General features: G+C 48.4%; 8 protein-coding genes across 13 annotated transcripts in view; 3 read left to right on the forward strand and 5 right to left on the reverse strand.

Moving 5' to 3' along the window:
* Positions 1–1640: 1640 nt before the first annotated feature.
* Positions 1641–22334, reverse strand: FSD2 (fibronectin type III and SPRY domain containing 2). Of its 3 annotated transcripts, none has more exons than XM_080651471.1 (15): positions 21412–21762; positions 18997–19203; positions 17724–17867; positions 15347–16058; positions 15111–15206; positions 13298–13528; positions 11513–11535; positions 10524–10645; positions 9125–9280; positions 7753–7887; positions 6969–7119; positions 5975–6108; positions 3759–3891; positions 2894–3070; positions 1641–2146 (listed from the first exon to the last, which is right to left on the reverse strand). In XM_080651471.1, the coding sequence occupies exons 4-15, from the start codon at positions 15830–15832 to the stop codon at positions 1894–1896; spliced, it is 2097 nt and encodes a 698-aa protein (XP_080507597.1). In that variant the 5' UTR covers positions 15833–16058; positions 17724–17867; positions 18997–19203; positions 21412–21762; the 3' UTR covers positions 1641–1893. The 3 variants fall into 3 exon arrangements, with proteins under 3 accessions (XP_080507597.1, XP_080507598.1, XP_080507596.1); XM_080651472.1 differs by having other exon boundaries at positions 17724–17912; positions 21412–21639; XM_080651470.1 differs by lacking the exon at positions 17724–17867 and having other exon boundaries at positions 21412–22334.
* WHAMM (WASP homolog associated with actin, golgi membranes and microtubules) lies at positions 21764–42205 on the forward strand. The gene is made up of 10 exons (XM_080651469.1): positions 21764–22449; positions 23310–23483; positions 25914–26064; positions 27439–27608; positions 30092–30257; positions 32960–33147; positions 34364–34450; positions 34664–34759; positions 38069–38618; positions 41370–42205. The coding sequence occupies exons 1-10, from the start codon at positions 21889–21891 to the stop codon at positions 41681–41683; spliced, it is 2457 nt and encodes an 818-aa protein (XP_080507595.1). The 5' UTR covers positions 21764–21888; the 3' UTR covers positions 41684–42205.
* A 16343-nt stretch (positions 42206–58548) lies between these two features.
* Positions 58549–159477, reverse strand: HOMER2 (homer scaffold protein 2). Of its 3 annotated transcripts, none has more exons than XM_080651422.1 (11): positions 159154–159465; positions 156379–156550; positions 156100–156267; positions 88962–89118; positions 77869–78000; positions 69171–69263; positions 65716–65822; positions 63126–63282; positions 61124–61234; positions 60373–60453; positions 58549–59397 (listed from the first exon to the last, which is right to left on the reverse strand). In XM_080651422.1, the coding sequence occupies exons 5-11, from the start codon at positions 77968–77970 to the stop codon at positions 59209–59211; spliced, it is 840 nt and encodes a 279-aa protein (XP_080507548.1). In that variant the 5' UTR covers positions 77971–78000; positions 88962–89118; positions 156100–156267; positions 156379–156550; positions 159154–159465; the 3' UTR covers positions 58549–59208. The 3 variants fall into 3 exon arrangements, with proteins under 3 accessions (XP_080507548.1, XP_080507547.1, XP_080507546.1); XM_080651421.1 differs by having other exon boundaries at positions 58557–59397; positions 159190–159477; XM_080651420.1 differs by lacking the exons at positions 156100–156267; positions 156379–156550; positions 159154–159465 and adding an exon at positions 124141–124307 and having other exon boundaries at positions 58557–59397.
* A 38-nt stretch (positions 159478–159515) lies between these two features.
* Positions 159516–171823, forward strand: RAMAC (RNA guanine-7 methyltransferase activating subunit). The gene is made up of 3 exons (XM_080651423.1): positions 159516–159678; positions 168449–168627; positions 169573–171823. Exons 2-3 carry the CDS (start codon positions 168458–168460, stop codon positions 169757–169759), a joined length of 357 nt encoding a protein of 118 aa, XP_080507549.1. The 5' UTR covers positions 159516–159678; positions 168449–168457; the 3' UTR covers positions 169760–171823.
* Positions 171824–180917: 9094 nt separating this feature from the next.
* LOC308238934 (UPF0235 protein C15orf40 homolog) lies at positions 180918–189326 on the reverse strand. Its single transcript, XM_080651424.1, has 5 exons — positions 189166–189326; positions 188151–188277; positions 186301–186428; positions 184247–184344; positions 180918–183078 (listed from the first exon to the last, which is right to left on the reverse strand). The coding sequence occupies exons 1-4, from the start codon at positions 189277–189279 to the stop codon at positions 184249–184251; spliced, it is 465 nt and encodes a 154-aa protein (XP_080507550.1). The 5' UTR covers positions 189280–189326; the 3' UTR covers positions 180918–183078; positions 184247–184248.
* A 6305-nt stretch (positions 189327–195631) lies between these two features.
* On the reverse strand, positions 195632–229448 carry BTBD1 (BTB domain containing 1). The gene is made up of 8 exons (XM_080651772.1): positions 228965–229448; positions 219295–219451; positions 212684–212789; positions 211681–211878; positions 208634–208826; positions 202787–202874; positions 198490–198636; positions 195632–197394 (listed from the first exon to the last, which is right to left on the reverse strand). Exons 1-8 carry the CDS (start codon positions 229369–229371, stop codon positions 197239–197241), a joined length of 1452 nt encoding a protein of 483 aa, XP_080507898.1. The 5' UTR covers positions 229372–229448; the 3' UTR covers positions 195632–197238.
* A 16597-nt stretch (positions 229449–246045) lies between these two features.
* Positions 246046–270899, forward strand: TM6SF1 (transmembrane 6 superfamily member 1). Of its 2 annotated transcripts, XM_080651710.1 has the most exons (10): positions 246046–246396; positions 252291–252394; positions 254007–254104; positions 255522–255625; positions 258432–258514; positions 259686–259807; positions 262022–262126; positions 265312–265404; positions 265574–265693; positions 270032–270899. In XM_080651710.1, the coding sequence occupies exons 1-10, from the start codon at positions 246305–246307 to the stop codon at positions 270221–270223; spliced, it is 1113 nt and encodes a 370-aa protein (XP_080507836.1). In that variant the 5' UTR covers positions 246046–246304; the 3' UTR covers positions 270224–270899. The 2 variants fall into 2 exon arrangements, with proteins under 2 accessions (XP_080507836.1, XP_080507837.1); XM_080651711.1 differs by lacking the exon at positions 262022–262126.
* Positions 270900–271348: 449 nt separating this feature from the next.
* HDGFL3 (HDGF like 3) overlaps positions 271349–285920 on the reverse strand; it is a 32095-nt gene continuing 17523 nt past the window's right edge. The window contains exons 2-6 of the mRNA XM_080651712.1: positions 282259–282335; positions 279071–279209; positions 278577–278735; positions 276883–277029; positions 271349–273009 (exon numbers count right to left, since the gene is read on the reverse strand). Coding sequence (XP_080507838.1) covers positions 273004–273009; positions 276883–277029; positions 278577–278735; positions 279071–279209; positions 282259–282335 — 528 coding nt within the window. The 3' untranslated portion in view covers positions 271349–273003. The remainder of the gene's footprint in view (positions 273010–276882; positions 277030–278576; positions 278736–279070; positions 279210–282258; positions 282336–285920) is intronic.

The raw sequence follows: 285920 nt of genomic DNA on the forward strand, positions 1-285920 counted from the left end.
TTTGTGGCTATTCCAAAGTCTAGAGTGCCTAAATTTTATGTTGAAAATGTCTGTCATGATTGGTATTAAATTTTCTGAAATTGCACATGGCTTTTGAAATTTCTAATGCATCCAAGATATGCAATATTGTTAGGATCCTGTCTTTCAATGCATGCAAAGCTATCAACCTCTGGACATTCTATGTTAATTGTATCTGCAAGAACAGCTCAGGCATCCAAGAAGAAATGATGCCCAATATATATAAAACTTGAAAATGCACCTCAAAACAATATATACATATATATACTTTTGAAATGTGATTCTGCTTGATATTGATGGAATGGCCATTAAATACACATTTTGAAATAAATTTTTAAAGAAAGGGAAACGTTTTCTAGGGTTATAAGGCAAAGTAGCTACAAAGTAGCAGTCACACCTAGGTTTTGATTTCAAATCTGGTTCTTTACATTAAGGGGCACTCAGAGTTAGTTACAACTACTCTGTTTTTTACAGGGATGCACAAATTGGAGCTGACAACTAAAAGTGATCTGTTCCCCACTCCCACAACACCGTGGAAGTACCATTCATGTGCAGGCGTCTGTGACACGAGGAGGTGGTAGGGGAAGTAGTGTTCCATTTCCCCCAATCTTGCCATCAAGCCACAGGTGCCCTGTTCCTTCCCGCTGCCTCCCGTCCAGGCTCCCCATCTGCAGGGCCTTTGTTACATTTGGAAAGAGCCCCACTGTACCTCACATAGAGAACAGGTGGAAGGGCAGTGGTGGCACAAAGAAAATACTCGTTTATTCAACAGGTACTTGGTGTGCACTCCTCTGTGTTAGCCCTTGGGGACTGAGTGATGAACAGCACACTGTCCCTGCCTTCCTGGGATTAGGCACAGAGGTCATTTCACAATTAGAATGGGTTAAGTGCTATGAAGGAGGAACAGGGTGTTATAAAGAATGTAAGTTTGCCTGGCTGGCATGGCTCAGTGGTTGAGTGTTGACCTATGAACCAGGAGGTCACAGTTTGATTCCTGGTCAGGGCCTATGCCTGGGTTGCGGGCTTGATCCCCAGTAGGGGGTCATACAGAGGGTAGTCTATCAATGATTCTCTCTCATCATTGATCTTTTTCTATCCTTTTCCCTTCCTCTCTGAAATCAATAAAAATATATATTAAAAAAATAAATAGCCCTGGATGGTTTGGCTCAATGGACAGAGTGATGGCCTGCAGACCGAAGAGTCCCGGGTTCAATTCCGGTCAAGGGCACATGCCCGGTTGCAGGCTTGATCCCCAGAAGGGGGCGTGCAGGAGGCAGCCGATCAATGATTCTCTCATCATTGATGTTTCTCTCCCCCTCTCCCTTCCTCCCTGAAATGAATAAAAAAATATATTTAAAAATTAAAATAAGTAAAGAGTATAGTTTGGAGAAACTGCATCACAGCACTGCTAACTACTGGGAAAACAGGAGAGGACACACAGCTCCCGGTTCTCTGTGGACACCTGCCTTCTCAGGTACGTTCTTGGCTGGCTAATGAAATGTCACGAATGAGCAGGGGATGCTGCAGCCACTGACACTCCTGCATCTCTCCCCTGACCCCCAAGCTCTGTAGGCCTTGGAGACTCATATACTTTGCATGAACGCAAACAGACCAACACAAGTTGACAAGCTGAAGAAATGCTGAGTTTATTTAGTCTGAGCCCTCACTTTACGGCCAGGCCTGGTCATGACTAACAGCATCACACAGGTCACAAGACAAAACCCAGGGCAGGGAAGTGCGTGCCAGCACACCAGGCTGCCAGGTAACAGCACGAGTCCAAGCTGTGCTGGGTGCCTGGTGCTTGAATGCTGAGGCGGGAGTGGCTGAGGAAGGGTGGGTACAGAAGACAGACAGGGAGCGGGGTACCAGCACAGTCTAGTAAAAAGTGACGTGCTTTGGTACTGAAAGGCCATTGTGTATCTTTAGACACCCAGGCTTTTCCAAAGAAAAACAGGGATGCACAAACTGGTGAAGCTGACAACTAAATGTGTATAGATGCTGAGAAATGTCCACGTTGAAAAATGATAATTTTGAATTTTCATAGTCTAACAGAATGCCAATCTTCTTTGGGGAAACTGTGATTCTTATATCTGGAGTCATCTTGTTGTGCAGAAATTCATACTTATGCCTAAAATACATACAACAAATTTTCAGAAATTCTGTAGATGGGCTGTTTTCAGAACATTTTATGTAGCTTTATTTAAATACTCCTACAATCGTATTTGTTTTGTTTTTTTATGAAAGACTACCAAGGTAACAAGCCATTTCTACAACTATTCTCTACATCTTTTCTAAAATTTGTCCTAAGTAACATATATTTTAAACTTTGTTTATGAGCAACCTCTTAACCTAAGAAACTTAAATACAGTATTACAAGCTCACACTGCACCCAAATCTGTACAGACAGAGCACATGTTTTAAAATGTTGGGTTTTGAGGTTCAAAATGGTTTGTAATAAGAAGATTAGAAACAGGGAGTGTCGTGGCCTTTGGTACACTCTGTGCACAGGTGCTCTAAGGCACCCAATTCTGGAACTCAAACAGAGGGCATCCGGGGGCCTGTCACCGGTCAGTGTGACACGGCTCCAGCTGTGTCCTGTGTGCTTTGAAACCAGCTGAAACCAAGACCAGCCACAGGAACCCCCTAACCCTGCCACCCGCAGACCTTTGAAGAGCTGTGTGCCAACATGCTGGTCCACGCGACTGGGAGGAACACTCAGAACACAACCCAGACGTGTCAGAGGGCTGGAAGCGAGCCCTGAATTGTCTAAGACTGTTTTATAACACGCCCTGTAGGCCTTACTCCGCGTGTGGAAACCTCTCCCTCTATTCGTTCCAAAGCCAATGCTGGTCTCGGGTATCCCACTGTGCTTTACCTTGGTGACGCCCACGTGTGCCTCATGCACCAGGACAGGCAGTTAGCTCCCAGGTCTTCCTGCTTAGGGACGTCTTCAAAGGCCACACCCACCGTGTAGTCTGACCGCTCGTCCACCTCCACTTCCCAGTAGTGGCGCCCTCGGACTGGAATCAGGTTTCCCATGACCGCGACGCACCTGCGTTTAGCAAGTGGAAATACAGGTGATTTGAGGTGACCCAGGCCTGGCTGCGCAGGTGAGTGACACTGACCGTTGGGTCAGCCAGCAGCTGGTCTATACGAGTGGAGGCGGTGTGAGCACCTCCCCTGTAAAGCGGACACCCTGAGCTCGCCAGGCTCGCCTGACTGATGCTAGAGGTGGTTTCCTTCTCCCCGAACCCGACAGCGTGACCCTCGTGCCAGGGCTTGGTGGGTTGCCTCCTCCAGGTCCCGCAGCCCAGGGCAGGAAGGACCTCAGAGGCCACGACAGGTCCCTTCTGCCCCCACCAGCCTCTCCTCACCACCAGGCCTCTAGCCCCTATTTCTGGGACTTCTTTCTCCCTTCAAAGCTGCATCTGTCGCCCTGGCCGGTTTGGCTTGGTGGATAGAGCGTCGGCCTGCGGACTGAAGGGTACCGGGTTCGATTCCAGTCAAGGGCATGTACCTTGGTTGCGGGCGGGCACATCCCCAGTGGGGAGTGTGCAGGAGGCAGCTGATCGATGTTTCTAACCCTCTGTTTCTCTCTCCCTTCCTCTCTGTAAAATACCAGTAAAGTAAATTAAAAAAAAAAAAAAAGCTGCATCTGTCTTAATCCAGTTTTTCTGAAAAACAGTGTAGATTAGGGAGGTTCACAGAACACTCTAGTGAGCGGTGGAAACGGGACCTACCTGGTAAAGCGGGTGCTGCTGGGGGGCGGCTCCCTTGTGGGGGTTTTCCTGTCGCTCCGGACAGCTGTCAGCCCGTCTTCAGAAATGGTCAGCCAAGGATGGCAGGTCTGCTCATTCAGGCGGAAGTAGCTGCCTGTAGGGGAGCAAACCCAGGGGGGTGTCAGCAGCCAGTCACTCCTTCCTCTGCATCGCCGCCACACGGGTCCAGGGAGCTCTGCACATCGCCCACTTAGCTTCCTGAGTGTTACCTCGCCTGGACCTCACGTGATCACCCTCGTGCTAATGGGGATGGCAGAGGTGCCTCGTTAGTGCAGGAGGTAGTGTGCCAGTCTCATAATGGGGGTGGCAGTGCCCAGGTATTGGGCGGTGACTCAGCTAAGCACTTTGCACGTCTTCTCTCATTCAATCCTCACAATTACCCTTGGAAACAGGTGTTATTACTTCCATTTGTAGATATGAAAACTGAGGCAAAGGTGGTTAAGAAATCAGGTGGCAGATGCTGGTACTCAAGGTTGACCCCCGAGACCCTCGGATTCCGGAGGATGCTGCGTGTGGACCGGATCTCTCACCCACAGGGAGACAGGAGTTGGGGGCACTTTTAATGACCAGTTGGACGAAGGTCAGCAAAATTCAACATCCAACTTTCAAATACAACAATGGGGTTCCATATAGCCACCCACAAGTCAGAGTGAAAACGAAGCTCATCAAGAAGGGGTACAGAATAGATTTCATAAAAAGTCATTTAGTAAACACGTCTATTATTTAGGAACATCCTGTACACCTGCCGTGCCTGCGCTGCTGCGGCTCTGGGTGCCGAGGTCTGCACGGGGCACTGGCCGGGCGGCTCTCCCACCCCTCCCACAGCCAGTCCAGCTCCTTCTCCTTTACCGTCTCGGCAGAATTCTTGCCTTCTCATCCTATCACCTCTCGTCGTCTCAAACCCCAGTTCCAGCATCGCCATAAAGCTGTCCAGTTACTTTCACAATTCGATGCCGCTGGAAAGTCACCTGCCTTCTGAGCTGACTGGCGAGAAGCAGGCAGACGCCCTCCCGGCAGCTGACATGCACGTGGCCTCACAGCCTGCTCCCTAGCCTCAAACAAGCACCAGTGTTTTTTGCTGATTCATGTTCTTTTGAAATTTTCACAAACATATTCTTAAAAAATGATTTGAACACACTAGTTCAGAGGCAACTTTATGATGAGAGCTGGCTGTACCTTTCACTCTGCTCTCTCTTACTGAAATAGCCAGAGTCTGACATTTCAAAACACGAACTCAGAGCCGGAAATCCAAAGGGCACAACAGAGATGAAAACACGGGGCCCGGAGCCGGCACTGACACCTCTCACCTCAGGCGGCCACTTAACTGGTCTTCCATCCATGGAAGGACTCTAAGTGGGACTAATCGCAGACCTCTCCTCCTGGCACTGAAAAGGAGGACAAAATGACACAGTGTCCCTCAGTGACGGATCCCAGTGGAGGGAACATTGTCTCCTGAGCCCTGGCTCCCTGCTGCTGCTTCTCACGGGCACATGACCAACCGCCTGAGCTGGACCTGCTGGGGGGGGAGGAGGGGGATGGGCGGAGTGCACAGCTCAGCACCCAGAGCCACAGCAGTGAGGGACAGCCGGTGCACAGACTGTTTCTAATGCTGTCCCTGCTGGCTCAAGACTTGGACATGAGATGTGACAATTCGACGACATGATGATGGCAAGTGAGAAGGGGGAGGAGCTGGACTTGGGGATGTGGGCACCCACCAGGGCCAGAGAGGGCCTGGGAGGAGGTGGATGGCCAGGTTTAAGTGGGCCTGAGGGTGGGGAGATGCTTGGGCTGATGTCAGGAATGGGGAGATGAACCACAGCAAAGGGTTCCTCCTGGAATTTCATACAGACCCGCCCCGGGTGGTGTTCCGGCTGTGAGACAGGAGGTGTCTGGGCCACCCAGGCCCAGTGTGACAAGGCTCTAGTCCACCTGAGGAGCGTGGGGGAAACCTGGAGTTCTAATACTTGGTCAGGCAAAAACTGCTGTGTGACTCAGGCCTCAGTCTCCCCCCCTGTAAAGTGAGGCCGCGGGGCTCTGACCCCCTCTGAGCTCCTCTCAGACGGGCTTGCCACGTGTTCCCGTCGGTGAGCCTGTGTTTATTTTCCCGTGAAGTCTCAGCAGCACTGGGTCTGCCATGTGGCCACTGTGGGTCCCAGAAGTGTGGCGGGGGCACAGACCTGTGGTGTGCACTGTGGCGGGCTCGCTTCTTGCGCTGGGGCCCCCCATGTTGAGGGCACGCACGTAGATCGTGTAGCTCTGCCGGGGCTGCAGCTGCACCAGGGACTCGCAGGTGGGGATGCCCACAACAGACCTGGGCAAGGAAGCAGAGCCGCATCACCGCGAGCCCACACACTGGGCCTCTCTTTCTCTTTTTCTTCCTTAGTCTCCATAGAGACCGTCAAAAATTGCCAGTGCCGAGTATATTTCAAGTCGTCATGGCGGGGTATTTGGAAAAGGTTTCAATTAGCAATAACCGTGCCTTGGATAAACCTCATTGGCTACGATACTGCCACTGCGCAAAGCTCAGGCTCGCCTCTCAAACCAGGGAATCCCTGGTTCCCACACAGCCTCCTCCACGGACACCACGTTCTCTGTACACGGCACTCTAACCGGAGTCTGCCTCACGCCGTCCTCATCTCCCCTTTCCACCAGCAAGGTGGGTTTTAGCTCCACCTCACACTGAGCCATGTAGCTGCCTCCCAGGAGCGGACGGCTCTCAGACCCCAGTCCCTCCCCTCCTCAGGTCTCAGTTTAAACATCTGCTGGATCCTGAGGCGTTTCCCACCTTCACCCCCATTCCTGTTTCACTACATTCCTTTCTCATCGGAGACCATTTCATGCACTTGTTTTATTTCTTATCTGTTTTCCCCCCTCAACTGCCGGCTCCTTAAGGGCAGGGCCCTGGCGCCACCCGGGCCCTTGTACTTGTTGAATGAACGAATGGTAAACCTTTGGGCTACAAGAGCAAACCTGAGGTTCAAATACTTATTCACTTATGGTTCATTCATCGTTCACCTTCAGTAAAGCATTCCTGCTACTTCTCACGAACACTAAGCACATTCTGAGGGTCACCAATTCTGACCTCCTCTGCAGACTCCACACATTTCCTGGGCTGTGTCATCGTGTCGGGGTGAGGCCTCTCGTGCCCAGCAAATGCCCCTCGGGACTCACTCAGTCACGCCCGAGGCTCCCGGCGTCTCCACCTGTGTCAGCTCCACCGTGTACGAGTCCACAGGATTCAGGTTCCCAGACTCCCAGCAAATCAGCGCGGCCTCCTCACAGCTCCTCACCTCTTTGCTCTTTATAACGGGGGGAGAAGGTGCTAAATGAAAGGAAAGGGAGAGGTGAGCCGCCGTTCCGTTCACACCCAGCCGCGTGGCCCAGAGCACGAACAGCATCACAACCACGCTTTCCACAAGACATTCGGGACAATGAAAAGCAAACCAGGTGCCTGGACTGTGTGCACCCGCAAATTCCTATGCTGAAACCTCCCCAGTGTGACGGCATTTGGGGTCTTGGGGGTAAAGGGGGTTGTCATGAGGTTGGAGGGGGTCATTGTAGAAGAGAACAAAAGAGCCCTTTGCCTCTTTCCTCACGGAGGACACAGCTGCCTATGGACCAGGACGGGACCTCCCAGCCCCAGAGTGAGGGGTAAGAGTCTGTGGTTCTGTTACAGCGGCCGGAACAGACAGACACCAGGGATCCCTCTGGGTGGACCCGGAGTGCAGGAGGGCTGCGAGGTTCAACCGGCCCTGTGACTGCGAGCAGCAGTGCTTTTTGACCTTTGGGACCAACTACGAGGAAACGTCCCTGCCGTATCGGGCGTGCGGACTTGGTGTATTAGATAAAAGGAAAAAAATACACAGCTACTCCCGTCCATCCAAATGAAACCAAGATCGCGCCACACCAAGGAAGCCGTGACCCGTGTGCCTCAAAGGAACAAGGGCTCCGGTACCTGTCATGTACACTGCACACTCGCTGGCGGGGCTGAGGCCAGCCCTGTTCTGAGCTGTGACCTGAAATTCATACTGGGTGTTTGGGACAAGGTTTGCCACTGAGCAGTATGTTTCTTTGACGGTCACTGTAGACTCTGGAAAGAAAAGAAAGAAGAATTCAACCCTAAAACAGGCCGAGTGTTTCCTATTCATTGTGCCCTCCCTCATCACTGCTTAAACCCACTCTCACTTTTCTCAAGAACGCCTCTCCTTCCCCGTCCCTGGACAGAACCCTCCCCAGCTTCAGCCCTCGGACCCCCCGCATGGCCTGGCACACTGGCCAGAGCTCCGGGCAGGAGCCGGGGACCTGGTTCTCATCCTGGTGCCACGGTAATTCACGCTGTCTACGTGGGCAGCTCATTTCTCTCTGGGTCTCAGTTCATTTACCCACAAAATGGACATCTCCAGGCCCCTTTCCCACATGCCCACTCTGACCCCATGTACAGAGGGCAGTCCCTGCCAGGCTGGCCGATCCGATTCCTTCAGATGCTTAGCTGGGCCTCCTCTGTTGCCTGACCCTCTCCGCTCAGCAGGAAATGGCTTGTCTATTATGGGGGGAGGGTGCAAGGGAGGCAGCTACCCAACCCTCCGCTCACATCAGTCTGTTCCATTTCCCTGGGAAGAGGCTGGATCAAGAGCTGCCCACAGCCCTAGCTGGTGTGGCTCAGTGGATAGGGCATCGGCCTGCGGACTGAAGTGTCCCAGGTTCAATTCTGGTCGAGGGCACATGCCCTGGTTGTAAGTTCGATCCCTAGCAGGGAGCATGCAGGAGACAGCCAATCAATGATTCTCTCATCACTGATGTTTCCCTCTCTCTCTCCTCCTCCCTTCCTGTCTGAAATTAATAAAAATATCTATAAAAAAAAAGAAAAAGAAAAAGAGCTGCGCACAGTAGAGATCATTGCAGGAGCTGGCTCAGCCTGGAATGGGGTCTGCAGTTTCTCCCACACAGGGCTGCTCCGAGGAGAGCCAGCCACCCTCACAGGCCAGGCCCTGCTAGGACCCGCCAGCCCAGCTGGGCCTCCTCCAGCAGGGGTGTCTCATCTCCTGCACACAGTGTAGCCAGAGCCTTGTCCCAGGACAATGCTGACCGCACCGTGCCGATGCACTCCAGACACCTCAGCCTGGCCTGTGGTCTCCCCAGTCAGGCCCCAACTTGCCTTTAGAGCCCCTTCTACCTGCTCACCTGCTGGCATCACATCCTCTGGGTAGTTCCAGATGGCGACCGCTCCAAGGACTGGGTGAGCAGAGTCATCCCATCCCTCCCCCGACCGCCAGGAAGGCAGGGCCAGGCCTCTGAGGGGCCTCTGACTGCTCCCGGCAGAGCCTCACCTGCTTGGTCCTTCCCAGGCGAGCCGTCCCGCACTGGCCGGTAGGACAGCTGGTAGCTCTCCACAGTGTCATCAGAGTACAAGCTCCAGCAGACGCGGACCGAGGAACCCGTGGCTGAGTTGGGGGCCTGCGGGTTTATCACCGGGGCAGAAGGAGCTAGAAAAGGAGAAGGGAGGAAAACGAACACTGATGAGGGGGCTTAAGTAGATGGGATGGGGGCCCTTTTCACAGGACCACTGATCCCCCAGTGTACCCATGGGCTCAGGAAATGGACGAGGGAGCCCAGAGTGGACAGGGATGGGAGGCCAAACCTCCAACCATGAGCCTGCAGGCCACAGCCAGCGTGTCCCTTCCTGCTTGGACAAACCTGCACAAGCCTGGGGAGGGGTCGTGACAGGGACTCAGGCTGGCGTATGGTTTGCGAGTCCTGCCCTACGTATGGTCCTCTGCCCCTTCCATACCATCCGGAGGGGCAGGACAGCAGGATTCAGCACTGCTGCCCCAGTGAGTGTAAGAATGGCCCCCGAGATTTATGACTGAGGACCTGTATTCCGGTTTATGGCGGCAGAAAAACCTAGAAACATCCAACATCCAACAGCTGAGAATTAAACAAACATGGTTTTAAAAATGATGTTGCAGAAAAATGTATCACTTATCACTGAGATTATGCATAATTATTTTGCTAAGAAAAGCTAGACTACAAAGCAGAATGACTCCATTTTTATCTTTAAAAAATCTGCGTAAAAAACATACCTAAAAGGAGATATACAATATTGTTCACAATGTTGCTGGTGTTGGTAAGGAGGGAAGATGAGCCAACAAAAAAGCTGAATTCTAGTATCAGTCTCAGAAGTAATTACAAGAAATAGTTTTGAGAGCTACCTGGCACCATGTGACCTGCTGTACACATAGTACCTCATTTAATTCTCACCCTGTCCCCAGGAGGCATTACCACGCCCATTTTACAGATGAGGAAACCAAGGCTCAGAGTGGTTAGGTAAGTTGTCTAGGGTTACACAGCTAGGAAGTGGCAAGCTTGGGATTCTTGCCCACTCCATAGGATTCCAAAGCTCATCTCGTAACCTTTATCTGGTTACGGAAATAAAATTCAGGCTCCTTGTTTGGTGAGGGTGTTGATGAAGTGGGGCAAGCTATGAATGGAAGCTACTTCGAGGCTTCCCTCAGCCAGGTGTTGGCACCCCGGAGAGTGAGGGTGGGCACTTACCTGGGGAAGTCAGCCTCTGTTCTCACCCTGACAAGCCATGAAGACAGAAACATGAAACTGGGAAGGGGGGATACTTTTCTAAATCTTTGTGTTATTCCTAGCCATCCACGTTTCTACCTCAACGCTCAGGGAAACCGGATGTGCTGTGATGCCCCGCCTGAGGGAGATGGGCACCTGGGATGGTGTTGATGGAGCCCAGCAGCTGCTCCACGTCAGAGAAGTCCAAGGTCTGGTCCTCCAAGGCAGGCTGTGTGGAGATTTCCACGTCTGTTTTTGTTTCCAGGAATTTTCTGAGTCTGTTGGTATTACAAGACATGCTAGTAAGATGGGAGAGGCATCCTCCTCCGTGTCTCTGTGCTGGGCCACTAGTAACACACGAAGAGGGTTTGCTGCTTTGGCGGCTGACCTAGCAGGTCACCAATGGGGACGGGTGGGTCTGGTCTGTGCATGAGGGCCAAGGAGAGGGGAGACATACACTGAGCCCCAGATCCACACGCTCTGAAGACCCCTCCGGTGCTGAGCTGGGCGCTCCCTCCCCACACCACCCCAGGCTCCAGGTGTACAGACTCCCTGGGGACTCCTCTCCACAGGCCACATGCCCTCAGCTTGCCCACCGTGCAGTGGGGCTCTGGGTCTTCTTTACACCTGCTTCCTGGCAGTCACAGGCTTTGAGTGCCAGGGGCAGAATTGAAACCAGATCTGTCTTTTGCCTGTACTCATGCTATTAACTCTTACACTATTAAGCTTTATCGTTCATGTTGTTTTTAAGACACTGCCTCATTGAACTCCCACAAAACAACCTGTATAAGGAAGGTGGGTCCTAGACTGGTCGGACACCCCAGGTCCGACAGGGGAGCAGGAGTGAACGCCTGTCTGACTCTATGATGTGGGTGCTTTCTGCAGCGCACGGTCTGGGTCCTGACACAGCTGGGGACACTCTCTGGATCTCAGCTCCTCCAGGGGTTTGCTGGCTGGGCCTCACCACACACTCCCTTCCAGCCCTGAGATTCTGAGATTCGGTACCAGAGGGACCTTGTGACCCCACACCATTGTTCTGAAGCCAGCGCTATTATTTAACCTTAGGGGTTCACACAAAAGCTGAGACTGGGAGTATACAAACAAGGAACAGAAGAAAAAAATACACATGAGAACAAAAGCATTACCTGTCAGCCATAGCCACAGCATCCTAAAAAGGAGGAGAAGACAATATAAACATATTAAAAAACCTGGAAATTAGGACGGTTTGGCTCAGTGGATAGAGCGTCAGCCTGTGGACTGAAGGGTCCCGGGTTCGATTCCGGTCAAGGCCATGTACCTTGGTTGCAGGCACATCCCCAGTGGGGGTTGTGCAGGAGGCAGCTGATTAATGTTTCTCTCTCATCAATGTTTCTAACTCTCTATCCCTCTCCCTTCCTCTCTGAAACCAATAAAATATATTAAAAAAAAACACACACCTGGAAATTAGTAAAAAGAAAAAACAGCCATATCCCACGCTCTAACAGTCGCTCTAACGCAGCCTGTGTAGTTTCTTCCACACTACCTTTTCACGGTAACGTTACGCAAGCACTTTCCATGCTATGAATGGTCTCTGGACCACTGATGTGAAGACTTCATACCAGTTCACTGAATGGGAACTGCATCATTGATCTCACTGTTCTTCTACTGTTGGACATTCAGGTTGTCTCCAATTTCTCTCCATCACAAAGAGCAGGGGGAAGGACTGCCTCCCGTGGATCTCTCTCCGCCTTCTGGATTATGTCTCGAGATGCAGGGGACTGTGGGGCGAGGGACCGCTGGGTCAGGTCTGAGCACCGAGGGCTCCCGAGGTGCCTTCCAACCAGCCTTCCAGCTCGTCACAGGGCCCTCGCCCCAAGCATGGCTGGAAGGAGGCGCTGTTGGGCTTTGAGGGACCACGATGGGCTTGGTCAGCGTGGAGGCCACTTGTGACCAACAGGAAGCTCCAGAGGCCGAAGGCCCCTCCCCCACATCCTAGACACAACTGTCCCATATTCCTGTGGGACCGTGTGAAGAAAAGGGACCAACTGTGACTGAGCGGAAATTCCCACAGCCCAGCTGCATGAGGGCGTGGCATCAGATTTAGATTTCAAGGAAAATTAAGAAATGGATTTTTTTTTTGGGGGGGGGCACGTCTGAGTTCATGAGTTAAGATTTATTTATAATTGCTACACTTGTGACCGGGACACTGGAGGTGACTTTTTTATTATTTTGTTTTGTTTTGTTAATCCTTACCTGAGGATATTTTTCCATTGATTTTTTTAAATGTTAAACTTTAATTAACAAATATGAATAATGCTGTACACATAGATCTGGGGCTTAGTAGCTTCATAACATTTTTTTGTTTGTTTATCCTCACCCGAGGATATTTTTCCATTGATCATTTAGAGAGAGGGAAAGACAGAGAGAAACATCGATGTGAGAGGAACATATCGATTGGCTGCCTCCTGCACGCCCCCGACCAGGGCCTGGGCCAGGGAGGAGCCTGCAACCGAGGTACGTGCCCTTGACCAGAATCGTACCTGGTCCGCAGGCTGACACTCTACCCACTGAGCCAAACCAGCTAGGGCTGGAGGTGACTTTTTAGGACCTGACAGCCTTCTTCCCAGAGCTCCAAAAGATGGCCAGGAAACTCAGAGCACTGTCCTGGCTCAGCCCAAGGAAGAGGAGGTGGGGGACAGATCTCTAGGCAGCCAGGACAGAGGAACAGGGGCTCTGGTGTCACCTGAACAATGGTGGAGGGAAGGGGACAGCTGCATGTGAGCCCACCTGGCCCCTCGCGGGTGACAACCTCCTGCCATGAACAGCCAGAAGAATCAAATGGGTGCTGACCGTAAAAGTCGATTCCAACACCCCAGCAGAGGGGACCATCTAGCCTACTCCCGCCGTAACTGTCATGTCAGCGCATTATTTCATCTCGCTTCCTGACTGACCTTTATGAAGTCAACCTTCTCTTCATGACAGATCTCCTCTACTGTTTCCATCAGTTCCTTACAGGTGTCCAGGTTTTCTCCACAGCTGACCAGCTGTCCATACAAAGCTTCCAGCTTCTCTTTCTTTTTCTCCCCTAGAGCTTGTATTTTTTCTTCGTATTTCTGAGCAAGTGTTTCCAAGATCTCGTTGTAGTGGGACTCAAAGTTTTGTTCTTGTCTTCCAAAATTCTCCTGCAGCACAGTGGACCTCAGTCATCATAAGGTGTGTCAGCTAGTCATTTGGGGCATAAACACGTATCTACCCAGAGATGTTTTAGTCCCACCCCGTCATCTTCTCTCTTGCCAGGATGCTGGGGTGGGTGCAGGGGGAGCTGGGACCAGGAGTCTCCAGCTAGAACCTCAGGGATAATCCTAACAAAAACACTGCTTTCTCTACTGTAGCATTTTGCTATCCTCCTCCTCACTCTCAAACCACCCACGCTTTCCCTACCTCCCATCACCATGACAACCAACCAAGGCAATTGATCATCAGTGCTGAGTCAGCCTGCCACTGGAACCTTGGACCTCAACAAGGAGATGTTTGCCTTGGGAGAGTCCCAACTGAGCTCTCGACATCTCATGACCCTCACCTCCACTCTCTGGTGCTTGGATTATACAAATTCCAGGACCACAGATCTTCCTATCAACCAAGAGAAGGATGAAGGGGAAGGGCAATACGGTTGTGGCCAGATGGTGCTGACTAACAGATGAGGAAAGGCAGGAAGGCGAGGGAGCGTCATGACAGTACTTATCCTGGAGCACAATGGGTGAGAAATACTGATCAGAGCACACCAACCCCTCGTCCCCAGGAGAGATCTGCGGCTTCTGACTGATGCCATCCTCATCAGATAACAGGACATTTCCAAAGAAGAGGATCAATCATTCAGGGGTTGTTTACTGAGCACCTACTATGTGTATAAAACTTGCTCCGAATGGCAGGAGAGAGGGAAAAGCAGTAGAGGCCTCCCCGGTGCTGAATGTAAAGGGGAGAGCTGAGTCCTCACAGGTGCAGATATGCTGATCTGAGAGTGAGCTGGCTGTTCAGAGTGCAGGGAGTTTTGTCCCTCCTCCTGAACTCTTACCCTTCCCACCACCACCCTGTGCTTTTAAGGGGAAGGGCTTGCCCCTTCTCTGTACCTTCCCTAGGGCATTAGTGCAATAGCTCTCCTCCCTTTTAAGATTAGGGGTGAAGAGGGTCTAACTTCAAAGAAACGGACCTGGGGCTTAGTTAACTCATACAATGTTCTCCTGTTGGTTCAGTCTGAGGCGCATTAACGAAGTAGAGCATCCACATGAAGGGAGGGGAGAAGGGAAGCCCCAGGTCCTCAGTCCTGGTTTACTCATCAGGATGGCACCACAGTTGGTATCTACACTAGTACCTATGGCACACCCAGTGCTCTGAGTGTCTGGGGACAGACACAGAAACTTACTGATCTTATGAGAAAAGGAACACTAATCAATGACAGGACGGGGGTCTGCAAAACCCTGTCAAAGTGGGCCCATGCAGGAGTCCCGCCTTGTAGTCAAACTGGAGATAGAAAGAGGCAGAAGACACAGCCTCCCCACTGAGAGCTTGTATTGCTGTAGGGATGCTGCCAGGTAATCGCTTCCATGAGGGATATGCCCAGGCTGCCATGGGAAGGCAGGGGGAAGGGCAAAAGTGACACATGCTCTAAGGATACGAATTCTCTACCTCCTACTGGACACCACCGCTGCCCCAGATGGTGCTGGACGAAGCTACATGTGTCTGACGGGCTCAGCTGCGTGCTCTTACCTCCACCGTGATGAAAACCTCCTCTAGGTGACTGGCGAAGTTTTCCATCTCAATAATCTGCTTTTCCAGTCTGTACATGTTTTTGTGAATTTCATCCTATCAAACAGAGGATCGCAAGACGTTAATGCTACATCCTTCCTCTCCCTTTTGCAGAAGGCACTGGAGATTCACTCCCTGCCTGATTACTTGAGCAGATGCAGTACCAAGAGAAAGAAGAACCAGCGAGAGCCACTTACCTTGGCGCTTTCCAGTGCTTTATTGAGTGGGGTCACCTCATGCTCTTTGTGTTCATCCAAAACCTCCAACGCTCTTATTGGAGTTTTGCAAGTGACGCAGAAGACGTCAGGAGCTTCTTCTTCGTCCTCCTCCTCTGGGATAACATAGCACTCGTACTCCTCGCTGGCCCGGCCGTGTGTGTACCTGTAGGCCTCCCGCAGGTCCCGGCACTGGCCCTCTGAGCCCCACCCTCCAAAGCCCAGGTCTTCAGCCTCTGCTGCCTCGCCACTAAGTCTCCAGTCTCTCTGCTCCATGGCTGGTTCTCTCCCCGCCACCATGGAAGCAGGATATTCCGAAACCTCTATCCTGGGCATGTTTTCGTTAACAAACTCGTCCCCTAATTCATCATCCTCTTCGAGTCCATATAAATGGACAAGTTCATCCACTTCCTCTTCGAGGTCTCTTTGAGACGTACCTCTTGCTGCCCTTCTTGGCTCACTGGTCATTTCAGCTTGGATGACTTCTCACCCGACTGTGTTCTTCTGGGAAGATCTATAGTCTGTCTCCAGAGTCATACGAACCTATGGGATACTAGCGGAAGTCCCTGGGGCAGGAGACCTGTCCCGTTCTGGTCCCTCCCTGACTTCCTCCACCGTTGCCCTGGCAGCTCTGGGCAGCACCTCTGCACGACAAGGATCCTTCCTGGACCGTGAGTAGTGGATACCCTGGGTCCTAGAACACAGTAAGAGGGAAAACACTCACTTCTGAGAAGATCAGTGCAGGAGGTGGTCATTAGATTGGGCTCATCTCATTCACCATGTTTAAAAATCTTCTGAACAGCTCAGTTGTGGATTTACTTTGAACCATCTGTAAAGAAGGGTGTGCTTTCTACTGGAGGACTTTTGAATAATGTACATGTTGTAAGGGTGTGCATAAGCAAAAAATGTTTGAAGACCATTGATCCATGCACACAGAAAGAATGACCCCTTTTGTTTAGAGAAGCAGGCTTTTTCCCATTTAACTGAATGTTACAAACAGGTATAGCTGATGTGCAGATATTGGCCTAAATTTCCATCCACCATATTTGTTGTACTATGGTAACTAACTTGCACAAATATTTTATCAACAACATATTCCTATAATAAAACTAGGAATTATGTGAGCTGCTTATTTTATTCCCTAATATTTTTTAAAAGTTGACTTTATTGAAATATAATTTACATGCCATCAAATTTACCTGTTTTAAGTGCACAGTTCAATATCTTTTAGTAAATACCCCCAAGTTATGCAACCATTATCACAATCCAGCTCCTATGGCCCCCTTTTAAAATACTGTGGTAAACCCAATGGTTTTAAAAAAACAAACTAATATTATTAAACCACTCCAACATGGCATAGATGAAACAGGTTTCGGAGGAAAATAACAAAAGCAAAAATAATTTAAGATACAGTTTAGCACTTTCTCCCCCTAGCCGTAACTTTTATATCCAAATAGCTTCTTAGCTAAATATTCAGAAAAAGGAAAAAAGGGAGGAAAAGGAACATTAATAATAAAATGGCATTTTATAAACGATGATACTGAGGCTTAGAGAAATGAAGTAATAAATCACAGTCTATAATGAATATATTGGCTAGATAGCTTCTACTCTGTCATAAGCTACAGTTAAAAATAAAAAGACTTTTGCAAGTCTTCTATGGAAGGTGTGTCCCTGTGCTTTAATTAGAAAAATCCCCCCAAAATGTTTTTTGGTTTTTTTTTTTACTTTTTATGGGTCATGGATGCCTCTGAGAATCCACTGAAAGCTGTGAATTCTCTCCCCAGAAGGGAGCCCATAAGGGCACAAACAGTTTTGCTCTCTTTTTAGAAGCTCAGCCATGTAGCCCGGAGCAATTCCCGAACCACAGCTACAGAAACCTGCTCCAGAGTGTTGGCTGCACTGAGACAGAAAATGGTTCAAATCAGTTTTATAGGCGCAGTCCGAGCCCAACATCTTCCCATGGGAGGAGGGGGCATGCATAACAGTGAGACATGATGACAATGCTTTTTTTCAGTAGTTGAACCAGAGTGGGGAATTGCGCTTTGTCAGCATGTACACGTAGGGTTCCAAACTGTTCTAGCAAGCGGACCCCTGCACTAAAAATACCCTCAAGACACCTGGCAAGAATCCACAGCATCAGAGCGTCACGGCCTGTCCCCACCCCACATTCAGTGCAGGAGGATCCCTGCCACAAGAAGGCACAGAAAGCATTCACCCCTTATTGCATTTTACACGTCTGCAATATCCAACACTATCTCTTCCCACAAAAAAGGAAATATACTGCATTAACATTGTGGCCTTAAATTAGTGGGTTTCAATAATACAATTACCATTAGACTATTACCATCCCAAAACTTGCCTGTTAATTTAAGGGTCCATGAACTCTTCATTTAACGCTGAGGCCGTGGGTAACTGCTAGAAAACTGCACCCGGGTTCAGCAGGGTTTCCCTCCCGGTGACCTCTGCGTGCCCGTGGGCTGCCCCTGCCTGTTACACCAGGGTTCTGCAAGGGGGCAGCGAAGGCGACAGAAACACCAGCTGGCTCCGGCTGCAAATAGCAACCGGCCTGCTATGAGTGAAAGCCCAAATATAGACCTGCCCAGGCTGTCCTGCCACTTCTGCTCAAGTGTCACCAAGAGAGGTCACATGTTGACCCGAGTTCCTTCTCACTATGGGGATTGGAGTCCTGTGGTTCCACCAAGGGACTCAGGTGGCTGTTCATGTGCAGAGGGCTGGGGCAGGAGGGCAGCCTCAGCCACGCAGAGGACTGCTGAGACCCTCATGCTTTGCACCGTCCACCTGGGCTGAGGGTCTTTTTCCAGGCAATCAAACGCAACGTAATTTTTCCTTCCACTATTCCTTTAACATCCACTCAAGGTGTGACTTGTTCCCCACTCTAGATAAAAATCCAGCAGACGCATGGTTTTCTGCTCTCCCTTAGGTCACACCCAGTCCGGGGGGCCGAGTCTCCATTCAGTAGTTAAATGTACAATTCAATACATTAATCAGTCATCTGAGCTTGGCAGGCATGGCTCAGTGAGGTCGACCTATGAACCAGGTCAGGGTTCGATTCCCGGTCAGGGCACATGCCGGGGTTGCGGGCTCCATCCCCAGTAGGGAGCGTGCAGGAGGCAGCCAATCCATGATTCTCTCTCATCATTGATGTTTCTCTCTCTCTCTCTCCCTCTCCCTTCCTCTCTGAAATCAATAAAAATATATGTATTTTAAAAATCCACAAGAGTTTAGCCAGCATCAAAATCTCCTTCCCCAGGTGGCGTCTCCAACTGTAAGTCTGCCCTGGGAAAGGAGAGATGAGGTGGCCTCTTCTCCCACACCTCCTCCCTGAGCTGCTGGTTTGGAGGTCAGGGCAGAGGTGCTAAGGTGATAAGACAGCTCCTATTTGAGCGGGTGTCACACTGGTACAGGCGCAGGCTCTGTGGGGCTGGCCAATGCTTAGAGCTCTCAATCTTTCCCTTTCCCTAGGAGCAACTGTACTTCTCTGGAGTTTCCCACCATGGACACCTTTCCCCTGAAGTTCCTGCCACCAGGCTGAGAAACCCTCTATTCCATGAGGTCCCCTGCAGTCCTCCCCTAAGCCCTTGTGGGCCTCCTCCCAAATGAGGTCTGCTCACCCATGCAGCTGGTTCTCTTAGGCAGGACCTAGGTGACTCCTTGCTGGCTCTGGCTTCCTGCTGGCCCACGTCTGGATCTTGGGAAGTAGGCCCCATCCTTGGTCCCGGCAAACTCTGGGAAGCAGATGTCCCTGGAGGTGCAGCCACCTCCCCTGGTTCTGCCACGGAAGCAGCCAATCCTCCAGCCTCAGGCCACCACTGGCCCACCTGCAGGAAAGACAGTGAGCTCTCTGAAGGGTCCCTTTGAAGACCCCTCACTGAGCTTAGGGGTCAAGGGTGGGACTTCTGTCCAGCTGGTGTGGCTGTGGTTGAGCAGCAACCTATGAACCAGGAGGTCACAGTTCCATTCCGGGCTTCTTCCCCAGTAGGAGGCGTGCAGGAGGCAGCTGATTAATGATTCGCTCTCATCATTGATGTTTCTATCTCTCGCTCCCTCTCCTTTCCTCTCTGAAATCAATAAAAAAATATATTTTTTAAAAAGGGTGGGACTTCCAACTCTCCCCCCAGCCCAACAACAGCTCTTTTCAGAGAAATTGCTCCACCAGTCTCTTGACTCTGATCCTGTTTTCGATTGATTGAGAGCATGAATCAGGTTCTGGACCATTTCCTTTCAAAGTTTACAAATGGTGATTTGATCTCAGAATTTTACACCTACTGCTTTTTGGGACCTTAATAAAAAATCTCACTTAAACAATACCATTACTGCAGGGTATCTATCATATAAGAATTTAGAAGCAAAATAAAATGTCAAAAACAAAGAAAAAAATTTAAATTAAAACTGTGCAAAGCTGTCTGTACAAGAATGTTCCTTACAGAACTGTCTATTGGCAGAAAATTTGAAATAAATCTGTTTATTATGGGGAATTCATTAAATAAATCACAATAGTCAATTCAATGTTGACAAGTATTAAGAATAACAATGTAGATGCCAGTTTTTAAAATATATATTTTTATTGATTTCAGAGAGGAAGGGAGAGGGAGAGGGAGAGATGGAAACATCAATGATGAGAGAGAATCATTGATTGGCTGCCTCTTGCATGCCCCAGACTGGGGATCGAGCCCGAAACCCGGGCATGTGCCCTGAGTGGGACTCAAATTGTGACCTCCAAGTTCATAGGTCAACGCTCAACCATGCCAGCCAGGCAGATACCAATTTTTTTAAATGTGGAAAATGCCCACAGTATGTCTGTAAGTAGAAAAAGAGTATGCAAAATAATTACAGTATAATCATGAATATAGTATGTAAGTATGTATAAATTCATACACACATAAAATGAGAGGTTTATTTCTTTTGAACTATTTTGCTTTTTTATAGCTTTGATAGTGTCTATTTCATAGTAAATATTTGTACCTTGTGTTAAGTTTTAAATTGTAAAATAACATGGTATTTGGCTTATAAAAAAGTAAATACTGCCCTGACTGGTTTGGCTCACTAGGTCCCAGGTTTGATTCCGGTCAAGGGCATGTACCTGGGTTGTGGGCACATCCCCAGTAGGAGGTGTGCAGGAGGCAGCTCATTGATGTTTCTAACTCTCTGTCCCTCTCCCTTCCTCTCTGTAAAAAATCAATAAAATATATATTTTTTAAGAAGTAAATACTACAAAAGAATCATAAAGTGAGTATAAACTAGTCCATCCTGGTAACAACAATTATCAGGTTTGGTATTTTCCCAAATTATTTTTCTAAGAATATACAAACTTATCCCCCTCTCACACACACAAAGTAGAACTTTTATCATTAGAAAGTCTGCTAGTTTCATTTTGAAAAAACAAATTAGAGTCCTAGCTCGTTTGGCTCAGTGGATAGAGGGTCAGCCTGCGGACTGAAATGTCCTGGATTAGATTCCAGTCAAGGGCACATGCCCGGGTTGTGGGTTCAATCCCCGGTAGGGGGCGTGCAGGAGGCAGCTGATCAGTGATTCTCTCTCATCATTGATGTTTCTAGCTCTTTCTCCCTGTCCATTCCTCTCTGAAATAAATAAAAAAAAGTGGAAGGTTATCTTTTTATTTATTTATTAAATATATTTTTATTGGTTTCAGAGAGGAAAGGAGAGGGATGGAGGAAGAGAAGTAGGGAAAGAGGGAGGAAGGGAGGGAGCGGGGGAGGGGGAGAGAGAGAGAGAAACATCAATGATGAAGGAGTCACTGATCAGCTGCCTCCTGCACGCCCCACACTGGGGATCCGGCCCGCAACCCGGGCCTGTGCCCAGACCTGGAATCAAACCGGACCTCCTGGTTCATAGGTCGATGTTCAACCACTGAGCCAAGCCGCCGGGCAAGGTTATCTTTTCAGATGCCCCCTCTGCCCCACCCCAAACAGGTACACAGCACACCCCCCCTACCTAATAGCCTGTTGAATTGATAACAGTAAATCTGTGGCTCGCATCCAGTGTTTGGCGCTCAATAAATAACTCACGTTTAGTTTAACGCTTGGTCTCTCCAGGAAGTCTGCACCTTTCTCGAGAGCGGGAACCGTAAGTTCACTGAAACCCCGACGCAAAAAAGACGGACTCAGCTGAGGCCAGGTTTTCAAAGGTTCACAGTCACTCGTTCATATTTGACAAATTCCTTTCCACGTCAGTGTGTACAAAGGTGGGGAAGGTGAGGCCATTGGGAATTCCCCGGCTCCGGACGAGGTTGCGTCACTGACGGACTCCGAGAGCCGGTCCCAGGCAAACACCTGGCCTTCTCATTGGTTGTCGCGGACCCTCCCACTGGGTACCGGCCAATCCCGGACGCCGCTGAAAGCCTCCCAGCCGCACACAACCATTCAGAAGAAGCGCAGGAGGAGCGGCGGTGGGCGCTGACGCGATGACGGCCCAGCGAAAAATGTCGCTGCGCGGACGGTCCTGTCGAGGGGCCGAGAGGCGGCCGGGCCGCTGACCGTCGGGCCATGGAGGACGAGCAGCCCGATAGCCTGGAGGGATGGGTTCCGGTCCGCGAGGACCTGTTCGCCGAGCCCGAGCGGCACCAGCTGCGCTTCCTCGTGGCCTGGAACGACGCGGAGGGCAAGTTCGCGGTGACCTGTCACGACCGTACGGCGCAGCGGCAGCGGCGGCGCGAGGGGAGCCGGCCGGGGTCTCCGCCCAGCTGGGCCGGCCTGCTCTCGGCCGCCGGGCTCCGCGGCGCGCACCAGCAGCTGGCGGCGCTGTGGCCGCCGCTGGAGTGCTGCTTCCCGCCGCTGCCCCCGGAGCTGGAGGAGGGCGGAGGCGCCTGGGGCCTGTGGACGCTCGTGTGGCCGGCGCGCCCGGGCCCCGGGGAGGCGGCGCTGCAGGAGCTGTGCGCGCGGCTGGAGCGCTACCTGGGCCTGGCGGCCGAGGGCTGCGGCGGCGCGGCCGTGCGTGACGCGCTACTTCCGGCCGACGGCGGCGCGCCCGACTGCGAGAGCCCGAGCGCCTTCCGGGAGCGCGCCCTGCGCGCGCGGCTGGCGGAGGCGGGCGCGCGGCTGCAGCAGGTACGCAGGCGCGCCCCCTCCCCATTAGTGTCCCCTGGGCCATCAGAGGGCGAAAAGGGGGAGAGGGGGTGTCTTCCAAGGGACCCAGACTGCGGAGGAGCAAGTTCATGGTCCGTTGTGGAGAACGGGGCGCGGGGTCACAGGTGCCGTTCACCTGCCGGGAGCAGCCAGGGGGGTCTGCGGGGCACGCTGGAGGTCCAGAGAGAGGACGCGTGAAATTAAATGGGAGCGCAGTTTATTTTCTGCCCAGTGTCGGGAGAAGCGCCCTGCAGATAGGAAAGCCCACACTCTGCTGGGGGCTTGGGGGCACTATTTTTTTAAAACGTATTTTTATTGATTTCAGAGAGGAAGGGAGAGGGAGATAGAAACATCAATGATGAGAGACATCAATCCGCTGCCTCCTGCACGCCCTCTACTGGGGATGGAGGCTGGCACCCGGCATGTGCCCTGGACCTGAATGGAACCTGGGACCCTTTAGTTCGCAGGCCGTCGCTCTAGCCACTGAGCCACACCAGCTAGGGCTTGGTGGCACTTTTAACCGGAAGAGCTGAGAGAGTCTGTGCACCAGAGAGGTAGTTGGAGGTACCTCTATAATTGCAGCATCACAAAACCTTTATCATCAGAAAAGTGGTGAAGAAACATCATCCACAATCTACACCCTAGAGATCACCACTTAATATTTGATGAGTCTTTCGGGTCCTCTTTTCTCTGAGTATTTTGTATGCAGTTAAGATAAAATTGTGGACTCTGCTTTCCCCCGATCTGTTGAAGTTTAGAACATTAAGGTGTCTTTACTTTTGTTTGTTTGGTCTGACCTCACACTGCCCATACTTGAGCTTTACCTGCTTTTTGCCTTCCAGATTCTTCAAGGCCATGAAAGAGCCAACACCATGGTGGCATTAATGGAAGTTTATGGAGAAGAAGATGAAGTATACCAGGAATTTGTTACCGTGGCAACCACGTTCTTCCAGTATTTATTGAAGCCATTTAGAGATATGCGAGAAGTTGCAACTTCATGTAAGCGTGATATTTTGGTATGTTTTCTTTATGTTTTTACTTTATCTGATTTACTATTTGTCACATATTATTTCTTTAGTCACATTTAAGATTCCATCTGTGTTGGCCTATTAGGTTCACCCTTATGTTTGTTTATTTTTTTTCAAATATATTTTTATTGATTTCAGAGAGGAAGGGAGAGGGAGAGAAAGAGAGAAAGATCAATGATGAGAGAGAATCATTGATTGGCTGCCCCCTGCACACCCCCTACTTGGGATCGAGCCCACAACCCGGTCATGTGCCCTTGACCAGAATTGAGCCCAGGACCCTTCAGTTCACAGGCCGATGCTCTCTCCACTGAGCCATATCAGGTAGGGCGACCCTTATGTTTAGATGATATTGTAGAGATATTATTTTTAAAAAGTGATGTAAAAATGAAGAACATTTTGCATGGGCCATCTTCTTAATACATTCAGATTTCTGCAGACTTTCAAGGATTAAACACATTCTTTGCTGATGACTTCTTTTTGATATGATGCTTATTTAGCTTATTTTCCTCCTCTAAGGACATGTGCAAATTTCTGAGAAACAAGATGAAACTTTAAGCAGCAAGGCCCTGGGTTGTAATTCAGTAATTTGATTTAGTAGATGCTGTCATCACTCTTACTTCGTTGAGCCCTGTGACACTAGTTAGAATAGTGTCATTTCCATCCAGTGTTACAAACTAATCTGAGCCCAGGGCTTCAGTAGCTCTCCTTGGGTCTCATCCCATCGGAAACAGAAGACATCAGAGTGATCACCCAGTCTCTGTTCCCTGCCCTGGGCCATCCTTCCACACCTGCGACCTCCGCCAGGCTACTGTACTGTAAACATGACATCATCTTTAGATGAAACACACGCCACTCCAACCTGTTCTGTTCATTATTTCAAAAGTATTATTTGGATAATCTTTACTTCCTACCTATATTTTTTCTTTCTTTAAATAACAGCTTTATTGAGATGTAATTCATCTATTTAAAGTACACAGTTCAGTGGGTTTTGGTATTTTCAGAGTTGTGCAGCCATCACCACTATCTAATGCCAGGACGTTTTCATCACCCCAAAAAGAAACTCTACCCATTAGCAGTCACTCCCCATTTTCCTCCAACTCTGGGCAACCACCAGACTGCTTTCTGCCTCTGCGGATTGCCCTCTTCTGGACATTTCACCTTCTGTGGTTCATGCAATAAGTGATCCTTGGGGTCTGGCTCCATTCATGTAGCATGATGCTTTCAAGGTCCATCCATGTTGTAGTATGTATCTGAACTTCATTTCCTTGTATTGCCAAATAATATTCACTATAAGGAAATACAACTTACCTATTTAACAGTTGATGGACTTTTGGGTTTCCACTTTGGGGCTGTTGTAAATAATGCTGTTATGAACATTTGTGTACAAGTTTCTATGTAGATATGTGTGTTCATTTCTCTTGCCTAGGAATTCTGGGGTCATATGGTAACTCTATGCTTAACCTTTGAAACCAACTGCCAGACTGTTTACTAAAACCAGTGCCCCCAGTAGTAAATGAGGTTTCCAATTTGTCCACGTCATTGCCAATACTTGGTATTATGTCATTTTTATTATAGCCATCTGAGTGGATCTGAAGGAGTAGATCATTGTAGTTTTGACTTATATTTCTCTGATGGCTCACCTGAGTATATTTCTTACATTACTACATTTGCAGAAGAATTGGATGCTGTATGACAGAGTACATGCCATAATCATGAATGTACAGATTTTACTATCTTTTGGGTTATTTTTTAAAAATATATTTTTATTGTTCAAAGAGGAAGGGAGAGGGAGAAAACATCAGTGATGAGAGAGAATCATTGATTAGCTGCCTCCTGCATGCTCCACACTGGGGACTGAGCCCGCAACCCAGGCATGTGCCCTTACCGGGAATCGAAGCATGACTTCCTGGTTATGGGTCAGTGACGCTCAACCACTGAGCCACGCCAGCCGGGCTCTGTTGGGTTATTGTATTATTTTTTCCCTTGAGAAAAGAATCATCCTATTGAAAAGCTTCATGTTCCTAAAAGAAACCATAGCAACAGCTAACACCTGAGTGCTGTGTACCAGGCCCATGTTGAGTGCTTAACACAGATCTCATTTAAACTGTGTATTATTATTATTAACAGAGAAACATAACTTGACTGCACTCCTCTCTAGAAAAAGTTACTCGGGTAATGCAAAGTAAAAGTAGGGTTGTTTTTTCCCCCTTTATGCCCCAGAGAATCCCTTTGACTTCCAGCCACCTTAGAGCCTTATTCATTCTCAATAAGGACTTGCTGAATTCATGAAACTTTATTGACTGAGTAGTAGCAATAAATGTAGTTGAAATAATCCATGCGACCAGTTTCCTTTCACTTTCCCAAAGTCCGTACATTGCTATTCTTTCTTACTTGTGCAATTTTCCGTTCTTTCTATAGAAATCCTTGGATGAGGACGATCTGGGTCCTAAAAGGATAGTGGCTCTGCAGAAGGAAGCCCAGGAGTGGGCCAGACAGGCTGACGAAGCGATAGTCTCTATTCAGGACATCACAGTGAATTATTTTAAAGAAACAGTAAAAGCATTAGCAGGTAATCATTTAAGATGCTACACTAACATACATGCAATTTTCATTTCATTAAAAACAAAACAAAACATCTGCGTGTCTCTTTAGTACCAGGCTCTAGGTCCTGGGGGTTCAGTACAAGGCTGCGCATAAACAGACACCGACCAGCGTGCTGAGGGAGAGAAATCTCAGCTGCGTGTTCATCCACATGCACGGGGAAATGGCAGTGGCAACAAGCCCGTGGAGAAGATAAATAGGGGGCTCTGAGCTGAGAGGAAACTTAGACTCCATCGGAGTGGGCAGCAGGGGCCTTAGAGAAGTGGCAGTGGCCCTGGTATCCGAAGGGCAGATGGGACTTGAGAACACAACAGGGTGAGGGAAGAGTGTTCCAGGCAGAAGGAATAGCACTGACGAAGGCCCTCTGTGTGAGGGAGCCGGGCAAGCGTGAGGACCTTTGAGAACGCCGTGGGGCTGGAACAGAGTGCGCGGGCGAGACGGCGCGGGCGAGACCGCAGGATGAGACCCTGCCAGCCCTATGGGCTGGGTAAGGGATGTTTGTGTTCTATCTTAAACCATTGTTGATGGTAGTTCCAAAGAGGAAAAAACATTGTCTGTCAACCAGTTTGTTAAATCATAGTATATTCATACAATAGAATATCACACGGCTACTAAGCATGATTCTCTGTTTTATGAATGGCAAGCGTTCCACGATACAGTAAGTGAAATAAACAAGACGTACAGGGTGGGGCAAAGGTAGATTTACAGTTGTGAATACGTGAAATAAGTTTATCCCTGTATTATTTATTAATTATTATATATATTTTTTGCTTTATTTTAATAAATTTTTTTTATTGATTTCAGGGAGAGGGAGAGGTAGAAACATCAATGATGAGAGAGAATCATTGATCGGCTGCCTCCTGCACACCCCCTACTGGGGATCGAGCTGCAACCAGGTATGTGCCCTAGCTGGGAATTGAACCATGACCTCCTGGTTCATAGGTCAATGCTCACCACTGAGCAACACCAGCCAGGCTATTATTTTCTATATGAACAACTGTAAAGCTACTCTTGCCCTACCCTGTGGGGTTTTCTTGGTCAAACTATCTCTATAACCTTGTCTGTCTAGTCTAGAGGTATATGCACCAAAATGTAAGAAGCAATTACAAGAAGGTGAGATTCATGATCATTTGCCTTGTTCTAAAAAACAATCAGATATCTGAAATTTTATACCAAGGACCATGTATTATCTGTGTGATAAAAAAATCATGAAAATAAACTTTCTTTTAAAAAGGGTGTTTTGCAGGTAACATGGGAGGGAATAAAAGATTAGCTCAGGATAAAATGTTCACTTTTTAGTGAGCTGCAATTAAGTTTTATTTTATTCGTTATAATCCGACAGGGATGCAGAAACAAATGGAACAGGATGAGAAGAGGTTTGGCCAGGCGGCCTGGGCCACAGCAACTCCCAGGCTAGAAAGACTCAAGCTCATGTTAGCTCGAGAGACACTGCAGCTCATGAGAGCCAAAGAGCTGTGTTTAGATCACAAAAGAGCTGAGATTCAGGGGAAGGTAAGACACATAAAGGTGACTTTGTTTTAGAAACACTTTTATTTTATTATTTAAAAAAATATATTTTTACTAGAGGCCCGGTGTACGATATTTGTGCACCGGGGGTGGGGGGTTCCCCAGCCCAGCCTGTGCCCTCTTGCAGTCCGTGAACCCTCGCTCCTTACTGCCCGCCTGCTTTCTGCCTCTTAGTGCTGCCACAGAGGCTGGAGAGGCTCCTGCCACCGCTGTGCTAGCCAGCTGTGAGCCCAGCTTCTGGCTGAGCGGCACTCCCCCTGTGGGAGCGCACTGACCATCAGGGGGCAGCTCTTGCGTTGAGCGTCTGCCCCTTGGTGGTCAGTGTGTGTCATAGCAACCAGGTGTTCTGCTGATCAATTTGCATATTAGGGTTTTATTATATACTACTGGCCCAGTGCACGAAATTCGTGCATGGGGGGGGGTTGTTCCTAGCCCGGCCTGCACCCTCTCCAATCTGGGACCCTTGAAGGATGTCCTACTGCCGGTTTACAGGGATCGGGCCTAAACCGACAGTTGGACATCCCTCTCACAATCTGGGACTGTTGGTTCCAGCTGCTCACCTGCCTGCCTGCCTGATTGCCCCTAACCAGCTGCTCACCTGCCTGCCTGCCTGCTCACCCCCAAATGCCCCCCCGCCAGCCAGATCACCCCCAACTGCTCCCCGTGCCAGCCTGCTCACCCCCAGTTGCCCTCCCTGCTGGCCTCCTCGCCCCCACCTCCCCTCCCCACTGGCCTGCTCACCCATATCTGCCCCCCTGCTGGCCTGCTCACTCCAAACTGCCCCCCCCTCCGCTGTCCTGATCACCTCCAACTGACCCCCACTGATGGCCTGCTCACCCCCAACTGGCCCCCCTGCTGGTCTGCTTACCCCCAATGGCCCCTGCTGTCCTATCCTGGCCTGATCACCCCCTGGCGACCCAAGGTCCCAGCCCCTCCTTTTTTTCTTTTCTTTTTTTTTCAGCGCCTCCTTGAGCAGAGGCCAGGGACAGCTGGAAACAAGTATCTAGGATTTATTTATCTTCTGTAATTGAAACTTTGTAGCCTTGAGTGGAGGCCAGGGCCGCGAGGGTGGGAAATTTGGCTTCCTCCATTGCTGGGGCAACCCAAGTCTCCTGCTTGCTCCAGCTCCCTGACTGGCCACCATCTTGGTTGGGTTAATTTGCATACTCACTCCTGATTGGCTGGTGGGCGTGGCTTGTGGGTGTAGCAGAGTGATGGTTAATTTGCATGTTTCTCTTTTATTAGTGTAGACTAGAGGCCCGGTGTACGAAATTCGTGCACTGGGGGGAGGGTGAACCTCAGCCCAGCCTGCACCCTCTCCAATCTGGGACACCTCAGGGGATGTCTGACTGCTGGTTTAAATCGGCAGTCAGACATCCCTCTCACAATCTGGGATTGCTGGCTCCCAACCGCTCACCTGCCTGCCAGCCTGATCACACCCTAACCACTCCCTGCCAGCCTGATCGATGCTTAACTGCTCCCCTGCTGGCCCGATTGCCCCCAACTACCCTCCCCTGCCAACCTGGTCGCCCCTAACTGCCCTCCCCTGCTGGCCTGATGGCCCACAACTACTGTTCCCTGCCAGTCATCTTGTGGCAGCCATCTTTGACCACATGGGGGCAGCCATCTTGTGCAAGGGCATGAGGGTCAATTTGCATATTACCTCTTTATTATATAGGTTGATGATTGATTTCAGAGAGGAAGGGAGAGGGAGAGAGAAATAGAAACATCAATGATGAGAGAGAATCATGGATCAGCTGCCTCCTGCATGCCCCCTACTGGGGATCGAGCCCACAACCCAGGCATGTGCCCTTGATCAGAATTGAACCCAGGACCGTTCAGTCCACAGGTCAACGCTCTGTCCTCAGAACCGAACCAGCTAGGGCGAGACTTTAATTTTAGATATCCCCTTTCCTTCCGGCCAGTGTGAAAGAACTTCCTTTCGTATTCCAACACCATCTTTTGGTTGATGAGAATTTCAGGACTAGAGAAAGATGGCCATAAAGTTTCCCTTTGCTCAAGATTGCTTTGAAATGTTATGTTGTAAGATTCACTTGATGATAACATTGAGCTCAGTACTGAAGTAGGTAATATACTTTAAAATTAACATTATTTTCAGCGCAACTTTAGAATAGTCAGAGGTGCTTCATTCCAGGATCATAGTCACTTAAGTTTCTTCCTGCGATGTTATGATGTTAAAGCAGAAAACACTGTGAAGACCTCACTGCCATTTATTTTTCTCAAAACCTGAATGTTTCATATGTTTCAAGGATGAGATGAAGTATTGGTAAAAATGTTTAATGGGCTTTTTTGTTCCATTAAATGAAATGGAAAAGTGTTTCTTCTCAGTTTGCTTTTTCATATTTGGTACTGAGCCAGGAATAGAAAATAGCTCAAATGCTTCTGAAGTTTGCTTTCAGTATACTAAATACTTTATCTTGCTCTTATTCTTTTTTCATGTAAACAAGATGGAAGACCTTCCAGAACAAGAAAAAAATATAAATGTTGTAGACGAACTAGAAATAAAATACCATGAAGTTCAATTAGAACTATATGAGATTCAATTTGAGATATTAAAATATGAAGAAATACTACTTATTACACAGTTGGACTCTATTAAAAGACTTATAAAAGGTAAAACTTATATTTAAAATATATATATTAAAATGTTTAAATTACACATTCAAGGAAATACAGACCATGTTATCAGTTACTTCTTGTAAATTGTATAAAATGTCTGCTGAAATTTCCTAGTTTCCCTTCAGCATTTTTATTACTCAAATAGTAAATAATATATTCATTGTTAAACATACAGCAAAACAAAGAAAGGAAAACTATTATTACTCCAGTTCCATCAGCTAGAGATACGTAGTGGTAACAATTTGTTGACTAGCTTGGTAGCCTGATGTATATAAATATCAGTTTTTAAACTACAACTATATATCCTGTTCAGTATTCTCTTTTTCCTTTAACATATAATAATCAACATTCCATTTCAGTAGGTAATAAAAATCTTCAAAAATTTTAATGGCTGCATAGTATTCCATTATATGGACATACCAACTGTGATGTTCAGTTTTTCACTGTTGTGAACAGCAGTGTAGTGAAGAACCGTCCTATAAACATGTGTTTGCATTTGTGTGTGTGTATAGGACATATTATTTCCTTGGAATAAATTTCTAAAGATGAAATCACTGGATCAAGGACAATGCAAAATTTACATTTGACAAATATCTGTTAAAACAACACAACAATCATTTGATATATATTTTTCCTCACCTCTGTTATTTTCTAATTTCTAAATTTCATACTATATAATGGTCCTCTAGATAGGTTGTACAAAATGACACTCCCATCAGCAGATTATGAAAATACCTGTTTCCCCATACTTTCACCATTCGTTTAAATTCTTGCCTAATTGATAGAAAAAAATGGCATGTTCTAATTTTTGAAAAATATGTATATACTTATTGATTGATTTCAGAGAGGAAGGGAGAGGGGGAGAGAGATAGAAACATCAATGATGAGAGAGAATCATTGATCGGCTGCTTCCTGCATGCCCCCTACTGGGGATCAAGCCCACAACCCAGGCATGTGCCCTGACCAGGGATGGAACCATGACCTCCTGGTTCATAGGTCGATGCTCAACCACTGAGCCATGCTGGCCGGGCATTCTAATTTTTATTTATTCCAGTTATAAGTGTCATTCAGTGCAATTTTGTATGTTAACTGGTTATTTACATATTTTTTATGAAGTGCCTATTCATAGTCTGCTAGTTTTTCTTTGTGTTTCCTTTACATATTAAGGCTATTACTCTTATTATTTGTCATATGTTGCAAATACTCCCTGTTGTTTGCTTTTTCTTGCCTTGCAGAAATATTAAATTTTAATGAAGTCCCATCTATTTCTCTTTCTGCTTTTGGGGTCACACCTGGCAAATAAATCTATGGTTTCTGCCTTTGGTGGTACACCTGGCAAAGTCCTCATCTTGAAATGGTGTCAACATTTTACTTATTTTTTTTCTTATACTATTTTTATGAATTTTAAAGGGACATTTAGCTCTTTAATCCAGATGAAATTTATTTTGATGTGGGGTAGGAATCTAATGTTTCCCCCCAAGTAGTTAGCAGTCCCAATCACTGATTTTGAAAACATTTTCCCCTACTGCTTCGACTTGCTGCCTGGCTCATCTAGAATCGTTGCATTTATTTTGACCTATTTATAAATCAATTTCCTTCATTGATTTGTGCGTGGCTCTGGTGCTAGTCCAGACTTCCTGTTGTATCTTGGAGGTCCATTTCAGTGCCCGGTAAAGCACATCCCTCCTTGTTACTCTGCTGTTCCACACGTTTTCTGACTGTTCTCCTTTATTCTTCCAGATGAACTTTAGACTCATTTTCACAAGTTCAAAACAAAAAGCAAAACACTCGGAATTTTTATTGGGATTGTGCTTAAAATTAGAGATTAATTTGGGGAGAATTGTCGTCTTTGCAATTTTGAATCTTCCCATCCAAGAACATGGTATGTCTCTCCATTTTCTTAAGTCTTTTTCTCCCTAAAGTTCCTCCAAGTTTTCTAATTTTTTTGCATACAGATCCTGGACATTTAATTTAATCCTAGGTATTTAAAAAACTTTATAATAGTTTCAGGTTCTAAGCATTTTACACATTTAGGAAAAATTTTATTTTAAAAAAAGTTGATCTGGAAGGATGCATGCCAAATTGTTAGTGTTTTCCTCTGGGAGGTTGGGATTCCAAAGGTTTGGGAAAGGAAGAAGAAAATTATACTTTTTATTTTATGTACTTCTGTAGGGCTTGATTTTGTTGACAGTTAGCATGCATATATTTATTTAAAAATCAACATGTAATCAAGATTGTATATCATTAAGGCTCCTCAATAATATACTGCTGGTAGAATGTAAGCTGCCTTTCTGGAGGGAAATTTGACGATAGTTATTAAGAATCTTAAATATTCATCTGCCGAGGAATTAATAAATGGACACAAAGATCTATATTCAGAGATGTTCATCACAGTGAAATTGCCAACAATGGAACATTCTAACAACAGAGACTCTTTAAATTAGAGAATACTGTGTTGCCATTAAAATTATATTTCCATCATGTGGAAAATGTTCTTTTAGAACTGTTTATTGATATGTGTAGCTATGTAAGTGATGTGTGTGTGTGTGTGTGTGTGTGTGTGTGTGTGTGTGTGTTTCTCCCTGGGTGGTGGGATTACATGTGATCTTTACTTCCCTTACTACATTTAAGAGATTTTATGCATAATTTTTTATAATAAAACATGTCTTTAACAAATCATTAAATATGTTTTTTAGATAAACAGGATGAAGTTGTCTATTATGACCCATGTGAAAGTCCAGAGGAACTGAAAGTCATTGATCCCATGAAGGGGCTGCAGGACCATAAGAACTTGGAGATGCAAGAGCTCAGCCGGCAGTGCCGGCAGCTGGAGTGTAAGCGGGGCCGGATCTGCGCCAGGAGAGCCCACCTCAGGAACAGAAAGGTGGGTGCTGGGCGGCCTGCTTTCTTTCCCTCCCAGGCATTTCTCTGTCATGAAAGATAAAGGGATGGGAAATAAGGCTTTTACCTGATTTGTGTGTGTGTTGATATGGATGCCAGTAGCTGCAATTCCAATATATTTCTGAGTTTTTCTTAAAATGATTTTTTGTTTCTTTGGGGATTTAAGCATTTGTCATAATCTCTAGATTTTTAATTCATTCAGCAGCTATTTTTTAAAATCACAGTAAGTAAAAACTTCTAATCAGCTATAGTGAATTCTAAAATTTAGTGCAAATTGTTGATTATAAAATCAGAGATAATATTTAGCTCATTTCAATCCTTATACTCAGTGATTTTTTTCTTAATTTAAAAAAACTCCATCCTATATAATAAAAGGCTAATATGCAAATCGATCGAACGGCAGAATGACTGGTCGCTCTGACATGCACTGACCACCAGGGGGCAGACGCTCAATGCAGGAACTGCCCCCTGATAGTCAGTGTGCTCCCACAGGGGGAGCGCTGCTCAGCCAGAAGCTAGGCTCACGGCTGGGGAGCGCAGGGGCGGTGGCGGGAGCCTCTCCCGCCTCCACGGCAGCGCTAAAGATGTCCAACTGATGGCTTAGGCCCGCTCCCCGAAGGCTCCTGGACTGTGAGAGGGTACAGGCTGGGCTGAGGGACACCCCCGAGTGCATGAATCTTGTGCACCAGGCCTCTAGCGATTGTATAAAAAGGTAACATGCCAAGAATGGCTAAACGTCAGTGAAATGTAGTTTTTAATATGATTTTTCAGGTATTTGTAGGTTGCATATGCTTATGTAGGTATGTTTGGAAGTATAATTACTATTTGTAAAACATGATGGGGAAATATGCTTTAAATAGCAGTATTGAAACAGATTCTTAGGGCACATCCCATTTGAGAATGGGGGACCCTTGCATATCCTCTCCTTCCCCCTTGGTTGGAGAATTCCCTTTTTCATCTCTTAAAGCACTGAATCTGTGGCCCTTCTGATTGGGCACAACTGTTTCCTGCAAGCACCCATCAGCTCCTGTCACAGGGCGGAGGAGGCAGCAATATCACTGAGCCTCTCCAGAAATTCCTACTCACGAATGAATGCCTTACATGGCAGCCCAAATGCAATGCTTTTTTCTTTTAACCTTTTATGCTACAGCCCATGGCGATAGTAAAAACCTTGTAGGTGATTTGTATTCTCCCACCAGGATCAGTGCAAAGAAAACCATCGGCTCCGATTGCAGCAGGCTGAAGAAAGTATCAGATATTTTCATCAGCACCATAGTATTCAGGTGGTGAGTAGTTAAAGAAAAATATTTTAGATTTACATAATGTGACACACTTGCTTAACTGGACCTGCAGCTGCTGCCTCAGTCCGGGGGCGACTGTAGCCCATGCCTGCAGACACAGTGGTGGTTGGAGGGGAGGTGATAATGTTGGGGTATGGCCCCTTTCTCTCTCGACTTGTATTTTAAGGAATTTACAAACACATACTTGTTTAAATACAGAAAAGAGACAAGATAAAAGAGCAGGAGCTAAAGAAAAAAGAATGGATAAGCCAAGAACGCCAGAAGACACTGCAACGATTGAGAGCATTTAAAGAGGTAAGTTTCAGAGATAATCGTCTTCTGGAGAAATAATTCAAGATCACCCGTCCTCGGAGAACAGTATGAAGCACGAACAGATAGATCATTTGGAACACAGAATGTTCCCCAAATGCCATGATTTTTAGTGTATAGATAAAAGCCGACAATATTAGAATATTGAGATGTTTTGACATTGCCACATGCTCTCACCTCCTGGTGTTTGTTGATCAGCAGGGAAAACTGAAAAAGTTAAATTACCCTCAACTTTAGCTGGCTTTTCCTCATTTGCAATAAAGAATTCTCTAAAATGCAATCAAGGAAACTTTGTGACTGAGTATAGTTAAGTGCTCTATTACAAGTGAATAGGGCCCTAGCTGTTTGCTCAGTGGTTAGAGCACTGGCCCTTGGACTGACCGGTCACAGGTTTGATTCCGGTCAAGGCACATACCTCGGTTGCAGGCTTGATCCCTGGCCCCAGTTGGGGTACATGGGGGAGACAACCAATTTTGATGCGTCTCTCTCACATCGATGTTTCTCTCTCTCTCAAATCAATAAACATATCCTCAGGTGAGGATTTTTAAAAAGTGAATAGGTTTTTTAAATAAGTAAATAGCTACTTATTTAAAAATAACATTAAACTTGTTGAATATAAAACATAAACCTGTTCGTATCACACATCCCTGCATGCACCATCATAATAAAGACTCAAGTTTATTGTTGTCCCCGAAGAAAAACTAGCGCAGTCCAGACAAGCCTCTGGAATAAGGTACTAAAGGTGTGCTGTGTGGTCCCAACGAGGAAAGTAGGGGCCACTGGAGTGAAAAACCATGACAGACACTGCTCTGACCATTACCGAGTGCCGCTCATTCAGGCACGGTGCTAGGCACTTCGTTCTCATTTCATTGTTGAAACGACCTTGTAAGAGACTCTCGTCCCCCTTAGAGATGAGTGACCGAAGGCTCAGAGTGGTTCTAGGACGTAGCTCCAGGTTATACAGAGCGGCGTCTCTAACCCCTGAGCTACAGCAGGGACTCCCAACCTGGGAGCTTCTAAAAAGTACGAATGCCCAGACGCACCTCCAGAGATTCCAGACCGGGGCCTGGGCGTGAATGAAAGCAGGAAGAAGGCACGGAAGGGAGCTACATGAGTACCAGCAGGAGAGAGCAAATGGCTGGGGAGTAACGGTGGTGAGCTGTCAGCACGGTGGTTAGAGGAGTGGATTAGTGTGGAGGAGGGGACTGGAGGGACGCCAGCCAGCTCCTTAGCCCTGAACCACAGATCAGTGATCAGCTTCCAGGTAGAGAGGGTGCGGAGATGGGAGGTGGGACAGATGGGAGGTGGGAGAATCAGGCCACCTAAGCGCTCAGCAAGCTGGAACAAGGAGGTAAAAAAAATCTAACCAGTTGACCTCAAATTGGTTTAAGTTTTAGGTTTTTTGGTCCAAAAATAGACTTGTACAGGGTGTGCTGGGAAGGAGTGTGTGTGTGATTCAAGTGGAGGGGAAAGACCCTTGAGAACTAGTTGCTTTCAGTTTCATGTGAATCACTTGGGATGAAGCTGCAGAAAAACTCACGAGCTTAGGAAGAACAGTAGCATCCTTTGTGGACGGAACTCTGTGTACCAAGAAGTGCCACAAGCGAAGGGGACAAAGCCTGAGCACGTTGGGAGCGAAGCGGGAACAAGACGACCCGTGAATTCATGGGACACGTGGTACTTGTGGAGCCCAGACAAGTTGTTTTTAAATATTTCAGAGGGCTGTTGGGAGACAAGGATTTCATTTGTTCTGGGTGAGCCCTCAGGGGGGCAGGCTGCCCAGCAGTCTCAGACAGAGACCAGCGCTGCCCTGGTGCACGGAGGGAACGCTCGGGTGGTTGGGAGCCCTGCCCTTGGGGGATGGTTGGACGACCCCTGGAGTCTGGCCAGTTTCTGGGATTCTGTTCTACTCGCCTGCTCTCTCATCGGAAACTGCAGGGGGTGGCCACATCAGTGAGGTGGGGGGCTTGTGGCCACTGCTTTGCTGTTTGTTTTGAAACACTTTAGAACAACGTGGGAGAGACTTCTAGAAATACTGAGTTTATCATGAATTGCGATTTTGTGTGTGTTTTAAGTTTACACGTAAACGTCAGTGGTATAAATTTGGTGTGTATGTTTTTTTACATACATTTTTATTGATTTCAGAGAGGAAGGGAAAGGGGGAGAGAGAAACATCAATGATAAGCGAGAATCACTGATCGGCTGCCTCCTGCACGCCCCCTACTAGGGATCGAGCCCACAACCTGGACATGTGCCCTAGACCAGAATCGAACCCGGGACCCTTCAGTCTGCAGGCCGACACTCTATCCACTGAGCCAAACCAGCTCGGGCTGTTTTTTGTTTAAGTTTATAATAGTAGTATCCTATTGTATACGACCTAGTTCATTGTAATGGCCCTATAGTGTTAATGTTCTGTGTTTTATTGGCTGATCGGTGTCTTCATTAGGGACCTACACCCCTCCAGATTAGTTCTTTGTAAGGTTAGGTTTTTCTTTATCAAATGAACACCTGAGGGGCCAGAACTTTTAAAATTCACATTTTTAAATTGCAAAATTTACTCAAAGCCTAAATATTAGAGAAAAGAAACATCCATAATTCCTGTTATAACTATCATTTTGAGGTCCACTCTACTGGTATTTTTCATAGATGTGTTTTTTGTATGGTTATAAATTTAATAGTGCGTTATCTGTATTTTTCCAGGCTGTTTCACAGACTTTGTACTGTTTATGTTTTTTTTCGTGACTGCCTAATATTTTAAATTAATTCACCATAATTTTTTCAGCTAACTTCCTATGGTTCATATTTAGTTTCTGATTTTTCAAACTAAAAATAGTATGATGAATATCCTTATATGTATCCTCACATATCTATTTTATTACAAAGAAGGCATTATATGAAAGTATATAAATGCTTATTCCTTTAAAAAATTTTTTTTAAATTGATTTCAAAGAGGAAGGGAGAGGGAGAGAGAAACATCAGTGATGAGAGAGAATTACTGATCAGCTGCCTCCTGCACGCCCCACACTGGGGATGGAGCCCACAACCCGGGCATGTGCCCTGACTGGGAATTGAACTGTGACCCGCTGGTTCATAGGTCAATGCTCAACCACTGAGCCCCGCTGGCCGGGCAAATGCTTATTCTTTAATAGATTTAGTGGTTGCACAAGTGGGAGCCGCTTTGTGAACTAGAACAATCCCTGCCAGGAACTGTTCGTGTTCATTGTGTAGAGAGAGTCCCGGCACTTTGATGGTTTGCATTTGTGGCAAGTTTCTCACAACAGTTTTCACTTTCAGCGATGCCCCGGTCGGTCTGCACCAAAAACCCCTTGCCCAGAACCCGAGGCTCCAAACCTGCCAGGTGGACTGCCCCAGCCGACCTCCTCCCCGACCTCTCAGGGGAAGGCGCTAGTCCATCCGTCCTCCAGGAAAACCAGAAGTGCTCCCTCCTACGAAGTTAGCAATGTGAAAACCCCCAAGTGCCAAGACTGTCCTGGAAATATCCCCGACCAGATGGCTGTTCCAGCTGGTGACCAAACCCAGTCCAAACCCAGCGAGGAGCTGTCACTGCCGCCCCCACCGCCTCCCCTGCCGCCTCTTCCCCCTCCTCCTCCCCCTCCCCCTCCCCCTCCCCCCCCTCCTCCTCCTCCTCCTCCTCCTCCTCCTCCTCCTCCTCCTCCTCCTCCGCCAGCACCTCCGCTCCCTGCTTCGTCCTTTTCTTCTCAATCTGCAAATCATCGGAATTTACACCTCAGGACTTCAGCACAAGATGACCAGCCACTTCCTCTCGTGTGTGACTCACCTGCTGAAAGGCTGTGTGACTCCTCAGGCCATTTTAAATGCCCAGGTAATCCTCCAGAATTCTGTGCCTGCTCCCACTGGGTGCTGAGCAGTCGAGCATTCTGGCTTTAGCAGCCATCATCTTCAAATCAAATTCTTTTCCAGAATTCTCTGCGATCTTAAAATAGTCCAGTACTTGCTGCCTTAAGTGTTACCTTTTTTGGGGGAAATTAGCATAGCCTAAATCAGTTTGATAAACACTACCTCATCTGGAACAAACCACCTCTATACATTTAATGGTCACATGACTTGGGATCTCTGAGGCAATTTCCGGTTTCTTAAAACTTCAGTGTGTGTCTGATTTCTGCTACTTGCCCATTATTCAGTGTTGCTTTTAATCACACTTACTGTTGCCCCTCAGAAACCTTTACAGAATTGACCTTGGCATCTTTTTTTTTTTTAAATATATCTCTATTGATTTTAGAGAGGAAGGGAGAGGGATAGAGAGATAGAAACATCAATGATGAGAGAAAACCATTGATCAGCTGCCTCCTGCACACCCCACACTGGGGATCGAGCCTGCAACCCAGGCATGTGCCCTTGACCGGAATCGAACCTGGGACCCTTCAGTCCACAGGCCGACGCTCTTATCCACTGAGCCAAACGGCTAGGGCCGACTGTGGCATCTTAAGCAGAAGATTGGTTGGGAATATTAGTCAGAATACGGAAGACCAGGAGACTGAGAAAACTTCCTGCGGGAAATCTTTCTAAAATGAAGTGGGACAAATACACGAGGGCTATAGTGCTAACTCGTAATCCTAATTAAGGTTTAGACATTAACTACTGAGGACCCTGGCTTAAATCGGCCCAGACTCTAGCCTAATGCTGTGTGTGTGTGTGTGTGTGTGTGTGTGTGTGTGTGTGTACACAGAGAGAGAGGGAGAGAGAGAGAGAGAGAGATATCCTAGCAAAACGCTATGTACATTTGTTTTCAAGACTAAGCTTTGAGCCTCTCCACCTAGAACGTGCACAGGTACTGAGAGAGGTGATGTGAATGGTAGAAATATGAGTTTCAAACTGTGGTTCTGGATAATTGAGTATTTTTGTTCCTCTGAGTTCAAGGTGTCCCTGCACCTAGAACCAGGTACAAATGGAAAAGTCCACGCTATCAGGTGGAGACCACACAGCCCTACCGTGGGGTTTGCAACAACATCGTTTATTTACTTCATGTTTATCTTTTGAAGGCCACCAAAAATTTTGGTTGCCTCCCCCCAAAAAACGTTGGGAGAGAGAGTTATTATTTATTTTTTTAAATACATTTTTTATTGATTTCAGAGAGGGAGAGAGAGAAACATCAATGATGAGAGTGAATCATTGATCAGCTGCCTCCTGCACGCTCCCTACCCAGGCATGTGCCCCGACTGGGAACTGAAGTGTGACCTGTCCTGATTCATAGGTCGTTGCTCAACCACTGAGCACCCCAGCCGGGCGCAGCAACATCGTTTAAGAGGGGAGGGACAGCATGCGTGCCGGCGCCTCTCCTGGAGTCTGGCTGTGGGCGCCCCATTCCAGCCTGGGTCCAGGGCACAGTGAGGGGAGCCCTTGCACGCCCAACTGCCTCCTCCGCGGGAGAGTAAGGAAATGCCCTCGGCTGTAGACCTGTCCTCGCACTCCTTCCTGGAAGAGGGCCACAGTAACAAGTTACCGGTTCACGTAGTAGTACTTTTTTAATCCTCACCGAGGATATTTTCCATTGGTTTTTAGAGAGAGTGGAAGAGAGAGGGAAAGGCAGAGATACTGATGTGAAAGAAACACATGGATTGGTTGCCTCCTGTATAAGCAAGCCCCGACCAGGGCCCGGGCCGGGGAGGAACCTGCAACCGAGATACGTGCCCTTGACCGGAATCGAACCCAGGACCCTTTGGTCCGCAGGCTGATGCGCATCCACTGAGCAAACGGGCCAGGGCGAATAGTATTCTTTTTAGCCATCACGTGGCCTCAGTCCTGAGCTAGAAATGACTCTTCATCTCGAAGCCTTCCAGGAAGAGCCCTGAAGGGTGGCCCCCGGCGGCCCCTCTCCCCAGCAGGGGGGCAGGGATCTCCCCAGCCCAGGGTCTCACGGCGCCAGAGTAAAAAAAAAAAAAGCTTCTACTCCCCAAGGCTCTGGAACTCTGATCTAATTTGTATTTTGACAGCATTTCACACCCTCGAGAACAGAGCGTGTGAGTTACCTCGGGGTGCCGTGGGTGGATTAAAGACGCTGCGGGAGACGTGCCAGGGCCGCCCCCGCGGGCTCATTGAGCTGCTGATTAAAGTTTTACTTCAAGCCTTTTCTGTGTGGAAACCTACCCGCTTCATTGTCACCGACTGTTAGTCATCACGGACTAATAACGAGAGCTGAAGTGAGAAGCACAGCAGGGTTCGCTTTTTAAATAGATCTCTCTCCAAGTGGGAACGGAATGGAGGAGGTGGAGGTTGAGAAGTATCTAAATCACGCCCATGGGATCAGCTGATGTACCCCAGCATCCGAAACTCCTCAGGATCACACGCTAGTCACTAGCGGCTAGTGTCACGGCCTCCGTTCTAGCCAGAGGTGTGCACGGCGGGGCCTGTGAGTTGCCAGTGGTGCTCTCGATAGTCTCAGCGATCGAACTATCCTGGATGCACGCAGGGAGAGAGCTTGTTTAAGGGAAGGATGATCCCGTGTGAGTCGTGGCGTTGACTGGTGTGTGACCTGACGCCTTTAACTAATACGAAAAGGCCCTGGCACCTCGGGCGAGAGAATGACTTCTTGATGTCACTCGTTCTGTTTGCTCAGTTTCAGGGTCCATGGACGAGGTGCTGGCTGACCTGAGGCGCGGGAGAACCCCGCTCCAGAAGGTGGAAGCGCCCGCGCTGGCCCCTCCCTGCACCTCCATCAACGAGCACATTCTGGCGGCCATAAGGCAGGGCGTCAAACTGAAGAAAGTTCACCCTGACCTTGGCCCGGGCCCCAGCAGGAAGCCAGCCAGCGACCTGGAGAGGAGCATCAAGGCTGCGCTCCAGAGAATCCAGAGAGTGTCTGCGGACTCAGAGGAGGAGGACGAGGGGGAGGAGGGGGAGGAGGACAGCCCTGGAGAGTGGGACCACTAGCTCGTCTCCAGGCCGAGGGCTGAGTGAAGCCACGGCGCCAGGCCTGCTGCTGACAAGCGCGTGAACAGGGTGGCGTGGCCACGTGAACAGGGTGGCGTGGCCACGTGACACGGGAGCCCTGCGGGGGCCGTGGGCCGGCGGCAGCTGTTGCTTCATGTGGCTTTTAGAACCCAGGGAGTGGAGAGGCGGTGGCTGCACACACGAGACCGTAGTTGGGATCTGAGGACCCAGAGTGAGTATGGCCGGCGTAGGAGAATAGTATTATTTTTCACCTTGGATGTTCTAGATCATTCCCTCAATTTGACACCGTTTACACGACGACGGCATGGGGTGAGCAGCACTAATAGACTACTGACCGAGGCCTGTGCGCGTGTGCAGAGCTTCCTCAGATGTAAAGGTTGAATGTGAACGTTATTTTAGCAATAATCAATAAATTGCTTATATTTAGGAAATATTTTAAATGAGATGTATTTTATGTATCAAGCACTCTATAAACTCATAATAAAGGACTATTTATAATGTATCATGTCACTCAGAAATGAAAACAGCTAGCGTGGCTCAGTAGTTGAGCATCGACCTATGAACCAGGAGGTCAGGGCACATGCCCGGGTTGTGGGCTCGATCCCCATTTGGGGCATGCAGGAGGCAGCCGATCCATGATTCTCTCTCATCATTGATGTTTCTCTCTCTCTCCCTCTCCTTTGCTCTCTCAAATCAGTACAAATCCTATCTAATAAAGAGGGAATATGCTAATTAACCAACACTCCGTCACAAAGATGGCTGCACCCACAGCTGAGGCCAAGTTCCCATAAGGAGCCTTAATGAGCAATCAGCAGGGACCTGAGGCTACGCCCTCCCCCACCCCCGTGGGGCTTGACAGGGGACCTCAGGCCACCTTCCACACCTGGCAGGGCTTGATGGGGGACCTCAAGGTGTGCTTCCCGTCCTGGTGCTGGGCTATGGAACCTCAGACTGCTCCACCCGCCCCAGTGCCAGGCCAGGGGACCTCAGGCCCCGCACCCCACCAGGTGGGGCTTGACAGGGGACTTCAGGCCACACCCCCCACCCGGCAGGGCTTGACAGGGGACCTCAAGGTGTGCTTCCCGTCCTGGTGCTGGGCTAGGGGACCTCAGGCTGCTCCCCCTGCTCCAGCGCCAGGCCGGGGGACCTCAGGCCGTGCCCCCCACCTGGCAGGGCTTGACAGGGGACCTCAGGCCATGCCCCCCACCCTAGCACCAGGCCGGGGGACCTCAGGCCGCACCCCCTGCCCCAGCACCAAGCCAGGGGACCTGAGGCTGTGCCCCCCTGCCTGGCGGGCCCTGACGGGACCTCAAGGTGCACCCCCAGTGCTGGGTCGGGGGAAGTCAGGCCGAGCCCCCCACCCAGGGGGGACCTGAGGCTGCACGCCCCTGCTGATGGGGCTTGACAGGGGATCTCAGGCCATGTCCCACACCTGGTGGGGCTTGACAGGGGATCTCAAGGCATGCTCCCCCACCCCAGTCTGGGCTGGGGGACCTCAGGCCATGCCCCCCCGTCCTGGCGCCGGGCCAGGGGGCCTGAGGCTACATTCCCTGCCCGGCAGGGCTTGACAAGGGTGGGACTAGCCAGGTCTGGATCTATCCCAATGAGGGGTGGGGGCGGCCAGGTCTGGGTCTCACGCGATTTTGAGGCACGTGTGGGTGGGTGGGGACTTGACTCTGAGTCCCGTGGTGCGGCCCAGACTCCGACAGGAGGAAGGTTTTCATATACATTTTACTAATTTTCTTTCATCTCTGACACTTCTATTATAAGAAAGGGCAAATAGCAATATTAAATTATTTCCTCTAATCCCTTTTAATGTGCACAAATTTCGTGCACCGGGCCACTAGTATATATATATTTTTAAATGAAAACAGGAAATCTTAACATGAGAAGCACAGCCTTCCCTGTGTGTGTGGTGGGGTGTTGTTGTTTTTAATAAGATTTCAGTTAAATAGTATTAGTATTTAAGTAAATACTAAGTGGGGGGGAGTGTTGTTCCCTCAAAACTGAACTCATGCTGGAACCCTTCTCCCTGCTTGGCGTTAACACTAGGGAAGGGGGAGGGACAATACAGGCAGAGCAGCATCTCTCCAGTTGCCTGAAAGGTCCCACTAACCTCGCTCTCCCACGTTGCCATGGCGATCCTGGGTTTCCACAGGGCGTCAGTTCCAAATCCCAGAGGCAGGGTGGGTGTTTGTGCCCCAGGCCCCGTCCCCACCGCAGACAGGCCCACCTGAGCCCCCAAGTATTTCTCTGGAAAGAAGGGGTGTTTTAAAAATGGCAAAATCAGAACTCAGTTGGACTTTTACTGTCGATTCAGTATTCTGAGACACCCGGAGCTCCTTCGGGCATGAGGAATTCCCAGGTGTTGCTTCCTCAGCTCGGCCAAAGGTTTTCAAAAGTTCTCCCGATTAAACCTCCGGACCCCATGTGTCGGGAACCGGAGCCAAGGAGAGGGGACAGTCGGTCCCCTGTTGTCTAGCTCTAGGCCCCTCCACCCACCCTCCACGTGCTGCCCATCAACCTCCGCCCCTCCTCTGTTTTGGGGCCCCTCCCCTGTCTTGGGGCCCCTCCCCCCTCAGGCCTCTGCCTGCAGATCCCGGCAGATCCACACCATCCTTCAGTCTGAACCCCATGGTTTTCCGTTGTCCCAAGTCTCCCCTGACCCCTCTTTCCTCCCCACTATCACCTTGTCCTGGACTCCGTTCACGCTGCCTCCCCACCCACAGCCCTGGCTACAGGGGCAGCCGTCACGGCCAGTTTTACCCCCTGGGTCTGCCCCGGGGAGTGCCCATCCACAGCTGGCAGCATCGTATCCATCGTCCTGGGATACACAGCAAGGAGCTGGGCCACCGGAGCCACTCCCTCGCTGTTCTCTCTCCGGAGGGTGAACCAGGGAGCGAAGCAGGTGGCAGCACAGGCTGCAGCCACAGGTGTCTCATGAACGACCTCCCATCGCGAACCCGTGTCGTTCAGGGAATTACACAACGAAGGCTCTCCACTTTCCAGTGTGTCAACGCACGTGAGGGGTGTGGGTTTTCTATTGCTACCACCACAGAGTCATAGGCTCAAACCACACCAGTTCATCCTCCTACCTTCCTACAGGCCCAAGGTCCGCCTGGGCCTCACGGGGTCACTACCAAGGGGTCACTACCAAGGGGTCGCAGGGCTGCGTTCCTTTGGAAGGCTCCGGGGGGACGCCGTTTTCTTGCCTTTCCCAGTCTGTCGAGGCCGCCTGCTTTCCTTGGCTTGTGCCCCTTCCTCTGTCTTCAAAGCCAGCAACGTCCCATCTCTCGGGCTCTCCTTCCATCGTGTCTCTGACCCGCCGGGAAAGGTTGTCAGCCTTTAAGAACTTGTGCCATTAGACGGGGCCCACACGCACAGGCAGGGTACCCACCCGTCATCTCGGCAAGGGCCCTTCCGCAGGTGAGGCAACAGATGCTGAGGTTTCAGGGGTGAGGGGGGCTCTGGGCACCTTTCAGGGGCCAGCATCCTGCCTGGCACGGGGGGATCGTTACACTGCCAAGGTCTGAACCCAGGAGGTTTTTCAGAGGTGGGCTGGCAACCCAGACGGCCGGAAACCGCCGCCCTGCAGGCCGTCCTTACAGCCCTAGTGGGCGTGGCTCAGTGCATAGAGCGTCGGCCTGAGGACCAAAGGGTCCTGGGCTCCATTCTGGTCAAGGGCATGTACCTTGGCTGCAGGTTCCCGGCCTTGGTCAGGGTGCGTGCAGGAGGCAACCAATCAATGTATCTCTCCCACATCAATGTTTCTCTCTCTCCCTCTCCCTTCCACTCGCTCTAAAAATCCATGGAAAAATATCCTCGGGTGGGGATTAACAAAAGAGCCGTGTGAACTGAGCTCTGTAAGAAGCATGAGAGAAGTCCCCTGGGCCTGACAGGAGGGATGAGGTTGGAGCAGGGCAAGGCTGTCAGGCAGTGGGGGCGGCAGGGGCTGGGCGAGCCGAGAACGGAGGCAGCCAGGCAAGGCCGGGTCTGGGAGGCGCCTGGTGTGGCCTCATGGGGGAGCCGGGGGTGAGGGACGGAGATGCGGGGCTACAACCTGATCCGTTCCAAGCTTTGGGAAGAGGTCTCTGTGGCTTTTTGTAAGAGGAACCAGAAGATGGAGGAGATCCTGAGTGAGAGGACCAGGCAGAGGGAGGGACGATGGAGAGCAGACAATGTGGTGCCCGGAGTGAGAAGCACAGGGCTGTGGGACTCACTGTGCACAAAGCAAGTCAAACTGCCCTCCCCTGGAATCTCTGCTGTCAACCAGGGGATGGCTGAGAGGCCGGAGAACCGCACGGAGAACTCTGTGGCTCAGGGGCATCTGAGGGAGTCTCTGTGGCTCAGGGGCATCTGAGGGATTCTCTGTGGGCTCAGGGGCATCTGAGGGAGTCTCTGTGGCTCAGGGGCATCTGAGGGATTCTCCGTGGGCTCAGGGGCATCTGAGGGAGTCTCTGTGGGCTCAGGGGCATCTGAGGGATTCTCCGTGGGCTCAGGGGCATCTGAGGGAGTCTCCGTGGGCTCAGGGGCATCTGAGGGAGTCTCCGTGGCTCAGGGGCATCTGAGGGAGTCTCCGTGGGCTCAGGGGCATCTGAGGGAGTCTCTGTGGCTCAGGGGCATCTGAGGGAGTCTCCGTGGGCTCAGGGGCATCTGAGGGAGTCTCCGTGGGCTCAGGGGCATCTGAGGGAGTCTCCGTGGGCTCAGGGGCATCTGAGGGAGTCTCCGTGGGCTCAGGGGCATCTGAGGGATTCTCCGTGGGCTCAGGGGCATCTGAGGGAGTCTCTGTGGGCTCAGGGGCATCTGAGGGATTCTCCGTGGGCTCAGGGGCATCTGAGGGAGTCTCTGTGGGCTCAGGGGCATCTGAGGGAGTCTCCGTGGGCTCAGGGGCATCTGAGGGAGTCTCTGTGGGCTCAGGGGCATCTGAGGGAGTCTCTGTGGGCTCAGGGGCATCTGAGGGATTCTCTGTGGCTCAGGGGCATCTGAGGGAGTCTCTGTGGCTCAGGGGCATCTGAGGGAGTCTCTGTGGGCTCAGGGGCATCTGAGGGATTCTCTGTGGGCTCAAGGGCATCTGAGGGATTCTCCGTGGGCTCAGGGGCATCTGAGGGATTCTCTGTGGCTCAGGGGCATCTGAGGGATTCTCTGTGGCTCAGGGGCATCTGAGGGATTCTCTGTGGGCTCAGGGGCACCTGAGGGATTCTCCGTGGGCTCAGGAGCATCTGAGGGAGTCTCTGTGGCTCAGGAGCATCTGAGGGAGTCTCTGTGGGCTCAGGGGCATCTGAGGGATTCTCTGTGGGCTCAGGGGCATCTGAGGGAGTCTCCGTGGCTCAGGGGCATCTGAGGGAGTCTCTGTGGCTCAGGGGCATCTGAGGGAGTCTCTGTGGCTCAGGGGCACCTGAGGGATTCTCTGTGGGCTCAGGAGCATCTGAGGGATTCTCCGTGGCTCAGGGGCACCTGAGGGAGTCTCCGTGGGCTCAGGAGCATCTGAGGGAGTCTCTGTGGGCTCAGGGGCATCTGAGGGAGTCTCTGTGGCTCAGGGGCATCTGAGGGAGTCTCTGTGGCTCAGGGGCATCTGAGGGAGTCTCTGTGGGCTCAGGGGCATCTGAGGGATTCTCTGTGGGCTCAGGGGCATCTGAGGGAGTCTCTGTGGGCTCAGGGGCATCTGAGGGAGTCTCTGTGGCTCAGGGGCATCTGAGGGAGTCTCTGTGGCTCAGGGGCACCTGAGGGAGTCTCTGTGGGCTCAGGAGCATCTGAGGGATTCTCCGTGGGCTCAGGAGCATCTGAGGGATTCCTTACTACCGAGCGGCAGGTGGAGGGGAATAGCAGGGCCGGGGCAGGAGCTGTCTCAGCAAACACGGGCCCTCCCCGACACCTTGGGAATATATACGCTGCCAGAACCTTTGAGGACTCACATCTGGGGGAAAGGGGGTCCCAGAACTGGCTGAGACCCACTTACATAAGCCTGGTAGAAGGGGGGCTCAAAATAGACATGAACTTGAGTGACGGGAAAATAGAGACGCCCGTATTCCCGTCACTCCCGAGCTGTGGGGAGGGACTCACGCCGCCTACACGGGTTTGGGAGAAGTTGGTCCTCTGCCCAGCACAGTCTCGGCCACGAGCATCATCTGTTCAAAGCTGCTCTTGAAAGCTCTTTGCTGGTGGCCGGAGTCTCCGAGATTAGCTTTTCCCTCAAGAGCCAGGAACGCAGGCACACGCGCTCCGCTGCCTTCTGCGTGGATGCGAGCCGCAGGAGAAAAGTGCCTCTGGGTGGAGAAAAGTTTGGTGTCGTCCCCAAGGGGGCAGAATGCGAGTGCTGAAGGGCAGGGGTCCCCGAAGCTTCCCTGAGCATGGCGCAGCCCCAGAGCAGGATGGGAATGTACACGCCAAACCCCAAAGCACAAGGCCCCCGCCCACTCCGTGGCCCCGAGAACATCCACCTGCCCCTTGGGAGACTGAGCTTTCAAAGTATCTGCTCAAGACACAAAGGCTTCTGCCCGGCCGGCGTGGCTCAGGGGTTGAGCATCGGCTTATGAACCAGGAGGTCACGGTTTGATTCCCGGTCACAGCACATGCCCGGGTTGCGGGCTCCATCCCCAGTGTGGGGCGTGCAGGAGGCAGCTGATCCATGATTCTCTCTCATCATTGATGTTTCCATCTCTCTCTCCCTCTCTCTCTCTCCTTTCTTCTCTGAAATCAATAAAAATATATTTTAAAAAAAGACACAAAGGCTTCTGAAAGATCGTTGTTGACTTTTTAAGAGACACAAACATTTTACCAAACTACGTATTTCGACAAAAACAACTGTTACAACAAAAGCAGGTAAAATTCACAAAGGTATACAAGTCTTTAAAGGAAAATAGTTTCCCCTTAAATATGAAAAGAGAATTTGCCAAATGACAACGTACTGAAACACAGAAAGTGAACACCAGAGAAATAGACAGAAATGAAATAGCAGTGGAGACTAACGTACTTTCCTTAGTCTTCAAGGACGCAAGGAAGTAAAAATTAAAGGTCCATAACATCATAATTAATAAGATCAAATTAATACATAGAGTTTGAATTTTGTTCCCTTCAGAGACTATACCTTCTTTTGCAGTTTCCTGGGAATATTTATTAAAATAAACAATTTATTAGATCCTAAGAAAACATAAATAAACTCTAAAAGGCAGAAATTGTACAGGCCACACCCTCTTTGACAGCAAGGCAGTAAAACTAGACATTTATAGCAAATGTTAAAAACAACAACAAATATCAAACTTATCTGGAAATGAAAAAGTATAATTCCAAATAACTCTTCAGTAAAATATAGAATCTCAAATTATTTATAACACCATACCTATAAATTTCAGGGATATGTGTAAAGAAGAAAAGCCAGAGCCATAACTGCAGCTATTATCACACAAGAAAAAGGTAAAATGAGAAGGTAAAAAAAATAATAAAGAAATTAATAAGAACAAAAACAAAAATCACAAAATGCTAAGACAGTACATTAAGGTGTAAGAACCTGAGCTGGTTCCTTGAAAAGACCAATAAAACAGACTAATTCTGGGAAAACGCACTGGGATAAGGGAAAGCATGACACCCAATATGAGAATGAGAATAGGAAATACGGTAACTTCATGCTAGCAAATCCGGAAACCTTAAGAGAATCATTACGTAGGACATTAAAACGGCCCAAAACGTACAGAACAGGAAGAACACTGGAAGAGACCAATGAGCATGGAAAACACTGTCGAAGATTTTTTCCTAAAAAGGCACTAGACTTGGACAATTTTAGACAGGTTATAAAAACTCCAAGGAGCAAAAATTGTACATGTTATTTATTACTTAAACTGTTCCGGGGCATAGAAAAAGAGAGTTTCCCAAGTTTTCTTTTTAAGATGTTAACATAAACCTGACACCATACCGGACAGACAGCAGAAGAAAATTATATAAGTATCCGTCTGAATATATGAAAAATTCCAAAATAATGTAAGCAAACCAAATCCAGAATATTTTTACTTTAAAGCTCTTATTTATATTATACAAGTAATATATGAATATTGTAGAAAAATCGGAAAATACAGATAAGAACACAAAAATCTATCATAACCAACCCATCCTAACTAACCACTGTTAACACTGAATGGAGATGTACATTAAAAGGATAATATGCCATGACTGAATCAGGTTTTCTAAAAATGCAGAGAGGGTTTACCATTAGCAAATCTATTCAATAATTCATCTGAAGTCATGATAGAGAATAACCACTTGCCCAGCCAGTTTGGCTCGGTGGTTGAGTGTCGACCTATGAACCTGGAGGTCAATTCGAATTCCCGGTCAGGGTACATGCCTAGGTTTCGGGCTCGCTCGGTTGATGATTCTCTCTCATCAATGATGTTTCTCTCTCTCTCTCCCTCTCCCTTCCTCTCTGAAATCAATAAAAATATATGTTAAAAAAAAGAACCACTTGATCATCTTGATAGATTGTGAGGGGAAAGGCATTAATAAAATTCTAAAATCATTACTGAAATTACTTTCAGCACACTAAAAAAAGAAGGGTATAGCTTTAAATATATAAATTCAAATATTAAGAATAACTACATTAAGCAAATTCATACTTTTGGAGAAACACTAGAGGTAATCTCACTAAGTAAAAAAACCCACACACATATAAAGAAGAGTGTATAATACCAGCACAATCATATATGTTATTTCATGTTCTAAAAGTGCTGGTCAATGAGATAAGGAAGTGAAACAAGATTATTAAAAGTATAGAAGAAACATTATCACTACCCAGAACTACTAATCTACCCATGTAAGGCAAAAAAATAACAACAATAATACAACAAAACTATTAGCACAAAAGAGTATTCAGTAATTGGCTAATTACAAAATAAACATATACCATGGACACAGACAATGGGGCCTGGGGCGGGGGGGGGGGCGGGGGCGGGCTGGAGGGGCTTAATGGGGGGGGGGGAAAGGGGACATATGTAATACTTCCAACAATAAAGAATTATTTTAAACACACACACACACACACACACACACACACACACACACACAACAACCATAACCAATTACCACGCTACATACACTGGCGGGCTACCACACACTGCTCTGTGCAGAGCTGGGAAGGATGAGGTAGATCGCTTACGTACCAACACGGAAATGCCCACGATCCACTGCCAAGAGAAACGCGCACGAGGCAGAGGGTACTTGTATCATAGATTCAAAATGACAAAACATGTTTTAGGGGAAAAAAGTGAACCCTAACCAGTTGCTCAGTGGTTAGAGCATGGGCCCTCAGACTGAAGGGTCATGGGTTCAATTCCGGTCACGGGCGTGTACCTCGATAGTGGGCTCAATCCCCGGCCCTGGTCGGGGCACGTGTGGGAGGCAACCAGTCGATGTGTCTCTCTCACATCAATGTTCCTCTCTGTCCCTCTCCCTCCCTTCCACTCTCTGAAAATCAATGGGAAAAATATCCGCGGGTGAGGATTAACAAAACAAAACAAAGGGAGGAATATGTATCCATTGCTGATGGTTTATCTGGGGGCGAAGGGATTTTAATCATGAGGGGCTTTCAATTTCTGCATTGTTTTTTCATAATGTTTACATTTGCACAACTTTCATTTAGTATTTTAAATCAGAAAATCAACGGATTTACTTTTCATTTAAAAAGTAGTGGTGTGCCCTGACACAAACACCAAGCGGTGGGAGAGCTCATTTACAACAGTAACCCCAACCACCAAAATCACCTGTAGCAGGAAAAACACACTGAGGAACGTAACACTTCATAAATTTACTGAAAGGTTAGATATTATAAAAACACTAATTCTCTCTATAGTAACCTCTACATCTTATACAATCCAATTTCCAATTCTCAACATTATAAAAGGATCCCGAATTTCTTTCAGACATACTGACATACAAAAACTACTGGGAAATTTTTGGAAAAGTGTAGTTAATTGGGACATGTAGTCTAAATCCGTGAAGATCGAAGTGTGGTACCCGTGCCAGGATGCACACAACAGGCCACAACAGAAGCACGGGTAAGGCGACTTAAGAACTGGGCATACAGTAAAAATAGGGTTTCATATCAGTAGAGAAAGGATAAATCTCCCCAAAACACATGTCGGGGCAATTTAGAAAATAAATTCCAGAAGGCTCACAGATTTAATTGTTTAAAAAAAATAGCCCGGCTGGTATGGCTCAGTGGTTGAACATCGACCCATGAACCAAGAGGTCACGGTTCGATTCCTGGTCAGGGCACATGCCGAGGATGCGGGCTCAATTCCCAGGAGGGGGCATGCAGGAGGCAGCTGATCGACGATTCTCTCTCATCATTGATGTTTCTGTCTCTCTCCCTCTCCCTTCCTTTCTGAAATCGATAAAAATATATTTTTTGCAATCGTAAAAATGTGCACACCTTTTTATCGTTAGTCGGGATAGGGTATGCTATGCTGCAGGAACAAATTAACCCTGAAATCCCAGTGGTGTCACATTTAAGATTATTTTCACTCAGTCACACCACACGTCCAAGCAGGCGGGCGGGCGGGGTGTCATGCAGGCTGAAGGGGGGCTGCAGTCACAGTCGCTCAGGGACTCAGGCTGACAGAGCCCGGAACAGAGACTGGAGAGCTGCACGTGGCATCTCACCGTCACGGCCTGCAGGTTCCGCCTGGCGCTCTGCTCAGGTTTCACGGCCGGAATTGGCCGCGGGACCCTGGAGGGCTCAGGGGCTGGAGAGTGGGGTGCTCTGGGTGCCCAGGAAGGAAAGGAGGAGGCACCGAGCGCTTGTACCGCCCGCCTCACCTTGAGGCAGCAAGTCCAGCGCTAGAACATCATCCCCATAAAATTCTGACACGTCCACACGACGTCGGGAGCAAGGCTTCATCGCATCCTTGACCACAACAGTGAGAAACGGGAGAGAACGTAGGTATCCAAGTACAACGTACGCAGGCGTTAAAAACGGTGGAATTACATGTTGACTGATACAGAAATACAGTCACAGGGAGTGCAAGAGGCCAAAAAGCAAGTTATGATTCAGTGTGTCTGATTGCATTTGATGAAATAAAGTAATAAATGAAATAGAAAGGCATAGAAAGAAGTCTGGAAAGACATATACCAAAATGTTAACAGTGGTTATAATCAGATGGTGTAAAACATGTGATTTTTTTTTCTTTTTGCTCATCTGTAGTTTCTTTAAAAAGAAAAAAAAAAGTATATATTATTTATGTACCAAAAAGGCATTTAAAAAAGGGGAAAAATCTGGTACTCTTGGGAAAGTCTACTTGTCCATCTCACACTAATCATTAAATTCTTACATTTGCTGCAGGAAGTGGCTAATTGCCTGCCACATTGTAAGACGTTGCTACAACAATCGATCTAAAGTCGGGACTTTATGATGAAAAGCGGTTCCACAGGGTAAAAACAGTAGCACATTCCCCACAGCTGCAGATCACCAGACCTGTCAATCATGTGCCAAAATGTGCCCCCATCGGACTCCACCGGGGCTTCTCTGGGCTCCGGCCAGGTGCGCAGGGGTCTGTGTGGCCTGGGGACCACGCGTCACGGGCTCTGCATCATCAAAGAGAGTGGGCACGGTACGATTCCACGGGAAACACAGACCCACAAACCCTGCTCGTCTGTGGGGTCCACAGCACCCCACATCACCGCCAGGGTTGGTGAAGACTCCTCTGAGCTGTACAAGTTTTTTAACTGAAAACAGTGTTTCTTCTACTTGCCCTTGCTGCTTCTCCCCCAACACACACACACACACACACACACACACACACACACTCTCACTCTGAAATCCACTAGCCCGTTCCATCCAGCTGTCAGATTCGTGCCAAAGTCTCCTTCTTGCATTCAAAGAGGAACTAGAAGACCCATATCCTTGAGTCAGGCGTGTGGAGAGGACCGGTGATAACACACATTTCTACACAGGATTGCCTCTCCACGCTGTCCCCTCCCCTCCCCCACCCCCAGAATATGTAACATTTCTTTGGGAGAAACTATGTAACCAGAAATTACGATCCGTTTAAACCGTGTGTATCATTTAAAAATCTGTGTGGACATTGATTTGCAAGTTTCTAGTTTAAACCGTCAGCGCTTCAAACTCCGGGGACGTTTCATGTGAACAAGAGAATGGTAACTTAGAGGGACGGACGGCGCAAACAGCCGGCTTTCAGCGAACAGCAGAGAGCGGGAGGGGCTCCCTCGAGGCCGGGCCAACTCACATCCCGCTGCCTCCCCCTGAGCGTGCACCTGGCCATGACCTTCTGAGAGGTCGCCCTGTGAGCCTGGCACGCCCGCAGGCTGGCTCTAGAGGGCAGGCTTTTCTACAAAATTCACTCTATCTATCATCTATCTATCTATCTATCATCTATCTATCTATCTATCATCCATCCATCCATCTATCTATCATCTATCTATCTATCTATCTGTCTGTCTGTCTGTCTGTCTGTCTATCTATCCATCCATCCATCTATCTATCATCATCTATCTATCTATCTATCATCCATCTATCTATTATTTATTCCTCACCTGAGGGTATTTTTCCATTGATTTTTAGAGAGAGTGGAAGAGAGAGGGAAAGACAGAGAGAAACATCGATGTGAGAGAAACACATCGATTCGTTGCCTCCTACACGAGCCCTGACCAGGGCCCGGGCTGGGGAGGAACCTTCAAGCGAGGTACGTGCCCTTGACTGGAATCGAACCCGGGACCCTTCAGTCCGTAGGCTGATGTGCTATCCACTGAGCCACACTGGCCAGGGCAAAAAAGCACTCTTTTTAAATGGGCTGATGGGGTGCTGGTGGGCAGCACATTGCTATTCTGTTCCACTCCTGACGTGGTGTTTCACGTCAAATGACTCCACACCAGTCATGGCTCAGCAAACCGCCCCTGAGGGCCGCGCTGTGGCCTGCCCCCGCCTGGAGCGGTCCGCGAGGAGGCTGCAGGCTGCGGGCCAGCTGCCCGCTGTGGGCCGTCCCCCGGGGGTGGGCAGGCCCTGTTCGCCCTGCTCTCCCCACGGCGCGGCTCTCCCTGCACAGAGCGGGCTGCTGCCTGGAAAGGGGGTGGGCAGTGCACGGCAACCCCCCAGCCAGGACTCAGCTTACCGCTCTGTGGTCTCAGGGCCGCCCAGGCGTCTTGAACGAACCACTGCCTCCACTAAAGCCATCAACAAAGAACTCAAAGTGAGTCTGTCCCAGGTCTGGCCTCTCAGAGCGCGAGCTACTAACACCCCCCGGGAGAGATCTCTGCAAAATCAGAATCCTTCCGTTCTGATCCTCTCACGTGTACACTGCCATTGGCCGTGGACATATGCTAAATAGCGTGTCTGCAGTGTGCGCTCTTACCAGAATACAAGAGAACTGGTTTTGCCCTAGCTGGTTTGGCTTAGAGGATAGAGCATCGGCCTGTGGTCCTGGGTTCGATTCCGGTCAAGGGCACGTACCTCACTTGCAGGCTCCTCCCCGACCTGGGCCCTGGTCAGGGCACATGCAGGAGGCAACCAATCGATGTGTTTGTCTCACATCAATGTTTCTGTCTCTCCCTCTCTCTTCCACTCTCTCTACAAATCAATGGGAAAATATCCTTGGGTGAGGGTTAAAAAAAGAGAAAGAGAATTGTTTTTCTTGGCCTCAAGGATGACCAAAGGGAGAACAGCGTAGGGCTCATGGAAGGGCACACGGCCACGGTCAGGAGACCTGGACGCGGAGCCCACGAGCTGCTTACTCCCTGGTGACCTGGGCATGTCGCTTGCTGACTCGGCCTCCTGTCTACGGAACAGGGGCACTGATCTCCGTTCAGGCCGCCCCAGCCGAGCCTGAAGGGACAGCAGGCAGGTGAGTATGGCAGCGAGGTACCTGCCACACGAGTGTCAGGTCTCAGGGGGCACTGGCTCTCTGTCACGTCGAGACCTAACCACCTGCCCCACCCTGTCCCTCGGGGGGGTTTCCATCCCTGGACACTAGGAGCGGCTCGTCTCCACTCGCCACTCTCAACGTGGCAACGCACCCCATTGGGCCTTTACTGGAACGAAAGTTATTTTTAAGGCTCATTATGAATAGGGGGCCTCCGGTTTTACATGGCTTCTCTTAGGCCCGGGTTTCACGGTGCGGAGAGTTTCTAATCAGGACCAGGCGGCCTGTTGTGGAGATGCCAGAGCCAGGAGGCGGCACTGGCCAACGAAAACGCAGCCCTGGCCCCGCCCCTCCCAGCAGCACAGCATGACCGGGTGCTCCTGGGTGACAGGTCTGTCCTGCCCGCACCTGGCTTCCGACAGTGACCCCTAAGGACATCAGTGTGAGGCTGGGGACGGCGTCCTGATAAACGAGGATGCGTTAGCGGGCTCCCGGGAAAACCGGGTGAATTCAGGGTTGTTTCCATGCACCACCCTGAGCCACCGGCATGGAGTCACAGGCTGTCAGACGGGGCCAGTCTCCACTGCCGACCGGGCTGTCCCGGGTCACTGCTCTTAAAAGAAAGAAAATGAAACATGCCATCTTTAGAGAGCAGCAGAGGAACACAGGCCCGGGGCCTGCAGAGGAGCCGGCGGCTCGGGCTCGGGGCCTGGGACCCGTGAGCGCTGGCTGAGCCGCCGCTCGGGGTCTGAGCGCCTCGCTACCACCTACAGGGTGCTCACCGAGCTCTTCGGGGACTGTGAGCGGGGACCTTGGGACGCAGCTGCCACCGTGGTAACAGCTCTACCGCTTCCGGCGTTTGCTACAGTCACTGCTACGGAGCACAGGTGCCTTTAGCAACTCGCCTTCCTGTGACTGCGCTGCCTGAGCGTGCTGTCAGCCGAGACGGCTCCTCTGGGTTAACAAGACCCTGATGGAGGATGGCGCCATCAGAAGACCCACATGGAGCCCTAGCCGTGTGGCTCAGTGGATAGAGCGTCAGCCTGTAGACCAAAGGGTCCCGGGTTCGATTCTGGTCAAGGTTACAGGCGCCTCCCCAAGCTGGGTCCTTGTCAGGGCGCGTGCAGGAGGCAACCAATCGATGTGTCTCTCTCACATTGATGTTTCTCTGTCTCTCCCTCGCTCTTCCACTCTCTCTAAAATCAGTGGGAAAATATTCTCGGGTGAGGATGAACAACAACAACAAAAAGAAGACCCACGAAGAGGTTTTAAACCCTGGAGACTGCTGTTCCTGGGCAGCCACGTGCCCAGTCTGTGCCAGGTGGGCTGACCTGCCTGAGAAGATCTCTTTACCCACTGCCGGCCACAGGCCCAGCCAGGCCCAGCCAGGCCCAGCCCGCAGTCTAGTCTCCAGCTCAGCCAGGGAGGAGCGGCGCAGGCTGTCCTGAGCCTCCTGGGGCTCCGGGGCAGGGCAGGCCAGCTGCACCCTGTTACCTCCTGTGCGCCCTGCATCTCTCTCCTGTGCGCCCTGCATCTCTCTCCTGTGCGCCCTGCACCTCCTGTGCGCCCTGCACCTCCTGTGCGCCCTGATCTCCTGTGCGCCCTGCATCTCTCTCCTGTGCGCCCTGCATCTCTCTCCTGTGCGCCCTGCATCTCTCTCCTGCGCGCCCTGATCTCCTGTGCGCCCTGCATCTCTCTCCTGCGCGCCCTGCACCTCCTGTGCGCCCTGATCTCCTGGGCGCCCTGCACCTCCTGTGCGCCCTGATCTCCTGGGCGCCCTGCACCTCCTGTGCACCCTGTGTCTCCAGTGTGCCCTGCATCTCTCTCCTGTGCGCCCTGCACCTCCTGTGCGCCCTGCACCTCCTGTGCGCCCTGATCTCCTGTGCGCCCTGCATCTCTCTCCTGTGCTCCCTGCACCTCCTGTGCGCCCTGCACCTCCTGTGTGCCCTGCATCTCTCTCCTGTGCTCCCTGCACCTCCTGTGCGCCCTGCACCTCCTGTGCGCCCTGCATCTCTCTCCTGTGCGCCCTGCATCTCTCTCCTGTGCGCCCTGCACCTCCTGTGCGCCCTGATCTCCTGTGCGCCCTGCACCTCCTGTGCGCCCTGCACCTCCTGTGCGCTGTGTGCCAGCCTGCGGGGTCTCTGCTGAAGCTGTGCTCCAGGCCGCCAGCCCTCCCTCCTCCTCCCATCTCCCTCCTCCCCTATGCACAGGGCTCAGCTCCATGGAGGGCGCCCAGGTCATGTCTTCGGGTACCTGCCCTCCCTCAGGCCGTGTTATCATTTACCCAAACGCAGCAGGGAGAAACCCTACCCACGTGGGAACACCTTTCTAGAAGGGGAAGTTCTCTCAGTGGTTCACGAAGCAGGTGAAGGAGCACCAAGGCTCCCTTAGAAAGGCCCACGGCCAGGGATTCAACCATTGTGCCAGCACAGCAGTCCCTGCCAATGAAGGATGACAACGGCGTGCCGTGCCCACCGAGAGGAGAGGTTGGTGGCGCCAGCCCCTCCCTCAGCAGGATCTGAAAGCGCGGGGCAGACTTGGGCCAAGGCCAGCCTCCCCGGCTGAGCCTACTCTCCCCCTGGGCTGGTGTGACTTCTTCCTCAACTGCCCACACCCAACACAGGATCCACCCCGGACCCCAGCGGGCAGCCCAACCCCAGGGACAACCCGTGGTCCTGGAATCCCAGCCACAGGCCCCACGGCTAGAGTGAGGAGGGTCCCGGGGCCAGAGACCAGGGCAGAGGGCCATGGATGGGTGCCTGGGGCGGGAGGGCTCCGACCAGCTCCTGCTGCCTCACGGCCACCCTCCCAGCCACAGGGCCACGGAGGCGCTCACCGAGCACAGGTGCCACGGAGCCAAGGGCCCCGGAGCCAAGCCATGGGCTTGGCCACACAAGTGCATTCACGTCTGACGCTGACCCCGGGCGCCAGGATGCTGGCTGTTGGCAGGGACTCTGCTGGGGCTGGATTGAAACACTAAATCCTGTGCATGTTTTCAATTGAACAAGTATTTATTAAGCACCTACTGTGTGCCAGGCACTGTGCGAGGCGCCTTCCCTGCGTGCTGTCCCCACGGCACAGCGATCTGCTCAGAAAATAAAACCAAGGAAAGGAGCGTGGTCGCAGCCTCACAACTGGGGCGGGATGAGGGGGCGGGGGGGCAGGGGTCCCCGGGCCAGAAAGGCACCTCCCGAAGCCTGTCTCCTTTCTCCGGAAAGTGGCTGCTCTAAAGCATCTGGATCGCTATGGGGAGGGAGCTTTTACCTCCACGGCCACACTGGGGCGCCTGGGGGACATCCAGATACCCCGGATGCTGTTCAAAAAAAAGGTGTAAAGGATACTCACATTTGGATTAGAAAACTCATTTCAGCTCATGTGGCTGCAACAACCCTTAGAAAGATACAAACATCCCTGCCCTGACTGCGTAAACGTTAAGGTAGACCTAGTCTGGATTCCTGAGTCAGAATCGTCCAGTGGCTCCAACCTCCAAAGGCCAGAGAAGCGAGAGGAGACTGCGATCCCGGGGGCAGCACGTGGGCGCCGCGGTCTGGAACCGCGCCCCGCTGCGCCTGCGCGGACAGAAGCAACACCGGCAGCCGGACGTCCGGCCGCTCGCACACACCTGTGGCTCCCGCGGGGCCCGGCGCCCTAGTTGTCGGTGCCCAGCTTGGAGAGGCCGCGGCGGAAGTCGTGCAGGTCGTCGATCTTCCCGTCCAGCACCTCCAAGAAGTTCTTCAACTCCACCTTTAGGTGGCGCTGTCGGTACTTGCTCTCCTCAATGTCCATCTTCAGCGAACGCACTTTGTCCTCCAAGTTCTGATTGTCTTTCTCCGCTGCCTGAAGCAAAACCAAAGGAGAAGGGTCTGGCGAACAGGGAGGGGGTCCGCGGAGGCCTGCCAAGGCTGCACCCAGACCTGCTAGTTCCTCAGCACCCAGACCAGGGGCATCTCAGCGTGCCCTTCTTTCCTGCCTGTCCCCGGGCAGCGGTGCCGGCCGACGGTGTGACCAACACGCGGCCTGAAAAACTATGTTCCTACACGGAATGCAGAACTCGGACGCCTGCCCAGGGAGCCCAGTGCTGGCCGACCCTCTCACCAGTGGGCGTTATTTTCAGCCCCAGGCCCAGACGGTCAGCAGATGCCCACTCAGCTCCGTTCTGATAACCTAAACCCAACCAGCGGCTAATGCCGGGGTTGCGCACCTGAATATAGGCCCCTGAAGTGAGGAGAGCCTGCAGGTAGAGGAGGTTAAAATCCTCCTTTTGTGATCAGAAATCTGAGGCCAGCCGGCCAGTGTGGCTCAGTGGTTGAGCACTGACCTATGAACCTGGCAGTCATGGTTTGATTCCTGGTCAGGGCACATGCCCGGGTTGAGGGCTTGATCCCCAGTGTGGGGCATGCAGAAGGCAACAGATAAATGATTCTCTCACATCACTGATGTTTCTATCTCTCTTTCTCCCTTCCTCTCTGAAATAAATTAAATTTAAAAAAAATCTGAGGCCAGTGAGGGGGGTCTACCCCAAGATAGTGTGCAAGGTCATGGCTGGGGAGTGGAGAGGTGGGACAGCACCCAGGTCTTACGCTCTGAGCCCCCACTCCTCACCCCTCTGTGGTTCTGCAGGGGTGTCTGTGGACTGGAAACAGTCACCTGCACTATGGTTGTGGCACAGGACACCTTCGTTAGGTGGAAAAGCCACAAGACAAACGCTACTGAGCCTTCTTGGGGACGGGGGGGGGGGGGGGGAGGGGGAGGAGGACCCTCAGGGAAGAGTCACATGACCAGTGCCTTCTCATCTGAGCCTCCTGCCCTTACCTCTAACTTCTCAGAGACGTATTCACACTCTGACATGAGCTGAGGTATGATTTCACTCTGTTTTCGGAGATCTTTCAACTCCTATGGGAGAAAGAAATTTGAAAAAGAATGTGAAATCAAGTCAGATAAAAGGCATTCTTGAACCCTGCCGCCCCCCCCCCCGCCCCACTTGGGCATCTAGGAATGAAAGCAGCTTTTGGAACCCGTACTGTTTGCACAGATAATAAAGGTGATGACGTTAACACGGAACCCTTCAGATATTTTAAGGGCCAGTGCGGTACATGCACAATTGCACGAAGTCGGTACATCACCACGGCGGACAGGTCTCCTTATGCTTCCTGCTTTGTCGGTGGGGAAACTGAGGCTGAGAACAGTTTGGCAGCCTGCCCCTGGCCTACAGCCTCTGTGTACTTAGCGGTCCTGCCCCCCAGAAAACGAATGGCTACGACTGCTGGCTCTCACTGCACTCATTTGACAGCGGCGTTCAACTGCTGATGATAGATGGTCTGAAAACGTTCCCAAGTGTCTGGTACAAAGTCCAACGCCCGCTTGGGTCGGAGTGCTGACCACACAGCACACACAGCGAGGAGGCTGTAGTACTGGCGCCCTGACGTGACTCTTGGCTCTGCCTCTGTGCCGATGTCCAGGCAGCTGCCAGGGCCGTCACATGCCCAGGCACCTGCTGTGCCCTTGGGGAGAGCTCGCCCGCAGGCCCGGAGGACACCGAGGGGCCGTCAGAGCTGTTACTCACCGTCTCCTTCTCTCGGAGTTCCGACTCCAGGTCCTCGATCCTCCGCTTCAGCTGGGTGTTCTTCTCCTTCTCTCGGTTTATCTCACTGCACTGTTCTTCCAGCTCATCAATCTTGGGGAGACATCACACGTGAGGCAGGATGCTAGCTTACTTTGGTCATTAAACAAAAGAGCGACACAGCTCTGTTTATGCTGCCTTTCTTCTTAAAAAAATCTTTATTGTTGAGATTATTACAGATGTCCCTTCCCCCCCCCCAAATAAAATAGAATCTTTCTTTTTTTTTCTGTTAATCCTCACCTGAGGATATTTTCCCATTGATTTTTCAAAGAGAGGGAAAGACAGAAACATTGATTGGTTGCCTTCTGTACGTGTCCCGACCAGGGCCCAGGTCGGGGAGGAGCCTGCAACCAAGGGATGTGTCCCTGACCGGAATTGAACCCATGACCCTTTGGTCTGCAGGCCGACGCTCTATCCACTGAGCCTAACTGGCTAGGCCTATGCTTTCTTTTAAAATAAACCTAAACTAACCCACTGTGTTTCTCAGAGGCTACACTCAAACTCCATGTGGCTCCCGGAGGGGCCGCCGGTCCCTTTCGGCAGGAGGTGCCTCACTCGCCACCAGCAGCGCCCACCGAGTCACACACCCCGGCCTTGGGATGCTCCGGGCTCCTGGCTGCTCTCAGGGCCACAGGACAGGACCTGCAGGTTTGCTTTAAGGATTTGTCACGAGCAGGGGCCAGGTGTCCCATGGATCGACCTGCTTCTCCCCAGAATGGTTTTACATCTTTATTATTATTATTATTATCAGCATAGAAATTTATTCAATTTCAAGTGATTTGACATCATTTTAATCACGTCCTAAATTATTCCGTTTCATGGGTTTAAGCCAGCGGGGTAGACACCAGAGCCCTGTGGGGCAGGGGCCACCAAGTGGGACGTGATGACATTTCAAACGTTTTAAATCGGGACGACCTTTCCCTAGTGGTGCAGGCGGGAGCCTGGCCTGCAGGCCTCTTCCTGGAGGGGGCGGGGCAAATCCCCAGGGTGCACCTTTCTCTCCCTCCCCAGCCTGCTCTCTCAGAACAGCCAAGGCCAAGGCCAGAGTGTGTGTGCAGAGCGAACGGCAAGAGTGGGACCCACGTGGAACACAAAAGCGCCACGTTGATGGGGTCCCCACAAGCGGCGGTAGCAGTGCCAGCGGGGAATGCGCTGTGAGGACTCTGCCCAGAGGCGGTGCGCACCCCAGCCAAGGGGCTGCTGGAGACGCCTCCCACCGGGGAAGCTGCTGCTCCTCTCAGCGAGCACGTCCTCCACCCCACCCTGCCCTTGGGCTCCTATACTCAGGCGGAGAGAAGCTGGGCTCTTTGCTTGGAAAAAGGAAGAGGGGGCAATCGATCAGCCAGCCTGGGAAGGGGATGTGCAGAGCCAGCACCTGGCCCGGTGGCCCTCGCTGTCAGCACTGTGGGCACCGAAATGAAAAAGCGACACGAGGCAGTTCCATGTGCCATCTGTACCACGGAAGATGGTGAAACAGAGTCCTCCGGTGGCTCCCCTCAGGTCAGGGGGGCCAGGGAGAGTGAATACCAATGTCATATGCTGTGTCCCCCCCCCCCCTGTCGTGTCCACAGCCTGTAAACGTGCTGACCATTAAAACATGGTCAGCCCGGCCGGCGTGGCTCAGGGGTTGAGCATTGACCTATGAACCAGGAGGTCAAGATTTGATTCCTGGTCAGGGCACATGCCCGTGTTGCGGGCTTGATCCCCAGTGGGGGGCGTGCAGGAGGCAACTGATCAATGATTCTCTCATCATTGATGTTTCTATCTCTCCTTCTTCCTTCCTCTCTTAAATCAATAAAAATATCTTTATAAAAAGTAAGGTAATAAATCACTTATTGAAAGAGAGGGAGGTTCAAAGGGGGAGGCAGCAAGTCTTCCTGCTGGGGAGAAGGAGCCCCTCCCGCTGCCCCTCCCGCTGGCTGCCCCCCAGGCCCCCAGGGCCCACCTTGTGCCGCAGCCGGTCATTCTCGTCGCGGCAGATGGAGAACTGCCTCTTCCACTGCTCCACGCTGGTGGCGGACTCCTGCAGCGCCGTGGTCAGCCGCGCGTTGCTCTCCCGCAGGGTCTGCAGCTCGATCTCCCATTTCTTCACATTGGCGGCGCTGCAAGGCAGAGGCCGGGAGGTGACCGGGAGGCCGGGTGCTGACCGTCCCCCTGCCCCCACCCGAGGGCCGGCTGGAGGAACAAGTGACAGAGGGATGGCCTGTCTTGTGTGGCCCCATCACCTTGCTGGGCTGTTTTCTTAAAGAATCCCTTTAGAGCCCTGGCCAGTATGGCCCAGTGGATAGAGCGTCGGCCTGAGGCCCAAAGGGTCCCGGGTTTGATTCCGGTCAAGGGCATGTACCTGGGATGCAGGCTCCTCCCCAGCCAGGCCCTGGTCGGGGCTCATGCAGGAGGCAACCTATCGATGTGTTTCTCTCACATCGATGTTTCTCTCTATCTTTCCCTCTCTCTTCCACTCTCTCAAAAATCAATGGATAAAAATAATAATAATTTTTAAAAAATCAATGGGAAAATATCCTCAGGTGAGGATTTTAAAAAAAAAGAATCACTTTAGAAATGAACAGAATTCTTAGAGAAGGATTCACGCTCCCAGAGTCAGAGCCCGTCCCTCCTGTCCCCAGCTGACCCCTAACACAGAAGGAGAGCCGCTTCCTCCCTGAAATGAGCCTCAAGGTCAGAAATTCTGAAGTGCTGGGCCGCCGGGGCCTCGGAGAATCTCAGGAAAGCTCCTGGACCCTTCCGGCAAGTTCCTGACACCCATGTTGGAGCCAACACACACACACACACACACACACACACACACACACACACACCCCAGATTTAACCAGCAAAGAGGTGATAATGGTCCCACTGTCACTGGTACCTCCTCAGAGCCTTTGAGCAGGCAGCCCAGGAAATCATTAGGCTTGGCCCTGCAGGCGGGACTCAAAATTCAATAAACCCAGGAGCGTTTTTCATAGCGACATAAACTTTCCTGAAGTGAATTATATGAAGCCAATGAGGTTATAAATATCCCAAGGGCCCTTGGCAGAAAGAAGGTCCGCCAGCCCTGCATTGAAAGGAATCCAGATTTGAGAGCCGAGGGCAAGGAGACCATGACTGGGACTCCCCTGAGGGCAGAACTGGGGTTCTAACCACAGGTCTGAGGGACGCCTCTACGGCACCACATAAACCCTGAGTTTATCTTTTTGTTGTTGTTGTTCATCCTCACCCGAGGATATTTTCCCATTGATTTTTAGGGAGCGTGGAAGACAGAAGGAAAGACAGAGAGAAACATGGATGTGAGAGAAACACATCGATTGGTTGCCTCCTGCACGAGCCCCGATCAGGGCCCAGGCTGGGGAGGAGCCTGCAACCAAGGTACGTGCCCTTGACCGGAATCGAACCAGGACCCTTTGGTCCGCAGGCTGATGCTCTATCCAACAGCCACACTGGCCAGGCCCAAGTTTATCTTTGACGCTATGCTTTCAGCGAGGAAATTTCAGAAAACAAACTGGAGTCGGGCTCCCCTCAGAGGCTCTTTGGTTTGCAGCCTCCCTCGTTTCCCTGCTCGGAGCCCAGGAATCTGCCGTCTGAACATCTCGGGTGATGGGCAGAGCTTGCACGGCGAGTCGTCAGAGTCCGGGCTCCTGCTGAGCACTGCCTGGCTGAGCGGAGTTCTAACAGCTTTTTAAACAGTAAATGCAGCTGCATCTGGATAATCTGCATTATCTTTCATCCCACAGCCTCAAGGACCCGGGACTGTGGTAGGAAAATACACACTTCCGGTTCAAACCATACGGACTGAAAAAATAGAAAGCATTATTATCTGATTAATTCCAGGGCTGATGATGGAGAACTTAAGCTGATTTGGGGAAATGGCTTCCCCTCATTCCTATAATCCACTTCTCCACTAAATTGGAATTTCAAAACATTGATTTTTAGGGCTAAAATGTTTTCATTCAGGCAGCACACTGTGACTTAAACAACCAAGAAGAGGCCCTGCCGGCGTGGCTCAGTGGTTGAGCACTGACCTAGGAACCAGGAGGTCCTGGTTCAATTCCCAGTCAGGGCACATGCCCGGGTTGCGGGCTCGATCCCCAGCAGGGGGCGTGATTCTCAATGATTCTCTCTCATCGTTGATGTGTGTCTCTCTCTCCGTCTCCCTTCCTCTCTGAAATCAATAAAAATATATTTAAAAACAAAATAATCACACAACCAAGAATAGTCCTGACAGCTGTCTGATGAGAAAGAAAGGAGTCTGGTCACAGTTCTGTCCTTTGAAACCCTGACAAAGCCCACAATCCACAATCCGAAACCGGGGGCTGGGTCTCAGGGTCACGGCTGCCTGGACTCACAGGCATTAAGCTCCGAGAACAGGCCGGGCCAGCTGAGTAGAGAGGTGGGTGTCAACAGACGTGGTCAGCGTGTGTGATGTTGTGGTCGGTGAGGCAGAGAGCAGCCACAGGCCAGCTGGCCGGCCCCTCCCCACGTGCTGAGCCCCGCCCAGCGGGAGCCTCCAGAGAACCAGCATCTGGACTTGAGCCCCTTACCTCTGCGTCAGCGCGATCTTCAGCTTGTTGTTCTCAGACTTGAGGTGGGTGTCCACGGGGCCCGCATGAGATGCCTTTTCATCGTCTGTCCCGTTGACACTGGAGGCCTGAGCAGAAGATGGGGTTTCACTCCCAGACTCCTGGCCAAAGTGAATTACCTCACACATTACTGCGGGTCCTTACAGGGGCAACGAGTCGGGCATAACGAGACCCTGTTTCTGAGGGTGGGAACCACCTACCTGACCCACTCGCAGCAGCAACGAATCAGTCAGGGACCATCAAGAACCAAGGACAAGGCCCAGGAGGGTCCACGGTGAGCTCAGAGTCTGTGCACTTCACCGACCAGCGAGCATCTGGGGCCGCTACTCAGGGCCATTTTACTCACACTCTGCAGATAACCTAACACGCCTAGGTACCTGGTCTCCTTAAATAACACCGACAGAAGCCACAAATTAAAAGAGGAGGAACGATTTATAACGAGGAAGGAGAAAAGCCGTTCCAAGCTGAGACAACTTAAGCATCCTGGGGCTGTGAAGAGGGAGATCCACACTCATTAAAACAACAGGGACCAGCTCCGGGTGTCTGCGGTCTCCATGACTATTTAGCGGGTTATGAATATTCCGAGATGTTTTCTGTGATAAGTCATCCCACATGGTGGTGAAATCTCATCTGCTCTTGGATAAGATCTCAGCAAGATCTTATTTAGCTTCCAATATGCATAATGGCAAAGGAAGGAACCATGAAGGGAAGGATGTATAAATCTGACTAACTTTACATTCCTACCTTGCAAAAAAAATGCCATAAGCAAAATGAAAATGCAAATAGAAACGTGGGGAGCCTGGCTGGTGTGGCTCAGTGGTTGAGCATCAACCTATGGACCTGGACCAGGAGGTCGAGGTTCGATTCCCAGTCAGGGTACATGCCCGGTTGAGGGCTCGATCCCCAGTGGGGGGCGTGCAAGAGGCAACCGATCAATGATTCTTATCACTGATGTTTCTATCTCTTTCTCCCTTTCTCTCTGAAAACAATAAAAATATATTAAAACAAAACCTTGGGGAAATATCTGCTGCTAAATGTCTGCAGATACTAAAAGCAAAATGTTAATACTGCCAAGCCTTGGGTGTCAGTTTTGACTGCTCCAGGTGCCCAGGCCTCCTGGTTTCGCCTTGACCAGCTGTCTCTGACATCTATCCTTCCCCTTTACCCTGTAGCTGCTCTGCCAGGCCATCCTCCATCCCACAGCCTCCTTGCAACCCTCTGTGGCACCCTGACTTCCTTACCACCCACAGGTAACCCTCATGGCAATTCCAGATCAACAGTCATAAAACACCTCCGATGTCTGCCAACTACTCAATAATAAATAATCTATAATAATAAAAGCATAATGTGCTAGTTAGACTGGACAGCTGAATGACCTTCTGGACATCATTCTGGATGTCCTTCTGGATGAAGCCACGGCAGCGGGGGCTGAGGAAGAGGTGGTTAGGGGTGATCAGGCAGGCAGGCAAGCAATCAGGCAGGCAGGCAAATGGTTAGGGGCAATCAGGCAGGCAGGAGAGTGGCAAGGGGTGATCAATCAGGCAGGCAGGCGAGTGGTTAGGGGCGATGAGGCGGGCAGGCAGGCAGAGTGGTTAGGGGTGATCAATCAGGCAGGCAGGTGAGTGGTTAGGGGCGATCAGGAAGGCAGGCAGGTGAGCAGTTAGGAGCCAGCGGTCCCAGATTGCAAGAGGGTGCAGGCCGGGCTGAGGGACCCACCCACCGTGCACGAATTTCGTGCACTGGCCTCTAGTTAAATTAACAATAAACTATCTGCTCGTGAAGAATTCCAGGTCTTTTCCAGTATCTGCAAGTGCATGGCTGTCCCTCCCACAGTGCACCTCACTCCCAGCCCCACTGTGCCCTGGCCGTCTTGCTGTTACACCTGCTTAATCCCAAACCCAAATCTTTGCCCCTGATGTTGCCTTCCCCTGTCTCCCTACAGACAACCTTGTCATTGGATCAAGCCTTCCGTCCCCCACGACACACACCCATCTAGACATCAGGAATGCAGGCATTTTTATTTCAGGTCACAACAGGCCCCTCTTTGTTGTTGTTGTTGTTAGTCCTCACCTGAGGACATTTTCCCAGAGAGAGTGTACAGGAGAGGTAGAGACAGAGACAGAGAAACATCATTGTGAGAGAGACACATCGATTGGTTGCCTCCTACATGCACCCCAACCAGGGCTGGTGATCTAACCTGCAACCAATGTATATGCCCTTGACTGGAACCAAACCCAGGACCCTTCAGTCCGAGGACCGACTTTCTATCCACTGAGCCGAACCGGCTAGGGCAGTGGTCGGCAAACTGCGGCTCGCGAGCCACATGCGGCTCCTTGAGTGTGGCTCTTCCACAAAATACCATGGCCTGGGCGAGTCTATTTTGAAGAAGTGGCGTTAGAAGAAGTTTAAGTTTAAAAAATTTGGCTCTCAAAAGAAATTTCCATCGTTGTCCTGTTGATATTTGGCTCTGTTGACTAATGAGTTTGCCGACCACTGGGCTAGGGCAACAGGTCCTTCTTAGTCAACCATCACACTGTTGAGTAAAGAGACTACTCGGCAAAGCCACATCTCCTTGGCTAAACCAGAGCTGTTGGAATGCCATCTCTCATCTGACTTTTATTACAACAGGGAGACAGAGCTGAGGGCTCACGGGCATCCATCAAGCTTTCTCTGGCACAGGCACAGGTACCTGCCCTTGTCACTGAGCATCCTTCATGCAGCCCCACCTCCCACCGGGGAGGGAAGCAGCTGCCCTGTCACTGGTCCTGAAACACAGTGATCAGAGAACACCTCTCGGGGGCCAGGGACATGCGTTACCCTAATCTCAACCACCATTTCCTATCAAAATACATCACCACAGGCCAGGCCGGCATAGCTCAGTGGTTGAGTATCGACTATGAACAGGTCACAGTTCGATTCCCGATCAGGGCACATGCCCAGTTGCGGGCTCGATCCCCAGTAGGGGGGTGTGTGCAGGAGGCACCCGATTAATGATTCTCTCTTATCATTGATGTTTCTCTCTCTTCCTCTCTCCTCCTCTCTGAAATCAATAAAAATATATATTTTTAAAAATGCAACACCACTTCCTGAAAATTTCAGGAGTCTCACAAACACATGTCCCGTCCACCTTAGTGTGAGCAGGCTAATAGTCAAAAACCTTCAAAATGCCCTGCGGCTGCACGTGTAAAACCCACAGACACAGACGATAGTGTGGTGAAGGCCTGGGGTGGGGAGGGGCGAGAAGGGGTCAATGGGGAAGCAAAGGGGACATATGTAATACTTTCAACAATAAAGATTTTTTAAAAAGAAAGGAACTCTACGGGGGAAAGAATGCCCTGCTGCTAAATTCCGTTTCTGGTCAAAGTGACAAGGAGCAGAGTCTCGGCCCAGCTTTATTTTATGGACAAATGACTCACTTGGGAATGGTTACTTGACGTCTCGATTTTCTCCTGCGACTTGTCTCTGGCGAGTCTGGCAGCTTCTTTCACCTCCTGGAATTTCTCTGCGAACTGAACATGCAGAACAGTTATGAAGGTTTTTCATGGCTGATATTCAGCACGCAGCTTTATTTTTTTTATTTTTTTTATATATATTTTATTGATTTTTTACAGAGAGAAAGGGAGAGGGATAGAGAGTTAGAAACATCGATGAGAGAGAAACATCCATCAGCTGCCTCCTGCACACCCCCTACTGGGGATGTGCCCGCAACCAAGGTACATGCCCTTAACTGGAATCGAACCTGGGACCCTTCAGTCCGCGGGCTGACGCTCTATCCACTGAGCCAAACCAGTCAGGGCAGCACACAGCTTTATTAATTTGCATCCCTTTTAGGCCAATAAATTCTGTACCAATCCTGAAGAAGGATTTCACTTGAGATAAAAAAGAAATAGATATAAGGAACGCTTCTTCCAATAAACACTATTGGCCAAAGTCTGATCTGGACCAGTTCCTCAGCTACTGAAGCTAGTGTGATGACGAAGGACTGAAACAAACACCCCTGGTTAACAGTAACTCCTACAAAGACAAGAAAAGAAACTTAGTTGTCCCACAGAAGGAATCTGTGGAAAACTACATCATGTCTAAGGAAAGATCCAAGAACTCTTACAAGTCAATGCAATAAAAATAAAAAAATCAAAAAAGTTAGGGAGAAGACACTGCTCTAGATTTTAAAAACGTACGATATAAAATACCAAAATGCCAAATAGCAAAATGCACACATCCTCTATGACTGAACCCTGTTTTGAATGGACCACCTATACACAACAGGGGAAATGTGACCGTGGGCGGGATGAGACCACAAAGAGAATTACTATTAATTTTATTACAAGTGTTGCCCTGCCTGGCTAGTGTGGCTCAGCAGACGGACATCGACCCAGGAACCAAGAGGTCACCGGTTTGATTCTTGGTCAGGGCCATTGGTCCCCAGTAGGGGGCGTGCAGGAGGCAGCAGATTGATGATGTTTCTCATCGATGTTTCTATCTCTCTATCCCTCTTCCTTTCTCTCTAAAAATCAATACAAACTTTACCTAAAAAAAGTGTTGCGCTGGCCCGTTTTCTCAGTGGTTTGAGCATCAGCCCACAGACCAAAGGGTTACAGGTTCAATTCCTGGTCAAGGGCACATACCTTGGTTGCAGGTTCCCCAACTCTGGTAGGGGCATATGTGGTAGGCAACCAATTGATGTGTCTCTCTCACATCAATGTTTCTCTCACTCTCCCCCTCTTCCCTCCCTCTAGAAATCAGTGGAAGAAATATCCTTGGGTAAAGATTTTTTTTAAGTGCTAATGGTGTTATGGTTATGTTGAAAAATGTCATTTTTTAAGAAATAAATTCTGAAATTTTTAGGCGTAAAATGCTTTCTTTGATGTCTGTAATTTAACGTACTTCAGCTACAATAAAACAGATAAAGAAATGTGGCAAATGTTAACAACAGGTGATGTGCACACGGGTGCTTATTATACCATACCTCTCTCAAAGTTTAAAAAAACGTTTTAATATCTTCATATTAAAAAAAATTCTTTTTTTTAAAATATATTTTATTGATATTTTACAGAGAGGAAGGGAGAGGGATAGATAGCTAGAAACATCGATGAGAGAGAAACATCGATCAGCTGCCTCCTGCACACCTCCCACTGGGGATGTGCCCACAACCAAGGTACATGCCCTTGACCGGAATCGAACCCGGGACCCTTCAGTCCGCAGGCCGACGCTCTATCCACTGAGCCAAACCGGTTTCGGCTAAAAAAATTCTTAAAATATCAGAACAATCACACCAATCATGACCCACAGTCACTGACAAGGCAACTGATTTTAATTAGCAAGTACACTGCTCGAGCAGAGAACGTTCGGTGACAGGCAGCGCGGCTGACAAAGCACGGGAGCGGAATGTGGTTGCTGAGGAACAAAACAGCGAGCCAGTCGCGAGGCCACCGACAGCGCTTGGCTTCCGCTAAGAACTCACAGACTCTGAGCACAGGCTGCCCTCTGAGCGCGTCCACACGCCCACAGCGGTGGTCACCTTGGGGAGCCCTTGCCAGACGGTGCATGCTGGTCAACCCAGAACCCTGGTCCAAGCAGAAAAGGTCAGCCTTGCTGTTCTGGCCCATGTGGCCCCTGCAGTAAAGCCACAGCCTCCCGGCCGGTGTGGCTCAGTGGTTGAGTGTCAACCCATGAACCAGGAGGTCACGATTTGATGCCTGGGTTGTGGGTTCAATTCCCAGTAGGGGTTGTGCAGGAGGCAGCTAATCAATGATTTTCTCTCATCATTGATGTTTGTGGCCCTCTCTCCCACTCTCTGTTACCAGTGAAAACATATTTTTAAAAATTAAATTAAAAACAAACCAACACAAAGCCACAGCCATGGGGCTTCATAGCCCAAAAGTGACATCTTTTGATGACATAATAATGTAAAGTTTTTCAGTATAAAAGGAAAAAGAAAAATCAGAAGGGAAATCAGTGCCTGCTAGTACAACAGGAAAGGGGCCATTATCTTCAGTAAAGAAAGAGTTTGTGCAAATTAAAAAATAGTATGTGTTTATTAATTTTAGAGAGGAAGGGAGAAGGACATAGAGAGAGAAACATCGATGAGAGAGACACAGCCATCAGCTGCCTCCTGCACGCCCCACACTGGCGTGTGCCCTGAATGGAATCGAACTGGGGCCCTCTTAGCCCATGGGTCCATGCTCAACCACGGAGCCACACCAGTCGGGCTGTGCAAACTTTTTTAATAAGGGGAGTTTATTTAGGAAGTCACAGAGGTAGTAGAAGTGAGCCAGCCTGGCTGCGTAGGCTCAGGAAGCGAGTCACAGAAGCAGGAGGGCCCTTGGAGCTGAGGGGAGAGAAAGGTAATGCTCCTGGGGAAAGAGGGGGGACGGAAAGGCGAGGGGTGCTCCCAGCGGGGAGAGCACTGAGTTTGTGCAAATTGAAAAGGAAAATATGAAAACCCCAACGGAGAAATGTCAAGACTCACAAATAAAAAATACAATAAGCAAGCAACTTGCAGAAGAACGGCTCTGCCTCACCAAAGATGCAAATCAGAATAATGAGGTCCCATGCTTTGCCTGCTCAGTCACCAAACACTAACACACAGTCCTAATGCCCGGTGCTGGCAGGACACTTCCGGGAGCGCTGGGTATTGGCGCAGCCCCCGGAGAAGCAATTTGGAGAAATGTATCACGAGCGAAAAAAATATTCATGCCCACTGACTTGTGATAACACTTCTGGGAAACTGCTCTATGAAAATAATTGAGAATATGAAAAAAAAGGCCTTCGATGGATTAAGATCCCAGACTCATCTGTAATAACGAACACTGGAAGCAATCCAGACGTCCTGGGAGCGCGCGCCCCCCGCAGCCCCCACTGCGAGAGGAGAGGCACCTGTCACGGAGAGAGGAGCCAGATGGCTGTCCTTGGCTAAAACATCCCTCCCTCCAAGTCTTCAGGTTTATAATACACCCCCCCAATGTAAAAAAGCACATGTGCTTATAAATTTAGAAAGCAAAGTTAAAAACAATTTTAAACCTATACTCCCACCACCCAGAGATAAACACTAACCACATATTTTTCTGTTATTTTTCTTTTTTTTTAAATATATATTTTATTGTTGTTGTTTTTTTACAGAGAGGAAGGGAGAGGGATAGAGAGTTAGAAACATCGATGGGAGAGAAACATCGATCAGCTGCCTCCTGCACACCCCCCACTGGGGATGTGCCCGCAATCAAGGTACATGACCTTGACCAGAATCGAACCTGGGACCCTTGAGTCCATAGGCCAACGCTCTATCCACTGAGGCAAACCAGTTAGGGCTCTGCTATTTTTCTATCTGTATGTATACATCTGTTACACAAATTTTCATATATATATATTTTATTAATATCAGAGAGGAAGGGAGAAGAAGAGAAGGATAGAAATATCAGTGATGGGAGAGAATCATGGATCGGCTGCCTCCTGCACGTCCCACACTGGGGATGGAGCCTGCAACCCGAGCATGTGCCCTGACTGGGAATCGAACTGTGACTCCCTGGTTCAGAGGTCGACCTTCAGCCCCTGAGCCACACCGGCCGGGCCCACATATTTCTTTTCTAAAATGAAGTTATATTGTATCTCACTTTATAGCTATTTTTGAAATTACTAAGATGACATTAATATCTCTATGTAATTACATGATCTATTAGATCGTCTGAATTGCTGTACAATATTACCCCGAACGACATACTGGCATTTATCTAACTAATTTCCTACTGCTGGACATTTAGGTGGGTTTGGTTTTTGTTGGTTTGTTTTTACTGTTATAAATGATGCTGCAAGGAAAATCCTTATAGCTAAATCTCTGTACTCAGTTACAATTATTTCCTGAAAATAGATTCCTGTAAACCAAACCCATTAGTCAGAGGCTAGTCAAACCACAGGTCTGAAAGATATCCCAAATTCTCATTCTTTACTTATTAGGACCAGTTCCTGCAGTGGTAATGTAATACTTTCATCAGAATGAAAACCATCATCATTATCATCACAGAAAACTAAAGACATTTATTTTATTTCATTTCTGGCTTTTCTGGCCTTGGCAATTGAAGACACTGTGGCAGACACTACCTAGCTGCTCAGAGGCCATTTCTATTTTTCCTTTAGCTTAACAGAATCTCAAATTTGTCCGGAGCAGGCAATTTCCTAGGTGATAAAGAATGAGAACTGGCCCTAGCCAGTTTGGCTCAGTGAATATAGAGTTGACCTCTGAACTGAAGGGTCCCAGGTTCGATTCTGGTCAAAGGCACATGCCTGGGTTGTGGGCTCAATCCTCAGTAGGGGCATGCATGAGGCAGCTGATCAATGATTCTCTATAATCAGTGATGTTGCTATCTCTCTCTCCCTCTCCCTTCCTCTCAGAAATCAATAAAAATAAATATATTATTTTTAAAAAAGAGAACTGGTCCAAGCCAATCATGGCAACCCAATTCCGTACCCTCCCCCTCCGCCCGCCCCTTTTTCTGGGGGAGTGGAAGGATGGCCTAGGGACCCAACACTGACAATGAGACCCAAGAAGGAGTCTGCCAGGGCGTTTACAGAGAGGCTGTGTGGACCACGCCTGCCTCCGTCCTCCTGCCATGAACGCAGATGTGATGGGCAGAGCTGCAGAGGTCATCCTGCCACCAGGAGGGAAAGGCCAATGAAAGACAAAACAAACACACACAGAGCCCTTGGACCCAACATGTGGAGCACGATTGGCAGCCGCGTGCCTCTGACTCCTCTTTCGTACGAGAATAGCTCTGTCTGCTTAAGCGCTCTCACTGAAAACATGGAAGGATTAATACCCCCATGAAAAGGAACTGGCCCTTAAATTAGGAGACAGAATGGTATGAGACAGGGCGGTGTTCTCACGATGGCACTGAGTTAACCAAGCGAACGTGAGGGTACCAATTTGAATTACAGATGACATAACCGAAACGGGTCAAAACTCAGTGACAGTGTGTGTCAGGGCCTTCACAGGTCAACCACGGGGCCCCAGCACCCCCACCCTGCACCACCCCCATCACAGCTCTGTGTTCCGTTCTCTCTGCCAGGAATGAGATGGAACGGAACCTAGAAGGTGACATCTCAAGGTCAGGGGCCAGAAAGATCCTAAACTTTTTTTTAATCCTCACCTGAGGATGTTTTTCCATTGGTTTCCATTGGTGGAAGACAGAGGGAAAGACAGAGAGTAACATCCAGGTGAGAGAAACACATTGATTGGATGCCTCCTGCACGCGCCCCGACCAGGGCCTGGGCCAGGGAGGAACCTGCAACCCAGGTACGTGCCCTTGACCGGAGTCTAATCTAGGACCCTTCGGTCGGCAGGCCAGTGCTCTATCCACTGAGCCACACTGGCTAGGGCAAAACCTAAACTTGCTCGTTCTTGACACTTGGTTCTCCTCCCATAAGCACTTGCCTTTGTCAGAACAGGCACGTGTTCCTCCAGCGTTCCTCAGCTGGCCGAGCCAGCACGTCCCCTCCGGTGGGTGGGCAGGCGAGGCCCAGTCTACCTCCGGGAATCCGTAGCGTCTATTATTTTTGGGAAGCCTATCTAAAGAGCAGAGAGTCTTCCCATGATGCTCGCTGGTTACGGTGCACAGCGGTCCTTATATGGAAGCAGTAAGGATCAAAGTACCTATTTTCTTTCTGGGGGTTGGAGAGAGGAGTGTGCATGCAGCGTTCTTAAATGAGAACCTCCACGCGGGTGTCCCTTTATCCGGCCTAGTTAGGGTGTCGGATCACCAAGTCCCCTTCCCGGTCTGTGGGTGGCGGCTCCGTGGGGTCAGACACATCTGGCCACAGCTGTCCCCTCAGCAACACGCCTTGGGAACCCTTGAGCCCAAGCTCCTCTTTGCCAGCTAACTGCCACTTGCGAGCGTGCCGGCTCACTTCCTGGTGGCCTACCAGCGAGTGGTTAATCGTTCCCTTCGCAGAGAAGGGGGGAGCTGATGTGAAACATGCTGAACAAAGGAGACCTCTGAGTGCCCGTGTGGTAGGTCTTTGCGACCACGGCAGGCACAGGCACAGAGCCGGGGCTCCAGGAACGGCCCAGGAAGAGGACTTCTCCGGGAGGACAGGACCTGTCTCCTGTCGGGGGAAATCGCAAGGGGCCAGGCGTGGAAGCAGCACAGCTGGGGTCTCTCCAGTGCGCAGAGGCACAGAACACGGAGCTTTAACAACTTGTTCTGATTTCCGTTTTGAGTTCTTCCTTCTTCTGAGTCTTTTCATTGAAACTTTCCCCCTTTATCCTTCCTACCTTGGTTCCTGCAGAGATTGAAGAAATGGTCCCAAGCAGCTGCGGGTGCTCTCAGACCATCCTGGGTCTGTGAGCTCAGGCGCCGGGCGGGACCAGGGCATCTGACCTGAGGCAGCCCAGCCGGTGCCCGGGCTCTGACGGGCCTCCGCGTCTCGCCCTTCCCCAGTGACCTGAGGCTTCGCCCAATGAGCTGGGGTGTGAGGCAGGTGTGGGAGGGGGCCACCTGGCGGGGGAGGGATTGTTCCGCCCCCTCCCCCTCACAGGCACTAATTCAGGGTGGAAAGGCAGGAAATCCTCACAGCCCACTTCACCCAGAAGTTCTGGTGTCATTCTTGCAAGAAACCAGCATCCTTTACACCATGGGATACTATGCAGCAGTGAAAGAGCAGGATCTCTTACCCTCTGAGACAGCATGGAGGGACCCGGAGAGCACCATGCTAAGTGCAATAAGCCCGTCAGAGAAAGACAAGAATCCCATGATCTCACTCAGATGTGGAATCTAAGTAACAAAACAAGCTGATGAACGAGTGGATCCAGAGACATGGAAGCATGGAGCAGAGGGCGGGATCTCTGAGGGAAGGCGGGGGAGGGTGGGCGGGTGGGAGGTCATCAACCAAAGACCTTGTGTGCACCTATGTATGGCCCATGGCCACAGACAATAGGGTGGTGAGGGCCTGGGGTGGGGGGTGGGGGTGGGCTGGAGGTGGTCGATGAGCGGGGGGGAAAGGAAACATATGTAATACTTTCAACAATAAAGATTAAAATAAAAGAAATCAGCATCATGCTTGATTCCACTTTATGTAAATCCTCCCTGATCCTCTTCATTTCAGAAAACAGCATCACTCCCCTCCCCGAGGCCTGGACTTGAAACTCTCCTTGGGTTTCGTCAGCTACTCTGACATTCTTCCACTAAGTTCCCAGGTCACATACACCAGCCAGTCTCGCTTTCAACCAACACATCCTTAGTAACTCCAGGTGGCTCTCCCACCACCCTGAAAGGGAACCTGTTTTCCTAAAACCAGCTTTCAGCTCCTCTCACCGCCTGGGTGAGGCCCTTGGGCCCCCGAGTCTGTGACCAGCTGCCATGTGCGCCTCGAAACCTCTCTGACCATCGGGAGTGTGTCCTAGACTCTTGGAGAAGCGAACCAAGGCTATGAACTCTCTCCCTAGCAAAAAACATTGTGTGACATCTTAAACAGTGGGGACTCTAGGTTAAGAACTGCTATTAGCCCTGGCTGGTGTGGCTCAGTGGATACAGCGTCGGCCTGTAGACCGCAGCGTTCCGGTTCGCTTCTGGTCAAGGGCACGTACCTTGGTTGCAGGCTCCTCCCTGGCCCGGGCCCTGGTGGGGTCTCATGCAGGAGGCAACCCATCGATGTGTTTCTCTCACATCAATGTTTCTCTCTGTCTCTCCCTCTCCCTTCCACTCTCTCTAAATATCAATGGAAAAATATCCTTGGGTGAGGATGAACAAAAAACAAAACAAAAACAAACAAAAAGAACCGCTATTAGGTGTCACCTCACTCTCTCTCCCCGACTAGAGCTCCAACTAGAGGGTCAGCGGCTGCTGCCGACACCGCCCAGGGAGCAGGGCGGACACGTGGGCAGACGGCGGGCCGCCTCCTGGTGCTGCGAGCTCGGGCTCTGAAGCAGCGTGTCGGACATGCTTTCCCTTCCCAAGTGACATCTCCATTTCAAGGAACCTGGCACGTCTGAAAGGTCACCTGGTCTGGCAGCCCTGCGGGGCCAGAAGGGGCAGAGCTGCAGGCAGCGGCGTCCTGCTCACCATGGGGCGCTGCCGGCTGGCCCTGCCACCGCGCGGCCTGCGGGGGGAAGGGGAAGGGCCACGTTACCTTCGTCAGCTGCTGCTCCGACGAAAACCCCAAACCAAACACCGTGTTGGCTCTGCTGTCGGCCCACTGCCCGAACTTCTGCGACGTTTTGGTGAAAGTCATATTGGGTGTGATTGTGCTGTTTATAATCACCTGCAGGAAGACAGCCAGAGAGCGGAGATGTGAACACCGAGTCAGACACCACAGGGACTCTGTCTCTGCGGGGAGAGCCGGGACCTGGCGCATAACGCAGGCCCCCCACCTCCCCGACCGGGACATCCGTCCCGACTTCTCGCGCTTCTGGCACCTCCCACGCTGAACCAGGTACACAGCCATGAGGAGGGGCAACGCCAGAGACTTAAAAACAGACTCTCAGCCCAAAATAAGAGCTTACAAGTTACCCGTGGGAGAAAGTCTCTCCTAAGGATAGTTTCCAAAATGGCTCTTTATTTGCCCAAAGCTGCCAGGCACCCAATTGCCCTTGACGGCCAGCCAGGTCATGTTTGGCCGAAGAACGTCATGTCGTACCTTTTTAAGCACCGGGCACCCCAGTGTCCAGCTCAAACAACTTGGTTTCTATAAGCACCTGGGCTTTGCTGCTTCAAACAGGAAGAAAAGGATACACCCCAACTGGAATGATGTTTGGAGGGTTGATTTACAAAGAGACTACATATGCAGGCGTGAGCTGGGCGTGGGGAGAGTGAGGGACAGTGGAGGGACCTGCGGCTGACCATCACCCCTCCTTGGCCTAAAAGGATGAGGGAATGAAGAGGCTATAGGATGTGGTCTGGCCGGTGTGACTCAGTGGTTGAGCACTGACCTATGAACCAGGAGGTCATGGTTTGATTCCCGGTCAGGGCACATGCCCGGATTGCAGGCTCAATCCCCAGTGGGGGGCGTGCAGGAAGCAGCCGATGAATGATTCTCTCTCATCGTTGATGTTTCTATCTCTCTCTCCCTCTGCCTTCCTCTCTGAAATCAATAAAAATATATTTTAAAAAATCATATCCAGTCCTAGCTTGTTTGGCTCAGTGGATAGAACATCAGCCTGCGGACTGAAGGGTCCTGGGTTCGATTCCAGTCAAGGGCACATGCCCGGGATGTGGGCTCCATCCCCAGTAGGGGGTGTGCAGGAAGCAGCCAATCAATGATTCTCTCTCATCATTGATGTTTCTATCTCTCTCTCCCCTCATCATTGATGTTTCTATCTCTCTCTCCCTCTCCCTTCCTCTCTGAAATCAATTAAAATGTATTTTTTTAAAAAAAGAGGCTATAGGACGTGGAAGGAGAGAGTCATGGAGAGCAGGCTGCCATGAAAAGAGACGTGACCTTCTGTTGAAGACACACCAGCAAAGCAAACCCCCTCGCCCCCTTGCCTCTGATCTCCTGCCATCGGCCAAAGCCACGCAGAAGCCAGAGGCCCTGCAGGTGAGCCTCTCGGGTGGAACAGGGCAGAGAATGAATCGGGAGGGGTGGGCGGAGGACTTCCAGTACACGGTGATCATTCATTCATTCGGCACAGCTTCCTGCCTTCACTGCATGCCAGGCATGCTGCCAGCACAGACACAAAGATGAATGAGTCCCAATTCCTGCTCTTCACCTTGCAGGTGGCCAGGAAGAGGGTAGAGACGCGAATACAAATACTCACCAAAGAACTGATGTGTTATAAAGTATCAATAATAGGCTCCCTCTGACAGAAATCCTTGGAAGCCCTAAGACTCTAAGATTAAACACTCAAGAAAAACGCCCTTGGAAATCAGGGATTCTTGGACGTCTGCTAAGCAGCATAATCACTGTGCATAAAACGAGAGCTAAGCCGCCCTCAGTGCCCAGGTCCCACCGCCTCACCCCCACCCACACACCTGCATGGGGCACGCACCACCGGGGCAGGCCGCGGCCTCTCGCTCGGGAACACACATTGCTACCCTTGCATGTTGTGCTGGGAGTGCCTCTGCCCCCTCATTGCCTACTGACAGGCCTGCTCCCAGGGGCAGGAGGATGCTTTGGTCCTGGGTCAGCACGGAACCTCTCATTCTGTCACCAGCATCAAGGAGCCCAAGCATTTCCCAGTCACAGCCTGCAAACCGGGCATGTGCCCTGACCGGGAATCAAACCATGACCTCCTGGTTCATAGGTCAACGCTCAACCACTGAGTCACAGCCCACAGGATCGCACGTGCTGGAGGTCAGCTAAGAAGGCAAGGGAAGCCCGCTCCTCCCACCGGCTGCTCTTGCGATCCCCCAGGCGGGGTCCTGCAGGCTTGGCAAAGCCCTGGCTCTCGGACAGCTCACCGAAGGCTCTGGGGCGTTTGGAACTTCCTAGGTCCATGGGGGAGGCGGACGGAGAGGAGGGGGAAGGAAGGGGGAGGAGAGCCATCATTTTCTTCAACGCGATCCTTTACATTCAGCAACCTCAACGCCCTAGCAGTAAGCCCTTGGCTACAATTAGCGAGCCAACGGCTGGCTGCTCTCCCAGGAAACGCAGCGCGCTGACCTTCTCAAAGCAGCCGACTGACAGCGGGAGCAACCGTGCTGCCAAAACGGCCAACCAGACCCTTCTGCCTTCACTTCCCACTAACATCCCGGCTACACGTGGCTCCGGCACCGAGACCAGGCCTCCTGCGAAGCTGGACAGACAGCGCCCCAGGATCTGCTCCTGCTGGGCACTGCTCTCGCATCTGGAGGCCACCTCAGTGCTCCAGGGTTTGCTTTGAGGCTCTGCCTCATTTCTGACGCTCCCCCTCCTCAGCAGGAATGAGGAGGCGAGAGAAAGTGGGCCTCCATGAAAGGGCCCTTGTCTGCTCTGGGTCTGCGGTGGTGAGTGCCTGTGCAGGTAGGTGTGTGGGTGAGAGCGACATCCTGGGCGTCGGGGTGAGGAGATGGGCCTGGGGCCCGAGGGAGGCTTGGTTCGGGAAGGTGCATGGGCCCCCTTTGTTACACTGGAGCGGACAAGGATGTAAGTCACAAGCTCAATTTCACTAGGACTGTGGCAACTGTATCACCATGGTTTGCTGTTGTTAACCTCCCCCAAGGATATTTATCCAGTGGTTTTTAGAGAGAGGAGGGAGAGGAAGAGACAGAGAGAAACACATCGACTGGTTGCCTCCTGCACGTACCCTGACCAGGGCCGGGGAACCTGCAACCAAGGTACGTGCCCTTCACCAGAATGGAACCCGGGGCCTTTCAGTCCTCGGGCCAATGCTCTATCCACTGAGCCAAACCGGCTCAGGTGAAACTATATTGCCATTACATTCAAAATATGTCTGCTGATACGAAGTAAGGGTCGGGCGGGGACGTGGGGTGACAGGAGCTCGCAGGATGGCAAAGCCACTGTGAAAACCAATGTGGCTTCCTCAGGTCACGTTAAAAGGCCATTCCCTGCCATGTGGCAATGCCAGTCCTCGGTGTACACCTGAGAGGGAGCTTCGCGTGGGTAAAGCAGGGGAAACGGGCACGGGTGTTCACAGTAGCAGTGTTTGCAAAAAGCATGCCCACCGCCAGCGGAACGGACCAGCGGGGATGCATCCCTGCAGGAAGTACTGCCCAGCGGTAAACATGGGCCGAGGCTGCAGGCACCAACTTGGCTGAATCACAAAAATGTAACATGAAGTAAAAAAATAAAGAGGAAGTCACAAAAGCAGATGTACAGTATCGGTCTCCAGGACATTTCTATTCACGTAAAAGTCTAAAACACCCAAAACTAAGTAATATATTACTGAGCACAAGGATCCACCAATTAGCAGAGCCCTCTGGCCAAGTGCACCTGCGGTCTGCTTTTGTAAATAAAGTTTTATTGGCACAGCCACAGCCATTCGTTTACACACCGGTCTGTGGCTGTGGTTCTTGCTACAAGAGAAAGCTGAATGGCTGCCACAGACTATATGGCTCGTTAAAAAGTTACCACCAGCCCTAGCTGGCTTGGCTTCTATCTCTCTCTCCTTCTACCTTCCTCTCTGAAATTAATAAAAATATATATATATATTTTTTTAATATATTTTATTGATTTTTTACAGAGAGGAAGAGAGAGAGGGATAGAAAGTTAGAAACATCGATGAGAGAGAGACATCGATCAGCTGCCTCCTGCACGCCCCCTACTGGGGATGTGCCCGCAACCCAGGTACATGCCCTTGACCGGAATCGAACCTGGGACCCTTTAGTCCGCAGGCCGACGCTCTATCCACTGAGCCAAACCAGTTAGGGCAATAAAAATATATTTTTAAAGAAATGGGAAACAGGTCCCCCAAATTCCTCTTCATGGAAAGTCTCTCCCAAGCCCAGGGAGGTGGAAGTGGAAGAAGTTGGCTGTTTTCCACCAGAGGCTGGGGGCCTGCGGCAGCAGTTAGAAGCCATGCTGCCCGCTTCCAAAGCAGGTGCTAACCAGGGGTGGGCAAACTTTTTGACTCGAGGGCCACAATGGGTTCTTAAACTGGACCGGAGGGCCGGAACAAAAGCATGGATGGAGTGTTTGTGTGAAATGATATAAATTCAAAGTAAAGGAGCAGAGGGGAGAGCAAGAGAACCGGATAGAACAGCCGGATCCGGCCCGCGGGCTGTAGTTTGCCCACGGCTGTGCTAACAGGTGCTTCTGTCCTTTGCTGTTCACCACAGTCAGGGAAGGAAAGAAACCAACGTGTGCTGAAAACCTACTGTGTGCTGAGAACCTCCCATGTGCTTGCTCCCTGAACAGAGGGTGCCTGCATTTATCCAAAAGAGGACACTGTAATGATGGGCGGGGCAACCCTGGCTGTTTTTGTTTTTAATATATTTTATTGATTTTTTTACAGAGAGGAAGTAGAGGGATAGAGAGTCAGAAACATCGATGAGAGAGAAACATCCATCAGCTGCCTCCTGCACACTCCCTACTGGGGATGTGCCCACAACCAAGGTACATGCCCTTGACCGGAATCAAACCTGGGACCCTTCAGTCCACAGGCTGACGTTCTATTCACTGAGCCAAACTGGTCAGGGCCCCTGGCTGTTTTTGAAAGCAGTTTTGCATTTCCAAAAGAAAACACCAAGCAAGTCAGATTTCAGAGGCGTCAAGCCGCCCAACAGTCCCCGTCAGGCAGCGCTGGCTGCCCAGCGGGTGCTGCTGAACCCTTGTGGAACGGGTGACCTCAAGGTCTCTCCCCATACAGGTTCCTGTGAGCCCATAAATAACTGAGAGCCACGGGCAGCAGCGCCGTCCAGAGCTCCTGGGAGAAGCCCCTGCTGCAGGCAAGCCTTGTGCACGGGCGCAGGCGCTGCTCCCAAGGATGCGATGACGAACTCGGCCTGGGAGTGCCAGCAGCACCGTGAAACCGAGGGCGGACGGCTCAGTACCACACGCCGGGGAACGGAGTCCTTCCAAACAGAGCTGGGGTTCTGCCCCAAACCGCCACGATCGCACGGCTGTTGGTGCTGCCATGCCTCGCATCAGAGCTCCGGGAAGCTGGCTCTGCCAGACGCATGCATGGGCTCCCAGCTGTCCACGCGCAGGGCCGACCTGGGTGACAGTCAGAAGCTTCGATCCTGTTCCCTCTAGGCAGCGACCCTACCCCTGCCCCCTGCCCTCCTGTGGACACGGCACAGCTAGCGCAGGCCCGGAGAGCATGCGGCCAGCTTGACCTCACCACCTGCTAACTGCCCCACCCACTCTGGCGTTGCCCACACTAGCTGGGGGCTGGGACTCCAAAGACAAGCCAGGCCTGCTCCCCGGTCCTCAAAGAGGGCAGTCGTAGGGCAGTCTCAGGCACAGAATGGGATCCGTGTAAGCTGTACAGTCGGGCCATGCGGGGCAGAGCATCCCAGTATGCCTGCCTCGTCGAGTCTTCAGCAGCAGCTGGGACTAACACGTGCCATAGTGTCTCTGAGGAGAAGCAGCGTCTCAGCGTTTCAGGGAGATGAACGGTGGGTCTGAGCACAGATTCGTCCCATGATGAGCCACGCCAAGGGCTCCCTGGGGGCGGAGAGACCTTCACGCATCCTTCCCCAGTAAACCTGGCGCAGGGTTGGACCGAGAGAGGAGCCTGCCGTACCCTGCGCGGAGCGACAGCTGCTGGAGCCGCTGGCTGCCCCTCCCCCCGCCGCGAGCCTGTGCACCACGGGCTACCTGTGGTTGACTCAGCAGCTCGGTGCGGGTGACCTTTGCTCACAACGACCTCCAAGTCCCTTCCACACCAGCAACTTTCGCTTGGATGGTGGGGCAGCTTCCCTGCCGGCCTCCTACCATGGGAGGGCAGCTGGCCCAGCAGCAGGCAGAGGCGCCAGGTCATGGGCTTGATGTGGCCGGGCCAGCAGGGAGCGGCAGGACCTGGGCCCCAGACTGCCTGAGGCAGAGGGTCAGGACCCGGCCCCAAAGGCTAAAAGTGTCTGTCGCCTCAGTTCAGATGGACATTTGGGATCAAAGGCCTAAAACAAAGCGTGTTGTCCCGATGTGGAACTGGGGTGGGGTGGGCAGTGGCCAAGGGCAGCAGACAAGATTCCTGTCAATGCATCACTGGGGATACTGCCCCCTATTCCTGTCCCTGGGAAGGAAGGAGGTCCGTCTGGCTCATGCAGGCAGGGCGGAGGCTGGGGCTGGGGGGTTGGGAACTTGGTCGCGGGTGGGGAGGGGAGGCCGTAGATACTAGACAGTAACAGCTGCTACCACCCTGCGGGGTCACCATCCTGGGTTCCTCTGCACTCCCCAGACCCCGTCTGAGCTGGCGGCCGCTGCAGGCACAGGGTCCAATCTGGGCCTAGGCTGCTGGTTTTATATAAAGGTCTAGCGGGCTGAGGTGGCGTTGGGACCGCCGTCCAGTGCTCTGCTCCAGTCCTCAGGGCAGGACCCTTGCTCCCCATCCTTGGCCCCAAGTGGCAGCCACAGGAATTAAGTGACTAAGGCCCATCCGTCCCCACCTTCCCACACTCCCTGGGCCTTTGCTCCAACATAAAATAGCCCCTTTTGCAGAATGCGGCCCTGTCACGGGTCTTGTACCTGGTGGTAAGGCAGGAACCCTGGGTGGGATCCGGGAAGGGCAGGCGGCAGGTGCCATAGGAGGGGTGGTCTGAGCCGTGGGCTCCCTCTCTGAATTCCTGGGGGGCCCCATGGCCTGGGTTTCCAATGCCCACTTTTTAGGTGACTCTGTGACTTGACGGATCCCCCGTACTGAGTTTAAATTAGCCCCACTCTGCGGCGAGGGGTCAGCCCACCCTCCCACACCCCTTTGATTTCTCACAGCTGACGTGTTTGGCGGGGACCCAGCATGCTGTCACAGCCTTCGGGACCTGCAGAGCCACGCGGTGCAGTGGCTGACACTTTGACAAATTACTAAAAGCCCAGCTAATAGGACTGAAGCACTTCCTCTAAGAAAGTAGCTTTATCTGTACTTAAGCCCCATCTATCCTTGGATAATTCAACTGACAACAGAGCAAACCCCTCTGAAGGATGGCGGATGAAGTGACAGAATCGACAGATAAAAGAAAGCCGGGGAGCCTGACTCACCGCCCCTATCGGGACAGCCTGGCGGGATCCGGAGATCCCAGCTCAAAAGCCCAGAGTAGGGACGTGGTAACACAATACTATGTGGTCTCACCATCTCCCCCAGAAGAAAAAATACAAAGGCGCTTTTCAGATATTCAATCCTCACACACAAGTGCCGCCTGCCACATGCCAGGCACTTTCCACGCATCCTGCACGCTCACCAGAACCCAGCCGTCTTGCCGTCCTGCTTGCTTAGATGGGAGCACCGGTTCCTGGCTCTCCGTGGACATGCTGGCCTTTCCAGCTGTTTCTACCTGACGCGTGGCCTGCACGACGCAGTGCCAGGACGCTCCCCTGCCAGCCAGGGACGCCTGCTGCGACCTTAAGGACTGGGCGCAGGCAGCAGCCTGCCAGGCCCGGGCACCGCCTCTCCTTGACCTCAGAGCTGTAAAGTGAGGACTCTGGGCCTCCTTCCTGCCAAGGAGGAAGGGTTGTGGCAACTGGAAGGACGAGAAAGTATCACGGGCCAAGCTGCCTTAATCTAAGCCGCCTTTATCTAAGAGGAGGCTCAGAGAACACAGGCTGAGGGGATAATTTTGCCTTAAAACAGGAGCCTCGTCAAGAGATCAGCCCAGCCAGTGTGGCTCAGTGGTTGAGTGTCAACCCATGAACCAGGAGGTCACAGTTCAATTCCTGGTCAGGGCATATGCCCGGGGTGTGGGCTCGATCTCCAGTGGGGGGCGTGCAGGAGGCAGCCGATCAGTGATTCTCTCTCATCATTGATGTTTCTATTTCCTTCTCCCTCTCCCTCCCTCTCTGAAATCAATAAAATATGTTTTTAAAAAAGAGAGATCAGGAGGCACCGGCAGGCTCCCATGCCTTCTGATCCAGGGTTGTGGGCTGAGGCGGGAGGAGCCTATGAGCAGGCCCCGTTCTACTCCCAGCCTCCAGCCCCCTGCTTCCGACTGCCTAGGAGTGCTGACCTGGAGGCCACGGGCAGGATGGACCAAGGTGGGAGAGGAGGCCAGTCCGGAGCCTACGCAAAGCTCTGAGCAAAACTGTTCCAGGAAAAGAGTTACGGCCTTGAAACAAAATATCAGGCATAAATGTGAGACACAAAAGATTGCTCCGACCCCGTGGTCGGCAAACTGCGGCTCGCGAGCCACATGCGGCTCTTTGGCCCCTTGAGTGTGGCTCTTCCACAAAATACCACGGCCTGGGCGAGTCTATTTTGAAGAAGTGGCGTTAGAAGAAGTTTAAGTTTAAAAAATGTGGCTCTCCAAAGAAATTTCAATCGTTGTACTATTGATATTTGGCTGTTGACTAAGGAGTTTGCCGACCACTGCAATCTGACCAATTCAAAAGGGAATGACTTCAGGCTCTTTCATTTTTTTGTTTTGTTTTGTTAATCCTCACCTGAGGAGATTTTTCCCACTGATTTGAGAAAGAGTGAAAGGGAATGGGGAGAGACAGAGAGAAACATTGATGTGAGAGACACATCGATTGGTTGCCTCCTGCACGCACCTGGGCCCGGGGCCAGAGCAGGGGATCGAGCCTGCAACCGAGGTGCGTGCCCTTCAGTCCACCGGCCCGACCCTCTATCCACTGAGCCAAACCAACCCGGGCTAGACTCTTTCTTTTCCTTTCTTTCTTCCAATCTCCTTCCTTTCTTTTTTTAGTCCAAGTGATTGAGAAATGGAGATGAGGGGAATTCAGCTTCAGATACATTTCATTTCAGGCGTCAGCAGATAATCCATGTGAGAATGTCCAGCAGGATGAAAACAGATTATAAAGCATCAAGACATTTTTTTCTTTTGCAAATTTGGTGATACTTCTATTGCTATCCCTTTTTTATTCTGCTTCCATATAATGTGGCAAAAATATCAAGGTAGAGAGCAGAATAATGAAAGTAACCAGGAAAAAATGTATTTCAAGAACTATTCCAAATCACTTATTAAAATCAACTCCTATGCCTAAGAACATCAAAACCCAGTGCTGGGAAGGGTGCAATAAACTGGCATTCTCAGACATGCTGGAAGAAAGGCCTCTTTGGGGAGCAAGTTGGCAACATCCATCAAGAGCTATAACGTGCTGAATAGACATTTCTCCAAAGGACATACAAATGGCCAAGAGACATATGAAAAAATGTTCAAAGTCACCGTCATCAGAGAAATGCAAATTAAAACCACAATGAGGTATCACCTCACACCTGTCAGAATGGCTATCACCAACAAATCAACAAACAACAAGTGCTAATGAGGATGTGGAGAAAAGGGAACCCTCATGCACTGCTGGTGGGAATGCAGACTGGTGCAGCCACTGTGGAGAACAGTATGGAGTTTTCCTCAAAAAATTAAAAGTGAAACTATTTAACTCAGTGATCCCACTTCTAGGAATATATCCTAAAAACCCCAAAACACCAATCAGAAAGAATCCATGCACCCCTATGTTCATAGCAGCATTATGTACAATAGCTAAGATTTGGAAACAGCCCAGTGCCCATCAGTAGATGAATGGATAAAAAAGCTGTGGGACATTTACACTGTGGAATACTATGCAGCTGTGAAAAAGAGGGCTCTCTTACCCTTTGGGACAGCATGGAGGGACCTGGAAAACATTATACTAAGTGAAATAAGCCAAACTGATAAAGACAAATATCGCATGATCTCATTCATTTGTGGAATCTAATGAACAAACTGAATTGATCAACAAAGTAAGATCTGAAGCAGAGAGGCATGGAACAGACTGACATGTGGGGTTGGGGGACGAGAAGAGATAATCCAAAGAACGTATATACCTACTAGAGGCCTGATGCATGAAGATTCGTGCAAGATTGGGCCTTCCTTCCCCTGGCTGCTGGCACCGCCTTCGCTCCAGCCAGAGCCGCCTTTCCGCCTTCCCACGCTGCCCAGAGGCCCAGAGCAGCTGGGGCAGGGCAGAACACCCCATCCCAGCCACTCGGCGCCTGTGTATGCAAATTAACCTGCCATCTCTGGTGGGTTAATTTGCATACTCACTCCTGACTGGCTGGTGGGCGTTGCAAAGGTATGGTCAATTTGCATCTTACTCTTTTATTAGTGTAGATATGTATAGCCCATGGACACAGGAAATAAAGACCTGGGGTGGATGGGTAAGGTCTGGGAGGAGGGAGGAAAGGGGGAAGGAAATGGGAGATATCTGTAATACTATCAACAATAAAAAATATATTTAAAAAAAGAACTATAAAGTGTTAATATATTATTTCCAGGAATCTATCCTAAGGAAATGTCCAAAAGAAAGCAATAGGTCTGTTCGATAATCAAATGAGGTCATTGGTTGCATAAAGATGCTCATTATCTATAGTAGTAAAAAACTGGAAGCCACTTAAATATCTAACCATAAAGGGAGAGATTAAGGACATTACAGAGCGTTGGTGGAATGATTACACAGACATTGAAATGCGAGTTATAAAGACAATGTGGTAACAGGGAAATATTTTTTCTTCATTTGCCATAATTTTAAATGAAAAAAAAAGCAGGATATGTGATTATAAGACATTATCACAATAACACCTGTGGGAAGGTGGCAGGATTTGGGGTGCATCCTTTTCCCTCTACTTTCCAAATCCATCGCCTGGCTTTAGATGAAACATACGTGACCGTGAATGTTAAAATCAGCCGGTAGGGTGGTACCTTGGCTCCATCCACACTGATGATCCGATAGCTGTTCCTGATGACATCGTAGAAGTAGGAGACGGTGACAGCCTGCTTGCTCGCAGGCACCCAGTTCTTCTTGGTGTTGGGGTCAATCTGGAAGACGTGCGCTCGTGTGGTGAATATGGGCTGTTCTCTGCAGGACAAGAGATGGGCGCGTGAATGGATGGCGCGTGACTTTATATATAATTTATTATTTATAAGCCACCTACTATTCCCAAAGATTTTAATAGCTTATAAGGAAAGATACATATGCATGAGGACAATTAAAATAAGAAAAGGGAAGAGAGCGGAGAGACACCAGAGAAGCAGTTATGGAAACCTAACACCCTGAGGCTGTGGGGCAACTGGCCTAATAATCAATAACTTAAAGTGAAACTCCTTGTCCAGTGAGAGTTTTTGCACCCTGTCAACTGTCCTGTTTTTCTTCTGACTTCCTGTTGGCATTTTTAGGAATTTGCAACAAATTTATTGTGGGAGATTCTGCAATAATGTTAGGATTTTGCTATCCATTTGTAACCTCATAGTCTATTTCTGTTAAGTACTTCTCAAATCCAAAGCATTTTATGAATGATGCACTCATTCATAATTGTCCGAGCCTTAAAGTTTTATGTTTCCAACTTATGAACCCTTTGAGTTTTATGTAAAATTCATCAAATCTTTCTCTGGCTAATCTTGCCTCTACTTTGCTGCCTTTTCATTCCACACACCTGTAAATTCTTCTTGTGATTATTAACTGTTAGCACATTATCTGTTTTTCTGTTGAGTGGAGAATTAGATCTTGACAATGAGCATTAAGAGATAAGGCAGATGTATAAAAATTTTAATAGATTTCACTGTTTCATATTTTTTTAAAATATATTTTATTAATTTTTTACAGAGAGGAAGAGAGAGGAGAGGGATAGAGAGCCAGAAACATAGATGAGAGAGAAACATCGATCAGCTGCCTCCTGCACACCTCCCACTGGGGATGTGCCTGCAACCAAGGCACGTGCCCTTGACCGGAATCGAACCCGGGACCCCTCAGTCCGCAGGCCGACGCTCTATCCACTGAGCCAAACCGGTTTCGGCCACTGTTTCATATTTTAAATTTCTATTTACAAAGTAACAAAATGAAACAGACTCCCTACAAAATACTTATCTTTGAAAAAAAAAAGATCCTCAGGCAAACTGACTCAAAAATCCTTTTAAGTGTTCAAAATAAGATAAAATGGGGGAGAGGGAAAGTGCAGGGAATTGCCACCAGAATGTAAAAAACCATCCCATCGTTCATTAAAATGCTAGAGTTAATAAGTACTCATTAGAGGTAAAAATTAAATCAAATGGTAACTTAGACAAATTAATTTTTTAAATCCTTACAATGTCAAAAGCGATGACATAAAAGGACACCCAAAGGGAGACAAAAAAATCAAAAGGAAAAGTGACGAGTTCTGGTCTCTAGATGGAGTGGTTTGAGGCAAAGCAGTCTTTGAACCCGTGGTGACTAGGAGGCTGGTTCCTGGGAAGAAAGCTCTTTCTAAGGAAACTCTTTCCCGGGAAAGCAAGGCACCCTCTGGGCATCCCGCAGGGGTCCTGACCACCACCAGGAATATGGGCAGCCACCACCAGCCGAGGGTGCAGAGAAACGCAGAACCCGTTGGCGGGACCATTTCCCTTGGTGCCCCCTCAACGCAGCTGCTTCGAGAGGGCTGCTTTCCCGAGCGTGGGGACCAGCATTCCGCACCCCTGGATCTTTCCTCCTAGGTCCTGGGAGCAGAAGTGCCTCTGGGAATGTGGACTGCCAGGACATCTCTCTTCTCTCAGCAGCGACCGAGTTCACCCACCCACTCAACCCTAAGCCGACACCCTCCAGCGCAGGGTGAGCGCTGTAAAAACAAAAGGAATGTTCTCACTGCAGCTGCCGCATCTGCTGTCCAGGGCAGCCTGGGGGGTGCGCGTGCGCGTGAACACCGCTCTCCTAACCGGGCCCATGGGCACGCTGACATCTGGAGGCCCAGCTGTGCTGCTGCTGGCCCAGGCAGCGTATTTTGCTAATCGTCTAAGTTCCCCACCACAGCGGAAAACCCTTGATCAGAGGGATTCTTTGGCAGGCACATGTGAGAGGGGGGAGCAACGGCATGGGCAGCAATAGAGGAGAGGTTTTTAAAGGACTGGACTGTGCTAAAGCCCTGCCTCCCTTGTGCAGAGCACTAACACCTTGGGCAGAGTCCCCCCCCACCCCCCCAGAAAGATGGGGCTTCCAGACCTTCCCTCGTGCCCTCCACACCTAGGGAGGGAGACCGGGTCTGGGTCTCAGCACCTTAGACCTCCGACGGCAATTAGCTGGGGCACTTCACCTACAAATACAAGTGTCCTGGCCCCAGCCTCGCCCCCAGGAACCTGGCTCTCCAGGCAGGGAGGGGGCTGAGTAGCTTATTCTTCACAAGAGTTCCGGGAGGTTTTTATCCTCAAAGAAGCTGGGGAGATCCTCACATCAGACAGTACCAGAAGATCTAGAAAATAACGGAAGAAGTGACCGATACAGCCTGCATCTCCTCCAGAATGACACGGCTGACTGTGAATGGCACAGAGTAACTCCAGAATGTCCTCCCACAGCCCCCGGGGGACAACGGTGGGACCAATAACAGGATCTTTGGGTGCAAAGGACAGGGGAGGGGCCAGGGGAGACAGAGGTGCTCTGGTCAGGAAAGAGGGCAGCTGTGGGGTGGGGGGGAGGCAAGCAGTGACCTTCCTCAATCTGTCCAAGTCCCTGAAGCCCACAGGAGGGAGGAAGCGAAGAAAGCAAAGCAGAGAGAGACAGAGAAGGGACAGGGAGACAGGAAAAGATGGCAGGCCTTTCTGATCAGGGACAAGCAAATGCAGCAAGCTGTCTGCCTGGCATGATTCTGGCCGAGGTGAGCATGCCGACAAGAAGGGCTCATCTCATCCTACCCGGTTTGGCTCAGTGGAGAGATAGAGCGTCGACCTGTGGACTGAAGGGTCCCAGGTTCAATTCCAGTCAAGGGCACATGCCCGGGGTTGTGGGCTCCATCCCCAGTAAGGAATGTGCAGGAGGCAGCCGATCAATGATTCTCTCTCATTGATGTTACTCTCTCTCTCTCCCTCTCTGAAATCAATAAAAATATATTTGAAAATTAAGAAAAGAAGGGCCCATCTCCAAATCTGCCTGCTCAGCTCTGGGGAGGAACTGACGCCGTGACAGGTTGCCCTGGGGACCCCAACCAGAAACGCCATTTCTTGGGAGGCACAGCTGGCCGCGTGCTCGGTGGCCACAGCCCTGGTCACTGTGGCCAGGCCTCCGAAGGGAGAGCGGCTGCTGCGTGTGGAGAGAGGCACCGAGACCTGGAGGGGGCGGCGGGGACTCGGACCAGCCCCATCCTCCACGGAGGGCACCATGGCGGTGCCCCTCAGTCCTCAGCACCTGCACAGCCAGCCTGGAGCAGCTCTGTGCCCCGGAAAGTACCCATAGGACTGGGATTTCCACACACATGACCAAGTCTGAAGCCACCGGGATGTTCTATTTTAGTCTTCTAAAATTCAAAAAACCGGGTGGTGTTTAAAGAGAAGGCCAAAAATACACAATGATAAAAAGAAAAGCCAGCAGCTGATATTTACTGACCACGCAGCATTCTGCCAGGCTTTACAGGTGATCTCTCACTCAGGATCACAGTGACCCTATGGGGAGGGTGCCGTACAGGTGAGGCAAGGCCAGGACCTGCCTTGGGTTACACAGGTAGATGGGTAGATCTGGGATTTTAAAGTCAGTGCAAGGAGCATGGACGGCATCCCTCTTAATCATTATGCTGTTCCCTCTCCCTAAATTAAGGGCAGCTTCTTTTTTTTGTTTTTAATATATTTTTATTGATTTCAGACAGGAAGGGAGAGGGAGAGAGAGATAGAAACATCAATGATGAGAGGGAATCATTGATCGGCTGCCTCCTGCAGGCCCCTACTAAGGATCGAGTCTGCAACCTGGGCATGTGCCCTTGGCCGGAATCGAACCTGGGACCCTTCAGTCTACAGGCGGACACTCTATCCACTGAGCCACACCGTGAGGGCCTGGCAGCTTCTGATGTGTCTCCCAATGACCCCGCCTCCTGGTACTCACCTCATGTACCCCCCTCCCTCTGAGCAGGGGTGGGACCTGTGATTTGCTTTGAACCAAAAGAAAATGTCAAAGGAGATGGGATGTCCCTTGTACAAGCAAGTTACGTAGGACTATGATTTCTGTCTTGCTAGCAAAGTCTCTCCATGGAGTCTGTCTTGCTGGTGTTGATGAAGCCCGGTGCCATGGTGGGGAGGCCCACATGGCAGGAATGGAGGGTGCTTGTCCCTGAACAGCCAGAGTAGAACTGAGGTCCTTCATATAAAACCACTCAAGTCCTAGCCAGTTTGGCTCAGTGGATAGAGCCTCAGCCTGCAGACTGAAGGTTCCTGGGTTCGATTCCAGTCAAGGGCATGTACCGCTGTTGCAAGCACCTGGTTGGAGTACATGCAGGAGGCAACCAATCGATGTGTCTCTCTCACATCGGTGTTTCTCTCTGTCTCTTCCTCTTCCTTCCACTCTCTCTAAAAATCAATGGAAAAAATGTCCTTGGGTGAGGATTAAAAAAAATAAAAATGAAATAAAACCACTCGAGGACTGGAATTGTGCCAGCAACCGCTTGGAAGCTGAGCAGTGGATCTCTCCACAGCCGAGCCTTCAGCTGAGACCCCAGCCCTGGATAGCAACCTGATGGCGCCTTCTAAGAGACTCCAAAGGCGAGGACCCAGCTAAGCCATGCCTGGATGCCTGGCCTGTGGAAATGGGCTTTAACTGAAGCTGCTAAATTTGTGGCAGCTCATTACACAGCAATAGATGACTAAGACATTGACCTTCATAGAAGTTAATAACACACCCAGCAGGTTATATACATTCTCACGTAATCCTCCAACAGGGCTGTGGGCATCACCCACATAGAAAACTAGGGTCACAATGACTTCAGGCAACCTGAACACACCTCTACATCTTCCTGGGTAAAATCAGAGCATGCCACAAAACTCGCCACAAAATTCCGAAAAGCAGACCCCAGCGCTGACAGGGCATCCTGCCTCACCTGAGAAAGTAAAAGAGACGGAACTAGGACACAGACGTCAGCTCCCGTAAGTGTGCAAACCAGTATAAATAGAAAAATCCAAGAGAAGCAGGACTTTCCGGCCCAGGAGGCCACCTTTCCTGCCCGGCAGGGAAAAGCTGAAGAGAGTGCGTGTCAGAGAACAGAGACCACCTTCATACCCAATTTATCCACCCTCCTCTCTTTGGTGTTCGAGGACCAGGGAGTCTGTTTCAAATAGACTCCCATTCCCCCTTCGGCGCTTTAAATAGAAGGCAGATGTTTCCGGATGGCGAAGTGTTTTCAGGCAGACAATGTAACCGACTGTTCCTAGTCTTTTTAGAGCTGAATAAACACCAATTGCTGCTCACTGAACACATTTTGGAACCTGACAGTAATTGTCCTCAAGAATAATTAGACACTCTGTGCAAAACACGTATGTTTGGAATATGAAAACCACTCAGCAGAGGGACCACTCTGGCTTCGGCCGAATTCTGGCTCCATGTGAAATGATTCTTCAAAGAACTGGCATGACTGCTTTTTCAGAAAAACAATGTGTTACTTTCTAATAACCCCGCACTTGCGATGCTCAGCTCCTGACTTTTTCTGCTATGCACCTATAACACCTCACAATTCTTACTATGCCTACTTCTCCTTGATTTGAATTAAATCGTTCATAAATCTTACAGCCATTTAAACAGTGCTTCCAAGTCTCCTAGGAGGCCCTCCTTAGTGTATCTGCCTTGAGTCTTGAACACCTCCAACTCCCACCATCATTCGCACACCACCCAGGGGAAGGGCTTTCCCAGCCCTGATGGGTGAGGCACTGCCCACCTTGCTGCCAAGGCTTCGGTGCCTCTATCCCCAGCTCCAGGTGCATCAGGATGACCCACAGGCCCCTGACCACCTGTCCTGCCCCCTCGCCAGGTGGGCTCTGATGCTTTCCTGCTAGCACTTCCACATCACCTGTGTTTTCACATGACGGTGCACATGCCCTTCACTGGGCCGGGAATGTCCTTCCCCGTTGGTCGGTCAGAGAGTTCCTATTAGTCCTTCAAGTCCCGCCATACCATCTTGAGAAACCTAATTTGTGGTCTGAGGACACAGGTCCTGAACTGAGCCCCTGCCACAAGGCACCAAAAGCATGGGCTCACCTGGCTAATCCACCCTCTCTCTAGATCAGTGGTTCCCAACCTTGTTTTGGCCACGCCCCACCTAAGCATCTCTGACATCCTGATGCCCCCCCCCCCGTGACCTATAATTCTCATTATTCAAAAAGTGAGCTCCTATTCACGTGGAAGAAGCCTAAAAGGCCATGAACTTGGTCTAAACAAGCTTCCAAAGAACATGGCACTCATGAAAGAGAAAAATAAAAGAATGAAAGGACAGTGCAAGTATTGAGGAAGAAATCACTAAGAAATTGTTAAAAAATAATAATAATATGAAATGATATGAAAAAATAGCAAATAAAGTTTCAAAACATATAATAGAGAACTGAAATGCATAAATATGACACAATATATATTTATGTACTGGATATGAGGCCCCTTGAACCATAAGAAATGCAAAAAATTTACTGTTAACTTATTCTCGAATTGCCTCCCTTAAACATCAAATTGCCCCCCCTGGGGGGCGTGTGCCCCACGTTGGGAACCACTGGTCTCTAGCTCAGTGGTCACCAACTGGTGGTCCGTGGACACTGGTGGTCCGTGAGGTGCAAAAGGTTGGAAACCACTGGTCTGGATGGTCAGCAGGCCCCTGTGCTGGCAGGGTCAAATCCCCACATCCTAGGACGGAGAGCTGGAGAAAAAGGAGATAAGAACACCAGGTTCTTCTAGCACATTCTTCTGTGCAAAGAATCTAACTCCTAAGCATATTGTGGTTCTACATTCATACAAAAGCCCATAAGAAAGTTACTGTTGGTTGTATGTAGCATCTAGAACAGCCAAGAAAATCAAGTGAAAAAAAGTGAATATAAATAATAAAATTCAGTAACATTGCCAGGTGTAAAATTACTAATAAAAAATAAAATTGATAGCCTTCCTATATATGCAAACAACCAGATAGAGGGAAAAAGTGGTTTTTTAAAAATCCCATTTACAATGGTAACTAAAAAGATACAATTTATAGGAATCTACTCGAGAATTATGTAAGCCCTGGCTGGTGTTGCTAAGTGGTTAGAGCATTGTCCTGTGCACCGAAGGGTTGCAGGTTTGATTCCTGGTCAGGGCACATACCTAGGTTTCGGGTTTGATCCCTGGTGGGGGCACATGTGTGAGGCAACTGATCCATGTATATATCTCTCTCTCCCTCTCCCTCCCTTCTTTTCTCTCTAGAATTAATGACAAACATATCCTCGGGTAAGGATAAAAAAAAGATTATGCAAGATCTGTATTAAAAAATAAATATAATTTCTAATGCATGTGAAAGGAAACTTTAGTAAATAAGACATATCCTGTTTTTAATTTTTATTTTTAATATGTTTTTATTGATTTCAGAGAGGAAGGGAGAGGGAGAGAGAGATTGAAACTTCAATGATGACAGAGAATTATTGATCGGCTTCCCCCTGCATGCCCCCTACTAGGAATCGAAACCACAACCCGGGCATGTGCTCTGACCAGGCATCGAACCATAACCTCCTGGTTCACAGGTTGACACTCAACCACTGAGCCACACCGGTCTGGCAACAGGATTATTTTTAGAACTAGACATGGGAGAAACTTGCTATAAGAAGACAGCCAAGAAAATTCTGAAAATGAAGAGCAATGGCAGGGTTTGGCCATATCAGATACTGATATATTGTTCCTAATAATAGAGAAACATGTAAATTGACCATACCTCCGCTACGCCCACAGCCAATCAGAGTGAGTATGCAAATTAACCCAATAAAGATGGTGGTTAATTTGCATACATACCTGGGTCTGGGGGACCTCCTCGGCACCCAGGTCACTCCCAGCCGGCCATCCCGTGGAGGCTTTAGGCTTGGGGGATGGGGGTACCTGCCTCCCAAGCCTAAAGCCTGGGGCAGAGGCTGTAGGCTTGGGAAGGGGCCGAGCCTGCCATCGGAGGAAAGGGGGAAAAAATCAATGGAAACATATCCTCAGGTGAGGATAAAAAGAAAAATAAAGAAATGTCATATCTTATGAGAGGCACATCTTGAAAATGCCTAAAGAAAGTTGTCATTTTTTCATGGTGAAGGGACTGGAGTCCATGTTGATGAAAATACCTTGGCGGTGACTGCCAGTGGCTGCAGTAGCGGGGTGATGGGGCTGGTGCCTTCCCCTGATCAGCCCGGTCGCCTCCCGCAAAGGGAGGACAGACTGCTCCAACAGGGAACAGGCCTAAGCCATCAGCAGGACATCCCCTGAGGGCTCCCAGTATGTGAGAGGGGGCAGGCTGGGCTGAGGGACCCCTCCCCAGTGCACAAATTTCATGCACCGGGCCCCTAGTATTATAATAAAGTTGCAGCAAACAAAACAGGAAAGTATTAGCAAATGAACAGACAGATCAATATTACAGAACAGAGGGCAGGAATGGAAGTTCAAGGAATTAAGTAGGTGATACAGGCAGCACTGCCCATCAGTGGCAACACAGAAATCATCCCACAAACCATACTGCAGCCGTGGGTTAGCCACGCCCCGGGGTTAGCCACGCCCAGGGGAAACCTGCACCTGATGGACCTGAGCCAGAAGTCTGTTTCCCTGCCAGGTCTGAACGCCTCCAAGTGGGTCACAACAGACCCATTCTGTTCAAGTTACCGTCACCTGCCTCAAACTGCCCAGCTGAATAAACCTGACAAACGAGAGGTCTCATATAAGTTACATTTGTCACAAATCCTCCTATTCCGCGGGCTGGGGATTCCCTTTCTGGGTCACATTTACATCAGGAGATGGATGCTGATGGCTTCCTCAATGACACTACTTCGATCCTGGAGGGCCGGGCAGGTTCCAGGCGCCTTCAGCACACACTCTCCTACGGGTCTCCCGTGATGGGGGTTTAACTAGGTTCCGGGACTGGTTCCCAGGCTGAGGGCTGCCCCAGAGGGGCCGTCAGCCCCATTCCTGTGTGCTTCGAAGGTCCGGAGCAGTGGGTGAGGATCCAGACAGTCAGGACGGGGAGAGGCAGGTTTAGAAAAGCAACGCCAGCCCTAGCTGGTTTTGCTCAGTGGACAGAGCGTGGGCCTGCAGACTGAGGAGCCCCGGGTTCGATTCTGATCAAGGGCACATGCCCGGGTTGTGGGCTCAATCCCTAGTAGGGGGCCTGCAGGAGGCAGCTGATCAATGATTCTCTGTTATCACTGATGTTTCTCTCTCTCTCTCCCTCTCCCTTTCTCTCTGAAATCAATAAAAATATATTTATTAAAAAAAAAAGCAAAGCCAGGATGGAAGACAAACATCTGCATGGGACGAAGTGGGGAGCGTCTCTGAAAATGAAGGATAGGTAAACAGATTCCGGGAGGACGAGACCAAGGACAGGCTCAAGGGAGAAAATAAAACAAAACTCAGCAGCAGCACTGCCATGCCATCGCACGTTCCAATGCCACCCCTCCATCCTTGCACAGAAACCCCTTCCCCTGCCCCCCAACACACCCCAGCCCAGAGCCCAGCCAATGTGCAGGGTTTGGCAGCTGAGGTGGAGGTGACTCTGCAGGTGTAAGAGGTGTACTCAGGGACCATCGAGAGCCCTATGTAGCTACAGGGGGGACCCAGCAAGAGGTGAGGCCCAAGGGTGGGGCAAACTGGATAGCTTTGGACTCTGTTTGTTCTCTCTTTTTTTTTAATCGTATAAGTTACATCTTCACCTGACAATATTTTTCCATTGATTTTTATTTATTTTTATTTTTTTTAAATATATTTTATTGGTATTTCATAGAGAGGAAGGGAGAGGGATAGAGAGCTAGAAACATTGATGAGAGAGAAACATCGATCAGCTGTCTCCTGCACACCTCCCACTGGGGATGTGCCTGCAACCAAGGTACATGCCCTTGACCGGAATCGAACCCGGGACCTTTCAGTCCACAGGCCGACGCTCTATCCACTGAGCCAAACCGGTTTCAGCTCCATTGATTTTTAGAGAGAGTGGGAGAGAGAGAAAAACAGAGAGAAATATCAATGGGAGAGAAACACATTGATTGGTTGCTTCTTGCAGGAGCCCTGACCAGAGCCTGGGCCAGGGAGGAGCCTGCAACTGAGTGGGTGAGGATCCAGTCTAACCCGAATGCCCTTGACTAGAATCGAACCCAGAACCTTTCGGTCCGCAGGCGACACTCTGTCCACTGAGCCAAACCGGCGAGGGCTGGCCATGGGCTCTGAATGCCATGCTAAGGAAATCAGTCTTTGTCCTGGAACTGTGCGCCATGGAACATTCATGTTAAAGCTATTTTCTCTTCCACATACAGTATATTCATATGTATATAATGTTAAAAGCACTTGGACAGCTGTTCTCATCGTTGTGGGATATCACCTTTAAGAAACTGTATTCTCTACCCAAGGCTGCAGGAGATCACGTGGGAGCTGGGTGATGCACTAACATCTGTCATTTGAACCACACACAGGGCTGTGACCTGCCCTTACAAACTAGCCATGGCATCAACAGGCACCTTCTGGCCACAACGTTTCGTCTATGGAAGATATCTTGTCTTAGGATATCAACATATATTCGTGATTTATCCCACATATGATACATTGAACATGTATGTACACGATAAAAACTAATTCTCTCTGCCCTAGTCAGTTTGGCTCACTGGATAGAGCGTCACCCAGTGGATTGAAGGGTCCTGGGTTCAATTCTGGTCAAGGGCACAAGCCCGGGTTGTGGGCTCGGGCCCCGGTGGGGGGCGTGCAGGAGGCAGCTGATCAATGATTCTTTCTCATAGTTGATGTTTCTATCTCTCTCCCTCTCTTCCTCTCTGAAATCGATGAAAATAAATTTAAAAGGACAAAATGAATTCTATCTGAATCTAAGGTGAAAAGGAAGCCTTAAACAAAAACGTAGTTTTATGATTTGCACACTGTGAACTCCACGAGCCAAGAATCAGAATCCATCCAAGTGATGTTTTCTAAAAATCAGGTGGCGAGCTGCCCAAGTCTTAACGATTAATGATTCCTGGAACAGCCGGACTCAGGAGCACAGGAGATTGCCGGAGGAGCAGCTTCTGTTCTTCCTTTTGCTGTAACACATCTATGCGCAGAGATTTTCATACTAATGGCAGGAAAACACAATCTAGAAGACCTGATGTGAGGACATGACTTGGAAACATTATGCCTTATATTAAGCAGATACGATTTTCTTAAAGAACTGGAACAATAATGTTCTCAGTGTTAAATGTGGAGGGCTTTTGTATCATTTATCTGTAGTAAAAATACCACTAGATGTCTGGCCGTTTATGTATTTTGTTCTCAATAAACTAAAAATAAATTTCTCTGATGTTTTATTCTGCTACAATTCAAAAGCATTCAAACATAAATGTGAACTATTGGGCAGCAATGAATTCTTATGTCTTTTCCTGGGAGGCCACATCTTGCTATCCACTTTAACTAAGACTATGTTTTGTCTTATGATCTGTTGACCTCCCACTAATACCTTAAAACAGGTAAATTGTGCCATGGGAAGTAAATTCAGGAAGTGCCCATTTTTGAACAAAGGAGCAGCACAGTCAAAACTGCAACTCAGAGGAACAACTAGCGTTCGTACTGAGGATCACGGGAGGGGGAGACTGGAGGCTAATAAAAATCACTATGCATGCCCTAACCGGTTTGGCTCAGTGGATAGAGCGTCGGCCTGCGGACTGAGGGGTCCCGGGTTCGATTCCGGTCAAGGGCATGTACCTTGGTTGCGGGCACATCCCCAGTAGGGGGTATGCAGGAGGCAGCTGATCGATGTTTCTCTCCCATCGATGTTTCTAACTCTCTATCGCTCTCCCTTCCTCTCTGTAAAATATCAATAAAATATATTTTTTAAAAAAATCACTATGCACACGTCCAGGCACGGGAAGACGAGAGTGTGGCCAAGAGCAGTGGGGACAGAAAGAAGGAAATGGGTTTGTAAGGTTTCAAATGTGCCATCAGGAGGATTTGTTAAAGCATCAGATGTGGTATTAACACCAAAATAAAAAGTATAAAACTGCTCTACATCAAAATAAAATAAAATAAACACTTTTGTGTTGCAATTGATACCATCAAAGAAATTGAAAAGATAACCCACCGAACTGGAGAAAATATTTGCAAATCATACATCTAATAAGGAATGTGCATTCAGGACATATAAAGAACTCTTAGCCCTAGCTGGTTTGGCTCAGTAGATAGAGCATTGGTCTGGACTGAAGGGTCCCGGGTTCGATTTCAGTCAAGGGCAGCTGACTTAAAGTGGGTCCCGGGTTTTGGGCTCGATCCCCAGTGGGGAGCATGCACAAGGCAGCCAATCAGTGGTTCTCTTTCACCCTCTCCCTTCCTCTCTGAAATAAATTTTAAAAAAAAAGAACTCTTAGAACTCAATAACAAAAGGACAAATAACCCAGTTAAAAAACACGCAAATAATCTGAACAGACTACCCCCAAAGAAGAGATACAAATGGCCAATAAGCACACGAAGAGATGCTCAACATTATTAACCATCAAGAAAATGCAAACCTGAACAACAATGAGATACTACTTCACACCCACTAGCAGAGCCATAATGAAAAGACAGACAGTGGGGGGAAGAGGGGGGCCGGGGCGGCGCGCAAGAAAAAAAAAAAAAAAGAAAAGAAAAGAAAAGACAGACAGTAACAAGTGCTGTCGAAAATGTAGACAAACTGGGTGGGAATGCAGAGTGGTGCAGCTGCTTTGGGAAACAGCCCAGCAGTTCCTCAAACAGCGGTCCGTCCGGGCCTGGTCTCCTCTGCGGTGTTTCCGACACAGCCATCCCTCCCCTCCTTTTTTTTTTTTTTTTTTTTAAATATATTTTTATTGAGTTCAGAGAGGAAGGGAGAAGGAGAGAGATAGAAACATCAATAATGAGAATCATTGATCAGCTGCCTTTTGCACAACCCCTACTGGGGATCGAGCCTGCAACCCAGGCATATGCCCTTGACCGGAATCAAACCTGCGACCCTTCAGTCCACAGGCCGAGGCTCCATCCACTGAGCCAAGCCGGCTAGGGGCCTCCCCTTCTTTCTATCACCCATAAATTTGTTGCAATCTTTCAGCGGCTGGTACTTCCCTCCCATTCACTTTGCTGTCATAGGATTATACTTTTAATAATCTCTCTGTTATCACTTTAATGGCTTCTGGGAGGAAAGGTATAAATAAGTACATATGCTGAATCGTCCACCTTAAACTCTGAGTTAATCTCATTAATCTGTCAGTTATAACTTGCATGTACTTAAAGGATAACAATCCGACTGGCGTGGCTCAGTTGTTGAGCATTGACCTATGAACCAGGAGGTCATGGCTCAATTTCTGGTCAGGGGCACATGCCCAGGTGGCAGGCTCAATCCCCAGTGGGGGGCATGCAGGAGGCAGCCCTCAATGATTCTCTCCCATCATTGATGTTTCTATCTCTCTCTTCCTCTACCTTCCTCTTTGAAATCAATAAAAATATATTTTTAAAAAAAGATAACAGACATTCTATCCTAAGCCCCTTGTCCATGGACTCCTATTGGAGGAATGGGGCAGTGGGGGAGAGGGGTGGCAGGGTTCCATCCAGCTTGTCACCCCCTGCCCACCCCCGACATGTAGACCTCGCTTCTCTGAGCTCCACTGCTCATGACACAGATCTGCCGGGACAAGCTAAGGAACTGGCCAACTGCATGTGGGTTTCCTCTTTCCAGGACTTTTTTAAACAGCAAAGCACTTCGTGGCCTTCCCTGTAATGCCAGACACATCAATTGAGAGGATGTTCAACTTTAAACCAAGGGCATCTTTTACAGGTTCCATTGGCCCAAGAGAACCTCTTTACTCAAAAGCAAAGCCTGCATGACACATCTCTGCTTTACAAAGGCTTGAGTTTAAAAATAAACACGGGCATTTGCAAGAGCGCAAAAATAGTAGCACAGCTCCACGGAGCCCCGGGCTCTAGGTGTGTGCTCACTCAGAGGGAGCCGAGCGAGGCCACGTTCAATCCACAGTAAGCCCTGGTGGACCTCAAACAAGCGGCACACGAGTGAAGGGAGCCTTTTTGGTGCTCTATTCCCTTGTACTACACCCTACCGACCTCATCCCATTCAGACCGACCACAGGCGCCCACCCTGTCCAGCTATTCATACACGGGCTGTGCAGACAGCCTCCAGAGACGAAATCTGGGTCCTCACCCAGCCTTGTCTCCACCTGATTCTGTGGCCTCCTCCCCATTAATCCCTTACCTACCCAACAGGCTTAACCCATCCTGCCTCCCCCTAAGCTGAGCCTCCCCCAGAATGCCTATCGCTGACCTCCACTCCCGACTCGGGCCCACCCCCCCACCCCCTGGTCAGAATCCTACATCCTTCAAGGCAAAGTGCAAATTAGTCACCTTTTCCATCAGAGGCACCAGCCCCAGCACCAGACCGAGTTCTCTGCCTGGAGCCCAGCCCCTTTTGTGGCCGTCACACACCCTGCCTTGTCTTTGGGCAGCTACAGGTGTGTTGTAACCCCAAACTGGGCCGTAAGCCCCGCCTGGGCAGAGGTAAGGTCTTCAGGTCCCTGCAGCACTTGATAGAGAAAGCACTTGAAGTTGTGGCCAGAAGCTTTGTGGAAACCCGAGTCGTAGAGGGCCCAGAGGGCCCAGCTGCCGGCGACTGGGCCCTGCATAACCCCACGAGGCGAACAAGCAGATGTCGATGACAGCAGGGAAAGCCCTCTCTCCGGCAGGACTGCGAGGGGATGCCTTCCTCCACGCTGAGAGATATCGACCCACTCAGCTCCAGGCTGCACCAGCGCAGCGAGGGGCCCAGCTTTTGGCCTCCCCACCAGCAGCCTCCCTCTACCCCAGTGAGCCGGACACATGACCTTTCCATGCGTCCTGCCTGGCCTGGGAGAAGCTAGGAAGCACCAACCAGGATGAGCTCAAGGGTCTCCAGGACATTCTATCAGGTGCCACGGAGAGCCTGGCACCCAGAAAATGTGTCTCAACCAAGGGCTGGGAGAGGGGGCTGCAGAGAGAGGGAACAAACAGGGACCGGGGGCACCCCCCGCATAAACGCGCTTCATACTTCTGTGGGTTTGGAAGGGCAGTGTGTGGAGTACTGGTGGTCTTCAGCAGGGAGAAATAAGTGACTGGGGGAGAATGCCGTGTTTCCCCATCACTCTGCGAAGTGCTCCGGCCCCTGCGTGGGTAGCAGGTTCTGATGAATCGGATGTGGGGCTACAGTACTGGCTCTGCTCTAGTTCCTTCTCCCTTTTGGAAAAGCCCTGATGCTTGACGTTTAGCGGACAGAACGAGGCAGCCGGCAAGTGTCAGACAGCTGGCCCCAGAACAGCCCGTGCTGTGTCCATGTTCCAAGGACACATCGCCCGGCTCCTCCGAAGGGCCAGATGGCTCGTGTGTAGACTTCTCCCCACTTGGTGTTTACTTCTCCTGGTGTTTGGCTTCTGCTTTCCCTCCTCCATTCACGGTGTCCATGCGTGTTTACATCTTCAGAGCAATTCATGGTCCTCTACTAAGAGATCTATCTGGTGTGAGTTGTGTGTGTGTTAACCCGCACTCTCCCATTGATTGATTTTTAGGGCGAGTGGGAGAGAGAAGGAAAGACAGAGAGAAACATCGATATGAGAGAAACACATCAATGGGTTGGCCTTCTGCACGCACCCGACCAGGGCCCAGGCCAGGGAGGAGTCTGCAACCGAGGTACGTAACCTTGACTGGAATCAAACCCAGGACCTTTCGGTCCTCAGGCTGACGCTCTATCCACTGCGTCAAACCGGCTAGGGCGATCTATCTGGTTTTTAAGCTGGAAATGCCTTTCCATGGTCATCGGCAATGCTGAGATCCTCAGCACCAGCCTCAGCATCCCTGGGACGAGGTATTTCCTGGGTCCCTGCATGTATTAAGTGTGAGCTGCCATCAGGCTGAGCACTGGCACACGTACTTCACCCAACTGTCCCAACAACCGTGAGAAATCAAAGTCTGTGTCTGTCTTCGTTCACAGAGGAAAACAGAAAAGCAGGAAGAGAGGCAGTCAGCTGCCCAAGGCCACACAGAGCTATTCAGTGCGAGTCACCTAAGCCATCTAGCCCAACATGTGCTTCAGGTGCCTTCCCACCCCTCTCACTCTGCCTGCACCAGTGATGTCCCAGGCCTGGTCCACAGCCCCTCCTCCCAGACCACTCAGCCGCTCTCCCCTCCCGACCCTCACCACGAGCAGGCTGATGCACCCTTGAGCTGCTCAGCAGGTCAATGGGCAAAGAGGTTCATTCTTGCCCATCCCTTACCAAGGCCATCATCCCGGTCATTTATCCTTAACTCCAACCCACCTATAATCTTCATTTCATGCATCCCACTCTCTGTAATTGGCACTCACACCCCACCGGCCCAGCCCATGCTCCCCATCACCTTTACCTGCCTCTGCCTCCCACGGCCCTTTTTGACTTCTAGAATGCCAGAAAATGTACCTGTTTGTTACTTTCACTTATTTTTACTTATTGTGTGTCTCATTACAATGTAAGCTTCGTGAAGGCAGGGACTCATCTGTCTTGTTCACTGATGACCCCAACACCATGGACAGCGCCTAGCACACACTACTCAACAAATGCCTGAAAGGATTATTTTTATAATTAATCAATATCCTTTTTTATAATTAATATCCCTTTTCCCTCCTATATTGTAAGCTCTACTTGGACAGACGCCAAATCCATCGTAGTCACCCTGGAAGCACTCAATGAAAATTACTTAATTGACTGAATGAAGGAGCACAGCTAGGATGTGAGGAGGACATGGCTGGGCTAATCTGCTGCGTGCAGGGCAGCTTGGATGCAGTTCTGGTGCCACTGGCTGCCACCTGAACACAGGTGACCTAAATAAACCGCTGATTCTGATCGGCACAAGCAGAAAACACCAGAAGCCCTTGGACACAGAGGTCTGAGCACATAGGGTGCTTTCTGCCTCCACCAGGCAAATATTTGGTCCCAGGAATGTAGGGAAACTGCTTTTACCTGTTCCAGTGACAACCTGAAAATGTGCCTTCTGAAAACAGACTGCCCGGGAGACCCTCCACTATAAACACCTTCCTGCGGAACACGGGTAGCTCGATCCTACCGAGGTCTCAGATCACATTTTCAGTCTGCCTTCCTCTTCAAGCTGCACGCAAGAGCCCCTGGTTGCCTTAGCTGTTAGTGGGTAAGATCTGCTCTAGGAAAGAAAAGACATAAACTGAACACGTTTTGTAAGCTGCAGAGAGAGAATCAAATCGCACAGTATCAGACTCAATCTGACCTCTCACCTAGGATGGAGGACCTTAAATAAAGTGCATCTGACTGGGGAGCCTGTCTTGAAACCACTTCACCAAAGCACCTTCTTGCTCATGTTCCCATCAGGCGGGTCCTTCCATGACAGCCAAAGCAGCTGTAGCATTTGGAAAAGAAATAACAACATAGCCGTGGCTGGTTTGGCTCAACATCGGCCTGCGGACCAAAGGGCCCCGGGTTCGATTCCGGTCAAGGGTACATACCTCGGTTGCAGGCGCCTCCCCAGCCCGGGCCCTGGTTCAAGGCATGTGCAGGAGGCAACCAATAATGTGTTTCTCTCACATCGATGTTTCTCTCTGTCTCTCCCTCTCCCTTCCACTCTCTCTAAAAATCAATGGAAAAATATCCTCAGATGAGAATAAAAAACAACAACACAACACTCTGTGTATCTTTGAGACAAACAACACAGGCCACCACCTAAAGCACGAACCACTGATGAGTATGGGAAACTGTGGGAAGTGAGTATGGGAAAAGTCTGATTTGTGACCCAAAAGAGGGAGAGCAACGTGGGTTCTGGAGAACTTACAACCCTCTTGTGTCCACATTAATATTGATACAACTAATCTGACAACTAGTAAGACCTAGTCTAACAGGTTTATTTATTTGAGATTTAGATTCCTATTAAGTGATGGGAATAATGTCTTAATAGATGTGATCACAACATGCAATTCAATAGGACTGAAGACTGAAGTCATTCTGAGAACCTCGACTGAAATCTGAGAAACAGGACCAGGGAGGAACTGGGAGACAGAGGGTGAGAAAGGGAAGACGAAGGGATGGCTGAGAGAGTCCTGGTGAGAAATGTGTAGAAAACTCAAGAGAGCTGTCTGAATGGCCAGGCGATCACATCGGCGCACATCCCTGCGTTTAGCCCCTGCCCTCCGAAAGGCGGGGTAACAGAACTTCCTTGAGGCTCATCTCTGCTTTTCTTTTAAACCTGACTTGCACTTTTGAAACCAAGGTTGTTTTTGTCACGGAATGGTAAAAGTCCTGCAGAGTGTGACCCTCAGAGCCAGACAACACATATAACCACCAGCCCCATTCTGTGTTCTGGCTGTGTGACCTGAATCAGGTCACTTAACCTCTCTGAACTCGTTTCTTCATCCATAAAACATGAAGCTTAAATGATGATAATGCACATCTATAGTCAATACATAGTATTCCCTTCCCCCTGGCAGAACTCGGTCTTCGGCAGGGACCAAGTCGGGCTCCACAATGGCCATCTGGCTTGACCCTGTGTCTGTCCAGCGTACTGCTCTGCGTCCTCATGCAACCACGGAAGGGCAGACACCGGGAAGTGATGGGCCAGATCTGCGATGCCACCATTGCTCCCGCGGGAGGGGCTCCCCTTCACTGCACAGACTACCAATGTCCACCAAGGACATTACAGAAACCAGTGCCAATGCTATAGTGGTTGGGAGGATACACACTTGGTCCGAGGCCACAGTCACCTCATGTGGCAGCGAAGGGACAAGTAAGACCAACTAAGAATTGCTGGGGGTTACAAACATGATGAACGCAGCCTCTGGGGTGGGGGGGAGGGGGGCGGGCCTACAGGGCCCCCTTCATCCTCTTTTGTGACATTTCCAAGGTCGTGCCAATTTCACCAAGTGGTTGGAAGGCAGATGTGTGAAGCTGCATCCATTTTTCTACACGGACAACCTCTCCGGGCACGTGCCCAAGCTCTCCCCTGGAGAGAGAGGCTCTGAGGGCTCCAGTGTGACCGGCCTGGCCAGCTCTCCATTCTCAGGGAATGCCACTTAATTATTTAAGGAATGGGGCATTGTTTCTTTTGCAGGCAAAGCATTCAGAATATTTAAAATGCATGAGAGAAGCCAAGGAGTGGCTTTTTTTAGCTTCCTCCCTTGAAGCAAGTGGTATAGCTTTCAATCAAGCGGTGGGATTCCAATTCCAGTTTTCCAGAATATTCCATCCTTAGGGAGGCATGCCTGCTTTAAAAGAAAAAATAAAAAAAAAAAAAACAAGAAAAAAACACACACCCAAAAACAGAGAAGCAGCGAGTGGGAGAGACAGGAAGCTCTGCAAAAGCCAGGCTGGATGTTGTCCAGTGCTGTCCCATGGGAGTCACTTTTAAATTTAGCCAATCTCTCTGATTCTGTTGGTGTCAAAGGAAGGTGGGAGCCCAACAACCACTTGGGAACACGCTGGGTGTGGGGCGGACGGGGCCCCTCCCTCCCAGAGATGAAGCTGTGCTCACGCCAGGTCTGCGAGCCCACTTTGGTACGAATCTCACCCAGCTCTGCATCAGCAAGAGGACCCCACGTCTAGTGGGGCGACTGAGGGCATGGGGTGTGGGGAGGACTGAGCACACCCCAGGCAGCGCCATAAGGAACCTTGTTCCCACACCACAGAGGGTCGGCCGAGGCCCCCGGGAGGGGAGGGCCGGTCCCTGAGACGGTATTTAATGTGCTGTGTCCAGAAAGGAGGCCAGGCTCCCAGGGGCCTCTGGACCCCAGAGCTGCACACCTGAGCCCCTGCAGGGGCTTCCTCGCTCCAGCCAGTCTCAGCCCACAAGACAGTCGGCCTGAGGACGAGAAAAACCTGGTATCACGCAAAGCTGCTTACTCCTCAGAACGAGAAGGTTCGGACCAAGTTTTGCATCAAAAGCATCACAGGCCACCTCCTCTGTCACCTGCCCCATGCACAGCGCACCTGTAACAGCTGCTCTCAGGCTCCCCAGATGCACACAGAGCCAACCCCAGGCTTCCCGCTCCCTCCCACTGATCTGAGTTCCATCAGTGGAGGTCACTCAGAGCAAGCCCACCCCCCACCCCCAATAGCAGCTGGTGATCCACATGGAAACAGCTCTCTCCTCCCCTTAACCCTCACCTCTTGGCCAAGTTCTCTCTTCTCTAAGCTAAAATGCCCAAATCGCCCAGTTGGTGTGGCTCAGTGATTGCGCATCGACCTATGAACCAGGAGGTCACAATTCGATTCCTGGTCAGGGCACATGCCTGGGTTGCTGGCTCGATCCCCAGTGTGGTGCGTGCAGGAGGCAGCCGATCCATGATTCTCTCTCATCATGGATGTTTCCATCTCTCTCTTTCTCTCTCCCTTCCTCTCTGAAATCATTAAAAATATATATATATATTTTTTAAATAAAATGCCCAAATCCATTAAACAAGTGGTTCTAATCTCTTTGGGGTCATGGACCCTTTGAAAGTCTGATAAAACCTATGGACACCCTCCCCAAGAGATGCACATATGTATGTACAGTTCTCCGGGCATCTGCGGGGAGAGGTGTTCAGACCCCTGCACTGGGTCCAGAGGCCCCACCTCAAGAAACCTTCCTTCAAATCCTCCTCACAGAACACCACCCAGGCCCCTCCCACTCCACTCTCCCTCCTCCAATTATTCCTCCACTCATCGAAATCTGGATCAACTCTGGTGCCAGAACCAAATACAACATTCTAGATCAGCAGTGGGCAAACTACGGCCCGCGGGCCGGATCCGCCTGTTCTATCCGGTTCTCTTGCTCTCCCCTCCGCTCCTTTACTTTGAATTTATATTAGTTCACACAAACACTCCATCCATGCTTTTGTTCCGGCCCTCCGGTCCAGTTTAAGAACCCATTGTGGCCCTCGAGTCAAAAAGTTTGCCCATCCCTGTTCTAGATGCACAGGAAAGCAGGCCCAGCACCTCCTTTATTATTTTTTGACATATTTTTATTGATTCCAGAGTGGAAGGGAGAGGGAGAGAGAGAGAGAAACATCAGTGATGAGAGAATCATGGATCAGCTGCCTCCTGCACGCCTCCCACTGGGGATTGAGCCCACAATCCGGGCATGTGCCCTTGACCAGAATTGAACCCGGGACCCTTCAGTCCGCAGGCCGACGCTCTATCCACTGACCCAAACTGGCTAGAGCCCATCAGCTCCTTTACCACAGCCATTTCATACTCCGAACAAGGTCTTCAAAGTTATGGCCAGAGTTTGAGACAACCATCACCAGGCCGACTCACATAGAGCTCACCATCAGCTTAAAATCCCCGAGTCCTGCCCATGCTCAGAAAGATATGGCTCACTCCCCACCCCAATAAGGAGCACACCCCACCCCCTTACCTCAGGGAGAGACCACACCCTCCTAGTCACCCAACCCCACACAGGCTCTTGGGACCTCCTGCTCTGTTCATTCAAACCGGAGATGGTCCTTCCCTGCTCCCTACGCGGCAAACCCCCCATGGGCTCACTGAACTTGAACTCAGCAGGCTCCATCTGCCCAACCAGAATATTCCCTTCACTCTGATGCCTTCACCGAAGCCTGGCGGGTCCCTGAGGACAGGCGGGTTCCCTGCCGCACACACAGCTGACTTGCTCCTCTCCCCCCCCAACAGCAGAACCCAAGGGGTCAGGGCGACGGGTACCCTTGTGCCTCCCCGCCCCCACAGGTGGCTCTCTTCATGCCCTTGGAGCAAACCAGCGCCATGGGCTGGAACTCATCCTCCGCCACCACACCCGGCCTTTCCGGCCTCACACCCAGCCTCCGAGCCGTTTCCTGCCATTGGTCGGGGCTTCAGCTCCTTCCTCTGCCCACCTCCTGCCACTGTCACCATCCACGTGCACAGCCCCCAACACCCTGGGCACAGCCCCTTCATCTCCTCCACAAAAATGCCTTCATCCCATCGCCCCTCAGTGACCTTCTCCCACAGCCTTACCAGGACCCCTCATCTCCAGGAATGCACCACCCCAGAGTGTGCATTTCCAACTCCCTGCTTCCTGCCCACACCGCCCGCTGCTTAGGTAACCCCACATCAGAGACCCCCACCCGCTGACTGACCGGCTCTCCACCACCCACCTCCTGGCTCCACTCTCCCCTGAATGGCCAAACCCACCCTCCCCGTGGCCTATCACAGCGCCTGAGAATACCCTGCCACCCCGGGCTGGTGTGTCTTGCCATCTGTCTCCTCATGCCCACACCCAAGCCACTGGGCAACATCACCAAACTGGGTGGACAAGTTTCATGTTTTAAATTCATGTTCTCTGACCTTAAACTGTCACTCCGCCACAGTTCACAGGCCTGGGTTTCTCCGTAGGCTCGCCACCCACTCCCAGACAATTTCCCACCTCCTTCTCCTCCTCAGACTCCCCACGCCCCGTCCCCCACCCCGCTCTCAGGGATGGCCTGCCTCAGACTTCACGGAGCAAACAGGAGCCCTGGCTGGAACTCAGGCGTCTCCCACCACACCCAGCCTGCTCGGATCTGCCTCCTCCGTGGCCTCCTTTTCTCCCCTCCAGGAGAGGGTGCCTCCCTCTCGCCCTCCGCCCTCCGCCGGCCAATTCTGCCTCTGATGCCCAGCATTGCACCTGTCTCCTCTGAAGGCCTTGGCTCCTCTGGGGTCCCCTTCTCTGGGGCAGCATTCCCATCAGCACCCACAGGGCTGGAGTTCTGTCTTAAATACCTTCTCCCTCTACCTACAGCCTCCCGTGTTAGTGTCCTGTTTCTCTGCTTCCTTAACAGTCAACTTCTTGAAAAAGTGGTCCAGCCCTAGCCGGTTTGGCTCAGTGGACAGAGCACTGACCTGTGGACTGAAGGGACCCAGGTTCGATTCCGGTCAAGGGCACATGCCTGAGTTGCAGGCTCGATCCCCAGTAGGGAGTGTGCAGAAGGCAGCTGATCAATGATTCTCTCATCATTGATTTCTCTCTCTCTCTCTCTCTCTCTCTCTCTCTCTCTCTCTCCCTTCCTCTCTGAAATCAATAAAAAATATGTTTTTTTTTTAAAAAAGAAAGAAAGACAAAGTGGTCCGCATCCCCACAAACCCCCTTCCCAGCCTGCCATTCATCTTCCAACCCACCTGGCTCCTGGCTCCACCTCACCACTGAGCTGGCTCAGGTCAGGGCCCCCAGCATCCGCCATGTTGCCTAGTCCCCGGCCACGTCTCAGCGGTGCCCAACACCAATGCCAAGCCCGCCGCCTCGTTGCGACACTTCTCCATCCACCACCTTGATGCCACTGCCCACTTTCCTCCTCCTTCCCGAGCCACGCCTCCTCCCACTTCGCTGGCTGCTCTTCCTGATGCCACCAAGCAGTGGGTGCTGCAGGCTCCTGAGCCCTCTCCTGCTCTGCCGGCCCCTCCCGCTCATGGCCTCGCCCAGGCCGCCTGCAGTCTGACCTCTGCTGGCCCCAGAGGCGTGGAGTCCACTGCCTTCTCCCCAGCTCCACTCACCACCTCCAGCTTCCCACGTGGATGCCTGAGCTTGATCCCCCCACCCCACTCCGAATATTCCCTCCAGGCTTCCCCACGTCTACCAGATGCTTACACCGGACACTGAAGGGGTCCTCTTTCTGCCCTCCCTCTCCCTCACCCCTTACCCCACATGCAGTCCCTCTGAAAGTCCCAGCGAACCCATCTCCAAACCATTTGTGGAACCTGCCCGCTTCTCTCCCTCTCCTCTTCAACCTTCTCGCCCCAGCCAGTGTCCTCTGTCCCTGAAACCCAGGAACCCTGTCCCTGGTCTCCTTGCTTCACTTCTTCTTCTTTTTTTAATCCTCACCCAAGGATATTTTCCCATTGATTTTTAGAGAGAGGGAAAAAGAGAGAGAAATACCAATGTGAGAGAAACACACCAATTGGTTGTCTCCTGCACACGCCCTGACCAGGGCCTGAGCCGGGGTGGAGCCTGCAACTGAGGTACGTGCCCTTGACTGGAATCAAACCCGGGACCCTGTAGGCTCTATCCACTGAGCCAACTGGCTAGGGCCATAGTAGGCTTCTTACCCCTGAAGATGGGTTCATCGCAGCCCTACCTCACTGCATCTCAAATAAAAGCCATGCCACAGCGATATCGTCCCCCCACTTCTCTCTAGCCCCACACTGAGCTCTCTCTCCTCACCTGTGGCCACACGGCTACGCAGATCCGATTTCCATTTCTGGAACATTCTGGCAGCTCATTCCCACTCTAGGTCGTTGCACCTGCTCCCCCCTCTGCCTAGAAGGCTCTGTTCCTGTTCTTCCCTTGAGGTAGCAGTCTCAATGTCACCTCTTCAGAGAGGCATCGGAACCACACATCCTAACGCCGGTCTCAGCCTGTGCTTCTCTCCCTCAGAGCCCTGAGCACACCTTCATTTACAGGCGTCTTTGGGGGGTGGGGGTGGCGGCAGAGACAGGCGGTGTCTGTCTCCCTCACTGGAATGTAAATTCCATGAGAAGAGGGACCATATCTGATTTACTCGCCACTGGTTACATGTGGAAATGGTAATATTTTGGATATGTTGGCTTAAAAGACATTAAAACTCACTTCATCTGTTTCTTTCACTTCCTTAATGTGGACATGACTAGAACATGTAAAATCACATAAATGGTGCTCAGACTTCCCTTGGCCTGCACTGGTCTGGTTGGTAAGGGTGGGGAAGATGCAGATGAGGATACTGTGTGGCCCTCACATTGCATTATAATTAAATGTTTTAAGGGATAAACACGCCGAAACCGGTTTGGCTCAGTGGATAGAGCGTCGGCCTGCGGACTGAAGGGTCCCAGGTTCGATTCCGGTCAAGGGCATGTACCGTGGTTGCAGGCACATCCCCAGTAGGAGGTGTGCAGGAGGCAGCTGATCGATGTTTCTCTCTCATCGATGTTTCTAACTCTCTATCCCTCTCCCTTCCTCTCTGTAAAAAAATCAATAAAATATATTTAAAAAAAATAAATAAAATAAAATAAATGTTTTAAGGGATAAACAGAATAAAGGGGCCTCGGCCAGGTATTCAGGGTGCACAGAAGACAGGTAGATCAGGCCAGGTGACAGCAGGCTTTAAATGCAAACCGATGGGGATGGAGTCATGGATCACTGCCACTTTGATCGATGCCTAGCAAGTAATTTACATCAAATACACAACACGCGCCCAGATCTGAAGGCTAACACTGGGATGAGAGAGGTAGAGGGTCACCGTTTCTTGAATGAATGAGCAAATGAACACACAAATAATCAAACGAAGGCTTCCCTGACCAGCAAAACAAACCCTCAGTCGGATGCCCGCAGCGGGGTGAAGCCCTTGTTGTTTTGTACACACTTGCACCTCCCCGTGAAAGCAACTGGTTGGCAGACTTGTCTTGTTGGCATGTGTGCGTCAGCCTCCTGACCGCCCTGTCCTCTGGCCCAGGACAGTCTTCCGCCAGCCCTACCTGAGGCTGAGCGGCATGAGGCAAGGCTTCAGAGGGCAAACCTCATGTTGTCCTGAGCCGGCATGACAGGCACCCCTCAGGACTGTGAGTGAGCAGCTGAGGACTGGGGGAGTGCCTGGGGGGATCAGAGATGAGGGATGGACTGTCTCTAACCGTGAATACCGGAAGATACCTGCCAACCCACCACCCAAGGCAGAAATCATGATGGTGGAGGTGGTGGTGGTGGTAAATTCAGCCACCACTCTCTGAGTACTTATGTGGCAGGCATTGTACTAAATGTTTACACACCTTTTCTCATTCAATCCATCACTGAAAAGATAAAGTTTGCAGAGATGACTTGTCCAAGCTCACACAGCCAGCCCAGGGGCTGGAGTTTCACCTGCCTGTACTTCCCCATCCTCCCCGCCCCCCAGACAAGTGCCGCCACGACAATGAACTCACAACTTGGCGAGAGTCAGTTCTACCTGCAGTCTGCAGAGGAGTTAGGGAACTCTGCCTCGTACCCACCGAGGTGCCCTGACGCCACCTCCACTGGGAGTTCCTTTTCCTGCCCTTTGGAGCCTCAATTCCTTTTCCCCAGGAGGGCCTTCTCCGTCACCCCTTCCCCCAGGACAACAGAAGCCAAAGCCCCTTTCCTGTTCTCCATGTATCCGAACAACTCCAATGAAAAGCTTTTCCAATTAAAGGTCCCAAAGGGATCCAATGCCCAGCAGCAGGGTCTGCAATATTCCTCACTAATTGGATCCCTGTGGACGTCCCCGCACCCGCACCCCATGACCCACAGATGAAACTCCCCCGAGAGCTGCAGGAGAACCAAGGGCAGCCCCTCAGGGGTGATGGGGACCAGGATTTCCCCAGCTCATGGCAAAGGGAGGGGCCTGCCCAAGCCCCTCCTGTGGCTGGGAGGCACCTCTATCCGAAGGGTTTCTTTCCTTCTCTCTCTGCTTTTTTTCCTCTTTTCTTTTGGTCAACTCATGTGAGCTCCCCACCTTTTTTTTTTTTTTATTTTATTTAAAATATATTTTATTGATTTTTCACAGAGAGGAAGGGAGAGGGATAGAGAGTCAGAAACATCGATGAGAGAGAAACATCGATCAGCTGCCTCCTGCACACCCCCCACTGAGGATGTGCCCGCAACCAAGGCACATGCCCTTGACCGGAATCGAACCTGGGACCCTTCAGTCCCCAGGCCGACGCTCTATCCACTGAGCCAAACCGGTTTCGGCTCACCTTTTATTTTTTAAAGAACAGTTTACTGATTTTTAGACCAAGAGTAAGGTAAAGGGAGGGAGGAAGAGAGAGAGAGAGGTGAGCATCGATCAGCTGCCTTCTGCATGCCCCCTACTGGGGATCAAGCCTGCAACCAGGCATGTGCCCTGACAGGGAATCAAACCAGCAACTTTTTTTTTTTTTTTAATAAATCTTTATTCAGATTATTACAATTATTTCTCCTTTTTTCCCCCCATAGCTCCCCTCCACCCAGTTCCCACCCCACCTTCTGCCCTTACCTCCCCCACACTGTCCTCATCCATAGGTGTATGATTTTTGTCCAGTCTCTTCATGAACCCCCCATACCCCTTTCCCCCTGAGAATTATCAGTCCACTCCCTTTCTATGCCCCTGATTCTATTATATTCACATACCAACATCAGAATTATGGCGGTGCCAGAAGAAGAGAGAGAGCAAGATACTGAAAACCTATTTGAAGAAATAATGACCGAAAACTTCCCCCACCTGGTCAAACCAGCAACCTTTGGTGCACAGAACAACGGAGCCACTCTGGCCAGGGCACTGAGGGTTTCTTGAAGCATGGCTCCCACGTTAATTGTCTTGGCGAGTGGTAATGCCTTATCCTGAGCCTTTCTGCATGGGGGGGACACCATGGTCCCCAGTTCCTCAGAAGAAGAAGAATAAGACTATCAACCAGGCTTGGGAATAAAATGTTTTTTAAAAAATATCTCTAGTTGTTGACAAACTTCTAAATGTGATCCCCACAAGCATATTTTTATTCTAACAAGCTAATTTGAAATAGAATGTAAATAAATTCTACCAGAATGAGATCACGTGACTAACAGCACCCGATGGCAGAACTACTGGAGACTGCGGTGCATTTAGCAGACTGACAACCTGACGCTCCTCCCACACCAAGCGCACCCCACCAGGGGATTGGCTCCTACTGCCCTTGCGCACCTCCCAGCCTATACGTATGACTTGGGGGCAGCCTGCAGGCAACACCTAGATGTGTAGGCACAAAGCAAGCCATGCTTAGAGACCCGTGTATCCAAACCAGTGCAAGTCCGGCCAGCGTGGCTCAGTGGTTGAGCATCGACCTATGAACCGGGAGGTCACAGTCTGATTCCTGGTCAGGGCACATGCCTGGGTTGCGGGCTAGATCCCCAGTGGAGGGCGTGCAGAAAGCAGCCGATCCATGATTCTCTCTCATCACTGATGTTCCAATCTCTCTTTCCCTCCCCCTTCCTCTCTGAAATCAATAAAAATATATTTAAAAAAAGAAAACGAATGCAAATTAGAAGTTTTGTGCCTGACTGCCTTACCATGCTTCGCTTTATTCACTTTATTTTCATTGGGGAAAAACCAAAGTCTAACTTTCAAGATCTATGAGGTCAGGACTTGCTACCCCTGAGGTTTCTAACACTCTGTAAATGCTGTTTCTCTGTGGTCAATCTGGTTTTGGACTGCTGTTAACTTACTGTGACAAAGGTGAAGGAAGTTTTTCTTTTCGAATGGAAGAGGAGATCCTCTCCCGACTCCATGTGCCAACAGAGAGTCTTTTTCCCAAAGGACTGTGTTGGCTAAGGTGATAGATCACAGGATTTATCTAGGTTTTGTGCTTTCTTTAAAAACAACAAAAAAAAATTGGCTTACAACTGAAGCAGGGGCTTAACGTCCTTCCTGTACGTATGTCCCTGCCCATCCTCACGCCAAGGGGATCCCGTGAAGGAGGAGGTGTGATGCCCGTCAGACAAAGGGCTTTTGAAGCGGAAGAGGTTCCCAGGTGGCCCGGGTGCTTTCTGCTGGCAAAGAACCTTCCACCCAGGTCTTAAAGCAGAACCTTCCTGCCTTGCTATTTCCAAGCAGAAACAATCCGAGCAGCTGGGCCCCGGTCCACCAACACCCTTAGCAACAACGGTGAATCCTCACGTTCGCACGAAGATTCACTAAGGAACGGTGACTCACCCAAAATTACAGTGCCACCGCGCATTCCCAATGTTCACTGTGATCTTGGTCTCCTCCACTGTTTTTCTCTTCCAATCATTCATTTAAAGCCAACCACTGCTTTAAGGGATTGTCAAAATATCTTGTTTTATTTTTTTTTAAATATACCCTGCCTTGTTCTAGAAAGGATTTAAGCGGCTCTATAAAGATGTATAAAATCAAGCAAAATGACAAATTGGAAGTAGGTGTGGATTTAAATGATGATGTATATTTATAGGCATGGAAAAATGTCCACTCGAGGTATCTTAAGTTAAAAACTTATGTTATAAAACAGATGTGTGATAACAATGCAATTTTGGTAAAAAAACAAAAACACATTTGCTCTATGTAGACATGCATATTCTAAACACACAGACATACTATATACGGGAAGAAGTCTGCATAGACAGACCAATGATTGATGACGGAGGTTATCCCTGCGACATGGCATGACAAGTAATTTTCACTTCCTTCTTCATGCTGTTATGTTTTAGTATGAACATGTAACATTTTTACAATTAGAAGCAAAGCTATTTTCATTTTGTTAAAAAAAAAAAGGGGGGGGGGATAGGTGAGAAAGAGTGAAGGCAAACAGGGGAGGGCCATAAAACTGAGCAAGGGAATGGATAAATCTGCTAAAGGTACATTTGACTGTAAGTTCCCAGGAGCCATTACAGAACAGAGAACTGATAATTTACACAAAATCACTGAGTGCATCGACACAAACAAACCATCCCTGTGCTCTGGGCCCTCCTTCAGGGGACCGTGGTGCCCTGGGCTCCAACCTAAAACCCTCAAAGCCAGGAGCTTCCGGGCTGTTCCTAACAAGAATGATGGCTCTCCCCAAAGTAAGCGACAACCTGCAGAGAGTATCCATTCATTCCTACACTCATTCATTCAGTCACGTCTACCTCGTGCCACCCGCTTCCCAGTCCTGTGTATTTCTCCAGCTCTGACCTAAGGGAGCTGGCTGTCTAATGAGGATGATCCTATATGCTAACAGCCTGCCCAGCTCCTCCTCATAATGTACTGATCCCCAAAGAGCCGGGCACCACCTCTGACACCCTACGGATTATAACGCTGTTTAAACTCACACATAGAGCTGGTGTTTGCATCTGTGGCTTATCTCCCCTTATGAACCATAAACCCCACAAGGGCAGGAACTAGCTAGTAGGTCTGCTCACCCTGAATCTCCAATCGCGTTACAGATGAAGAGACTGAATGACCCTTAGAAAGTGAAGTCTAACACACCCACACCAGGACCAAGAGAAGACCAGCTCCCTCCATATATCTGAGAGACTGTAACTATTTTAGTCAACACAACCCCCAAACAAAAGAACATAATTTGTAGGAACTAAACAGTTTGGTGTGATTCAGGAGGAACGGAAAATTGAAGGCGTGGGGATGAACATCAGAAGAAAGTACACCGGTATAGGTTACTGAAAGAAGGCCCACGGTGTTAGATAACCAAGATTGTGGCCTCCGTACATTGCAATGTAATCTTGGCTGAAGAAAATAAATGAGTGTAAACTGAAGCCAAACAGAAATACAGTAGGTCTTGTTTGTAAACACTGACAAAATCAACCAAAAGTCCCAACTGCAGACAAGCCAGCTTTCCTGTTCGCCTCTCGCAGGCAGATAAAAAGACAATTTACAACTCCAATACGCGGATGACGGCCCATGGCCTGAACACTAACCCCACCACAATAAAAGCTAAATGGCTTGCTTTATCATTAAAAGAAAACGGCACCCACATGTGATTTCTTTCTCTCTTGGCCCTTGCAACTCTCAATTAAGCAAGCTATATGAAAGGTAATCCAAAAATTATCACAACTTCCAGGCCAGTTTCCAAGCGAGGCTGCCCAGCATATGCAAGCATTAACTCAATCACAAAAATATTTATTGGGGGCCTGTTCGGTGTCAGACACTGCTGGGTGCTGGAATACACTGAAGAAAAAGGTAAGACTTTATCCTTGCCGGATGCTCTTGGGGAAGAGATTATACGTAAGTAAACAAAGCCCAGATGACTGCCGTGTGCCGTGCCGTGGAAACAAAGGTGTGTCTATGTTAGCGAGGAATGGGGGTGGTCAGGGAAGACTGTGCGGGAGAGAGTGTAGTAATTGGAGAGCCTGTTGGAGGTCCAGGATTTTGAGCCTGATGTCGAAATCGGAAGGAAGAGAAGAAGGTGTTTGCGGAGCCAGGGCAAGAGCAGAAGGAACAGCAAGTTCAAAGAGCCTGAGGCGGGGCAGGAAAAGCCAAGGACAGCAGAGGGTGGCGCGGAGGGGCTGGAAAGGCGGAGATAGGCCCCCGCCTGATGAAGGGTGCATTAGGAAGAGAGTGATGTGAGCTGTGGTTTTAAAAGCCGGTCGCTTGGGGTCTAGTGTGGAAAATGAACTGGAAGATACCCCAGAGTGGAGGCTGGAGAGCATGTTAGGAAGTTAGTCCAGGAAGGAGGCAGCAGTGGCCAAGAACGGAGTGGGAGCTATGATTCCGGGGAGAGGGGAATGCACTCCAATATTCCCTGGACGTCATTCAGAGGTCGGGACTCACTGACAGCCTGGATGTGGGGCTGGGGGGAGGGGGGAAAGGGAGAGAAGAATCGAGGATGACTCTTAGCAAGTGAATGGATGGGGAAGATGGAAGGAGAGAACCGAAACGAATCAAGTTCTTCAAGCATGGTCAAGAGTAGAAGCCCATTGAAAACATGGACTCATCAGCGTGTAGTTGACAGTTACAGCCATGGCTGGGGCGGATGACATGACCTCGGAAGAGAGTGCTGACAGCAGAAAGGAGCCAGGACCAGCGACACCATCATTCAGAGGTCAGGCAGAGGAACAACCAGCAGGGAGCCAAAAAGGAATCATCAGGAAGGCAGGCAAGAGGAAACCGGAGAGTTGGCCAGGCCTGGCCGGGCGCCTCAGTGGTGAGCATCCACCCACAAAGAGGAGAGAGGTGGCAAGCAGCTGGGAGGGGAGGTGCTTTGAGGAGGAGGGAGTGGCCATTGTGAGGGACGCAGCTGGGAGGTAGAGGAAGACAAGGACAGAGCCTGGCAACCTGCAGGCCGTCAGTGACCCTGGCCACTTCAGTGGAGAGGTGGGAGCGGCAGCCAGACTGTAGAGCAGGAGTGGGCAAACTTTTTGACTCGAGGGCCACAATGGGTTCTTAAACTGGACCGGAGGGCCGGAACAAAAGCATGGATGGAGTGTTTGTGTGAACTAATATAAATTCAAAGTTAAGGAGCGGAGGGGAGAGCAAGAGAACCGGATAGAACAGCCGGATCCGGCCCGCGGGCCGTAGTTTGCCCACAGCTGCTGTAGAGTGTGAGGGGTGAGCAAACGGTGGGCGAAGAAAACGAATGGAGACAGTGGGTTTGGACATGTCTTTTATTTAAAAAAAATTTTTTTTTTATTGATTTCAGAGAGGGAGAGAGAGAGATAGAAATGTCAATGATAAGAGAGAATCACTGATCGGCTGCCTCCTGCACGCCCCACACCGGGGAATGAGCCCACAACCCAGGCATGTGCCCTGACCGGGAGTCGAACCATGACCTCCTGGTTCATAGGTCGACGCTCAACCACTGAGCCACACCGGCCGGGCTGGACATATCTCTTGAGATGTTTTCAGGTGAAAGGAATCAAGGAAGTGGAACTGAAGCAGGAGAAAGATATTAATAAGAGCAGCTAAAACTGTGCCACCTCATATGGCAGCCACTAGCCACCTGTGGTTGTTTAAAAGTAAATTAAAATTAAAATTCAGGTCCTCAGCCACTCCAGCCACATTTCCAGTGCCCAACAGCCACATGTGGCTGGTGGCAGCCATACGGGACTACGCAGACAGAGGGCATCTCCCATCGGCACAGAAAGTGCTAGTGGACAGCACTGAATTGAAGCACGCTGTACACTGATGGGAAAGAGCCTGGGGAGAGGGAGGTGGAAGATGGAGAAAGGCTTCCTGAGGAGGTGAGAGGGGATGGGATGGCCAGTCCCCGGGAGGGGCGGAGTTCCGGTAGGAAGGACCAGAGGAGGGCCTGGCCATCCATTTGGCAAAGCAGGTGAGAAGGAAAACGCAGGGCAGCTACACCGGAGACTGTAGGCGTGGTGGGGAGGTGAGGCTGTCCGTGGTCGTCACTGACAAAGGGGAGGAGAGGGGTCTGGGGAGGGAAGAAGGGATGGAAAAGCTGGCTGGGGAGTGAGAACACGGACTTACTGGGGAGACCACACACGACGTGAAACATTTCACAGAAGAGCAGCAGGACACAGGGACACTGACTGAGAAAATGCATCTTAGGTGGGGAGAGGTAAACTCAGATTTTTTTCCTTGAATCCTGGTCGTGCCGACAAGGACAGCCACAGCAAGGCTTCAGGACCACAGCGAAGTCTCCTGCTGGCTGCCCTTTCCTGGTTCTTCCTGCTCCATCCCACTCAACTCTCAGAAAGAATGACATTGGTTCTATTTTCAGTTAAAATGGTTCTCTTCACCCGCCTCTGTCTAAACTGCTTATCCAGCCCTGGCTCCATCTCAATTTACAGCCATGGCTTGCTTGTGCATTCCCATAAATTATAGAAGTGGACATATTAAAAATGGCAGAATTAGGCAGGAGTTCCAAACAGCCCTTACCTATAAGAAGTGAGTAACTTTCATGGAGGACAGTAACACTACACAAAGACATATCCCACGTTTAAACAAAATCCCCAAGCTATTCCTCCCTGTCTCTCCAAAACAAAAATTATTCTCTAACATTTTCTTTATGAGTAAACGTTTTCATTTCCACAGGACTATTTGATCTCAACCAGTTGGAGTTTCAATATTTGTTTTTGATCGCGCAAGTGTGCTGGGACGGTTTAGTGTTGGCTGAGGGGGGTGGGGAAGGCACAGGGAGTTAAAATTACCAGATGCCTTTATCTCCCATCTTGAGATCTACATTTGCCAACTCCTTCCCAGGCATTTTTTTTTTTTTTAAAGTATGAAATCTGAGAGCTGCAAAGGTTCCCACTGCTCAAAGAACAGCCCTTTCACAGTCTACCGTGGGGTCACTGGGAATGTCAGTCTGCTTCCCAGCCAGGGGCCCCGGTTAAATCTCCCCGTTTCTGTATGTGGGAAACCTCTGGAATCTGCACCAACGTCTGAAGCACATCTCCTGGCCCCTCTCTGTTCCCCTGTCTGCTCATGTTGGTCCGGAGCCCCCAGACTTCCCTTCCTTGAAATCCCTCTTGGCCTGCCTCTGGTTCCTTCAGGCACGGTGCGGACCCCACACACAGAGCTCACTAGGTAAAAGGACTCCGGAAACTTTTCTGGAGCCAGGCACAGTAACGCCCACTGACCCATGGGAGCTGGGTGCAGCCCCCAGGACAATCTTGCCCCTTTCCACTCCTCGCCTATCCCATACAGGAAAGCAAGATCTCTAGCCCCACGGAGCGCAAGTCTTTGGGTCATAAGGACGCTAAGCTCAGCAGCAGGGGACACAGAGCTGAAGGAACTCTGGTTCACTTGCAACCCCACCCCCCACTGTCGGGCTGTGGCCCCCACTGTCAGGCTGTGGCTTCCCTCTGCCCACACACAGTGTCCCTCCACCAATGCTCATCAGCTGACCATCCGGTGGGAAGGTACCAAACCACTTCAGGCCTCAGTCTCCTCATCTGTGAAATGGGCATAATAGCCATTCCCTGAATACTGAGGTCCCCATCCTCCAAGTGCACTCACAACGGGAGAGCAAATGTAAGGAGTTCAACTGTTATTAGCACAGTGGCTCCCTGACTCACAGCGCCTACTACTCTGAGAGACGCCTGGAGAAATCAATCCTGCTTTTTAAATTACTTTATAGACTCAGAAGCATTAGTCACTTCGACAGAGTATTTCAACTTCTCTCCTGAGCATCTTGGTGGTTTCGAAGGCTGAAGCCTCACCTAGCTCCTCACCGACTGCCATCATCCGCAGCCATCTCCAACAGACTCAAAGTCCACCCTCCCTGTGCCGGGGGGTTATTATTATTTCCTTTCCAGGAAAACTTGGATTTCCATTTTGTTTGTAATAAATCCAATAGTGGAGAAGGATAAACTGCTTCCCACACTCACAGACACAGGCCGTGGACTTGACCGCGCCCGGGAGCGAGGAGACCGCCGCATGGCCGAGGCAGCAGAGCCGGCCAGGCGCCGATCCCTGCGCGGTGCCCTGGCGGCTTGGAGAGATGGGCCACGGCCCGGGGCGGAGGGCGCGGGGTCGGTGGCGCGCTAGCTCCAGGCTCCCAGCAGACGCGCTGGAGGCCCGCAGCCCTCCAGCGCGGCGGGCTCACTCACCCCATCTCCGGCGCTCTCCCGCGGCTGCTCCGACGGGGCCTCTGGCACTCGCTGTCTGCCCGCCTGGCAGCTGCTCCCCGCGCAGCACATGCGGTAGCCCGTGCGCGCCCGGCTCAGCCCCGGCGCTGCTCCATTCCGCGGGCTGCGCTGCTACTGCCGCCACCGCCAGGCGGGCAGGCAGGCGGGGGCTGAGCCACCAGGGGCAGGGCAGCCGCGTTCGGGCGGTGCCCGCCCCGCCCCGCTCCTTACGTAACCTCGTGGCCCCCAGGCCCTGCGCTCAGCCCAGGGGCGGGGGTGCCAGTGCACCGTAGCAACCGGCCTCCCTGGCAGACCCCTCCCCTTTGCGATTTTGCATCCGTGCGCCCCTGCTGTACGCCCCCCAGGAGCTCGGCGCAGTGCTGCCAGGGGGCACCCTGCCTGAGTCCCAGTCGAATGGAGGGGGCTCTGTAGCTCCCCTTAGTTTGCAGGTGGGGACACTGAGGTCCCAGGAAGGGGAGCGATTTGCCCAAGGTCACACGTTCAGGTCAGAGCTGGGGTCTTCAGAATCTGAGATGGGCACAGCCATGCCCTTCAAAGCCCACCTCACCTTGCAGTCCACTGCCAGGCTGGGTGCTCAGGGGGCCGGCGGAAGCCAGCTTGGCAGGAAGGACCCTAACCTGCAGCAGGTGTTCTAGGCTCTTCCCTGAGAAACGATGGGAGGTGGGCTCCTAACGAGAGGGCAATTAATCGCTTTTAAAAGAGACTTGACCAGGCTTGTCCTTATTCTCAGAGCAAGGAAAACTGAGATGACAAAAGTGGAACCTGAATCAGGACAGCACTGGGACTAACCCAACCCGCGTCCACCCTCTGGGCCTTCCACAGGAGCACCTGCGGAGAGCTCACCGCCTGCCCACGAGCCTGGCACCTCAGGGCAGTAAGGCGAGGAACAAGCACTCAGCGCAGGGCCACCCTGACCCACGCTGACCTCTCCTGGGACCACAGTCTGACCTGCTAAACCCCACAGTTTTTTGTGGGGGAGGCACCCACAATTGGTCGGTAATTTTCACAACTACAAATCCCATCACGTCACACTTAAAACCCTTCAGTGGCTTCTTTCCCACTCTTCCTGGGGTGCAGACCAGGATACTCAACATGCACACAAGGCCCGCCCCATCGCATCTTCAGTGCCCTCCCCAGCCTTCTTGCCTCTCAAGTTCCCCCTTGCTTTCCGCAGGCCAGCCAACTGGCCAGCCTCCTTTCAGCCCCAGGACCTTTGCACGTGCTATTCTAGAAGTCCAGGGAGATTTTCTCCCATACCCTTGCCTAGTCAATTCCTACTCATTCTTTAGATCTGTTAAATTGCCACTTCCCTGTGAAACCCCAGACAAGACTGCAAACTCCTGTATTTTTTTCTTTATTGCATTTACTGTTATATTTATACAATCATTAGTTTAATATGTCTCCCACGCGAACTCTATGAAGCCACATCTTTTTGCTCGTATTGTCTCTCCAGTGCCTAGAACTATGCCTGAAAGTCTTCCATAAATATTTGTTGAATGAATGGATTAGCAAATAGGCCAGACCACAAACATACACAATTGGCTAGTGTCTGTAAGCTCACGTTTAGAGCCAGGGAGGGATAAGCACTTGGTCCTGGAGGAAACTTATCGATCACAAGCTGAATCCCAAAGACCAGGGTGGGGGGAGTTCCTGGCAGTGACAAAGGAGAATAAGTGGCAGGAGCCAGCTCCGCTGGTGTGGGGGTCCCAGAAGACTGATTCGGGGTATAGCGGGGCCAAGAAGTGTACACATTCTGAACAGGAGTTTGCTTTGCTCGACTGATGGGAAGGGCACGCCCACACTACATTGGGAGGCTGCGGTGATGCGAGCAGGTGGGGCTGGTGAATCACTGGGCTGCTTCACACCGTCAGCGGAAAGCAGGGCAACGCTGGAGGTGGGACCCACGGGAGGGGAAACACTCCGTGGTGAAGTGGCTGTCACTCTGGGTAAAGGCTCTCGCAACAGACTGAGGAGACGAAAGGGTTCATCAGGCAGAGGTTGGAAATGGTTGCCCCTCCTGTCCCTGTGGGGAGCGGCCGGAGTTTGAGGACGCCTGCTCTAGGCCTCTCCTTGCACCCCCACCCCAGGCCCAGGGGCATTCCCAGACACCAGAGCCTCCTCTCAGCTTCGGGGTTAGTATTGCATCATCCTGAAATCTTCCTTAGAGCGGGGCCGCTCATTCCTTATCAGTGCCTCCCCCTCCATGGAAGCCAACACAGCCAGCCTTTTCCTGTGGAAAATCTCCCATCAACATGGTCTCCATGGCCCCAGTTGTCAAGGGAGATGATGGTGAAGTGACTTCTTTCAAGAGGCCTGAAGTGAAGGGAGAGAGAGACTCCGTGCTGGCTGAAGGTTGAGGCGAGGCCAAGGAGAGACTTTTTAGGCCAAGACTGAGTGTCCTTTTAGGCTGAGCTAGAGGATCCGGCGAGGGGACAAGAATGAAGATGTTGGAAGGAGGGACAGTCCGGGGGGAAGCGGAGAAGTAAGCCTGAGAGCCGGGAGGTAGGCTGAGGGACGTGCCTGCTGGGCTGCTTTTCCTAAAGGGCAAGGACGCCTGCTGACCATGCATGGGAGACAGAGGCGGCGGGTTGAAGCTGAGTCTGAAACAGCAGCCGTGGGGAAATGAACACTGTTGTTTGGACAGATGCAGTGCTGGGGATGAGAAGAGCAGAGATGCTCCCCAAAGTCTGGGCGGCCAGACCTTGACCAGCACCAGCTCAGGCACCAGGGGTCCCTGCTGTTCCGTGTGGGCAGCGGGGGCTTCCAGAATCCACTCGCCAGGCACTGCCCACTGGTCTGGAGCACATTCTGCACTCGAACTGGGCCGATTGCAGGAAACCATGGTGGCTCACCAGGGCGCTCTATACGCCTGAGAAATGACAGAAACGGGGCAGCTCTACGTGTGCCCTTGCTCCGTGCTCCCACTAATCCTCGCAGGGGTCCTGGGCAGAAAAGCACTGTGCACCCTCTGTGCCCAAGAGGGTAACCTCCATGTCTCTGCTTCTCATCTCTCCAAAGCTAGCTCCTAGAAATGGCGGACTTTTGTCTGGGGCAGGGAAAATACGAGAGAGCCTAGAGCAGGCGTCCTCAAACTACGGCCCGCGGGCCACACGCGGCCCGCCGAGGACGTTTATCCGGCCCGCCGGGTGCCGCTGCCTGTCCTGCTTAGCAGCCGACGCGTCCTGGGCCCGCAGTGCGCACAGGAATTTGTTCATAGTTTAGCCGGTTTGGCTCAATGGATAGAGCGTCGGCCTGCAGACCAAAGGGTCCGGGTTTGATTCCGGTCAAGGGCACGTTCTATGGTTGCAGGCTCCACCCCAGCCTGGGCCCTGGTTGGGGTGCATGCAGGAGGCAACCAATCAATGTGTTTCTCTCACATTGATATTTCTCTCTGTCTTTCCCTCTCTCTTCCACTCTCTCTAAAAATCAATGGAAAAATATCCTTGGGTGAGGATTAACCAAACACACACACACACACACACACACACACGAAAGGATGAGGGCATGTCCAAGGGACACAGGAGCCAATTGAAAGAGCTCTCAATGGCCAAAGCTGGAACATGTGAGCAACACCATAAATAACACTGTAAGCAGGATAATGCAAAATATAAAATAAACATACATAAGTCCATACTGATATAAATTACTAAATAACTGGAGACAAGACAAATCTTCCCTAGACAATAATTCCAAATAATATGTGTAGATTCTCCTGCCTCCGGTGGAATTTAACACCCCCACACCCTTATCCCCTTGAGAATAGGCTGGTCTTAGTGTCTTAGTGATTTGCTTCTAAAGAACAGAGTACGGGACAAGAAAAATAATAACTTTACAGTCAAGAAAGCTGGCAGACACCCCTCCCTCCCTTGACCAAGTGATCGAGGTCAGCAACACCAGAGATAAACCACGCTGATATCACGCACCTTCCGATAGGATGTGATGGGATGTGTACTTCATCTGCGTGATATTTTCCCCCTAAACCCGTGATATTTTTCCCCTAAACCCATAACTCCAGTTTAATAAAGAGAAACACACCAGACAAATCCACACTGAGGAGCATTCTACAAAATACCTGACCAGTCCTCCACCAAGCTGTCAAGGTCATGAAAAACAAGAAGAGACTAGGAAACTGTCACAGGCCAGAGGAGAGTACGGAGATGTGATGATGAAATACACATCAGAGCCCCTAGCTGGTTTGGCTCAGTGGATAGAGCATCGGCCTGTGGACTGAAAGGTCCCAGGTTCGATTCCGGTCAAGGGCACATGCCCGGGGTTGCGGGCTCGATCCCCAGTAGGGGGGCATGCAGGAGGCAGCCAATCAATGATTCTCTCTCACCACTGATGTTTCTCTCTCCCCCTCTCCCTTCCTCTCTGAAATCAATAAAAATATACATTAAAAAAAAAAAAAGAGTGAGAGAAGAAGAAAGAGAATAACACTGATCAGTTGTCTCCCGTACACACCCGACCAGGGATAGAACCCTCAACCTAGGCATGTGCCCCGACTGGGAATTGAACCTGCACCTTTTGGTATATGAGACGATGCTCCCACCAACTGAGCCACATCGACCAGGGCTGTGCTTCCCCATTTTATAACTGCAACCACATTAAGAAATACATTTTCCACTGCAAACCAGCACATGCTTCCACTTTATCTATAGTTATATCTACATAAAATGGAAACAAAGTTATATATATAAGTGAAAGTTTTACAAAACAATTCTTATCCTCTCGCCTGCAAAGCATTCTGACATTTTTCATTCTGTTCTATTTTTAAAAGCTGTGCTGCTCACAACCCACTAAATGGATTTCAAAACCTATAATCTGTATTTTTTCTTTCAACAGCAAAATGAGGCTCACCATGTACACATATAATGTTATTATTAGTGTGCTCAGATTTCTGATACTGCTGGTCCAGAGACTTTGAACATTTTTCTCCTTTGACCGTAAGAGTTCAGTTCTTTGAGCTGCCTATGAAACAAATGTCTTATGAAAGCCATTAAAGGGATAACTATCCGGTATTATGCAGCTATTAGATTATGGTTTTGAAGACCATATAGCAACAGAAAAAATATTATTTCAAACAAATATTGATCACCTACTACGCATCTGGTACTGTGCTGGACACTAGGGATAAAGTGCTCGGCAAAATAAACACAGGTTGTGGTTTTTTTTGGTAAAATATATTAATCAAATAATCACACAAATGTAGAAAGTATGATCTCTGTGAATAAAGGAGTGCTAATTTAGGCTGAGAGGGGTGGTGAGTAATGGCCTCTTTGAACAGGCATCTAAAGGAGGCCTGAAGAACAAACAAGCATTAGCTGGGCACGGTGCGGAGAGAAAAGGTCCCGGGCAGGGGAATCGGGCCTGAGATGGCACAGAACTGGGCAGTTGTGAGCGACCGGAAGGAGGCTCATGGGGTTAGAATGCTGTGAGCCTAGCAAGGCCTGGGATGAGGTGGGAGGCGTACACAGGACCCTGAGCCAGGTTAAGGATTTGGGATTTATCCAAATGCAGGGCAGGCTGGGGGAATCCATGATCTGGCTTACTTTTTTTAAAGATCACCGTGGCTCCCGGAAGGAGACAAGAGTAAAATTATGCAGAGTTAAGAGGCTCCAGCTGGAACCCGACCAAAGATAAGGGCAGGGATGGAGGGAAGTGGATTACAGATTAGAGGTATATCCTGGAGGCAGACTCAGCAGGTCTTGGTGATAGACTGGACGTGGATTATGATAGAAAGTTATATTATGATATAAAGAAAAAGTATTATGTATGATGTATTTGCTATGAAGGAAATAATTCTATGTGACAGCTGTGCTGTGAGTATAATTTATGTAAAAACGACTAGCATGTATGGACAAGGCCTGGAAGTATAGGAAATGACACTCTGATTTGTTGGAACACGCCGAAGGAATATAGGATAGAAAACACAATATAGGACGAAAGCACAAACATTGAAGCCAGAACTGGGCTACATCCCAGCTATGCCTCTGTCTCTGTGACACCAGGCAAGCCCTTTAACCTCGGTCGGTAAGCCCTCCTTCCTCTAATCTGTAAAATGGGATCCCACACTTGACTGTTGGAAATGTTAAGTGAGATAATACATGTAAAGTGCTTAGCTCTGTGCCTGGTACGGCACATTCCCCAAACTGTAAGTATTATTACAATTACTGGCTATAAGGGTGGAACTGGGGTGAAACTTCTACTCTTTATGGTGACTGAATTAAGAGTGATATAATGGTATTTATATAGTCAACGTTTTAAAATGTAGTAGTGTTGGTTTGAATATTCTGAAACTGTATGGAACCAGCACATGTGTAGTGATCGAGGCCAAAAGTGGTACAGTGAGGCCAAGAAGGGGAACACTTTGCTCACCTGTGTCCGAAGCTCTCCTCAGCTTCAAGGCACCTGAGGGCCAAAGAAGACTATGGGCGGTCCCTTGAAGATGACACCAGATCAGTAAGGGATCACCAGCCCCTTCCGTTTCCAATCCAGCCAAGGCCCTGCTCTTAGAGAGACAGACTATAAATAGTCTCCTCTGGTCCCTACCATCAAGGGCTTCCCTAAGTCTATCTGTCCCAGATGCCGCCGGGGATTCTGAGCCTTCATCCGTCCATTCAGCTGGAACTGAGCACCTATTCTGAGCCAGTCTGTGACCTCAAACAACCTAATAATCAAAAGGTAATGTAACCAGTGCATGAGATACTTAGAAGAAAATTCCATGATACTGACTCTGCCGGGGGAAGGTTTCAAAAACAGGCTATCTCAGCAGGACCATGAAGGACATGAGGGAGAGAATTTCAATTCTGGCAAATATAGCAGACCAGGACTTGCTAAGGCATTAAAGGGCTTGACTCATATGGGGGATGACAGGGAATGTCCATGTGGTTGGCTCAACAGTGTGTGGTGGGAAGTGGCCAGGCATGAACGGTAAGCTGGGACCCACAGTGAATGACCTTGAGCGCATGCACGGAGTTTGGGCCTGATTCTGAGGGCACAGAGAGCGCGTGAGCATTCCCAAGCAGGAGGATCCTGCGTGATGACATCTCCATTTGGAGAGCTGCCGAGCCGGCCCTGTTCTGAGAACCCAGGGCAGGGAGAGTGAAAATACACGCTCTAACTCAGTCACCCTCCACCTGGAGATTACAATCACCCAGTCTTGACAAAATGCCAGTGCCAGGGCCCCACCTCCAGAGAGAATGACTTCACTGGACTGGGTGGTACCCAGGCATCGATAATACTCTAAACTCCCCAGGTGGTTCCGATGTGCAGCTGAGGGTGAGAATCACTGCTCTAAGCCCCCCAGGCCTAGACAGAAGCAGATGTGCGCCCCAGAGCCCCAGGGTTTGGGAACTAGCAGGAACAAAAAGGAACACACTCCTGCTCGCGGGCTGGGCATTCTTGAGACTGAGCTCCAGAGGAGAGGTAAGAAAGCCCAGGACTTTGTGGGGCCGCGGTGGAGCAGTACCTCCTGTGAGCGCAGGGCAGGAGTTCACTCTAAGGCCTGCGGGCCCCCTCAGAGAGGAATCAGAGATACACGGATCCGCCGCCTCCGACTGGCAGCAGCAGCAGGACCCGTTGGCGCCTGTTTGTATTTCTGGAGTAGCTGGGATGGGGCAGATCGGTCACGTGAGGAGAGACTCCAGAGCCATGTCTGAGGCAGACTCATCAAGACTGAGGATGAGCCCTGGCCGGTGTGGCTCAGTGAGTAGAGAGTCGGCCTGCCGACTGAAGGGTCCTGGGTTCTATTCCGGTAACGGGCACAAGCCCAGGTGGCGGGCTTGATCCCCAGTGTGGGGCGTGCGGGAGGCAGCCGAGCAATGATTCTCTCTCATCACTGATGTTTCTCTCTCTCTCTCCCTTCCTCTCTGAAATCAATAAAAATATAGTAAAAAAAAAAAAGGCTGAGGATGAGTTAGAAAGTGGTGAAGTCCCGTGTGGCACTGAGGATCCCAACCGGAGATGCTGACCAGGTGGTGAGGCCTCTTAAGGATATATGGAATCCCGAGGGAGAGGAGCAGCAGCAAATCAGAGGAGAGGTGATGCGTGTGCATGCTGGACCTGCTGAGATGCGGGAGTGTGAGGACAAATGAGAGGAGATGTCCAGTAGGCAGTTGCATATGGCAGGTGGAGAGCTTAGAAGGGAGACTTGGGAGCCATCAGCCAGACAGTATCTGAGCCCGGGATGCGCATGTGGAAGGAGAGAGGTGGGCTGAGGAAGGCACAGATGGACTCACCGGGGGAGCAAAGGAAGACTGACTGTGAGGGTGAAAGAGTGGTCGTTAGCCCCCAGGGGGCCATCCAGCTCTAGATGTGAATCAACCCCCTTTTGGCTCATTTAGCTGACTCATACATCTTCTTCTTCTTCTTCCTTTTTTTTTTTTGTTTGTTAATTCTCGCCCGAGGATATTTTTCCATTGATCTTTTAGAGAGAATGGAAGAGAGAGGGAAAGAGAGAGAAACATCAATGTGAGAGAAACACATCGATTGGTTGCCTCCTCCACGTACCCCAACCAGGGCCCGTGCCAGGGAGGAGCCCGCAACCAAGGTACGTGCCCTTGATTGGAATCAAACCCGGGACCCTTTGGTCCGCAGGCCGATGCTCTATCCACTGAGCCAAACCGGCTAGGGCCATGCATCTTGTGAAAAAGAGGAAATAACTCTTCACCAGAAAATTAAGAGCAAAACAAAAACAAACAAAAAGCAAATCACACAAAAGAGAAACAAGTGGGTTTTCAATTCATTTCATTGCGGCAAATATTTACTGAACGCCTACTACGTGCCAGACTAGCCCCAGATGGCTCCGCTGGCATGGTTAGCTCATCAGACACACAGCCCCACTCCTACTCTCTTCCCCAGCCCCATCTGGGAGGCCACAGTGGCTCTGGTTCCAAGCATCTTTGCCTCCAATAAAGCTCAGCTCATGCACCAGTTGTTCTGAGTGAAGTCCCCCCTGCAAATCTGGGGTCCTCCTGGCAAGTTAACGCCTTCCCTGAAAGCCCCCTGTCTCTCACACCAGCTGCCCAGCGGATTCGGGGCTGTCTGTGACACAAAGCCCTCGCCTGTGCTGCTCCGAGACCCACCTCCAGGTCCCTCTCAGCTCCTGCAGAGGTAGAGCAGAGGTGAACCACCCGGCAGCTGGCCCACCTTTTCTGGCCATTTCTAACCATCTCCAACAGCTCGTTCCTCGGGGGCCTCCCGCACTTGCCTTCTGTAACTTCAAAGTTACAATGCCGGAAAATCACTTTGAATCAAGACAATATTTCTCTACTCACTCAAAGCAAGAGGCCTCACCATCACCACCCACCCAGGGAGACCTCCCCTGTCACCAGTTCCTTTGCGATCCCTCATCTGCATTCCCCCAGCAAACACTTGCTACCCAGTGGTAGCGTGAGGGCTGCCTATTTATTTTTACTTTTTAAAATATATTTTATTGATTTTTTTACAGAGAGAAAGGGAGAGGGATAGAGTTAGAAACATCGATGAGTGAGAAACATCGATCAGCTGCCTCCTACACACCCCCCACTGGGGATGTGCCTGCAACCAAGGTACATGCCCTTGACCAGAATCGAACCTGGGACCCTTCAGTCCGCAGGCCGATGCTCTATCCACTGAGCCAAACCAGTCAGGGCAAGGGGCTGCCTCTTTAGAAGACTCTTTCCCTTAGAAAACTTGCTTTCTATTGCCTATGATCTATTGTTCTCTTCACAGGTGCCATCTGTTTCATTTGTATAACTTTCCAAACTACCGATTCTTTTTTTAATCCTCATCGGAGATATTTTTCCATTGATTTTCAGAGTGGAAGAAAGAGGGAGAGACAGAGAGAAACATGGATGTGAGAGAAGCAAATCGTTTGGTTGCCTCCTGCACGAGCCCCGACCAGGGCCAGGGCTGGGGAGGAGCCTACAACGGAGGCACGTGCCCTTGACCAGAATCAAACCCGGGACCCTTCGGTCTGAAGGCCGACGCTCTATCCACTGAGCCAAACGGGCCAGGGCCAAACTACCAATTTTTTTACCTCTAGCACAAGAGCTGCGCGGGTATTTGGTTTACTTCACTTGTATCCATGTGCTTCTTAAAATTTGCTGGTCTGTCACTTTGTAAATGTCTTCCTCAGTTGGTTTTTGGGTGTACTGTCTCCTGAACAAGCCGTTTTTCCCCTAATTGTGGAGACCTATACATAACACAAAATTTGCCATTTTAATCATTTTTAAGTGTACAGTTCAGTGGAATGAAGTACGTTCACACTGTTGTACAACCACCACTATCGCCCATCTCCAGAACTTCCTTGTTATCTGAAAGCTGAACAAGTAATTCAATGCCCAGGAAGTAGGGACATGTTCGGTTTACTTTTTATTCCTTATTTTGCACATAGTATGTGCTTGATAAATACCCTTGACTAATTAGAGCAGGGATTTAACATAAAAGACACCAACCAACGGCCCATCAAACTGCCTCTTCTAAAATTACTTCTAGCCCTAACTGGTTTGGCTCAGTGGATACAGCATTGGCCCTTGGACTGAAGAGTCCTGGGTTCGATTCCAGTCAAGGGCACGTACCTCGGTTGTAGGCCTGATCCCTGGCCCTGGTTGGGGCGCATGCGGGAGGCAACCAATTGAGGTGTCTCTCTCACATCAATGTTTCTCTCGCTCTGTTTCTCCTCCTCCTTTCCACTCTCTCTTAATTTTCGGGTGGGGATTAACAAAAAAACAAATGAAATTACTTCTAGCTGGGGCCCAACATCTGGCTATGACCTGGCCTTGGCTAGAGGCGCTAGGAGTCCAGAGCCCTGAAGAAGATGAAGAGGAGGCCCTGGCTGTTTCTTCTGAGACAACATGAGACTCTTACAGAGCTCAAGATGGACTCCCCCCCACACACAAAAAAAGCTAGAGTGGACTGAGCCCCTTACTGCCATGTAAGATCCCAGCTCAACTACAGCAGTGTTTCCCCACACTTGCCTCACCCTACAGACCACGCAGGGCATTTATTACACAGACTGCTTCAGTCCTTCTGGGGTGGGCATGGGAAGCTGTATACACAGTAAGAGCTGGTTGTGATTCTGACCTATGAAAGGCAAATCTGGCCCGGCTGGCGTGGCTGTGGTTGAGCATCGACCTATGAACCAGGAAGTCACCGTTCGATTCCTGGTCAGGGCATATGCCCGGGTTGCAAGCTCGATCCCAGTGTGGGGTGCTGCCCGTGCTGCCCCTGCAGCCCATCAATGACTCTCTCATTATTGATGCTTCTCCCTCCCCACCTCCCTCCCTCCCTCCCTCCCTCCCTCCCTCCCTTCCCTTTCCTGAGATCAGTAAAAATATATTTTCGTGCCGAAACCGGTTTGGCTCCGTGGATAAAGCGTCGGCCTGCGGACTGGAGGGTCCCGGGTTCGATTCCGGTCAGGGGCGTGTGCCTTGGTTGCGGGCACATCCCCAGTGGGGGGTGTGCAGGAGGCAGCTGATCGATGTTTCTCTCTCTCATCCATGTTTCTAGCTCTCTATCACTCTCCCTTCCTCTCTGTAAAATATCATTAAAATATATTTTTTTAAAAATGAGAAAAAATATATTTTCGAAAGGGAGGGAGGGAGGGAGGGAGGGAGGAAAAATCTGGGGAAAGTGAACTGGAGTGTTCCATCAACAAGGTGGAGCCAACCCAGCCACCCAGGGCTGCGCAGGTAAAGGCTCCAGCCAGCCTTGCTTCGTGCTCCGGGAGCTGGTCAGACCACTGGCGGCCTTCCCAAACACAAGCCTCCGGTGGGCCTGCTGCCCCTGCACACGTGGCCCTTCCGCCTCCAACATCCCCCACGCAGGGCTATATACAGCCTCTTACTTCGACCTTTCCTGCCGAAGGCCTTGGATGATCCCAAGTTCTGGCAGCGTGGCCCCTGGTTTGGCTGCCCACAGCTGAGGGATGACAATGAGATGTGGTCCTAATTTAGAACACACGAGCCAGGTACTCATGGGCCAGGTATTCATCAGGGAATGACTCTAGACAGCTGGTGACATCACTTTCTACCTTTAGACCCAGCTGGGTCATTGTGTGGAGGTAAGCTGGGAAGCGTATACCCACCAAAGCTGAGGTCAGTGTTTACTGAGGGAGACACTGGATACCACCTCTACCCTGGGGGCTGAAATTTCACCTTGGGGCCCTGCTGATACCAGCCAGCCCCACGGAGCCTGGAGGCTCTTCCACGTTCGGATTGCTCCCGTGGGTCCTCACGCCTTCACACAGCCCAACTATAACACGACTGCCCCCCCCCCCCAACAACCACCCCAGCGGACACTGGGTCAGAGGGGGTTACAGGAAAACAGGATTGACAGTCAGTGTCTTCCTTTTTTAATTTTTTTTAAATATATTTTTATTCATTTCAGAGAGGAAGGGAGAGGAAGAGAGAGACAGAAACATCCATAACGAGAGAGAATCATTGATTGGCTGCCTCCTGCACGCCCCACACTGAGGATGGAGCCTGCAGCCTGCGACCCAGGCATGCGCCCTGACCGGGACCAGAACCCTGATCTCCTGGTTTGTAGGTCGACTCTCAACCACTGAGTCATGCCGGTCAGGCCAGTGCCTTCCTTTTAATAAAGCCAGTAAGTTTCTGTTTTAATTAAAATGCAATTTCTGAAACAGCTCCAGAGAGTTTCCATAAAGCAGTGTTCCCCTGGGACGACAACAGGTGCTATGCAGCAGGAAAGGTTCCCACACCCCACAGGGCTAAACAAAACGAGACAGGTTTCTCTACTACTTTTTACAGACCCTCTAATATATCAGTGCAGACTTAAGGAACTCCAGTAAGTGAATTCAATTTACTCCATTTTCTAAATTAAAAGACCTTATTGGCAATGACACCTTGAGTAGTTTTCCAGAGGATACGTTTTGGGAAATGCTGACATAAAGGGTGCTCTTACCCAGACCAACTTACATATGAGGAAGAAGTAGCTGAGGCCTGGCCAGTGTGGCTCAGTTGGTTAAGCGCCGTCCTGTACACCGAAAAGGTCGCTGGTCTGATTCCCAGTCAGGGCACAAACCCAGGTTTCAGGCTCGATCCCCAGTAGGGAGTAGATCCATATTTCTCTCTCACATCAATGTTTCTCTCTCTCCCTCTCTCTTCCTCCCTCTCTAAAATCATTAAAAACACTTTTATTATTTTGTTGTTGTTGTTAATCCTTACCCGAGAATATTTTTCCATTGATTTTTAGGGAGAGTGGAAGAGAGAGGGAAAGACAGAGAGAAACATCGATGTGAGACAAACACTTCGATGGGCTGCCTCCTGCATGCGCCCAGACCAGAGCCAGGGCCGGGGAGGAGCCTGCAACCAGAGTACATGCCCTTGACCGGAATCGAACCCGGGACCCTTTGGTCCGCAGGCCCACGCTCTATTCACTGAGCCCAACCGGCCAGGGCAAAAAACATTTTTAAAAGTAAAGAAATAAGTAGTTGCCACACTGCTTGCTCTCAGGTGAATATCGTCTCCCCACTATTCTCTGTAACCACAAAGATCGCCTCTTAGGGTTAAACAGTAGAGCAGGCTGTCTGGATGCTTACCTGGGCTCCCCCACTTATTAACCTCAGGGATATTCTCTACCTTCCCTGTGCCTCAACTTTCCCCAGAGTAAAACGGGCAACACTGGTACCTCTTCCTGAAGGCTAAAACGAGGATTAGATAAAGGTACACATTGAGCCCTAGCTGGTTGGGCTTAATGGGTAGAGTGTCAGCCTGCGGGCCAAAGGGTCCCGGGTTCAATTCCGGTCAAGGGCACGTACCTCGGTTGCAGGCTCCTCCCCAGCCCAGGCCCTGGTCAGGGCGCATGCAGGAGGCAAGCAACCGATGTGTTTGTCTCACATCGATGTTTCTCTCTGTCTTTCCCTCTCTCTTCCACTGTCTCTAAAAATCAATGGAAAAATGTCCTCGGGTGAAGATGAACAACAAAAGAAGGTGCACATGGAGGCATTATGTACTGTGAAGCAATCCAGCCACTGTCCTCCAGCCCACTCTGGGCTCAGACAAACTAGTGGTCACTTTAGCGGGCACAGCACACTTGGCATTGGGAGGACAGCAGGACTGGGGGCGACAAAAGGAGTGAGAATAAAGTGATGAGAGCCATTGTGCTAAAGCTCAGAGCATCTGGGAGGCGATGTGGAGGCCTGGTCGATGGGCCCAGGATGCGGGGCGGGCCACTGAAATGTAGACAAAAAGGAAAATGAAATAATCAAGCCAGCCTGTGACAGGTTTTATAGAGATATGTCCTGAGTCCATGCATGCATAATAAACACGAAAAAAGAGGGGACAGTGGCGGAGAGAAAGAAAAGAGTGAAACCTCACAATTTCTTTAAGACAATGTTAGCTGTGACCATGCTGTTTAGCAGTGAAGTATCCCCCATCACTCCCTGACTCTCTGACACTCGTCAGGACAAGGTGGAAAAGTTATATTTACTAAGGAGTCTCCGGAGGGAGGAGGACGGCCATCCAGAACTGGGTAAACAGAGTTCGAGAAGAGTTAAAAAAACTAGTAATGCCCTAGCTGGTTTGGCTCAATGGATAGAGCATCGGCCTGGGACTGAAGGGTCCCAAGTTCGATTCTAGTCAAGGGCACATGCCCAGGTTGCGGGCTTCATCCCCAGTTGGGGGTGTGCAGGAGGCAGCCAATCAATGACTCTCTCTCTTCTTTGATGTTTCTATTTCTCTCACCCTCTCCCTTCCTCTCTGAAATCAATAAAAATATATTTAAAAAAAAACAAACACAGACAAACCTAGTAACCAAGAGTGTGAAGGGAGAGGCACTTGCTGGTGAGTTCCAGTGCTAAATTAGGGCCTCTCACATTCAGTCATCTCACTGGCATTTCAGGACTGACATCTTCCACCACACAGCAAGGTGGGCTGTGACAGGCAAAGGATTTCCTCAGAAACAATTTAGAAGACATGTGAGTAGGAATGGAACTTTAATAGCATCTTTTTATTATTATTACTAGTGACCCAGTACACAAAATTTGTGCACATTAAAAGGGGATTAATTAGAGGAAATAATTTAATATTGCTATTTGCCCTTTCTCTATAATAGAAGTGTCAGAGATGAAAGAAAATTAGTAAAATGTATATGAAAACCTTCCTCCTGTCAGAGTCTGGGGCTCACCACGGGACCCAGAGTCAAGTCCCCGCCCAACCACAACCACCTCAAAATCGCGTTAGACCCAGACCCGGCCGTTCCCCGCCCCCATTGGGCTAGATCCAGACCCGGCCAGTCCCACCCTTGTCAAGCCCTGCCGGGCAGGGGGCATAGCCTCAGGTCCCCTGGCCCAGTGACAGGACAGGGGGCATGGCCTGAGGTCCCCCAGCCCAGACCGGGGCAGGGGTGTGCCTTGAGGTCCTCCATCAATCACTGCCAGGTGGGGGACATGGCCTGAGATCTCCTGTCAAGCCCCGCTGGGTGGGGGTGCAGCCTGAGGTCCCCTGGCCTGGCACTGGGGTGAGGGGTGCGGCCTGAGGTCCCCTGTCAAGCCCCACAGGGGTGGGGGAGGGTGTAGCCTCAGGTCCCTGCTGATTGCTCGTTAAGGCTCCTTATGGGAACTTGGCCTCAGCTGTGGATGCAGCCATCTTTGTGATGGAGTGATGGTCAATTAGCATATTCCCTCTTTATTAGATAGGATTATTGATTTCAGAGAGGAAGGGAGAGAGAAACATCAATGATGAGAATCATGGATTGGCTGCCTCCTGCACGCCCCACACTGGGAATCAAGCCCACAACCCCAGCATGTGTCCTGACCGGGAATCGAACTGTGACCTCCTGGTTCATAGTTCGATGCTCAACCCCTGAGCCACACCGGCTGGGCAGTGTGATCTCTTTAAAACCACAAAGCAACAAGTTAACTCTCCAAGGGATATTATTATGATAAAACTCACATAACATAAAATTCACCATTTTAAAGTGTACACGGCAGTCAATTATATCGCAATAGAAAAACAACTACAGCATTCAGTTCAGTGGCACTTTGTACATTTACAATGTTGTACAGCCATCACCACTATCCAGTTCCAGAATATTTTTATCACCCCGAAAGGAAACCCCACACCCAACTAAGCCGTCACTCTCCATTCCTTCTTCCTCCTAGCCCCTGGCTACCATTATTCTGCTTTCTGTCTCTACAGGTTTACCTATTCTGTATATTTCAAATAAATTCAACATATATTTTTAAATTACATTTATTTTTTATCACTAAAAATTTCTACAGGGTTTAAAATTCAAAAGGCATCGAAGGGTGTGCAGTGCAAAAGCGTCCCTCCCACCTCTCTTCCCCGGCACACGGTTCCCTTCCCAGAGGCATATGGTTTCCCACACGTCCTTCCAGAGATAAAAACTTCCTTTCTCCCTCTTTACCCAAATGGGAGCATTCTCTGCACACTGCTCAGCAGTTGGCCTTTTTCTCACTTAACATCTTGGGTTTGTTCTACGACAGAACAAAAAGAGCCCCCTTTTACCGCTGCATAGTATTCCACTGTTTCAGACACAGTGGTAAGGGCTTTGGGGTTACAGAAATGAATAAAATATAGGCCTTTACCCAGGCAGCTCAGAATCTAAAAAGTACTACTTTCTTTGATAAGTGGGAGTGTGAGGGGGAGACAGACTAGTGGCTTTGGCTTCGAGGCCGATCATAATGCTGGCTCTCTTTACGGCCAGGCACTTGGAAGGGAAAGAGACATCTCAACTGAAGGGTCTTGGAAAATCTTTGGGGCTTAGCCAGGTGTCACTGGCAAAAGTCAGAGCAAATTGCTGCTCTCTTCCACCTTCCCCTCTACAAAATAACTGATCATGTTATTTGTCCCCTCTTACTTCTTTCCTGGTTATTAAAGAAAGGGATTCTCACTGGGGGAAGTTTGGACAGTGCGCAGAGAAGCAGAAATTATGCATAGCTGTTTGTAAGCATTTTCAATAGCTGCTTAAAACTGCATCGCATTGATACACTACAACTTACTAAATCATCTCTCCATTCACTTTCGCATTTTCAGAATCAAACTCACAACCGATCTCATTTTCAGGAGACAGGGAAACATCTATGTGCTGAGACTAAGTGAGACAGGTGAGACAATTGGAACCAGACATGTATATTTGAAAATTACCTCTATCAAACTGTAGCGGCATTACTGAATAATCCTAGGGAGGGTGCAGGGATAGGAAGGGAAGAATAATAGCTGACAGCTAAGACTACGGCCTTCCAACAATTGCTAGACAATAAATATAAAAATAAAACCCCTACCAATCAAACAGAGGAACATTCATTTCAGTAGAACAGAACCTCTGTATTCTCGGTAACTACACAGAAGGTGCAACAAGTGTGTTTTGAATTGAACTGAACAGGCAGCAGGATGAAAGGGGACCTGGGACATCTGTGGGGGATGGAGGAGGATTCGCACACAGATCACATCGGGGTCTACACCCAGTCAGGCCGAACGCCGTAACTGAGGAGCAAAGGCTCCGGCACACGGGGGGTAGGTAGTGGAAGCTACACCCACAGATACAATTCACACAAAGAGCACGAAGGATGCGAGAGGTCCAGGGGAGAGTGCTGGGCACACTGGCCACAGTGAGAAGTGTCATGGCAGCCAAGAGTCTGTGGCAAGGCCTTTGAACCTGAGACTAGAAACACGGCCTGAGGCGGGGGGAGAACAGAGCTGACGGCAGGGCCTGGGGACCTTCAGGAGTGTCTAGATCAGCAGGGTTTGTTTTTTTCATTTTAAAACATATTTTTTATTGTTGATGGTATTAAAGATATCTCCCATTCCCACCCCCTTTCCTCCCCGCCTCCTAACCCCTACCCTCACCCCCAGGTCTTCACTACCCTATTGCCTGTGTCCATGGGCTATGCATATACTATCTAATAAAAGAGTAATATGCAAATTAACCATCACTCCGCTACATCCACCAGCCATGCCCACCAGCCACGCCCACCAGCCAATCAGGAGCAAATATGCAAATAAACCCAACCAAGATGGCTACGGCCACAGAGAGCAGGAGGGAGGCTTGGGTTTCCCCGGCAATGGAGGAAGCCAAGCTTTCCGCCTGCCCTTGCCGGCCCAGGCCTCCACTCAAGGCTACAAAGTTTCAATGATAGAAGATACCTAAACCCAAACAGAAATGGCGGCAGCCACAGAGCAAGCAGAAGGCTTGGCTCCGCTCCAGGCTACAAAGTTTCAATTGTAGAAGATAAATAAACCCCAGATACCAGGGCCTCCGCTTGGGTCACCAGGGGGAGTGGCTGGCCTGCAAACCACCACAGGCCCCTCGCCCAGGCCACCCCACGCCCTATGGGAACCCCCATCCTGATCCGGGACACCCTTCAAGGCAAACCAGCTGGCCCCCACCCGTGCACCAGGCCTCTATCCTATCTAATAAAAGAGTAATATGCGGATTGACCATCACTCCAACACACAAGATGGCTGCCCCCATGTGGTCAAAGATCCTGCCCCCGTGTGGACACAAGATGGCCACCACAAGATGGCCAGCAGGGGAGGGCAGCTGGGAGGGACCAGGCCTGCAAGGGAGGGCAATTGTGGGCGATCAGGCCAGCAGGGGAGGGCAGTTGGGAGGGACCAGGCCTGCAAGGGAGGGCAGTTAGGGGTGACCAAGCCGGCAGAGGAGGGAAGTTGGGAGGGACCAGGCCTGCAAGGGAGGGCAGTTAGGGGTGACCAAGCCGGCAGAGGAGGGAAGTTGGGGGCGACTAGGCCTGCAGGGAAAGGCAGTTGGGAGGGACCCAGGCCTGCAGGGGAGGGCAGTTGGGGGGGACCCAGGTCTGCAGGGGAGAGCAGTAGGGGGGGACAAGGCCTGCAGGGGAGGACAGTTGGGGGGGACCCAGGCCTGCAGGGGAGAGCAGTAGGGGGGGACAAGGCCTGCAGGGGAGGGCAGTTAGGGGAAAACAGGCCTGCAGGGGAGGGCAGTTAGGGGAAAACAGGCTGGCAGGGGAGCAGTTAGGCATCAATCAGGCTGGCAGGGGAGTGGTTAGGGGGTGATCAGGCTGGCAGGCAGAAGCAGTTAGGGGCAATCAGGAAGGCAGGCAGGAGAGCAGTTGGGAGCCAGCAGTCCTGGATTGTGAGAGGGATATCCGACTGACCATTTAGGCCCGATCCTAAACGGTCAGTCGGACATCCCTCGAGGGGTCCCAGATTGGAGAGGGTGCAGGCTTGGCTGAGAAACACACACCCCCGTGCATGAATTTCGTGCACCGGGCCTCTAGTCTATATATATAAAAGCCTAAGCGACCGTTACGACCTAATGACTGAACAACCGGCCAACAGCAATGATGTGCACCCAGACCTTGCTGCTGGGGCCCTGACAGCCCTGAATCTGGTTCACCCGCACCCTGGACCCAGACAGGAGGGAGGAGGGAGCCCGATTCCTCACAGAATCAGCCGTTGGTTAGCTTGCTGCTGGGCCAACCTCCTGTGATCCCTCTCCACCGGCCAGCTACCCCCCGCCATCAGCCCCAATCGCCGGCCAGGGAAAGGGACCCCACCCATGCATGAATTCGTGCATTGGGCTTCTAGTAAGTATATAAGTTCTCTGGTTTCTCTCTTCTCGTCCCCCCAATCCCACATCGAGGTATGTCAATCTGTCCATGCCTCCTCAACAGGGGATTTGAGGAGATACAAGAGAAGGGGAGGCGTGTTTGGGGCCTGAAAAGCAGTCCCTATTATCAAGAACCTTGTCACCAGGGATCTGACAAATGGACAGGACTCTTCCTTCACTAACAATATAATTTTCCCTGAAAATGGACCTAATCATGCCCCTCACACTACCATCAAGGCTAAATTGGACTCCAGTGACTCATAAGTCTTTTTATGTCTTCAGTTCCGATCCTCGCTTCCCATACAATTGGGTAAATGACAGAGCTGTTTGTTGTTCCTTGTACTAAAGAATCTATTTTAGGGAAGGGCAGTGGACAGTCATAGCTGTATGTGCTATTATTACCTGTGGCATAGTGTGGTCCTTCACAGCGTTCATTTCAAATATAAAGGAAAAGAGAAAACACAAAACGAAGTAGAGTGATACCTTGCTAGGTAAAGCCTCTGAGATGAATTTTCTTTATAAATTATGAAGCAACTGTGTGTGTGTGGCAGCGGGGGGGGGGGGGTGATCAAACACGTGGCCACTTCATAAATCTTGCCATGCAGTGTTTGCATGGAACCTGTGAGTTAAAAACAACATTTGAGCCCAGCCAGCATGGCTCTGTGATTGAGAGTCGACCTATGAACCAGGAGGTCACGGTTAGATTCCTGGTTAGGGCACATGCCTGGGTTGCAGGCTCAAAGCCCAGTATGGGGAGTGCAGGAGGCACTTAATCAATGACTCTCATCATTGATGCTTCTCTCTTGTTCTCCTTCTCCATTCCTCTCTGGAAACAATAAAAATATATTTAAAACAAAACAAAAACGATATTTGACTACGCTAACCTGTGGGGTGAAACATCTCCAGGTCCTGTTTGACCGAAGATCTTATCCCTGGCAAAATTCAATTCAGTTTAGCCAGTATTTCTCAGGCACCAACTGTGCTCAAGGGATGCAGAGGTAGAAAGCCACAGTCCATGACCCCTGTGGCATCTGGATATCCAGACACCAGAAAAGAGACACCTGGATCACTGATGAGAAAGGAAGCTGTATTTTTTGTTGTAGATTAATAAACTGGCATCTGGTTCACCTGATTACAGACCCAATCCTTGGTAATGAGCAGCTCTTGATTTCTGAAAGTCTTCATAGAGGCATGGGCTCTGGGTCATGTCAGGGGTGCAGACAATTGAAATGATTTTGGTGAGGTAAAGGAAGCTCATGGCCCAACTTCCTACAGGCCACTAGCCCACTGATCTTGTTTCTAACACTGGTGACTCCTGTCCTTCCTCTCAAGAATTCTGTCCCAACTGAGGGAGGAGGGGGGTGGAGGTGGACAGAGACAGACAGACACACAGACACACACACACACACACACACACACACACACAGGGATGAACAGAGGCTGTTGGGAAGGCAGAGCCACTAATGGCATCATTCTTACACTTTGACAACCTTTTCAAATACATTTGAGTAACTGTCATACTGCGGGCTCCTGGCCTGGAGGGCTGACCAGTCTTACCCTGACATTTTTCTTCTTTCATTTTTTTTTTGGTTAATCATCACCCAAGGATATTTTTCCATTGATTTTTTTTTTAAATATATTTTATTGATTTTTTACAGAGAGGAAGGGAGAGGGATAGAGAGTTAGAAACATCGATGAGAGAGAAACATCGATCAGCTGCCTCCTGCACACTCCCCACTGGGGATGTGCCCGCAACCAAGGTACATGCCCTTGACCGGAATCGAACCTGGGACCCTTCAGTCCGCAGGCTCACGCTCTATCCACTGAGCCAAACCGGTTAGGGCTTCCATTGATTTTTAGAGTGGAAGAGAGAGGGAAAGACAGAAACATCGGTGTGAGAGAAAGACGCTGATTGGTTGCCTCCTGCACAAGCCCCGACCAGGGCCCTGGCTGGGGAGGAGCCTGCAATCTGAGCATGTGCCCTTGACCAGAATCGAACCTGGGACCCTTTGGTCCACAGGCCGACGCTCTGTCCACTGAGTCAAACTGGCTAGGCTGACATTTTTCTTTAGATGCAACAACTCTTACTATGAAGAATTTATTTCAAAATTCAAATAGATGTTAAAGGATTAATGGGAGCAAGAAACTATGGCTCTTGCTATCAATCTCTGACTCTGTTAACGTCAGTCTAGTTCTGAACCAGCACCTCCAAACCCTCTCTCTACTGTGGAGGAAGAGAATGGATGCAGGGATGGGAAAACGAGCTGTTTCTGCCTCAGCCATTATTAATATTACTAGAGGCCCAATGCACGAAATTCGTGCACAGGGGAGGGTGGGAGGGAGTCCCCTCAGCCCAGCTGCGCCCTCTCAATTCGGGACCCCTTGGGGGATGTCCGACTGCTGGTTTAGGCCTGATCTGGCAGTCAGACATCCCTCTTGCAATCCTGGACCCCTCGCTCCGAACCGCCTGCCTGCTCACTTCTTACCACTTGCCTGCTAGTTCCTAACCGCCCACCTGCTCACTCCTTACCACTTGGCTCGCTGCTCCTTAGCGCTGCCATGGAGGCAGAAGAAGCTCCCGCCACCTCCACTGTGCTGGCCAGCCGTGAGCCCAGCTTCTGGCTGACTGGTGCTCCTGCTGTGGGAGCACACTGACCACCAGGGGGCAGCTCCTACATTGAGCGTCTGCCCCCGGTGGTCAGTGTGCATCATAGCAACTGGTCGTCCTGGTTGTTCTGCCATACAGGTCGCTGGGCTTTTATATACATAGATGACTGCCATCTTTCCACGGGCACATCAGGAGGCAGGCTACTCAACGTTAGATATTTAGACACTAAGATTTTCATTATTAACTCTTCCCCTTAACATTTTCTAGGCCAAAATCTCTCCCTCTGTGCTCTGTGGCCAGTTACCCTGAGGTTTCACTGAAGTGCTTGCCATATATTCAAGCCGATCCAGGCTTTCCTTCCTTCCTTCCTTCCTTCCTTCCTTCCTTCCTTCCTTCCTTCCTTCCCGTCGTATAATTTACATACATAAAGTCCACCCACTGTAAGTGTACAATTCATTACTTTTAGCAAATTTATGGGGCTGTGCAACCATCACCACAGTCCAGTTACCGACTATTTCCACTATCCCCCAAACGCCCTCATGCTCACTTGTAGTCAATCCCTCTCCCACTCCAAACCCCAGGCAATCACTGATCTGTTCCGTGTCTATTAGAGCCTCTCTTTTGCACAAAAATTTGGCTGTAACCATCCGTAAACTCTTACACCTCTACCTGAAGGTGGGGTGGTCCACTGGGTAAGAACACACCTTGCATTCTTCCATTTTTACAACAATGTTTTGTGTCCATAGTAGGCCATGACCAGGCCTGTCCGTGGAAAGCACCAGTGGACACAAATGGAAAATTCTTAGGTCTTGTTGTGTAGGTACAGAAAAAGGGGGGTTCTCCAAGTTCTGGAACATACAACAGGAATTTCAGGGCCCAGGAGGGGGCTGTCAGGCCCGGGTGATGTGGCCTTCTCCTGAGTAGCAGAATGATGGCTTCTATGGGGTTACAAGTTGTTCCTGGGTGATAAGCAGTAAAGCCACAGTTCTTTGGGCCTGGTGGCCCCCTCACTTCGTGTGGGCTCTCAAGATGCACCAGACTTTGGGTACACTTCCATGAGATACATAAGAGGCAGGGACTGCGGGGCCTCCCTGCCTGACTTTCTCCCGTTTCAGGAATAAACCAAAGTAAAAATAATTAAGAACGGAGTCTGAGATGTCACTTGAACCCTGACAGACTCCAAGTTCTGGCTGGAGTTGAGTCTAACATGGAAGCCAATGGATCTGGCTTCAATGCCACAGGGTATCTGCATTCTAGTTTCTCGCCACAGAGGGCGATCTTGACTGGCCTGCCATGGGGATCTATTTCTCACAATTCAGCACAATTCCATGGTTCGGTAGGTTCTTCCGTGTCCCTTCTATAGGAAGAAAGCTGAGTTCAAATCTCATTGCTCCTGCTTCCTTGTGTAACCTTGAATTTGCCTGTCACCTCCAAGGGTTGTTGGTAAAAGATAGCTGGGTTACTATGAGGGTAAGAGACGATACAAATAGAAAGCTCTTCCCAGCGCCTGGCATGTAGTAAATGCTCAGTGAACAGCAGGGGTCGTGGCATTCACATCTGACGTGCTGTTTTCATAGGACTATTGAAAAACGGTGGTATCAGAACGTCCCTATCCGAATCAGTCAAGTTAGAGTGCTTTACTTTGGTCTGAAACCCAGTGAAGAAGAAGAGGGGGAACTAATATTTGTTAATCCTTACAATCATAATCTAAGAGGTAGAAAGTAATAATCATTATAATCTCATTTTAGAAGTGATGAAAATGAGCTTCGATCTTGGCTAAAGTCCCTCAGGTTAGTCGGCATCTAAAGCCAATGCCCACCCTAGCCGGTTTGGCTCAGTGGATAGGGCATCGGCCTGTGGACTGAAGGGTCCCAGGTTCAATTCTGATCAAGGGCACATGCCCAGGTTGTGGGCTCGATCCCCAGTAGGGGGTGTGCAGGAGGCAGCTGATCAATGACTCTCTCTCATCACTGATGTTTCTAACTCTCTGTCTCTCCCCCTTCCTCTCTGAAATCAATAAAAGTATATTTTTAAAAAACAAAGCCAGTGCCCTTCTCACCTAAAAATGCTGAAGATCTCTGCAGAGCAAAGCTCCCCACCTGTGGGAGGAAGCAGACTCTGACCTGTCACGGAGGAAAACAGAGACAACCCTCCCAATGTCTAACGGATATGCTGAAATCCTAAGCGACGTGCATTTCCCCAAGTGAGCTAGTACCACAGCCCATTCCAATGTGAGAGAGAATACCCAGGGGCCCCTGGGGCCTTGGGAGAGAAGAGGAGGAAAGAGAGCTGTGAGCTGGCCCGAGGGAAACGGGGCAGCCATGGAGTCTTGCTCTGAAGATTATTCAGCAGAAAAATGGCCAGTCTCCATCCTCTATACCCAAAACCCAGATTTCTCACAGGGTTTTACTTCTGGCAATCCGGTGTGCGTGTGGGGGTGGGAGTGTGGGGGGGTGGTGTGGGGGTGTGTGGGGGTGTGTGTGGAGGTGGGGTGTGTGTGTGGGTGTGTGTGGGAGGGGGCGTGTCGAAGGGTATATGGGTGTGTGTGTGTGTATGTTTGTGTGTGGGGGGGGTGTGTTTGTGTGGGGGGGGTAGGGGTAGGGGGTGTGGTGAGGGTGTGGGGGTGAGGTGTGGGTGTGTGGGGGGTGTGGGTGTGTGGGGGGTATGGGTGAGGTGTGGGTGTGTGGGGGGGTGGGCGTGTGTGGGGGGGGTTGGTGTGTGGGGTGTGGGGGTGAGTGTGGGGGGAGGGTGTGGGGGTGTGTGTGGTGGGTGTGTGTGGGTGTGTGGGGGTGGGGTGTGGGTGTGGGTGGTGGGTGTGTGGGGGTGTGGGGGTGTGTGGTGGGTGAGGTGTGGGTGTGTGCGGGGGTAGGGGTGGGGTGGGGTGTGGTGGGTGTGTGGGTGTGTGTGGTGGGTGTGTGGGTGTGTGTGGTGGGTGTGTGTGGGGGTGTGAGTGTGGGGGGGATGTGGGGGGGGTGGGGGAGGTGCCCGCCTGTTGCGATTCACCACCTTCAGTAATTTTCTCTGGTTAATGTCAATGGCTCTGGTTTTCCTCCTCACTCTGAAGTCTCTGTAGTTGGGCTGGAATTACCTTTTCCCACACTCCACTGATCACCATGCACTAATTTACCTAATGCACATGCAGCATCATCACTATCTTCTACTTGACTCTTCCAAGCAGATTGTAAAATCTGTGTTCCTTGTTTTTGTTGTGTGTGTTTTTTAATTCTCTTTACTCCACCAACATTAAGCCTAGGAATTTACTGGATATTGATAAATACTTGTGGAGTAAAAAAAATAAGTAAGGTCACAAATCCTAAGAGAGTGTGTAGATTAGGGTTTTCTCTAGAATTCTGTGTGAACAGAAATAAAATATAAATTACTACATTTTGTGTTTAGTTGACAAAAAAAAAATGAGCAAATTAAAGGGAAAGGCTAATGGGAAAAACAGTAATTTTCGCTGCAGAGAAGTAGTGTGTTTTCAGCTCATTTCTAGCCAGTTAGTCATGGGGGGCTGTCAGACACCTTTCTGAGAAGCTCTCAGGGCACATGTGCCACCGCAGGGAACATATGGGAGCCGCCGTCGGGTGCAGAGGGGGTGCCCGAGATAACTTGGATACACTCACTGCCAATGTGTCCAAACCCTTTGGAGGATTCACCCTCCTCTGACTCACTTTCTTAAATGTTTACCTTCATCACTGCCAACTGTGTGAGTCGGTGTTTCAACTGTTCTGATCGTCTACTGAGAGAAAACGTCTAGGTTACGTCACAGTTCCTGGAACCTCAAAGCATACAGTTTTGGAGCTGGAAGACAGAGACATCAGCAAGTCTGAGTCCTTCATTCATACGTTCACAGACGCTGCTGCCCTGCCTGGGGGGCGTTAGCCCCGCACTAGGTGCTGGAGACGCAGGGACATCGCGCGCGGTCCCTGGACTCCTGGCACTGACACCCCAGCCGGGACGATGAACATGAAAACAGACAGATTCAATAAAGTGGCGCCGTGATAAAGGGGTGTCCAGGGAACACAGATGCTGTGCACAGGAGGGGAGCTGAGTGTACATGGTTGAGTGTTTTCTGAGTGGGAAAAGATTAGTCAAATATAAAACTGGAGAGGACGGTAGGAGGCAGATCAATAACCATTTACTGAACGCCAGCTATGCATCACACTGCCAGACTCAAGGCTAACGGCCAAAGAGGTAAATACACAGCCTTACTCTCAAGGAGGTTATCAGTCAGCTGGATGTAAACAAAGTACAATACATTGCGATGAACATGTGACTATGTATGCTAAAGATATAAAGGGGAAAAAGCGGGGAGGATATAAAGGAAAAAATATTCAACCCTAGCCAGTTCGGCTCAGTGGATAGAGCGTCAGCCTGTGGACTGAAGGGTCCTGGGTTCAGTTCCGTTCAAGGGCACATACCGTGTCTGCAGGCTCCTCCCCAGTCCGGGCCCTGGCCAGGGCACGTGAAGGAGGCAACCAATCAATGTGTTTCTCTCACATCGATGTTTCTCTCCGTCTTCCCCCTCTCTCTTCCACTCTAAAAATCAATGGGAAAATATCATCGGGTGAGGATTAAAAATAAATAAATAAAAACAGAAGGAAGACCTATTCAGTTCTAATTGGAGGTGGGGACAAAGAGGGGGTGTACTACGGAAGGCCGCCTGCAGATGACACGATAGGCTAAGATTTCCCAAGGGGCCCACAGTGGGGAGGACACTGCAAGCAGAAGGAGCAGCACGTGCACAGCACAGCTGGGACTCTCCCAGGAGCCTGAAACACTGATATGGCTGTGCACTTCGTAGGGAGAGTGGCAGGAGATGAGGCAGAACAGATAGGACAGCACTGAACCTTAGCGGGCTGTAACTCCATACCGAGGAGTTTAGCGTATATCCTAGAATTAGGAAGGTGGATAGATGAAGGGATAGATGTCATCAAGTTTGTGTTTTAGAAAGAACCTACTCCTAGCTGGGTATATACACAGAACTGGTTATATTGTCCATTCTCTCCTGTGCTTTATTTATTTATTTATTTTTAATCCACACCCGAGGATATTTTTCCATTGATGTTTCGGGAGAGCGGAAGAGAGAGGGGAAGACAGAAATATCGATGTGAGAGAAACACATCAATTGGTTGCCTCCTGCATGAGCCCCAACCAGGGCCCGGGCTGGGGAGGAGCCTGCAGGCAAGGTATGTACCCTTGACTGGAATCGAAGCCTGGTACCCTTTAGTCCTCAGGCCAATGATCTATCCACTGAGCCAAACCAGCTAGGGCTCTGTGCGTTTTATAACAATGTTTTTTTTTAAATATATTTTATTGATTTTTTACAGAGAGGAAGGAAGAGGGATAGAGAGTTAGAAACATCGATGAGAGAGAAACATCGATCAGCTGCCTCCTGCACACATCCTACTGGGGATGTGCCCGCAACCAAGTTATGTGCCCTTGACCGGAATCGAACCTGGGACCTTTCAGTCCACAGGCTGACGCTCTGTCCACTGAGCCAAACCGGTTTTGGCACGTTTTATAACAATTTTTTAAAAATATGTATTTGTGCCCTAACTGGTTTGGCTCAGTGAATAGAGCATCGGCCTGTGGACTGAAAGGTCCCAGGTTCGATTCTGGTCAAGGGCATGTACCTTGGTTGTGGGCACATCCCCAGTAGGAGGTGTGCAGGAGGCAGTTGATCAATGTTTCTCTCTCATTGATGTTTCTAACTCTCTATCTTCCTTTCTGTAAAAAATCAATAAAATATATTTTTTAAAATAAGATATATATATATTAAAAAAGAGTATCTATATATATATACATATATATATATATGTATATATATATATATATATATATATATATATATATATATATATTTGTATTGATTTCAGAGAGGAAGGGAGAGGAGAGAGAGATAGAAACATCAATGATGAGAGAGAATCATTGATCGCTGCCTCCTGCACGTTCCCTACTGGGGATCGAGCTCACAACCCGGGCGTGTGCCCTTGACTGGAATCGAACCTGGGACCCTTCGGTCCGCAGGCCTACGCTCTATCCACTGAGCCAAACCAGCTAGGGCTTATAACAATTAAAGAAAAACACTCAACTAGCAGGACAGAGAGGGTCTGAAGAGGAGCAAAGCTGGCTACAGGGACCAGTTGGAGCCCATGGTCTACAGGAGAAGAGATACGAGGCAGAACTAAGAGTGGTGGAAGGAAATGAGAGGAGTGGACTCAGAAGGAATGGTCAGGAGCGGAAGTCCACAGGACCTGGGGAGGGACTGGGTGTGTGGGATGAGAGAGAGGGCCGAGTCCAGGAGGGCTGCCAGGTTTCTGGGGTGGGTAACGAGAAGGAAGCATTCTTCGAAAATGTAGATAGAGATGGATGATGAGCAGGTTCAGGAAGAAAGGTGAACACACATCACATTTACACATGTGCTAGAGGCCTGTCGGACATCCACATAGAAATTTCTAGGAGACAGGAATACTTATGAGTCTGGAGCTCAGGTATCATGGATGGCTGGAGTCATCAGCACAGAGCTGGAAGCCGTAAAAGAGACTGAGTCTATATAGGTGACATATGCAGAGTGTAGATGGGGCCATAGGGACACCAAAGTTTAGGAACAAGCAAGGGAATGAGGAGTTGGCGAGAGAGAGAGAGAGAGAAATAGTGACCCAGGGCAGAGAATCATGAATTAAATAAACTGAAGATATTAAATAAACTGAAGATGTGAGACAAACCATCGTTGAATTTGGCCCTAGTTCAACTCTGCCCTAGTGAACTTTGCCACAGTGGTTTCAGTGGCCTGTCTGGGGGCAAGAGCAAGGCTGCACTGGACAGGAAGGGGGAGGGGACCCCGTGGTACTGCAGGTGTAGAGTGCTCTTTGTAAGAGACTCCCCATGCGGAGAAAGGAGATCCGAGATATTTGGAGGAGGACCCGGGATTGAGGGCAGGGTATCGGTTTTGTTTTGAGACTGGAGAAACTTGAGCAAACTTACATGGTGCGGGTGGGGTGGGAGGAGCCAGTAAAGAGGGAGAGTTGAAAACAGAGAAGGGATAGCTGCAGGACTGATGCCCAGAAGAACAGTGAGTGCACAGGCCAAAGACACACAGCAGCAAATTGAAAGACAAAAGGTGAAAGGGGTCAGAAAGAGGTCAGACTGTAGGGATGGGATTGGGAAACCAAGGGAATTGATGCCAAAGCCTCAATTTTATCTGTGAAATAGGAAACTAAGTGAAAAAAGAAGGCCCAGAGGGGTGGATGGTGACTTGCATAACTGTTGGTTTGCAAACTGGCTCCCGTACAGTGAGGGGAAGGAAAGAAGAAAAAAGAGGCAGACCATACCATATTGTGGTGTTTTTTTGTGTGTTTTTTAAAAATATATTTTTATTGATTTCAGAGAGGAAGGGAGGGGGAGAGATAGAAACATCAATGATGAGAGAGAATCATTGACTGGCTGCCTCCTGCACGCCCCACACTGGGGATTGAGCCCACAACTTGAGCATGTGCCCCTGACCGGAATCGAACCCAGGACCCTTCAGTCTGCAACGGACACTCTATCCACTGAGCCAGACCGGCTAGGGCAGGGCTGGTTTTAGTAAGCAAGGTAACTTACATACGAGGCTTGTCATGGGCAATTGCAAGGTGAGTAGATCTCTGCACCACCCACCAGAATCTTCAAAGTTTATACAGAGGCCTAACTGGGTTCCATCCAGATGGTCTCAACAACAGCTCACTCTCTCACAGCTCTGTCCTTGAAAATGGCTCTGGCTGTGGAGACGGTGGTCAGAACATATGCTCCAAGGAAAGGGGAAGAGATGAGGAGCCTCAGACTGCGAGGGTCCAGCTCTCGGGTCAACCGCTGGTCACATCCTCTCAATGATCTCGTCCAACCACAGCCCACAGGGAGGAAGTCCAGTGATTGACTCCTTGCCTGTGCTCTTTCCATTCCCTGTTACTCTCACTTACGTCCAAGATACCTTGCATCACTCGAATATCTTTTTCTAAATGGGGCTTTCTGTACCTTTCCTTTAAAGGTCTACTAGGCAAAAGGGACATATGTAACACTTTCAACAATAAAGAATTACTATTTTTTAAATAAATAAGTAGATAATAAAAATAAAGATTACTAGGCAAGGCTGACTTCACACACATGTAGAACAGGCCGCCTGTCACAATAAACTCGCCAAGACCCTGGATGGAGACCCAGAAGACTTTTCCCTCTAGAATGGGGACGACAGCAGAGACTCACTCTCAGATCAGGATTCTGACTTCGTCATGCCACTTGAGTGCTTAGAGAATGCTTTTTAACACGCAAACTGTGATGATCGCTTCAGTGAAAAAGATTCTGGAAAATTACCGGGAGGAGATATGATGGCAGTATGGGGGAAGGAGTGGTTGAGAGTAAATTCTGGACAAGTCTCTTGGCCTCTCTGTCCATGTCCAAGGTCCCTTCTAACTGTCACATGTTTGATGAAGAGGTGGGTAGGATCAAGGTACTGAAGTAGATTACTACAGCCAGCCCATGGAGCATACAGAGTGGCCACAAAAAGTGAAAAAAGGACATAAATAATGTACCATTATTTGCTTTGGGTGGGCCCTGCCAAATGAAATAGAAATTGGCACATATTGTGTAACTCAAGTCCAAATCACTTCTCCTTAGAAAACATAGTTTGTGCCATTATTTATGTAACAAACATTCGAAAAAAGGAGGGGAAAATACCTTCATACCACAATCACAGATTTTAGAATAGGAAAAGACTCTGGTTCCAACCTGTTATGCCCAATTCACAGCTTTTTCTTTCCCAACACTCAGGCAGCAAAGAAACTTGTAACTAGCACTGGCTTGCTTCCTGCACTCCCTTGAAAAAAGTCCCTGACACAAAGAATTTATGTGGAAGGATGACACTGAGCTGGAGAACTGGATTAAAATCTTATAGAATCTGTTCAAAACAATTCCATGTAACGAGAGCCACAGGAGTACAGATGTGAATCCAAACCAATGCCTCAGAGCCCTAGCCCGTTTGGCTCAGTGAATAGAGCGTTAGCCTGCAGACCAAAGGGTCCCGAGTTTGATTCCAGTCAAGGGCATGTACCTTGGTTGCAGGATCCTCCCTGGCCCGGGCCCTGGTAGGGGCTCATGCAGGAGGCAACCAATCAATGTATCTCTCACATCGATGTTTCTCTGTCTTTCCCTCTCCCTTCCATTCTCCCTAAATATCAATGGAAAAAAATATCCTCGGGCCAGGATTAATTAAACCAATGCCTCATATAACCTGAAATATTTTCTTAGAGACTAAACATTTATGTAAGATACCAGAGGCCCATTGCACAATATTCGTGCAAGAATAGGCCTTCTTTCCCCTGGCTTCACTCCCAGCTGCCAGGGAGCCAGCATGTCCCCGCTCCCGGCCCTCCCGGGAGCCGGCAAGTCCCAGCTCCCCAGCCTGGGAGCTGGCAAGTCCTCGCTCCCTGGCCGCCAGGGAGCCGGCATGTCCCCACTCCGGCTCTCCTGGAGCCGGCAAGTCCTCGCTTCTGGCCGGGGCACGGCTCCAGTAGTTCCCTCCGCCACCCGGCTTCCCCTCATAGCACGCTGCTCCGCCCTGCATATGCAAATCAACCTCCATCTTTGTTGGGTTAATTTGCATATTCACTCTGATTGGCTGTGGGCGTGGCGGAGTGATGGTTAATTTGCATGTTTCTCTTTTATTAGGTAAGATAAGAACTCTACCAGGAGCTAGGGATCAGCCATGTGACCTGGGTCCTTACCTATGAGATGTACCTTCAAGAGGATTTTTCAAAGATGAGCAAAGTGAGGAGACAGGTACCCTGTGGAGTTCACTTCCTGGTGGAGACGCTGCCGGGACAGAGCCCCTGCCTTCCTGGGTTCACACCCACTGTGCAGCTGGAGAGCAGCAGTGAAGTGGCTTAACGTGGCTAAAGATTCGTGGAGTAGGAAATGAAAAAGAGAAAAACAGTGTTTCCCTGAGGAAAAAGCAAGGCCTTTGGAAGTATCACAGACTTGAAAAAAATCCTGCTGCCACTTACCAGCTGTGCCCTCGAATAAATTATATGCCCTCCTGAGCCTCAGTTAAACCATCTTTAAAATGGTTATTGTCCAAGGTCACTCGCTGTCTCAAAGCAGGGCTCTCTCCATGCCAGGATTCGCCAGGGCTTCTGCTGGTCTGCTCTGCCTCCAGATCACGGGGTCAAAGTGAGGCTTAAAATTAGGGATAAAATTAAGTTAATTTATGAAGTGGTTAGAAGAAAAAACATTGAGATGTAACACTAGTAACAGAGACAGCAAAGTCAACTAACAACGGGCAATCTTCTCCATGTGCATCAACAGGCCAAGGCCATTACTATGCAGTAGAATATCATAACTGCTTATAGCAATGACCTTGAGTTGCCAAGCAAACATCAAATTATGGCCCAAATACTCTGGTTTTGGCATAAAAGTAAGTACTACATTCTATGTATACTTCCATCAAAAGTGGTTCCAGCCCTGGCTGGTGTGGCTGTTGGTTGAGCATTGTCCAGGGCACCAAAAGGTTGCTGGATCAATTCCCAGTCAGGGCACATGCCCAGGTTGTGGACTCAATCCCCGGTAAGTGGCACGCAGCAGGCAGCCGATCCATCAATGTTTCTTTTTCTCTCCCTCTCCCTTCCTTTCTCTCCAAAAACATAAATAATGTATTTTAAAAAAGTGGTTCCAATGAAAACGTTCTTGATATTTAAGGCTAAGAGTCAGTTATCTGGAAAATTTCTATTCATGGAACAGATTATCTCCCGACGATGTCAGAAAATGAGATGTAATAACTGATAAAATATAATATGAGAGAACATTATGGACAAAAATAGTTTCATTTGAAAATTGGCTGGAATACCTAGAATTTTTCACAGAAACTTCCAGAAGCGAAGCTTCCAAGTACCACTTATGAATTAAAAGGACAGAAACATACACTTTTCTGTGTAAGTCCTGATTACCTAGAAATAATGCCATCACAAGCTGGCCTTCAATGACTCCTTTTTCCTGATACCCCGTCTCTTGCTACTAGGTTGGGAAGCATTTTCCCGAGTTTTTCAATTGCTACATTACTACCCACATATTCATTCGAATCTTCTCTTCAAGTTTACATTTCCTATTCCTGCCTCTTAAATATGAAAATTTCCCGAGGCGTAGGCCTTGGCCTTCTGCTTTTCTCTATAAATACTTCTTCTGTGGGGAAGAAAGATCATATACACTGATTTCAACCATTTTGTCTCATGGATGACTCATACATTTACAGCCTTTCTTCAGCTTCAGTTCTATATTTTTTTAATATATATTTTTATTGATTTCAGGAAGGAAGGGAGAGGGAGAGAGAGAAACATCAATGTTGAGAGAGAATCATTGATCAGCTGCCTCCTGATCGAGCCCACAACCTGGGCATGTGCCCTGACCCAGGAATTGAACCATTACCTCTGGTTCATAGGTCAATGCTTAACCACTGAGCCATGCCAGCTGGGCCAGTTCTGTATTTCTATCAACCCCCTAAAATTTTTCTTTTGGATAGTTCACTACCATCTCAAATTCTACAAATCTTTTGGAGCTCTGAGCTCATTTTTGCTTTATAACCAACTTACCCTCAGTCCCCAACTTCCCAGCCTTAAGGAATTGAAAGTCTTTCCTGATTCCTCCTAATCCTTTTCTCCCATGGTCTGCTCTGTGACTAAGGATAATACTACCCAATTATTGTAACCTTGGTCTTTCCGCTCTCCCCTTTACTAGCCAGCATCAAGACTATCCTATCTGCCCGTCTGTACTATACACTGTTGCTATACACTGTTGCTAGGTTAATGTTTCTACATTTACTGAGTGCTTCCTTTGCACAAAGCACAAAGTTACACGCTGCAGGATGCAGAAATGAATCAAATGGAGGTCTGTTTATAGTCTAATGGGCGGGGGAAGGGGGAGACTTGTATATAAATAATGTCAGCTTTAAATTAGAAAGTGGTAAGAACTGAACGAATACCTAAGTATCGGTGTTATGGGCAAAAGAAGAATGAAAGGGGAACAGGAAGAAATAAAGTTTTGCATCCAAGTTAATAACTTTGGCCTTTAATCTACAGACAACAGGAAGCCGGTGATTTTGGATCAGAGCGATGCTTGATTAAACCACCGCAGCTGCAGGCAGATGGGCTGGTAGGGGCGTGGGCTGGAGGAAGGGCCTCACTGAGAAAGGTATTGCATTTTCACTGTTCGGGGGATTAGGTGGAAGCAGTGGGTAACGTGGATGGATGTCAGAGCTACTGCTGGGGCAGAATCGACAGAATTTAGTCTCTGACGGGCGCAAGAAAGAAAATAAATGGCATCAGGTACTGACATTAATGTATCCACGCTGGAAACTTTAACAAAAAGGGTGCACAGTCTGGACAGCCATTTGGGAGGTAAGAGGCCAAGTCATGCCCTAGCTGGTCTTGCTCATTGGATAGAGCCTGGGGCCTGCAGACTAAAGGGTCCCGGGTTCCATTCTGGTCAAGGGCACATGTCTGGGTTGCAGGCTCCATCCCCAGTAGGGGGTGTGCAGGAGGCAGCCCATAGATGATTCTCTCCCATCATGGATGTTTCTATCTCTATCTCCTTCTCCCTTCCTCTCTGAAATCGATAAAAAATATATATCTTTTTAAAAAGAGGCCAAATCATGTTTGGGATATTCAGCATGTCTACATACACCTGCAGAACATTGGAGAAGAAACTGGCCAAGCCCCTTGGAGGCTGCTGGGTACTGACGAATTAGGCTGAAGAGGGTGGGGGTGGGGTGTTTGGGCAAAAACACGTACCAAAGGGACTATGAACTCTTACGGCCGAGGCCCAACCTGGCAGGAGGTGAAGACACCGCGTCCCTGAAGTAACCCGCTCAGCCTGGCGTCCTGCCGGAAGCAGCCTTTCCCTCCCTTCTCTGCAGAGTTCCAAACCTTCGTCCCCACCCGCCACCGGCTCCCAGTCAAGGGGACTTAACACCCGGCGACGTCTTTTCCTGCACAGGCGCCAGGCAGGCGCCGAGCGCACAGCGCCCATCATCTCAAGAGAGTCGCGCTCCAGGGTTTGCACCGCTGCCTGTTAAACTGGGAAAGCGCCACACGCCGAACCCCACATATCGCGAGACTTGACAGGCGCGCCTGCGCGGAGCTCGCCGGAAGCGGAAGTCAGGGGGCTGTCGGATTCTGTCTGACAAGAGTGGCTCCGTTACCTCGGAGAGGTGAGGTGAGCGTGGTGTCGCACTGACGCGTTGGGGGCCGGAGGTGGGTTTCCTGCGCGTTTCGCCCGCCGAGCTCAGCCCGAGCTGAGGAGACAGCGCTGCGCGGGTGAGTTGCGGGTTTGGGCTCCGGAAAGGAGGGAGGCAATGGAGCCGAGGTGTCCTGGGTCTGCGGTTCCAGGTCTGGGCGCTTTCGCGAGATCGGAAGCCCCTTACCCTTCTCGGTCTGTAGTTTCCTCCGCGCCTGGACGTCCAAGGTGCGCCCTTGGGGGACCGGCTCTGAGGGGCTTTGCGGGGAGTGAAAATCGCGGTGGATTCTAGTCCTTAGCTTCCTCTGTCTCACCTCCCGGGGCAGCGAAACCCCATTCTGGTGAGTCCGTTCCAAGGTATTCGCCTGCAGCCGGAAGAGCTCGGTGTGGTTTTATTTGTGGTAAATAAACTAATGTTGGGGTACAGATCTGAAAGGCAGTACCCTTTTATTTCAACGGACAGGAACTTACGCTGTAAAGTTGTTACTCATGCTGGCGCCAGCTTACTGGCTTTGAAGGCCCAGAGGACACATATCATCATCTACTCTTCGCTGGCACGTTGTTGGTGTTGCTAATCCTCACCGGAGGATATTTTTCCATCGGCTTTGAGAGAGAGAGGAGGAGAGAGGGGAAGTCAGAGAGAAACTTGATGTGAGAGGAACACGTCTATGGGTTGCCTCCTGCACGCCCCTGACCCTGGTCGCAGGGGAAGAGCCTGCAGCCAAGGCACGGGCGCTTGACCGGAATGGAATCGAACCCGGGACGCTTTGGTCTGCAGGCCAGCGCTCTATCCACTGAGCAAACGGGCTAGGGCAGTGGTCGGCAAACTCATTAGTCAACAGAGCCAAATATCAACAGTACAACGATTGAAATTTCTTTTGAGAGCCACATTTTTTTAAAAAATATATATTTTATTGATTTTTTACAGAGAGAAAGGGAGAGGGATAGAGAATTAGAAACATCGATCAGCTGCCTCTTGCACACCCCCTACTGGGGATGTGCCCACAACCAGGGTACATGCCCTTGACTGCAATCGAACCCGGGACCCTTCAGTCCGCAGGCCGACGCTCTATCCACTGAGCCAAACCAGTAAGGGCGAGAGCCACATTTTTTAAACTTAAACTATGCAGGTAGGTACATTGTTATTAACTTAGGGTACTCCTAAGCTGGCCTTTGCTAAAAACGTCCTCAGTCTGATTGAGGTACATTCGCTGAGGTCGACCCCTTCCAACTCTCCCATCCACACTCGTCTTGTATACTTGTTTCGTCTATCTCCTTTCGTTCATCCTCTCTGTATGTCCAAACCATCTCAACATACCTTTCTCAGTCCTCGACCCTACATCTTCTTTCACTCCACAACGTTCCCTAAAATTAACTTAATAAATTTACTTAAAGTTTTAAGTCTTAAACTATAGGTACGTTGAATAAAACGTGATATCATACTTAATAACGATATTATTTATTGATAAAATTAAATTCCTTACAATTTACCTTACAATACCCATAAAATTAAATCATGACAATGACTGTCAAACACTAATGTGAACAATGGCCTTGCATCTCCTTGGAAAGTTTGGGTAAGTCAGGTCTGTATGTTGTTGTTAATTTTAGGCACGATTCCAGGTTCTCATCAATTAGACGACTTCTCAATTTACTCTTGATAAGGTTCATGCTTGAAAATGATTGTTCGCATAAATATGTAGACCCGAATAAGGAAAGAACAGCAAACGCTAGTTTTTTCAGTTGATTATATGAGTCAGGAATACTATTCCAGGTGTTAAAAATCAATATACCTTCCTTCTCCAGGTCTTTCAAAGCAGACCTCTTGTGCTGTGCACTAAGTTCACTTTTGTTTTTCTCCAATATTTCTATGTCAGCACAAAGACGTTCAAATTTCGAGCTCCACAATTCTTTGTTGTTGTTTTTTTTAAATCCAGCAATTGCAATTCAAAGTTGCCAATGTCAATATTAAAGGGAGAAAAATTTAATTCTGTTACAGTAGCATTAAGAGGTTTTTTAACAAAGGCTAATGTCGCTTTGCTGTTTCTGAATTCCTGAAACCTGTTGAGAAAAGCTTCCCTCATATTTAAAAGTGTTGTTGTGAAATAGCAAATGTCAATATCAGAATTATTTTCTTGGCGATGTTTCAACAAGCTTGGAAAGTGAATCAAAGTTTCTTTTTCAAAATCTTGAGCAAAAAGAGATAATTTGTTTTCGAATGAAATAACTTCTTCTAATGTCGAAAAAATTGTTTCCTTTCCCCTGTAGTTTACGATTAAGCTGATTTAGATGAGACATAACGTCTACCATGAAATAAAATTTTTGGATCCACTGATCATTTGTCAGTTCTGGATAGTGAACACTCTTCTCAAGGAGAAATGCTTTAATTTCTGTTAATAAGGAAGCGAAACGTTTCAAAATGTTTCCTCTTGATAACCAATGTACCTTGTTATGCAGCAGAAGATCTGCGTACTCACTCTCCATTTCAACTAAAATTCTTTAAATTGGTGATGATTAAAAGCTTTAGGTATAATGGAGTTGATAATGTTAATCGCCAATTCCATAACTTTGCAAATTTCTTCTGGAAATGTCTGCGCACAAAGTGCTTTTTTTAAAAATTTAATCTTTATTGTTCAGCTTATTACAATTGTTTCTCCTTTTTCCCCCCACAGCTCCCCTCCACCTGGTTCCCACCCCACCCTCTGCCCTTACCCCCCCAACTGTCCTCATCCATAGGTGTACGATTTTTGTCCAGTCTCTTCCCGCACCCTCCACACCCCTTTCCCCCTGAGAACTATCAATCCACTCCCATTCTATGCCCCTGATTCTATTATATTCACCAATTTATTCTGTTCCTCAGATTTTTAATTCACTTGATTTTTAGATTCACTTGTTGATAGATACGTATTTGTTGTTCATAATTTTTATCTTTACTTTTTTCTTCTTCCTCTTCTTAAAGAATACCTTTCAGCATTTCATATAATACTGGTTTGGTGGTGATGAACTCCTTTAGCTTTTTCTTATATGTGAAGCTCTTTATCTGACCTTCAATTCTGAATGATAACTTGGCTGGGTAGAGTAATCTTGGTTGTAGGTTCTTGCTATTCATCACTTTGAATATTTCTTGCCACTCCCGTCTGGCCTGCATAGTTTCTGTTGAGAAATCAGCTGACAATCGTATGGGTGCTCCCTTGTAGGTAACTAACTGTTTTTCTCTTGCTGCTTTTAATATTCTCTCTTTGTCTTTTGCCCTTGGCATTTTAATTATGATGTGTCTTGGTGTGGTCCTCTTTGGATTCCTTTTGTTTGGGGTTCTGTGCGCTTCCTGGACTTGTAAGTCTGTCATTATTTCTTCAAATAGGTTTTCAGTATCTTGTTCTCTCTCTTCTTCTGGCACCCCAATAATTCGGATGTTGGTACTCTTGAAGTTGTCCCAGAGGCTTCTAAACTATCTTCAACTTTTTGGATTTTTTTTGCTTTTTGCTTTTTCGGTTGAGTGTTTTTTGCTTCTTTGTATTTCAATTCTTTGACTTGATTCTTGTGTTCCTCTAGTCTGTTGTTGGGTCTCTGTATAATATTTTTTATTTCAGTCAGTGTATGTTTAATTTCTAGTTGGTCCTTTTTCATATCCTCGAAGGTCTCGTTAAATTTATTGGCCTTTTCTAGGAAATTCTTGAAAAACCTTATAACCGTGGTTTTGAACTCTATATCCAGTCGTTTGTTTTCCTCCATTTCTTTCGTTTGTGATCTGTTTCTTTGTCTCCGCATTTTCGTTGCTTCCCTGAGTTGGTAGGGTAGCTTTGTGTGCTAGTTGTCCTATAGGCCCAGTGGGCCGGCCTCCCAGTTACCTGAGGTGGACACTCTTGGTGCACCCCTTTGTGGACTGTGTGCACAGCCTTGTTGTAGTTAAGTCTTGATTGCTGTTGGTACACTGGGAGGAATTGACCTCCAGGCCAATTGTCTGTGAGGACCCGTTGTGTCTATAATGGAAGAACTGCTGTGCTGGAGACACGCTTATGGGGCAGGACTTGTTTCAGTGGGTCTTTGGTGCTCACTAAATCTGCCTCTTGAATGTGTCACTTATGGATGTGAGGAGTTTGAAATCTGGTGTCGTCTCACACTGACCACTAGATACACTGGCTTCGGGATCTCCAATGGGGTGCAGGTCAGCTACTGTCTGAGGCCACCCAGCAGGAGCTACAGCGAGAACTACAGTTTTCTCCTCTCTTTTTTTTTTTAATGTATTTTATTGATTTTTTTACAGAGAGGAAGGGAGAGGGACAGAGAGTCAGAAACATCAATGAGAGAGAAACATCGATCAGCTGCCTCCTGCACACCTCCCACTGGAGATGTGCCTGCAACCAAGGTACATGCCCTTGACCGGAATCGAACCCGGGACCCTTCAGTCCGCAGGCCGACGCTCTATCCACTGAGCCAAACCGGTCAGGGCCAGTTTTCTCCTCTTTGCTTGGGGTTTGGAGGTTTTGGAGCTGTCTGACCAGAGCTGCAGTTTGTTTGGTTAAGCTGTGATAGGGCAGGCCATTTATATGCAAAAGCTGCTGTGTGGAGTTTGGGTGGGTTTGAAGATTGTGTGGGGCGGGGTCTCAGGGAGTCACTAGGCTAGGGTGTGGCAGACAGTGATGGCTGCCAGTCAGCCGTCTCTGCGTTTCCACATTTCCAAGTCCCCGCATTCCGTGCCCCAGTGCAGTAAACAATGAGTGCTGGGCACACCTCTGCAAGAAAGTCACCCTCGCTTTCCAACTTGATGGCAGACAGTCCAGCTTTTCCCCGTAGGAGTTCGTGTCCCCAGTGTCTCCCCAGAAACTGGAGTTCGGAGTAATCGGGAGCTTGTCTCCCTTCGGGTTGAAAAAAGCAGTGCACCCAGTCACCCGCTGCCAGCCTGATTTGCGCGCCTCTGTACCTCAGCTTTTCAGCGCTTGTGCACCCCTCGATGCTCTTTTCTCTTTCCTTCTAGTTGTAGAACTTCCACTCAGCCAGCTTTCCCGTGGTTCTGGGTGATAGACATTTTGTCTTTTGTAGTTTTGAAGTTGTTGTGCGAGGCAGCAGTTTAGGTGTTTACCTATGCCGCCATCTTCACAAAGCGCTTCTTGATGAATGATGCAATGGTAAGTAAGTATCTCGTGATTAATTTTTTCTTTCAAAATAGCAACAAACCAGTTTCTTACGCCAGTCATACTTTTTGCCCCATCTGTTGAAATTGAGACAATTTTATCGAGTGGAATGTGATGTTTTTCAATACACTCAATTACAGCATTTGCTATAATTGAGTGTATTGAAAAACATCACATTCCTCTCTCCACGTGTTTGACCTTTGAGTGGCAATAATCCTAAAAGTTCTTCTTTAGGACCTGTAGATGAAATAAACCATACAAAGAGTGAAACTTGCGCTGTATCATTTATGTCACAAGACTCGTCAACTGCTATTGATAAAGCTGAAACCAATTTAAGATCTTCGACTTGCTGGTTGGTTATATTCGAAGACATTTTGACTGTTCTATCTTTCACTGTTTTAGCAGACAATGGTAACTCTTTAATTTTTTTTAGAATATCTGCTTTGTTCTTAAAATCCCGAAATAGCTCTTCGGATGCATTTATAAAACAACTTTTTATATATTCACCATCTGTATATGGTTTTCCTCTCTTAGCAATCTCTTGACTAACCACAAACCTTGCAATATTAACATTGTTGGAAAATTGCATCAAGTAATTAAATACAGAACTTGATTTTTCTTGACTCTTCGGAAGTTCCTCAACTGCTTTCTTCCTTGCATCACCGACAGGATATTTAGTACTAAATGACACGTGTTTAGTTGTAAAGTGTCTCTCCAAACTTGATTTCCTGTTATGCGTCAATTTTTCCTGACAAATAAGACAGGTCGGAAGGCCATTTAAGTTTTGAATAAACGCAAAAGTCTCGGTCCATTCAACTTTAAATTCATGGTTTTCATCTTCCGTTTTTCTTTGCTGCTTCTTTGTAGCCATGTCAAACAGGGCACCTAAAAAAAGGTTTCATTTTATAATAATAAAGCCACCAACACAAAATAATTACAATTCTTAAATTGATGACAAAAATACCTGTAGGATTTGCAGCTGGTTGGAAAAATACAGGTAACTTTATGCTTCGAGTAGGTACTTTTGTCACCCGCGCACGATTTGCGGATGCGACTAGCACTAACCACTGCACAATGAGATGCTGACTGACCGGCTCACTCAACTCGTGCATGAATTGTGCGCGCCTCCCTCGCCCTGCGTATCCCGCAGCCCGCCTGCGCCGTGTCTCCCGTAGCCCGACCGACCGACACCCCCACTTCTTCTAACGCCACTTCTTCAAAATAGACTCGCCCAGGCCCAAAACCGACTTCTGCGCATGGGCCACAAAGTTTCAGTCACACTGTACATGAGCACCCGCACATGGTATTTTGTGGAAGAGCCACACTCAAGGGGCCAAAGAGCCACATGTGGCTCGCAAGCCGCTGTTTGCTGACCACTGGGCTAGGGCTTCGCTGGCACTTTCGCACACTCTCGAATTAGCGTTGGAAGACTGTAGAGCACTTTTAATCCAACCCCTGAATTAACTGAAGCCCTTATGGTCCCTACCCACCACCCACCCCTTTTGAGGGTTTTCTTGAGGGAGTCACGTTTTGTTTTGTTTTCCCTCCCACAGATCTAGACAACCTAAACATTAAACAGTACAGCCTCAAATCGCAGAGATAAGTAAAGCTTGGATCAATTAAAATTCTATTTTTTATCTTAATTAAATTTCTTGTGGTAACATTGGTAAATCACATCCTGTTTAAATTTCATTCTCATGAGTAATGCTTGTGGGAGAACATAAAGGTAGAATAGCACATTTGCCTTACCTTACGATTTTTACTGCCCATCTGGTTAGGTGTGGGCCATCTTTCTGATGATTTCTGTGATCCCTATAGGAACCCAGACATGAATTTTAATTAGCAGAATTTATTTTAAATCACACCTTGGATGTGAGATTTTGACAGCAGTTTGCCTGTCCCAGACACGTGGGAAGTCTGGTGTTTGATAGGCATACTCTCTAAGAGAGCAGCAGCCTGAGAGGTAAGACATCTCTGTGCTTCTTGCATCCAAGCAATAATTTCTTTCTCATTTTGTTGGGATGAAGGTAGTAATATAAATATTTGCATGTTTTGAGGGATTTGGGGGAAAAGACAAACGAATGAAGCAGCTATTTTCCAATATCACATCTCCTTGTCAAAGACTGTCATATAAATTAAAATACAGGATGAAAAATAAGTTTGGGGATGTCCGATAAGAGGGAGATTTTGGCCCTAGCCAGTTTTGCTCAGTGGATAGAGCATCGGCCTGCGGACTCAAGGGTCCCAGGTTCAATTCTGGTCAAGGGCATGTACCTTGGTTGCAGGCACATCCCCAGTAGGGGGTGTGCAGGAGGCAGCTGATTGATGTTTCTCTCTCATTGATGTTTCTAACTCTCCCTCTCCCTTCCTCTCTGTGAAAAATCAATAAAATATATTATTTTAAAAAATAAAATACTTTAAAAAAAAAAAAAGAGGGAGAATTTGGTTTCAAAGTTTTAGCATGATGTCACAGGTGCCCTGAATCAGACAACAGGTTTTAGGAGTCTTGAGGCAAAGAACAAAAAGATGGGTTTGGGCCAGGACAGGTAGAGGAAGGGAATACTGACTATTTGGTTGAAGAACACTAGAGGTGAGGTCTACCTACAGAATCCTGCTAGGGCTGACTTCCAGGATTTGGGTGAAGATGAAAAGAAGTGAACTCTTTGTCCCCTGGTTTTTCCAGAATTAGGCCCGTGCAGCCTAAGCCAAACCTTTTCTTAGATGGAGAGGGCTCTCTGAAAATGTGGGTTAAGGAATACTACCTGTTGAGTGAATCCATAATTGTCCTGGAAAACCCAGCTGATACGGATTGCAGGGGTTTTTTAAGTATATTTTTTATTGATTTCAGAGAGGAAGGGAGAGAGAAACATCAATGATGAGGGAATCATTGATCAGCTGCCTCCTGCACGCCTCCTACTGGGGATCGAGCCTGCAGTTTGGGCATGACCATAATTGAACCTGAGACCCTTCAGTCCACAGGCCAACATTCTATCCACTGAGCCAAACAGCTAGGACAGGATGTATGTACTTTAGCTAACTTCAAACTCAGTGTATATCTTCATCCATCCTTCTTTCTACAGTTCCTATGGCATCATAACCTATCCAATCATTTAGCCAGAAGCATGGGAGTTATCCTTTATTTCGTCGTCTTCTCCCAACATCTAGTCAGTGATTAATGCCTCCTGAAATTTATCTTTTAAAACTGCTCTCACTGTCCCTGCCTCAGATTAAGCCCTCAGCATGTCGCATTATTGCAGCAATCTGCGCTTAGTCTAATCTCGCTAGTCTATCTCTACCCTGTTAGAAAAGTGATCTAAATAGTAAATTTGCCCTTGAGACTTCCCTGCTTAAACTACCTGTGATTCCCCATTGCTTACCAGAGAAAGTGCAAGTTGTCTGGAATACGAAGTTTTTCACAATTTAACCACTGTCTACTTTTCCAGTTTCATCTCTTCATATTCACTTCTCCCTTTATGTTTACACCGCATCTGTTTCTTCTACTAGACTAAGAGCCCTTTGCGGGCAGAGTCCATGATATAGTGTTCATCTTTGTATCCCATGACTCTCGTTAGCATAATACCTGTATTATAATAATCAAGAAGTACTCAATTGAAGTCTAGAATACCTTGTCTGAAATTGTTTACTTCTTGACTTTTCACTGGTAACATAGTGTTACATTAAAAAAAATTCTAATGGAAATATATTAAAAACTGTACAGAATTTCAGAATGACTGATACTTCTGAAGCTGTTCCAAATTTTGAAGAGATGTTTGCCAGTAGATTCACAGAAGATGACAAAGAATACCAGGAGTACCTGAAGCGCCCTCCAGCGACCCCTCCGATTGTCGAGGATTGGAATAGCAGAGCTGGTGGGAGCCAAAGAAATAGAGGCAATTGGTATGTATTTGGAAGAATGAATTGTAGGTGGCTGATCTGGAAGAGAATAGCTTTAATCTGCTAGTCCAGAAGACCACTGAGGGCAGGGACCAGTGGTGGTTTTGGGGGTTTTGTTTTTGTTTTTTTTAATATATACTTTTATTGATTTCAGAGAGGGAGGGGAGAGAGAGAAATATCAATGATAGAAAGAAAATCATTGATCGGCTGCCTCCTGCAAGCCCCACACTAGGGATGGAGCCCGCAACCCGGGCATATGCCCTGACCTGGAATTGAACCGTGACCTGGTTCATAGGTCAGTGCTCAGCCACTGAGCCATGCTGGCTGAGCAGACCAATGTTTTTGTTCAGTATGATAAACCTAGTGCCTGGCACTAATTAAGTGGCTGGTACATATTTGCTTTAGTATTTTATCAGCCATGTATGTTTTCCTTAGTGTTCAGTTGTGTGTGCCTATGTGTGTTAATGTTGTTTTTTTAAAAACATTCCTTCTGTGGACTAATATTTTATTTGCAAATACACTTTAGAAACCTAGAGTCTTATGCAAAACTTTGTGTACAATTCCATAAAAAGGTAATGTTTCTGGTTTCACTTTAGAAAGTTTATACAGTGGAAGTTACTTTACTTAATAATTCAAAATAGATAAAAGGAATAAATTACCATACTGCGTTTTTAAACAATTGAATAGTTTTTAGTTTGATTGAAAACTAGCCTATTGTTTGGGGTTTCGGGTTGTAGTCTGCCTGTTTCTCTGCAAAATATGTCCAGTGTAAATGGGAGAATGATTTAAATCTTAAGGATGTTTTAAATAACTGGTGCTATAATATACTGTAGAGAAAAATGTTTTTTATCCTCTTGTTTATTAAGTATTCGACTGAGAAGTCAAATGCAACAGGACAGATTTGTCATGTGTTTTCTTAAAAGTGTAATTTTGTTGTTGTTGTTGTAGGTTGCAAGATAACAGACAGTTTAGAGGTAGGGACAGCAGACGGGGGTGGCCAAGTGACAATCGATCCAATCAATGGCATGGACGACCCTGGGGTAACAATTACCAGCAGCACAGACAAGAACCTTACCACCCTCACCAGTATGGAAGTTATGGTTACAACCAACGGCCTCCCTATGGTTACTACTGATAGAAATGTCAGCAGCTTTTAGTAAAACTGTTTACTTTGTTAACAAGACAAACATTTGCGTGTATTTTCTGTTGGTCATCATTTTGCATCTGATTTTAGAATATAATTTTTTTGGAACTTGAGACATTTTTTAAAAAATAAGATCTTTCTGGAGTGATGTGATGGTTGCTGGGAATAAACACTTCCCTAAAAAAGTTGTGGATTATATTGCTTGATTTCTACCTCAGACTCTTCGTTTCATGACTTAAAAGTACCTTGAACTTGGTATATCTTTTCCTTGTTTGACCTCCAGGAATTCTTTGTTTTACACAGAAATGGAATTTTAAAATAGAACATGCTTGCTTTTACTTTGTAACGTAGGAAGTATCCATGTACTTGGATGTGCTCATTCCTACAATTTTGAGAGACTGGAAAAAATCAACTAGTGAATGCACAACTGTACTTAGTTGTAATGTATTGTACATTAATTCAGAAGTTGGAAGGTGCCAAAACCGGTTTGACTCAGTGGATAGAGCGTCAGCCTGCGGACTGAAAGGTCCCAGGTTCGATTTCGGTCAAGGGCACGTACCTTGGTTGCAGACACATCCCCAGTGGGGGGTGTGCAGGAGGCAGCTGATGGATGTTTCTCTCTCATCGATGTTTCTAACTCTCTATCCCTCTCCCTTCCTCTCTGTAAAATATCAATAAAATATATTTAAAAAAAAAAAGAAGTTGGAAGGTAAAGCAATTGTAGTTGTATTTCTTTTTGGCTCTTGTTGTGTGACTGTGTACCTTCTAATTACTCTCTAGGGATGAGTCAGCTCCGTAATCATTTTGGTCTCCTTTTATTTTTTTTAATTTTTAATCTTCACCTGAGGAGTAAGGATACTTTTTCCATTGGTTCTAGAGAGTGGTAGGGAAGGGGGAGGGAGGGAGAGGTGATTGGTTGCCTCCTGCACTCCCCCAACTGGGGGCAGGGGTTAGACTTCCAACCCAGGTGTGTGCCCTTGACCGGGAATCAAACCAGCGACCCTGTGTGTGCAGGCCAGTGCTCTAATCACTGAGCAACGCCTGCCAGGGCTTGGTCTTTTTAGAGGAATCTATAATAATAAAAGGATAATATGCTAATATACCGGACATCATTCCAGACATCCTTCTGGATGAAGCTGGGGCCGGAGCGAAGCCTGGGTCCTGGGTGCCTGCTGGCAGCTGGAGGGAAGCCCAGGTCCCGGGTGCCAGAGGGAAGCCGGTGCCGGCAGCCAGAGAAAGGAAGGCCCACTCTTGCACGAATTTCGTGCATCGGGCCTCTAGTATCAAGAATAAAACTGTAAAATTAGGAAGGAATCATTCTTAGTTTTAGTGTCTTGATCTAATGATCTAGGGTGGGGTTAGGGCACAATCATTTTATACAAACTCTAAATGTAGTAGGTAAGAATTCATACATTATATAGAAGTGTGACAAAAACTATAATATTCCCCTTCCTCTTCAATCATGTAAATAAGGTTGCATTATTTGACTTTACTTACTTTTATGGTTCTAAATGTGGGTTGATTTTACAATGTTATAATCACTTTCAAATGTGCACCTTTCTGCATTCTCTTCTATAAACACTGTGATGCTGTCACGTCCTTTCAGGGTGATGATTGTATTTCAAATAAATATAATGGCTGTTACATGGTTTTATTTAAATAAAATACTTAGAATGTTAATCAATTTCTCAGTTTTGGCAGTTAGCGTACTCATTAATGTGGTGAGATGGGCTTTTGTCTTTTTTTATTACTCTGTCCTTCATGTCCACTGAAAACAGTTTATTTGGTTTAAAAATATTATTAAAAATACAAGTTTCATCATAGGAATTAAAAGGCAGCTTCCTGCCCTAACCGGTTTGGCTCAGTGGACAGAGCGTCGGCCTGTGGACTGAAAGGTCCCAGGTTCGATTCCGGTCAAGGGCATGTACCTTAGTTGCGGGCACATCCCCAGTAGGAGGTGTGCAGGAGGCAGCTGATTGATATTTCTCTCTCATCGATGTTTCTAACTCTCTATCCCTCTCCCTTCCTCTCTGTAAAAAATCAATAAAATATATTTAAAAAAAAAAAAAAAGGCAGCTTCCTAAGTCTACCTTCTCCCTGGGCACTCCATTCTAGGCCCTTGGGGTTGACTTCTCCCGGTACTGCTCCATGCTCTGGGTCCAGCTCTCCCCGCCTCCCGGTTCCTGAAGAGCCATCCTCTCAGGTAACGCCTTTTTGGGAAAGGCTCTCATGAACCACGTCTTCACACTCGGTGTAAATAAAGAGCAGGCGTTTCCTCTGGCCCCTCATCACATCGGTAGGCAGCACGCCAGTGCCGTTTCATGAAGGAAGGCCTTGGACTACACCTCTTTAGCCAGGGTGAGCAACGGCATGCCTATACCCAGGATGTTCTCTGAAAGCAGACGGGTCTTTAAGAGTATTTATCAGCTGATACAGCCCAGGCACTCCCAACTGGAACAGGAGCTGAGCAGTTAGAGCAGGATCCTGGAGGCCTGCTGTTTCTGCTTTTGACACTAATTAGGGAGAACTGAGGGTGCACGGCAGGGTTGGAGGGAGGGGCGCCTCTCAGGCAGTTCAGAAAAAAGGTGATTTTCCAACAGTATTTAAATATTTTAACACTGATATAGTAGGGTTCACATGACCTGACTACCAGCCCTGCTTGAAAATACAGTAAGAATCTTCCCGATGAGTTACTTCTGCATTCTGCATGAGTTATTGACGTTATGTGCAGGCGGTTTTCCTTTTATAAACAGCAGTCACTATCAGACTGCCCACTATGTGCTCAAACCCAGGAAGAAATAAAAGACATGGTTTCTGCTTCCTGCATAGATACAAAATAACATCAAAAAAAGTAATGATGCCCTAGCCGGTTTGGCTCAGTGGATAGAACGTCGGCCTGCGGAGTGAAGGGTCCCAGGTTCGATTCTGGTCAAGGGCATGTACCTTGGTTGCAGGCACATCCCCAGTACAGGGTGTGCAGGAGGCAGCTGATTGATGTTTCTCTCTCATCCATGTTTCTAACTCTATTTCTCTCCCTTCCTCTCTGTAAAAATCAATAATATATTTTTTAAAAGTAATGGTAAGAGAATTAAAAGTGTCATTTGGAATTAATCTCAAATAGAGTGTTGTAGCAGCATACAGCATTAAGCATAACAAGTTCTGACTTTGCCCTAGCTCAGTGGTCGGCAAACTGCGGCTCTGTTGACTAGTGAGTTTGACGACCACTGACCTAAACTCTCAATTCCAATAATTACAGGCTGTTGTTGTTCCTTGTGATTAAGCCGCTGATTTGGCTCGGTGGATAGAGCATCAGCCTGATGACCGAAGGGTCCCAATTCCGGTCAAGGGCATGTTGGTTGTGGGCACATCCCCAGTTGGGGGTGTGCAAGAGGCAGCTGATCGATGTTTCTCTCTCATCGATGTTTCTAACTATCTCCCTTCCTCTCTGAAATCAATAAAGATATATTTCAAACAAACAAACAAAAAGTAACGTGACTTGACTGCCCCCTTGCAGGATGAAGTGCAAGCACTTACATAAAGAACCTCTAAGTGGAGCCCCCAATAGGTGCCCAATGTTCACTTTGTGCTTCAGAAGTAGAGTGGGGTAACTCTGGGCTGACATGGGTGCAAAGGCAGCTCTAAACTCTCCCTCCAATGTCTCCATGGGCTGATGGGCTAATTCAGTTGGTGTGTTTGTCCCTGTCCCTAAGGGGCAGAGAGAGCCCAAATGTGTTAATTACCAGTTAGATGTTCTCTGGGTTTCAGTGACTTCGCCAGCTTCAGGGTAGGAAATGATGATCTCATGGTGTTTTTTTCCACTGCCAGAGCCTTTAACTCCCGAAAGCAGCTCCAGTGTCTTTGCCTGAATTAAGTAAAACTGCTCTAATTGCTAAAGGCCAAATCTTTTTCTTTCCTGGGTGTTTTTTCTCACTTTAAAAGTTCCTTCTCTATATGGGTTTTGTGTGTATATAAATATTATGAAGTGAAACAATACAAACAGGAATAATCTGCACTCAGCCAGTGATTATGGTCTGCTGTGTATGTGTCTCTCCATGTCCACATACTACAGAACCCCGGTTCTCGACTGTTCGAAAACCGAATCCTTTTTTCCCATTAGAAATAATGTAGATTGAATTAATCCAGTCCAGACCCCCAAATGTTTCCGTTTTAACCTTTCTTATATACAGTACATGTCTAATGTACTGCTTAATCTATAAACACTCTATAAACAAAAAGGACATAAGATGAGGTTTGACGGTAAACTGACTCGCACTGTCACTCCGTTGTCGCCTGACTGATCATACAGTTAATCAGCATCAAAGGGTTGAGAAGTGAATTGTTCAAGATAGGGACATTCAAGAACTGAGGTTTGACTTTATATCTAAATTTGATAGACATAAACATTTCCCGTTTTTTACTAAAGTGAGATTATATATAAAAATACATACACACACATACATGTATTATTCTTTGTTTACACAATATAACAAACATGTAATTATAGGTTAAAAACTAGTGCTTTAATTTTAATAACATAACATTCTACAGTATGTAGTTACCACTGACAATGTAATTATTCTCCTATAGGTAGACAGGTGGTTTCCAGTTTTCTGCCCCTACTAACAACGCTACATTGCTTTTGTCCACATATCCTGTGGTGCTTTTGTGTGTTCTGTGGGGTAGTCTCAAAAGTAAAATTGTTGGGTTAAAAGAACTGGTATTTTTAATTTTAATAAGTGCTGCCGCATTTTATAAAATACTGTAGCAATTTAGTCCTATTGGGAACACACAAATATGCATTTGTTTCTCTCCTCTCTTTCCCTAGGACTTCAACTTTTTGTCTAGGTGGCCACATGCTTTTATTTTTTAACTAGAGGCCCAGTGCACGACATTTGTGCACTCGAGGCAGGGGGTGGGAGGTCCCTCAGCCCAGCCTGCACCCTTTTGCAGTCCAGGAGCCCTCAGGGGATGTCCAACTGACGGCTTAGCCCTGCTTGCAGAGGGGGGAGAGGCTCTCACCGCCGCCGCTGCGCTCACCAGCCATTAGCCCAGCCTCTGGCTGAGTGGTGCCCCCCCGTGGGACTGCACTGACCACCAGGGGGCAGCTCCTGCATTGAGCGTCTGTCCCCTGGTGGTCAGTGTGCACCATAGTGACCGGTCGTTCTGCTGTTCTGTTGATTTGCATATTAGCCTTTTATTATACAGGATCAGAGAACTTTACTAAGTTGTGTCTCATTCTTGACCATTCTTTGTCAGTTTCACCTGGGACACAGCCTTTCATTCTGTACATTTCTTATTTCTTCAGTATTTTCTTAATTATATCTTTAAATTTTTGTCTGTTCCATTTTTTTGGTTCGTAAGGGCTCCAGTAATGATGTGCTGATATTTCTTTGACTTCTGTTCCTGTCATTTTCCTTTCTTTCCTCACCTTTCTCTGTCCTGCCCTCTAAATCACATGCCATGTTCAGCATCTTTGCTGTGTTGTTTCCAACATGGCCTTTATTTTTATGATACATTTATTTTTCAATCCCATTAGCCACATTTAAAGTGTTAAACAGCCACCTGTGGCTACCAGCTACAGTGTGGGCAGCAAAGCACTAGAAGAGGACAAAAGGCTTGGAGTTCTATGGACTCGACTCACTTCCTTATTCTGCACAGTGCTAACCCCCAGGCGTCACTGGAGAAGCCCGAGGCTCTAAGAGTTAGAAAGTCACTGCGGTAGTAAAACCACATCATGGGTGAGATGAGTTTCACGTAGAAATGACCAGAGACTATAACTGGTGCTGCGAAGTGTGGGTATCCCCTGCCCAACTCTAACAGCAAGGAGACGAGATGGATCTGGTGCACAAGGCTAGACTCTATATATAGCCTAGATAATAAAAGGCTATAACATGCAAATCGACCGAACGGCGGAACGACCGGTCACTATGATGCTCACTGACCACCAGGGGGCAGATGCATAACGCAGGAGCTGCCCCCTGGTGGTCAGTGCACTCCCACAGGGGGAGCACTGCTCAGCCAGAAGCCCTGAGCCAGGCTCACAGCTGGTGAGTGCAGTGGCGGTGGCAGGAGCCTCTCCCGCCTCTGCAGCAGCACTAAGGATGTCCAACTGCTGGCCTAGGCCCACTTCCTAAGCCGTCAGTTGGACATCCCCTGAGGGCTCCCGGACTACAAGAGGGCGCAGGCTGGGCTGAGGGACCCCCGCCAAGTGCATGAATTTCGTGCACCGGGCCTCTAGTATATATATGGAAGCCCAGCACACTTTACGGCGGAACCAGAACGACTGGTGGCTATGACGTGCACTGCAGCAGCTAACAAGCCTGACCCAGGCCCCAATTACCCCCCACCGCATCCCCGTGCCCCTCACCCACCCCCAGTCCCTCACCGCTCCCCGCCACCGGCCTGACCCGATCGGCCCCCAACAGGAGGAGCTGAAGCGGGGAGCACAGTGGGCAGCAGCTTAGCCAGAGTTGCGGTGGCGGCACGTACACCGCAGCCTCCTGAGCCCTGAGGTGGGGTGAGGGGGGCAGCAGCAGCAGTCCAGCCACCACACCTCCATTCCCCCAGCTGCCGTCGTTGCCAAGCCCGAGCACCACTGGCCATGGCCATGACGCCCAATCCCCAAGAGCTGCTGCCACTGGCCAGCCCCAGTAGTTTGGGGACCAGGAGGAAGGAGAGAACAAAGCAGTGACGCCAAAAGGTTCGAGGCTGGCACCACAGGCAGGGGAGTATGGCTGGGGGCTGGGGAAGTGGTGCCCTGGGAATTGGGCTTGAACCCCGCCAGGCTGCTGCCTGTTATCATGGAAACTGCATCCACAGGCCCCGCAAATGGCACCAGGGACCCAGGTCCCTAGACTGCCCCCTCCTGGCAGCGCACCTCTGTATCTTCCTTGCGCTCCCCACCTTGAGCGCCAATTCTCCCCCAGCCCCACACACCTCACTTCGCCCCAGGCGACTATAAATGTTAGCAGATTGGTCAAAAACCTTAATTTCATTTTCCCAAAGACTTGGAAGAAAACAAAATACTATTAATTCTTTTATTTAATGATCATTATTATTCTGGCTTTTAAAATGGTCCTCAGAGGCAAAATGCAGCACCTGGCACTGGAGTGCCTCTGTACAAGTTTCTTCTGCCGAGGGGTTGGGGCTGTTAAGGACCTCTTGTCCAGTTGTGATGATTTCAAGGGGTGTGTATGCACACAGCGTGCATGCCAGTGACCTGGATGCTGACAACAAAGCGATGGGCAGGCCCACTGCCCCTAAACCCGGCTGTCCTGGGCAGAGGTGACTTTAACCGGCCCTTACCCATTCCCTCCACCGTCCCCCCCTCCCATCCTCCATTTCTCCCTCTCTCCATGGAGGAAACAGAAATTCCAGGGTGTGGTGTGATGTCTAACTCAGGAGGGACAGCATTGCCAGAGGGCTGAGGGTTGCCTTTCATTCCCAGCGGCAGGGATGCAGGGAACACGGACTCTTGCAGGGAGCACTGAAACTTGCAACCCCTTCAAGTGGCCGGCCTGCCTGTGGTGTCACAGGACTTGGGTGGTGAGTGGGTGAGGTTCAGCTTACCAGCTGTCTGGACTCTCCCGGGCTTTTGAAAATTGCCCTGGGTTCAGCCTCCCTTCACCTGACTCCCCGCTTCCAAACCAGAGCACTCAGTACCCAGAGGGGACCAGGGGGTCTGAGGCATCCTGGCCCAGGGTTGCAGGAGGCACGTTCAGGAAGGAGCTGCCAGCCTGGTAGTGTTTTTCTAGGGCCTGGGGAAGAGGGTGCTGTGTTGTGTGCTCCAAGAAAGCTTTGTTGTGGTGGAATGGGTGTGTAGCTTTGGAAATGTAGCTTTCCAAGGCCTGGGGTGGTGGGTGCTCCCAGCGGAGGGGAAAGGCAGCAGGACTGGCCTTCGTGCTCTTGGCAGCTGATTTAGGGGGAACCCCTTTCTTAAGCCACCGCCTCTTACTGGTCACACAACGTGGCCTTACGCAGCTTTTGCTCTGCTCCAGTACAAGATTTGAGCTGAGAAAAGGAGCCTTGGGGAATGCGTTAAATAAAATGGCAACATACTGAAGGGAAGAGAAAAAGTGACTATCTTACAAGCAAAAAATGAAAAGACTTAAATCTGAAAAACCCATGTCCTATATTAATTATTATATGAGAGGTTGGGAGTGGGGTTGAGGGGAAAGATAAGACTAAGATGGCTGCCTAACCTGTCTTTCAACTTCATCTAATAAAATGAAAACGAAACTCTTTATTATTGCATATTAAGATGGCAAAAGATAATAGGTAAATAAAGGTAGCTTTTTTGTTGGGTTACCACTACCATTCTTTGATAAGGGCAGCTCATGGTTCAGAACCTTTATCCACCATCATCGAAGTAAATTACTTCTTTACTAGAGGCCCGATGCACAAAGATTCGTGCAAGTATCGGCCTTCCTTCCCCTGGCTGCTGGCACTGCCTTCACTCCGGCCCGGAGCCACCTTTCTACCTTTGCTCCGGCCTGGAGCCACTTTCCACCTTCCCATGCTGCCCAGAGGCCCGGAGCGGCTGGGGTGGTGTGGAACACCTGCGTCATCACCCCGCCTCCTCGGCACCTGCATATGCAAATTAACCTTCCATCTTTGTTGGATTAATTTGCATACTCACTCCTGATTGGATGGTGGGCGTCACGAAGGTATGGTCAATTTGCATCTTTCTCTTTTATTAGTGTAGACAGACATGGCCTACCTTCTATTAGTGTCACCAGGGTCGGGGAGATTAGGGAGAGGAAGCCAAGTGCCCAGTGTTCAGTAATACTATCCACTAACATGAATTGCTATTTATACAATGTTTATAACTCCAGCTGTCACAAAGCAGGCACTTGCAATTTTCAACATCATCATCATAATTATTATTGTAGAATTATTGTACTTCGTTAGCTATCATAGGGGTTTCCTATCCTGGGCACAAATCTATATATATAAAAACCCTATATGCAAAGTGCCCCCTCAGGAGTTCAACCAACTGGGAGTTTGATCACTCGCAATGACGTGCGCTGACCACCAGGAGACAGCATGGAACGAAGGAAGGCCCTGGCTGGCAGCCCAAGGAAGGCCAGATCAGCCCTGATCGCCGGCCAGGCCTAGGGACCCTACCCATGCACTAATTTCATGCACCGGGCCTCTAGTGTACATATATAAAAGCCTAATATGCTAAGTGTCTGTCTGACCGTTTGATAAAAGCCTAATATGCTAAGTGTCCATCTGACCGTTTGACTGGCAGCTATGATGCACTGACCACTAGGGGCCAGATGCTCAACGCAGGAGCTGCCCCGATGGTCAGTGCACTCCCACAGCGGGAGCGCCACTCAGCTGACTGACCTGGCAAGCACAGCTGTAGTGGCGCTAGCCTCACCCACGGACATTCCCCCTCCGTGCTCCTCCCCCATCCAGACCAGGACGGGGACCGGAATCAGGACTGACTGGGTGCAAGCCCACAGCCGCTTCTTGGTCCTGGGCGTGCCGTTATCACCCTAGGACGGGCGCACAGAGACTGCAGCAAGGCAGGAGCGAGCCTACTGAGCGGCAGCAGCAGCAGGCACAGCAGGACTGGGATGAGCAGGAGCAACGTGGCGCCCGACCCCAGGCTTGGGCTCCTCCCTGGCTGCCTGACGCTTCACGCATTACTACATCCCTCGGGGGATGCTGGACTGCCAGTTTCAGCCCGATCCCTGCAGGCCAGGCCGAGGGACCCCACCGGTGCATTTGTGCACCAGGCCTCTAACCTATATAAAAGCCTAAGTGACCGTCCAACCGTCTGCCCAATAGCTATGACTCTCAATGACCACCAAGGGGCAGACGCTCCAACCAGTAGAGGGCACCTGATTCCTCGTGGAGTTGGCCATGGGTTAGTTGCTGCTGGGGCACTGTTGGCCCTGAAATCTGCTTCACCCGCACCCTGGACCCATCGGGGGATGTCGGAGGCCTGGTGCATGGATTTGTGTACCCGTGGGGTCCCTCAGCCTGGTCTGTGCCCTCTCGCAATCCGAGACCCCTTGGGCGATGTCGGAGAGCTGGTTTTGGCCCAATCCCCGCAGTCCAGGCCAAGGGGCCCCATCGGTGCACGAATCCTGGCACCAGGCCTCTAGTAGGATTATAAAATGCTGATAAGATCTTACCAACTGAATTATAAGGGCAGTCTAGAGAAAGCCTATGTGGACAGAAGTGGGTGGTCTCCTGGAGCCTAGAAAAAGGGAGTTCCTATGCCATAAATCATCAGGGCCCAGCATTGTCCCAGGAGAGGGGTTGATGGGATATAATGGGCCTATCCCTCAGCAGAAAGGGGAGCTCCAGATGGTCATAGCTCCCTGACCCAGGCCCATAATTTCCCTGGCTCTGACCCCAAGATCTCTAAGTAGACTCCAAATAACTGGCTTCCTATGGAATTTCCCAAAGGGACAGAACGTACTCACTAAAGGATGCCAGTATGCAGTCTAATTGGCAGGTGTGTTCTGAAATCAAGTTAATAAATTTGGCATCTGATTTAAGAAATTAGTTTCTGACAATTGTCCAGCCCAATTCCATTTTTAAAAATGGCAACTGAAAGGGATTTCTGAACGCTGTAGGGTTAAGGGAGGCATTCGGGACCATGCTGACTCCACTATGGCAGTGACCCTGAACTTCTGAACACACAGTTGGCCTGGGTTACCACCACACTCTGGCCTGAGCTAAACTCAGTGAGGGACTAAGCCTCAGGAGTGCCTCTGAGAGGAGCAGATAAAAGGATTACTGGCATCAGGAACTGCAGAAGGGATTTCCTAATAGTGCAGTTCGGTTCCTTCAGATTATGTGGCTGCTTTTGCATTATGGTGCCACCTCTTGGATGTAAATTGAAAATCTAGGTTCTTACATTTTTTTTAGTCTCTAGGCACGTTTTAAAAAATAATCTGGTCCTAGCCGGTTTGGCTCAGTGGATAGAGTGCTGGCCTGCGGATTGAAGGGTCCGAGGTTTGATTCCAGTCAAGAGCACATTCCCAGGTTGTGGGCACGGTACCTAGTTGGGGGGCATGCAGGAGGCAGCAGATCAATGAGTCTCTCTCACTGATGTTTCTATCTCTTTCTCTCTCCTTTCCTCTCGGAAATCAATTTTTTTAAAAAAATCTGAAGTGGGAGCCATGGTAGGTTCCAAAATGTATATTCTGCATTACAGTTAAAGGAACTACTCAACCAAATTCCTGAATTTGTAAGAGGGGCACTGTTCACAAAGATCATTGTTCACAGCCCAGAAAAGAACTGCCTCTAAAGTTGTGAGTTTTTAACTGTTTGGAATTTTGAACAATGCAAAGGTGTCACTTACACGCTCTGGTTCTCTCTCCAACTCCTTGCTGGCAAAGGAGAAAAGGCTCACAGAACTAGGAGTCTAGGTTTTGCTTTCTCAGGTTCTGTCAATGTAGGCAAAACAATACACATACCTTAATTAAAAAGTACGTTATTGCTAAAAAATGCTAACCGTCATCTGAGTTTTCAGGGAGTCGTAATCTTTTTGCTGGTGGAGAGTCTTGCTTCAATGTCAATAGCTGCTGACTGATCAGGGTGGTGGTGGCTGAAGGCTGGGGCGGCTGTGGGAATTTCTTAAAATAAGACAACAATGAACTTTGCCTCAACGACTGACTCTTCCTTTCGTGGATGATTTTTCTGTAGCACGCGATGCTGTTTGATAGCATTCCACCCACAGTGTAACTTCTTTCAAAATTGGAGTCAATCCTCTCAAACCCTGCTGCTGCCTCATCAACTAAGTTTATGTAATATTCTAAATCCCTTGTTGTCATTTCAACGATCTTCACATCACCTTCACCAGGAGCAGCCTCCATCTCAAGAAACCACTTTCTCTGCTCCTCCATAAGAAGCAACTCCTCGTCCGTTAAAGCTCTAGCATGAGATTGCAGCCATTCAGTCACATCTTCAGGCCCCACTTCTAATTCCAGTTCTCTTGCTATTTCCACCACATCTGCAGTCACTTCCTCCAATGAAGCCTGGAACTCCTCAAACTCATCCGTGAGGGTTGGAATCAACTTCTTCCAAACTCCTGTTATGGCTGATGTTTTGACCTCATCCCACGAATCACGGATGTTCTTAATGGCATCTAGAATGCTGAATCCTTTCCAGAAGGTTTTCAATTTACTTTGCCCAGATCCGTCAGAGGAGTCACTATCTGTGGCAGCTATAGCCTTACGAAATACATTTCTTAAATAATAAGACTTGAAAGTTGAAATTACTCCTTGACCCATGGGCTGCAGAGTGGATGCTGTGTTAGCAGGTATGAAAATAACATTAATCTCATTGTACAACTCCTTCAGAGCTCTTGGGTGAACAGGTGTATTGTCAATAAGCAGTAATATTTTGAAAGGGATCTTCTTTTCTGAGCAGTAGGTCTCGACAGCGGGCTTAAAATATTCAGTAAACCATGATGTAAACAAATGTGCTGTCATCCAGGCTTTGGTGTTCCATTTATAGAGCACAGGCAGAGTAGCTTTAGCATAATTCTTAAGGGCAATAGGATTTTCAGAATAATAAACGAGCATTGGCTTCAACTTAAAGTCACCAGCTGCATTAGCCCCTAACAAGAGAGTCAGCCTGTCCTTTGAAGCTTTGAAGCCAGGCATTGCCTTCTCCTCTCTGGCTATGAAAGTTCTAGATGGCATCTTCTTCCAATATAAGGCTGTTTCATCTACATTGAAAATCTGTTGTGCAGTGTAGCCACCTTCCTTAATTATTTTAGCTAGATCTTCTGGGTAACTTGCTGCAGCTTCTATATCAGCACCTGCTGCTTCACCTTGCACTTTTATGTTACAGAGACGGCATCTTTCCTTAAACCTCATGAACCAACCTCTGCTGGCCTCAAACTTTTCTTCTGCAGCTTCCTCACCTCTCTCAGCCTTTATAGAATTGAAAAGCATTAAGGCCTTAGCTTGGATTAGGCTCTGGCTTAAGGGAATGTTGTGGCTGGTTTGATCTTTTATCCAGACCACTAACACTTTCTCCATATCAGCAATCAGGCTGTTTTGCTTTCTTATCACGCGTGTGTTCATTGGAGTAGCACTTTTCATTTCCTTCAAGAACTTTTCCTTTGCATTCACAACTTGGCTAACTGTTTGTCGCAGGAGGCCTAGCTTTCGGCCTATCTCCGCTTTTGACATGCCTTCCTCACTAAGTTTAATCATTTCCAGCTTCTGATTTAAAGTGAGAGACGTGCGACTCTTCCTTTCACTTGAACACGTAAAGGCCATTGTAGGGTTATAAATCGGCCTAAGTTCACTGTTGTTTATCTCCGACTAGGAGGCCTGAGGAAAGGGAGAGCGATAGGGGAACAGCTGGTGAGTAGTCAGAACACAGACATTTATCAATCAGGTTCACCATCTTATATGAGTGTGGTTTGTGGTGCCACAAAACAATTACAATAGCATCAAAGATCACTGTTCACAGATCACCGCAACAAATATAATAATAATAAAAAAGTTTGAAATATTGTCCGAAACCGGTTTGGCTCAGTGGATAGAGCATCAGCCTGCGGACTGAAAGGTCCCAGGTTCGATTCCGGTCAAGGGCATGTACCTTGGTTGCGGGCATGTCCCCAGTAGGGGGTGTGCAGGAGGCAGCTGATCGATGTTTCTCTCTCATCGATGTTTCTAACTCTCTATCCCTCTCCCTTCCTCTCTGTAAAAAATCAATAAAAAAATATATTTAAAAAAAATTTATTAAAAAAAAAAAAAAGTTTGAAATATTGAGAGAATTGCCAAAATGTGTCACAAAGACACAAGGTGAGCAAATGCCATTGGAAGAATGGTACGGACAGACTTGCTCAATACAGGGTGGCCATAAGCCTGCAATTTGTAAAACCCTGTATCTGTGAAGTGCAATAAAACAAGGTATGCCTGTACAAGTCTTGATTATTCTTTCTTACTTTTCCATAAAATGCTCAAGGGTTTCAAAAAGATGCAGAAAACATTTTTGCATAAAGATAAACATTTTATGGTATAGAGAGTACAAAAAATATTGGCAAGTTTTCCTGTCACTTGTAAACTGGATTAGAAGCAATCCCTAGAATTCCATAAGTGTTGCAGAAATACTGTCATTCTAATTTACAATCAGGATAAAGTGTATTCAAGTGGGAGTCAAGGGATCTGGGTTCTAGTTGTCATTCTGCACAGTGCGGTCCGAGTGTCTCTCAACTCCCGGGTATCAGAAGCACCACCACCAAACGAAAGGGGCTGAAGCAGGTCATCGTAACAGCCTCCCACCTCTGTTACTAGGGTCTGCAATGCCATGAAACCAGAGCAGCATGTTCCAAGCCATGTTCATGTGCAGCACCTTTAAAATTCCGACTTCTTTTGGAGACCTGTTCTTATTTAATACATTGACTTCTGTGCATTTAAGAGGCAATTTCCTGTTTACCAGCCTCTTCATCATTAGCAATAAAAACAGTTTCTCAAGGATGTATTTTTTTCTTACTTTTATTTTTTTTCAACTTGCTTTTCCAATTTCTCCAAGACCTCTTCTGGAGTTATGGAGGCCAAAAGCTTTACCACTTTTTCACGGGATTTACCGCCCTGGATTAAAAGGAAAAGACAGTGTCAGGAGAACATACTAAACTTTCTAACACTATCAGAAACAGACCTCAGTTGTATGCCTTGTGGACATATCCTTGTGGGGTTTTTACAGGTGGCCTGGATCTTTCCTGATGGCTTCCCTACCACTTTCTCCTGGCCACTGTGATCTAACCAAAGACTATCGCTTAGATTCCACCTTACTATAAATTTTACAACTCTCCAGGGTTTTTACCTTCAAATATCAATTTTTGTAATAATAAAAGCTGGGTATTAAAATTCTTTGATGAATATGGAATCCAGATGTATAATATTCTGGTTTCCAGTAATTTTTTTGTTTAAATTAAAAGTGAAAATTATTTTTAAATTGTCAAAACCAATATTGCAATTTCATATGAACTTTGTATAAAAATAATTCCAAGATCAACCAAAGGACTTGTATGCATGCATATAAGCCTAACCAATGGACACAGACACCAGGGGGGTGAGGGCATGGGGGGCGGGGGAAGGGGGGATAAGGACACATATGTAATACCTTAATCAATAAAGAAAAATAAAATAATTCCAAAATACAGAACAAATTGTTACTCTCTATGCTGTTACATTTTAGAATTTTTTTTCAAAATTCACATTTTAAGTGCTGTGATTCTATAACCACTTAAGGCAACTATTGAAAACCATTTGTTTTGAAATACATCCTTTAAAAAAATTAAATCTGAGCAGGGATTTACCTAGTTGGGTAGAACTTCTCAGGTAGAAGAGTGGGGAGTGCCTTACAAGCAAATATCAGAGCATGCACACGGGCAGAAAACCAGAGGGGCCTGGCGTGCAGAGGGATTTTTAGGTGCAGCCTGTTAATCAATGACTGAATGCCAGCTGCAACCTGGATGGGAGCTATGGAGTGTGGCACTGGAAAACAAGTTGAGCTTTAAGAGATACAGACAGGGCTGGGTCTCACTCCTGCAGATTCTATTTCAGTAATTCTAGCAGGGGTCCTCAAACTACGGCCTGCGGGCCTCATGCGGCCCGCCGAGGACATTTATCCGGCCCGCCGGGTGCCGCTGCCTGTCCTGCTTAGCAGCCGACTCGTCCCGGGCCCGCAGTGCGCATAGGAATTTGTTCATAGTTTTTTTTTTAAACTATAGTCCGGCCCTCCAACGGTCTGAGGGACAGTGAACTGGCCCCCTGTTTAAAAAGTTTGAGGACCCCTGTCTAGGGCAATGCCCAAGAACCTGAGTTTTAGAAACCACTCCCAGGCCGTCTTGATGTCCACCCCTAGTGCAAACCTGTGGCATGAATGACTTCAGATGAGCTTCTCCCCATGAGCACGGTAACATGCAGGACCAGAAATACTTGACGGACTCACTAACGGAGATGGCCAACGACACGAACCATTTTAGATTGTTTAGTATGGTGACTCGAAGGAAGAAAGGAGCAAAATTAATCTGACAGAAGAGGTACAGGAGAAAGTGCTGGAAATGGCGGCCACTGAGGAATGTAAGTAGCGTGCATGGACGGTCTTAACAAGGATTGGGTGCAGTAGAAATGAAGGAGATGAGAGGGGAAGAATTCAGATTTTAGATTTTAGTGGTTAAATGAATATGACAGTTAAAAACAACTAGTTTTTCAATTACTTGGAAAAGAAAAAAAAAATCAGTCTTTTTAAAATAACTGAAGTGTAATAAAAGATATTTAGCCCTGGCCAGATGGCTCAATTGGTTTGAGTGTCACCCTGTAAACCAGAAGGTTGTGGGTTCTATTCCCGGTCAGGGTACATACCTAGGTTGCGGGTTCAGTCCTTGGTCAGGATGCCGTATGGGAGGCAACCAATCGATGTTTCTCACATCGATGTTTCTTGCTCTCTCTCTCCCCCTTCCTCTCTCTCTAAAAAATCTATAACAAAACATATCCTCAGGTATTTTAAAGTTATATATATAAAAGAGAGAAAGAGATACCTACCTTATCTAAAACCACATCACTCTTCCTGAGTTCTAAGACCTTGGAGAGATACCGACAGAGCTCAGCGTTAGCCTCTCCTTCCGATGGAGGTGCTGCAATAGCTACACTTACAGCTTCGGTTGTCAGATCTGGAATGAAAGCAGTGTGCACTTTACCCTTGAGGAGTTCTTTGGGAAGTGAGAGTATTTTGTAAAAGAATTTGCATTTGCCTGGCACACAGTAGGTTTTTAACTGTTAGATGCAGAAATGAAGGATTAAACTAATCAGACTTAAGGGGAACATACACATGATAAATATGCCTCCAATAATACAGAAAACAAATTCAGAGGAAAAAGAAATGTTTATGCTGACCAAGATGGGCCTAAAGAATCCTGAGCAGCATGGGGCGGTGAGGGCCTGGGGCGGGGGGTGGGAGCAGGCTTGAGGGGTCAATGGGGGGGAATAGGGGGACATACATAATATTTCCAACAATAAGGAATTATTAAGAAAGAAAAACAAAAAAGCCTGGGCAGTATTTAGGCAACTGGAAAACACGCTTATCTGATAGCAGGTGCTCCAGGAGGGAGCCAGGAGCTGGGGTGTAGGCCCAGCAAACATCACTGAAGACGGATAAACAGGGTTCGGTTTCCTCATGAGGAAAACGAGAGCACGGGGCTAGATCTGCCTTGTATGTGAAATGCCTCTTTAATGTTTTCTAACTGTAACATTTAATAAATAGTTACATGACACATACACTAATTTTAAGGGCACACGAACATGTTTTAAGGACTTTATAAATATTAACTTGTGTAATCCTCCTAACAACTTTATGAAAGTACTAATACCAATATTATATCCATTTTACAAATGAAATAGGAATCAAGATGGGCCCAAGGTCACATGGCTGGAAAGTGATGTTGTGAATCAAAAATAAATTTGAACCCATTCTTTGAAATCCAGGGACAATGAACCCTGCTTCCGAACAGTGGTCGGGACTCCCCCATCAACACCGCCTTTATGAAGAGCAGCTGCCTGCTATTCTGAGAGAGAAGTATTTGCTCAAAGCAGTTTGCGAGTGGGCTGGCGCTGGCCCTACACCTGGGGTTCCGCAGGCATTTCCACACACTCACACCTTCCCTGTGTGAACAACCGGGCCACAGGGTCCCCAAGAATGCGGTGAAACAACTGTCCTCCTCTCCTGCCACTGATCCTAAGGGGGGCTTTTTCTCACATTTTAAATAAAATAAAGTGTTTAACTGATACAGATTTTGCCTTCCGTACTGGCACATAAGATACTTGTGTACCTTACAGTTGATGGCACCTCAGACCTAACGAAACATGGTATCCCAACAGCCGACAGTGCCCACAGCAATACTTAGGAAACGCTGGCCAAGGAGGGTATGGCCAAGCGGGCACAGCCATTCACACAACCAGGCCTAGCACCCAATTCTGAGGCCTAATTTTCACAATATTTTAAAAAATTGGAATACAGAGCTTTAGAGGTGAAAAAGACTTTCAAGATAATTCAGATCGCCGGAACCGGTTTGGCTCAGTGGATAGAGCGTCAGCCTGCGGACTGAAAGGTCCCGGGTTCGATTCCGGTCAAGGGCATGTACCTTGGTTGCGGGCACATCCCTAGTGGGAGGTGTGCAGGAGGCAGCTGATCGATGTTTCGAACTCTCTATCCCTCTCCCTTCCTCTCTGTAAAAAATCAATAAAATATATTAAAAAAAAAAAAAAAAAAGGCCTCTAACTGCGGATGTGAAAAACACACCTGCCTGTTAGGATCAACTTCCAACTAACCAAGGCGAAGGGAAGAGGGAGGGGACACCTGATCCGCATAGGTCGCCCGCCCCAGTGTCCAGAGGTACCTGTGACGGCATTTTGTTTAGAACCCGGTTTGGCATGGATGGCTATGGTGACACAACCTTTGGGATCAACTGCCACGGGGCCTAAGGGAGGAAGTGGTTTCTCTGGCTCCTTGCTCTGGCTTTTACCCTAAAACGACAACAACAACCACACTACAACTTCACAGGTTACAGAATATTTCCCCGCACATGTAATCCTTCCGCCTCTAACCAGGACAAATCGTGGTGTCCGGGGCATTCTGGCCACCCCGCATGGCTCCAACACCCTTCAAGGCCCAAATCCATTCTTCCGGGCGGCCGTCCCATCACCCCACACACTTCCCGCCCGTCTGGAAGGCCTGGCTCCGGCTCCCCACACCTCAGTGCTGGCTCACTGCCACCGTCTGCTCGGTGCGTCCCATCCCGCCGAAGCACAGACCACGCGTGCAGCGCGAGCTAATGAACGTTTGTGAACTAAACCTGGAAGCGTCTATGTACGTGAATTTGGGGGAAAGGCCCCACAGCGATCTTTAAAAGGCCTGCTGTGCAACGTTAGTTGTCCTACAACTTTCCGTTTGGCACACACGAACTCTGCCCCGGGCAGCCTGCAGGCAAAGGCTATGTGTAAAGGGGAGTAAGGACCCCTGGGGCAGGCCCCCGGGAGCTCGGGCTGCGGGAGGGACCGCGCGCAGGGCGTCGCTCCCGGAGAAGGAGGGCTGTCCGGCCTGGGCACCCCGGCACCTGGCCGCGGGGTCCCGGAGTCCGCCCTGCAGAGGGGGCGCGGCGAGTCCCCGACAGAAGGGGTGAGGAGGAGGGCGCAGAGCAAAGCCTCTTGGGGGGCGCAGGACGAAGGCGCCACCCGACACACACCCGCCCGGCATGTGGGGCCGAGGCCGGCGCAGGCAGCAGACGCGGCCCAGGGAGCCCCCTGGTGGAGGCGGCCGGCGAGCGAGGCGGGAAGGGCAGCCGGAGCCCCCACCCGCGCGGCCCGCTCCTCTCCCGCGCCCACCCCTCCGCTGCCGCGGGACTTGCTACTGGCCTTGCTCGTCGCACCAACTTTCTTCGGCATCTCGGCGCCCGCAGGGAGCCGGGCGGAGGCCCGAGCACCAGGTCCCGCCCCGAGCGGCCTGAACGCGCGGCCGAGCCGGAGCATCCCCCGCTGAAGCGGCGGGGCGGGCGGCGGCGTCGGAAACGCCCTCTGCGCCTGCGCACACGGCGGGCGGGCGCGGCCTCGGGAGCCTCGCCTTGGCTCCGGCGCGAGGGCGACACCTGTCGGTCGGCGGGAGCAAGACTCCTGGATCCTCCAGGCAGGGTTGGGCAAACTTTTTGACTAGAGGGCCACAATGGGTTCTTAAACTGGACCGGAGGGCCGTAACAAAAGCATGGATGGAGTGTTTGTGTGAACTAATATAAATTCAAAGTAAAGGAGCGGAGGGGAGAGCAAGAGAACCGGCTAGAACAGCCGGATCCGGCCCGCGGGCCGTAGTTTGCCCAAGGCTGCTCCAGAGCCTGCGTGGGCCCCTCTTGTCCTGGGATGTGGCGCCAGAAACCCAGAGGTGGGAAGCACCCACCTTATGCCAGGCTCTCAGGCTCCCACAGTGTAAGGAGCGGAGGCTAACTGGTGTAGGGAATACTGTTAAAACTTTCTTAATATGTTTTTATTGATTTCAGAGAGAGGAAGGGATAATCATCATGATGAGAATCATCAAATGGCTGCCTCTAGCACGCCCCCTAGTGGGGATGGGGCCCACAACCCGGGCATGTGCCCTGACTGACCTGGTTCATGGGTCGAGGCTCAACCACTGTGCCACACCGGTGGGGCAGGGAGTAATTTGACTTCACTGTGAAGGAGTTAACTGGCATCTGGAGGGGCACATGACATTGACTTTTTGAAGGAAAAAAAAAACACACAAAAAAACTGGATGGCAGTTAATAGGATAGGGATAGCCTATCAATGTTGATAGGAATGAAGCCAGGAGAGGGAGGGTAAAACAGAGGCAGAGGGTGGGGTTCTGAGCACAACAGGAGAGAATGACTCTTCTACAGGAAGCCTTAGTCAAGACACCTTTTCTTTTTATATTTATATTTTATTGATATTTTACAGAGGAATGGAGAGGAAGAGTTAGAAACATCGATGAGAGAGAAACATCGATCAGCTGCCTCCTGCACACCTCCCACTGGGGATGTGCCCGCAACCAATGTACGTGCCCCTGACCGGAATCGAACCCGGGACCCCTCAGTCCGCAGGCCGACGCTCTATCCACTGAGCCAAACCGGTTTCGGCGACACCTTTTCTTTTTATATATTTTTTTTTTATTGATTTTTTACAGAGAGGAAGGGAGAGGGAGAGTTAGAAACATCGATGAGAGAGAAACGTCAGTCAGCTGCCTCCCGCTCACCCCCTACTGGGGATGTGCCTGAACCAAGGTACATGCCCTTGAACGGAATCGAACCTGGGACCCTTCAGTCCACAGACCGACACTCTATCCGCTGAGCCAAACTGGTTAGGGCAAGACACCTTTTCTTCATAAATGGACAACCTCGGTGCCCACGTAGGTGTGCTTATAGGTTTGGTGGGCGGAGCTGGAGCTTTTCATCAGCTACAGGAGGGGAGGTGTTCGGAGAGTATAACAGATTTAAATACTCGGGAGAATGGCAAAGAGCTGAGTACTGAAGCCCTCCCCTGGCTGCACCAATGATCTAGTTCAGTGGTTCTCAACCTTTCTAATGCCACGACCCTTTAATACAGGTCCTCATGTTGTGGTGACCCCCAACCATAACATTATTTTCGTTGCTACTTCATAACTGTAATTTTGCTACTGTTATGAATCGTAGTGTAAATATCTGTGTTTTCCGATGGTCTTGGGCTCTACAGCAGCGGTTCTCAACCTGTGGGTCGCCTAAGACCATCGGAAAACACAGATATTTACATTACGATTCATAACAGTAGCAAAATTACAGTTATGAAGTAGCAACGAAAATAATTTTATGGTTGGGGGTCACCACAATATGAGGAACTGTATTAAAGGTTGAGAACCACTGATCTAGTTGAACCTGGAGACCATAAAATCATCACGGCGTCAATCTGTACACTATCATTTTGAACACTTTGGACCCAGCAGCCAGGAAATTAAAGATAAGGCGCACAATTGAATTCATCCAGGTGGGTGCGAGGGGGTTCTGGGTTATTAAGTAAAGTGATCAAAGGTCAAAAGCGGAGAAGAAAAAATGAAGAATCAAAGGTGGCGTCTAATTGGGTAGAAAATGAAGAGGTTTGATAGAACACAGTGAGAAGGAAACGACAATCTTAAGGTTCAATAACGTAAGTGGGGTGCAAGGGAGACTGAGGAGCATCGAAGGTGTGGTCGGAGTGGGATGTCTGTACTTTTCCAGGTCGTGCAGTTCCACACAATAAGGCGCACTGTGTGGTCCTGAGAAGCAGCGGAGGTGGAACAGCGAAGGCACTGGGGGAGGGAAAGGAAGTGGAAAGCTGGTTTGGATGGGTCGTCTACCCCACATGGACACTGAGGCCACTCAGTACGAAGGCTTTGGTAGAAGGAAGTGAACCAGGTGTCAAACCAGAGACGTATTTTGTTTGAAATCAGTTAAGAAATGGGGCACAGCCATAGCTGGTTTGACTCAGTGGATAGATAGAGCATCGACCTGCAGACTGAAGGATCCCGAGTTCGATTCCGGTCAAGGGCATGTACCTCGGATGCAGGCTCCTGGCCCTGGTTGGGGGCATGCAGGAGGCAACCAATCGATGTGTCTCTCTCACATCAGTGTTTCTCTCTGTCTCTCCCTCTCCCTTCCACTATCTCTAAAAAAATAAATGGAAAAATATCCTCGGGTAATGATTTAAAAAACAACAACAATAGCAACAAAGAAACCAATTAATTTAATATTCATTATACAAAAACATGAAAATAAAGGCCCATCCTAACAACTTTAAAAAAAAAAAGAAAAAAGAGCCGAAACCGGTTTGGCTCAGTGGATAGAGCGTCGGCCTGCGGACTGAAGGGTCCCGGGTTCGATTCCGGTCAAGGGCACGTACCTTGGTTGCGGGCACATCCCCAGTAGGGGGTGTGCAGGAGGCAGCTGATCGATGTTTCTCTCTCATCGATGTTTCTAGCTCTCTATCCCTCTTCCTTCCTCTCTGTAAAATATCAATAAAATATATTAAAAAAAAAAAAAAGTCCCCCCAAGCAATTAAAAAAAAAAAAAGAAAAAAGAAGGAAATGGGGCACAAAAGCTGAATCCGTATTAAATAAAATTGGTTAGGTCATGACAGTCTCCGTTAGAGCTTTGACAGTTGTGATGGAAATAAAAGAAGCGCTTGCTATGGTGAATTGTAAGTGGTATCTGGCCGTTGTCTAGATGGTAAAGACAGAGAATAGAGGAGTCCTATAAAGAGCCATTCAGGGGTGGCAGCCATCTCCTGCTCGGCACCATGGCTGCCCTCAGAGCCCTCGTGAAACCCGAGATTGTCAAAAAGAGGTCCAAGCTCATCCGGCACCAGTCCGACCGATGTCAAAATTAAGCGGAACTGGCGGGTACCCGGAGGCACTGACAATGGGGCGCGTAGGAGACTCAGGGGCCAGATCCCGATGCCCAGCGCCGGCTATGGGAGCAGCGAGAACACAAACACGTGCTGCCCAGTGGCTGTCGGACGTTTCTGGTCCACAGCGTCCAGGAGCTTGAAGAGCTGCTGATGTGCAGTCATCTTACTGCGCTGAGACTGCTCGCCACGTCTCCCCAGAGGACCGCACAGCCACTGTGGAAGGCGCAGCCAGCTGGCCAGCAGTCACCAATCGCAATGCCAGGCTGCGCAGCGAAGAAAATGAATAGACAGATTGTGTACACATTGTATTTGTGTTAATAAGATCATAAAATTCTGCCATCTGGCATTTCAAAAAAAACCAACAAAAACCATTCAGGGACTCTCCCCTTCCTCACGGGGGAGTCTGTACTTGTTCTTGAATACCTTTCCACCTTTGCTATCCCAAAAACAAACCATTCCGCCTTCCCCAAAGGTGAGGTATCAGCTCCATTTGCCACCTAACCTGTCTCCCTGACTTGTTTCTGCCCCAAATTTCGGCCTCTGGAGGGAAAAAGAGTGGGCTAGTGCCCAGTGGTGTGGGAAAGGACAGGGACTATGATCCAAATGGCAGGAAACCGATTGTAAATATTTGTACTGGCTCCTATTTCAACTTCTTTCAGTTCTTCGTAACGTTCCATGTAACAACTCCATCTTGTACCAATAGAGAAAATGGATTTTTAAAAAATATTTTTATTGACTTCAGAGGCAGGGAGAGGGAGAGAGGGAGAGAGAGAGAGAAACATCAATGTTGAGAGAGAATCATTGATCAGCTGCCTCCTGCACGTCCCACACTGGGGATTGAGCCCACAACCTGGGCATGTGCCCTGACAGGGAATCGAACCGTGACCTTCTGGTTCATAGGTCGACGCTCAACCACTGAGCCACGCTGTCTGGGTGAAATGGATTTTTAAAGCATGCAAACTACACAAGAGGATAAATGAGCCATGCAGCTCGGGGGCTGGCATCACTATGGCAGCATCCTCTTTCTAAAGACGCATTTGCCTAATACAAGCGACAATGACCAGGTTTTAAATCTGGAAAGCTGCAGCAGGGGAGCAGAACAAAGAAAGCAGTTTGAAGGAGATGGGACTGGAAAGGGAAGTGGAACAGAAACTTTTGTTTTTTTATTTTGTATGTATTTTTACAGATTCAGAGAGGAAGGGAAAGGGAGAGATAGAAACATCAATGATGAGAGAGAGTCATTGACTGGCTGCCTCCTGCACACCCCACCTGGGGATGGAGCCCACAACCCAGGAACGTGCTGACAGGGAATCCAACTGTGACCTCCTGGTTCATAGGTCAACACTCAACCAATAAGCCATGCCAGCCCTGGCCAGGCAGGAACAGTTAAGTTTTACACATATTGCATGTAACATCGGCTCTCTCTAAGGTCCTAAAACCTGTCTATTCCCAGGTAAACTTTTCTCTAAAACTACAGATACCACTATAGTTTTACTACTATGTAGACCTAAAGCAAAGGATACTTTGATAATGCAAAGAAATAATCTCAATTTGCGGGGTAGATACTGGAATCATCACACTTTTTTTTTTTTAAATATATTTTGATTTTCACAGAGAGGAAGGGAGAGGGATAGAGAGCCAGAAACATCGATGAGAGAGAAACATCGATCAGCTGCCTCCTGCACACCTCCCACTGGGGATGTGCCCGCAACCAAGGTACATGCCCTTGACCGGAATCGAACCTGGGACCCCTCAGTCCGCAGGCCGACGCTCTATCCACTGAGCCAAACCGGTTTCGGCTCATCACACTTTTTAAAAAATAGAAAATACTTTATATTCTACAGTAAATACAGGTTAGCCAGGGCCTATTGTGAAGTTGGAGAAAATGGTGACACGTTACTCTGGGACCCAGAATAATAATATTGCCCACCTCTGTAGCTTGGGAGATAGACCTGAGCTTAAATTCTGCCTCCCACCAGTTAATATTTTTTTAATTAGTTATAACATTTAAAAAATTTTTTAAATCCTCACTTGAGGATATTTTCCACTAAGTTTTAGAGAGTGGAAGAGAGAAGGAAAGACAGAGAGAAACATCAATGTGAGAGAAACTCATCGATTGGCTGCCTCCTGCACAAGCCCCAACTAGCGCCCGGGCTAGGGAGGAGCCTGCAACCAAGGTACTTGCCCTTGACCGGAATCGAACCCAGGACCCTTCGGTCTGCAGGCCAATGCTCTATCCACTGAGCCAAACCCGCTAGGGCAGTTAATAACCTTTTAAACATGAATTCCTTTGCCTGTGAAGTGGGTATTACAATAGCACTTACCTCATAGCGACGTTGTGAGAAACAAGTGAGAATGTGTGTCCAGTACTTAGTGCAGAGGCTGGTACACAGTGACCACTCCGGTAGCTATTACTGACACTAAACAGCAGTGAGACGGCCACCACACTGCCACAGATCAGTAACAAGCAGTCTTCATTTTCCTCCCTCCTGAGATTAGACCCGAGGCCACGAAAACCTCATCAAGAAACAGATGACAGCAGATGTCACTGCTGCGGTTCCTATGACTTGCTTTACGGCAGCAGCGAGGCATTCTTAATTTGTGTTGCATTACTTCTGTAAATAAAAAATAAGTTAAACCTGCCCTAACTGGTTTGGCTCAGTGGATAGAGCATCGGACTGAGGACTGAAGGATCCCGGGTTCGACTCCAGTCAAGGGCACATGCCGGGTTGCAGGCTCGATCCCCGGTAGGGACATACAAGAGACAGCCCTTCAATGATTCTGTCATCATTGATGTTTCTATCTCTCTCTCCTCTCCCTTCCTCTCTGAAATCAATAAAAATATATGTAAAAGAAAAAAAAGTTAAGCATCCGTTAGAACTCTTGTGCCAAAATGGCATCTTTACACTGAACTTTTAGAAAAAAAAGACAGGTGACAAAAAAAATAATAAATGGGTAATATTTATTTTTTAAAAATTCCAGGGATGCCCCATATCAGTAAACAGTCCCGTTTCTTGTGCCTCCGCTATAGCTACCTTCAGTCACAATCACTGTTCAGTGCAACATACTGGAGGCATTTGAAATGCCTCAAACATTGAAAAACATGAACTTATCGCCAGTACACCATCCTGTTTAAGGCAGAAGTATTTTCCACAGTGGTTGATGCAGAGTGTTTGCTGGTTAACCAGAACCACACATCCCACGGATACTCCAGTTAGCTCAGGTTTAGATCCATAAGGTCATGGAACTGGGGAGAGAAAAACTTCCCTTTCCTTCAGCAATGTCAAGCGACCTCTGCCACATGCTACCTCACGACCTTCTTAAAAATATACCATGAAATACAATGAAAGAAATTTTACATACTCATTACTATTCTTTGAAAAAATTAATTCTATTTAAGTTGATACTTTTTGACTTGTGACTTTTAACCATCTTCCACAACTTACACTTAATTATACATGTTTTTATAAGATAATCGCTTTCCAAAGAAAAAAGAATGTCATTTATATAAAAATTTTCCTTTATAAAAAAGTGTATAAATATCATTCTGCCACATATACTTCCTATCCTTCCTACTACCGCTGTTCCTGTGACATCTGTGAAGTCATGAATATTAACCATGTTTGCCTTCTTAGATACAAGTGTGTAGGTGACAAAGTATGGTGTCACTTCAGCAGGAGTGATATGTTGGATATCTTCAAAATTTCAAAGTAGTTGTTAGAAATGTTAGTATTTCATCCTATTTCGTGCTGTGTAAGCTTGTCACCCCAATGTTGACCTTAAGTGGGTTTACCTACGCACCACCATCACCACCACCACCTCAACCTTAGCAACTCTCAGCAGCATCCCCCATACAGACAGGTGTAATGGTGTGGTTCAGTGATAAAGAATCTAATCTTAGACTATACCTTAGATCCTTTGTTTTATCACATTATTGTGAATTTGTACAAACTCCATTTGTAGTTTAAAACTGTACTATGTAGCACATTACTATACTATTACAAAATATCCTTTTCTGTAAAAGCATTGAAAAATTTTCTTGGGCATTTATTAGGCCTATTTCTAGCAATATTCCAAATGTTAACAAACAGATATTTCAAAACTCCAAATATAAGGTCAGTTTTCTTAATGTCTGAAATTAGAGGAATAGGAATTCTATAGGAAAACTGACCCATGTAATCTCATATAACCTTAAAAATAATTCAAACAAACCAGCTATATAACAAAAATCTTTCAATTATAAAACTGTTGAAAGATCATGAGTCAGTTGATTTATGAAATTATACAAGATAAAGCTGAAATAGCTGTGTGTTTTTTTAAACAAACCCAGTTTTCTTTTCCCCTAAGGTTATAAGAAAATGGAAAATCTGCCTTTAAATTATGCAGAGATTTAAATAAACATTTATCTATCTCCTCTAAGAAACTAAAATGTTTCTCATCTTAAAATTATAAATATTCATAACACTCAAATTTTTTGTGTGGCCAGGTTTTTTATGCCGCTGAGATCAGACTGTATGGTACAATTTAGCCAAGATGTATTATAATGCTAAATTAGGTGTAAAATATTATTTCTGGTATTTGTCCGTCTTCTATGGAAGTGCCATTATTGTTGCCTGGTGAACTAAAAAAGAAAAAAACAGTCTTGCTAGCAGATGTTTCATGCACTACTTTCTTCAATCCTTTTGTGCCATAGTGGGAATCTGGGCCCTAAATGAGAACAAAAGGTTCATTAGTCATTTCCCTTTAATAAACACTCAATTTAAGGTGGTGTTTTAATTCGATTAATGATCTACTATGTTACCTTATAGCAGCTCCTGTATAAAAATTTATGCCAAGTCATTTAATGAAAATGGTATTGTTGCTACAAAGCTAATTAATGATTAAAATTACTGAATAGAGAGCTCAGCTATTAGAGAATAGTGAAATGGTTTTAAGAAAATAGTTACGGCCCTAGCCAGTTTGGCTCAGTGGATAGAGCATCAGCCTGCAGACCAAAGGGTCCCGAGTTTGATTCTGGTCAAAGGCATGTACCTCCGTTGCAGGCTCCTCCCCGCCCCAGGCCCTGGTCAGGGCTCGTGCAGGAGGCAACCAATCAACGTGTTTCTCTCTTTCCCTCTCTCTTCTACTCTCTCTAAAAATCAATGGAAAAATATCCTCGGGTGAGGATTAAAAAAAAAAAAAAATAGTTATGCCCTGGCCAGCATAGTGTCGTACTGATACACTAAGGTTGCAGGCTCTATCTCCAGTCAAGGCACATACAAGAAGCAACCAATGAATGCATAAATAAGTGGAACAGCCCTAACTGGTTTGGCTCAGTGGGTAAAGCGTTGGCCTGTGGACTGAAGGGTCCCGGGTTCGATTCCAGTCAAGGGCATGTACCTTGGTTGCGGGCACATCCCCAGTAGGGGGTGTGCAGGAGGCAGGTGATCGATGTTTCTCTCTCATCGATGTTTCTAACTCTATCCCTCTCCCTTTCTCTCTGTAAAAAATTAATAAAATATATTTAAAAAAATAAGTGGAACAACAAATCAATGTCTCCCTTCCTCTATCTAAAAAATCAATAAAGTAAAATAAAATATCTTTAAATAGCTGTTTTACTTGATTTCTGTCAAACACTTTTCTCTTGCTCCAAGAGCTACGTCTGATGAAGAACCACTTCTGTCAGAGCAGAGCTGTGCTGAGAGGCACGTCCTTTCCCAGATGCTCTCCCTCGTCCGGAAAGGCTTTACTGTCACCAGCTATGACACGCAGTCGGAAACCTGGGCCCGCGGCGTCCCCATCCGGGACGCTCCCATGACTTACTTTGAGGGTCGCGCATGCGGTGTAGCACACGTTGGGCAGGATCTCGATGGGCTCTTTGAACATGACCCTGAATGTGCTCGCACTCCCATCACAGCTAAATCCAGTATCATTCTGTCCCAGGGTTTGTTTCTTTTCATATTCAATGATCTGTAATTTCAAAGAGAGAATTCCATTTAAGCTAAACCAACTGAAACAACGTTTCATAGGAAAGAATTTATAAAGCCCTTAGGAACGGCAGAATGGCCCTCTACAGCTCTGGGCTGTCCTTCTTCTATACTCGTCTCTAACCGCCAAAAAGATGGCTTTAGCCGTGCTGTCAGAAAATGGCTGTCACTCCTGCAGCCAGGATGGGAGGTGTCAGATAACTGGGGCTTGGCTGCAGGGGAAAGGGGCTTCCATTGAAGATATATGGCTTAGCAACAGGATTTCTTTGTGTTTTTTTTGAATGTATGGATTTTATTTATTTTTTTAAAATATATTTTTATTGATTTCAGAGAGGAAAAGGAGAGGGAGATAGAAACATCAAATGATGAGACAGAATCACTGATTGGCTGCCTCCTGCACACCCCACACTGGGGATCGAGCTCGCAACCCAGGCATGTGCCCTGATGGGAATCAAACCCGGGACTCTTCAGTCCACAGGCCAACGCCAAACCCATAAAGCGGCTAGGGCTGACTGTATAGATTTGAGGTAGCTGAGGGAAATGAGCCTGTATTCCCTGCTAGCTTAAGTCTCATTACTAGGAAATTCCCATGGCATTTCCTATGTCTAAATGTCATTTTACTGAAATTAAAATGACCTTAAATGCAGTATTCACCTACATGGATATAAAAACGTGAAAACTGCCCAGGCTGGGTAGCTAAGTTGGCTGCAGCACCATCCTGTACAGCTGCGGGTTCAATTCCTGGTCAGGGCACATACCCAGGCTCGATCCCAGTCAGGGCACGTATGGGAGGCAACCAATTGATGTTTCTCTCTCACATCTATGTTTCTCTCTCTCCCTTCCTCTCGCTCTAAAAAGCAATAAAAACAGATCCTCGGGTGAGGATAAAAAAATAACAAAAATAAAAATGTGGAAATTTTGTCTTTTTAATTTAGTTCCACAATCTGTGCCAGGCTCCGAGGGACACCCTCAAGGAGCTTCCGATCGTCAGTGAAGAAGTTACTATAAACAGTGTCTCAGCACAGTACCTGCAGGAGGAGGGCTATGCAAACGGTGAAGTGGCTGAACAGAGGAAAAGCAGATTTTGTTAGGAAGGGATGAGGCTCCAGAGATGAGTTTTAAAAATTTAAGTCAGAACTCACTGGGTAACAAGAGAAAGGTCTCCCATGCAAGGGAACAGCGTGTGCCAAGGCCAAGGATCACACACCTGCCTTTTGCACACATCAGATAAAACCAGTCACAGTAAACCAGACCGGACCACCGTATGCTGTAAGGTCAGGACAGTGGCCACCTCTGCAGGCACAGTGACTGGAAAAGACCACGAGGGATGCCTGGGTACTCTAATGCCCTGTTCCTTGATCTGGCTGCTAGCTGCACAAGTGTGTTCAGTTTACAAAAGTGAGCCATATGTGTCACTTATAAATATGTGTACTTTTCTGTATGTGTATCACAGTTCAGTACATAATCTAAAGCACGGCTGGTGTGGCTCAATGGATAGGGCATCCACCAATGAACCAGAAGGTCATGGTTCAATCCCCAATCAGGGCACATGCCGGGTTGTGGGCTCGATCCCCTATGTGGGGCATTTTAATTCTCTCTCATCACTGATGTTTCTATCTCTCTCTCCCTTGCCCTTCCTCTCTGAAAAAATAAAAACTAAAACCAGGCATGTCTACTGGACAGTGCCTGAGACTAGCCATTGGGGGAAGAAAGTAAAAAGTCCCATTTTTAGTCATTTTACTCAGAGTATTTATATTTTACTAGAGGCTCAGTGCACAAAATTTGTGCACTCAGCGGGGGGAGGGTCCCTCAGCCCGGCCTGCCCTCGGGAGCCCTCGGGGGATGCCCGACTACCATGGAGGCAGGAGGCGTCTGCCACCGCCACTGCACTCACCAGCTGTGAGCCCGGCTCCCCATGTGGGGGCGCACTGACCACCAGGGGGCGGCTCCTGCATTGAGCGTCTGCCTCCTGGTGGTCAGTGCACATCACAGCGACTGGTTGTTCCGCCGCTCGGTCGATTTGCGTATTAGCCTTTTATTATCTAGGATGATTGAACCCTGACGCCCTCCTCAGTTTGTCCACAGGAGTCTGGTAACTCTGGTAATACAGGAGGGACACTGAAGGAAGGGGTTCCACATCCAAGAGGCTGGCTGTGGGGCCCTTGCTCCTTCCCAGGACTGCACACTATCCAGCCTGCTGAAGTGGGTTTGTCGATCCTATTGCACAGAAACTTAATATTTATAGGGAAATAAAGTTAAATGGAGAGGGATCATGAAATTCTTTTATACCCTTCAGAGATTGGCTGATTTTTCTGCACTCAAAAATAAAGTGGAAAACAACTTTTCTAAACTGCTTTAAAAATCTTTCAAATAAACAAGTTCAGTGGGTTTTGAACCTATTTGTTAAAAATATTAAAAATGTAACTTTTTAATTGGTATGTAAGAAAGAGTGACAAATTGAGACGAGTGACGTAAATTTAACAAATAAATTTCACTGTAAACCTTACCAGATAGGATAAAAAATGAGCAAGAGCCCCACGGGCATGGCTCAGTGGTTGAGCACTGACCTATGAACCAGGAGGTCACAGTTCAATTCCCAGTCAGGGCACATGCCCAGGTTATGGGCTTGATCCCCAGTAGGGGTCGTTCAAGAGGCAGCCTATCATGATTTTCTCTCATCATTGATGTTTCTATCTCTATCTCCCTCTCCCTTCCTCTTTGAAATTAATAAAAAAATATTTTTTAAAAAATGAGCAAGATTTCACTATTACAGTAATAATGCAATTCTCCCATTTGGAGCAAGGAATCTTTTTTTTTTTTTTTAATATATTTTATTGATCCTTTACAGAGAGGAATAGAAAGCTAGAAACATCGATGAGAGAGACATCGATCAACTGCCTCCTGCACGCCCCCCACTGGGGATGTGCCCGCAACCCAGGCACATGCCCTTGACCGGAATCAAACCCGGGACCCTTCAGTCCGCAGGCTGAGGCTCTATCCACTGAGCCAAACCGGTCAGGGCTGGAGCAAGGGATCTTTGAAGCAATGAGGCATCTTTCGGCTGCCATTGAACCAAGTCTTTGAATTGCATATTTTGAAAACTAATGATGCAGCAGTCTGATCACAAAATTCACCAAGGCATTGACTATTAAAAATACTATATAAATAAGGTTTTAGAGAGGGCAGTCTTTTCTGCTGATAAAGTTTAAAACATTGTTAAATTTTTTATTTTTTGTTAATCCTCGCCCGAGGATATTTTTCCAATAATTTTTAGAGAGTGGAAGGGAGGGGGATTGACACAGAGAGAGAAACATCAATGTGAGAGAGATCCATTGATTGGTTGCCTCCAACACATGCCCTGAACCAGGGTCAGGGATAGAGCCTGCAACCCAGGTATGTGCCCTTGACCGGAATCGAACCCAGGACCCTTCAGTCTGTGGGCCAATGCTCTATCCACTGAGCCAAAAAGGCCAGGGCGAAATATTGTTTACTTTTCTCATTTCAATTTTTTGTGTTTCAATTTATGTGTAATATGTAAGTACAGTGTTGCATATGGATAGTTTATAAATAAAAGTACATGTTGATGTGTTTCAAAAACAATTAAGTGGGGTGCGCAATAAAAAATGTGGGGGACACCGGCTGATTGGAAGGAAACGAAGAGGTACTAACTTTCTTCTGGATGAGGTAACAGGGTCATATCTGTAAGTGAGGGGGGCGGACCTGAGGAATGGGGCAGGGCACAGTCAGACAATCAGAAACCAGAGGGTGTTCAGAGTAGTTAGAAGGAATGAGACCGTTTAAGCCGTAGAGTTCAAAGTGCCGTGAGAAAAGCAGGGGGTGTGATAGGCGGTCGGTGCACAGCGGGAAGGACTGCTGGACGGGCATCCTGAGGAGAGAAAGCTCCTGCATACTGAAGCTGCCTTGAAGAACCCCATGAAGGACTCCAATTCTCTGAAACCAGGTTTTTTAAATCAATTGTAAAACAGAACTCTCTAGGCTTAAAATGCCACTCAGAGGCTTTCTGATTCCTTTGATAATTATACTGAAATTTGGATTTTGTCAAAACAATATCTTACGGTAAAATTACAGTTTACTTCAAGATGACATATAGTGGGGGGGGGGGGGGAATATACCTGTATGTTCACTTGATAATCCGTGGGACCATGGATAGATCCATATAAACCAAATCCGACTATAGAGATTCTTCTGTTAACTGTGAACCTGAGAGAATGAACCAAATATAAAACAACATACATAACTCAGTGCAAATTCATGTGCTAAAGCAGGGATGGGGAACGTCTGGCCCAAGGGCCACATTAGGCCCGGGAAATCATTTGGTCTGGCCCTGCCAAGGCATTAGGGTGAGTTAATTAAATGTCTGACCAAATACAGCAGGCTAACTTTTAAGTTGATGATTTTATATGGTCTACAAATGATGTTATACATATCCAATGGCCTTGGCAGAAAACAGGTTCCCCACCCCTGTTCTAAAGGGTTATAAATTTTTTAAAGTGTTACCCAGAATGTCTAATTTTGCTCAGAAAAAGGAAAACGATCACAAATTAGACATCCTTGGAAATAGCATCTGTTTACAAAAACAAAAATCAAAAGAACTCTTTCTAGAGCAGCGGTCACCAACCGGTGGTCCCTGAGGTCCGAAAGGTTGGCAACCGCTGTTCTAGAGTAAATGTTAAGTTAATGGAAACTGAAGTAGAACCTGTTTCCTTTGAGTCAAAACAATTTATTTAACCTAAATACCCACTCTTGTTGTAATAGTGATTTTTGTCCAAATGTTTGTACATCTCCATGAACAGATGTATCGGCCACCAGGCCTGAAACACAGCATTCCGAACTATGACAAGCATTAGCTCAATGAACATTATCTGAGGTCGTCACATTGACAACCTGGCACTGGGAAATGATGGCCAACAAGGCAGTCTCTACCCCTATGCACTTACGGCTTAATCAAGGACACTGATAATAAACAGGTAAAGGAATAAATCATTATGAATGGTGATAAGAGATGTGAAGGAAGCAAAGGGCTGGGACAGGACCTAATTAACAGGTGAAGCCAAATGAGGTTTCACACCAGAACAATCAGCAGGTCCAGTTTGGTCCTAAGAGTTAAAACCACCAGCTCACAATACTTCCTGTGCTGGGCACTGAGCGTCAGTTCTTTTTTTTTTTTTTCCATATATATTTTATTGATTTTTTTACAGAGAGGAAGGGAGAGGGATAGAGAGTTAGAAACATCGATGAGAGAGAAACATCGATCAGCCGCCTCCTGCACACCTCCTACTGGGGATGTGCCCGCAACCAAGGTACATGCCCTTGACTGGAATCGAACCCGGGACCCTTCAGTCCGCAGGCCGATGCTCTATCCACTGAGCCAAACCGGTTAGGGCTGAGCTTCAGTTCTTTACATGAATTACTTCCTTTAATCATCATAACAGCTCTATAAACTAAGTAACACAGTATTACTTTTATTATCCGCTGTTTTTATAGTTGAAGAAACAGAAGTTTAGAGAAACCAGCTTGCCTGGATCAGAACCTGTGGTGGAGCTGGGACACAGATCCAGGTCTCCGCTAAAGCCCATTTCTTACCACTATGTTAAACTTCCAGGACAGATGAGGACCACCTGGAACAACTTTTAATGTCTTATCTATACGTTGTTTTATTATTAAAAAAACCAATATAGTCTCTTTTTCAAAAAATAGAAAATGCAGTTAAACAAGCAAGAGGAAAAATTTTAAAGATCCCTGAATCCACCAGAGAGAACCCCCATTTATCCTTTGGCACATTCCCTTTTCACTCTTTTGTTAAATAGGAAAGATTCTTTTCTATGAATATATATGTACCAGAAGCCCGATGCACAAAATTTGTGCAAGAGTAGGCCTTCCCTTCCCGGCTGCCAGCACCGGCTTCCCTCTGGCACCCAGGACCCGGGCTTCCCTCCGGCCACTGGCTGGCTTCCAGGACCAGCCGGCACCAGGGACTCAGACTTCCCTAGCAGCCCCAGCTTCATCCAGCAGGTCGTCCAGAAGGATGTCCGGTTTAATTAGTATATTATGCTTTTATTATTATAGATATTATAGATTACTTTTAAAATCATGTTATAATATACATATTTTTATATCTTCTTTTTCATATAAAGGTAAAAGTTAGTACCAATTCATTCTATTTAATAACCCCCGCTTGTTAGATAATCTAGCAGGGTCTGTTATTATGTAACAACTAGAGGCCTGGTGCACGAATTTGTGCATGGGTAGGGTCTGGCCAACTTGCCCTGATCAGGCCAATTGGGCCAGGCCAGCTGGGGGAGGGGATGCAGGTGGTTGATGGGCCAGCCCCGCCCCCTGGTCAAACTCCTGAACTCTGGGTCAAGGGGACAATTTGCATATTAGCCTTTTATGATATAGGATGCCATGATGATCATTTTATAGTCTTAATTATTTCCTGAGAATAAATTCCTGGAAATAGAAACACTGGGGAAAATGAAAGGCATATTCTTAAGGCGTTAGCTAAAAATTATCAAATTGATTACAACACTCTACATACACAAGAAATTAAAATCATTTCTACCTCACTCTCAACAACCATGAGTATTTCCATTTCTTTTTGACGCTGAGAAATTGATTAACAGATTCTATTCATATTGCTTTATTAATGAGTTGATATATTTGCTCATATGCTTACTGTCTACTAAATTTTCTTTAATGAAATACTCACTCATGTTCTTTCCCCATTTTTCTCTGAAAGACTATGTTATATAGTTACTTACGCTTTGTCAGTAATATCCATGACAAAAAGGTACCCGTTTGTCATTTATCTTTTGACTTTATGGTGGTTGTGGACATAAAAATTTTTAATTCTTTGTGGCCAAATTATGATTTATGCCAAGTTTAAAGAGGCCTATCCCTTCCTCATACTAAATAAACAATCCCCTGTTCCAGCATTTTCATGCTTTGTATTTGTAATGTTAAAATTTTACTTTCTACAATCATTGGTAGATGGAATCAGTAAGGATCTAACTTTATTTTCCCGGTGGTTAATCTTTCCCTCAGATGTTCATCTATGTTCGGCTAGTTTCTAAACTCCGTAGTATCTTCCATACAACACTAACGTACTATAGTTTTAGGTTTGACCCACACCACTCGTTTTCACAAAGAACCATTTACTCTTCCGGAGAACCATTAGGATAATTTTGCCAGGTCAGTCTTCCTCCACAAAAACATGTGACTTCTGAATACACTAATTAGTTTGGAAAGACACTGAGTCCAGTCGAAGTTCTCCAGTTCTTTATAAAGGTGCTATACTGTACATTTCTTTCTTTTTTTTTTTTTTAATATATTTTATTGATATTTCACAGAGAGGAAGGGAGAGGGATAGAGAGCTAGAAACATCGATGAGAGAGAAACATTGATCAGCTGCCTCCTGCACACCTCCCACTGGGGATGTGCCCGCAACCAAGGTACATGCCCTTGACCGGAATCGAACCCGGGACCTTTCAGTCCGCAGGCCGACGCTCTATCCACTGAGCCAAACCGGTTTCGGCAATACTGTACATTTCTTATAGGATTTAATCCCATTACTTTGTTATATATTACTATTTTAAAAAATATATATTTTTATTGATTTCAGAGAGGAAGGGCCGGGGAGAAAGAGACAGCAATATCAATGATGAGAGACAATTACAGATTGGCTGCCTTCTGCACACCCCCTATTGGGGATCGAGCCTGTAACCCGGGCATGTGCCCTGAACCAGGAATCAAACCATGACCTCCTGGATCGTAGGTCAACGCTCAACCACTGAGCCACACCAGCCGGGCATTTGTTACTATTTTAAGTGGAATCTATTTTTAGTTAATATTGTAACTGAAAATGTAAACATTTAAAAATTTTTTTATTGTGGCAAAATATATAACAAAATATACCATCTTAACCATTTTACTGGTAAGTGTAGGACTCAGTGGCATTAAGTACATTCACATTGTTGTGAACCAAATCAACCATCCATAACTGAATTTGGATGACATATAGGAACATCACTGGTTTCTGCATGCGTACTTCATAAGTGCTCACTATTCTTTTACTGGTTCTAATACATTTACTTTTATCAATGCTGAGGCTGTTCAGGTGGACAGGTTGTTCTCCAAAGCCACGAGGAGGCTTTGGTCTTTACAAAAGGGCACCGCTGGCAGGGCAGGGACACCGGACTTACTGCAGTGCCTAGGACAGTCTCCCAAAACAGCGTCCCCATCAGCGCTCAAGTGTCCTGTCAGAATTCATGTGGGGAAACACGTGTTTAGAACTACGAGACTTGAACACTGCTGAAAACAGCAAGGTAGCAAGCATCCCTTTCTTGAGGTTTTAATAGTCTATCATCTTAAAGCAGGATTCTCTGAGACCTAGTATTAATGATTCTATGTGGAACGAAGGTGCAATTTTATCAAAAGTCTTTTTGACAACTACTGAAATCATCAAATTGTTTTTCTTCTTTGATGTGCTACTGTGGTGAGTTATATTAATATATTCCCTAATGTTGAGCCATTCTTTCAATCTACAAATAAACTCTATTTGCCCATACAGTATTATTTTTCCAAGGCACTGCCAGAGTCAATATGCTAATATTTCACGTAGAATTTCTTCTTCTATGTGAGACTGATCTACAAATTTTTTGTCTTATCAGATTCCTCTGTGAGGGTTATAGTTCTTTCAATAATTAACCAAATAAGCATTTTCTCCTTTTAATGCTCAAGGAAACGATTTGTTCCTTGAAGTTTTGACAAAACTCACCTGTAAAACCACCTTGTGAAGGGACAGTTCTTTGATAACTTTTAATTCCTTCCATGGTAATGGGCTTTCTTCTTCAGTCAATTTGATAAATTATATTTGCCTATAAATAATGATCCATTCCATCAAGACGTTCAATTTATTAGCACAGAGTAAACCCAGAATTAAAATAAAAATCTTCTCAGTATCTGATTATATTCCCATTATTTCTAAATGCAAGCTTGTTTTCTTCACTACCTTTGCCAGAGGTTTATTTATTTTATTGGTCTTTTTAAGGAACCAGTTTATGGTTTTATCAATTCTATTACTTTTAATTCATTAATTTCTATATTTACCTATCTCCTTTCTTTCTTTTTTTTTTTTTCTTTTGCTATTCATTTTCTAGCTACTTGAGTTGAATGCTTAAATGATTTCTACTATAATTTATTTAGTAAAAGTAGTTTTTATGACTTTCTTTTTGTGACACTTTGTCTACTTTGTCCTTTATTATGAGTTTCAGATACAGTATTCTCGTTGTGAATGATTGCTAAATAATCCACAAATGTGTTTTTAATTTCCATCTTATTCTAATTATTTACAAGGGTCCTCTCCCCCTGGGAGTCCCATATTTGACAAACTTGTTATGAGTCTCTAGTTTTATATAAAAGTGCTATTCAATAAGTGAACATCCAAAGGCATGTTTTAGGAAAACTGGTACTTATTCAATTTTGACATTTAACCTAAAGAAACACAATAAAACAAAGATAACTTCCTAACAGGATTATACACCTGAATCTTTTAAGATTATTTTCCCTTTCAAAGCTTTTATAAATGTATACTGAGATATTTTTTTTCTATACTGAGATATTTCCCATGCAATGTCTGTGCAAAGAAAAAAACCTCACACTAAACAGAGTAAGATTAAATATGAAATAAATTGTAGCCCTGAGACTGTAAACACAGTGTCTGACCAATTAACGTCTCGACCTCAGCTCACCCGTAGCGGCAAGCCAAACAGAACTCATGTAACAGAAGGCCGGCCCCCCCTCCTTACGTGAACTGTTTCCCCATAGTTCCGTGAGAAGGCCATACGCCTCTCGGCCTGGGTGACTCTCACAGTATCAAATAAGATGCCGGGGGATTATCTCCGCAACATGCGGTAAAAGCCGCCCAGCCCACCACGGCGCCTTAACAGTATGACAGATACCTGATTCGATCGCTCGTCCCACTGTAGCCCCAACGGCTCTCTACTTGCTGGAACCTATTGATGCAACATTCCTTTCCACGGAGGCAGCATCTCGGTCGATCAATGTAGTCTACTCGGGGTTTAGGATTGACAGTAAAGTGAAGGAAAAGATTTACCACTTCACGATCTGACAAAATTCCAGACTGAGCGGGACCTGTAGAAATACAGATATAAATCCATTTGAGGTTAGCCTAATAAGACGTACGTGTTAAAATCATTAATAAATCAAAGCTTCGATGAAAGCCTGGATTTTTCTATCCACTCCCCTCCTCTGAGTACCACAGACTTTCGTTTACCAGAAAGAGCCATTCCCCATGACGGGGGTGGGGGTGGGGGATGCTCACAAGGGTAGCCAGAGCCAATGTTACTTCTCTGTTCCCCACCAATACCTGCCTGAGGTTATAATCTGAACAATGGAATATATTTAGAAGTGGAAATAGGATAGTGCTTTCATTCTGGGGTTCAGAAAGCAGCAGAGGGCAGGAGCTAAAATGGGAAGAGCTGGGGAAGCAGCATATCATATATCTTAGTTTCCCCATACAATGTTTCTGAGGACAAAAAAATTCCAAACAGCTTCAACTTATCCAAGAATAAATAAAGGCTGCTCCTCATAAAAGAGGCCAGATCCCTCCCAAGGCTGGTTAAAAACAACCTAAATAAGAGACTACAAAACTAAATGATAAATTTTTAAACTACAAAAAAAAAATGTGATAAACTAGAAATTTGGTTTAGGAAGCCATAAATTCAGATTTTAATAAAAAACCCTGATTTTTAAACACTACTAATGTTCCCGAAGAACTAACAATAAGAAGATGTCATAATTCAAGACTATAATAAAATTTCCTTTGTTGGAAAAAAGTCTTCAGATCATGAAAAGCATTCTCAGACATGTACCAGATACCTACCCGAGGAAAGTTATCAGAGAGACAGGCCAGTTAACAGAAGGTGAGTCAAAACCAGCAACTTAGGAAATTCTCTTCTAAAGGAACTGGTGATGAGCACTAAAAGCAAAACAACCTAGAATTATGTGTAACTGTATTATTGTAGTATGGAGAGAGAGAGGGTGGGGGACAGAGAGAGAGAGAGAAAGAAATCAGGTGAGAGAGAAAGAGAGAGAGAGAGAGAGAGAGAGAGAGAGAGAGAAATCAGGTACCATAAACTGGTCTGGAAAGGCTGAAGGAAGAACACTCCATCCTAACATTCTTGTCTTAAAATAGGGAAGGTCAATAAATACTGTTTTATTATGAAATGGAAAATTAAGAAAATTAAGGGGGGGGCGGTAAATGCAAAATGTGTAATTTCCAAATCTTTAGATAGAAAAGAAAGCACAAAGAGAAAATAAAGGAAACTCTCCATGAAAACATTTTCAGAAATACAGAGATAATTTGGGGAAACGAATTATGTGACTAAAATATTAAGAAGTCTGTAGGAAGGAACAGCCTACGCCAGAGACAACTATGGAGAAAACACGTACAATAGCTACTTCAAGTTAACAGAGAACCGAGACAGTGCTTGAGAAGGGAAATATATTGAGGAGCTCTGGACCTCTCACCACTTTCTCCCCTTGGATATTTGCTGATTTGCTGCATGGGGCATAAATGCCGAGGAGAAACTGGCAAACTGGAAACTATGGTAGTCCTCATTTGACTGAGAGACAAAAATTGGAATTCAAACGAAATGATTTCACAGGATTCCGCAGCAAGGGTCTAATTAGAGAGACAAGACCAACATTTTGTGCACAATTTCTGTTTTTGCTGATCCCTAAGGTCTGCACAAACAAGAGGAAACTGAGACAAACCAAGCAGAAAGGAGCTGCTCAGAGACTGAAGAGTTACACAGAGCCCAGCCGGCACGCTCAGTGGTTGAGCATCAACCTATGAACCAGGAGGTCACGGTTCGATTCCCAGTCAGGGCACATGCCCGGGTTGCGGGCTCAATCCCCAGTGTGGGGTATGCAGGAGGCAGCCAATCATTGATTCTCACTCTTCATTGACGTTTCTCTCTCTCCCCCTATCTCTTCCTCTCTGAAATAAAAACTTTTTTTTTTTTTAAAAAAAGAGTTACACAGAAATTTCAGGTGTATTATAAGCATTATAACCTTGGGCAAGGTACTTAACTACTCTCTAGTTCAGTTCTCTAACCCATAAAATACATACTTTTTCATATATTGTACATATATGTAAAATTTAAGATATAACCTATAATATTATCTTAAAGGGTTATTAGAATTATATCCTATATAATAAAAGCCTAATATGCAAATCAACCAACCAGTGGAACAACCAGTCGCTATGATGCACACTGACCACCAGGGGGCAGATGCCCAATGCAGGAGCTGCCCTCAGCCCGCAGGCCCTGATTGGCGGCGGGGAGCGGGGCCAGAGAGTGGGCAGCCAGGCCAGCCAAGGCGGGTGCCAGCAGGGGCCCCTGATTGCCCCACAGAGAGAGGCGACTGGTGGAGGGGGGCAGGGCCGGCAAGCGGGCGGTGCCAGGCCAGCCAAGGCGGGTGCCAGTGGGGCCCTCCTGGTCACCCCGCCAGTCGCCCCACAGATCGGCCCTGATTGCCAGCCAGGCCTAGGGACCCTGTCTGTGCATGAATTTCATGCACTGTGCCTCTAGTAAAATTATAAACACAGGCACACATACATATATCAAGTAACTAGAAGAGTGACCAGTCCTCAGTAATTAATAGCTTATTTTCCTCTCTCACACAGGGAGATTGGCGACTAACCATTAAAACAGTTTCTAATAGACTTTGGTTGCCTTGGCTGGTTTGGTTCAGTAGATAGAGCATCAGCCTGCAGACTTAAGGGTCCCAGGTTTAACTCTGGTCAAGGGCACATGCCAGGGTTGTGGGCTCAATCCCCAGTGGGGGATATGCAGGAGGCATCCAATCAATGATTCTCTCTCATCATTGATATTTCTATCTCTCTCTCCCTCTCCCTTCTTCTCTGAAATCAATAAAAATATATTTTAAAAAATAGGACTTTGGTCAAGTTATGCCTTACCCGCTGCAAACTCCTCAATGGTCATCAGTGGGAACCGGATCAAGGACAGTGCTTTTCCTAGAACTTTCTGTTTGTTTTCAAAACTCACAGGCAACTGTTGTCTTTGACATTCTGCTTCTGACCATCGTACAATAGCTCCAAAAAGCCGACTTTCTCTAATACTAAGTGTGTCTCTTTCCAGAACTGCGCAGAGTGTGTCTACAGGTAAAAAAACAAATAAAAATAAATGAGGAATATCTTGCTCTTTAACAAAACAATACAGACCAACTTGCTTATATTAAGTTTTCAAACCTCAATAAAAATAGGTGATACTTAAAACTATAGACTCTATACTTTATTTTTTTTAATTATATTCTGCAATGACCTACGCATTCATTGTAGAACCAAGTACTTGTTTAACATAACCTGCCTTGCCTTTCCCTCCCCTACACGTCTTCCTGTGGTACTTCTTACCTCTCACGCCCTCCCCTCTTCCTTATACAAACAGTCATTATCGGGACCTCCTCTGTCAAGATCTTCCTAACTCGACTCCAGTTTGAGGTAACCTCTTCATGTTCTGAATTTGCATTGTAATTATTTTCTATGTATCTAGTTCAGAAAAGGCAAAAAAATCACTTTTTGTTCTTTGCCATCTCTTCTATTAATGTCTTAAATCTTAACTTTCACAGATTTGTTCCCTTGATTCTCTAACTAGATGATAGTTTTCTTAAGAAAAAGTGTATCTTAGCTGTCTTTGTATTTTTTTTTTTTACAGGACCCTAGTATAATGCCGTGCATATGTGAACAGTCAATGAGTATTTATTTGCTTTGACATCTTTTAAAAGGCAATGAAGTAGTTAAGACTTTTAGGAATATCTCACTAAAATAAAGAAAGTAAAATTCTTAAAGGGGTAGACATAGATCATTTGGAAAAAACCGCTAATCAAAAAATAGCTTATCCACCAAGGCTGACTGGTAAGGCACTAAGTACTTACAGGTAAAATTTAATTCCATGTGAACTTACCTATATCAATATCAGTAAACCCTTCTGCACTTATCGCATCCATCGTGTTTTTGTCTATTGTATCTAGACAAAGACTAGCAAGCTGAGGTTCATCAAAGAGTCGAGCCTAAACATATAAAACCACAATTATTTTGTTTCCATAATTTCTTTATCTTCAGGCTGTGTATATTCAAAGTTAATACTATAATTACAGTTGTAATTGCTGATTATGTAAAAACACCTACTTAGCCCTAACCAGTTTGGCTCAGTGGATAGAGCGCTGGCCTGCGGACTGACGGGTCCCTGGTTTTTTGGTTTTTTTTGTGTGTTTTTTTTTTTTAAATATATTTTATTGATATTTCACAGAGAGGAAGGGAGAAGGATAGAGAGCTAGAAACATCGATGAGAGAGAAACATCGATCAGCTGCCTCCTGCACGCCTCCTACTGGAGATGTACCCGCAACCAAGGTACATGCCCTTGACCGGAATCGAACCCGGGACCTTTCAGTCCGCAGGCCGACGCTCTATCCACTGAGCCAAACCGGTTTCGGCTACCCTGGTTTGATTCCGGTCAAGGGCATGTACCTTGGTTGCGGGCACATCCCCAGTAGGAGGTGTGCAGGAGGCAGCTGATTGATGTTTCTCTCTCATCGATGTTTCTGACTCTCTATCCCTCTCCTTCCTCTCTGTAAAAAATCAATAAAATATAATTTTAAAAAAATAAACACCTACTTAAAATATAGTTACAACATCTATATATTCTTAAAACTTTTCATGCCACAATCAGAAATGAAAAGCTAAAAGAATAAGCATCTTGCTGAGATAACAAATTCACATCACCACTCTCAGCCCTGTTTTCATATGCTTATATATACACTGCCTACTTTCTTATGCACTACTTGTTTTAATCCTTAATGAACACTCTATGCCACATAAGGGAGACATTTTTATCCCATTTTCCAGATGAGGACACAGAGGCTCAGAGAGGTGTTCTGACTTGCCTAATAAATATGAAGCTACGCCCTGATCGGTTTGGCTCAGTGGATAGAGCACCGGCCTGGGGACTCAAGGGTCCCAGGTTCAATTCCGGTCAAAGGCATGTACCTTGGTTGTGGGCACATCCCCACTGGGGAGTGTGCAGGAGGCAGCTGATCGATGTTTCTCTCTCATCGATGTTTCTAACTCTCTATCCCTCTTCCTTCCTCTGTGTAAAAAATCAATAAAAAAATATTTTTTAAACAAATGAAGCTAGTTATGTTGCAAAGCTAGTATGTAAAGCCACATTTAAAAATTTTTTTTAATTGATTTCAGAGAAGAAGAGAGAGGAAGAGAGAGATAGAAACATCAATGATGAGAGAGAATCATTGATTGGCTGCCTCCTGCACGCCCGCCACTGGGGACTGAGCCCACAACCTGGGCATGTGCCCTTGACAGAATCGAACCTGGGACCCTTCAGTCCGCAGGCCGACACTCTATCCATGGAGCCAAACCAGCTAGGGCTAAAGCCACATTTTTATGATCTTTTCACTAAACAATAATATCAACTTTGGTCAAGCATACCGGTACAAACAGACCCTATTTTTCCCCTTTTCCTCTTTTGACTGGTGGAAGAGAATAAAGTACAAGAATTTTAGAGCATGGAAGCTCTAGGAACCTGAGTGGGGTGAAGGCGGTCAATGGGGAGGGGAATGGGGACATCTGCAATACTTTCAACAATGAAGATTAAAAAACAACAACAGCCCTAACAACAGAAGAGCAAATAAATAAATTCACACACTTCAATGATGGAATTCATACAACAATGAGAATGAAAAGCTGTAACTTCTCATAACAACATGACTGAATCCCACAAACTTAATGATAAAAGAAGCCACAATATATATTGAACAAAGCAGTAGAGACTGCAAGATTCCAGCAAAGCTAATCTAGGCTTTAAGAAGTCAGAAGTCACCTTAGCCGGTTTGGCTCAGTGGCTAGAGTGTCGGCCTGCAGACTGAAGGGTCCCAGGTTCGATTCTGGTCAAGGGCACATGCCCGGGGTTGTGGGGCTTGATCCTCAGTGGGGGGCGTGCAAGAGGCAGCCAACCAATGATTCTCTCTCATCATTGATGTTTCTCTCTCCCTCTCCCTTTCTCTCTGAAATCAATAAAAATATATTTAAAAAAAAAGTCAGAAGTCAAGATTATATGTGCTTCATCAGGATGCATATTATACATTTTTTTTAAAGTTAAAAAGCTGGAGGGACAGGGAGTGGAATCTAAACTCAAGTGGTATTTTTAAAAGCCGTAACACTGAAAAAGGACATGTGATGATCCGGATGCCAGTCTTTCATCCTGACCTAGCGTCAGCTGTTTAACTGAACAGCATGGACAAACACCAGATGCTCAGAGGCGCTCCTGCTGGATGGTGCAGAAACCTGCCGAGAAGACTGCCAATTAGTTAGCCATACCATAAAGGACACCATTCTTTGGTGTGGCTGATGACTCTTCATTTAATTTTAAAGTAAAATTCATTTTCAAAGAATTCAGTAACTCAGATGCTACTGAACAAATGATAAACATCTCTAAACTAAAAAGTTATCTGTGTTTTAAGGGGCAGAAATGAATACATTAAAGACACTGGCTTAAATGTTAAATATATCTCTAATATGTAATTCATAATTTTATTTATATAAATATAAACATATATTTTTAATCAATAGAACATTTCTTAAAATTATAGAATATTTAAATATTTATAAATCCTCTTCTTAGATTATATACCAAGTCTGTTTACATTAATTTGCTTAGTCAAAGTTTTAATAAATTTTAGCCCTAAATAAAAACACAAATATGTATAAAATAAATGATGTATATGTGTTTACATACTAATACATGGGATAATAATGTCTACCTTATGTAACCTAGAGGGTTCATTAATGATAAAAATAAGTAATGCATTAGAAAGTAGGCTATGTGTATTACACATACATGCATGTTTATACATACTGGGGGTGGGGTCTGAACCATCTATATATATAAAAAGCCTAAGTGACTATTCGACTGGTAGCTATGACATGCACTGACCACCAGGGGGCAGATGCTCAAAGCACAGGCATGGAAACATGGAACAGACTGATGAATCTCAGAGGGGAGAGGGGATGGGGGAGGGTGGGAAGAGATTAACCAAAGATCTTATATGCATACTAGAGGCCTGGTGTATGAATGCACCGGTGGGGACCCTCGGCCTGGCCTGTGGGGATTGGGCCGAAACTGGCAATCTGACATCCCCCGAGGGCTCCCAGATTGCGAGAGGGCACAGGCCAGGCCAAGTGACCCCACCTGTGCACGAAGCCTAATATGCTAAGTGTCCGACCAATCAGTCGACCGTTTGGTCCACTGCTCCACCAGTCGCTATGATGCGCTCTGACCACCAGGGGGGCAGACGCTCCAACTGGTAGGTGGGTTAGCTTGCTGCTGGGGGTCTGGCCAATCGGGACTAGATGAGAGGGCCAGACATGCCCTGGAGCCCTCCCTCGGCCCCTCCCTGGCCAGCCCCCATAGGCCTGATCGGGATTGGGTGAGACGGCCCCGAATTCGTGCACCGGGCCTCTAGTTTGATAATAAATTACATGCATCATAACTCTTACCCTTAAATACATCAGTGTATATTTCCTAAGAATAAGGATATTCTGTTACTAATGCTAACTTTGGTAAATAACAATACAATATTTTTATCCTACTATCTGGATTCATTTTTGTCAACTGACCCAGTGATCTTTTTTTACAACACTTTTCCTTCTAGCGTAGGACCACGCCTTAGGATCACCGTTCATGTATTTAAAAATATTAAAAAAAACAACACACAGTACATTTTTAACAATTAAAATTCTAATATGAGCAAATATTTTAAATGGCAAACTCAACTGTATTTTTAGTGTTCATGCAAAAATTCATCTTTCCCTCCAGGAAAAACAAGTTTTTGTAAAAATTACTTTAACTAGAGTAGCAATACTTCAGTCACTCAGCTTACACAGGCAATATCAAGTTTCCTACGGAATCCATTCCTGCTACTTAAGAGTCTGGCATGATCTCCGGTAAACATCACTGTGATCGTATCACTTCATCGTAAGTGTTTTCCCTGTGCAAACCATGCTGGCACGGTGTACTGGCCCTTTGTGTTGGAGTGAAGCTGGGTCTTTTCCAGTAAATGAACCGGCTCAGTTCAAATGACTCACTGGCAGGAACAAGAAGCTCACATGACAGTTTGCTGGGTAATTCACATGACCCCACCAATGAAAAATGTGGGTAACATTGGGCTCTCAGACCAACAAGGCACTGAAAAGTTCCTTTTCTGTCCTGTGGCGATCTCTGTCAGCCCTTGCTGCTCAAGGTGTGGTCCAGAAACACTGGCAGAATCCGGAAGCCGTTAGCAACGCAGGCTCTCAGGCCCCACCTCTGAGAGTCTGCTGAAAATAAATGCAATGTGCTCTCTATTGTACTTACTGAACTAGCAAGGCTGTTTGAATTATCGAAGTTTAATTGATTGGTTTCTGAACTTTATGACTGAATTTTTATTTATTTTATTTGTTTTAAATATATTTTAATGATTTTTTACAGAGAGGAAGGGAGAGGAATAGTTAGAAACATCGATAAGAGAGAAACATCGATCAGCTGCCTCCTGCATACCCCCCACTGGGGATGTGCCCGCAACCAAGGTACATGCCCTTGATGGGAATTGAACCTGGGCCCCTTCAGTCCGCAGCCCAAAGCTCTATCCACTGAGCCAAACCGGTCAGGGCATGACTGAATTTTTATTTTTGTTTTTTTAATTTATTTATTTTTTTTATTTTATTGATTTTTTACAGAGAGGAAGGAAGAGGGATAGATAGTCAGAAACATCGATGAGAGAGAAACATCGATCAGCTGCCTCTTGCACACCACCTACTGGGGATGTGCCCGCAACCAAGTTACATGCCCTTGACCGGAATCGAACCCGGGACCTTTCAGTCCGCAGGCTGACGTTCTATCCACTGAGCCAAACCGGTTTTGGCGCATGACTGAATTTTTAAAATAAAGAGGTTAAGTGATCGTCTCTACACATAATAAAAGCCCTCGGACCCAACAAAAATTTAGAAGCTGTCCAAAAAACTTCATGCTACCACTCTCTCAACCACAGCTGGAGCCACGCTGGGCCCTAATTCCAACTTCAGTCCTAAAGAGCTACATAACTTTGAGTCACAGCACCCTATTCTCATAAGGCTTCAGTTTCTTTACCTATTCAGGGGTCCTCAAACTACGGCCCACGGGCCACATGCGGCCCGCCGAGGACATTTATCCAGCCCGCTGGGTGCCACTGCCTGTCCTGCTTAGCAGCTGACCCGTCCCCGGCCCGCAGTGCACATAGGAATTTGTTAATAGTTTTGTTTTTTTTTAAACTATAGTCCGGCCCTCCAACGGTCTGAGGGACAGTGAACTGGCCCCCCGTTTAAAAAGTTTGAGGACCCCTGAATATGTTACTGTAGTAACTCTTAATAGCTTTTCTATTGTAAAATCATATAAATCTGCTATATTTCCCTGAATGGTAATATAAGAACAATTACATTTAAGATAATGATCTAGAGCCCGGTGGGTGTGGCTCCTGGTTGAGCATCGACCTATGAACCAGGATGTCAAGGTTTAATTCTTGGTCAGGGCATAAGCCCCATTGTGAGCTGGATCCCCATTATGGGGCGTGCAGGAGGCAGCCCATCATCATCACTGACGTTTCTCTCTCTCTCTCCCTCTCTGAAATCAATAAAAAATATTTTAAAAATAATGATCTAGAACTAATTCATTAGGGAATATTAAGTATTCACATACAGTCAAACCTCGTTTCTCAAACCTCTCCCATCTCAAACCATTCAGTTCTCGACCAAGTTGTTCACAGACAAAAATTTCGCGGTTGTCGACCAAAACTTCAGTTTTTGACCTGACAACCCTTTCATGCCGATACCTCAGCTGGACAAAAAGCGTCTAGCAGGCAACAAGCAAAGGAGAGAAGGCTTTCCTTGCTGGCGATTAGCACAATCTTAAAACAGAAAGAGGCCATCCAGAGTGATAATGTTGCTAAGGGTGTGAAAGTGCTCACAAAACAATCACAGGCACTTCAATAGCCAGAAAAACGTGTTGATTGGATAAATGGAAAGCAGTTAGCCCATTTCCGAGGCAGCGATCGATGAAAAATTCCTTTAAGGCTAGTAGGGGGTGGTTGGATAAATCTTAAAAGTGTTTATTTATAAACTAGAGGCCCAAAGCATGAAATTCGTGCAAGGCGCTCAGCCCTCGCAGCCCTGGCTTTGTCGGGAAGGTCATCTGGATGGTCATTCTGCTGTTCGGTCTAATTAGCATATTAGCTCTTTATTATATAGGATTAAACAGTACATTAGACATGTACTATAAATAAGAAAGGTTGAAACGGGAATCATTTGGGAGCCTGGAACGGATTAATTCAATTTACATTATTTCTAATGGGAAAAAATGATTCCGTTTTCAAACAAATCGCTTCTCTATCGGCCTTCTGAAATGAATTTAGTTTGAGAAACGAGGTTCCACTGTATAGTTACACTCAATTTTTCAAGCTCCAATGGTACATCCCTCAGTCACATGGACTTACCTGAGTAAGTAACATAAAGGCATTATCTGCTCTAAGATGTTTGGTGAGAAATTCCACACAGTGTGCTTCCAAGGCTGGGACTGCGTACTTCTTAGCAGTGTACAGAGTGGTCATAACTGTTTCTGGGCCAATTTGAACTTCGTCTGAATACAGAAATCTGGAAAGCAATGGGAAATTGCAGAGATGGTCAGTAAGGTTTTCGATAAGCAATCCATCAACGTTAAACCTCTGAGGAACAGGTTTAAAAGACAATGAGCAAACCGAAAACCCAAAACGTGCATCCGACTCTACAGGGCACCATGGCCCTTGCACACACATCGTCTCCTTTTATTCTTACCCAACCTGGAGGCAGGGCATCTCCCCAAATCCTGAGACAGACCCCTATCTCTAAGCCAAATTCTCAGTTAACACCTCATAGCAGCTTTGGGTGACAGTAGTTCACTTATTCTCCTTCATCCAAGTGTGTTCACTTAAGCAAATCTACAGAGAGCTGAAGTTCACATCTCTAAATGTCAAAACATTGATTTGTTTCCAGATTGTGGTGTTTTCTTGTTCTGCGCATCTTTAACCTTTCCTTCTTATCCCAGAGTCAGCATTATGACCAAGACTCGAGTCCTGGGGCTTTGGAGGAATAAAACAATTTAATAATATCTTAAATGACTCCATGTTGCTAGGTGCTGAGGGATATTTAGATCCAATTTTCACTCAAAATACAATCAGACCAATACTGCCTTCCTCCCAGTTTGCTGCCTGTCAAAGCTGGGTCACTAAATAAATCAGCTCTAGCCCTAGTTGATTTGGCTCAGTGGACAGAATGTCAGACTGAAGGATCCTGGGTTCAATTCCGGTCAAGGGCACGCACCTTGGTTGCAGGCTGGATCCCCGGCCCTGGTCAGGGTGCATGCAGAAGGCAACCAATGGATGTGTCTCTCATATTGATGTTTCTCTCTCTGCCTTCTAGTCTCTCTGAAAAAAAAAAAAAAAAAAAATCAATGGAAAAATATCCTCGGGTGAGGATTAACAAAAATAAAGTAAAAATCAGCTCTATAGCCCTAGCCGGTTTGGCTCAGTGGATAGAGCGTCGGCCTGTGGACTCAAGGGTCCCAGGTTCGATTCTAGTCAAGGGCATGTACCTTGGTTGCGGGCACATACCCGGTGGGGAGTGTGCAGGAGGCAGCTGATCGATGATTCTCTCTCATCGATGTTTCTAGCTCTCTGTCCCTCTCCCTTCCTCTCTGTAAAAAATCAATAAAATGTATTAAAAAAAAAAGAAACCCATCCTTTCAGAGCAGTCTATTACCATGAAGAAGTGAGGAAAGCTAAGTTCTATTTCATGTCCCTGTCTCCTCTACCTTTCAATTTCCTCTATTTTATTCCTGTGGCCGTAATCACCACCCAAGATGAAACCCTCGCCTGGTCCATCCCCTAACTTCTCACCCTAACCCAGTGGTCGGCAAACTCATCAGTCAACAGAGCCAAATATCAACAGTACAATGATTGAAATTTCTTTTGAGACCCAAATTTTTTTAAACTTAAACTTCTTCTAACGCCACTTCTTCAAAATAGACTCACCCAGGCCTTGGTATTTTGTGGAAGAGCCATACTCAAGGGGCCAAAGAGCCGCATGTGGCTCGCGAGCCGCAGTTCACCGACCACTGCCCTAATCAAATGCTGGTGTTTCTCTAGTAACACCACTATCCTTATAACAGAGTGGAGGCTGCTCATTCTCATGCTCCTCTATATCTCAAGTTCAAAAGTGAAAGTTGCTGTTTTTTAGGATTGCACTGTTTCCAAAGCCTCCTTGTAGAGCCTTAAGTCAGCCATCCGGATCACCATCCTAACACTCACCTAACGTCATTGCCACACTCTGGGATGAGGACAGGAATTAAAAACCAAGCAAGGCCCTAACCGGTGTGGCTCAGTGGATAGAGCGTCAGCCTGCGGACTGAAAGGTCCCAGGTTCGATTCCGGTCAAGGGCATGTACCTTAGTTGTGGGCACATCCCCAGTAGGAGGTATATAAGAGGCAGCTGATCAATGTTTCTCTCTCATTGATGTTTCTAGCTCTTTATCCCTTTCCCTTCCTCTCTGTAAAAAATCAATAAAATATATATATTTTTTAAAAAAACAAGCAAGGCACAGCCACTCATAGTCAGGGGCAAGGAGATGGATAAAAAGGGAGGAAATTAGCCCTAGTCCGTTTGCTCAGTGGATAGAGTCAGCCTGCGGACTGAAGGGTCCCAGGTTTGATTCCGGTCAAGGGCACATGACCAGGTTGTGGGCTCGATCCCCAGTGGGGGGCGTGCAGGAGGCAGCCCAATCAATGATTCTCTCTCATTACTGATGTTTCTCTCTCTCCCTCTACCTTCCTCTCTGAAATCAATAAAAAATATGTTAAAAAAAAAAAAAGATTACATTCTATCCTAAGCCCCTTGTCTATGGGCTCCTGTTGCGGGAATGGGGCAGTGTGGGAGGGGGGGTGGCAGGGTTCCATCCAGCTTGTCACCACCTGCCCACCCCCGACATGCAGACCTTGCTTCTCTGAGCTCCACTGCTCATGACACAGATCTGCCAGGACAATATAAGGAACTGGCCAACTGCATGTGGGTTCCTCTTTCCAGGACTTTTTTAAAAAGCAAGTCACACACACACACACACACACACACACACAAAAAAAAAAAAAAAAAAAGCAAAGCACTGCGTGGCCTTCCCTGTAATGCCAGACACATCAATTGAGAGAACCATCATGATTGGTCCAAAAAGGATAGGAAACAGGTGCACCAGACTGGAACCAAACGACAGCTTGGATCCAACCCCACTTGAGTCAATCCCCAACTGACCCACTGAGCAAAAATATATGATCGTTTTTTTAAGCCCCTGAGTTTTGGGGTACTTTACAGTTAATTGCGACAAAAGCTGACTAACATAGGGTATAATAAGAAGTGTGCCTGTCTAGAGACTGTTCTGAAATTTGAGTGAGTTCACATAAGGTGCTTAGGAAGAGTAAGTGGCATACAGCAAGCACTCATTACACGTCAGGTATTTTTATTACTGGCAAGTTCATCTGCGTGAGTACTAGACGTTTGTGAATGTCCGGTTGGAAATCGGGTTCTGGACCTGAGTAGAAGCCTGACAACATTGGGGGGGGGGGTGAGGGGGAGAACGTGTGAGGAGGGGGTGATGCCCCTGGGAGAAAGGAAGAAGAGAGTGAAGACCAGATCCTGAAGAATAGCTACCCCAGGTCTCCTTCCAGCCACCACTCCAGTTTTCTGTTCCTCTTTGCAACAAAACTCCTTGAGAGGATTATTTATCTAGATGGCAACTGTTGCTCACCTCCTACATTCTCCCCAATCCACTCTACTCAGTTTGCTGCGATCACTCTTGGCAGGGTTACCAACAGCCTCCATTTCGTCAAAATCAGTAATCAGTTCAATGTCTTCATTTTTGCCCAATTCTCAGCAACATTTAACATAGTTGCCAATTCCTTCTTTATTGGGAACTTTCATTTTGTTTGTTGGTTTGGTTTTGTTAATCCTCACCTGAGGATGTTTTTCCATTGCTTTTTAGAGAGAGTGGGAGGGGGGAAGAAAGGGAGAAACATTGATTGGTTGCCTCACACACCTGCCCCGACCAGGGTGGGGATCAAACCTGCAACCCAGGTATGTGCCCTTGACTGGGAATCGAACCCGGGACCCTTCAGTCCACAGGCTGCCAATCTATCCACTGAGCCAAACCGGCCAGGGCTATTGGAAACTTTCTTGAACTCAGGATACCACACTCCTTGCCTCCCTTCTCATTCCGCTGACAGCTGTCTCTCAGACTCATTTTATCCTCTGCTGCATTCCCGCAGGCTGGAGACCCCAGGCTCGCCCTGTGCCTCTTTCCTCTTAACCGTCCACATTCCCTGCCTAGGGAGTCTCATTTGTTCTCAGGGTTTCACTCTTAACTTTCGAATTTATGTTCAGGAAGAAGCTCTTCCTTAAATTCCAGGTTCATATTTCTGTCTACTCTTACATCCCTCCTTGGGTGTCTTAGAAAGTTCACTGATTCTACCTTCCAAATCTATGCAGGCCCTCGCTGGTTTGGCTCAGTGGATAGTGTCAGCCTTTGGACTGAAGGGCCCCGGGTGCATTTCCGATCAAGGGCACACGCCTGGATTGTGGGCTTGATCCCCAGTGTGGGGCATGCAGGAGGCAGCCGATCCATGATTCTCTCTCATCACTGATGTTTCTATCTCTCTCTCCCTCTGCCTTCCTCTCTGAAATCAATAAAAATATATATATTTTTAAAATCTATGCAGAATTTGACCACTTCTTATCAGATCCATCCATCTCTACCACCCTGGTAGGGCCCACCATCATCTCTCGCCTGGACTACTGCAGAAGCCTCTTAATTCAACTTCCCGCTGCCCATCTGACACCTCTCTGGTCTAATTTAATTTCCAAGCAACTGCCAGAGTGAGTTTCTAAAAATGTAAATCAGATCAGAGCACTCCCTCTCGCAAGGCTTCTCACCACACACCAGATGAAACTCAAGGTCCACGCTCAGGCTGCGCGGCCCTGCAGGTCCTGGCCAGCCTGTCTTTTTCACCTCCTCTCCCACCACGTTCCCTGTTGTTCATTCTGCTCAAATCACACTGCTTCACTCTTGAAGCTCCTCCAACAGGAGACATTTAGGGCTCTCCCTTGCTTGGCAAGCTCCTTCCCTAGTGGCTTGGTCACTTTTTCTTCATGTAGTACCTGGCATGTATCGTTGTTTCTCCCTAGGAGAGTATAAACTCCATGAGGGCAGGACTTTGCTTGTTCACTGCTGTATCCCACATCTAAAACAGTGCCTGGCACAGGGCAGGCACACAGTATGAACAACTGAACAACATCACTGAAACAGGTCAGGCAGCTCAAACTGAGCAGTTTCTTCAAGCGCTTCAAATGCAAGTTCCAAAGCCTTCAATGTTAACTAATTCAAGCTGCGAACATAATAAAAAAGTGTGCCCAAGCTAACCTGCTTTTCCACCTGAACAAGAATGAACTCTGAACCCTAACCCGTTTGGCTCAGTGGATAGAGCGTCAGCCTGCAGACTGAAAGGTCCCAGGTTCGATTCCGGTCAAGGGCATGTACCTTGGTTGCAGGCACATCCCCAGTAGGAGGTGTGCAGGAAGCAGCTGATGGATGTTTCTAACTCTCTATCCCTCTCCCTTCCTCTCTGTAAAAAATCAATAAAATATATATAAAAAAAGAAGAAGAATGAACTCTGAGACATCTCTGTCACAGTCATAGGTAAGTGCGGGATCTGTGTTTCACAGTCAGCCAATACCTACATTTTTAAAAAGTGGCCCACAGATCACTTTCAGAATAGAACAATGACTGGAGCCTGGAGAAGTCAAGTACCATGACTATACTAAAAATTGGAACATTTCAAGGACTCTAAAATAAATTCACTTATTTTCTATGGATGGGAAAGAATTGACTAATTAAAAGCTTCAATGAAAATATGAAATAAACTTTCCCCTCTACATTCTTTTTTTAAAAAACAAAACATTTTTATTGGAAGGGAGACGGGGAGAGAGAGAGAAACATCAATGATGAGAGAGAATCATTGATCGGCTGCCTCCTGCATGCTCCATACTGGGGATTGAGCCCGCAACCCTGACCGGGAATTGAACCGTGACCTCCTGGTTCATAGGTCAACACTCAACCACTGAACTGTGCCTGCCGGCTCCCCTCTACATTCTTACCTTAGCAATCGCAGTATTTTTTAAAGGGAAAAGCCACCCCACGATATTTTTAGAGCAGTATTTAAGAAGAGTATTAAAAATGCTCTCAAGGTCCCGCCTCCAAACATTGTTTTCAATTGTTGACAGTATTACAGATATCCCCCACTCCCCTTATTAGCCCCCCTCCACCCAGCCCCCGCCCCACCCCAGGGCTTCACACTGTTGTATCTATGCGCTAGGCATATATGCATATATGTTCTTTGGTTCATCTCCTCCTGTCTCCACCATCCCCCATTCCTCTAAGATCTGTCAGCCTGTCCCATGCATCCATGTCTCTAGACCTATTTTGTTCATCAGTTTATTTTGTTGATTAGATTCTACACCAAACATTTTCCAAGAAGGAAGGTATCTACAAATTTAACAAGCACCCCAGGAGATTACAATGCAGGTGGATCAATACATCTTTTAAAAATACTCTAGTCCAGCCGAAACCGGTTTGGCTCAGTGGATGGAGCGTCGGCCTGCGGACTGAGGGGTCCCGGGTTCGGTTCCGGTCGGGGGCGTGTGCCTTGGTTGCGGGCACGTCCCCAGTGGCGGGTGTGCAGGAGGCAGCTGGTCGGTGTTTCTCTCTCATCGATGTTTCTAGCTCTCTGTCCCTCTCCCTTCCTCTCTGTGAAATATCAATAAAATATATTAAAAAAAAAAAAATACTCTAGTCCAGCCCTAGCCAGTTTGGCTCAGTGGCCTTTGGACTGAAGTGTCCAAGGTTCGATTCCGGTCAAGGGCCTCAGTTGCAGGCTCCTCCCCTGCCTGGGCCCTGGGCCGGCTCTTGCAGGAGGCAACCAATTGATATGTCTCTCTCACATCGATGTTTCTCTCCGTCTTTCCCTCTCTCTTCCATTCTCTCTAAAAATAAATGGAAAAATATCCTCAGATGAGAATTTTAAAAAATACTCTAGTCCAGAAAATCGAAACATGCTATAACTGATCCTTTTCGTCAACTTCAAACTAAAAACCAAAATGACCTAGATCCTAGCTTTTGAGTTTTTCCCCTTTATAGACGTAATTGAACTAAATTACAGAAACAAAGAAAAGAAGAAGAAAGAAGGGAATATCACTTCTGACCACTCCAACACAACTTTGGTTAGCATTTTGGTATGTTTCTTTCTATCCCTATCTCTAGGCACGTTTGTTCCTTCTGTTTAAATCATAGTGTGCACAATGTCCAATGCTATTTATTACACATACTTTCCACGTTAATGTTATTACCTAGTCTTCCTAAGTATCATATGGTAGCTGCACTAATTCTATTAAATTAACCTATTAAATCTATTAAATCTAATTCCCTCCAGTTGACTACTTCCTCAGTACTCTAAATAATCCTGCTGTAAATATTTCTGTACAGAACATTTTTTCAGCACTTGAATACTTCCTAGGTGTGAGGAAAAAATCTATAGTGCCAAACTTTTACCACCAGCTTTGTCTGAGAGGGATCCTCCAATGTTGTATTTTTAAAATTTGGGGGTTTACTGGGAGGTTGGGTGAAAAAAGTGACGGGATTAAAAAGTACAGCCGGTTTGGCTCAGTGGATAGAGGGTTGGCTTGCGGAACAAAGGGCACCGGATTCAATTCCGGTCAAGGGCGAGTACCTTGGTTGCAGGTTCCTCCCCAGCGGGCCAGGGGACCTGGTCAGGACCCATGCAGGAGGCAACCAATTAATGTGTTTCTCTCACATCTATATTTCTCTCTGTCTTTCCCTCTCTCTTCTACTCTCTCTCTAAAAATCGGTGGAAAAATATCCTCAGTTGAGGATTAAAAATAAGTTAAAAATAAAGAAGTACAGATGGGCAGTTACAAAAAAATCACAGGGATGTAAAGCACAGCACAGGGAATCTACACTAATAAAAGAGAAACATGCAAATTGACCATCACTCCACTACCAGCCAATCAGAGTGAGTATGCAAATTAACCCAACTAAGATGGTGGCCACCACAGAGCTGGAGTGAGCAGGAGGCTTGGGTTGCCCCTGGCAATGGAGGAAGCCAAGCTTCCCTCCCCACTGGCCTGCCCAGGCCTCCGCTCAAGTTTCAATTAAAGAAAATAAATCAATTCCAGATACCTGCTTCCAGCCGGCCCTGGCCTATGCTTGGGTTGCCGGGAGACGTGGCCGGCCTGCAAACCACCACAGGCCCCTCGCCCAGGCCGCCCCATGCCCCAAGGGAACCCCCACCCTGATCTGGGACACTCTTCAGGGCAAACCAGCTGGCCCCCACCCGTGCACCAGGCCTCTATCCTATCTAATAAAAGAGTAATATGCAGATTGACCATCACTTCAACACACAAGATGGCTGCCCCCATGTGGTCAAAGATGGTTGCCCCCATGTGGACACAAGATGGCCGCCACAAGACGGCCAGCAGGGGAGGGCAGTTGGGAGGGAACAGGCCTGCAAGGGAGGGCAGTTGGGGGCAATCAAGCCTGCAGGGGAGGGCAGTTGGGGGAGACCAGGCCTGCAGGGGAGGGCAGTTGAGGGGGGACCAGGCCTGCAGGGGAGGGCAGTTGGGGGTGACTAGGCTGGCAGGGGAGGGCAGTTGAGGGGGGACCAGGCCTGCAGGGGAGGGCAGTTGGGGGCAATCGGGCCAGCAGGGGAGGGCAGTTAGGGGCAATCGGGCTGGCAGGGGAGTGGTTAGGGGGTGATCAAGCTGGTAGGCAGAAGCAGTTAGGGGCAATCAGGCAGGCAGCCAGGCAAGTGGTTGGGAGCCAGCAGTCCTGGATTGTGAGAGGGATGTCCCAGGTTGGAGAGTGCACAGGCTGGGCTGAGGGACACACACCCCCTCCGTGCATGAATTTTGTGCACCGAGCCTCTAGTAAATTATATAATTGTCTAACCACTACACTGTACACCCGAAAGTAAGATAATATTGAATGTCAACTGTAATGGAAAAATAAAATGTTTGAAAAAATTAAAATTTGGGGGTTTAAGAGGCAAAGTACCTCACTTCTAATTTGCACTTCTTTAATTACTAATGCAGTTAAACGTTCTTTGCTAATTAGTTGTATTTTTTTTCTTCCCTTAAGTCATCTATCCTGTCCTTTAACCACTGACATCGATCTTCTCGATTGAGTTGTGCGCCTTCGGGACTATCCATCTATCTTGGAACTATAAATACAACTGAACTTAGTTACAAACACAAAGAAAAGAAGAAAACAGAAGGGAATATCACTTCTTACCACGCCATCACAGCTCTGCCTGGGCATCACGCAAGACTCGGCTATTTCATCACAACACATTGGACTCGGGCAGCCAGAGGCGGCTCGGTGTCAGGAAACTCACACGGTCCCAGACGTGAGCTCGCTCTGCCACCTCGGGCCAGTGACCTGCCTGTTCTGGACCTCAGCCCCCTTTGTAAACTGTGCAAAAGCAATCCCTATACCGCCCTGCTTGTCAAGGAAAGGTAACACCGCCACACCAGTAGCTCCCTTCCATTACATAAAATTAACCAGACGTCACTCCAACTAACCGCAAACAAGCAAAGAGCAAAAAACCGATTCCTTTTCAAGCCAATGTGACCTCGTCTGCAGCACCGCAAGGCGGGTTAACGCCGCGGACTTCCTGGGGCGTTCGCTCTGCGGGGTCCTGACACAAGCACTTAGCGCTAAGGAGGAAGGTGTCACGGTTTTTTGTTGGAAAAGAAAAAAATGGCCATGTAGTCGGGGATCGAACAAGCCTTTCAACCAGTCCCCTTCCTACAACCCAAACACGGAACTAGGCACACGGGCCGTCGGAACAACCCGCGGCTGGAACGCGAGACGAGGGCGCCTTTCAACGGCGGGGCCCCGCCGACAGGCCCGGCCCCCGGAGGCCTTGGTCGCGCCAACGGGCCGGACAGCACCTTCCCGCGTCGCCGAGCCGGGCGGGGGGCCCGGCCAAGGTCACCTCCGGGCCTCGGGCCGCTCACCTCAGCAGCGCCAGGAAGGCGGCGGGCTCCACGTCGGGCAGCTCGATCTCGGCGGACGTGGTGGCCATGCCGCCGTTGAACATGGCGTCGAAGACGGCGCTGCCGGCCGCCAGCACGAAGCGGTGCGCGGGGATGCGCTGGGGGCCCCCGGCGGCGGCGGCGCCGGCGCGGCCCTTGCCCAGCACGAAGCGCACGTCGCTCAGCAGCTCCGAGTTGAAGAGGAAGGCGAAGCGCTCCTTCAGCGACGCCTTGGTCGCCTGCCAGTTGTACAGCGGCTCCCGCTGCAAGGGGAGCAGGGGCCCCAGCGCCGACGGCGGCGGCGGCGGCGGCGGCGGCCCCGCGGCGCCCGCCTCCGCCTCGGACCCCAGGCCCTGCTCGCCCGGATCGGCCGGCCCGAGCGAAGCCATCGTCCAGCGGCGCCGCTGCCCCGGCTACGGAGAGCGCGCCCGCCGCCTCCGACTCCGCGGAGCCGCCCACCGGCCCCGCCCCCGACGCTTCCGGGAAGGCGCTTCCGGAACGCGCGGGCCGGGTCTCAAGAGCAGCCGACGTCTGGGCGCGCGCTGCTCGGCCTCTGCCCGCCCTCGGGCCCTAGTCGCCGGCCGCGGCGCCCGCGTGGACCTGGGACGGTCTCTGGGCGGTTCCTCAGGGACTTTCTCGCCTGGAAGGGGGGTGGGGGGTCGGAGGGCGAGGCCAAGGCAGACCCCTCTGTCCGCTCTGCCCCGGCCCGCTGACCTCCCCTAACCCAGCGCCTTCCCTTCGCCTCTTTCTTGCTCTCTTCTGTTCTGATTTTGAGTGTCCGTGGGGACTTATGGACTCTTTTTTTCCTTTTTGTTTAATGTGTTATAATCCATTTACCAAAAGCTTACCATATTTTAAATCTCAAAGAAACCCCAATGTATCAGAACAAAAATAGTGCAGCCCTGCCTGCAGCGCGACTCAGTGGTTGAGCGAGCGACTACCTAGGAACCAGGAGGTCATGGTTCGAGTCCCGGTCAGGGCACAGGCCTGGGTTGCAGGCTCCATCCCCAGGGGGGGCGTGCAGGAGGCAGCCAATCAATAATTTTCTCTCATCATTGATGTTTCTATCTCTCCGTCTCCCTTCCTATCTGACATCAATAAAATTATATATTAAAAAATTGATAAGCCTGTAACTAGGTAGACTAAGGGGGGAAAAAAGAGAGAAGACTCAAAATACTAACATCAGAAAGGAAAGTGTAGACTTTACCACCTATGCAACAGAAATAAAAGGGTAGGTTATAAGAGAGTACTATGATGAAATGGACAAATTCCCAGAAACACATCACAGTATAACTAGAAGACAAGTCAGTAGAAGATGTCCAAATTGAAACACAGGGAGGAAAAAAAGACAGAAGTACAGAAAAGACTGTGTGTCTGTTAATTACATGAGACAAAATTGAAAGGACTACGCATTGTAAGGGAGTGCTGGACAGTGAGGAAGAGCAGTTAAGGAAACTGCTGGAAATTGCCCACAGCAATTGTCTCAAGAAAACCAGGGGAGCTACACAGCTTTTCTGCACCTAGCCTTGGAAGTGATGCAAGGTCACATCCACTGAATTCTATTGGTTACTAGTGAGTCACTGAGGCCAGACCAGCCCTAGCGGGTTTGGCTCAGGGGATAGAGCTTCGGCCTGCGGACTGAAGGGTCCCAGGTTCGATTCTGGTCAAGGGCAGATGCCTGGGTCGCAGGCTCCATCCCCAGTGGGGGGCGTGCTGGAGGCAGCCAACCAATGATCTCTCTCATCATTGATGTTTCTATCTCTCTCTCCCTCTCCCTTCCTCTCTGAAATCAATATAAATATATTGTTTTTAAAATGTTAAAAAAACAAAAGACCAGCCCAGATTCAAAGTTCCCCATCGCTTAATGGAGTGGTATCAAAGAATTTGTGAACATGTTTTGAAACGCCACACTACTTAGGCGAAATATACCCATATCCTACAGCCCATACATTTCACTCCTGGTACACATTCAGCAGAAACTATGGTAGTACTTATGCCCACACCAAAGGAAAGTACATGTATGTACATAGCACCTTTATCGATAATAAATGGCCAAATGGCCCTAGCCAGTTTGGCCCAGTAAATAGAGCATCAGCCTAGGGACCAAAGGGTTCTGGGTTCGAGTCTGGTCAAGGGCACATACCTCGGTTGGAGGCTCCTCTCCAGCCCAGGCCCTGGTCAGGGCTCGTGCAGGAGGCAACCAATCAATGTGTTTCTCTTACATTGATATTTCTCTCTGACCCTAGCTGGTTTGGCTCAGGGGATAGAGCGTCGGCCTGTGGACTGAGGGGTCCCAGGTTCAATTCCGGTCAAGGGCACATGCCTGGGTTGCGGGCTCCATCCCCAGTGGGGGGTGTGCAGGAGGCAGCCAATCAATGATTCTCTCTCAACAGTGATGTTTCTATCTCTCCTTCTCTCTTTCTCTATGAAATATATATACACATATATATGTATATATATATATTTAAAAATATTTATACATATATATATACATATATATGTGTATATATATATATATATATATATATATATATATATATATATATTTGAAAATATTTATCTCTGTCTTTCCCTTTCTCTTCCACTCTCCCTGAAACTCAATGGAAAAATATTTTCGGGGGAGGAATAAAAATAATAAATAAATGGCCAAATGATTATCAATAGTAGAATGGGTAAATGGTGGTGTATTCATACAATGGATGAAAAAGAACAAACCCTAATACTGCACCAATGTGAATGTTCATAAATTTGTTGAGCAGAAGAAGCCAGACACAACGAATACATCACGACTCCATTTACGTGAAACCTCACAATAGGCAAAACTAACATGCTGTGCGAGAAGCCAGCACAGCAGTCATGTTTCCAGGAGTTGTTGACAGGGAGGCCACATACAGGGTCCTTCGAAGTCAGATAACAGAAATGTTCCCCCCAGCAGGCATGGCTCAGTGGTTGAGTGTTGACCTAGGAACCAGAAGGTCAGGGTTCGATTCCCAGTCTGGGCACATGCCTGGGTTGCGGGCTCAGTCCCCAGTGTGGGGCGTGCAGGAGGCAGCCGATCAATGGTTCTCATCATGAATGTTTCTATCTCGCCTCTCCCTTCCTCTCTGAAATCAATAAAAATATATGTATATATTTTTAAATGTTCTATATCTAGAACCAGTAGTTCTGGTTACTTATTATTGTGTAACAAACCAGCCCAAAACTTATTGGTTCAAAACAACAATGATTTGTTTTCCTCATGCATCTGAACCCTGGTCAGGGTTTGGCCGGGAAGCTTCTGTCTGTCCCACCCAGGGTCATGTGAGGTGGCTTGACTGAGGGCTAGCGAATCCCCTTCCAAGGAGGCTCACTCACGTGGCTGGCAAGTCAGTGCTGACTGTTGGCTGGGAACTCAGTCGGCGTTGAGGGCCCAGGACCTTGGTTTCTCTCCACAGGAGCCCATCCTGGTAACCGGTTCCTCCCGGCATGGCGGCTCCCAGGGCACGTGGCCTGAGGGCCAGGGGGCCAGGAAGAGGCTGTATCTCCTTTCGTGGCCTAGCCCTGGCAGCCACACAGCGTATGTCCTCCGCACTTTATTTGGGGGGGGGGGGGGGAGTCCACAAAGGTCTGCCAGATTCAAAAGGAATGGACGTGCCATTTGACCCAGTGATCCCACTTCTAGGAATATATCATAAGAAACCCGAAACACCAATCAGAAAGAATGGATGCACCCCGATGTTCATAGCAGCACAATTCACAATAGCTAAGATCTGGAAACAGCCCAAGTGCCCATCAGGAGACGAGTGGATAAAAAAGCTGTGGTACATTTATACCATGGAATGCTATGCAGCCGTGAGAAAGAAGAATCTCTTACCCTCTGAGACAGCATGGAGGGACCTGGAGGGTGTCATGCTAAGTGAAATAAGTCAATAGTCAGAGAAAGACAAATATCACATGATCTCACTCAGATGTGGAATCTAATAAAATACACTGATGAACAGAGTGGATCCAGAGACATAAAAGCATGGAACAGAGTTTGGAATCTTTGAGGGAAGGTGGGGGAGGGTGGATGGGAGGTAAACTTGTATGCATATATGCATAACGCATGGACACAGACAATGGGGTGGTGAAGGCCTGGGGTGGGGGGTGGGAGTGGGCTGGAGGGGGTCAATGGCGGGGAAGGGGACATATGTAACACTTTCAACAATAAAGATTTTTAAAATAGACTCTATTCTTGATGGGGGAGTGGCAAGTCACATTGTGAAAATTAAGTCATCTTTGGGAAATGCAGTCAGCTATAAGTGTTTACATATGTACAAAGTTCATACTTGAGACATGTGTCCTTTACATACGTTATATGTAACAAAGTAAATGAAATGTGAAAAATCGGTAGAAAAATTATAGAGATAAATGTAGAAAATAGCCTGGCAATTCTTGCCCTTCTTCCATGTTACAACCACTCTGCTGGAATCACTATGATTATGTTTTTTGTTGTTGTTTTTAAATATATATATATATATATATATATATATATATATATTTATATATTTAAAATATATTTTATTGATTTTTTACAGAGAGGAAGGGAGGAGGGATAGAGAGCTAGAAACATTGATAAGAGAGAAACATCAATCAGCTGCCACCTGCACACCTCCCACTGGGGATGTGCCCGCAACCAAGGTACATGCCCTTGACCAGAACTGAACCTGGGACCTTTCAGTCTGCAGGCTGATGCTCTATCCACTGAGCCAAACTGGTTAGGGCTAAAATATATTTTTATTAATTTCAGAGAGGAAGGGAGAGGGAGAGAGAGAGAGAAACATCAATGATGAGAGAGAATCATTGATCGGCTGCCTCCTGCATGCCCCCTAACAGAGATTAAGCCCGAACCCGGGCATGTACCCTTGATCAGTCCATAGGCCAACGCTCCAGCCACTGATCCCAACCAGCTAGGGCACAATTATGTTTGATATGTATACTTTTAAACTTTTCCCTGTATACTTAAGAACATTATCTACCCATCTAAACAAATATAACCCTAAATACAATCAAAACGTTACCATTCTTTATTGAAACTTTATTTTTCTGAAACTTTACTTTTTGTGGAAATCCATCCATGCCAAGCAGTTTGGGAGTGGAATGCTTTCAATTGTTCAAAGAAGAGAGATGCTAAATAAACGATTGAGAGCTTTGATGACGAACTTCCAAATCCACACCACGCAGTTAGCTTCACTCTGATAGCACAACCTGACCTTGAGAGCCCCAGAAAGGAAACTAGCAGCCAATCAGTCACAGGATGGAACAAGAAAGATCTTCTGAAGAACTTTATGGAGATGAGAAAGTATCAAAGACACAGTGAGCCCTAGCTGCTTTGGCTCAGTGGATAGACCTTTGGCCTGCGGACTGAAGGGTCCTAGGTTCGATCGATTCTGGTCCAGGGCACATGCCCGGGTTGCGGGCTAGATCCCCAGTAGGGGGCGTGTAGGAGGCAGCTGATCAATGATTCTCTCTCATCATTGATGCTTCTATCTCTCTCTCCCTCTCCCTTTTTCTCTGAAATCAATAAAAGTATATTTTAAAAAAATACACAAGTGAAAGAACAGGATACAGAACACAATACATAGCTTATCATTTTGTCTTATGAGCTCAGAGTACCCCGTTTTGCTTTAAATGTTTGTATTATATATATGAAAGACTGAAAGTTTATAACCACTGTTATTAATTGATATACTGGAGGGTAATGGCATTGTGAATGACTCCTCCCACTTTATATTACTTTTCTGGTCTGAGGGTAAGAAAAAGATTTTTCAGGTTTTTTATTTTCAAGTAAAAATATTGTGAGATTTGACTATATGCAAAAAATTTTTTAAATATTTTTTATTGATTTTTTACAGAGAGGAAGGGAGAGGGATAGAAAGTTAGAAACAACAGTCAGAGAGAAACATTGATCAACTGCCTCCTGCACACCTCCTACTGGGGATGTGCCCGCAACCAAGGTACATGCCCTTGACCGGAATCGAACCTGGGACCCTTGAGTCCGCAGGCTGATGCTCTATCCACTGAGCCAAACCGGGTAGGGCTATGCAAATTTTGAATTAGCTAACTGGTAAGCTATAGCAAGGACACTAGTATACTCTCCCATAGAATGCAGTTTATATCTTTGACTTCCTCTGAAATGCTGTGAGGGAGCACTTCTCATTTGACTAAATGCCATTTAATTCATTTCAGCACTCATGCATGCTATGTGCAAGGCACTAGGGTGAGATTACAAAGATCACTAGAACACAGCACTCACCCCAACGAAGCTAATGAAAAAGGGGGAAACCCATTATGCCCTGTGCAGCTAGAAATAAAATTTCTTTTCAGATTAAAAGAAAATGCGGCAGCCAAGGCAATGTGCAATGCCCTGAACTAAATTCAGCTTTCTTATGGAGCTCTCCCTGCTTTGCTTGTCATTGCTTTCTGGAATTCAGCCTAGGAAAGTCGTGTATGTCATCACGTGTGCTAGTTTATAATTAGAACCAATGTGAGGCCTTATAAGAAACAGACCTGTTGGGAAACAAACAAACAAACACATTTAGTACAACGCCAGAAAAGGCAGGCAGGAGGAAGAGTGAGGAAGAGCCCTCCTTTGGAAATGATTTTAATGCCAAAGAAAGAGAAGACATTTAAGATAGATAAGAGGCCATTTTTACGTCCTTAGGGTTTTTCTATTTCAGCAGTGCATGGAAAGGGAGCTGCTGCTGGGTCACCCTCTGCTTGGGAGATGAGTATTGCAGGTATTAATAGAAGCCAAGGTCAAGAGGCTAAAGGCAGAAAAAAGACTTCTGTGTCCAGCAGAGAACGATAAGCATGTGAACTAATTCCCTCTCCTCATAAGGCTGCAAGTATATCTCCAGGGCAGAAGGGAAGTAAAAGTCTGGAGGAACCAAGACTTCCTTCTTGCAAATCCTAAACTAGTCCAACCAGGCCTGTGCCAGACCTCACTGGGAAAACTCTAACACACAGCAGTCTTATCGCGAAGATCTCTGAGCCCACAGGGTATTTTTCTCGCCCCACACTTGACCTGTTTCCAACCGAGCATTAACACTCTTCAGAGAGAGGTGATTGATCTAAGCCCTAAAAACCAACACCTCCTACTGGGGATGTGCCCGCAACCAAGGTACATGCCCTTGACCGGAATGGAACCTGGGACCTTTCTCTCCTTAGGGTCAGGAGTTTCTGAGAAGCTTGTCCTAGGGGCATGGCTCCAGAAATTAAAAAACAAACAGATAGAGGGGTACCCCAAGTGTAAAGAAGTTGGAAAACTGCTGGTAACCAGAATTAGTTAAGAGCAAGGCTTTGTCCAGCCGCCGTGGCTCAGTGGTTGAGCGTCAACCTAGGAACCAAGAGGTCCCGGTTCCATTCCCGGTCAGGGCACATGCCCAGGTGGTGGGCTCGATCCCCAGTGTGGGTGTGCAGGAGGCAGCCGATCAATGATTCTCTCTCATCATTGATGTTTCTATCTCTCTCTCCCTCTCCCATCCTCTCTGAAATCAATAAAAATATATTTTTTAAAAATCACAAGGAAAAGAGCAGGGCTTTGCAATCTAGTTTCTTTACCATACTTTGCCTCACTTTGCTTATTTGGAAATGATAATAGTGAAAAGAAGATCAGATGGATGCACATTACAGCAGTGCTTGATCTGGAAGAAACGCTCAATAAATGTTTGTAGTTCTTCAAAGAACTGAACCCGTGTAATATTCCCTGGCCATTCTGCATTACTATTTTCCTAACGTCTACCCGGCATAGACTTAATAATTTGACTTTGCTTTGGATTATTTAATGGATGGTGCCTCATTTTTCTTTTCTTTTTAAATCCTCACCCAAGGATATTTTTTTTCCATTGATTTTTAGAGAGAGTGGAGGGAGAGGGAGAGACAGAGAGAAACAATGATGTGAGAAAGACACATCAATTGGTTGCCTCCTGCATGCCCCAACCAGGGCCAGGAGCCTGCAACCGAGGTGCATATCCTTGACCGGAATCGAACCCGGGACCCTTCAGTGCAGGCTGATGCTCTATCCACTGAGTCAAACTGGCTAGGGCTCATTTTTCAAATTTACATTTCTGTAATTACTGTGGAGGCTAAATTGTTTAAAAAAATTGGTTACAGTTGCAATTTTTCCTTTTTAATCTATTTTAACTGTCCAGTTGAACTTTTATTAATTTTTTTTTGCTTTCTTAAATGTATTGGGGTGACACTGGTTAAGAGGGCCATATGGGTTTCAAGTGTAGCTTTCCACGATACACGACCTGGGTGTTGCATTGTGTGTGCCCACCTCCTAAAGTCACGGTTGTACTTTCCTTATTTGCCCTCTCACCTACTATTTCGATGCGATCAAGCATGCAATCAATAACTATAATTCGCCCAGTTGACCACACATTATCAAGGCTGTTGTCGTGTTCACAAAAATCTTCCTAGGGTTCCAAGGTCATTAAAGAGCTGGAATTATCCGTCCCACGGGTTCCCCATCTTTGGAGTAAGCCATGGACACGGAGCGTGGTTGCTGTGATATAAACATGACCTTCCACGAAAAAACATGCCAGGGCCAGAGATGAAATTCAAAGCAGCAGGTCGGGTTTCAGGGCTCACATCACTAGACCATGCAGCCTCTCTGGTTACGGGAAGTAAATATAGACCAGGTGACGCTGTGAACACATTGCACTTCATGTTGCCCATCGCTGCGCGCTTCCCAGCAACAGAAACTAGACCAGCCCCTTATAAGTAGGTCGGCTTGCTCTTCTCCCAGCCGCCTCTGAAATTTCCCTTCTTTTCTTTTCTTTTTTTTAAAAAATATTTTATTGATTTTTTACAGAGAGGAAGGGAGAGGGACAGAGAGTTAGAAACATCGATCAGCTGCCTCCTGCACACCTCCTACTGGGGATGTGTCCGCAACCAAGGTACATGCCCTTGACCGGAATCGAACCTGGGACCTTTCAGTCCGCAGGCCGACGCTCTATCCACTGAGCCAAACCGGTTAGGGCTTCCCTTCTTTTCAAGGCTAATTTTTCCACCTTTGCTCTTTTTAAAATACGTTTGCTTGTTTATTTATTTTAATACATTTTTATTGATTTCAGAGATGAAGGGAAAGGGAGAGGGAGAGAGAGATAGAAACATCAATGATGAGAGAGAATCATTGGTCAGCTGCCTCCTGCCGGCCCCACACTGGGGATGGAGCCCACAACCTGGACATTTGCCCTGATCGGAAATCGAACCGTGACTAAATCTCTTGGAAGTCCCACAAACATACCAAACTGGAACCACATCTCCTCCCCGGGGACCTCCTTCAACTCCTTAGGAAATTGCTGCTACCTGAAAACAAACCCCGCTCCGTTTCCTTTGGGAAAATTGTAGGTCTCAGGTGTAAGTTTCCTCTGCCCTTTCTCCATCACTGTTTTCTATTTTCCCACTATCCCCTGCTGCACAACAAGCCACCTAAGACTTCAAAACACCAAAAAAGGGTCATTTTTCATGATTCTGCGGGATGACCAGGCAGTTCTTTTTTTTTCTTTTTAATTGATTTCAGAGAGAAAGGGAGAGGGAGAGAGAGATAAAAACATCAATGATGAGAGTGAATCATCAATCGACTGTCTCCTGCACATCCCGCCCTGGGGATCGAGCCCACAACCAGGGCATGTGCCCCGACTGGGAATCAAACCGTGACCTCCTGGTTCACAGGTTGACGCTTAATCATGGGGCCACGCTGGCCGGGCAGACCAGGCAGTTCTTCTGCTTTATGTGCTGTGATGTTGGGAGGGCCAGGAGGTCAGCCAACCTTCTTCCATGTGGATGCTGGTTCCTGGCTGGGATATCGACTCAGGCTGTCTGCCGGAGGCCTTGGTTCTCCTCCGTGTAGGCCTCTCCTCCACATGGCTGCTTGGGCCTCCTGACAGCATGGCGGCTGGGTTACAGGAAAGAGCAGCATCAAAAGACGAACTCCAATGTGCCAGCTCTTATAAGCCTCTGTTTACATTATGTGTTCTAACATCCCACTGGCCAAAGCCAGCCAAGTGTGGAGTCCCTGTGGTAGCGGCGGTGTGGTTCAGGGCACCACCAAAATAATAGCCACCGCTCTTCTATGTCGCCTTCACATTTCTGGTCTACCCGGACTACCCTCTCCTGTGCAAACACTGTGTTATCTTTCTTTTCTTGTTTTTTTTTTTTTTTTTTTTTTTTTTTAAATCTTCACCCGAGGATATTTTTCCATTGATTTTTAGGGAGAGTCGAAGACAGAGGGAAAGACAGAGAGAAACATCGATGTGAAAGAAACACATTGATTGGTTGCCTCCGGCACGAGCCCCGACCAGGGCCTGGACCAAGGAGGAGCCTGAACCCGAGGTACATGCACTGGACCAGAATCAAACCCGGGACCCTTCCGTCTGCAGGCCGACACTCTAACCACTGAGCCAAGCCGGCTAAGGCTTTCTTTCCTTTTTTAAAATAAAATACATTTGTTGGCCAGTTAATCATGCTAACTATTCTTGTGTTACATTATGTTAACTATTCTTGTGTTATGTTCTATGAACTATTCCTGTGTCCACTCCTGAATCAGAGGTTGACAAGCATCCAGAGAGGGGAAGTGCCAAGGAAGCCCAGGCCTTCCCTCCGATCAGTTCTGTAACCCAAATCCTAACATCTGTGGTCTGTCTCTTTAACCCCGGGCAGCCTGGCAGTACAGCCACCTTGGGTGTGGATATAGTCCTTGTCCCGGTGCTCAGCCGTTCCATGCAAGGATGCCAGTTTACCCTCCATTTGTTTGCCTGTCGCACCATAATGTTCTGTCCTCATCAACATAGCATATTTCTTCTTTCCTATCAAACTCCCTCTTGCCTCATTTGGTTAAAATATGATTATATGAAGCCCTAGCTGGTTTGGCTCAGTGGATAGAGAGTCAGCATGCAGACTGAAGGGTCCCAGGTTCGATTCTGGTAAAGGGTACATGCCTGGGTTGCAGGCTCGATCCCCAGTAGGGGGCGTGCAGGAGGCAGCCGATCAATGATTCTCTCTCATCATTGATGTTTCTCTCTCTCCCTTCCTCTCTAAAATCAATAAAAATATATTTTAAAAAACATTATTATCTATATATATATAAAAGGCTAATATGCTAAGTGTCTGACATCCGGGTAATGACATGACATAGCAACTCCTAGCTTCCTCTCCCTAGCGACTAGCCTCCTTGCAGTTTCTTCAGCCCAGGAACACGACTTGCTTTATAGCCAGGTGGAAACATTTCACACTTTAACCAAATATCTGTGAAGCATTTTCCCATGTCGCATCTCATTTGATCCTCACAGAAATCCTGGAGTAGGTAGATAGGAGACTTGGTAGAATCCTATTTTCTTTTCATTAGCCAGAAAACGAAGATTTAGAAACTTGACCTGACTGAAAAGAAGTAATAAATGGTGGACCTTGAAAATGACTTCAGGCCCTGACTGGTTTGGCTCAGTGGATAGAGCATCGGCCTATGGACTGAAGGGTCCCAGGTTCGATTCCAGTCAAGGGCATGTACCTTGGTTGCGGGCACATCCCCAGTAGGGAGTGTGCAGGAGACAGCTGACCAATGTTTCTCTCTCATTGATGTTTCTAACTCTCTATCCCTCTCCCTTCCTCTCTGTAAAAAAATCAATAAAATATATTAAGAAAAAAAAAAAGAAAATGACTTCAGGTTTTCTCACTGCACAGAATATAGTCAAACACTGCTGCGGCTAAATATTTTACCTTTTGTTCTCTCTGCATGATCTGATCTACAATAATAATCTGCTTCGTGTTGATATTTACTGCTGTGTTGCTGACAATTACCTGAAAGAGAAGTTGGGATGCTTCACTGGGCTGGAAAAAGTTCAGCTAAATCAGAAAGCAGGTCTAATTAAGCAAGTTTATTCTATATCTATAAAAGGCTAAGGTGACTCACGCATACACAATACATATAAAGCTCTCGCTGGCGCCACTTGCATGGGTGTGTTTCCATCTGTCATTGTCGATCGTGAATTTGGTTGACACTTCTATTATAGAGAAAGGGTGAATAGCGATATTAAAATATTTCTTCTAATTAATTTCCTTTCAATGTGCACAAATCCATGCACCATCATTATAAGGCTAATAGGCAAAGTGTCCCCTCCGGAGTTTGGGAGACCTGGAGTTCAATCACTCACTATGACCACCAGGGGGCAGTGTGGAACATGGCGGGCAACCAGTGGCAGTGGTGGGGGGCGCTGAGGGAGGTAGGGAAGGAGGAGGCCGGGGAGGCAGGGAGGCGGGGTGACAGGGAACCTGATCAGCCCTGATGGCCCGCCAGGCCTAGGGACCCTAGCTGTGCACTAATTCTGTGGACCGGGCCTCTAGTATGAAATAATACTCATAGAGCATTGACTGGAGGGGATTCACCAAAATGCCTTGATCAGAGCTGGCAGGTAGGTTCAAGCTGGCACGTGACCCTATTGGAGTGTCCTGTGGGGAGGTCTCTGAGCTCATGCCCAATCTCCATGGTGATGTCTGGGCTTGGACGGAAGGGATGGTGGGCTTGCCGAGAAGGTATTTTCCACCTCTCCCCCCAGATATTCTAACATTTATCTCTGGACCAAGCTAAAGCACCAGAAAGATGCTCATTTGTGTGAAATTCTTTTGACTTCGTGGATGCACTGAGGGGCTCTTGGCAATAAGCCCGACACTCGCGTTGAGGCTGTGCTGAGAGACAGCTGTTCAGAACCGGATTCTGTATTTGGAGCAGGAAAACGGTGCTGAGGACATGCTATACGACACAGTGTTCCCTCGGAGAGGCCCCTGGGAGAACTCTCCTGAGCATCTGCTCGGCTTTTATCTTATGGGCTCTGTGAACGGGACCACTGATTGTGTTTCTCTCTTGTTTTGGTTGCTAGGAAACACCAGGACAAGGGTGCAGACCTCACTGAGCAAGGGCACTGGACCAGTGGACAAACATTCACATGCTAATTTACTGCTACGGTCACTTTCTTATCACTTTCTTGCAGACTTCCTCCTTCTCTATTTCCCTCCCCCCTCCTTTTTTAACCCCACCTTGCTTGCTTCCTCTCTTTTTTTTTCTCTTGAGTTAACATCCATTGAGAGCATGTGCTCTATGCCTGGCACCGTGTTTAGTGCTGGGCATACAGCCATCATCACCCTCAAAATAGCCCCCATTTGCTTGAGTTTAGAGACCTCCCCACGGGACGCCCACAGGGTTCTTCTCATGTGCCAGCTTGAGCTACCTGCCAGCTCTGATCAAGGCATATTGATGAGGAGTACCCTCCAGTCAATGCTCTGTGAATAATCATGTTTTAACCCAAATGAGGCAAGAGGGGGTTTGAAATTATAGTGGCTGGCAAGAGAGAAGAAATATTCTGTGTTGATGAGGACAGAACATTATAGTGTGACAGGCAAACAAATGGAGGGTAGGTTGCCCCAGCTGGTGTGTCTCAGTGGATAGAGCGTCGGCCTGCAGACTGAAGGGTCCTGGGTTCGATTCTGTTCAAGAGCACATGCCGGGGTTGCGGGCTTGATCCCCATTAGGGGGTGTGCAGGAAGCAGCCGATCAATGATTCTCTCATCATTGATGTTTCTATATCTCTCTGTTCCTCTCCCTTCCTCTCTGAATTTAAAAAAAAATTTTTTTTTCTAAAACACACACACACACACACACACACACACACACACACACACTCAAATAGCCATAGCTACTCATAGCCACTCATGGCTACAGAAAATAAACCTAGTATTTAATGCAACTTAGTGTTTAGCGCTGCTTACTATTTATTGAGTATATTGGTCACTCCGTGGTCCCTTCTCCGGACAGGATCCTAGTGACCTACCCACCTAGGCACACCATGCTTGCCCTGGTCGTTCTCAGGTCATCTGTTCTGTCCCTATGTACTCCACAGATCAATCAGTCTGACTGCCCCTTCCATATACATCTAGAGTGTGCAGCCTTTCATAAGAACACAAACACAACGTTTCTCAGAAGGATTAAAGAATGGGAAACGAGCCCTGGCCAGTTTGGCTCAGTAGATAGAGCCTCGGCCTGCAGACTGAAGGGTCCCAGGTTTGACTCCCATCAAGGGCACATGCCTGGGTTTCGGGCTCAATCCCCTGTAGAGGGTGTGCAGGAGGCAGCCGATCAATGATTCTCTCTCATCATATCTCTCTCCCTCTCCCTTCCTCTCTGAAATCAATAAAAAAAAAAAAAAAAAAAAATATATATATATATATATATATATATATATATATATATATATATATATATAAAGAATGGGAAACAAGCATGTGAAGAGTGGAAGAGGAGAGAGCGAGCCATGGGCTGGAGGCTAGGTGTGACGTGGGGGCCGACTTCCACTTTATTCTCCTGGAAGGGCCTCACTGGGTGCACCTCCCTGCCCAGCAGCGTTCTTTCTTCGTTCCTACTTCGTGGTGACAGTTCCCTGGCGTTCTGCTTTCACTTCCTCTCCCCGACAGAAACAGGCACGGCGAAGGGCCCTTCTATTTAATTCCTGCATCAGTCAATTCTGTTTGAATTGACACAACAAAGAACTGTGTCTTTCTCTTCAGAGGATGGGCAGTGTGCGGACCTCCATGTTTCTATTTTTGCCTCCGGGAAGCTCGGAGTCAAAAGTTCATAGCTATGCTATCAGCCTTCATGGCTTGCAAGATTGGGGCTCTTGAAAAAAACCCACAAAAAATCAATCAAACAACTTTATTGCCTGAATGCCTTGTATTTTAGTGTTGTTGTTAATTCTCACCAAGGATATTTTCTCATTGATTTTCAGAGAGAGTGGAAGGGAGGGAGGGAGAGACAGAGAGGAACATCGATGTGAGAGAGACACATCGATTGGTTGCCTCCTGCACGTGCCCCAACCAGGGCCAGGGAACTTGCAACAAGGTGGTGCCCTTGACCGGAATTGAACCCGGGACCTGGGACCCTTCAGTCCACAAGCTGACGTTCCGTGGGCAAACTATGGCCCGCGGGCCGGATCCGGCCCATTCGGCTGTTCTATCCGGCCCGCGGAGCCGAAAGAGCGGAGGGTTCTCTTGCTCTCCCCTCTGCTCCTTTACTTTGAATTTATATTAGTTCACACAAACACTCCATCCATGCTTTTGTTCCGGCCCTCCGGTCCAGTTTAAGAACCCATTGTGGCCCTCGAGTCAAAAAATTTGCCCACCCCTGTTCTATCCACTGAGCCAAACCAGCTAGGGCTAAATGCCTTGTAGTTTAAGTCATATTCATCCCCTTTCAAGAGAGTAGGAACTTATTCATTACTGGTCTGTACAGAGCAGAACTCCAGAGAGACCTCAGACTTCTGGGCAATGAATGAGTCACCTGGCCAACTCTGTAGTGTGTCCACCCACCATTTCCACAGTGCCCAGCATGGTGCTTGCTGCTGGTTGGCTGTGGCATCGGGGGTAGAGTGACGTAACATCAGAAAACCTGAATTCAAATTCATCCTCTTTCTCTTCTTAGCCCTTTGACACTGGGCAAAACCTCTCATCTCTTTGAGCTCCCATTTCTTCATCCACAGGGAGTGTTGTGAGGATCAAAGGAGATAATGTCGGTGGAATTACTTTGTTATTTACTTATTTATCCTCACCCGAGGATATTTTTCCATTAATTTTTGTTTGTTTGTTGTTTGTTTTTTAGAGAGTAGAAGAGAGGGAGAGAGAAACATCCATGTGAGAAAAACATGTATATTGTCTGCCTCCTGCATGACCTTGACCAGGGTCCAGGCTGGGGAGAAGCCTGCAACCAAGGTACATGCCCTTGACCGGAATCGAAACCAGGACCCTTCGGTCCACAGGCCGATGCTCTATCCACTGAGCCAAAACAGCCAGGACTAGAATTCGTTTATAACAGGCGTCCTCAAACTACGGCCTGCGGGCCACATGCGGCCTGCCGAGGACATTTATCCGGCCCGCCAGGTTCCGCTGCCTGTCCTGCTTAGCAGCCGACTCGTTCCGGGCCCGCAGTGCGCATAGGAATTTGTTCATAGTCCCTTGCAGACTCTGAGGGAGCAGCTCTCAGGGGTGGGGTGTTGGATGCCTCTGCCATTGAGTTCACATGCCCAGGGCAGGGCTGCTCTGCTGGTGGCAGTGCTGACCAACCCGTCAGGTGGCCGTCTCTTTATCATTCTCTTCGACTCTGCCCTCTTCCTGGGACATCGAATTCACTTCCGTGACGTTAAGCCACATCTCTAGGCAGATGGTTCCCAAATCTGGATCTGCAGCCTGGGCCTCTCCAGATGCCACAGGGCATGTGCCCTGAATGGGAATCGAACCGTGACCTCCTGGTTCATAGGTCAAAGCTCAACCACTGAGCTATGCCGGCTGGGCAACTCACACTGGAATCTTTTAAGTCAAAGCATTGCTCCCCTTGTCAGTTTCAGTCCCCAAACTGGGAATTGCAGGTGACGGGAGAGGGAGTGGTGCAGGGTAAGCAAGTGCTTTGGCTCATGAATCAACAATCACACTGACCTGGGTCATCCCCGTTTGATAAAGGAAAAGGCACAGAGACCTGAAGTAACTTGACGGAGGTCAACAGCAGGTGAGTGAGCACCCAGGGTTTAAAATGGGATTGGGCCCTAGATGGTTTGGCTCAGTGGATAGAGCGGCGGCCTGCGGGTCGAAGGGTCCCGGGTTCGATTCGGGTCAAGGGCACATGCCCGGGTTTCGGGCTCGATCCCCGGGGGAGGGGGCGTGCAGGAGGCAGCCGATCAATGATTCTCTCTTATCATTGATGTTTCTCTCTCTCTCTCTCCCTTCCTCTCTGAAATCTTAAAAAAAATAAATAAAACGGAATTAGGACTCTACGCAGGAGCTGTGCTTGCTGCCCGCGGATGGCTGCTCCGTGGAGAGGTTCCTAGGTTTCGGGGTCATCAGTCCCTTCCTGACTCTGGGCGAGGGTTCCCCAAGTGGATGCTCTGGCGGGCCCGTCCCGCACTGGCCCCGCCCCAGTTCTGGCCCCGCCCTCTGCTGGGGCGCCTCTCAGCCGCCAGACTCCAGGCGGCGCCGCCGCCTTCCCGCAGAGCGCACGTGCCCCGCGGGCACCTGTCCCTGGGCAGGACGCTGTCGCCGCCCCTCGGCGGGCCTGGCGCTCTCGTCTGAGCCCCGGCCCCTGGGCTGGAGGACCGCGAGGGCGCCACCTGGGTCTGCGCGGCCGCCCTGCGCACCGAGCGGGGCGGGCGGGCGGAGGGGGCGCTGTGCTCGCGGGGCAGGTCGCTGGGCGCTCGGAGGGCTCCCGCCGGAAGCAGGGGCGGAGCGGCCGCGCGAAATGTGGTGAAGGGCGAGCGGCAGGTGGCGGCGATGAGTGCGTCTGCGGCCACCGGGGTCTTCGTGCTGTCCCTCTCGGCCATCCCGGTCACCTATGTCTTCAACCACCTGGCGGCCCAGCACCAGTGAGTGGGCGCACGGGGTGGGGTTGGAGGATGTGCGGCTGGAGCTCGGCAACTTTTCAGATGTGGTCATGGGTCGCTGGCCTCCAGGGCTCCGGTCTGGCCAGGGAAGGGGAGGGCGGGGAGAGGTGCAGAGGGGAAAGGAGGCGCCCGGGTGATACCGCCCAGGGTCCTGGCTCAGGCTGGCATCCTTGCCATTTGGCGCAATTCTGGGCCAACTGCTGGGGACCCGCGCAGTGCCAGGTCCCCGGTTACAGTGGTCAGTAAGGCAGTGCCCCTGCCCTTGAGGAGCCCAGGGCAGGGGTGGAGGCGGGAGGACACCCCGGCTAAGTGCCCGGCGTGCTAGCTGTGCGCCTGCCTTGCTCGGTGCGCGTTTCCCAGGAATGTGACCATGTATGGACACACACATACTTCTCATGTCTTATTAATGTTAGGAACTGTTCAGAATGACTAGCAGAGCTAGCCCTGAACCGGGGGCAAAGACCTGGGTTCCAGGCCCGACTTGGGCACTGAGGGTGTGGCCTGGCCTCAGTGTTCTGGTCTGTCCAATGGCCTCCACTTGCATTCTATTGGCAGGACCCACAGAGACGGGTGGGATGGGGAGCAGGGAGGGGGGGTGGGGCGGTGGTGAGAGAGGGCTGTGCCTGGCTGCTAAGGAAATGGGTGGGGCCTCAGGTGGCCTCAGGTGGGTTTGGTTCAGAGCCTGCCCCTCGGGGGATCCCTGGCAAAGTGACCCAGCAGCAGCAGCAGCTGCAGGCCTGCCCAGCGACGGGAAAGATGCCAGGCTCCTCGGCTGCTGGTGTTCCTTGTTTGCGGGAGGAGGAAGTAACCTGTTCTGTTGCCCACAGCAGTTGGTGCTAAGGAAATTGCATCAGACTGTAGACTGCACCCCCCTCCAGATTCTGAGGCTGCGGAGAAGGGTCTGCCCACAGGGCTGTGACTTCCTCCTCTACTGCGGCTCGGGCCACCACTTGCTGCCTCCCGTGCCCAGATGGCACCCATCCATCCGGAGCGGTCCCCAGGCACGGGCAGTGGCTGCCCTTGGTCTGACCCAGTCTCGGGGCACATCTCCTGGAACACGCAGCTCTGCGCAGTGAATGTCACATGTCTGTGAATCCTAAAATGGCACTTAAAGCAATTCAACAAATATTTATGGAGTATCTACTGTATACTTGGCACTGTTGTAAGTGTTGGGGATATATCTATGAACAAGCCAGAAACTATTGGGGCGGCGTGTGTGGAGACAGACAACAAATGGAATGGGGCAACACGATAGAGTGACCGGGAAGGGAACTGGTGGTCAGGGAAGGCTTCTTGGAGGAGGTGACCCTTGATCTTCAGGAGGTGGCCATGGGGACATCTGGGGACAGAGCCTTCCAGGTAGGGGAACAGTGCAGGGAGAGGGAGGTGGCTGGTGACGGGGATGTTTTGCAGGGAGAGTCGCTTAACTTACTGAAGGGTTGTGTAGGGAGGATGACCCTGAGATTTTGGCCTGAGCCACTGGGAGGACGGTGATGGCATTTACTGAGAACAGGTAGCACTGAGCACACTGCTGAGCCCTGTGGTCGTGAACAATTGGTTCCGTCCATTCTTCCCATCCACCTGCAGGTTACAATCCCAGTGGCCTCGGACCCCTCCCGCTTCTTCCTCCACTCCCTCCTTCCCGCTGTCTCCGTCCCCGGAAGTCAGGGGTGGGGAACCTTTTTTCTGCCAAGGGCCATTTGGATATTTGTAACATCATTCATGGGCCATACAAAGTTATCAACTTAAAAATTAGCCGGCTAGCCTTAGCCAGTGTGGCTCAGTGGATAGAACATCGGCCTGCGGACCAAAGGGTCCAGGGTTCGATTCCGGTCAAGGGCATGTACCTGGGTTGCAGGCTCCTCCCCGGCCCGGACCCTGGTTGGGGTGTGTGCAGGAGGCAATCAATCCATGTGTTTCTCTCACATCGATGTTTCTTTCCCTCTCTCTTCCACTCTCTCTGAAATCAATGGAAAAATATCCTCAGGTGAGGATTAAAAAAAATTAGCCTGCTATATTTAGTCAAACATTTAATTAACTCACCCCTAATGCCTTGGCAGGGCCAGACCAAATGATTTCTCGGGCCTTACATGGCCTGCAGGCCGGACATCCCACCCCTGCGTAAGTCCTGGGGCCGGGCTAGCATCTGTTCCCGCCTTCCCGTTCCCCTGGGACCGGTCCTCTCTGAACTGGACCACAGCAGAGCCTCCCTTCGGGGCTTCCCTGCCTGAGTGCGCTGCCCCCAGCCCAGCGCAGCCCCTCATGCTAGTGCTGCAGCCACACTGGACTGCTCTGTGACCCTTGGGCATCCCTTAGCTGTCCTGACGCTTTTTCAAAAAGTATATTTTATTGATTTCAGAGAGGAAGGGAGAGGGATATATATATATATATATATATATATATATATATATATATATATGTCAATGATGAGAGAATCATTGATCAGCTGCCTCCTGCACACACCCCTCCCCCCACCCCCCGGGGATCCAGCCCACAACCAGGCATGTGCCCTTGACCGGACTCGAACCTGGGACCCTTCAGTCCACAGGCTGATGCTCTATCCACTGAGCCAAACCAGCTAGGACTACCCTGCCTCTTTTCCCCAGTGCATGCTGCTCTCCCTTCCTCCCTGTCTCTGACTGTTGGAGCCACAGCGGGACTTTTTTCAGTCCCCCGAGTGAAATACCACCTCTTCCTTTTCCTGACACTCCCTCCAAGCAGATGTGATCCTTCCCTCCTCCGAGGCCGCCCCGCCCCCTCGATTGCACCTCAGAACTTTCCTTTCCAGCCAGAGGTCACCTTCGTATTGTTCTGTGTGGCACAGCGCCTTGTGCATAGTAGGCAGTCAGATAAGTTGGAATTAGTTGAAGGTAATTCCTTCTACCAGACTTTTTTTTTTTAATGTATTTTTATTGATTTCAGAGAGGAAGGGAGAGGGAGAGAGACAGATAGAAACATCAATGATGAGAGAGAATCATTCATTAATTGGCTGCCTCCTGCACGCCCTCTACTGGGGATCGAACCCGAAATCGGGCATGTGTCCTTGACTGGAATTGAACCTGGAACCCTTCCGTCCACAGGCCGAGGCTCTATCCACTAAGCCAAACCAGCCAGGGCTTCCCACCAGACCTTTTACGAAAACCTGACAAACAGAAAAAGCAGATTAGGCTGAGGAGCCAGAAAAGGGATGGGGTCTCTGTCTGTCTTTGTCTCTGAGACACACACACACACACACACACACACACACACACTCTGTTCATACACACGCATATACGCATACACGCCCCCTCTCAGTAGGTGTCTGCTCTCCTGTTTTCAGAAGGGCATCAGTAGCCTCTGCCCACCCCCACCCCCCATCCCAAGACCAACAACTTTTCCACCCTTGGGTTAGTCAAAGCCCTTCCCCTGCCCCCACCCTCCAGTCCTGGTGGGCCCATCCCTCCCTGCTCTGCACAGGCCCTGCACGTGGCGGTCCCCGGAGACACAGACGGTGTGCTGCCCCAGTTTCTCTTCCATCTTCGCTCCTCTGGAGGATGCCCTGCACCAGTTTTCACTGCCCTCTGTGCTCCCGAAGGGCGCCAGCCCTGCGATGGTGCTACTGTCGGCGGGGCTCCTCAGTAGCAGCAGGGGGATAGGGGTAGCCCCTGGCCACCGCCCGCCTCAGGCTGTGAGTAATATGCCCGTCGGCTTACATAGTGCACCAAAGCATTGCCCTCATCACGGATGCTTCAGCTCAGCATCATATTCCAGCTCTAGATCAGCTTCCTGTCCCACCCTCTCCTCCATCGGCAGTTCATTCCCACAGGAGGAGCCTGGAGTATCCACTGATGTTCACCTCTAGAAAGTTCCTATTTCAGTCTCCTACCTGGACACCACAGTCATATTCATTCTTATCATTAAATTGTGTCATCCTTCCATCCATCCTTCCACCCATCCATCATCCATCAATCATTCATCCATCATCTATCCTTCCATTGACTCACCATCCATCCATTCATTCATCATCTACCATCCATCACCCATCATCCATCCATATGTCCATCTATCATCCCCCACCCATTCTCCATCATCCATCCACTATCCACCATCTATCATCCATCCATCCATCCATCCATCCATCCACCATTCATCTATTCACCCATATCTCTTTCCTCACTTCCTGTCCCCCTCATTCCGTCCCTCATCCATTCATCAATTTTTACACCTTAACAGGGGTCCCCAGGCAGACGTTCAGCATCACCCTCATCCAGGTATCTTGAAAAAATATGTATATTCCCGTGCCCCGCCCCTGGAGCATTCTGATTCTGTAAGTCCAGGGGATAGCTGACACCCAGAGCCCACCCCCTTCCTCTGTGTCCTGGAAAGATGGCTTCCTGCACCCGTGGCCCATCTCCTTGGGACCCATCTCCCTGCAGGCTGGATGGGTCGCTTTCCAACCGTGACGTTGGGGCAGATCCCTGAGTGGTGCCTGGCGCACATCCCAGTGCGGGTGCGTGGGTGAACCTCAGCAGGAGTTTGTCCCTCAGTTACTAGAAGGCGTCCGTGGGCTGTGGGACCTGTGACTGAGAAGGGTACTTCCCGGAGGCCCCGGGGACGTACGGCGAAGGTTTCCCAAAGTCTGCATGTTCAAGGTCTGGAGGGATCTCATCAGAGAAGTGGTGCTTTTGTGTTTTTGATTTTTTAAAAGATATTTTTATTGATTTCAGAGAGTTAGGGAGAGGGAGAGAGAGACAGAAACATCCATGATGGGAGAGGATCATTGATCGGCTGCCTCCTGCAGGCCCCCCACTGGGGATTGAGCCTGCAACCCGCACATGTGCCCTGACCGGGAATCGAACCTGGGACCCCTGGTTCATAGGTCGATGCTCAACCACTGAGCCACACCGGCCGGGCAGAAGCGGTGCTTTTGGCTGCTCTCTAGGGCTATTGAGGCTCTGGAGTGGGTCAGGCTGTGCTTCCCCTGGAACTGGAAACCCTGTTGGTCCCAGAGGTGCCTCTGTGGGACCCGCAGCGACCTCCGGGGTGGGGGAGCTCAGAGTCCATTGAGATGGGTCCCCAGGTAGATAGGCCCTCTCCTGTTCATCCAGTGTCTGGCACATAGCGGGTGCAGAATATATATATTTTTCCTCCATATGTCTTTATTTTTATTTGTTAATTTTTTTTGTTAATCCTCACCTGAGGCTATTTTTCCATTGATTTTTATTTTATTATTATTATTATTTAAAATATATTTTTATTGATTTCAGAGAGGAAGGGAGAAGGATAGAGCGATAGAAACATCAATGAGAGACTCATTGACCAGCTGCCTCCTGCACGCCCCCTACTGGGGATCAAGCCTGCCACCTGGGCATGGGCCCTGACCGGGAATCGAACCTGGGACCCTTCAGTCTGCAGTCCGATGCTCTATCCACTGAGCCACACAGGCTAGGGCCCTCTGGTGCCTTTGATTATACATGTGGCCTGTGGCTCTTCGTCCCCCGGAAAGTGTGCGTAACTGTGACTCCAGGTGGTTCCTGGGGTGTGGTCCCGGGGTTTCCCGCTGGCACTGAGGGAGGTGGCCCATAGCACTGAGGGGATAGGGGCTGGAGGAGCAGAGGCAGCAGCTGCCGGGACACATCACCTGTGCCGGGGGCAGGGGGGGAGGGGAGGAGAGGGGGTGGCTGACAAGAGAATGAGGAGCTGGTGGCTCTGGTCCCCCAAAGTCTCACAGGGGCGGGGCAAGAGGGGCCACAGATCTGCAAAGAAACGTCACTCACGCCACAGCGCTTGGGCCGCGGGCAGAGGCTGGCCGGGAGCGACTATTCAGCAGCCAGGAAATTCCCAGCACCGGCTGTTTATTTTGCTAAGTGACCACCTCCCTGTTCTGGTCCTTGCAGCTTCTGGACAATCGTAGGGGTTGCTGCCCTCATCCTGCTCCTGGTGGCCCTGTTGGCTCGAATCCTCGTCAAAAGAAAACCACCCCGGGACCCGCTGTTCTACGGTATGTCTGTCCCCCCGACACCCCTCCCGGGAGGGGAGGTGCTGTGTCCACTGAGCAGCTCAGCAAGGTGGCTCCGTCACTGTCCCTCCGTCACTGTCCCTCCGTCACTGTCCCTCCGTCACTGTCCCTCCGTCACTGTCCCTCCGTGGGTGTGAATACGCTGAGCCCGTGGGTAAAGCGGCAGGAAGTGGAGGAGTATTTCAGGGTGACATGGCCCTCTCCTCCAAGCTACCCTTCTCCCAGGCCGTGAACCCCACCCTCTCCCAGCGGGAAGCCCAGCAACGAGCTGGTACCCAGTCCCAGTTGGAGGTCAGAGCGCGATGGGGATGCGGGGAAAGGGGAGGAGCGTGTGCTTCCGCCAGCATCCCATCCATGGTGTTGGAAATGGCAGGATTTCCTTCATTTTTATGGCCAAAGAATATCAGGTGTTGTTTTTTTTAATTTTTTTTTTTTAAATCCTCACCAGAGGATATTTTTCCATTGATTTTGAGAGAGAGAGAAATATCGATGTGAGAGAAACACATCGATTGGCTGCCTCCTGCACCAGCCCTGACCAGGGTCCGGGCCGGAGAGGAGCCTGCAACTGAGATAGTGCCCGACCAGAATCGAACCCGGGACCCTTTGGACCACAGGCCGAGGTTCTGTCCACTGAGCCAAACCAGCTAGGGCAAGAATATCCATTTCATACAGTGTGTAACATAAACACATACGGTCCATTCCTGTTGCCTGACATTTAGGTTGTTTGCTTGCTGTGGCTATGAATGTTTCTTTTCCTTGTTCGGGGGTCTGCAGGTTGGTTGGGGTGCTCTGCTTTAGGCTGTGGGTGGGACTCAGGGCTGTCCCATGGGTCTCCCTGCTCCTGGGCCAGCAGCTCCCCAGGGTGTGCCTTTTTAAAAAATATATATATATTAATTTCAGAGAGGAAGGGAGAGGGAGAGAGAGAGATAGAAACATCAATGATGAGAGAGAATCATTGATCGGCTGCCTCCTGCACACCCCCCACTGGGGATCGAGCCCACAACCTGTGTGGGCATGTGCCCTGACCAGGAATCGAATCGTGACCTCCTGGTTCACAGGTTGATGCTCAACCACTGAGCCACGCCAGCTGGGCACTGGCCTGTCCTCTTAAAGCCACCATCCCTTTCACATCAGCCACTGTCCATCTCTCGGATCTCCAGGGTGGTGTCGGGCAGACACGCTAGACACAGGGGGAGGTGGCCTGTCTGGTGATGAACGCCTCTGAGTCATTACTTTAAACCTGGTGGTCACCTCTATGCTGAGGCCAGTGGTTACAGGGTTTGTCTAGGTGGGTGCAGGGGTCGCCCTGGGCATCTGCTTGTAGGGAGTGGAGGAGGCGACAGAGTTAGGGGCTGAGTTTGTCATTCTTACCCCCGGCGGGTGTCCCCTCGGTGAGCGCTCGTGGGCAGCGATGTCAGACCCACGACACAGGCGGAGGTCCCGCTGCGTGTGCCGGAGTATGTCCTCTGGCCCGTGTGGACAGCCTCCACGGGACCTTCTAGAAAACATTAAAATGCTCCGTTGTTGCTGGCGAATGCCAGCTCGTGGCACCGTCTCCCGGGCTGCTCCGTGTACACCGCGGCTCTCTCCACAGTGTACGCAGTGTTCGGCTTTACCAGCGTGGTGAACCTCATCATCGGCCTGGAGCAGGATGGAGTCATCGACGGGTTCATGACACACTACCTGCGAGAGGTATGGCCCCGCTTCGCGGTCTGAGCCTTGGGCCCCAGGGCAGCCACCCACCCAGCCTCCTTAACTTGTATTTGATGTAAAAGACGAACTTTAAATGAATTGAGAATTCGTGTAATATTATTAAAATACTAGAGGCCCGGTGCATGAAAATTCATGCCCTGGAGGGGGGTCCCTCAGCCTGGCCTGCCCCCTCTCACAGTCTGGGAGGCCTCGGGTGGGAGGTGACCCGGTGATCAGGGGAAGGTGACGCCCCATCACACCTCTGCTGCTGCCAGTGCCGGCAGCGCAAGCCTCAGGCGGCCCTGGTTACCTGAGGCGTGGGCGGCCCTGGGCGACTGGGCAGCTGCCCTCTGAGGCTTGCCTGCGCCTCAGGCCGGCCCTGGGTGGCTGGGGGTGTGAGGAGACTGGGGGACTCCGGAGGCAGGTGTGCAGAGCAGCCGGACCTGCCTGGGGCCCAGCCATGCCGCGTGCCTTCTGCCTCGGCAAGGCTGAGGGGACTGGGCGCTGCCATCTTGTGGCTGTGGGTGCCGCCATCTTTGAGGGCGTGGCAGTCAGTTAGCATATTCCCTCCTTATTGGCTGTGGGCACTGCCAGCCATGTTTGTGAGGGTGTGATGGTCAATTAGCATATTCCCTCCTTATTGGCTGTGGGCACTGCCAGCCATGTTTGTGAGGGTATTATGGTCAATTAGCATATTCCCTCCTTATTGGCTGTGGGCACTGCCAGCCATGTTTGTGAGGGTGTGATGGTCAATTAGTATATTCCCTCCTTATTAGATAGGATGACTACATCTGAAAGCCCAGGTAAGTCTTATGCATATGCCAGTGAAGTACATCAGTGATGAGAGATAATCATCGTCCCGTACACCAAGTTCATAGGTTGATGCTTAATCACTGAGCCACGCCAGCTGGGCGACAGTAGGCATTTTTAAAAAATCCTCATCCAAGGATATGGCTTTTTATTATTTATGTATTTATTTATATTATTTTTAAATCCACACCCGAGGATGTTTTCCCATTGATTTTTAGGGAGAGTGAAAGAGAGAGGGAAAGACAGAGAGAAACATCGATGTGAGAGAAACACATCGATTGGTTACCTGTTGGTTGCCTCCTGCACGAGCCCGGACCAGGACCTGGGCCGGGAGGAGCCTGCAACTGAGGTGAACGCCCTTGACTGGGATGGAACCTGGGCCCTTTGGGTCCACAGGCCGATGCCCTATCCATTGAGCCATACCAGCCGGGGCTCAAGTTGTCCCTTCCCCTTCCTACCGATTTTGTAATTTCATGAGGTGCAGCTGGTTGCCTTTGAGCAGACTTACACAATCAGTTCTGTTGTGTTTTACACGCGGTGCAGGACTGGTGTTCTGCGTGTGTGTCTGCGTCCCATGTAAAGGGACCCCTCTCCATGCTTCCCTCAGGGCGAACCGTATCTGAACACGGCGCACGGGCACATGGTCTGCTACTGGGACGGCTCCGCCCATTACCTGATGTACCTGGTCATGGTGGCGGCCATCGCATGGGAGTAAGTGACTTCGCCGCCTTAGCAACCGATGCGTGGGTAGGTAAGGGGGACGCGGAGGCGAGTGGACAGACGGGTGTCCACGGACGAAGGCTGCTCCTTGGAGATGAGTCAGACCCGGGTTCTTGCTCCACGGCCCTTTGCACCTGGCTCCCCGGTTACCCCTGCCGCCGGGATGGCTCGGGCAGACCTTCACTTCCTGATTTTGTTCTCTTCTGAGAGCAGTGCTTTTCAGGAATTTAAGCCCAGCACGTTCTTTTTTAATTGATTCCAGAGAGGAAGGGAGAGAGAGAGAGAGAGAAATATTAATGATGAGAATCACTGATCGGCTGCCTCCTGCATGCCTTCTACTGGGGATGGAGCCCACACCCCGGGTGTGTGCCCTTGACCGGATTCAAATCCGGGACCCTTCGATCCGCAGGCTGACGCTCTATCCACTGAGCCGCACTGGCTCGGGCCAGCCCAGCACATTCTAACGCAAAGCTTCGGCCTCATGCCAGTTCAAGCTGCCGTTCCCTCGTCCAGGTGTGGTCCTGAGGTGGAGGGGCCTGTCCTTCCCTTCCCTTCCTTCTCCAGTCAGCTTGCCCCAGCTTCTCTGGGGATGTATGTATGTATGTACGCGGGGTTAAAGGGAAGCGGGGCAGGGTCTTCGGTGACCTGTCCTGTCTCCTGGGGACTGGCCCTGCTGTAGGCTACGCTGGGTCTGCTGTGGGGCACACACATGGGCTCGCTGGAGACCCTGCCCAGGACGCAGTGAGCAGTGCTCCCCGGCTGAGTTTGTGACTCCCCTGCCCACGGGTACACCACAGCTTCCCTCCGCTGGGGTCCCTTAGCCCAGGACAGCTCAAGTCCAGCGACCTTCCCAGACCGCCCGTGGCTGCAGGTGAGGGAAAGCCATGCATTCTTCTCTCCCTTTTTTGTTAAATTTTTACCTGAGGATATTTCCCCATTGATTTCAGAGAGAGGGAAAGACGGAAAAACATCGATGTGAGAGAAACACATTGATTTGTTGCCTCCTGTACGAGAACTGGGCCGGAGAGGAGCCTGCAACTTATGTACCTGCCTTAACCAGAATTGAACCCGGGACCTCTGGTCCGCAGGCCGATGCTCTATCCACTGAGCCACCCTGACTAGGGCCATGCATTCTTCTCTTGCCCTGGACAAGGCTGAAGTTTAACTGGACCAAGTGCATGCCCTGTGCGTGCCCCCCCGCACCCCATCGTGAACTCAAGGACAGCTCCAGCTAATTTTTGGACTTTCCTAGGCACCAGCCTCCCTCTTCCCCAGCTCTAGGGAACACGTCCGGTATTTCTGAGGATGTCCGGCTCTGCTTGGGTGCTGTCAGGAGTGGGCCAGCGTTTCTGCAGCCCTGTTAGCGTCCACTGGGAGAGAAGGCTCTTGCCTGTCCTACTGACAGTCCCAGTCACTGTGAATGGGCCTCCCTCGAGGGATCTATGGGCTTGGCTTGGGGTGTGGAGGTGGGTGGGGCAGGGCAGGGCGGGGCAGGAAGCACACAGTTCAGAAGGGAACCACTCTGTTCCGGCTAAGACTCTCCTTTGGAGTGTCTCGGAGCCCCTTATGGAGGTGGGTTATGGGGATATCAGTTGAAAGATGTTTGTCAGCATCACCTATTAAGATTAGGGGTACATATCACTTTAAAATTTTTTTTAAATATTTTTATTGATATTTTACAGAGAGGAAGGGAGAGGTATAGAGAGCTAGAAACATCGATGAGAGAGAAACATCGATCAGCTGCCTCCTGCACACCTCCCACTGGGGATGTGCCCGCAACCAATGTATGTGCCCTTGACCAGAATCAAACCCGGGACCCCTCAGTCCGCAGGCCAACGCTCTATCCACTGAGCCAAACCGGTTTCAGCACTTTAAAATTTTTTAATTGATTTTTAGAGAGAGAGGAAGGGTGAGGGATAGAGAGAAATATCAATGAGAAAGGAACATCATCGATGGGCTTTCTCCTGCATGCACCCCCACTGAGGATCGATCCCGCAACCCGGGCACGTGCCCTGACCGGGAATCGAACCAGCGACCTCTTGGTTCCTGGGTCGATGCTCAACCTCTGAGCTACAGTGGCTGGGCTATATCTCACTTATTATCTTTACCTTTAGGGGCTTTGGCCAAAATTGTGTGACACCAGGCAAAGTCCACTTCACATCTCATCACTCGGACTTCCGATGAGTTGGGAAGTGGATCCACTTTCCATTCTTTTCTGAGCCTTCCTTTTCGTTTTGTACCTGAGAGTGAAACGCAGGACTCCTTTCGCCGTGACGAGGGCGTTGTGGTCTACAGGTTAGGGTAGCAGTGCAGTTCCTATTCAAAGGACAGAGCCCCGGCCGGTTTGGCTCAGTGGATAGAGTGTCGGCCCTTGGACTGGAAGGTCCCGGGTTCGATTCCAGTCAAGGACATGTACCTTGGTTGCAGGTTCCCTGGCCGGGGCCCTGGCCGGGGTGTGTGCAGGAGGCAACCAATCGATGTGTCTCTCTCACATCGATGTTTCTCTCTCTCTGTCTCTCCCCTTCCCTTCCACTCTCTCTACTAGTAAAAATCAATGGAAAAATATCCTCGGGTGAGGATTAGCAAAACAAAACAAAAAAAACAAAATAACGGAAGGACGCAGAGAGGTTCTGTGGTTTGTCACACGTGGAAATGGAGGCTGAGCACCAGGGTTCCCTGTGTCCGGGTTATTACGCTCCAGTGGGTTCCATCCATATACGTTGTCAGTTAGGATAAAGGTAACACTGTGGCTCATCTTTGGCAGGTGGGATGCTAAGCCAAGGTCTTTTCGTTACAGGGAAAGTTACAGAAACATTGGCCTGTACTGGGTTGGATCGATTATGATGAGTATGGTTGTGTTTGTACCAGGAAACATTGTAGGTAAGAAACTTGATCTTGAAATTCACTTTCCTTTTCTGAAACAATGGGGGTTGTTTTTAAAGAGAGATGCTATTTTGGTTGTCACAGCACCGAGACATTCTGAGCTTACCAAAAAGCTGTTTTGTGGAATTATTCCTTTTTTTCCCCCTCTTTAGTCTTACCTAGAAAAATGCTTTTGAGCAGTTTTCAGAAATGTACATTGAACAACGAGGCAATTTTTAAAAAATATTTTTATGGATTTCAGAGAGGAAGGGAGAGGGAGAGATAGAAACATCAATGATGAGAGAGAATCATTGATTGGCTGCCTCCTGCGCACCCCCTACTGGGGATTGAGCCCACAACTCGGGCATGTGCCCTTGACCAGAATCGAACCTGGGACCCTCAGTCCACAGGCCGATGCTCTATCCATGGAGCCAAACCGGCCAGGGCACAACAAAGCAATTTAATGTCAGTGATGCCTGACTTTGAGAGGGGTTAAGTATTGTGTTTGTGTCTATATGCAGTGTGCAGATACTTCTTTTGTGGTGTGCTGGGGGGGGGGGCAGAAGTAGTTGATAGCTGTGAGTACATGAAACAGAGTCTATTCTTCTATTATTATTTATTAATCACTGTGTTATTTTCCATACAAAAAACTGTAAACCTACTTTCCCTCTGCCCTGTATGAAACTCTGCCACACTGTGGGAACTCAATAAATGTCCTTGAAAATGAAGTACTGTTTAAAGCTAATGTAGATGAGGTTATTTATGCATGCGAGAAATCAGGATATCCCACATATACCTTAAAAATACTGGAGCCGGCAGTGGATAGAGCAGACTGAAGACTCCCAGGTTCAATTCCAGTCAAGGACACATGCCTGGGTTGTGCGCTCGATCCCCAGTAGGGGGCGTGCTGGAGGAAGCTAATCAATGATGCTCTCTCATCATGGATGTTTCTCTCTCTCCCCTTCCCTTCCTCTCTGAAATCAATAAAAACATATTAAAAAAATACTGTAGCCGGGGCATACCTGTTAAACACCTACGTTTTGAGTTGATCTGGTTTTTCTGGTTAAAGATATTGTCTGGTCCATAGGGAAATTTTAGATGACTGGAGACGGGTGGTATCCTACATGTTACTTGTGTTTATATGTGCTTTTGGTAACCTTCTGACTTCCCCTTTCTCTCTTTTAAACAGGGAAGTATGGAACACGCATTTGCCCTGCTTTCATCTTAAGCATACCGTACACGTGTCTTCCTGTGTGGGCCGGCTTTAGAATCTATAACCAGCCACCGGAATATTGCCATTACCCGTCCAAGGTGATTTTTATTAAGTCCGATGTGACCTGTCTTCACTGGCGGGGCGCACTCACATCCACGGGCCCCTGAGCCGTGTGCCGCCGGGGACGGGAGCTTTGGGGACTGCGACCGGCGTGACCGTGTCGGTTCTGCAGTGTCTGTCCCGCCTTAGTTCTGGCGGCCAAGACGGTGTGTCCGACGGCGCCTGCGTCCGGGGCCAGCGGTCACCTGGGCTGCTCCCCTCACATTCTGTGTGTGTGCTGAGTGTGGGGTTGGTCTGGGCTGTCGGTGGCCTGGAGTTTGAGCACCTGGGCACCTCTTCAGAGATAGCTGTGCCTTTACTGCCCCGAGGGGCGGCTGGAGGGATACTGCGTTCGAGGTAGCGCACACAGCCATAGGGTCCAATTCCAAGAGATCAGGCACCTGGACGCGGGCTACGGGACATCTCTGCGATAGATACCTCCCTCCCATTCCCAGCCAGGTGCCAGGGTGCAAGAACTGGCCGGCTGCCCTGGATGGTTTGGCTCAGTCCCGGGTTCGATTCCCGTCAAGGGCGCGTACCTCGATTGCAGGCTTCTCCCTGGCCCAGTCTCTGGTTGGGGCTCGTGCAGGAGACAACCAATCGATGTGTCTCTCTCACATCAGTGTTTCTCTCTGTCTTTCCCTCTCTCTTCCACTCTCTCTAAAAATCAATGGAAAAATATCCTTGGGTGAGGATTAACAACAACAACAACAAATCAACAATAAAAAATAATATAAAAAAAGAATAAGTTCTTAAAAATACATTTTAATTCGCAAACATTTCGTTTGTTCACATTCAGACGTCTGCCATGTAGACTGAGGTTGTCACACTGACAACTGGAACCCCTTACATCCTTTTTTTTTTTTAAAAAAAAAAATATTTTTATTGATTTCAGAGAGGAAGGGAGAGGGGGAGAGAGCAACACCAATGATGAGAGAGAGTCATTGACCAGCTGCCTCCTGCACGCCCCCTACTGGGGATCAAGCCTGCAACCTGGGCATGTGCCCTGACTGGGAGTCGAACCTGGGACCTTTCAATCCGCAGGCCGACGCTCTACCCACTGAGCCAAACCAGCTAGGGCGCCCCGTACCTCCTTTTGAGAAATGAGGTGGTTGTTAAAAAACAGTCACCACGGCCTTGGCCCTCCCTCCGCTGCGGTTGAAGGCTCCATGTCAATGCGTCAACAGTGTTCATAAGACACACGACTGTTATTATTTAAAAAAAAAAAAAGTTAAAACACAGGGACAGCCAGGGAGAAGTGGACATTGTCAGGCAGTTCTGAATGGAATGTAAATTCAGAACCGCTCTGCAGAGCAGTCTGGCTACGTTCTCAGCCTGAACAAACGGAGCCCCGTAACCCAGGCATTCTGGCTGTCCCAGGAGAGCCATCGGAGAGGCTGCCGAACACCTGTGTTCAAGGTGCTGGCCGCCACCTCAGGTGGGACAGTGAACAGGCTTCAACGTCCCACGGCGGGAGTGGAGTCCAATACGGTGCTTTCACGTGACAGTCAGTGTTCGAAGGATTTTCACTAATGGGGGGAAGGGCTTACAAGAAGGTAGATGTTGAGAGTCAAAAGAACAAACACAAAATTGTTGATACGTGAAGTCCTAATTTTGTGAAAAATAAAGCAACTATTAGTAGTAGCGTGGTGGGTTTATGGTTTATTTTATTTTATTTTTGTTTTTTTAAAATATATTTTTATTGATTTGAGAGAGGAAGGGAGAGGGAGAGAGAGATAGAAACATCAGTGATGAGAGAGAATCATTGACCGGCTGCCTCCTGCACGCCCCCTGCTGGGGATCGAGCTTACAACCAGATAGGTGCTCTTGACCGGAATTGAACCCGGGACCCTTCCGTCTGCAGGCCGATGCTCTATCCCCTGAGCCAAACCGGCTAGGGCGATTTATGGTTTATTTTAAAAATGAGTATGCCTTATATTTATAATGACACAAAAGAAAGCTATTTCAAGAAAAAATGTGGACTCAGAGCCAGAAAGGCCCTTCGCGATCACGTGGCCCCATTTGCTCATTTCACAGATGAGGAAACTGAGACTTGAAGGGGAAAATGATTTTCCTAAAGTTTCATGGCTGGGGGTTATGATATGAATTGGGAATCTTCACCCTCTCTCGTCACCCACCGACACCCTCGTCTCAGTGGATGCCCGGTTCCTCTGGCCCCCTGACCTGCTCAGCAGTTACAAACTCTGTTTTAGGTTGTTCAAGAAGTCCAAGCGAAGGACCTGCTGAGAAGACCATTTGACTTCCTGTTGGTCATATGCCTCCTCCTGGCAACTGGATTTAGCCTGTTTAGAGGCTTGGTAAGCAGAACAGATCAAAGTAACGTGTATACCAGACTTCCTAGCACACTGACCAGAGATTCCTCCCATTAGGCCCTGGAGGGCGGGGCCTGCCTCCTGCCACTCTCCTGCCGGGGTCGACCCCAAACCTCCTCTCCAGGGGGCGGGCCTATTCTGGGCTTCTTCGTGCACCTCCTTCAGGTCCTTAGATCAAGCTCTACCCGGAAGTATCTTCCCTCTGCCCTGGCCGGTTTGGTTCAGTGGATAGAGCATCGACCTGCAGACTGAAGGTCCCAGGTTCGATTCCGGTCAAAGGCACATGCCTGGGTTGTGGGCTCGATTCCCAGTAGGGGGTGTGCAGGAGGCAGCCGATCAATGATTTTCATCATTGATATTTCTCTCTATCTCTCCCTTCCTCTCTGAAATCAATGAAAGTATATTTTTAAAAAATGTCCTTAAAAACATAGAAGTATCTTCCCTCCCTTATTAAAGGGCACCTGAAAAAGCAGTCTCACTGTTTTGGTTCCTTTGATGTTTCTGATGTAAGTATCTTGGGAACAGGTGATAAGTTAAGACTGCAATAAACACGGTGGCCCAGGCCAGTGGTCGGCAAACTGCGGCTCACGAGCCACATGTGGCTCTTTGGCCCCTTGAGTGTGGCTCTTCCACGAAATACCACGTGCGGGCGTGCACATACAGTGCGATTGAAACTTTGTGGCCCATGCGCAGAAGTCGGTTTTCGGCTCTCAAAAGAAATTTCAATCGTTGTCCTGTTGATATTTGGCTCTGTTGACCAATGAGTTTGCCGACCACTGGCCCAGGGCATCCTGTGTTCTCGGGAGCAGGGCAGTGGGATTGAGGAAGGGTTCCCAGAGTAAGGCGTTGGCATCCTTGCCACACGGCTGGGGTTTATGATATGATAAGTACCTCTGTGGCTGTGGGGCCTTGGAAAAAAGGCTTACCCTCTTGGACCCTCGGTTTCTTTATAAAATAACAGAAGCTAGCTTATGGTATTATTTTGAAGATTAAATAATGAACATTGATACATGTAGAGGGCCTGATACGTAGTAGCTGCTCAATAAAGGTCTGTTTATTTATTTTTAAATATTTTTTTTTTATTGATTTCAGAGAGGAAGGGAGAGGGAGAGATAGGAACATCAATGATGAGAATTATTGATTGGCTGCCTCCTGCATGCCCCCTACTGGGGATTGAGCCCGCAACTCCGGCACGTGCCCTTGACTGGAATCGAACCTGGGACCCTTCAGTCCGCAGGCTGATGTTCTATCCACTGAGCAACACCAGCTAGGGCTGTTTATTTACTGATTAAGGATCCTTCACAATGCCTCAGTTTCATGAGTTCTTCTTAGCAGCCAGAGTTAACGCGGTCAGTTATATTCAGCTTCCATGGCGATAGGTAACTGTTCTAAGCCTGCTGCCATTGCCGCTGTTGGGATGCAGAGCGGCACGTGTAAGCTGAGGTAGCGGGTTCATTGTTTTGGGGTCCGCTGGCTGGGTTCAGGGGAGAAGCTCTCTTAAGATGTGGATGGTTGCAAACTGCCTGGAGGAGAGCTGGCCACTAGGAGAGACTCAGGGACGGGACGTAAAGGAGGAAGCCAGGCCATGGGCTTTGCTCAGACCACACAGCCGGGAAACTGTCCTTCGGTAGTTTGCTGTAATGCCCACAGTTAAAAGGACAGCAACAAGCCCTGGCCGGTTTTGCTCCGTGGATAGAGCGCCGGCCTGCAGACTGAAGGGTCCTGGTTTTGATTCTGGTCAAGGGCACATGCCTGGGTTGCGAGCTGGATCCCCAGTAGGGGGTGTGCAGGAGGCAGCCAATCAATGATTCTCTCATCATTGATATTCCTCTCTCTCTCTCCTTCCCTCTTCCTCTCTGAAATAATAAAAAAAGACAGCAACAAAATTAGAGCCACCTGTCATCTTGCACAGCTGTGCCCTCTTCCGCGTGTGTGTGTGTGTGTGTGTGTGTGTGTGCACGCTTAGTGGGTGGGCCTGTTAGGTTGGGAGTCCTTTCACCGACTCTGCCGCTGGCCCGGTTCATGTGTGTTGTCTGGGTGGGACATGAAGGATGGCGGCCGAGGGAGGTGACTGGTTGGGGACCCAGTAACATGGCGAAGAGACACTCGGTCTCTTCTGCGGCCTCGAGTCCGCTGTGTTGGGACTAAACCTGCTCTGCTCCCAAAGGCGACGCTGGAGGGACCAGGAGGTGGCTTCTGACGAGGACCCTGCTCTCAAATCCTTCTTTTTTTTTTTTTTTAGTTTTTGTGTTTCTATTTCAGTGGTCCTTTATGTATTTATCTATGTATCTATGTATGTATGTTAATCCTCACCTGAGGATATTTTCCCACTGATTTTTAGAAAGAGTGGAGGGGGAAGAAACAGAGAGAAACGTTGATGTGAGAGAAACACATCGATTGGTTGTCTATCGCACGGGGGTTGAATCTGCAACCGAGATACGTGCCCTTGACGGAATCGAACCCGGGACCCTTTGGTCTGCAGGTGGACGCTCTATCCACTTAGCCAGACCAACTCGGGCTCCAATCCTTGTTCTTCCCTGGCCCCGGAAGGCCATGCACGCTGGGGCACTGGACAGAGGCGGCTGTTTCTGAATCTTGCAAAGCATAGCAAGATGAACCCGGTACCGAAAGGCAGGGTCCTTCCTGCAGGGGCGGGAGGCCGGCTCTTCCCTGGAGAAGCAGCTCTGCTGGCGGAACCTGGCACTTAACCCCAATCCTCAAAAGGCAGAGCGTTCGCTCCAGTTCCTGCTCCCGTTCACCTCGGCTTCATCTGCTCCAGGGCACCTGCAGGGTACCTTCCCGGTTCAGGGAGGAGCTTCTCCCACACACTGTTTCTGTTAAAGAGCAAAGCTGTTTGTGAGTAAAGCTGGCACGTTTGGCCTCATCAGCCAATGTAAGAGCCAGTTGTGACTGCATCTTTTTTTGTTTTTTAATACATTTGTATTGATTTCAGAGAGGAAGGGAGAGGGATAGAGAGAAAAAAGAATGATGAGAGAGAATCATTGATCAGCTGCCTCCTGCATGCCCCCTACTGGGATCAAGCCTGGCCATGTGCCCCGCCCGGGAATCGAACCTGGGACCTTCAGTCTGCAGGCCGGCGCTCTATCCACTGAACCACACCAGCGAGGGCTGTGACTGCATCTTGATAACGAATTTATTTCTGTTCCCAGATTGCTCTGGATTGCCCAGCGGAGCTCTGCCGATCTTATACGCAGTTTCAAGAGCCGTACCTGAAGGACCCTGCCGCTTACCCTAAGATCCAGGTCAAGTAGCTGCGGAGCCTAAGGTTTTTCTGTCTCCGCTCTTTGGACGGGGACACGTGGTTCCGCCGGGGAAGCGGGAATGAACCTGCTCCCCTTTGCAAGCGTCCATGTTCTGTGTTCTTCCTGGGGCCAGGCCAGCCGGTTTGTGACGACGTTTCTGTCGATGCAGATGCTGGTGTACCTGTTCTACTCTGTCCCCTACTTCGTGGTGGCGCTTTACGGACTGGTGGTGCCCGGATGCTCCTGGATGGCTGACCTCGCCCTGATTCACGCCGGGGGCCTAGCGCAGGTACCTAAGAAGCGCTCCGCTGGGCACTGACCGGGCATTTGGCTGTCCCGGTTGAGTATCCGAACACACCGCTGCTTGGTGTTTTAGGGTAGGAAACACTAACTGGACGTGTCTCCTTTGTTTCTGTGCTTTTTTTCTTTTAATTTTGATTGATTTCAGAGGAAGGTGAGGGGAGAGACAGAAACATCAATGATGAGAGCATCATTGACTGGCTGCCTCCTGCACGCCCCCTACTGGGGATCGAGCCTGCAACCTGGGCATGTGCCCTTGACTGGAGTCGAACCCAGGACCCTTCAGTCCGCAGGCCGACACTATCCACTGAGCCAAACTGGCTCGGCCCCTTCTTTTTGTGGTTCCTTAGAAGACATTTCTGCTGACCTATTTTATTTAAGTCTCACAGTAACCACCCGGCAGGTGCTCCATCCGTTGCACAGATGAGGCCCAGCGAGGTTGTGGGGTTTGCCCACCGCCACAGAGGCAGCAGGTGGCCCCGTTGTTTACAGTACCACTTACCAGCCGCTCAGCACCACGGCCACCAAAGAGAACTGAGAGCTTTAACTTTAAGATGTCATTCTAAATTCGAGATTTTGGAATTCCACTGTACTATCCCAGACAGAACCAGAGGGACTAATTTTATTTATTTTTTATTGATTTCAGAGAGAGGAAGGGAGAGGGAGAGAAAGAAACATCAATGATGAGAGAGAATCATTGACTGGCTGCCTCTTGCAAGCCCCCTACTGGGGATCAAGCCTGCAACCTGGGCATGTGCCCTTGACCGGGAATCGAACCGTGACCTCCTGGTTCCTAGGTCGACGCTCAACCACTGAGCCACGCCGTGAGGGCTAGAGGGGACTCATTTTAAAGGGTCTGCTCCTGGGAAGCCGAACCGGCCATTCTGCCCCTCCCCCGGCTGTTAGCCGAGGCGCCAGTAGGTGCTCACTGAACTGCAAATGGAACTAGCTATGGAATGACTTCATCACACAACGTGCATTTTTACGAAAAAACAACCAGCCAAACATCTTGCTCTTATGAACAGGGAAGAAAATGAAGTCACTGCACCTTGTATTTTCTTACTGTCGGTAAAAGAGCCAAATGAGCTTATCTTTTAAAATGATCATCTTCATCTTGCTCTTTTCAAGCAGGCTTACCAATGAGGTCCTCCAGAAACTCTAGCATTAGCCAGTTAGCTGACTCACAGCAGAGTCACTATGACGGCAGCAAGACTACTAGAATTGACAGGGCTGGAGAGGTGACGAACACTGGGCTGTATCTTCCCATCTAAGGTACTTCGTAGGAGCTTAACTTGGGGTATAATTCTTCACACCTCCCATTCCCTTCCCTTTTACATCTGGCCCATCACTAGGTCTGCTTAGCGCTGTCTCAAGAGTAATTCTCAAACCCAACCTTTTCTTTTTTTTCCTAATCCTCACCCGAGGATATTTTTCCATTGATTTTTAGGGAGAGCGGAAGAGAGAGGGCAAGACAGAGAAACATCGATGTGAGAAACACATTGGCTGCCTTCTGCACACGCCCTGACCAGGGCCTGGGCGAGGGTGGGGTGGGGTGTGGGGTGTGGGCTGCAACCAAGGTCTGTGCCCTTGACTGGAATGGAACCCGGGACCCTTTGGCCTGCAGGCCGATGCTCTATCCACTGAGCCAAACCAGCTTGGGTGCTATTACTGTTTTTATTGTCAGAAGTTCCCGTAAGAGTCTGGAAGGGAAATGCCTTGTGTGACTCAGGAGGTTCATTTACTGATCTGCAGCAGTGCGTATTGTGTCTCATTACCTACAAATCAGAGAGCCAGGAGAAAGTTTTGGGTCAGCTTCACAATGGGTTTGGCAGGGAGCCCGGCACGCCATCCAGTTAACACACTCAGGGCCACGGGAGCAAGAAGGATCCAGTCAAGTCAGGCAACGCCCTTCCCACCGAGGCCCCGGGACCCCTCTTCCCTGGCCAGGCAGGGGCCTCGGGCTTTCTCACAGAGTCTGGAGGCTGCTCTGTGGATAATTTGATTGCAGAGTTGACTCTACTGGAGGTGAGTTTTTAAGCTTTTCCTTTATGGAAACCTTTAAGAAAGAAATACCTGGAAATAGGAGTTTAGGCCAGATTATCAGATACTCAACCTCACATCACCGCATTTTGGAGAAATGCTTCGTGGAAGCTTTATGGGTTTTGACAGTCACGAGACCAGGACTGTAGAACGTTTATTGAGCTCTAACAATGCGACAGGTGCCACACGGAACATGAGACCCAGTACCTGCCCGGCGGGCTTACACTCTAAGCTAAGGACATGACTGTTGGCTGCCGCTGGGAGCGTGCTGTTGGGGACAGTGAGGTAGTAACGGCACTGCTGGTGCAGGAGAGGAGCCTACGGCCTCACCGACTGCGGGTCTCCCTCTGCAGGTGGGCATGGCCCCCCGTATTACCCACTCTCCCCATGATGGTTGGCACTTCCCACATTTGGTGATTTTTGTGGCGCGTACAGTACAAGTGTCTATAAAGACAGAGACACCAAACCCACATTTCAGAGAAAATCAGGGTTTGAACTGGCCTCTAGTACAGAAGACAAAGTTTGGTTATACGTATATTCAGACAGTTACTGAAAATAGGCTCTAGGGAAAAACAGTGCCGGGGGCCGAGTTCCGGTCCCGGGTCCGGAACGTCCACAGCAGCGGCCCCGCCAATGCCCTGTGCGCTCCGTCTCCTGGCTCCAAAGCCCAGAGAGGAAACGCTGACCACTTGCTGGGCTGGGCCTGGAGTGTGCCGCTGGGGAGGTGTGTGCGGGGCAGAGTCCGCTCAGGGCCTCCCGGGTCACAACGCAGAGGCGTTCTTGGCAACACCATCTCCAGACAGAAGCAGAATTGTACCAGAGGCCCCAGAATGTGGCAGTAATTCGTGAAGGCGTAGGCTGAGAAAGCACCGTCACTGACACAGATCCACACACGCTGCTTAAGAAAGTGGGTCCTTTTCTCATGAATAAGGTCAAGGGCTCAGTAACACCTTCATCTGTTAGCCACTCAGCAGAATAAACAGATTTCATAGGGAAGAAAGATAGGACAACTTGTATGTATTTAAAGCAGGTTAGTTTTTCATTGCTGCTTCTGTGCCTTCTTCATCTTTTCTCTCTTCACTTTGATCCTGATGAATAATCCACCACTTATTACACTGAGATTCCCAATTCTTTATTCATGTACACCTTGAATTTCAGTAAGACATGAAACTGAAATGCAGACTCCACGAATGCATTTTGTAATGACACAAGGATCCTGAGGAAATCTCACAGAAGCCTTTCTCTAATACAGATTTCCCGTTCTTATGAAAAGCATCAGAAGAGACGGCCTGGCACATTCTGATGTATGTTCTGAACAAGCAGAGGTACAGATGGGAAGTGCTGGCCTCTCCATTCTGTGCAATTGGATTTGAAAAGGTCGCCTGCGTGTACCCTTGCCATTTTACAGGGCGCAACCCTACCCCTACCCCACCCATGCTGCTTAACAACCCCCTCTCGCAAAACAAACCTTGGCGTTTTTTAAGTTGCATAAGAAACAAATACATGAATAAATAAACAAGCAAAAAATACATAATCAAGGGCTCTGAGCTTTTGCTCCAGGGAGTAGGTAAAAGACTGATACATGAAACCGAGGTCCCCAGTGCTGCTTTTTAAATAGTTATGCTAAAAATCTGTTAGCCTTCTCAATTCCGTACTGCCTTCGTTTTTTTTGGTTAATCCTCACTCGAGGATATTTTCCCATTGATTTTTAGAGAGAGGAAGAGAAAGAAAGAAGCATCAATATGAGAGAGACACATGGATTGGTTGCCTCCTGCACGCATCCTGACCAGGGCGGGGGAACCTGCAACCAAGGTACGTGCCCTTGACCGGAATAGAACCTGGGACTCTTCAGTCTGTGGGACAGCACTCTATCCACTGAGCCAAACTGGCTAGGGCTGCACTTCCTTCATTTTTATGGGAACACATTTGTGAGCCACGACTGAGTCGCATTATAGGATCCTCAGAATGCAAATCAGAAAACAAAACGAAAAATCACCTGAGATTTTATTCAGATTTTTCTATTACACTGACCTACTGATGTTTGCGATGGGGCCCTGGATGGGTCATAAAACAGCTGGTATGAAAAAGCCACGCTAAAGAAGGTATACTTTATTTGAACAGTTGCGTCCAGACTGGCCCTACATTCAGTGACTTACTCAAGACTATGGATTGTTCAAAAGCACTAGTCTTTTGGGGCAGAGACAAGGTCTGAATGACTGCGTCAGAACGCGTCGCACAGCCAGCTGGTCACAAAATTCACGCTTACCCCTTTTCTTTGCCGCTACAGGCTCAGTTTTCCCACATCGGGGCTTCTCTTCATGCTAGAACTGCTTACATCTACCGAGTCCCCGAGGAGGCCAAAATCCTCTTCCTAGCACTGAACGTAGCCCACGGCGCGCTTCCCCAGCTCCTGGCCTACCGCTGCATCTACAAGCCCGAGTTCTTCCTCAAAGCCAGGGCGGAGGAAAAAGCTGAATGAAGACATGACTTCCTGTGGCTCGTTTCTAGACGACGGGATTTTGATATCCTGGTTCTGGGGTTTCGTCTCATTCCACTCCCTTCCCATACACCAACACTGTTCTGCACTGAGTATGTGAGCTATATATGAGGCTGCGTGGGTCGATTTATTTTTATTTTTTTTTGAAGGAAAGCTGAAGTTATTGAGAGAAACAGTTTGTTTAAAGAAATATATTCAAAAATTTTTGGGAATAAACTTGACCATCTCAATGTTCTGTTTGCACATACTAAATATGTGTGAAAAATGACTATTTAGCTCCTACAACAGTGAGCATGGAAACAAAACTATTCAAAAGTGAATATGGTTTATGCATATTAAAAATTCAAAACAGCAAATTGAGGTTGGAAAATACTTTTGCATATAAGATGTCTATGCTTCATTATCAACATCAATATAAAAGGCAAATTATCAGAGTATTTTACAATGTTATTTGAAAAATGTTTTCCCAGGGAAAGTATATTATTTACTGCTGTTTTAAAAACTGCTCTCACTAAAATGTTTCTGTGAGTTTAAACAGCTAAGGAGGGATCGATAACTTTATCATTATCCTTAATGGAATACTTGTTTTACTGGTGAAAGGAGAGATTTCTATTGTATTTCTGTGTATATTTTTAATAAAATTATTTTTGACCTTTTATGATGACAAATCTTATTTAATGTGAAACATTTTTCTCATACGGTTTTGTAGTTTATTTTAAACATCTGTCATTTTTATGTTCCAATTCAAAATGCCACCTACATTCTCCTTATGCTTTAGTGTCAGCAAAACACTAAATATGATGAATCAAACTTCATTAATTTTAAATTAAATTAAAATGCTCAAAATTAAAAAGACCTTTAAAGGAAAAGAACTGGATTGTCATTTCTACTATCTTTTTTTTAATCCTCACCGGAGGATATTTTTCCATTGATTTTTAAAGAGAAAAACATTGAAGTGAGAGAGACACATTGATTGGTTGCCTCCTGCATGCCCTGACCAGGGCTGGGGAGGAGCCTGCAACCGAGGTATGTGCCCTTGATGGGAATCGAACCCGGGACCCTTCAGTCTGCAGGCTGACACTCTATCCACTGAGCCAAACCAGCGAGGGCATTTCCCACTGTCTTTTAATGAACGTTCACATTTGGAAGTGTGAGTGAGAACAGTAAGAAAGAAAAGCATTTGCTGAATGAAAGAACCCACAGCACAGCTGCCTCCTCAGAGCCCGAGGTGGGCGGGGCTTGGCGAGCCTTGGCTGCCTTGGCCATGGTCACCGTCACCGTTCTCATCGTGAATGGCCCTGGGCCTTTACAGCTTCTCACACTTTGTCTTCATGTCATTTATTAGCTCTTCGCCAAAATAGAAAAGTAGAAGAAAGCAGGGTCCAGAGAAAAACCCGGATCACGTCAAGTGTCTGAGCTTAGGGTCAGTGAGCTGGTAAGTATCTTAGACGTAAAGCAACCACAGGCCATCCCTTCCCCTCCCCCCAGTGTTCACAAAAAACCCTCACAGCCCGGAGAGAGTATGAAAATAAAACCCTCACCTGCACTGATTCTATTGCCAACTCGCTGTCAACAAACTTCGCTTTAATATGTGAATTACATCAATACCTCACATTACATTTATGAAGCCAAGTTACACCAACTTAGTGGTTTACAACCTCAAACGTTACTCCCAGGACACATTCCAATAAATTTATTCTGTAAAAACAATACATATTTTTTTCTTTTTTTTTTTTTACAGTAAACTTTTCAACTACAAACCTCGAGTACGTGAAATATGTTCCAAAGACAAGCATAACAGGATTGAGGAAACCCAAACTGACTAAATGTGTCCTCACAATATAGGCTGGCATAAAAATAAATAAAACTCTCTATGATCACAATAGCAACAAGAATGTACACATAACGATGGTGTGTGGATGGAGAGTAACTACTCTAATTCTAGTCCTGAAAGAAAAGTTCTTTAAAAAGTTTGTGTTTAAAAGTCGATGCTCTGTCTGGTTTCCCATAGGGCTGCTGCTGATGTCCAGCTTTAAAACGTCAAGTTCCCACCTCGAGTGCCTCGCTTGAATTGTCTTGGCAGCGGGGGAAAGAAAGTGTTGCCTCTACTTTGGAGTTAACACAAAAAGACGCACTGACCTCACATACAGAGACTGGGTGTGTGTACCTAACAGCATGAGTCTGGAGAAGTAGAAGCTGTCAACGGGCTATTTCTAATACGGAACAGATATCTTACAATACGGTTAAACTTTACACCTGGCCTCAAGGATGAAGAACCATTTTCATCTCATCTTCATGTGCCAGCGTTACGTATCTAGGAACGGTTTCTCAGGTCCTGTCACCCAGAGGAGATACGTATCATGTTGAGTGGTCATTTAAAAAAAATGCAAATTTATATTGAACCGAGTGTGTGGTGGAGGCGGAGTAAGGCAGGAGGCTTCAGAACATCGCTGCCTTGATAAAAGGATCCTAGACATGTATAAGTTTGTGCAAAAATCTTGATAATCCTCAGTGGTTAAGGGCAACTTCATGCAACCAAGTAATAAGAAATTATATCAATAACTTTAAAAAAGGCTAAAATGTCTTTTTTTTTCCCCTTTCTCTAAACACAAACAGAGAGGAATGTGAATCAAGGACATACAAACTGGGTTCAGTCAATGACAACAAGGACCGTGTGGGTTCGTAGCAAATCCGAGAACAAGAGACAACCAAGCGCTCAGCCTTCCTGGGGTTTCTTTAATGCGCAGCGTTCACCACGGTGGTTAGGTCTGTAAGAGAGAGAGACGAGCCTTTAGGAGACGGAGGACATCAGCTTCTGCACCAACAGAGTGTTCAGCTGGGCCTTCCGAGGTTCCCACCTGCATCTCGGCACCGACCACTTAGCAAGCACAGCCTGGGGCTCTGCTCCAGACCCGTCAGTGCAAGAAGCCAAAGGAACGACTAGGGTTTTTGTTTTTCTAAATATATTTTTACTAGTGGCCTGGTGCATGAAATTCGTGCGGGGGGCGGGGGTGGAGAGAGGAGGTGTCCCTCAGCCCGGCCTGCACCCTCTCTAATCTGGGACCCCTCAAGGGATGTCTGACTACCAGCAGTTGGACATCCCTCTCGCAATACGGGACCGCTGGGCTCCTAACCACTCTGCCTGCCGGCCTTCTCCCCCGCAACTGCCCTCCCCGCCAGCCTGATCGCCCCTAACTGACCCTCCTGCCGGCCTGCTCACCCCCAACTCCCCCCACTGCTGGCCTGCTTGCCCCCAACTTCCCCCCATGCCGGCCTGATCACCCCCAACTGCCCTCCCCTCCTGGCCTGATCGCCCCTAACTGCCTCGTCTCGGCCCCCGCCACTATGGCTTTGTCCAGAAGGTCTCCTGGTCTAATTAGCATATTACTCTTTTATTAGTATAGCTTGATTTCAGAGAGGAAGGGAAAGGGAGAGATAGAAACATCAATGATGAGAGAATCATGGATCGGCTGCCTCCTGCACGCCCTTTACTGGGGATGAAGCCTGCAACCTGGGTGTGTTCCCTTGACTGGAATTGAACCCAGGACTCTTCAGTCCCCAGGCCGATGCTCTAGCCCCTGAGCTAAACTGGCCAGGGCTATTAGGGTATTTTTAGTATTCCTTTAAAAAAAGGGGAAGAAATCCCACAATCAACTGCCTACTGTCTGGCAGGCACAAGCGCAGTGGTGTGTACTCTGTACAACTCTAGGTGGGAAGGACAGTGTGTTCCTGGGGCACAAAGCCGATGGAGAAACGAAGGCGATCAGTCTTTACCAGGACTGTGGTGCCAGAAAGGAAGGTAAGCTGCTTAGCCCAAACGGTGTGGCTCCAGCGGCTGAGCATCGTCCCATGCACCAAGGTCACTGGTTCGATCCCCAGTAGGGGATGTACATGAGGCAGACAATCCATGTTTCTCTCTCTCTCTAAAAAAAAAAAATTAAAAATTAAAAAACATTTTTTAAAGTATATTTTTATTGATTTCAGAGAGGAAGGGAGAGGGAAAGAGAGATAGAAATACCAATGATGACAGAGAATCATTGATCAGCTGCCTCCTGCACGCCCCTCACTGGGCATCGAACCGTGACCTCCTGGGTTCACAGGTGGATGCTCAATCACTGAGCCACAAAACATTTTTTTAAAAAAGGTAAACTGCTTTAAAATTTACAAAGCATTTGAAGTATATGCAAATTATTCTGCATAATATTTACAACTTAATTACTTTGACATAGGGCTTGTTGAAAAACCAGAGTTGACAAAATCAAGATGGACAGAAAAAAGCAAGCCCCGCTTTCCTTCAGAATTTAGGTGGCATGTATGACAAAGAGACTGTGGGGCCCACTTTAACCTGTGCCAGGCCACTTCCCCACAGGGATCCTGTCTGTTTTCGTCGTCACTGACCCAAATATACCAAAGCCCCTCGGGGCGCTCTCCTGGGACGAGTGAAAGCGGGGACTCAGGCCCCAAGTGTTCCTTCTGAAACAGCCTGCTTCCGGCCTCACTTCGCCGAGTGGAGGGATGTGCTTGGAAGCACACGTGGCTCATGCCTGGGAGTGTTTCCACGCACAGACCCAGCACCTACACTGAACTGTGCATGACGCCGTACGTGAGTCATTCAGAGCCTTCGAAGGGGAAGCTGCTAAACCCGGTACCCCCTCCAGCGGCAGAAATACATTTCTCAGCCTGTTTCCACCAACTGGGAAAGCCAACCTTAAAACCAACCCAACAAACAAATCCCATTTAAAATCTGTGATCCAGCCTGGCTGGTGTGGCTCAGTGGTTGAGCATCGACCTATGAACTAGGAGGTCATGAGTCAATTCCCAGTCAGGGCACATGCCCAGGTTGCGGGCTCCATCCCCAGTGGGGTGTGCAGGAGGCAGCCAATCAATGATTCTCTCATCACTGATGTTTCTATCTTTCTCTCCCTCTCCCTTCCTCTTTCTGAAACCAATAAAAATATATTTTAAAAAATAAATAAAACCTGTGACCTGCCCTCACCGGTTTAGCTCAATGGACTGCAGGGTCCCGGGTTCAATTCCGGTCAAGGGCATCTACCTCGGTTGCAGGCTCCTCCCTGGCCTGGGCCCTGGTCAGGGCATGTGCAGGAGGCAACTAATCGATGTGTTTCTCTCACATCGATATTTCTGTCTGTCTTTCCCTCTCTCTTCTACTCTCTCTAAAATCAACAGAAAAATATCCTCAGGTGAAGATTAAAAAAATCAAATCAAATCAAATCTGAACTTGCAAAATACAATGCCTGATGACTCCTAACTATTCACAAATGAAAGCACGAGACACAAGATTACACTGACAGCCTTTGAGGGTTTCCCTCCCTTGTGAAGGAGGAAGACACCCATTTAAACAATAATAATAATAATAATAATAATAATAATAATAATAATAAAACCACCTGTTAACCAACCAAATAAACTTCTTTAGTAATGTCTTTTAAAAAAATTAACGTGAAAGGCAGTAGTTTCTATGTCCACATTGGTAGGAGATTCATAGCAACAACTATGCAATCCATGTTGAAGAATGTTTTAGAACACATGGTCCCACGGCAGCCGCACAGCAGCCCCACAAAATTATTACTGCCCCAAACAGAGTGAAGGTGGCACCAAAATATGACCATGACTTTAACGACATGCTTTTTTGGGGGGGGCTGGAGGGGTGTAGCAGGTGGGACACACGGAAATCGAATGTGTCAGGTACTCAAGCCTTCATTCAGTGAGGCTACAGGCAAAGGTAACAACAGAGGACTATGCAGTGGAGAGAGGTGCAGAGAATAAAGACAGGCAGGGGTGGAGCAGAGCTGAGGTGGACGAGAGAAATCAAGAACAGCTAGAGCCCTAACAACGGGAGTAATTATGGAAACCGGATGGAGGAGGGACAGAGCTGAGAGGTAAACAGTACAAACAAGAATAGGCAAGAGCTCAGCTGGCACCAGAGTTTACCAGGAGAGTAACAGTCACACTTCAGGGGCTGATGTTTTAAAGGACCTGCCACTGCTGAGTCGGTCTTCACAGAGAGCAGACGCATGGAGAACGGCCAGGGGCAAACCTGCCTTCACTAACCCTTCGGCAAAGGTGCCTGTGACTCTGAAGTTAACAGAGTTACCAAAAGTAAACAAGACTCAAAGTGGACAAGTTTTCCTGTTGGGTCCTTTAAACATCAGCATTCATATACCGTTAGAATATTTAAATATTTAAAGCCCCCACGGGCACATTAAGTGACGACCACTTCTAGGGCAGAAGCAGCAGTATGACCTCCCCTATTCTGAACATGCTATTTTATTTTATAAGAAATGCAACTGTCAGATGTTGAGGTGGCATTTCATGATTTCAATATTTCACGCCTGACTTTAAAAGGCTCTCAAGTTGCTGAAGTTGGTTTAGGAAAGAACAAACTGTTCGTGGAGTTCCAGGCTGACAGGCAGGTGCATTTCCCACCTGACTGGCCTGTTTGCAGCGTCTAAGCGGCTGCTCTTACCCAGGAGCTGTCAGCGGAGGATTATACCGACCGACCGGGCCGAGTGCTTCTCCAGTTACTAAGACAACGCCTAACGCTGAGCTACAGATCCTCATTCTGCAGCCAAGTGTCTTCTAAGTGAACACAGGCTGAGAGACACCGCGCGCCTCCTTACCCCTTCGCTAGTTTTCTGCAAGTCTGAAGCTGTGTTTCTCGTGTCATTGCCGGCGTCTCCACCCTCCGAGCTGCTTTTGTTTTCCTCTTCTTTGCAGTCCTTGTCATCGTCATCCCCCGGAGACTTCCGGGACTGTTTAGAGGATTTCTAAATGTTTAGAGAAGTTAAAAATTATAGCCAAGTAGAAACCCAAATGCACAAGCAGAAGGAGCCGACCTACACCTGCTCTTTCTGGTTTGACACAAGACGTACGTCCACAACACACAGGGGGCCAGGGCCGGGCTAAGTGACCTTGGCCCAGTCACTTCACCTCTCTGGGCCTCAGCTGAACCAGCTGCAAAAGAAGTAGAGGTAGCCCCACCGGTGTGGCTCAGGGGATGAGCGTTGACCTATAAACCCAGAGGTCGCAGGGCACATGCCTGGGTTGTGGGCTCGATTCCCAGTAGGGGGTGTGCAGGAGGCGGCCGATCAATGATTCTCAACATTGATGTTTCTATCTCTCACTCTCCTTTCCTCTCTGAAATCAATAAAGAAATATTTTTTAAAAGAAGAAGTACAAGTGGACTAGATGCCCTTTTTCTTTCAGTCCTGTCCAGCAGTGAGATGTTAAAAGCAGAAAACAGAGATTCACCCACACAGAGCACGGTCAATGAAAAGCACAGCTGGGCGGACACTACCTGGGGAAGGCTACAGAGCTGGAAGGCACCCTGGAGGATGGGAAAATTCTGAGTATTTTGTTATTTGCAAACTTTATCCCCATCAAGGCAAATACCATGGTTTTCATTAGGTGCATGAGAAATAATACGCATTCCTATAATTTTACCTGTATGCAAGTTGGGTGGATTTTATAGGCCATAAAATAAAATGTTTGTAGTCTGATAAACTCTTGGCATTTGATTTTAAGGCAATTCTTAAGTATTTCCAGTCACTAAACACCAGAATCTATGGGAAGTAATTTATCCAAATATTCAATCATGTGACAGACCAATTCCAGTCAAACCTGGACCAATCTTTGGTCTTCAAAGGTCTGTTTATCTTGCTTTCAGTTTCTAAAAGGTGAACAGTTTTCACAATCTCATGGTTTTTCTTCCCCCTTTTTTAAAAAAATATTTTTATTTATTTCAGAGAGGAAGAGAGAAGGAGAGAGAAATACTGATGTGAGAGAGACACATCGATTGGTCGCCTCCCACATGAGCCTTGACCAGGGCTAGGGATCTAACCTGCAACCAAGGTAACATGCCCTTGACTGGAATTGAATCGGGACCCTTCATTCCGAGGGCCAATGCTCTATCTACTGAGCTGATCCATGTTAAAAAAAAAAAAAAAAAAGAATATTGTATCTAGAGCACACTGAGGTGGCCCTGCGTCGTTCCGATCCTCCTATGTCCCTAAACTCTCCGGCTCTCACCTGGAGGCTATTGTAGGCTACACACCTATCCTCTGTCTGTGACTGAAGAACAGTCCTCCTCTCGCTGAGAAGGGGGTATTTTCGGGGTCCAACCAGCCCCCTGAGTCAACAGCCAGTTGCCCTCACCCGAGGTTACCTGTCTGATTCCCTCCGGCTCCTCTGTCTCTCAGGCAGAGGCCCACAGAGCGCGCACACTTCGGTGTGCCCAGAGCAGGAAGTAAAAAGAACCCACCCTTCAGTGACTTTGCACAGAACAGGAATAACAAGGGGACAGCCTCTTAGTAACCTTGGAAGTGTAGGACTTTTTCCGTTTCGAGCCAGCTTTTTCATTCTTCCTTTTGCCTTTCCCATCTTCTTCGACTCTATCCCCTTCTTCCTCGCTGCTCGCATCAGCGGTGTTGCCGCCTTCCCCCTCCGTTTCTGAAGAGCTCTGTTGTTGAATTGCCTAACAAATAAAATATTAGCCAGTTACACTTCGGAAACACCAGCCAAGAACACAGATGGTGAGAAAGAAGAGCGGTTCTATTTTAATTTGAAAGGGTTCAGCTTACTCTTAAAAGATTTTCAAAATAAACGCTGTCAGCCTCGATTTCCCTGACTTGAACCCTCTTGGGTAACGGAATTCTATTTAACCCCAAATGCTACCAAAACCAAAAAGAATTCTGGCTTCAAATGAAGGGAGGGTAACTTTTAGTACAAAGGCCGTTTAAGAAAGATCCAAAAAGAGAGCGAAAACCAAAGAAACGAGCCACAGCAAGTGATAACGAAGCACACGCTTACCTGGTATCCAGTGAACTTTACTCCGGGGTTATTCTCTATTTCCCACAATCCTTCATTAAATCCTTTCCGTTTGTTGGACTTTCCAAACTTGTCTTTGTACTCTTTATATGGAAAAAGGTCTTTTGGACCAAGAAATGCACTGTAGACACACATTAGAAATGGAATTGATACTCTGACCTTCAAATGTAAGGTATTTAAAAAAGATATGTATATATATTTATTGATATCAGAGAGGAAAGGAAAGAGAGAGAGAGAGAGAGGAAGAGGAACATCAATGATAACAGAGAATGTTTGATCGGCTGCCTCCCGCACACCCCACACCGGGGATCAAGCCCACAACCCAAGCATGTGCCCTGACCAGGAATTGAACCTTGACCTCCTAGTTCATAGGTTGATGCTCAACCACTGAGCTACATCAGCAGGGCCAAATGTAAAGTATTTTTAATATCAATATCTACTAAGGTGCCAGAGTATATTTTAGTAAACAATTAAAAATAGCTCAGTTGGTTAGAGCATCGTCTTGATATACCAAGGTTGTGCATTTGATCCCTGGTCAGGACACATACAAGAATAGCCAACGAATGTATAACATAAGTGAACAACAAATTGATATTTCTCTCTCTCTCAAATCAATACATAAAAATTTAAAAAAGTATATGTTTAAAAAAATGAATAAATAAATCCTCTGAGTTAGGCACCTATCATAAGATGTTTTACACATATGCTTCAAGGCAGAAAAAAACAAATAGCTGGGTATACAAACCAGCAATCCTGGATCGTGCTACTTTCTTTTCCTTCTTCTTCTTCTTTTTTTTTTTTTAAAGATTTCACAACACGAGTTCAGAGATTTTGAGGGAATATTTATTTTTTTATTTTATTTTTTAAAAATATATTTTTATTGATTTTAGAGAGTAAGGGAGAGGGATTGAGAGATAGAAACATCAATGGTGAGAATCATTGATCGGCTGCCTCCTGCACGCCCCCTACTGGGGATCGAGCCCACAACCTAGGCATGTGCCCTTGGCCAGAATCGAACCTGGGACCCTTCAGTCCATAGGCCAACGCTCTAATCCACTGAGCCAAACTGGCTAGCGCTCTTCTTCTTCTTTTTTTAAAATATATTTTATTGATTTTTTACAGAGAGGAAAGGAGAGGGATAGAGAGTTAGAAACATCGATGAGAGAGAAACATCGATCAGCTGCCTCTGGCACACCTTCCACTGGGGATGTGCCCGCAACCCAGGTACATGCCCTTGACCGAAATCGAACCTGGGACCTTTCAGTCCACAGGCCGACGCTCTATCCACTGAGCCAAACCGGTTAGGGCTCTTCTTCTTTTTTTAATTAAGATATGTTTGTATTGATTTCAGAGAGGAAGGAAGAGGGAGAGAGAGATAGAAACATCATTGATGAGAGAGAATCATTGATAGGCTGCTTCCTGCACGCCCCCTACTGGGGATGGAGCCCGCAACCGGAATCGAACCTGGGACCTTTCAGTCTGCAGGCTCTATCCACTGAGCCAAACCAGCTAGGGCTGGATGGTGCTACTTTCTAGCAATCTCTCTATGAAAGAAAACGTTAAGTTGCATAGTCCACAGTGTCTATTAGATAAAAGCAAAAGAAAATAAAACTAAATTCCTGAATGAAACAAATTATTTCTCACTAGAGGCCCAGTGCACAAAAATTGTGCAAGAGTAGGCCTTCCTTCCCCGGCTGCCAGCAGCAGCTTCCCCCTGGCACCCGGGACCCGGGCTTCCCTCGCAGCCTGGGCTTCGTCTGGAAGGTCGTCTGGTCTAATTAGCATATTAATGCTTTCATTATTATAGATGTGAAGACAAGAAAGACATTTGTCTCCAGGGCCCTCTCCTGGTGAGCTCTTTCCAGGCAAGTATGTGGAAGATGCCAGAGTGGCAGGCAGCCGGCTAAGGCACAGCTCATGCCTGCCTCTACTAACACCCAAGTGAACATAAGGGTGATTCTGAATTTGAAGACGTGTAAGATTTTGCGGTAGTTTTCAGCTTTCCCCCCACATTTACAATTTCTACTCCATGTGTGCGCCTGTAATTAAACATACACATTCTCAGTGTGTCAAGGCTGCCAAATGTCCCCACGTATCCATTATCTTCTTTCTTTTATTAATGCGTTAATTACTCCTCCCAATTTTCCCCTCCCTAGAGCCTATGTTTTCCAGCCGCCCTAACAGCTGGGTGTGGCCACACGACCAAGTTCTTGCCACTGGAATGAATGCAAGCGGAAGTGACACCTGCAACTCCCCTGTCATTTCCTCAGGAAATGTTCTCTTTCTTTCCTTCCCTCTACCTGGAAGATGCCCAGGTGCTGTTTAGCCAATTCATTTGTTTTTTAATTAAAACTTTTTATTTTTTAAGAAATAAGCAGTCCTAGCAGGTTTGGTTCAGTGGATAGAGCTTTGGACCGTGGACTGAAGGGTCCCAGGTTCCATTCTGATCAAGGGCACATGCCTGGGTTGTGGGCTTGATCCCCAGTAGGGGATCTATCTATCTCTCTCGCTCCCCCTCTGAAATCAATAAATATATATATTTATATAAAAAGAAAGAAGCAGACAAGGACAACACCCCAGAGAATGGCAGGACAGAGGAACCTGGGTCCCTAGAACAGAGCATTCTACTCACCTGTTCTATCTGCCTATCTCTGGATCGTTTCAAAAGAAAGAAATAAACTTCTCTATCATTTGAAATACCTGTCTTTCAGGTTCCTTTATTCAACAGGTTATCCTGTACTCTAACCAATACAATTAGAAACCTTAAAAAAATTTGTGGCACGTGTGCTTCTGGGGTCCCACAAACGGAGAGAGCCGTCGAGAACACAATTTTGCTCTGTGGAGTATGAACGGGAAACGTTTCTCTGGACGGAAGCATGTAAGAGCTACAAAAGAAATGACTGGTGGCAAGAGGATCACCTCAGGACTTAAACGTGTCCCAAAGGGGAATTCTGGGTGATGCTCAACAATTGAACAGAAACAAAGATGACATTTAAAAGGAAACTGACCGAAATCTTTACCTTAAGAAAAATACATTAAGGTTTGCAATTTCATATAATTGACCATAATGATTTGCACAACGTGTGAAATGTTACAGATCATCTATGAACAATGCAGTCTAGCAGAGTCCAATGGGAGCTTTGAAACTTTAGGTTGTTTTGCTGACTTACGTTTCATGGGTGCCAAAAAAGAAGATAGGATACTTGTTTGCCGGAGGTTTCACCGCTCCCTCTGGGAGTTCATCAATCTATCAGAGATAAATGTACGTTATTAAATATGCACTTAAATCATGTAAGATACTATAAACAGGATGCAAACATTGAGAATTTAATAATTTCAAAATAAAATTACTCTAACCAAAATCCCAATAGTTTTTCTTTTCTTGAACCTTACAAAATGATTCTATTTTTTCTTTAAAAAATTTTAAATTTATTTTTATTTGTTTGTTTGTTAAAAAATGATTCTAAGGCCATATGCAGCCCAACACATAGATAAGAGTGTAACACTGTAAACTGATTATAACCATCGTGGACATTCATCATCAGGACCCACAACTACTCACCTCCTTCCATTCAAGAGAATTGCTCCTGGAACCTACCCTAGTGAGGTAATTAAGACAACAACAACAAACCCCCAAAAGATGCACTTTTGGGGGGTAATAGTGAATTCACACACACACACACACACACACACACAGGAATGTGAGCACTGAGAAACAGAATGGTGAAAAATGAACTTTGATTATGCCACTTCCTTGCTTCAGACCCTTCCACAGCAGCTCACTGAGAACAGCGTTCTCAGCTGTGGGTCTGAAACCGGTGGAGCTATTGAAAACTAAAAGCATCGCGGCCTTTCTCCACACCTACCAACTCTTACGTACATCCAAACTCCTCAGAATGCTGTAGAGTTAGAATGTCCCAGGAAATAAATGGTCCCTGACTCCGAAATCTCCCTCCGTGGCCCCAACCTTGCCTCGTTTCCAGGCATGAAATCACAAACACCTACAAACGAACTACGGGTCCTACAAGCAGCTTCACCTGGAGAAGAGGCTACAGACAGGAGACCACACACCTGGAGCGTGGAGAGCAAGGAAAGGGCCTGTGCTGTCTCCGGAGGAATCGGGCCTCCTTACCTAACACAGGACACCGGCTGAGGCTCCCTCGCCACATCGGAGCTGGGTGGGCCCTGTGGTGCGGAGCAGACGCGCTGGTGTACTGAGCAAATACGGACGCTGAGCCCACAAATCTGTAGTTAGGCCCTGCTTCTGATCTGAACCGTGACATTGCAGGCATCACTTCATCTCTTGGGACCTTGACCTTCTCGTCTGTAAAATGCGATGGCTCCACTAGGTAACCGCTAGGTTTCCTGAAATTCCATGGCTTGTCTAAAACGGAACTAATTTCCTTTGACTCTGCTTTACTCAGATCTCCCCAACCCTCCCCCAAAACGATTTAAAGAAAGAGAATCATGTAAAACTGAATTCAGATGTTTGTGAAACCAATTCATAAGACGGCCAATTTGGGCATCGCTCTTTTTGAAATTTTTTAATATATTTTTATTGATTTCAGAGAGGAAGGGAGAGGGAGAGAGAGAAGACAAACATCAATGATGAGAGAGAATCACTGATTGGCTGCCTCCTGCATACCCCACATTGGGGATGGAGCCTGCAACCCACACATGTGCCCTGATGCGAAGAGAACCGTGACCTCAGGTTTATAGGTTGACCCCCAACCACTGAGCACCCTGGCTGGGCACCGCTCTTAATTTTTGGCGTCAATTTCTATGATATGCAATATCTGCTTTTTTCACCCTAAATTCTATTTTGTCTTATACAAAGTATTGCCATTTATCTTTTTACTCAAGTTTGATAAAGGGTTATTTCCAATTTGGGGGTAATTCTTGCCTTCTATTTTCTGTTAGGTTGGTCTCTTATAAACATTATATTGTTGGATTTTATTTATCAATTCAAATGGAGACCATTTATGCTTGAATATCATGTCTGGCTTTTATGTCTGCGTTTTTCCTTCGTGTTTGCCTTTATTGTATGAATTATAACTCAAATACCTCATTTTTAATTCTACAAGTACTTCAAATACTTCAAGAACACTATTTAAACAGTAGTATTTACCTAATAATATTAAGACAATATTTATGTATTCTAATCCGAAGCATTCCTTCCTCTCTTATTCATTAATCTTTTCTTCATCTTTCCTCTATTTTGTCTTACTGTTTGGTTTAATAAATTGGTAATCACTTTTCTTGTTACAGTGACTGCAGGCAACTACTCAGGGCAGATGTCTTCATAGGAGCAGGAAGAAGGCAAAGAGCAGATGGAACAGGATGTCAACAAGGAACTTCTTGAGAATCAGTTTCAGCTGAAGACCCAAGACAGCAGGCAACACACTCCTAAATGAGGTGAGTAACCACGTCAGTCTTGCGGAGAATGCGGTAAAAAACCCTTGTAGACTTAGCTCTACCACCACCACCACAAAATAGGAAGAGCTGGAATATAGGAGAGGGTTTTGGGAAAAGCTCCGTTTCCCCAAGACTATTGGGAGAGCTTGAGATGGGTCTTCTGGGGCTTTGGGGTTTGACTCAAGTCTGAGAAATCTTGAGAAAGAGTCCAGGACTTTCTGGTTAGTTGCTCTGAGGACAGAGTGAACGGGGAGCGACTTGCACTCCGAGTTTCCATGGTCAAGTTGCAAGTCTTCCTGAACCATTAGCTAGAGATAGTATGGGGTTGTCTTAACACCTGTCCAATGGGCCACCTGGAGGTAAGGGGACCACGGCAGAAGGAAGGGAGCAATGTTCTGAGACAGTCAGGGAGGGGGGTTTTAAGTGACTATCCCAAAAAGAGGCTCATTAGCCTGTACCAAGAGAAGTGAAAATGAGATAAAGCCAGGAGTACTGGTGGTGGGCTGCTTCTAAAGCGGCACCGATGATTCTCATTTCCTGCCATTCTGGGCCTGTGCAATCCCCTCTTCTGGAGAGTGGGCTTGATCTGCTTGCTTCTAAGGAATGGAATATGGCAAACGTAATGGCATGTCCGATCCGTCTTTCTGACTTCTGCCCTATGCTTGCTTGCTGAGGAAGCCAGCTGCTGTTTATGAGTTGCTCAATGGAGAAGACCATGTGGCTTGGAACCCAGGAAGGGCTCTGACCGACAACCCATGAACAAATAAGGCCTTTATGCCAATAACCCAGGAGGAACCAAATCCTGCCAACAATTGGAGTGAGCTTGGAAGCTAATCCATCCCCTTAAGATGATCTTGTGAGAGACACAGAGGAAGAAGGTCCAGGTAAGCCATTCCCCGGTTCCTAACCCACAGAAACTGTGAGATAATAAATGAGTGAACTGTATACTCCAACTGAGCATTTTACTTAAAAAATTATACATTTGGTCCTAACTGATTTGGCTCAGTGGATAATGTCAGCCAGAGGACTGAAGAAGGGTCCTGGGTTCGATTCTGATCACGGGCATGTACCTTGTTGAGGGCTCCATCCCCAAAAGGGGGCGTGCAAAAGGCAGCTGATCGATGTTTCTCTCTCATTGATGTTTCTAACTTTCTATCCCTCCCCTTCCTCTCTGTAAAAATCAATAAAGTTTATTAAAAATTATACTTTTGCATTATCATTTTGATGACTACCTTTTCATATCATATATGTGTGTGTGTGTGTGTGTATATATATATATATATATATATATATCACAGACTTTTATCATGGAGATCCCTTTTCTTTTAAATTGAGGTGTGTGTGTTTATCAAGGGAGTGGGTGAGTGGAGACTTACCTCCATAACTTCCCTCAGATGTACTTAACCCCAGTTAATCA

This window comes from Plecotus auritus (assembly GCF_963455305.1).
Source record: "Plecotus auritus genome assembly, chromosome: 15".
In the NCBI taxonomy this organism is placed as follows: Eukaryota; Metazoa; Chordata; class Mammalia; order Chiroptera; family Vespertilionidae; genus Plecotus; species Plecotus auritus.

Excerpts from the sequence above, each read along its gene's own strand:
- FSD2 (XM_080651470.1), bottom strand. The coding sequence starts at position 15,832 with ATGACCAGTGAGCCAAGAAGGGCAGCAAGAGGTACGTCTCAAAGAGAC. Across the intron at positions 13,529-15,110 it reads AGGTTTTCATCACGGTGGAG|GAGAATTTTGGAAGACAAGA; the intron begins GTAAGAGCACGC and ends ACTGTGCTGCAG. Across the intron at positions 7,120-7,752 it reads GTGTGCAGTGTACATGACAG|CACCTTCTCCCCCCGTTATA; the intron begins GTACCGGAGCCC and ends CCTTTCATTTAG.
- HOMER2 (XM_080651420.1), bottom strand. Across the intron at positions 78,001-88,961 it reads TCAGTGTGGATGGAGCCAAG|GTGATTATAAACAGCACAAT; the intron begins GTACCACCCTAC and ends GTCTTCCTGCAG. Across the intron at positions 65,823-69,170 it reads CGTCAAGTAACCATTCCCAA|GCCTCCAGTGTCAACGGGAC; the intron begins GTGAGTCATTTG and ends TCTTCTGCTCAG.
- TM6SF1 (XM_080651710.1), top strand. The coding sequence starts at position 246,305 with ATGAGTGCGTCTGCGGCCACCGGGGTCTTCGTGCTGTCCCTCTCGGCC. Across the intron at positions 246,397-252,290 it reads CACCTGGCGGCCCAGCACCA|CTTCTGGACAATCGTAGGGG; the intron begins GTGAGTGGGCGC and ends TGGTCCTTGCAG. Across the intron at positions 252,395-254,006 it reads CCGGGACCCGCTGTTCTACG|TGTACGCAGTGTTCGGCTTT; the intron begins GTATGTCTGTCC and ends CTCTCTCCACAG.
- RAMAC (XM_080651423.1), top strand. The coding sequence starts at position 168,458 with ATGACTGATACTTCTGAAGCTGTTCCAAATTTTGAAGAGATGTTTGCC. Across the intron at positions 168,628-169,572 it reads CAAAGAAATAGAGGCAATTG|GTTGCAAGATAACAGACAGT; the intron begins GTATGTATTTGG and ends TTGTTGTTGTAG.
- LOC308238934 (XM_080651424.1), bottom strand. The coding sequence starts at position 189,279 with ATGCTCCGGCTCGGCCGCGCGTTCAGGCCGCTCGGGGCGGGACCTGGT. Across the intron at positions 186,429-188,150 it reads TAAACAAAATGCCGTCACAG|ATCTGACAACCGAAGCTGTA; the intron begins GTACCTCTGGAC and ends CTTTCATTCCAG. Across the intron at positions 184,345-186,300 it reads GTGATGTGGTTTTAGATAAG|GGCGGTAAATCCCGTGAAAA; the intron begins GTAGGTATCTCT and ends CTTTTAATCCAG.
- BTBD1 (XM_080651772.1), bottom strand. The coding sequence starts at position 229,371 with ATGGCTTCGCTCGGGCCGGCCGATCCGGGCGAGCAGGGCCTGGGGTCC. Across the intron at positions 208,827-211,680 it reads CATTGAGGAGTTTGCAGCGG|GTCCCGCTCAGTCTGGAATT; the intron begins GTAAGGCATAAC and ends GTATTTCTACAG. Across the intron at positions 202,875-208,633 it reads GGGACGAGCGATCGAATCAG|GTTCACAGTTAACAGAAGAA; the intron begins GTATCTGTCATA and ends TCATTCTCTCAG.
- WHAMM (XM_080651469.1), top strand. The coding sequence starts at position 21,889 with ATGGAGGACGAGCAGCCCGATAGCCTGGAGGGATGGGTTCCGGTCCGC. Across the intron at positions 22,450-23,309 it reads CGGGCGCGCGGCTGCAGCAG|ATTCTTCAAGGCCATGAAAG; the intron begins GTACGCAGGCGC and ends TTTGCCTTCCAG. Across the intron at positions 23,484-25,913 it reads CATGTAAGCGTGATATTTTG|AAATCCTTGGATGAGGACGA; the intron begins GTATGTTTTCTT and ends TTCTTTCTATAG.